The following is a 268,994-nucleotide window of genomic DNA, read 5'->3' as shown; positions in this document are numbered from 1 at the left end:
AAGGGATCCTCCTGCACGGAATCGCGGCAAGGAACAGGCGCTTTGCTCCAGCCCCCGCGGGGAGGAGCCGCGCTGGAGTAATACTGAGGAAGTGGGAAGAATGCCACACTCCTGGGAATTGTTCATCGTAGGCGCGCGTGAAGCATAGTCACGTAGAACTGGTAGTAAAAGTAGGATATATGTGTAAGACAAACACTAATAAATACTTAAGAGCCTAGAACGAATTGGGTTGGAAGGGACCTTAGAGATCACCTAGTCCCAGCCGACCTGATGCGGGCAGGGACTTGAACGGGCTACTCCATCCAACCTGGCCTTGAACGCTGCCAGGGATGGGGCATCCACAGCTTCTCTGGGCAACCTGTGCCAGAGTTATTGGGAAACACTACAGTGTACAAAAGGAAAGTCTGGGGAGCATATATTAATCACCGCCCAATTTAGGCAGGATAAGTGGTGGGGATTCCTTATTTTAAAGTTTTTTGTGTTTTTTTGTTTTTTTTTTTTTTTTAAGCCACCTCAGTTACAGACAGTGCCAGTTTTAAAAGGGAAAACGCAACCTCGCACCACTCACACCCCCCGCCCCCTCCCCTCAGCGGGAGCGCGCGCCCGCCGCAGCGCGCCGCCTGACGTCACTGCGGGCGGGCGGGCGTGACGCGCACCCTCCCCTGCCCTCCTCGCGCCGGCGGGGCCGCGGGCGCTGATTGGCCGCCGCCTTCCCGCTTCCTCCTCGCCGCCCGAGAACCCGCCATTTTGAAAACCTTGTTGATTCCGGGAGGGAGGGAAGAGGGAGAAGGAGAGGGAAAGGGCAAGAGTTGCTGCTGGCTTTAGGGCTGCACCGCGGCGGGGCGCGTGTGTGTCTCTGCGCCCGGACCCGCTTCGTCCAGCAGTAACTGCAGCCTTCAGCTGCTGCTGCTGCCGCCGCCGCGCCTGAGGAGGGAGCCGGGGCTCGTACTGAGGTGGGTCCTGCCGCCATGGCCGTAACGGCGCTCGAGAGCGGTCCCGCCTCGCCGCGCCCGGGCCGAGCGGGGACGGACTGTGACGAGGAGAAATGAAACGCGGCCGCCGTGCCGCCGAGCTCCCGCACCGCCCCCCGGGGAGGCGCCGTGTGCGGGGCGCTTGTCACCGGCGCTGCCTCCCTCCCGGCCCTTCCCGACGTGTTTTCCTGGGTGCTCCGGTGTCCTGCGGCGGGAGCCGAGGGAGGGGTAGGAGCGGTCCCGCTCCCGGCTGGAGCGGGGAGGCGATGGCGCCTTGGCTGCCGGCGCCACCGGGCGCTGCACATCGCCGTCGGTTTGCCCCAGCATTCAGCTTACTAATCGGGAATGGGGGATAGGTGGAAAGTCCCCGTGTGAAAAGCCCCAGCCGAGGGCGGGAGACCCTCTCTCGGTTAGGGTGGATCCCAGAACCATTTCTCCCTAAGCAAAATGTCGTCCCTAGTCCAGGTGGTGGAAAGCTAAGAAGTCTCTAACTTTTCCCCCTTCTGTTCCTATTGAAAGGAGAAATAAAGACAGCTTGTAGTGCTTCTCTTGCTTTTACTCATGACTTCAAGTAAAAGTCAGTAATTGCCGTGAAAATGCCACATTACTTACTACAAATGAAATACTGGTAGTAATACCCTGAAGTGTGTATTTTTCCCTGATGATTTAGCCAGGACACTTTACTTTTCCCCGTACTATTGGTAATAAGTATTACCTCATGCTTTCTGTCATTTGGAAAACGACTGATCTCTGGCACCTACTAATGCTGCACATAAACAGCAGATTTAAATGTTACTTTTTGTACCTGATTACTTGCAGATAATACTGGCTTTAGTATTAGAAAAAGAAAATTGTTAATTGTGTGAAATTCTGTTCCAGATCTAAATGGTGAAAATTTTTGAAAGCTAGAATTTAAAAAAATGTAACATATGGTTATCTTGCTTTATTGGATAGATGTTTTCTGTTATTAGGAAAATGGTACATGTGTAACTAAGATATTTTCGTTTTAAAGCTTACAGATGTTAAGAAAAGAGTCTTAAATATGCTAAGTATGAAGCATTTATTCTTTTTTGTTGTAGATCTGCAAATTAAAACCAGGAAGTATTTTCATGCCTAAAGATGCAGCAGCTGTCTAGGTTATGAAAACAGTGTTAGTTCTTTCCTGAATTGCTTGTAACTTTTTTTTTAATGTTTCTTTTCCCATTTCCCATCTCAATAAGTAACTTGTTTAAGTTACTAGGAAACTTGTATGCATAGTTAACCATGATCAAGAATAAGTATTAAGTTTGTGCAGGGTGCAGTAAAATAATGATATCTTAAAACACTGCAATTTTTAGTAGATAACAGTATCAGCTGTTTGAGTGGGTGCTTCCAAATGCTTCACAAAAGCAGCTTGACGACTTGTGTGTGAATAGAATTTATAATTTCTTAGAGTGTTCTTAACCAGACTAATTGCAGAATGGATGGCAACTTCTTCTGAAAAGTTGTGTGTATTGTGTGTATGCCAAACACCTTAGTGATTAGAGAATGTGAACAATCACACTACCAGCATGCTACTTCTGCTGCACAAAGAGATAATTTTTGAAAGCAAGATTCCTGTGGTTTATATGGATGTTGTTCTATTGATTGTGGTTTCCCCTGACTCTTTCTACAGAAACATACACCATGTCTTCTGTTGATTCATCAAAAGAAGATACAATGTCGTCAGAAAAAACAGATGAGAAACAACCTGAAACTGAAAACAAAGCTGAGGAAAGTGATGAAGATGAAGAAGAGGAAGAGGAGGAAGAGGAAGAAGAAAAGGGTACTTTTTTATATCATTGAATAAGTTGTTCTTTAATGGATGCCAAGCTACTGAATGCAGTCTCCTGTGATTTTGGTTAATAGTACAATTATCGAGGAGATTCCACGATGCATCTGTCTCATGGTTCATAATATCTTCCCAGTAGCCTATAACAGGCAATGCTAAAAACAGTGGTGCTGATTTATCTCAGAAAAGATTTAAGGAATTGCCAGCATCTTGGACTCTGTACTAGGGATTTTTTTGTTGATGTATAAATTTTTCAATGATTATAGGATGTAGTGTCCCTTTTCAAATTATTTTCTGCCAGTTACACTCTGAGATGATCTGTGTTTGCAAAAGAGAAACTTTTAAGTGTGCAGTAGTTTTGGAAGCAATATGGATGTCTTTGCTTACCTACAGTGAATTAATTTTCTGGGTATCCAAATGTAATTATATTGAGTCAGCGGAAATTCCTTTAAACTAATTTTGGTAATAAAAAAATTGTGGCAATATGATAGGGTGAGCAAGCAAGGCAAGTTTCTTGTTGTGGCATGTAATTGAAGGTAGTCAAGGAGAACAAAACAAGATGAAGGAAATACTAAGCAAAAAATGTTAATTTCTATTGTGAAGTCTCCAGGCATGTGTTTTCAAAAGCAAAGCATTCATGGAAATAGAGCTGTAATGTGGCACAGTGAAAACCAAGTCACTGCACATGGATCTTGGAAAGAGATGAAGATTGTCTTTAAGAAAGGTAGCAGAGAGAAGATGGATTATGCCATTTGGAGAACAGCAGAGTAATTAGTATTGGATTTTCAGAAAAAAAAATCATTTTGCTCTGGTTTTGATTGTGTTCATACAGGTCTTGAAGCTGCTTTCAGATGTTAAAGCCAGGACAGCCCATCTGTTTAGCTCTAAGGATAGTGTTACTTGAGGTCAAGTATTTTAGTATGAAATGTTTAGGTGAAGCTTTAGTTTTTTCTTCAGAGTGGTATCATTAAATGAGCAATGTGCAGGGTGTACATAAAACAATCTAAATGTATTCATTAGTAAGCAGTACCAGAATTACTGGGAATAATACTGTTGTTGTATTCATGACACTCATTATTGTGCCCTGCAGAGTGCTTCTCTGTGAACCCTGGGATGTGCAGCACAGTCCCACTGCACTTGTGCTTCTGCCTCTCCTGCTGAAATGTGCAGTTTCTCCAGTCCAGGAGTGGGAAACAAATTTTTGTGCAGGCATCCTGGACCATGCTTCTGCCCATCTAGTGGTAGTATTCTTCTTCGGAGTGCTGTGTGTGGAGCTGTGTGCATAGGGACTGCAGCATCCAAGGAAAATGTGTAAACAGAGTCAGTTTCAAACCTGAAAAAGGCAGTGAAAGGAGAGAAGGATGGATTTCTGAAACATGTAGTCTTGCAGTCTCCATCATGGTGGTAACTTCCTAAAGTTACTGTCAGGAAATGCCCAGTCTTGTCTTCAAGGTTACCTTGGATACAAGATTATGGTGAAGGACTAGAGAGACTTCTAGTTATGTACGTGCAGCTCCATAGAATCACGTTGGCTTATTAGCCAAAGGTCTGAAGGTGTCATAGTACCTGGTTATATCATCCGTTTTTGATTTGCTGTTTCAAAGAGTCAGTGTTGTGTTGCCTGTCACTTCAGTCAGATCTGCAATGAAGAATATTGTGTTTAAGGAAGCTGTCTTTTGTAGAGAAGAGTCTCATCGTGGAAGGAAAAAGGGAGAAGAAGAAGGTTGACCGACTGACCATGCAAGTGTCCTCACTGCAGAAGGAACCTTTTACAATTACACCAGGTAAGCTTGACTTCTCGCAGATGAATTGTCAGTGTTAGGAATGGTAATGAAAACTCTAAAAATATGAAATTACTAATTTGTTGTAGGTGAGACCTAGTTTATAAGTCATGATCCTTTTTAAAATAATAAGGCTATTATATGAAAACCCTCTTTTATTCTGTAGCATCAGTTTATACTGTAAAAGTTACATGATATTTAAACTTATTTGGAATAGGATCTTTGTTATTAGTAGTGAGGTACCAAAGGCAGGAGCAGCTAGAATACAAAGAAATGCCAAATCCTTGTACCCTGATCTAAGTAGTATCAAGTAAGGCAGGTAAAGAGCCTGTCAGGATGCTTGATAGGAAAAGGCCTGCTTAATGTTTGACCTATTACAATGTCTAATGCTGTTTTTAAGTAACTTCTTTGCTTAAAAAAAAAAGGTAGAAACTTTAAGTTATAAACACATAGGTAAATATGAATGTGATGAATTATTCCAATTGTTTCAGGAAAAGGACAAAAACTCTGTGAAATTGAGAGGATACAGTTCTTTCTGAGTAAAAAGAAGACAGATGAACTTAGGAACCTGCACAAACTCCTCTACAACAGGCCAGGCACTGTAAGAATTTCAATCTTGTATATCCATTTGTTTTCATGTATAGTGAAAATGTTTGTAGTGAAGTTTTTTACCCTTGCACATATTGATCTATTTCTTAAGTGTTATTTATTACAAGCTACTTAAAAAATGGATATTTGCAGGACCAGTTAAGTAAGCCTCCTCCTTCTAACTCCTATAAACTCTCATCCTGTGGCAGGATGTACTAAATCAAAAGTCTCTTGAACATAGATTTAATTTTTTTTTTAATGGGGGAGTGGTGGATTACCTTACAAGGATGAGTTGGAAATAATTTATGGTTCACATGCTAAAAGCTGCTGACATGCAGATGACACTCAAAATACTCCATGTATTAATACATAGCTGTTTCTTTACTGTTTTTCTCTTTGTTTGCACTAAGCAGTAGAAAGATAAAAGTGATAAAATCACTATAAAAATTTTATATATAACAATTTTCCTAAGACAATTAAAATATTATATTGTCCATTTTGTATTTAAGGATGACACTTAAAATATAATGGCAAATCTTTCTTAGAGTGGTTTATGTATCACCGATCATGCCTAAAATTTCAAAGTAAATATGACCCATTTTCCTTGCTAACAGCGGCAAAGTGTGAAATTGAGGCAGATTAACATGTATTTCTATACATTTACTATAATTATTGGTACTTTTTAAAATATCTTGGTGTATTTTGGAGACTTGAACAGCTAACACAGAAACCAGAAATTGAATATTACTAGTACAGGTGTGTGCTAGCTCTACTTCTCAGATCACTGCTTCTGATGCAGTGTTTGTTTAAATGGCAAAAAATGATCTGTAGCCACAAGTATTCAGTAAAAGAATATATCAGTATGGTTTCAGTCAAAACTATATCTAATCAGGTTTTGGGAACTCAGAATGCTGTTTAATATAGTGAAAGTCAGATCTTGTCTTGTATGCATGTTCTTGCATGTGCTTTTAATTGTAATTAACACTTCTAGTAAAACATACCAGTATCACCTGCAAATTTTCTTAAGGTGCTGCACAAAGCTTTTAGGAAAAGGAGCTCAGCTTTGGTAAAATTATAAACTAGTGGAGAAACAACAGAAACAAAATTTGTAGATATACTGAAAGCTAGTTCAAATTATTCTTGATAGTTATAAAGAACACAGAAGATAGATCTGGGGTTGCTTTTTACCTTTTTTTTTTTTTTTTTTTTTTTTTTTTTTTTGGTAAAAGGAGATAAAGTGAAAACAAAACTGAAATACACTTGTGACTTGATGGGAGCAATTTTCCCATTATAAGGGCTGTTGTAATGGAACTACAACCCAGATCAGACATCAGGTGTAATGGTAGAAGTTGTAAATTGGGTAGTACGTAAATGCAAAAATTGGTTCTACTAATATGAGGTTCGAAAATATAGTCAGGGTTCTATATAAGACTTCAGAATAGCTAGTAAAGCAAATCTACTTCAGCAGATTATAGAATAAAAAATAAAATTACCTATTTTTAACAAATTACATGATACAAAGCATGCAACAAGCTTCATAATGTTGTTGTTTTGCAAACCTGTAAATCTTCATGCAGTACATTCTAAATGAGCTTGAAATGGCAGGTGACTTTGTCTAGTAAGTTATTAAAAGTACCACAGTCACAAGAAGTTGAGCTTAATTTTTGTAATTTGTCTGTCATGAGATAAGTAAAGGCATAATCCATGTAAGTTATAACTTCAAAGGAGTAGCTTTGTCAACAGAAAGCTAAATGCTAGAACAGATTTTTCTTGTATGAAAGGTTAACAAATGTAATTTGATGAAATCTTTTAAACTGCTTGCAATGAGAAGTAATCTGTGTGCTCTGTTCTAGGTTGCATCCCTAAAGAAGAATGTGGGTCAGTTCAGTGGGTTTCCATTTGAAAAAGGAAGTGACCAATATAAAAAGAAAGAAGAAATGTTGAAAAAGTAATGATCTCTTGATAGTTAACATGGCTTGATTCATGCTATGCACTCTATTTTTTTTTTTCTTCCACAGTTTTACTTCAGATTAAATTTAAACTATAAGCCAGGTGGCTGTTTAGTAGAGGACTACAATTTTTTTCTGAGTTCATTTTAATCACACAAACTGGTCTCTTTAGACAGCTTGAAATGTATTAAGAGTTATATTGTGAACATTTTACTCAAATTCTTACATTCCTGACTTTAACTATTGCATACTAACTAGATTGGTAGATTCTTCTGCCAAGAGGAAAGCTTTACTTCCCTGGGGCAAGCATAGTGTTGTGAACACACAGTTGTGCTTCATTCATGGTGCAAGCCTGCATCCTTCTATGCCCCAAAACCTTCCTTCTTCAGAATCAAAGCCATTTCTGCTTATTAGATATTAAACATACTAGAATTGCTTTAGCAACTAGTCTCAGAAAGTTTTTTTTTTTTTTCTTTTTTACTGGCTCCCTTTGTAAGTTGCTTTTGCATCAACAGGAGAAGCTGCTGCAACTTAGTTTAGGCTGCACTGAAAGGGTTTAAAATGCCCTTGCATATATGTGCAGCTAGTTCTAACAAATGAAAGAACTAGTAACATCTACACAATATATTTTAAAACTTGGGAGATTTTTTAGTGCCTGTTTGCTGATAGTGGAAAGGATTCCAGAATTTGGAATTTCCAAATTTTTCTTCAGCTATGCAGTTTTCCAGGAGTGTGGTTTATCAAATACATGGGAATCTACAAGACAAACTCTGTCTCCTGATGGGACTTTTGACCATTTCCCACAGGTTTAATTGGCTAACTACCCTTATCAAAAAAAGGCTGCAAAATAAAGTATTTCTGCACATTTTTTTTTCATATTTTCCATGTGAAACAACTGCTAGCAGCAAATATTCTGAAACCTGGTTGCCTTGGGTTGCATATGAGTGTGCAGAGCCCTGTGTGCTTGTCTTACTGTGGTAGCTTCTGCTGCTGTTTGTAGCTTGTGGAAAACAAACTGTTGATCAGTTTGTTAATTTGTTGTGCCTCTGTGGTTGATTTCTGCCCAGTCTTTACACTTGCATGTCATATTTTAACAGCATTGAACAAGATGAACAAAGGTCAAAGAACTATTTTGCAGAACCTTAGTATTCAGGCTATAGATCATAAAGAATGTAATACTTTTTTTACTACGATTCTTTAACTTTAACTATCCTATTATACAGATATACAGATTTTGGAATTCTGTTTTATTTTGCTTTATGTAATATAGTGGTGATTCTTTGCTTAACCATAGATAAGACTGGAAGTGTAGTTGGCTGTATATATATTGTCAGGTGGCAGACACAAACCAGACAGCAGCTTCTAGCAATCAGATGTTGACTGTTTAGTATGTGATACTGAATCTCTTTTTTTTTTTCTTTTTTTTCCCTACAGATTTAGAAATGCAGTGTTGAAAAGTATCTGTGAAGTTCTTGACTTGGAAAGATCAGGAGTTAATAGTGAGCTCGTAACCAGAATATTAAACTTCCTTATGCATCCAAAATCTTCAGGCAAGGTGAGATACAGGTTGTTATGCTTGCTTTTATAGCTCTGTTCTGATGAAAAATGCATCTGTTCTCTATTCCTCATTGTTTGCTTGTTTCCAGTGATAATACAATTTCTGTTCTGACTTACTGAAGTACGAATGACTTCTTGAAAGAAAGTAGTTCTACTACTGCAGGCATCCATAATGGGGTGAAGGCTTAAATAGAAATTCTGTTTACATGTGGGTGTAGCCATTACACACTGTTAGTGCACAGAAGTGTGAGTTCAACACATGGAGCTAAATAGGATATCCATTCCTAAATACCAATTAGCCTCTGCTTTGTGGGTGGAGGAGAACAGATACATGAAAGGGCAGGAAAATCAAGTGTCAGATGTTACCTGTGTTTGCTGTATTTGGCAAATGTATGTTATCACATTTGGACATCACCAGATGGAATTTGTTGCAGGATACAAAACCAGTGCACTAGATTCACAGTGCCACTGCCAAGACTGCTAAACTCTCGTTGTTAATCTTCTTGGACTTTCAGTTTTTAATCTAAAAGTAATACTAAAATAGTTGCACTGTTGCTCAGGAAACTAAATCTCTTCCCAGCAAACACTAGGAAATGATGTGAATAAGGGGCTGGCATGCTGCTTTAGGGACACAGGTACTGAGTTACTGCAAAATGCAGGCTTGCATAAGATGTGACAGAATTCTTGCCTTTAAGTCTTCTGAGTTGTCAGCTGACTTGTTACCAGAGGATAAGGCTTTTTTAATGGATTGATAGGTAAAAGAACAACCTAGAGGTAACTTTTCTTGCTTCCCTTCCCTAATACCCAGTCTTTGAAGATTTGTTTGCTTATAGGGAAGGTGTGCACTTAGCTTAGAACTGAAATTTCATTTTGCTCAACTCTGTCTCAATAGTGAATATTTGCTTGCTGCAAAACATTATGACTTCAGTGTGCATAAAATAGTCCTGGGTTGTGTTAAGGCACCTCTGTATTTGTTTACTATTATTTCATGTAATTGGAAAGAATTTATCTTTTTAAAATTAACTTTTGTATTCTTACTTGGATTACACGTCTCTTGTCTCTCAGCCATTGCCAAAGTCCAAAAAACTGCAAAGCAAAGGTGGCAAAAAAGAGCGCACTAGCTCTGGAACAGCAAGAAAAGCAAAACGTACCAAGTACCCAGAGATCTTGTCAGATGAATCCAGTAGTGAAGAAGATGAAAAAAAGGAAAAGGATGAGTCTTCGGAAGAAAAAGAAAGTGAAGATGAGGTAATGAGTTGTTTTGTTTGTTTTTCAACATTATGTCATTGCTATCAATTGGTAACTCTTGGAACACAGAGCTGGGGAGTAAGTGATCTTTAACTGAAAGAAAAGGGAGCACATCTGCAATTTTTAAGAGGTTTTCTTAAATTCTTAGTGTGTTGAGTTCAGAGAATCATTTAGATAAAAGGCAAAAGTTCTGATTCTTGGGTGTATGTATGCAACTTATAAAACCATTTGCTATGTGTCATTTTGGGGCAGCCTGGATTGCTAATGTAATTGATTGTATTTCTTATATCATCTTGTGATGACTTTATTGTAATTTCATAAAGTTTGATGTGATGCCTAGGACTTTGAATTTGGTAGGAGTCACTGACCTACCTGACTGCATTGGTTTGGGAACTTGTTTCCATATTCCTCCTGGGTTTTATATCTGGTTTTATATCTTAAACTCTCTCTTCAGGTTTTATGTCTTAAAGTAAGCAACATAGAAACAGCCTTAGAAAGATCCCTACAATCTGAACTGTCTTCATCTCATTGTATTTTGTGTTTTCTTTAAAAGTTTTTGCATACTAGGCAGGAAGCATCAAATCACGGAATGGTTTGGGTTGGAAGAAACCTTTTAAAGGTCATCTTGTCCAATCCTCCTGCAATGAGCAAAGACATCAGCTAGATCAGGTTGCCTCATTCAGTCTGGTCTGGAATGTTTCCAAGAATGGACATTCACCGCCTCTCTGGGCAACCTGTTTCACTGTTTCACCACCCTTATTGTAAAAGAAATTCTTCCACATTTGTCCTCTAAATCAACCCTCCTTCAGTTTAAAACCCTTAACGCCTTTTCAGACTCCTGCAACAAAGTGCAATTAGTCAAACTGCTGGTGTCCAAGAAAGTTCTTTATGGAACCTGTGGAACACTTGGCTGTAATATAGGACCACTGTTTACTTGGGTTACGATCTGTCTGTTGAAATGGAAGTGTGACAGGCTGTTAGGTTAATTGCCTTGAGCTATTGGAAATTATAGCAGTCTTTAGTTGCAAGGCAATTAATGTGACTTAACAGTTTGTTTTGTGGGGTCATTTTGTTAGGTGTTGGGTTTAATGTAAAAAGGTGGTTCAATGAAATTCCTATGCCACCATGAAACAACGTTAATGCTTCTGTGCCTTTTTCTTTACTTAAAAATGGCAAATGAAAGAGGGCTGAAATATTAAAAGTTGACATATGTGTTAATTTCTTTAGGAAAAACAGGCTTTCTACTGTGAGGAGAGGAATATCTGTTTCAGGGGCAGTTGTTGTCATATTTCCAAGAACTCTGTTATTTTTTAAAAAAACCCCAAAAATCTAAAACCCTCTAAACAAACAAAATTCTAATAAACAAAAAGGCCTAACAGTAAACTCCATTGATCTAACTGGGTAATCTTTGTCTTCTTTCAAAAGGTAGGAGTTTTGTATGTCTGCAGTGGTTGAGTGGACTGAAGTCTTCAGAAGTTTAGGTGCATGGAATAAAAGCATAATTATTCCAAAATACTGGTTTGTCAAATTAGTTTGAAAATAGGACTTCATGAGATGGAAAATATCTGTTTGTACAGCTTTAAGAATGCAGCATTTTTTAAAAGAGTTATGTTTGTGGCACCTTTTGATAAACTAGAGTTAGAAGGATGTAGGCAGTGTGTCTGTTTTGCTGCACTAGCTCTGTTGGAAAGTTAGGCATGGAGTGGCTGGAATAAATTGTCCTCAGAGTGGAAAATTTTCCTTTATGGAAAAGAGGTATGGATTATTGCAGTAATACCCATTACTTTAATTTTCTGATTTTCTTTTTGTAGCCCCCAAGAAAAGCATCTAAAAGAGAAAGATCTAAAAAGACAACTTCTAAAACCAAGAAAGCTGTGAAGGGTGCAAATGTCAAGAAGGCAGACAGCAGCACTACTAAGAAAAACCAGAACAGTTCTAGAAAAGGTAAATGCTTTAAATCTTTAATCATACATTGCCCTGTAGATTAACTGGCATGCTTATTAGAAAGCAAGCTTTTGCACCTTATTGTGAAAGAAAATGGAATTTGATAAATTATTGGCTTGCTAGTTGATGTTTCTTTTCTTGAAACAGCATTTAATAAAAAAACCTGTTGGTTTAGATATATTTCATATGTTTCCTGGTGTGTGCATGTATAGATTTTATTTGCATATAAACTGAAAGTATCAGACACGTTCTCCATTTTGCTGGAAGAACCATTGGTAAAGTTCTGTTTGGGCCTCTACAGTGGCTTTATGCAAATCTTGCAGTTGATCCAGTGGTGTGTATCCCATGTGTGTGTCTTTGGTTCAGCAGCTTTGTTAAAATGGATATGGTTTCTCCATGCATCCTTTTGCAGATGGTTTTCTCATATCTCGTGGTGTGCATAAAGGATATACAGACACTGAGTTTCTTAATTACTGTGTAAAGATTGCAGTAGTGAGGGTGTGGACAGGGTTGTCTTCCCAAGCACGTTTACTGAAAAGGGCCTGGGCAGGGGCAGAAGGTTCTCGCTGACAGCTCATGGAGGCCATTCAGCAATGGGCACTCCTGATAAAGAGCACTGACAGCACTCGGGTCTCTTGCAGCAAGTGTGGGGCCAGTGGCTCAGGGAAGTGACTGGCACCCTGTTCAGCACCTGTGAGCTGGCCTTGGCAGCAGGGTCCAGCTGTGGGCTCCCTGGGGCAAGGCAAGCATGGACATCATGGAGCAAGTCCAGTGGAGGGGCACCAAGATGGTGAGGGGGCTGGAGCACAGGGTGGAGGAGGGAAGGCAGAGAGAGCTGGCCCCATTCAGCCTGCAGAAGAGATGGATGAAGGGGGATCATCCTGCAGTCTGCAACTCCCAAATGGGAGAGTATGGGGAAGGCAGGGTCAGGCTCTGCTTGGAGGTGCACAGGGAGAGGATGGGAGGCAACAGGCACAAGTTGCCAGCAGGGACACTGCAGTTATTTGTTAGGGGAAGAAACTTCACCATGTGGGTGGTCACAGAAATGGGGCCAGGAGGAGCAGTGGAATCCTCATTGCTGGAGATGTTTGGACATCAGCCTGGCAGGGGCCCAAGTAACCAGCTCCATGTTGGCCCTGTTCCAAGTAGCAGCTTTGGTACCCAATGATCTCCAGAGGTCCTTTCCCACCCTGAATGCTCTGCCACTCTGCGATAGCAGCCCAGTCTGTCACAATTGTAGTCTGCGTTACTAATGCTGTTTATATCCATGCTGCAGAAGTACTTCCTTTAATGCCGACACTGGCATATGCATGCTACAGCACAAGCATCAGGTCAGATTAGTTACCCTTCTTGTAAGTGCTTTGCTAAAAGGTGCGGGTAAACTCTTGGGCATAGAATTATGCTAAATTTTTTTCATAGCCTTATTTCTCAGCAATGTAACTGAACTCTGTATTTTCAGTTTGACTTCTAAATGTGGCTGTGTTGTGTGTACACCTTATTTTGTCATCAGCATATACATGTACACACAAATGTTATATATGTGTTTTTCCATTAAGTTATGTAATATATTTGTAATTTCTTATTTACCCCTCCTGCAGTTCTGTTTTCAGTTTATGTTTGCAGTGCAGAAAATCAAAATGTTAAGTAGGTCGTTTTGTAAGGTCATTATCTAGTTTGTTTGGCATCTGCTCTGAATTTTGTCTTGTTGGCAGTAGAGGAACTGAGTGGATGTTGGAATCATTCAGTCTAATTAATTTTCTTCTGGAAAAGATTGTAGGAGTGTCCTATGCCCCTTCACTTAACTTTGTTTACAAAGTTCTCCCTATTTGTTCTCTTCTCATGGTGCTTCCTGATAGTAAGTTTGCAAAATTACAAGAGCCTAGTGTGCAACACTGTTAGGGGAAAAAAAGAAATATAAACTCCTTTTTAAAGGAAATAATTACTTTTTATGTTCTTAGGGCCATAATACGTGTATTGGAATTGTTGTAATATGTATTTTTCATTAGTTTGATAGATTTAATTAGTCCCATACTTTTTAGAGTTCTTGTTGATTTGTAAATTGATGGTTCATCAATAATTACACAAATTTATAAATAAATGTAGTACTGATGGCATTAGCTTTGTTTTTAAATGGATAGTTTAGCATGATGTCTATTTTAAAGGAAAACATCTGGATTGGATGTTTGAAAATTCTGATGGCTTCTATTTTTAAGGAAGAAACAGACAATCTGAAAACCTATTACAATCCAATTTGTTCTTCCTGTTTAGAAAGTGAGTCTGAAGATAGTTCAGATGATGAACCTTTAATTAAAAAACTGAAGAAACCACCCACAGATGAAGAACTGAAGGAAACTGTCAAGAATTTGTTGGCCAATGCAAATTTGGAAGAGGTTACAATGAAACAAATCTGCAAGGAGGTATGTACAATTTTGCAGTCTCTTTATACTGAGTGGATTGTTTGTGAACTGAATTTTATCATCCTATGAGAAATGGAGGCTTGTACTCTGTTGTTCAGAAACTAAATAGTTTTGCATTGGTTTATTTACTTACTGATAGTTACAACAAAGAGAGATTTAGTCTTTAGATGTGCAACACTAATATCAGCATTCAAAGGGAAATATTAAAATTAGCTACCTGGGAAGTAGTGATATTACCTCCAAACCAAGTGCCATGTCTGACAATGCAAATATCTGACATGTTTAGATGGTGCAGCAGCTTTGCTGCTGTCCATAGGGGAGGGCTGTGTCCTGTGCTCTGTACATTTCTGTTGCTCACCTTGCACACTCTTTATATGGTCTCTTTATAAGTTCATTCAGCTGTCTTCTGTCAGCATCTATCAGAATAGTTCTCAGATGAGTTAGTGAGTTGAATCAATTCAGCAAGAAATCCAATAACTGTCAGAACAGGTGGGAACCATGTGGCCAGAAAAGGGAAAGGTGGGGAAAAGTGACCAAAACACAAACAGTACAGTTACCTTTATATTTTCTGGTTAATTCACATGTTTGGTTTTCCTGGTAATTTCAAGAAGTTGTTTTGAGAAAACTAAACATAAGTTGTGGGAAAACTGTATGTAACTTCTTTTCATATTTATAATCATTCTAGAAGTCTGAAATTTGGTATGCTGAAATAAAATACTCTAAATTGGTTGTCAGTATTGGCATCTGTTTTTTGTTTGATCCTCTCCCAAAGAGTAGTTGTACCTGTTAACCAAAGAGTAGTTGTACAATAGCACTCAAATATGCTGACTCTTCTGTTAGTCTCTTGAAAGGATCACATTTTTACTTATTATCAAATACCAAGGCTTATTTATTTTTCATTAATTGTTTGGCTTCCTACACTAATGCAGGGCTGACTACTTAAGAGAGCATTTAAAACAAAAATTGGAGAATTCTTACTTGTATGACATGGCAAGCCAAGCATTTCAGTTTGTTGATATGAAAAATTATAGTAGTAGTTTAGTCAGTGACCAAACATAAAAGAGTACATGCGTTTAAATATTTATGTGGTCAAAATAAGGACAGGAAAATAAGCTTGTGTCTTTCCCTAATTAACAGAGGGCATTTTGGCAGTTGTAGTACTAGAAGCACCAATGTCAGTTTTTGCTCTAATTTCACTTAAGTTTCTTCTACTCATACCATTTATTGAATAAAAGTAATTTGAGGTTTGTTTTATGTTTTTGTTTTGTTTTTACTTTTCTTTAGGTGTATGAAAAATACCCTAGTTATGATTTATCAGACAGAAAAGACTTCATTAAAAAAACAGTCAAAGAGGTAAAGACTTTATCATTTAGAAAATACTCTGGATTGGGGTGGGGTTTTTTTCCTTCAGCTTTGCATGGCATCCTCTTACACAAGTTTTAATAGCTTTTTGTATGATATTGAATGTTTAGTGCTCACCTAAATGTAAACTTTTGGTGTTTGGTTAGGGTTTTTTTCCCTTGTGTTTCCCTCTTTAAAAAATAATTGCTTCAGATTCTTTTCTTAGCGTGCCACTACTACTCTAAAGCATTTCTTTGGTAAGCATAACTAGCATTAAGGTTATCATAGTTTTTAATGACTTGTACTTTGAAAGCTATGAATTTGCTTTAACTTGCAACCTTGGCTACAAGATGCACTTTAATTCAGGCACTGGCCACATACATTCATAGATAACAACGCATGAGGTTGTACAAGCTCAGCAGACCTGTCAGAAAAGGTAAAAGAGAATAAAGACGGATAGCTTTTCTCTGTCCCAGTGGTACAGTATGGTAACTAGTGGTACATTTATGATGATGTTGCCCTTGAGTTTGCTGTGCTGAAGATCAGGCCTTACCTACCGCATTTAAGATAGAGCTTTGTAATTTGTAAAAAAAAAAAAAGTTTCATTACTTTTTCTTGCCCTGAAACTAAAAATGGAACCGTAGAAGTGAGGTTCACTTAGTGGAGTTAATAAAGTAACTTCATTTTTTTTGTGGCTTCACTCGGAGATGTTGATACATAGCTATCCAGAATTGCTGTGTCTATGTCTTGTGCATAGACAAGCAAGATAGGACACTATCTTACTATCCACACTGATAGTCCTGTGTCACTATCAGCAAAGGCATGAAAGAGCAATTTGTTTGCTCTAAGGATGTTTTCGGGTTTTGTGATAGCAAAAGGAGAGTGTATTTTCATGATAATTTGATATAGAAGGAGAGGTTATATGTGATGGCATTGAGAAAAAGGAGAAAACTAATAGACTTCTCTTTTCAGTTGATTTCATGATCTGATTTGACTGTGGGAAATGAAGATTCCTGGGTTTATGTTTCCATGGATTTGAAGATCTGATAGGCACCAGCAAAAGGAATGTGTCTTACCCTTGTGGTATTTAGTCAGAGCTAATTCTGCTGATCAAATGTTAAGAGTGTTAATGTAAATTGCTTTGTGTGTTTTTTTTTTTTTTGTTAAACAGAACTGCATTTGATGCAATTTTTAGTTGAACATACTTAAGTTTTATGCATGGCAATAAATGTTCCCTTTTTATAGTTTTGTACATTTTGAATTGCATTGTATAACTAGATTCATTAGAGCCATTGTAGCTTTTCAGTGTGGATTACCAGCATACAGGAGATTTTAAAATCTACTAAGATGAAAGCTGCTTATCTACACATACACATGCAGAGACTGGAATATTGCAGTATTGGTTACAAAGATATTTTGAATACATATTAATTCTGAAAATACGGAGTTAGTCACGTATTAATCTCTTTTATATTCTGATAGATTCTACAGATACAGAATTATTCTGAATCTCGATTACAGTCTTGCATGTGTAGGCACTGAAAGAGCTCTCACAGCATGGTAACTAATTGGCATATAGATGTTATTTTTGTACTTTCAAAAGGCTTTTTGTTGTGTATATAAAGTTATTTCAAATTTCTTTTGTGCAAATCAGTTTTTTAATCTTGGTATCTTTGAATTTATGACATGAAATGTCAGTGTGAGGCAGTGCTAACAAGTGGTGTGCAGAAGTTTCATGAAAATGAGATGAGGTTTCGTGATGTTTGGCTCATCTTACCTTGTACAAAAACTAAACTGTAGGTTTATACCTGTAGTTTAACTTTATACAAAGACTGCAGACATTGTTTCAATGTCTTGGATGTAGTGCATAAAATCCCTCCAAAGGCAATAGGAGAATTTCTAGCATCTCACAAGTGGGTATCCAAGATATACAGCTGGAGGCTTGATAGCTTTGGAAATCCACAGTAGGGCTTCTAAATCGGACAGCACCGATGTGAACATGTGTTTAACCTCTCTTCCGTGTGGGAAGGCTTTTCTGAACCTGAGCTTCATTGCCTCAGCATGAACAATGGTACTTGTAAGCCTGCAGTCTTGAACTTTGGCTAGCAGCTTTTAGGGTTAAAGTGAACTCTGTGCATAAGTTTTTGTTTAGGTTTTTTCCATACAATTAGTTTCTAATATAGGAAGTCCTACACTTAAAATCATGAAACCAAGAGCTGCCAAAGTGTGGGCTGCCATTCGCACTGTGAGCAAAGAATCCCTCTGACTAGTATTGCTGGAAAGACAAAGTGTATTTTTTTGAATTTTATTATTGTACAGTTGAGAAGTAAGGGTTCATAAATTATCTAAATTCCGAAAATGTTCAGCCAGTTAGACTGTTGATCTTACATACACTTTTGAATTTCTTTGCGTGTAATCATTTATAATAAGGCTGAATGTAATGGGGATTTTTTGTATTCAATAAATGTCTTTCACAAAAATGTAAATCAGTTTTCATCTAACATTTGCTTACATATATAGTAAAAAAAAACTATACAGGAACATTGTTGTCTTTATCTCTTTATCTGCTAGAAAATATTGGCTTCTCTACTTTAGAAGACACTATTACTGAAATATATGTCCTCACACCAGGATTTTATATCTTTGTGAGGTTGATTTGTGTTTTGTTTTGATTTTTTTGTGGGTTTTTGTCTCTGAACTGTCTTAGCAGAAAGAACACTTTTTAATTTGCAATTTAAAACATCAAAAATTTCCAAGTCAGTCTTAAGAGCAGGAAGTTACTTGTATTAAGTTTCGATGTTTTACAAATACTTGAACTGCCTTTTTATTTTTATGTAAATGTACCAGTTTTAATTATATGGGTCAGAAGTATTTTTAAAATTCACAACTCCAAAGTATAAATATTTTTTAAGTAGTTTAAATTCAAATGAATACTTAGAAAAGGATAGCATACTTCTATTTATTGTATATATGCATTAGTTGCCACTTTGGAATTGCACAGATGGAATGGAAATGAACTTGACATTCTTCAAATGCTTTGTTTAAATCTCTTAACAATTCAGTGTTAGTCCTTAATGGAGAAGAGGACTGCCTGTTTCCTTGCTAATCCATACCAGTCTGGCTGCAGCTGATGCAGGATTCCAGTTCTTTCTGCAACTGGGAGAAAGGCTGCAAGATAGTACTAAAAGGTAAATAAAATGTCCTGCTTCTCCTGATGCTGTTGGATTAGAAGCACATCTGATCAAGGATCTGTTCACAGAGTCTCATAAAAGTAGAAATTGGTTAACTGGATAAAAGCTAACTGAATAAATTGTTCAGGAATGTGCCTTCCAGATGCTTAAGATAATGCTCTGACCATTGTACTCTATGGAAAATTAGTCCTAACATCTTGATTGGATTACAGCATGATTCCTACAGTCCAGTCTGTTGGTTCCTCTTTTTGGTTAGGCTTTTGGTATTCAGTATTTTGATTGGTGACTTGCAAAACCACAAGTTAATCTGAATGATTTGCAGGTGTAAACACCTGTTCTTATGGGCACTTGCGGCAACAGTGTATGGGGCCTGTAGGAGAGGGAAGATGGGAGAGAGCTAGGTGGGACGGAGATCAGCAATTTGGACCGAAAAGAGGTTACATGCATTTAGAGTTATGTAGTAACTGTGGTATAGTGGTCAGGCTTGTCTAACCAAGATGAAATTACAAAAACACCAGCTGTAAATTCAATCCCATTTTTTTCCAGAAGCTCTAGACTAACAGACTTCTTGGACGTGAGCAGGCTGTTTTTAGAGTCTGTGGTCTTTCTATGTTATCCTGTTACAAGGCACATGACAAAGCAAGATCTAAGAATTGTCTGAGTTGATATTAGCCACTGCTAAACTGTACTTGAAAATAACCCTTTTGGAGGCCAGTACTTAATCTGGAGGAATAAAGCCCCTGGCTGTCAGCATAGTGATTCAAGTAAAATTTATTATTAGCTCTTCTGTTTCAGAGAGAGGGTGGCTCATGACCACTTGGGCAGACCTAATCTTCCTTGTTTCCAAATCAGAAAGTTGACTATAATACAGTAGCTTAAACTGGACTAGATGGAAATATCCCTGAAATTACTTCTGGTGGTTTTTATTTAGGGAGAAGAATGGAAAAATCTGTAAGATACCAGAATACTGTCTAAAAACTTGCAGTAAGAAATTTAGTAAAATCAATATTCTACTCGCTGAGAAAAGAAGCATCTTGAATGCTGACAAGTGTGTTGTTTTCCTTCTGCAAAGAAATGTTTCTCCTGCCTTTGGATTCAGAAGTATTTATTAAAGCAAGATGCTGGAAATTACAGGTCTAAAGGTTTATTCTTGACTTGAAGAAGAAAGGGACTGACAGGAATCTCATACAGGTTAACAAGAGCAGAAGCAGCATCCTTCTTTCTAGGACAGAGTATCTCCACTGAACAGCGAGGGTCAGGTCAGTGGTGTCATCCCAAGCACGTTTGCCGAAAAGGGCCTGGGCAGGGGCAGAAGGTTCTCGCTGACAGCTCATGGAGGCCATTCAGCAATGGGCACTCCTGATAAAGAGCACTGACAGCACTCGGGACTCTTGCAGCAAGTGTGGGGCCAGTGGCTCAGGGAAGTGACTGGCACCCTGTTCAGCACCTGTGAGCTGGCCTTGGCAGCAGGGTCCAGCTGTGGGCTCCCTGGGGCAAGGCAAGCATGGACATCATGGAGCAAGTCCAGTGGAGGGGCACCAAGATGGTGAGGGGGCTGGAGCACAGGGTGGAGGAGGGAAGGCAGAGAGAGCTGGCCCCATTCAGCCTGCAGAAGAGATGGATGAAGGGGGATCATCCTGCAGTCTGCAACTCCCAAATGGGAGAGTATGGGGAAGGCAGGGTCAGGCTCTGCATGGAGGTGCACAGGGAGAGGATGGGAGGCAACAGGCACAAGTTGCCACCAGGGACACTGCGGTTATTTGTTAGGGGAAGAAACTTCACCATGTGGGTGGTCACAGAAATGGGGCCAGGAGGAGCAGTGGAATCCTCATTGCTGGAGATGTTTGGACATCAGCCTGGCAGGGGCCCAAGTAACCAGCTCCATGTTGGCCCTGTTCCAAGTAGCAGCTTTGGTACCCAATGATCTCCAGAGTTTCTGGGTGTAAGAGGATGGCAGTATGATGTAACTTGCCCTGCCTTTTTACCTGACCTCATTCACTGGACTGCACTATTTCACTTATTTCTGATCTAAGTGTTAGACAACTGGGCCAAAAGGAAAAACATACCCTCTGTTTTTTTTTAAGGATTGTAATTGTTATGTGGAGTATGATGCAATCTGCTGCTTTGTACATTATTTTAAAAAACAGTATTTCATTTCTATTCTAAAGCTTGTCTTTCTTAAAATGAAGCTGTCATTTTTCAAAAGCAGCCTCAGGTGTAATGAGTTGGCATTTGGAGAACAAAACACATCTTCAGGATACAAACTTTGAACTGCTGACCAAATATGACAGGATTAGGGGGAAGCAGTGAATCTTGCTCCCAGTAAAGTTTTCACTGCTCCAGACCTACATGTAGGTGAAATAAACTTTCAAAGTATTAACAGTATTTTCTCTTAAGGCAGCTGCTGTTGGACTAAATGAACACCTAACATCCCTTTCATGAGAAACAATGTAGATAAGTATTACTAGAAATTGTCATAGTTTGTATTTTAAACATTTTGAGTGTGTAGTCAGGCTTGCACATGCTTATAGTGGTCTGTGCTAGTAGGAACCTTTCAGGACCATGATCCTACAAAGCATTAACACTACACTTACTCCATGAAAAGCATTAAATGGTTATTTGGTTATATTTGAAAATTATGGAACATGCTTCTCAACAATTATTACTAGCTTAAATTTCCTGTGGCCTAAGGAAAATAATCTAACACAAGCTTCTGAGTTGCTTTGTAAAACTTGGAGGCAAAAGACAATGACTACAGTGTTGTCCAAAGAAGAGCAGTTAGGACTTAGATAATTCCTCAGAAGTGCTGCTTTACAGCCTTCTCTGAGCTCTAACTGTAAGAATATATGAAAATGAAATCTTAATATAAAATATAATAAAAAAATAGGCTTAATCATAAGTTAAATTTAAAGGAAAAAAAGCCAACAACCACAACAGGGGCATCCCGTGGATACTTTCCAGTTTTATTCTGCTGCCATAACATAGTCACACAGAAGAACTGAAGTGTAACAGATCATGCTTTGCATTCAAATCTTTTTAATACCATTTAAACAAACTTACTCAAAGAAAACATTCCCCAGTTCTTTATTTGAGGGAATAAATTAAACACAGAAGAAAAAATACATACATGCTTGAAATAAATTTTAACATAGATATTAAAAAAATTTTGGGCAACATTAAAGAATGAAGTCTCAGAACCAGCCTGATGTTCTTACATATTTCAAATGAACGTAAATTAAAATGGAACATACTTATTTACTCCTCAAACTTCAGTGCAGCACAAAACAGTTTTAAGTGCCCTGGCACCAAAACAATATACAAATAATTAGTAGACTAGGCCATTAATAAATTTATCATTTGTTACCAGTTTTTCTGATCCTGTAAGCGTGCATCATCTAAGGCCGAATATGATAGTATTTCTTCATGTCCATCTCTCTTCTCTAGAATACAGCGTTTATCTAGCTGCAAAGTTGTAGGTAAACTGAAAACCCCAAGTACAAATCAACAGAATGATATCAAGCATGTTCATACAAACTTTGGACTGGAGAAAGGGATGCTGAACTAAACTTTCCAGACCATTCCTACTTGAAATGTGACATGTTTGTATCTGTTACCTAGCTGACTGAAGTTTTTAAGCAAGGTTAGCTAAAGCATCCATTGAATATAAGGTTTTGGGCTGGTAGTAATAAGCTTTTTTCCCACCATCAGAAGCTCCTCTCCTAATAATTTGTCATACCTGATAAAGTGGGAAAGAAACTTGGAACTCAAACAAACATACATAGCTCTCAATCTTTGCTAGTAATGCCATAAGTTGGCCTGTAATATATGAAATTTACAAAGTGCAAATGACTGCCAAAAGCAAAATTTGATGTCCTGATTGTTTTATTATCATCAGAAGGCTTTGTATTGCTTCTTGCAGCTTTCAAATTGCAATTTAATAATTGGAAATACTTTGAAACTGTACATACCAGTATTTATGCAGAGGAAAATTATGAACAGTTACACTCTTCCTATTAGTCCATATAACTCAGCTTTAAGAAAGAGAACAGAATATATAGCTGAAAAACATCTAGTTATATAAACATCTTCACCTTGTAAATTAGAGATTGAATAAAGGGTTTTAATAATATCATACCTACTCTAAAAACAAATACTACATTTGAAAAGAAGAAATGCATTTATTCAGTAGGACCCTGGTGGTATTCCAAGACAGGTTGGGTAAGGCCTTGAGCATCCTGGTCTAGTGTGAGGTGTCCCTGCCCATGGCAGGGGTCACTGGGACTAGATGATTGTTAAGGTCCATTCCAACCCTTTAACATCCTATGATTTTTCTTAAGGTTGCCTGTTATTTATTTCCAAGGATGCAGCTTTAAGGAAATAAGCACAGTATCATTCTTAGATGAAGGGGTTAGTAAAAGCAAAAAGCCTATGCATGAGAATGGGGCAGGATAGAGTAAGCACTTATGGTCATTTCAGAAATCATAGCATCTATGCAGCCAAGTTACAGAGAAGGTGTAGGGGAAGAGATCTAAAATTAGATTTTTTTTTTTTTTCATTAATACCAATATAGTGGAACAGTATTACAATAGGTTTCCCAGTTACATTTCTCTTTTCATCATTTCTGTTGAAAAATATTTTCCTCTCTGTCCCCTGAATAAAGCTACTAGATAGATGTCTAGCCGTTACTGAATTACTCTCTCAAGTTGTTTTTAACAATACTTCCATAATAAAAGAAATTAAAAAAAACTTCAAGTCAAAGTGCAAGCGACCTTGTTTCAGCCCTTCATAAGAATGTTAATATTTTTCCTCATTCATCTTCACTTATTTTTTAATATAAAACTTCAGTGAGCTATTAGGAACTTACAGTCCTGCTCCCCTCACTGTACAGTCAAATCAGCAGATACTTCCTCTATTCAGTCCAAATGAATCTGGAAGTTTCTTTTGAAAATAATCATATCAATATGGTATTTTTAAGCTATCCTGTTTCTACAGAACCAATGAGCAAATCTAAACTCTTAGCCTATTATTGTAACAAGAATTCCTCTGAGTAAGTAGCAGAGATATTTCAAAGTTTTTAAAGTAAGCTAGAAGTTAATTTTTCAAGTTTTGATCAGCTACAATAACCTTTCTATGATTGCACTGTAAACTGTTCCAGCTCTCTTATTTAAAGGAACAAACTTCATATCCCAAAGCCCACTTAGTGGATGCTAAGAATATGAAAAAATATTATAGAAAAGGTTACTGATTGCAGGTGGGAAAAGTAATAGTTGAGTTCCTTCCTACATTAATCCTAGATTTTTTTCTAGGCTATTCAGGCTCTTGGATCCAGTTTGAACTCCTATGAGCATAATCAACCTGAGAAGCACAGTTAGTAGAAAATTCCCATATCATTACTAACTGCCAGCATTTTTAATGCTGTATATTAACTTAGTCTTGTTTTAATCTGACCTTCTGAAATGAAGGTTCACAATAGCATGACTTGAGCCATACAGAAGAGGACTCTTGACAAGAGTTCTCTTAGTTAAGCTGTGGCCGATGATTCCAATGTCACTCCTGCTAGTAATACCTTAGCTGGAAAAAAGCCCCCAACAATATGTATCATCAGGGCCTAAAAATGGGGTGGGGGAGAAAGAGGAAAAGGAAGATGAAGACTTTATCTTCAGGTACCATATACTATTCAAGTACCACGTAGGAAAAAGGCAGCAATAGGAAATTTGAAAATAGTTTTACCCACAGAAATCAATTAAAAATATATTTAGAAACACAAAATTTCAGTACTTAAAATGCTGCTATTTTGCTGGCTTCTCGAACCCCACTCAAGTAAGCTCCTGTAACGGTCTGAGGAAAGTGCCTATTTGTGGCCTGTATTTAAAAAAAAAAAAAAGAGAGAGAGAAAGAAAAAAAGTCAATTGTTTCTAAAACTAATAGTACAAAATTTTAGTTATAAGATCAGATTTGTTTTCCTTAAGCATATACCTACATTTTTAAAAGCCATGGGAAACTCCTTAGAAAGAACATTAAAGGAAACACTCAAGATTTTTAGCAACTTCAAAACTTGCAAGCAAGTCAGCTACAAAAGCAGCAGTCTGTTCTGCTATCTGCACTTTAGTGGGGCAGTTTAAGTTCTGCCCCAGTACAGAATGCACCCTACACCATCATGGTGCATTTTTTATGTTACCCACAAATGGAGTAACAGAAAGACAATTTGAAGAAAAATTCATTTTACTCCTGACCTGAAATATTTGGCAGACTTCCCATGCCCAGTAATAATATGAATAGACAGTGTTCTGCGTCAAAAATCATTAGCATATTTACATAACAGTATTTGTATACTACCTCTACATTAATGGTGTTGGGTAGCAAGAGATGATCTTTTATAAGAAACTGCTCTCAGTAACAAAGATGCTTACCTCACCAGCAAAAAAGACTTTTCCTTGTATATCTTCAGCTATCATGTCGTAAGCTTCACCGCTGCCCCCTGTTTTCACAAAGCTGTACGCCATCTGCAGCCAAGGGTCATTGCTCCATCGAGTAACAAAAAACTTCACTGGGTCAGGAACCTCCTGCATAATCAAAATAGAAGTCAAACACTGCAAAGAAAGGTTCAGAATTGCACAGCTTTTTCTCAAACAGTTTCTAGTAATCTTTGGAGTATTTAGATATTAAGATACAGATTAGATCACATTCCAGAATTAAATTCCTTTATTTTATTACAGTACTAACCACAAAAATAATTTTGTTTGCTAGACTCGCCTGATGCCTGAAACATTACAGCTGCACTATTCTGAATGCAACAGATCTGTATATTGTAATAGACTGAGAAATCCACAAGAAAAAAATCCCCTTAAAACACATATACACATACTCTTGTAAACAAATACAATACTGATACTGTTCAACATGTGCGTATGTATAATGTAAGCAATTTTTGGTTACATAATGTCTTGGGTAGGCATAATGCTTGTTACATCTAGCTTGTTAAATCTCAAAATTCAATTTTTATTTTGGAGATAATTTTATTCCAATGGATAAATAAGATGATTTATCTAAGATCAGAAAATGAGCTGTCTTGAAAACTAGGTTCAGGGAGAAAACAAAAACCAGGAAGTCAGCGTCTGGCTGAGCCACGACAAGTAATACTGTGTATTCTTTGTCACATTGCAGCATGCAAATTCCACAAATTTCTACCAAAAAGAGCCTGAGTAACACTTGTATGAAGGCTTAGTCAACTACAGCTGTGTCTTACTCTGAATGAGCTCATGACAAGTGAACAGAAGCAGCTTGGCTTTCCTCTTGCACAAGGTCTGGTATCGACAGATAAAATCCATTCAGGCAGCACATGAGAAACTCAAGCTCAAGCAATCAAAACAAGGACCAGCCAAATATGAGAAGTTTTTGGATGTCCAGGAAGTAGCTCTGGTACACCCCTGAAGCTATTTTGTCTTTGAAAATCCCACTGCATCATCCTCAGGTGACTGAAATTCACAACTGCTGCAAATCATGGAGACAGCCATGAAAATCACTCTTCTGGACCAGAGTGGCACTGAAACCAAAGACCCATTTGCTGCATTTTCATGAGATCAAGATAACAGGTATGTGAACTTCCACTGCATGGGGTTCTAGTAACAATAAAGCCATTACCAAATGTATGTTTCTAGGAATAGTTGAGTTTTAAGATACTGAAGTTCTTCCATGATCATTAATCCTAACATTAGAACCATCAGTAAAACTTGAGAGATCACCCCTGAACACAATCATTCCTGGGGATCTAACTGTCCTAAGTAAATTAACTGAGGCATTATTGTCTCTAGAGTGGAATGCAAATAACATTGCTAAGAGATAGTGTTTTGCTTTCCCTGATTTTCCTATTAGATTTTATCCTAATGATGATCTGGGTGAAGGAAAAAAGGTAGAAATGTTTATCCCCAAGACAGCTGAGAAAGGATTGTTAGTTACTAGCAAAGAAATGGATTGGATTGGTTTGGGGGTGTTGTAATTTCAGTTGCCCTGGCATGGCAGAAGTCAGAAGTCAATCAAATTCATCTAGCTTAAAGATCTTATCGCATATGAGAAGTGGCGATGAGCAGAAAAAAAATGACAGCTAAGTAAGAAGTATGTTTTCTGTTACCTGCCTAAAGTACTGCTTTTAATTAATTTTGCTTTTTAAAAGCATTTTAAAGGATGATAGTTAATTTCTATTTTTCACTTATATACTACTGTCCTTCAGAGAGATCTACAATATTTCAATATACATTTTTCACACAAGAGACCAAAAATTGTGATTTTTAGTATGTCTCAAAGAAAACCTATTCCCTGAAACTGAGAAGAAAAATAGTTTTAAATGTCAAAGGTCTGCCTATACATCAGAAAATACTACATTTGAAGCCTTGAAGTACTACATAGGAAAGCTTGTCACCAGAAAGCTTCTGGTGACAAGTTAATTCATCTCTTAATAAAAGAGGCTTCTCTTACCTGCTCCTTAAACAGCTCTCGGAGTACAGTCATACACTGTTGCAGTACTTGTTGATCATCTAAACTCTTAATGGTTGTCACAGCATCTCCGGTGACCACTGACATTAAAATGCTTTCTTTGCCCTAAAAACAAGACTTTATTAAGTATTTAATAAACAGTCTCTTTTAATTGGTATTGCAAAGATATTTTCAGCTGCAAAGCAGCTGTTGTTCTAGAGAAAAGTGGGTTTGATTCCTTGGAACAAAGGGTGCATAATATACAGTATTTATGCTCAAATTACTACATCTTCTGATGCCTTGTTCACAGATCTGTTACAGTCAGCTCCTTGTACAACTTGCTGAATTCACTGAACACTTCCCATCTACCTACTTAAAGGCTGTACCCCAAAAAAATTACATTGATAGCGTTATTCTTTGTACACCCTCTTAAGCTTCAGTTTCATGCCAAACTTTCACCTCAGCTGTACTCCATTTTCAAAATGTGGTGACAGAATCTATTTAAATACTAGTTAGATATGTTTTTGATTAGACCAATACTAGGTTCCTACCAGCAGATTTTGGACCAAAAAATGAAAGGTCACATCTACTGGTATTTTTTTTCAGTTCATGACATCTGCTAGCCTGCAGAAGTTTTAGAGGTGAAGTGGTGGAGTAAGGAAGAGCACACAGGTTCTGAGTGCCTTTAAATAACTCTGCCTCTCTTGTTTATATAACGTAATAATTCTTCTGTTACTAACTTTAATAGCTAGTAGAGAATAGCTATCAAGCAAATTAAGCTTTATATGTAGGGTCTCTGGACAGCACCAGCACACTGAACCTCTTGTAGCACGAGTTTAAGAGTACTGTAGACAACTCATTCAAGCAAAATTGTATACAGGTACAAATCAGGCAGTAACAGAGCACAAATGTCACAGGATGGTTTCCTTTTGGAGTAAGACATCAGGTTACAAAATGGCCTTTTAATTGCTGCCAAGTAGTAAGCAGCAGTTGTAAAAGTATGAAGAGGTACAACATAAATGTGTAATGTATCTGCTTGGAACTGGCAGGGAAGACAAACGTGATGTCAATCCACTGGTTTGAATTTGCTTTGAAATTCATGAGTACGAAACTGACCCTACAGATCTCAGTTTCATGCAGAACTTCATGTTTGTCTTTTCTTCTGCTAATCTAAATAGTTATTCAGACTACTGCAAGCCATTAAGCATTAGTAAGTCAGCATGATCCTTTTAACAGGATTTTTAGCTGATTTAATAAGGGAACAGAGTCCTAAACTGGAAGTGACGAATAGCCTTTTTCCCACATTAGCAGATTTATAGTAAAGTATTACAGCCTTGTCTTCAGTAGAGATTGAGAATGTACTTGCTTGTATATTAGTCTGTATCCAAACAATGAAAAACTTTCCCATTTATTACAACAAAATATTGATGAGCTTTAGCTAGATAAATAACACTGCTTCCACCGCTTTTAATAGTTACAGATGTGGTGGGGCGGGGGGGGTGGGAAGAAGAAAGATTTTGTTGTGCAGTAATTATTGCACCTAGATTTGAAAGTCAGCTTATGAAGGGCCAAGAGAAAACACAGTTGGCATATATCATACCTCTGGATCCATGTCATAGAAGACACTAAAGAGCCCACGTAGGGTGGAATTGGGTGGAACATGACCAAAAAAATCCGCTCCTTGAATTTTACTGTCCCAAAATCTATATGGAAACTGCAAGGCAATCTAGAAAGATATAGAAAAATGGTATTTAAGCATTTCATAGCACACAACTCATAACAGGATATGGTATATGTTCCTCTAATCGATTTTCCTGTTTCCACTCATTTAGATACTGCTCTTCCTATGAGTGGGTCTCAACAGAGAATATATGAACCTGTCCTCCGAGGGGGACAGGCAAAGAAAAAAAAATGCTGATTTCATAAATTGCAAATGTACAGAATATCAAATCCACAATGGAAGTAATTGTGTAAAATGCTAAAGAAATTCAGATTTTTTTTTTAAAAACCTAATGTATAACTTAAATGAGCGTCATCCTGTATTTGGAGTTTCTTAATCTTGTCTTTAAATTTCAACATTGTCTTAATCCTGTTTCTGGAATTACTTTGTTACTGTTTTGTTCAAAGCACACATCTTACTGGGGAGCTTTTCAGGAGAGGCTGTGTTTTTGTATTGGGAAAGGGTAGGAGATTTTACAGTGGTCCAACACACAATTTTCGGTGTTCTTTGCAAATACTTTATTAATTTACTAGGTTAAAATGACCTGAAATAAATACAATATTGGAATTCTGCAAGATCCAAGACCATCTTGAATCAAAATTAATAACAAAATATTTATGCCATGAAATTCTTCTACAAACAGTTTCTTTAAAAATGCCATTAAGTTGTGAAATCTAAGAAATAGAAATACATGTGATCCCTGATAACATTTTGCTCTCCTGGGCTACTGTATACAAGTAAAACATAAATTTATGTTTCTGCATCATAAACCCTGATAAATACACTGTAAAAGCAACAGGGACAAAACAGACAATGTTTCTATGAAAAGAAAATTAAAGATAATACGAAATCACTTACTTTCTCAATGACTCCCGCTCCCAAACTATTAATGGCTTTAATTTTTTTTTCTGATAGTGGAGGATTAAACTGAATGGCATTTTTCTGAAGAAGGGCCAGTGGTACAGTCACTAATACCTGAAAGAAATAGCTACAATCACAAAAGTACCAAAACCTGAATACATCACTTAATCCTCACAGCATCATCCTAAGTCTCTTGGATTATGCTAGTAGGATGCAGCATAGTAATGCACCAGACATTTCTAGATTAGTGTCTGGTTTTAGTTCCCATTAATGGGAAACACATGCCTTCCATTCAGGTGAGAACAGATCCCACAGTTCACTGATCTTAAGTCATAGTCTGATGAACTGCTTGCATCACAGTGGCTAACCATGCTACCAATACTTCAGTAAACAATAGTCAATGGCTCTCAGATTAACAAAACTGTCTGTTTGAAATCAGACATAGATAGTCAGTGATTTGGTTTGAATTCCTTCAGAGATTCCTTCTCTTTAAAATACACTCAGTAACACTGTTGATGTCAATCCAAACTTTATCAAGTTTACATATAATTTTAAAAATTACTGAAAGCTAAATTACTCAGCATGAAGAAGGTGGGGATACAAGGAATGAGAGAGGCTGAGAAACAGGGGTTGTCAAATGCTGGAAATTTTAACATGATACACATGCTAAGGGGGGTAAAGCTGAGCAGGAAATGGAACTAGATAACACAAATGCCACTTCAAAGACCAGATAAAAATCTATTTGCTTCACATTTTTAGTACTACCCTTTATAGTCCTTAGTTTTTCAAATCAACTCATACTCAGATCTCAAGCATGCTCACCAAATAAAGGCCATTAAAATACATGAGTATTCATCTTTGAATGGGGAGAAAATGGACTAAATAGTATTCTAAGAGAAAGAAAAGAAAAAAAAAAGGACATGTACTGTTTGTTCTCTAAAATTCTCAGTCTTGAAGTATACTTGGTACCTTTTGTGTTGTCCACACTTTTCCATCTGCAGTAGTGATCTGCACTTCTTCACCAGAATAGTCAATACTCTGAACCTGTTGAAAGACACATTGAGAGACTGTACTACAAAATGTACATGTGCAATGCAAATTCCAGCAAGAATAGCTAAAATAGCACTGGTCAGCAATCTAGAAAGTGACTAACACAAATTTCCAGAGAAATCTTGAAAGACAAAAAATAGCCTTCATAAATCCAAAAAAGAAAAGTCATCGTGATTTTAACATGTAAGATCATCATATCATAATATTTAAGTACTGATAGTCCTCAGGGAGAATTTCAGAAATGTTGAAATTGTCCTCTTTGTTCTTTTTAAAGACAAATTGAAACAGTCACAGGCACAGATTCGCCTGGTCACAAAGAATACAAATATGACTGGGTGTTTCAAAGCAATCCAAGACAGGCACTGCATCAACGTTTTCCAGACTCACTGGGAAATTCAGCCGGATGTCCAGCCCTTCTGCCAACTTATCAATCACAGTTGAATATCCCACAGTTAGAAGAGTGTGATCTCCAGCAAACTGGGCAAAAAATTCATTGTGGTCCCACGAGCGTGCAGATACCTGTAGACAGAACATAACTGTCTGTTTCTACTGGCAAGGGGACATGGGTACTATGAAAAGTTTAGAATAAGCCACCCTAGCCCCTTTGCAACTGGGAAAAAGAAAAGTGTATTAGCAGAATTTATGGCAATGTTGACAAAATAAAAATGCTTATTTACCTAATGCTAGTATACAACATATGAATTACTGGATTAAGAAAAGTCATAACACGGGTTGGTCACTAGCAGGGAATTTATGGTTCTGCTTAGTAGAGAAAACAAGGATAATAGGACAAATATCCAGGTGAATTGCAGTGTATTTATTTCTGTATCTAGCAAAGTAATCAGATTTTACAGCCTTAGGACTTCATATAAAAATGGAAATAGCTTATTTCCCAAAATGAAGAGGAAAATAAGACACAGAAAAACTCCAACTCAATGGAATTTTTCTCTCACTTTGGTGGTTGTTCCATGATACCTTTCATTGACCTTGTCCTCCAGCCTCTACAACCTTATAGTTAATAAAGCAGTGGTATTTGCACTGAGCAATTGCCACTTAGTAGTGAAAAATCTGAAACAATTCTCGAACTACTATTCAGATGCATGAAATCAATCACATTTTGATTTTAAAACTGAAGGCAAGGTAGATTTTTGCATCTTTCTTAATTCCCCTGGGTGCTTATGGAATATGAAAACTTGACCTATCAAAATATTTTCCAGTGACTGCTCTGGTATAGCATTATCTTGCAGATTTTTGTTATGTTCTTGTGTGCTTCTCAGTTCAGATTTGTGCATGTGTACATATCAGTCAGCTGTCCCGCTGCTGTAGTACAATTGACAATAAATGTCTTTAAATGTAGCAACAGGACTGAGTAAACAATACACTGCCAACAACATGATACTTTTGTATTTCCTGGAGCTGCTTGGCTAAAACAGAAGTCAGGAGGGCAGCCAAGTATCAAGTAGCCAAGAGAGTACCTAGGAGTGGTGAACTGGGGCTCACCACGGTGGGCTGGAACACTGTAGGAGTCAAATGCCTTTTATTCTCAAAATACGTAGCAGGGTAGAGAAATACCTCAGTTTCTAAACAGAACTGAGAAGCAGAAGTCACACCCAACATCTGAGGAGGAGTAACTCTTCTGTGAATTGTATCACCCAGCATCTCAGCAAAATGCCCAGCTCCCTTCTAGCCATCTACTCTCAACTTCTGCTTAAAGGGCATCTCACTGGAAGCACATCAGAAACTCCCATCAGATTAAATAAGGCAGTGTTGGAGTCAGTGTCTCAGTGCTTTCAAACAACAGGTTATGGGCGTAGGAATAGTCAGGATAGTTGATTCTTCCTCTAGGGCCATAGAGTGGATCAGGTGATTTCTCGGTGTTACTTCCGACTCTGTCTTCTGTGAAGCTCAGTCACTTCAGAACAGAGCTGTCAAAACTCACCTGAGAGAGATTGCTGCCACAGGCATATTCCAAATTACTGAGATGGAACTGTAGTACTTTTTCTTCCAGCTCACTGAACTGGATACCAGACTCCTGAATAAAGGCTTTATAGATCTCTTGTATTTTTTCTGTGAAAGAACACATTTAAAATAAGAATATATGATAATTTGTCAGAAGTGCTACTGCATTTCAACATGCTGCTCCCTGGATCACAAGATTTTCATGCTTATTGCTAATTTGTACCAAGATGTTTTTCTTCTCACAGAAAAAAAAAAAAAAAAAAACAAACCAAAAAAAACAAAACCACAAGACCTTTCCAGTGACAGAGTACAGCTTTGTTGTTTACTCATAGGTTTCTGAGTGAGACAGGAGAGAAATTAATTGTTTAGCTATTATCAATATACAGCTGAAGATTTCAGGTAAAATACACTTTAAAATAATGGAGGATCCTTGCAAATAAATCCTGATTAATTTTTACAAAATCAAAGAACTGAGAAATTTAATCTAGGGTTCACTGAAGAACATAGGAGTTACTAATTCTGTCTTACAGAATCCATGCTGAAGAGATTTGGGAGGCAGACATTTCTGAGCAAGTTTATTTTTTGCTGTTGAGTTTGCAAGCTGTGAGTGTGGTGGGAGGCGTTACCAATAGAGATGGGACTATTCTTGCCAGCAGAAGGCTTTGATCAGGCTCTTTTTTAGGCAGATTAGTCAACAAGTGTAAGAGCTAAGTCTAGCTATGGCCTGCTTCAGCCAGAAGCTAGTCTTCTGAACTGATATTGACACTAGTTATACTGAAAAAGCTACCTCATGAAAACAAGGTACAATATCAGAAATATCTGCTGGATTTAAGGTCTGATGGACAGCCATACACTTCTAAAAATGTCTGATGTAAGTGCCAATTTAATATAGAACTTTATGAACACAGCCAACATCTTCACTCTGCAGTACATGTCTCACTTACCACCAAGAGGAACATCTTGATGTTGGGTTTTATCTTTTCTCCACTCAGAGACGACATCTAGGATGGCATTGAAATGAAAGTCCATACGTTTATCAATAGTGGGATCTGTTATCCTTCCGCCTTCCTGGATCAAGTCACATTTCTCCCCTAGTTTGTGCATTTTAATGCCAAGCTTAAGAAAAAGACATTTTATTGCTTTTTTAAGTATAGAAAAACTACAGCACCCAGCCTGCTCAAAGTTACTTAACCTGAGTGCCTCACATTTAAATGATACCATTTAAAAACATCAACAACTTTTGTCAGAGTAACTCTTGCACTCTTCAAACTGGAATACCAACAATCCTTCTACCTGTTAATTGTCCACAAATTGGTTTTTTCCCACTTTTTCATCCTTTCCGTTATTGGGGATTCACAAAAACTTCCTCTGGAACTTTCCTGTCAGGCAAGGGCTAGTACAGAAATTTAGTCTGGTAATCAAACATGATGAACCAGTCTCCTTTATTTCTACCTCAATTTATTTTCTAAGTCACAATTAAAATCAGTTACTTTCTACAACTTTCTGGTATCTGAGGCCCAAACAGTTCCCTAAATTCAGGAATTGACATGATATTGCTTGCCAGTTAACCACCAGTGTTATTAACAACCAATCAAAGAAAGAAATTATTTGGAATTAAACCTTGCTTTGCTTGTCTAACCTGCATCAAAAACACAACCGAGCTAAATTCAAATGAAGATGGTTTTGCATTCTACAGCATCAGTCCAGAAAAAATAGCACAAATATAGTGCTAATTTCTTCCTAGGGCCTTGTTACTTAGGGCATGCTCCAGTGTTTTTCACACATCCTCCCATCTCTCTGATCTTAAGATACAGCTGTATTTTCAATGAAAAATTACATTAAATGACCACAAAGGGATGAGTATCTGAAGTGTATCCAGAAATCACTGTTCTCCATTTCATAAATAAAACATGATTTAAAAAAATAACTAGAATTTCTTCATGGCACTATAGGGCACTAAACAATTAAAACAGCATGGGCTGGATTTGCATGTGTCTCTGAGCAAAACCCATACTCAGATTCCACATGGAGAAATTCAGATTCCTACCTCCAAAAAATCAAAACCAAACCAGCAAGTAATAAGAATTTTTAAAGAAATTGAACTGCAGCATGTTTGCATCAGTAGCAATTTAGTTGTTAGACATGTTAATATTAACTTGTGCAGAATTTAACTAGAAATATCAAGAGGCAGCAAAGGCAAATCCATCACAAAAGCAGTTGCCTCCCACAGTAAAGCCTTTCTCAGCCCTAAGGAAAGCTGCTGGGGACTTTTTATGTTACTATCTCTAGAAAAGAGGAAAAAATGGTTTCTGTCAGGATCTGTGATATTTAGATGCTCCCGAGATTGTAGAAAGTCTCTGTCTTTCAGCCCCGCTGCCAAATAAGGAATCATAATTCATCTGTGCTGGTTTTCAAAGTTGTTTATTTCTTCTTATCTAAAATATTTTCTCTCTGACCTGCAGCAGGTCTGTCTTGCAGGACAGTGTGCGGGGCTCTGCCCCTCAGTGGGATGTTACAAACATTATATGCTAAAAAATACATGTGGTACATTTACAATAATGTGCCAATACCTATCACCCATGTTGAACAGTGTGTCCCCAGCCTAAACCAATAGAAAAATGCCAACACCACAGTGAAACATGGAGGGCATGAAGAAGAAGAAAAAGGACAGGGCACGCCTAGTTTCCTCCATCTTGCCTCCTTTGAACCCCTTATCTAGAATCCTAAAATTCTACTTTTGCACCTGTGCCACACTAATTACTACTTATATCAAACACTCAGAGCTTGTAATTCATCCTGAGAGATTGAAAAATCTTTTGCATGGACAGAGATCAGAGACAGTGTCTCTTGGGGCTCTTTACAGGGGGGTTCCTGACCCACTGCCAGGGTCCCAGACCTTCCAGGGCAGCCAGATGGATTCCCACAGGTTTCTTCTGGTTCTGAAGCTGGAGCCACCTTGCTTTTCTTTACATAATGTGCCTGAAACCATTCTAGAGCCCTTCTCTGTTCCCAACTGTTATCAAAGATATATTAGCAACGTGGAGTTTACTTACAATGCAGAACAGGATTTTAATCATGTCACAAGAAAAGGACTCCCACCCTCACCCAGCCATCTGAGCCTGGCTTTAACAAGTTTTTCACTAGTGATAATCATGACCACTGCAGGAACCCACTTGCTCACACATTAGTGCCATTGGGTTGTTGACACATCCATTGACGATTTGTGCACCTCTTCCAACAGTGACTCCTGTGAACGTCTTATCGTCCCACACTCGGCCACCAATTCTGTCTTTAGCTTCTAATATGATGACCTGTGGCAAAGTGCAGCTTAGTAAATTGCAAGATTTAATTCTATTAAACGTATCTGTTCCCTCTGCGCAAAGGAGAAAACTAAATGCAAAAAAATACCCCAGCAATGCAATCCAGCAATGTTAGCAATCTTAACACTTTTTTTCATTTCTGGATTATTTGTAGTTAATTTATGCATTTAAATCATCTTAGAAAGATTACACTTTGGAGTATACACATATAAATATAACTGTTACTTTAGAAACAACCCTAACAAAAATAACCTTCTTTTTAAAAAAGCTGAAGATTTATTCTGGAAGTCTCAAAATTGGAGTCTAAGGCATGATGCAGTCTATTAAACACAATGATCTGGGTGCAGTGTCTATACAAAATATATATATGCTGCATGCTATTTAATTTTAGATACAAATAAATGCTGGTTTTAAACAGCAGGTTTACTCAGTAAAATCCCAGATTTCATAGATTAATTAGGGTGCTCTATACATACATGTTTGTAACAAGAATGTAGGCTTTTTCTTTTTGATGAATGCTTTTCAAAGAGAGGAAGTCTGATTTTTTTTAAGTAATGTGCTCTATAGCTTCTTACCTTAATTCCAAAGTTGTGCAGTTGTCGGGCTGCTGCTAATCCTGCTGCACCAGCCCCAACAATAATGACAGATTTCTAAAAAATATTGAAGTATTTAAATAAAAATAGTTAGAAGTAAAATAGAAATTGTAATTTCACTCTCATTTGCTAAAGGTAAAAATGTTTGCACATTTCAGAAGTCTAGGCTCTCTTGTCATCTACAGTAATCTGTGATAACATTTAAAGATGGCAGTGCATTTAATATAGAAAAAAGATCAGTGGCAGCTTTGAAAATAGTTAAAGTTTTTAAGGATTTCAAAAGAAGATGCCTCAGGCTTTTTTAACAGAAAGAGCTGAAGTAACAAAAAAAACCCAAAAGTAGAGATCTAATTGAATTTATCAGACAAGATACATACTTACCTTGTAAAGATTTCAATCATAGATTGGGTTGACCAATAAAAACTATTTTATAAATGAAAAACATCTACAAATACACTTTCCAAACATGACTTACAATTTCTAGGTGATATCCTGTTACAGAATACAGTAATTTAATAAGTTCTGGGTGCTATCTAACAACTTGCTAGTCATAAACATGTTCTGTCTTAATCACAGTTCTTGCAAACCAACCTGGAATAGCAGTTCCCTCACCTTTGAAAGCAGAGGTGTATTATACGAGCCATAGAATCTGTGTATTTTTCACACAGTTCCCATCCATTTGAACAGCACTTTGGAAGCACAAATCCATGGAAATTAATTCCATAGATTTCAGTGGGAAAAAAATCTTTTTTGGAAGGAGTCTAATTGATGTCGTTTCCATGCCCATTGAAGGCATAAGAGAACGGTATTAAAAACTTCCCACATATTAGGTTTTAGATGTAATTTTATCTATCACTCCATCCATTTATGTAAATGAGCCAAAAATCCATAACCAAAAAAATTATTGCCTGCACCATGTAGTTTTTATAGCACTAAAAATGTAGGGATTATTACAGCAACTTACATTGTGGTATTCCTTAGGAAGAAGGTACTGGTCAGGACTGACTGACAAAATCCCTGTATTAATTAGCCCTTTCCTTGTCATAAAATACAGGACCCTCTCCATTTCCTGTACACAGCGGATCCGCACAAGCCCCCGAACAATTATATGATGGATACATTTTTGAGGGGTGAGAGCCTCCTGCAAAGGAGAAAGGAAGAATAGAAATAATTGATTTTACAATATTCCATTTATTCATACATTTACATCGTATTTCAACTGTAAACCAAATGGTAAAAAAATCACACCTCAGGCTTCTGAGAGCATTTTAGAAGAAATTTTGTGGAAATTTCTTGTTAGTGAGCTTTACACAGTAAGGTAACAATTTATTAAGTAAGATTAGCATGGAATAAAACCAAATGAGTCTACAAGAGACTTCTGATAACTCCATGGTGTGTTCCATTAGTACAGGCATGGTATTGAAACGGACTCCAGTTTACAAAATGAATCTACATGGTGGCAATGTTCACAATGGCATTCCAGTAAAATCCATTCCAAAATGGCATTCTGAAGGAAAAGGAGATTAATATCCAAAGCCTTTCACATAAATGCAGACATCCGTATCAGAAAGCATTGGTATGTGAAACTTCAGCAGTTCTATCGAAGGCAGTGCCATAGGTTTAGCCTAAGTAAAACAACAACCACTTCCCTGTCCAACAATCAGGTTAAAAAAAAATCAAATTGTAAAGCACCACAAAACACTGTTTTGTGTTCAAGCATCTCTTTAAAAAGTTAATAGCTGGGCAAGCACTGTAGAGTGATAATAATTTAAAAAACTTTTGAATTTTACTGCAGAAGAAGCTTTATGCAGGGAAGGGATAGGGAAAGGGGGAAAAGGAGGGTGGAAGGGGGAAAAAAGGGAGGGAAAGGGGAAAAAAGGGGGGGAAGGGAAAAAAGGGAGAAAGGGCAAAAAAAGGGGGAGAAAGGGGCAAAAAAGGAGGGGAAGGGGCAAAAAAGGGGGGGGAAGGGGCAAAAAAAGGGGGGCAAGGGGCAAAAAAAGGGGGGAAAAGAAAAACTCTCAACAGCAACAAGCCCCCAAAATCCAGCCAATCTTAGAATGGATTTTCAAAAACATGGGAGCAATTTTTCTGGTGCATAAGGAGACATCGAAGAAGTGAGTCCCCATACCAGAAAAGCTGCTATTGTTTTTAAACAAACAAATTAACTATGAGCAACTCTTACCTTGCAGTTTGTGTACCACAAAGCCAAAATCAAGTTTCTCAATGCCAGGTACATGGTAGGGTCTCGTGAATATTCTGGGAACTCATAGAGCTCATCCAATTCCATGACATCTGGTCTCACACAAAGTGCTTTCCCACATTCATTGGGCTGGTAAAAAGGCTGGAAATACTTGTTCATGCCTGCAACTGCATAAAGAACACACCAGGAATTAGTCATACTCCATCGTATCTTCATCATGTCCTTCTCCCTCTAAAACAATCTGCTGACCTCACACAGATAACAAGTAAGGAAGCTTCCCAGCCTCTAGGAGCCTCCAAAATGATTTCATCTGCATGGCTCTCCCCTCCCTCTTGCCCTCTAGGCTGTGCATTAATTATTGTCCTGCTGTCTCATGGGTGTGCCTGGGACCTATCAGAGCTGAAGTTTTGTTAAAGAAAGAGTAACGCTCCAATGCCATGAGGAGTCCAACATGAAGTAGGATCTAAATTCAAGTGTGAGGACTAGCATCACTGTACAGACTCAGGCAGTACTCTGAACTCCTTTCTTCTTCAACGCCCAATACTGCCCAGAGGGGGTAATAGTTAATCATCTTCCACATTCGGTATTGGTAGCTCTATGTAATGATGTTTTCTGTTAAGCTGATATAACATCTGTTGAACATATGAACAGATTTATTTTCAGCACCTAAGGAGAACAAAGCCTGCTAAGACAACACAGAAGCTGAAAATTCCTCAAAGCACTCTCTCTGAGATGAATATGACAATCCTGAATTACCTTTCTCTATACCTGACCTATTCTGCCAATCTGCACTCCCAGGCTGTCACTAGCAAAAAAAAGAAACCTAAACAGAATCTGAATGCCTTAAGAAATCGATTTCTTTTCTTCAAATTCCAAAAGATCCATGATATAAAAACTAGCAGAATCCTAGGGTTTTTTGGTAAATCTTCATTTCCTTAAGAATGCAAACAGTCTTTAAGTACCCGCATGGTAATTTCTTGTTTCTGTACACAAAAGACAGTGGCACACAGAAAGCCTCTGCAGTCTGTGCTTACTCCCTAAAGAAAAGCTGTAAGAAATGTATTACCTTTATCTTACAAACAAGCAAATAGCATCAAGCGACAGAGGCAGTCACACAGACTCTGTGTATTAGTACTGAGAACAGAACCAGTGTTCTGAATCAGGGGAATAAATGTGCCTTATAAACTCAGTTATAAGACAAAATTTATCACACCTCTTTAAGCAACAGAGCCTGCAGATGGCCCTTACCAGTCACATTAGGCACGCTCTTTAGGTGCTCTAACTTCACAAGGTTGGATTCACCAGGTAACCGATTAGTGCTGGTACAGGATGGACTCATGCCCACGCAGTCTGGATAATATGCAACTAGAAAGGGAGCTGCCACACTGTCTTTCAGCAAAGGAGGGAGTATAAGCATGGAGTACCACCAATGGTCTGAAACTTCAGCCACTCTCTGGCCAAGCGGAGAAGTGAAGGAAAGAGGGGAGAAGAGAACATGTCAGTACTTCAAAAACGTTGGAAAATGAACCAATTTCCCCCCTCCCTCCAAAACCGAGACCAAAAAGCACAAGAAGTACCAATCTCAGAATTGCAAGTCATAAAGACATTTTCTCTCCCTCTTTCCCCTTCCTCAGCCTGACACAGAAAACCTGTAGTATTGATCTCTTCTCAGACATGGAGCTGAAACTTCACAAACTCCACACCACGTGGAAAGCAATCAAATGAGACATGCCATAACAACACGTCTCTACCTTATCAGGCTCTTTATAAAACATTTACAGTCACTTATGCATCCAGAAATCTGAACTTAGAACTACATCCACACTAACTGATTAATTTAATTTAGATTCTGCTATCCCCATCAAAGACCTACTAGAACCCTAATACGTGCTAGTGATTCACCCCTAATTGAGAAGTCAGACATGCATTAGGGAAACAAAGCCACAAAGCTTCTACAAGAGTCAACAATAAGCTTGATTGCATTCCCTGTAGAAGTACCCTGTAGAACACATAGAAGTACCTCAGGTACACTTGTGAACAAGGCTTATTGAACATAAGTTTATATGAATCAGAAATGCAGGGTGACATTATCACAAACCCCTTGGAACACCAACATACATATTGTATGTACATTTTGTATTACAAGGGAGAGGAGAGAACACATGCTTAGGTGTTCCCTTGCAGTCTTCAAAAAAGTGAGACTAGCTTGACTAAAAGACCTGAAAGACAAGGAAATTTTAGGAGGGGGAATTTTACTTGAAAGCTGGCAACTGAATACTATTTTGCCTGATCAAAAATGAGAATTAGCAGTAAACTTTGAGTTACAGGCCATGACTAAAGGACACCACAAACCACTTGAAAGCTACTTAGTATGGTAAGGGAAAAGAGGAAAAAGGTGAGAAAATAAAAGGCCCAAGGCTCTGTTGTAAATAGTGTCTCTCAGTTTCTTGAGCAAAATGCATAAATACTGACATAATTGGCCAAAGAAGTAAAATAAAAAAGGAAATAAATATGGCATGCTTCAAGATTGCCTTCATATTCTAGGACAAATGAGGAGGAACAGCCACTACTCACCAAGTCCTCAGGCATGGAACACTGGTCTGAGCCCTCAGTCTGAAAGAAAAGGGAATGGTATGAGAGCTATTCTTAAGCTGTATGGAAAAAATTAAGTATAAAGCAAGACAATTTTCTCTAAATTAAAAAAAAAAACAACAAAAACATGCTTAGTGTTAGCATTCTGTAGCAGACATGATTGCTAAAACAAAAAGGTAGAGAAATGTGTAGGTTAAAAACACAACACACCATAAAGCAAAAGCACTCTAAAAATGTTTCTCATTTGTTAAGTTAGTTTCTACTGATCAGACATTAAAATATACATTCTAGTCCATAAAATGGGGTGGAACACTGAAACAAATTCAGAAAAAAAACCCACAGAATTTTATAGAAAAATTCTGGAAATATCCCACATTTTTCCAGAGCAACTCTTCTAGTCTAGCGTATAAAAGAGAGTTTCTTGTTTATGTTAAGAGTATCTATACCACAGAGTTTCAAAATTAAATGCTGACCCTTCTGGTTTTCATATGGTCACTATTTTCATGTTATGCTTTTTCATATTATAAGCGCCATACAGATTCTATGGCACTTTTCCAAAGCGCCAAATTTCTAAATTCTTCCAAACTCTTCCAAATTACAGGAGTTATCTTCATGCCAAAGCTGAAACTTTTTATGTAAAGCTCTATGACAGACTTGATAGCAATTAGGAAAAGCTCACTGAGTTTTTCAAATGCTTTCCTCAATAATGAAAAAAGGCCACACAAAACTGAAATAAGAATTTTGGTGTATTTCTATTTTGTACATACTGATAATAATCCCCTAGCTGAAGGATTTTACAACTGACTGCGCAGACAAAGATATTTCAGATACTTCTTTCTTGACAGAAAACAAAAAATCCAAGCAACATGTTGGCCTGTCATTGTGCAGCTCTCCAGGCCATGAGACTTTCATTTTAACATTAGAGACACAGAGCAGCAAGCAAGAATAAATTAATTTCTGCAAACAAGAAATCCCAATTTGTTAAGTTTCAATATGAACAAAACTCTTGTGTGGTACCTTGGTGGAATTGTTCAGTTTCATACCACATCTGTAGGTTTTTGCTATTTGTGGTGTCAGCTGGATTTCCTTTGTCAGCTGACGCCATTTACCACATTCTGGCTTTGTGCACTGCACCTACAAGTCAAAAAATAAACATGTTTTTACTTGTTGCTTGTGATTACAGATAAGATTAATGCAACTTAAATAACCAATTAGAAAGAAGCCAGACGTGAGAAAGTTGTAAAATACAATTGTTAAATACGTTCTTGTGTAATCATCAGGTCATAAGTACTGTTTGACAGAAATCTTGTACCTATTTCTGCAAAACTGAATTTCTGCACAGAACCTAAGGCCAAAATTAATTTAATTCCCCATTACTATGGTCTTAGTAGACTTTGCAAGCATTACTTCAAAAATATATTCTTAATCACTTAAAGAAAAAAAAAAACCTCAAAACATCACTACCACAAAACTTCATTCCATTCCCATCTTTCTTCTGCTCTTTTTACCAGGGAAATACAAAATCTGATTTCAAAGTCTTTCACCCACATACTTTTCCTGCAAAATCTTATTCTACCTGAAAATCACAGCTGCTGCTTCACTGAAAAGTAACAGAAGATTGGTCTTTGTGGGGTGTGGAGAAAGTCTCCAACAGTGGAGGAGCTGATCAGAATTTTTATCTTGAGCTTTTTCACAATCCTCCAATACTAGGAAAAAAAAACCCAAAAAACTCAGCTGACCTGTTGCTTGAACAGCAGACTATCAGAAACACATCAGAACATCACATTCCTATTAAATAAATCACCTTTCACCTTACCCAGTAAGGAAGCTGTTGATCAGCCATAAAGGCTTTTGGACTGGGCTCACTTTTACCATTGCTTGTCCAAATCCTTTTCCAGGCAGTGTATTTCTCATAGCCATCTTTATGGCTAAGAAGAAAGAGAAAACAGCAAGCAGTCAGAAAATTTAATATCTAGTTCACTTCAAGCAAGAGCAGTTACTCTAAAATTAAACATTTTATATAAGGACAGAGAAATAAGTCTGTAGAGAGCACTGTATTTCTGCTGTTAAAAGGAGAGAATCGTGGTTCTTACGACAGCAGTAAATTGCATCCTGACCATTATGTCCAGTTGCTTATGAGCACAATTCCTGATATCTAAGGCCTGGACTGAGTGATGGGTACTGCTGAGCACATAAGCACACAAAAGTCTTGGTAGAGCTGGATGTAACTCCTATTCAAATGGGAAGGAGCTTGGAGCTGAAAGCATTCTGTCAGCCTGATAAGAGTCTTCATAGTCACTGAACTGCCATAGTTAAACTGATTTCTAGTTGCTTTTTATTGTACTGCTTTAGAGAGGCAATATCTCCCCAATGCACAGTGTAAAGTGAATTTATAAAGCAAAACATATTTACTCATAATTGCTCCCATAATTTAAAATTCTCTGACATTGTTTTTAAGAAAGACAAAAGCTTCAGAATAATTGCACACGCAAACCAGCCTGCCTAAACTAACCAGTTTTGTTCATGCTGCTCTGTTGAAGTTGATTAGTCCATACAACACCTGCAGTTTTATCATAAATATCTAAGCCTCACTCTGACCAAAGCAAGTACAGAGGACCAATCTTTGTATTATGTCTATATACTCAATGTTTAAACAGCTGTAACAGCTGCCAAACTTTAATAAGCTCTGAACGGACACAACCTTAATTGGTAAATCTACCTTCGGTAATAGTGGTCAAAACATTCATTGCAGAAGTGTTCCCCACAGGACAGATGATACCATCTAGACGTATACCCATTTTTTGCACATCTGTAATGCAGGAGACATAGAAATAGTTTTATAGTACATTTTGGGGGGGAGGGGGGGAATCTTTCTATTGACAGTAGCACGTTCTAGAATGTGAACAAAATATTCAGATCAAGCCAGGGCTTTATGTTACATTCATGAAGGCTGACTTATACATGGCACTACAGCCATACAAATAACAATAAGGTTATTCCAATTGTCTCAAACATTTCCAGTTTCCAAACTAAGCAACACCAGATGCAAGGGAGGCAAAGTATACACAATGTGCAGTTTTATAGTTGGTCTTGCTTTCAGCAGCCTCCCTCTAACAATGGTGAGCCGAGCCTGTCTTTAGTACCCTGTAAGCAGGCATTTCCTGAACATGAAACAGTGAATATGTGCTGTGACACACTAAGCCTTTTGGAAATGTGTAACGTTACAAAGCTCCTCTCCACAAGAACTTAGAGTTCCTTTACTTTGATGTATTTTCTTCCAATATTAATGCAGAGTTGGGAGGGATCAATTAAATTAACATTTTTCTTGTACATGTGATCAGTTGATTCATAAGTCATTACAATGTTCTGTTCCCAGAACAACTGGCAAAACTATAAAGGCAAATCTGAACACCAAACAGATGTTCCCATACTTTTTTTCTCATGAAAAACTTGTGATTTTAACCCAGTGAGACAAAACCCTAAGGAAGCAGTTACGCAGTCTGGGCATTTGTTCTTTACTAGTCTCAAAAAGAAATATCCATTACAAAGATTACATTCATCAGATAAAGCAATCCTTTTTCACTTAGAATACTCTCATTAAACTCAATGAAGTTATTCAAGATAAATGCAAGAAGTAAAAAGCAGTGACCTAAACCATTAACTCAAATAGCCATGAAATGAGTTAATCTCAAACAGATAAAGTTGAAAGTACGTACTTGAGCGGGTGGGAAAGGTGAAAATCAAAATACTAAAAAAACAATTCAAGAAGATGAGTAAGCAGTATGCATTGTTTCCTAAATCAAAACTATAATATCACCAATGCTGATCTCACAGGTGCTCACTTCCCAGACAAGTCTCTCAGGCAACTGCCAAAACACTTGGCTTCTCTATGACAACATCCAGAATACACTGACTTCCTGCCACCAAAGAACAATCCATGGATATAACTAAATGAAACGTGTAATTAGTTTTATTTATTTTTCAGTGCTATAAAGAAGGAAAGTTTGTCTCAATTATTAGGGAGGGAAGAGTGCTACATAACTACAGTGTGCCTGCTTCATAATGAGGTCTAACTTGTTGCCTATTATAGGTATACCTTGCCAGTATCATGCATTCAAAACCACCAAGTCAGAATGCAAAAGCACTTGTGAAAGTGCAGAGGAAGTGTACAAGAACAAAGAGCTCATATAAGTATGACTATCTCTCCTATGACCTAAAATTTCAAGGCTAGAATCTCACCTCAGACTGCAAAGCATTCCAGTGAAGGAGTGGTAAAGACTTTCTACAGTAAACGATGGTTTCATTTTCCATCTTGAAAGCAAGTTTAGCTTTCTCAGATTACACTAATATGCTCTCACTTTCACAGAAGAAAGGCATGTTCCAGAGGACACCATTAATAACATAAATAAGCATATCCCAAAGATACTCTGTATCTGAATTAGCAACTTGCACAGGAGAAAGTTATCGACAACAAGAATAACTTGTGACATTTTCCTGGTACCTTAAGACTTCTATTAGCAGTATCTTTCAATTCTCCCTCTACATTTAGATATAAAGGAATTTTTCAGAATATAGTTAGAATCCTAAACTTCAGCAACAGATTTAGAAAGTCCATGAAAAATGCAAATAAAAAGTAACAAACCTTTCTGCTGCACTGGCAAAGCAAACGGGACATGTTGCAGTGCATCCAGCTTTTTCACATTTTCTATATTTCTTCTCTGACGCTTCATCATCATCATCTGCTGCTTCAGCTGCTTTCTTCTTCACCTAATAAAGAATAGTTGGAATCTGACCATAAATGACACAAATGCATCTTCTACAAAGCAGCATTCAGACAATTTTGCAGCTTGTGAGTGGCATCCTGAAGTTAAAACAATACTAATGAAAATCTTTGTAGCCATTGTGAACTAGCTGCAGCATGAAAGTTGTCAAATTAGGTCAGATTTTTCCACTAAAAAAAAAAAACAAACAAAAACCCACTAAAAAGGCCTCCAAGCCCACAGTAAGACTGGAAATATCATTTATATCTAGAAATTTATTGCCTTGGTCTAATTGATGGCACTGAAGAAATTATAAGCAAAGCTTCCAGTTTAAATAGTATTTTAACCTCCATCATGTATTAATGAGTCAATCCTCAGGCCTTCATTTTATTTCTCCTTCAGAAAATCTCCTCTTTTATAATACTTATTGATATTAATTACAAGTGGCAATCCTATCTGTGCCTCAAATAAAATATTAGGGTAGGCTTAGTATGGGGGTTTGCATTTTTTGGATACAAAACTATATACCAAATGTCTCTTCTGAGCCTCAAAAGTACTGTTTATTATGTTGTTTTAGGCTTCTGTCTGGATGTGCAGGCAGCTTTGTCTGACTGTACAGAAATCTGTGACTGTATTTTCAACACATTAAGTACTTACAGGTTATACAGAGTATTTATCCTTTCTGAATATTGTTCGCAAAATGAGACACTTGACCTGCTTATTTACGGAATTAACTCGTTCTCCTTCTCTGTGGATAAGTACTCTAAGGCCTTACTTACCCACAAGGAACCCCCATTCCTTTACAAATGTCAACAGAAAATAAAAAATAGCAAAGTACAAACCCACATATTTTTAAATTATTATAAATACCTGTCTTCCAGAACTCCTCACAGGAAAGTTGTCTGGAGAGTGATCTGAAGAACATGCCTTTTTCTTTGTTCGTACCCTTCCCGTTGACATCGTATTGTTAGATCTGAAAAAAGGTAGGTAATGGTTAATTAATTTAAATTGCTTGACTTTGCAGAACTGTCACAGCCACTCACAATACTACTTTTCACAGAGTTACCTAGGTAGGAATCTGTTCAGCTTCACTGTTAATTCGAGAGGAAAATGGGAATGAGACATTACAGGAAAGGAACAATACTACTATTATAAACTAAATTCGTCGTTAAGATTAGATCCCTTAGTACATCTTGACAGGATGTTCCAGATGAGCATATCCTGGATTTCAATAATCTGATTTGCATTACGTGAAGACTTGGACTGGAATTTGGGTTGGCAAAGTGAACAGACATCAGCTCAATGCTGATGCAAGCATTCAAATACCACTCGGAGTAACACTCATCCTGCTAACTACTGATTTATTGGCAGCAAGAGATCTGCACAGTAAAGCACTTTTCCAAACAGTGAAGAGACATCTAATACCAGATGAACAACCAGTTCCAAGACTTGCACAGCCTCCTATGGAAAGAGATCAGAATTTGAAGTCTAGACTACCATAATATTGCAGCTGTAAGTGACTGGAATATCACAAAGTTTGTTGTTAAGTATTCTATTGGTCAAAATAAAATATTTACAGCAGGAGAGCACTCTGTAGCTGTCTTTGACTGTATTGGTAGGAGCACAGAAAGGACCACAGTTAACCATGCAAACTGGAAACCAGAGTGTGAGAAAGTATGATGCAGAAATATGAAAGCAAATTTAAAATCAAAGGCATTCTTTTGACAGGGAGTAAAACACAAAGACAGCCTAGAGGAAGAAGTAAATCTAAAGAGTGCTCTACAACATACAGAAAAGAAGTGGAAATTAACCCCTTGTACTACAGCACTGCATCATGAATGTTATTTTGTTGTAATAGGGATCAGTTTGTAATTACGTTTTTGGGAGTGTTTTTTTTAATATATATACCTATGAGACTTCTCAGTTCTCCCTGTTTCAGGATGCAACTTCCTTATTCAAGCAAGCTGTCAGTGATGGACAAGGCAGCAGTATTTTTGTTCAGAAATTCCGTTAAAAGTCAAGGTAACAGGAGGAGAGTGGGAATTTTTACAAAATTTTATATTAAGCTGATTCAAGTCAAGTAAACTGGTGCTTCATTCTCCTCTCAAGATAGGAAAAATTATTTGCGAGAGGAAGAGAAATCACATGAGGATATCCACACAAGAGAAAAATTAGTTCAAACAACCCAATACAAAATTAAACTTTCTTTCTTGCATGTATCGCCTCCAATTACAACTAGTCAGAGGTAAGAAAAAAGTTATTAAGTCAATCTCTCTTGATCCCTGAAAAAAAAGAAAAAAAAAGAAAAAGAAATTAGCATCACTTCATTGTAACTTACCACTGTACGGGTGTGGATGAGGTTGGACAGTAAAGAAAACCAACCAGTTTCATTTACATGAGATTTCCCTAAACTGCTGCATAACGCCCCAGAAAATGGTGGCTTTTTCCCCCTAGAGCTTTCTTTATGCATCAGTGGCACAACAGTATCTCTCTGTGTCACCTAATCTTCTGATGGTAAATAATCGTTCTGACATGCCATGGTCCTTACTGTCGGAGGCTTCCAACTGAGCAAGGAGTGCTGAGCAAGGCACCGGGTGATTCATTTTGGTGACCATCAGGAGATCACAGTGTGGTGCTGCTGTGGGGCCCTTTTATCCAAGAAGGTAAAGGAACACGTGAATTTTGCATTATGTATGTGGGGAGTAGAAAAGGCGTCAATCACTAGGAATTTTGGTAAAAATATTTCAGATGCAGAGAGGCTGCCCATTTTGAAAGGCAGAGGTCAGTTGTACAGAATTGCAGACATATTTTTGCTCTTAGCCTTTCAATAGGGGTAAGAGGGAGGTGGGGAAAAAGGGAGAAGAAGATCAGGTGTATGACACTTTGTGCCCACTTCCCCTGACAAGCCAAAAACACCCTCCCAAAAAACCACAAATTTTTATAGAACAAACAAACATGGCTTACTCTACGAAGCTTTACATGACTTTGCATCCTATCCTGTAGACATCTTACTGGCTGAGAAAATAAGCCCTTTAAAAGGAGAGGGATGCATAATGCGCGAATGTCACATTCAATAAAGTTGCATCCGTCTGTAATGCGTGGCCTATATCGGAAAGCTTTGTGGGGTTTACCTGCACAGCTGGCAGCAAGTTTGCCTTTGGGGAAGAGAAAAAAAATTAAGAAAAGAAACCACACAGACACACACTGTCAGTGACGGGGAGGAAGCGAGAGCAGCCTGATTAACGCGGGGAGTGCGCACACCTCTAAAACTCAGCCCGAGAGAAGCGGCGGCGCCCAGCCCCGCCGGCCGCGGCTGACAGCGCCCGCCCCGGGCCGCGGCTGTGACAGCTGGCGGGGATCCCGAGGGGCACCCCCGGGGCACGGGAGACCCGCGGCTGGGCTGCCCCGGAGCCGGGCGGGGGCGGTCCCGGCGGCGGCGGCGGGGCAGGCGCTGCGGTCGGCACCTGGCACTCACCTCGGGGCCGGGTCACTCGGGGGCCGGAGACCACATTCACGCGTGTCCGCACCGCCTCCTGCTAGAGCTGCAGCGGGGGAAAAGAAAGGGTGGAGAAGGGGGAAGGAAGGGAGGGAGGGAGAAAGAGAAGGGGGAAGGAAGAGTGAAGCGGGGCGATGAGGACGGGGGCAGCGCTGGCACCTGCCCCGCCAGCCCGGGGAGGAACAAGCAGCCCCGCGGTGGGCGCTGCAGCTGAGGGAGGGAGTCACTCACCACCGCCGCCATCCCCACCGCCACCCTCCTCCTCCCCGGTGCCGTGCACTCTCAGCCCGCCTCCTCCTGCCGCTGCTTCCGCTCTCCGCGGCGCGTAGCGAGGGGGAGGGCGGCGAGGCACCGCCCCGGCCCCGCCGCCCTCACGGGACCCGCGGCCGTGCAGGTACCGCGGCTGTCGCTGCCCGGGCGGGGGGCGCCGAGCGGGGCGGCGGTGCTGAGCCGCCTCGGGTCACCCCGCGGGCCCCCCGGCCCCAGCAGCAGCTCGCCCCCGCCTTCTGCCCGCGGGTTTCACGGGAAAGAAATGTCGGCATCTCCCTCCTTCGTTACCGGCGTAGGGGGGCTTCTCGATGGGCGCGAAAAGGGAGGCCACCGGCGGACCCGCAGTGCTGGACAGGCGCGTTCAGCCGCCCCGGGAAAAGGGGTCTGGCCCAGGCTATCGGGAGCAAGAGTGTGCCGATTGCTCTGTCGCGTTCGGTACATTGCGACTGTCACCAAATGGTGATCTCTTGAGATCTACTAAATTTTTGTCCGGTTCGAGGAAGTAAGAGCCAGTTCCAAACTATGCATTAGGTGGGGGTAATTCTTCTCTCTTTTTTTCACAGCTACAAGCACTCCCTGGAGATATGGACCACTCAGCGGATGAATTCGGGCTCCTCGAAGGCTCTGATGTTGGGTCTCAGAAAGATAGAGTGGTGACAGAGGAGGAATGGATACAAAAATGGGAAATGGGTAACATCGGGTTTCACAAGGAACAAGGGCATCCGTACGTGACTTCACTCTTCTGCCTAAACTGTTTTAAGTAATGCCATGAGATGAGTGGCTTGGCTCATTCAAGAATCTCTTAATTGAAAATGGAACATTTGCAAAAAGCAAATTATCTGACATGGGCACAGCTTGAAACAAAAATTAATATAGATATTTTTGTGACCTACATTTGTCAAAGGACAGAGAAAAGAAAGTATTGAAAAGGATTTAGAGCTTTTACTCTTGAATCAGGTTTTAAACCTTAGAGCTTGGATAGTTTGGCTAGAAAATCTTGAATTTTCTGATGGAGATGCTTTGCACTATTGTTCACGTTGTGAAACTGAGCCTTGAAACAATGTGCAGAGGGCATCAGAGCAACTACCATGCAGTAAAAGACAAGGACCTAAGAGAACAAACCTGATTATATAGTCTTTCAAGACCCGTAAAAGTGATTTGCTTAATGGAGAAGTTTCGTAATAATTCAGTTTAAAATCTCTATTATGACTCTCTTAGAGGTGGGTTGGTTGGATTCTTTAGTTGCAAAGACAAACAGAAAATAGAACAAGCAGAAATGTGTTAATTTCTGAATGAAATTTACTTTCTTGCTATGTAAGTGGAAGGTGAATGCTTTTATGTTTTTATGTCTAATGGCATGAAGCAGGTTGTGCTAATAACATATGTGCCATCATGGAGTTTTTATGCTATCTGGCGTAGTGTGTAGCCCTTGGCTTTTCATGTGCCAATACAAATACTGGCAGAGTTAAGTAAAATGTATCTGTTCTTCTGCAGGCTCCTCCAAAAGTATCTGGATGTTCTTTTAAATGGCAGGAGTGGACTGAGGATATTTTTCCCACTTTGTGGTAAAGCAGTAGAGATGAAATGGTAAAACACAGATAATAAGAGCAAAAATCTTATTTGATGTGGGGAGGGAGGGAGGGAAAGGGGGAATTCCCAACCTTATATTGGCCAGTGGAAATGTGCCACATTTCCACTGCTAGGAAAACAGTGTCACTGGAAGCTGAAGGGAGGAGGAGGCTGATGTTTCATATAGTAGCATAAATTGAATGGATAAGGTCTTATCTGAAAGTCCTACTGATTGTCCCAAGTTCAGCTTGGGGAATGCTGAATTTAGATGGACAGAGTGACTGAAGCTATGCCCTTACCACTGCTGCTTTTCTTAGCAATGTCAGCTTAAATTGCCCACAATGAGGTCAGTTGTGTTAGACATTTTCAAGACACCATGAGGCATGCCACTCTGGAAATTTAAGTGATTTCGGCTAAATGTAACTTCCTCTTTTTTATAGTTCTTATTTTACTTTTACTTTTTTTTTTTTTCCCCGAAAGGGATGGGGGAGGAGGGGGGGCAGGGGGAGGGAGTGTTTTATTTAAAAGTAGGGCCTATATAAGCCAGTGATTTTCTCAGAGGGAAGGAACACAATCCAAAACATATATCTTCAAGTAATCCAGCTATCAGGTTTTATCACGGTACCTACTTCCTAGACTGACTGTGGGCTCTGACACACATTGGTGTTTTGCTGAGCTGCAGCAGTGCAGAGGTTATTGCATCTCCTTTGCTTGCCCATTCCTGCCAAGCCACAGATGCAGCTGGGTGGACAGTGTGTCTCAGTCACCTCAGTTCAGAGCACAGCACCTTTCTGAAATGGACAGTTTCTCAGTGTGATCACCTCTGTTTTCAGCAAGTTAGTAGGAATAAATGAATAATTCATTAAATCTAAATAAAGCATGTAACTCCTCATCAACTGTATGCTGAGTGGTACTAATTTAAGCTCAGATCATGGAAGGGAGGTGTTCAATATAATGTGAACACTTCAGATAGTCAGAATTAGACATATCAGAGCATCCTAAAACTAGGCTTCCCTAATGAATAAATGATGTATGGGAGTTACACATTTTGCCCAGCCTGTGGACCTCATATAAACCTGGGCCTTCTCTCTCTTGTGTGTAGGCTGGCGGACATGGGGCACAGCGCTATCGGTGTGGAACTCAGTGAGCAAGCAGTGAAGGAATTTTTTTCAGAACACAGTCTGCCTTATTGTGAGGAGCCAGTCCCTGAGATTTCAGGAGGAAAAATGTTCCAGGTATGTCAAATGATCTGGTGTGGTTAATCATACAATACTGGCATAACTGAGCAAACAAGTCATTCTGCTTTTATGCATCTGTTTTACTGGTAATCATTCACCTCTCCTGAAGAGGTGTAAAAGGAAGCTCTGAGTTGTATTTTTGGACTGAGAAATTATTCTTCTAAACTTACTACTTTGGCCTTCTTATGACAGTGAAGCACTTGAATGTAGAAGAAATGTATTTTAAAACTGGAGGCATGCCTTGATAGGTTGATAAAAGTTGCATGCCTTGATAGATTAGAACCTCTCTGGAGGGGATCAGAAGAGTTACCTCAGTAAACTAAAACTAAAAATATTTCTCAGTGTTTTTCCCCATTGCACATAAATGTATTTTTAAAATTTCATTTTTAATGTGTATGGGTATATTTTAATATATGAAATATAAATATATACTTACGAGTGCGTATTTAAAGATAGTTAACTGATAAGGATTGTTTCCTTTGCTTTTATTGTAGAGTACCTCTGGCAACATTTCCGTCTACTGCTGCAATATTTATGATTTGTCCAGGTAGGAATACTCATAGTGTTTTACAATTCTCCATAATCGAATGTGTATTAATACTGTCCAATACTACTATTTGAATCAGGCAAAGATTTGTCAGGTCCTCTTAAGCAAACTCATATTAATTTGTATGAGAAATTTGAATGGCCAATCTCCAACAAAAGTCTAATTCTGTTGTTGATCGTTAAGGATGACAACTAATTATCTTAAAATGGGCTTCTTATTCCAAGCCATTCTGTGAAAGTTATCAAAAAGCATTTTTGCTTTTACAGTAAAACCAAATTATCTTTAACATTACTGATGAATTCTATGAAGCAAAACTTTAACACAATCCCTTACTCAGAGTAACTTAGTAAAGAGAATATATCCAGAGGTGTCTTAGCACAATAGTTCCCTCTTCTTGTAGTTCTTAGATGTGATTTTTCCCCTAGATTATAAGGTTTGGGTGAAGTTTTTTGTGTTTGTTTGCTCTTCTTACAAACAACTGTCAGGCACAAGAATTTGTCCCATGGCTCTTCAGTAGGAAGAAGGTAGAGTCTGGGATTTCCAGAACTAGGACATACAGGTGCAATAGGTAGTTCAGGACACCAGAACACAGAGTTTACTATAGGATCTTTTTTTTTTTTTTTTCAATCTGCCAAAACACTGGAAAAAAGACTATTCATTACTAGAGTCCAGAGTCTTTCAGACAGCAGACCATGACTATGCCTTCTGCTGCTGCAGCTGACTCCAGTCTGTTTGACTGGTGTATATATGTAACTAGTCTTGCAAAGTGTCCAACAGATGGGGTGTGTATGAATGTGACTTTGTAGATACTGCCTTGTTTCTTACCGCCTTGTCCCTCCACTGTAGTTACTTGCTACACTGTAGATCCCTTTAAATATTTCTTGCTGTGAGTTGACAAGTTGCCCAAGGGTTGCTTAAGCTTCTCAGAAATTTTTGAAAAATTCAGTCTTAAGTTTTGTAGCAAGTAGCATGGTGAAACTTGTAACTTCTATCACAACATGATGTAATAATACTTTGAAATAAACAAAATTAGGTAATTAGTGACAATTTCAGTGCATATCACTGGATCCAGTACATAGTTTGTCATCACAAAATAAATTGGCATATAGACATTCTGGCTGCAGAAGGAACTGTATTCCCAACATCAGTCAGCAGATACCTGTGACTAGCAAAATGCACACACACTTCTAGTTTCTGTGTACAGACAATTTGATTAATTACCCAGTAATTATGGAAATTAAACTTATTTCTTTCTTGCTGAGGCTGGCCTACTAAGAGGTCCCTTTCATCTCCATTAGCCTAGCATTCATTAGAAGAAAACTCAAATGTGCTCCTGACCTTTGTCAGAATGGGATATCTCAAAGACTCTTGCTAGTTAAAGAGTAACAGGAATTACTGCTCTTTCTGGGAATTCTGGGACATATGTAAAGCAGTTGCATTACACAATCACTGTACCTCCTAATACAATTATAGCTGCAAGACTTCAAAAGAAAATCAAAAATTGCATTTACTGAAACTACTAAACGTATGCAGAGATAGAAATTTGTAAGTTTCCTCTTAAATCCAGTGGGTTTTCTGCAGATATGTGAATTTCTAATTTACATGTTAATTTTTTTTAGACGTAGTAGTACCTAACCCATGCTGAATGCCGTATAAACACATAGCAGTGTGTTACAGTGAAAGTGCTTCCTCATACTTTAGCTTCCTTAGCTTCATCCTGACTCTACATCGGGATGAAGGACAGCTGTGTGCCTTTTTTGACCTTTTCCTCATGGCTTCATTGTGTTGTGAAGGAAATTGGATGTCCAGAGGGACAAGGAGCACCCAGACACTCAGCAGGTCCTGAGATCTAGGCAGCCAAGAGACCAGGACTGGGACAAGGCCACAGGATGAGCCTGCCTGCAGCATGGGATGTCTGTAGGCCTTGATGAAATTGCTTGGGAGTAAAGCACATGAAATGCATGTTTGGAGCCACTGCTGCCATTCCAGTTAGACCAGATTAAAGTTGGAAAGAAAACCAAGTGCAGAAAACCTCAATGTCTTGCCTGAGGTTACCAGCAGACTCAGCTACACAGAGAGGAGGACTGCCTCCAAGCCTCAGAAGATCAAGTTTGTCACCTGTCCCACGAAACTCTCCTTTATGCCCTGCATGTCCATTGCTTGTTTAACTGTCTCTTTAAAAATCTCCTTTCAGTTATGAGGCTGGTTATTTAAATTAGATACTTAGACTTGGCAAACTTTAAAAGAAGTCAGCACTTCAAAGTTTTATCATGTCTCATCGCAGTAGAGTGGGAAATACAAGATCAGCTTATAGGTTAGATGCCAGAGGCTTAGGAATGCCATTGCAATGAAAATAGCAGTGGGCAGAGAGAAGTTCTCATGGTTTAATAATGGCTAAGCACCACACAGCTGCTTGACCACTCTCCCATCATCTCATGACAGGGGACAATCAAAAGGGTAAAAGTGAGAAAGAAACATGTGTGGAGATGAGAACAGTTTCATAATTAAAAATAAATTTTAAGAAGTTGTAAGGAAAAAAATTACACAAAAAAGAACAACCAAAGAAAGAGAAAAATAAAACCCAAGAAAAACAAGTGGTGCAAATGAAAGCAGTTGCCCACCACCAACCAAGCAACTGATGCCTAGCCAGCAGCCAAGCAGTGCTCCCATCCACCAACCTCCCATCCAGTTTTATTGCTGAGAATGGAGCCCGATGGTCTGGAATATCCCTTTGCTGTGCCTGCTGTGTTCCCACCCAGTGTTTCGTTCATTCTTGTGCTCTCCAGCCTACTCACTGGTGTCAGGGTGGGAGGAGCAGAAAAGGTGTTGGTGCTGTGTAAGTGCTGCTCTGCAGTAACTAAATTGCCAGTGTGTTATCAACATGATTTCAAGCCCAAATCCACCAACCCATGCAAGCTACTATGAAGAAAGGTAACTCTACGCTAGCCAAAACTTGTACAGAAGTGAAGACAGAGGTGATGCAATTGGACTCGGATACCTGTCCAGTCAGCAGAAGGGTATCGCACAATTCCATGCCACATTTTTCTAAGTAATCTTATTCAAATTTTCTTTAAAATGATGCAATTTACTTTATTACTATCTTACTGTCTAACCTCCTATTTTAATAATTACCAAAACCAAGGCTCTTTCTTATTCCTAGATAGTCTTTTGTGTTGCTCTGGCTGCTCTTACCATCCATCAATAAAGGCATTTCTTGATAGTCATGCTCACTTGCAGGCTTTGGGTGGCCACTGAAGCCATCTGCCAGCATATCCAGGACCAAAACTAGTGTCTGCAGCAGAGTTGCACTGAGGCAAGCAGCAGTGTAACTTAGCTTTTCTAGCATTAAACAAATTGCAAGCTGAAGCTAACTGTCATGGGCATGTAGCTGGGAATTCAGGTGGCTAAAGTTACTGAATGTGCTGAGTCAGTGACAGTAAAGCAACTAAGGCATCTTCCTTAGCCTGCATATGAAATCATGCATGGGTTTTAGAAGATGGTCAAGAACTGTTGATGTGCTGAGTGCGTGTCACACAGAAGGATGTGGTTACTGAACACCCAGACTTGTGGCCCGAATGTGTTAAAACTACATTCCTTCCTCCCTGCCGTGTCTCAGCAGCCCCTAACAATGGGGCAGCAGTGACCTATTCCCACACCTCTTTACTATTCCCCCACCTCTTTGCAGCAGGACAAAGGACCAGGAGGGTTTCTTGACTTCCAGATCCTGTTGGCTTGGATTATGAAAATGCTGCACCGTAACAAAAAGGTGGTGGGGAATCTACATCACTAGCTGCAGAATCCTTGTGACCTCACAAATGTGCCTGAAAGAAGATGAAGGTCCCTTTTTACTATTTTTAAGCCTTTTCCTAATCTCCTTATAGCTCGATAGTTGGCAAGTTTGATGGGGTTTGGGACAGAGGAGCTCTTGTAGCCGTGAATCCACGCGACAGACAACGGTTAGTAAATTGCATTGTTACAGTCTTTTCTCTGATGTATCAGTGACAAGTTTTTGATCTTGTGACTTGTTAATAAGTCCTTTTTCATTTAAGGGCCAACCTACACAAATTCTTCTCTACCACAAGCATCTGCTGCAGTCGCAGAGTGCTATGCTCTTCCTTCAGGAAGCCACCCTGCCTCTTGGTGGGAAAATATGTGGTTTGTTCCAACTGAGCAGAAGCAGGACTGCAAGACTCATCTGAATTCTATTATTTCCTTTTCACCACATCTGCTTCTTCTGTCTTCATTCTTTTCCCCCTCACTCTCCTTGATTACAAATTTTTGTTCTTGCCTGTAGCCAGCCCAAATTTAGTTTGAACCCGCTCCCAGGATTTTTAAATTAGATACAGAATCTTCAATTCACAATAATTTTAAAAGGTAAGTACTGTACTGTGTACTATATTCTAGACTGTGGCAGATGAATACTTTGCTTGTCTGTTAATCTTGAGCTGAACGTGCAAAAAAAATACTTATGAGGAATAAATATAACATTTATTTTATGTTTTTCAAGTGTAGCATAAATTTTATGTTCCTAAAATTTAAACTTAAGTTTTGCTTAGTCTCTGTGCAGTTCAGTTAAAATTCTGTCTGCATAGAAGTGCATTTTGTTGAATATTTTGAATGCTATGCTTGAATGCTTTACAAAAATAATAAAGTATAATTTTTTCCTTTTAGCTATGCCAGTTTGATGATCAACCTAGTGGAGAAAAATTCTTCTTATCTCCTTGTTACAGTTTCATATGATCCAAACAAACACAAAGGTAAGAACTTTGTACTGTTCATATTGTGATTTTCCTCTAATACAAAGTGTATAAAGATACAGTAGATGTATTAGTATCTTCCCCAAGTTTTTTTACCTGCATAGCTTTGTTAGATGGTGACACCATTACAACTGTGTGTTAAAAAGTTTAGATTTTGACCAAGGTTGGAACTAAATTTGTGTGTTCTCTAGCATTCTGACATGCTAAAGTTAAGTTGAGGACAGTCATGGTATATTAACAATGAAATGAAACTATAAATGTGGCTGCTACAGTGAAGCTGGAAGTCAGAGCACTTAGCAACATCCTGTCTGGCCTCGGGAGCTTGAAACACTCCCAAGAACACCAGCTTCATGCTGTTTATCCAGTATTTGCAACCCAATGTGTTGCCCATCTTGTGCATCTCTCTCAGCCACTACCACGCTCTGAATGTACTTGGAAGAGGTGAAAATATGTAAAATCATAGGGTACTTCTCCTTCTATTGTTTTTGTATTATGTACTGAAGTGGGAGATTTTTTTAGTTAATATTAACTCACAAAAGAAAGAGATCTTTTTCTGCTTTTGGGCACTTCAGCATAATTATCTCCCCAAAAAATAGGTCTTGCTACCACAAGCAAGAACAGTTTAATTCATTACTTTCCCTCTGACAATGTTCAGCTCTTAGCCTTAATCATGCCACTGTAGTATAAAGAGATTGTAGACTGGATTCATACAGCACACTGAGAGTGGTCATATCCATATCACATTCATGATTCCCTGCTGCAGCTGGAGATGAAGCAGCAGCAACACCTGAAGCTGTCTGGCCCACCAAGGTACCACAAGTTCCTGGACATGCTTTCTGGCTCCTGCTGATGGAGCTGCACCCTGGGGCCCCATTACAGGCCAGGTGCTGTGAGTGAAGGGGTTGGCTCTCCTACTGCAGTGTTAAGTTCTGTCTTCTTCCCATGTCTCCTCTCTGATTTGCTTCACCCCTTTTCTTTCAGGCCCACCATTTTATGTTCCTGAATCTGAAATTAAAAGTTTGTTTGGTGAGTAAAATTACACCTAACCCTTAGGAATTTTTTCCAAAACACATAAAGATGTTTATGTGCCTTTACCTTGCCCTGTGATGAGTGATCCAGTCATTTGCTTCTTATCTAAAGGCTAGAGTCATGGAAAAATACTGGGAAAAATTACATACAATTTAACCACAGGCATTTTGCTGTCATGGAAAATTCTCAGTTCTTCAAAAGTTATGAAGAAAACCCAAGAGACAAAGAGTTTCTTCTCTCCCTTTGGTACCTTTTTATTCTCCCAGGATTCATAATGCACTCAGTAATCCTGTAGCTGCAGTCTTAGAGTCCTGTTTGACCATTCTGTCTTTGCCTGCACTTCATCAACCAGTTGCCCTGGTTTTAATACAAGTCCTACCAGTGCTACCATTTCTACTGCACTTTTGTGACAAAGAAAAAAAATAACATGGCACTTAAAGAAAATGCTAGAAATGTACAATTCAAATCCATTAAAATAATGAAATTTGGAGCTATGTTGGGAATTTAATTTTAGGAGTTCCTCCTGATGTGCTGTAATATCTCACTTTTAAATTTACAACTTTCTGAGACTCTGGCCGTGTTTGTGTGCAGTGAGTCATTGGTATAGACAGTTGCATCCCAGTGCAAAAGAGAGCAATTAAGTTTTCCACAGTGCAATTTATGCCACTGTGTTGGGCACTGTGGGGAAATCTATGGATAAGATTTTTCTTTCTAGACAATTTGCATTGTTCATTGACTAATCATTCACTCATTTGTTATTCTTACCTCATTTTCAGGCAACTGCTGTGAAATTAAGTGTCTTGAAAAAGTGGATGACTTCTCGGAGAGGCACAGACAATGGGGGCTAGATTATTTTTTGGAGGTGCTATATCTATTAAAGTTTGTAGCTTGATTAAAATTTATTAAAATAATTTAGCTCCCACCTTGCTTTTTCTTATATCTCACATTTTTAAATGGGGCATTCTTAAAGCAGGGGCTTTGTGCATTTTGCTTACCAATTCAGCTCTCCTACACAGCTGCCTTTACTACCTTGAGACGTGAACAGCTTTTCTTAAACTCCATGCACAACCAGCCATTACCAAAGCATACCTTTTTCTTCCATATTGATTCAAATCATGAGAGCTGTGAGAAAGAAATGTTCATTTTCAGCCATTGCTGGTCAATGCTGTCTGCCTGTCACTCTGCAACTCAGCCTTGTCAGCTGGCAGCCCTGGGAGTGTGGCAGCTGCAGTTCAAACACTGTTTTATGGGACACTGGCCTTGCACCAGGCTGGGCAGAGAGAAGTGGGAAGCTGCTGTAAGTTGGTTCTCTCCATCCCTCTGAATATAGGTCAAGTGAAGGGTTGGCAGTGAGTGGGCAAGGCAAGGCAGCAGCTGCCAAGAGGAAATTACCATTCAGCAAGAAAGGCTGGAGGGAAGTTGACTTGGATGACAGGGAGAGGGGAGAGTATGGGTGGAAAACGTCCTGGCAGTTGCTCACAAGTGTGCTGCTCCCTCATTTGAAAGTGCAGCTATGGGCAAGCAAACTAACATGACTTGGGTAAGAGGGTTCAAGGAGTGCTGAGAGAGCTGCAGATGTTGTTGCTAAACCATTCTCCATCATAGCTGAAAGGTCACAGAGTATGGGAGGGGTGCCTGAAGACTGGAGGAAAACCAATGTCGCTCCAATCTTGGAAAAAGTGCAAGAAGGAGGACCTAGGAAACTACAGGCCAGTCAATCGCCCCTTCATCCTTGGAACAACCCATCCTGGATGTCATCTCTGAGCAAGTGGAGGAAAAGAAGGTTATCAGGAGTAGTCAACATGGATTCACCAAGGCAAATGGACTAGGTTAGTGGACAGTGAGGTAGATTGAGAACTGGCTGAGTGGCAGAGCTCAGTGTTGTGATAGGGCTAGTTGGAGGGCTTTAGCAAGCAGTGTTCCCAGGGGTCAGTACTGGGTCCAGTCTTGTTCGCCTTATTAATCAGTGACCTGAATGAAGGGACAGAATGTACCTGCTACGGCAGTTTGATCATGATACAAAACTAGGGGGAGTGGGTGACAGAACACTGCTCTGCAGCCATGCTGCAAGACCTGGCCAGGCACAGGAGCCAGGCAGGGAGGAACCTAGTGGAGTTCAGAGAAGGCAAGTGCAGGGTTCTGCACCTGGGGAAGAAAAAGCCAGGTCACCAGCACAGGCTGGGGGTTTACCTGCTGGAAAACAGCTCTGTGGAGAGGGACCTGGGAGTCCTGGTGGTCAACAGGTTAGCCCTTGGTCAACAGGTGTGCCCTTGTGGCCAAAAAGGCCAGTGGTATCCTGGGGTACATTAGGAAGAGTGTGGTCAACAGGTCGAGGGACGTGATCCTGCCCTTCTACTCAGCCCTGGTGAGGCCACATCTGGGGTGCTGTGACTGTTTCTGGGCTCCTCAGTACAAGAGAAACCTCAGCATGGAGTAGGTCCAGCAGAGGACTATAAAGACGGCTGGGGGACTGGAGCATATTGTTTATGAGGAAAGGCTGAGAGAGCCATTGTTAATCCTGGAGAGGAGGCAACTGAGAAGGGACCATCAATGCTTACAAATATCTTTAAGGGTAGTTGACAAGAGGATGGGACAAGACTTTTCAGTGGTGCCCAGAGATGGGGAAAGGAGCAAAAGGCACAAACTGAAACACAGGAAGTTCCATCTCAATACAAGAAAAATCTTCTCCACTTTGAGGTTGACAGCACAGTGACTTCTCCCCTTTGCAGCTTATTTTGAAAGGAAAGGTATGATTGCAACGTAGTGTATCATCATTCATCAAGAATAGAAGGCAAGTAAAAGTCATGGGGCTTTTTAAAGTGCCATAGTCCTAGAGCTGCAAATGGGTCTGCTGGTTTTAGCACAGTCCCCATGCCCACAGCTCATTGTAACACTCAGTATTGCTCGTAGATACTCATGTTTTGAGGCTGGGTTGACAGAGAGAAGAAGGGTGTAGCCAGTGGGCCAGTGCAAGCGGGAGCTGCTGGTTTTGTTTGTTTTCTCTCCCGGCCAGTACTGCAGCTACCAGGTTAAAGCATCTCCTTCCTTTCAAGTTTTTTCCGGATGCAACATGAGAGCTCCCGAAGTTTATCTCAGAGTTTGAGATATGTGATAGCTGCAAAGGGCCAGGCGCTTGGCACGAGGCTGCCACATGCTCTGTGGTGTCCTGCACAGGACTCCCAGGCATGCAACAGCCTGGCAAGAGCAATGCCATGTGCCAAAACAGCCATTTTAGCATGTGTAAGGTCTGTGCGTACCCTGCAACTACTCTGAGAATACCCTGTAAATACACCTAACAGCAGGAGCACATGCTGTCCATGCACCTTACAGAAATGTGTGTACGTGCCTGAGAAATGTGTCTACTAGTGATGAATGTAAATATTTTCTAAATTTTGCCAGAACAGCAGGAAAATCCAATGAAACCAAGATGTTCAGAGAAATGGAGTACATCTCCTATGAAGACAGGCTGAGAGAGTTGGGATTGTTCAGCCTGGAGAAGGCTCTGAGGAGACCTTAGAGCAGCCTTCCAGTACCTAAAGGGCCTGCAGGAGAACTGGAGAGAGACTTTTTACAAGGGCATGTAGTGAGAGGACAAGGGGACATCTGACAGAGGGTAGGTTTAGGTGATATTTTAACAATAAATTCCTTAGTGCAAGGGTGATGAGACTGGAACAGATTGCCCAGAGAAGCTGCAGATGCCCCATCCCTGGAAGAGTTCAAGGGCAGGTTGGATGGGGCTTTGAGCAACCTGGTCTATTCTGGTCATCCCTGCCCATGGGAGGGGGATTGGAACTAGATAATCACCAAGGTCCCTTTAATCGAAACTGTTCCGTGATTCCATCACTCTGTGAAATTTTGGCTTAATTCCTTACTCTGGTAGGGGCATAAAGAGTAGTAGGGGTACAGTAACTAGATAACTGGATGTCTGTAAGAATCTGGTGGATATGTGAATATTCTGGCGGGTGGTTGAATATTCTGGTGGATATATGAGCACTGGGGGACATTTGCGCGGAGGCAGCGCTGGGTACAGGGACGCTCCGCGGCCGCGGCGGGAACGGCGGCCCGGGCCCTGCTCCGCCCCCGCTGGCCCGCAGGGGGCGCGCGGCCGCCTCGGCCGCGCTCAGCGCCCGCCCCGCTGGGCCCGGGGGATTCGGGGCCGCTGCGGGGGCTCCGATCGCTCTCCTCAGGCGGGGATGGCGGCTGAGGACGAGGCGGAGCTGAGCCTGCTGGAGTGCCGGGTGTGCTTCGAGCCGTACGGCCCCGACGGGCAGCGGCGGCCGCTCAACTTGCCCTGCGGGCACGTCCTCTGCCGGGGCTGCGTGGGGGCCCTGGCCGCCGCCGAGCGCCAGAGGCTGGAGTGTCCCTTCTGCCGGCGGCTCTGCGGCCCCGCCGAGACCAGCGACTGCCTCCCGCTGCTGCAGCTGCTGGAGCTCCTGGGCCCCGCCGGCGGCGGCCTCGCCTCGGTCCTGGGCAGGAGCGGCGGAGGGGCGGCGGGGGCGGCCCCCGCGGGGCTCGGGCTGCGACTGTGCCTGGGGGGCTGGGGGTCGCTGGTGAACCCCACCGGGGTGGCGGCCTGGCCCGGGTCGGGTCGCCTGGCAGTGGCACACGACGGCAAGAAGAGGATCCACGTCTTTGGGCCGAGCGGGTTCTGCCTGCGGCGGTTCGGGGAGCGGGGGGACGCGAGCAACGACATCAAGTATCCGCTCGATGTGACGGTCACGTCGGACGGGCACGTGGTGGTCACCGACGGCGGGGACTGCTCCGTGAAGGCCTTCGATTTTGAGGGAAGGGGGGTCCTGGCTGTCCGGGAAGGCTTCTGTTTGCCCTGGGGCTTGGATGCCACCCCCAAGAGCGAAGTAATCCTGAGCGACTCGGAGGCAGGCGCGCTCTACCGCCTGGCGGCCGACTTCCGAAAGGGAGAATTAAAGAAGTGTCAGATGATCCGGTCCCAGCTTGTCAGCCCCAGAGCGGTTGCAGTCTGCCAGACCTCGGGTGCTGTCGTGGTAATCGAGCACCTGAAAGCTCGAGGACCGAGCAAGGGCAGCACCCGAGTGACGATATTCAGTGCGGAGATGGATCTCATCGGCCAGATGGACAGCTTCGGTCTGAACCTCGTTTTCCCCTCCAGAATATATGCTACGGCTGTGGCCTTTGACAAAGAAGGTCGTGTTATAGTAACGGATGTTTGTAGCCAGGCTGTCATATGCTTAGGGAAACCTGAGGAATTTCCTATCTTTAATCCTCTAATTAGCCACGGGCTTTCTTATCCTGTTGGACTGACTTACACGGCAAACAATTCCCTCGTCGTTTTAGACAGCGGTGATCATTCACTGAAAGTATATAGCGCTACCTGAGTGGGCTTAGATGCTTTACTGCTGCAGGCTCAAGCTGCTGCTGGCCATGAAGCATGCAGAGTTCTGGAGTTTGTAAGAGTGGAGGGAGGAGGCGGTTTTGGGGCTTTGAGTGAAATCACCCTCTGACCAACACGCCGTGCTTCCTGCAAAACTTGTGTCACGTCTCTTGCCTACCTGTGGGAGAGGACTTGGCTGTTGCTGCCTGTAGCCAACAACAAATCAACCAAACAAATCACTTAGCATTTTAAAACTATTCCATGCCTTGACAGCCAAGTGGTTTTGGTTCTTTTTGACACGTAATCAAAGACCAGCACGTGTGAAAGTAACGTGTCATTTATTTACATTTCCCAGCACATAGTTATCACTATTCTTAATTAAGTACAGATGTGCTCCTGACAGAACTGTTTCCAGGACTTGTGCACAAGGAAGGAGATTGCCTTGACAGAATGATAGGAGAATTGGAAGCCTCCATTCAAGGTTGCATAAATCCAGCTAAAATCATTGTGATGGAGGAGCAACCACTAATGAGTGAGTTATGAGAAGTGAAATCATGTTCAAAGTCTATTTTTTCCAGGAAAATGCATTTCTGGGGGCACTCTTTTCTCTGCTAGTTTATTCCCACCTTTTTTAATGTTGTACTGGAGCACTTTTTTTTTTTTCCTTTAAAATGCCTAAGTCTGTGTCTTTATCTGGAGATAATCTGGTGTGTGGTTACACAGCATGGGCTGCTTTGCCTAAAAGCCTCTTGAAGCCATGATTAGACCAGAAATACTCCTGCATATGTAAGTTTGAGTTGGCTCTGCTGCTAACATGGCTACATATAGAGGTTTTCAGCACTGCCTGTCCCTGTTTTGTCATTAATATGGTGCTTTTGCACTCCCCAACCCCAGGATTCAACTGCAAATTGCAATGTTAGTGAGACGTATGCCTCATTTTTTTTCATAGCTTCCAAATTAGATTTTGTTGATTGTGAACACACAGGAGATTTAGATCAGTTTATATTATCTTGTTTTACTCACAGTAATATTATATTCTCACTTATATTCTCACAGTTTTACTGTGGACACAAGTCCTTTTGCCTTATTGCATAGTGGAAATTATGGCATATATGACTTATTTTGAGGAGGATTTAATACACCCACTAGAAGTCACTGCTGCATTTTTAGGCATTTGTGTGCTGCTAAAATGATTACTTAGCTGGTTCAGCATTAAAAATTAAGTTAGATGTAAATGCTGTCTGAGGTAGAAATGAGTAGGTTAAAATGGCATAAAACTTTTGGGGTATTTTCTTTTTTTTAGTAATTGAAATCATTAATATTAACTAATGTAATTTGAAATTCACAGACAATCTATCAGTAAATTTTTTATCTGGCTTTTGGTCTGACTTCAGGGCATTTAATAACTGCATGTGTTACAGCACCAGTGATTTACCAAATACTTGCATTAAATTGGAGCAGTTTAGCTCTCTAATTCAGCCAATATGTTAATCTGTCTCATGTCAACATTTATATAAACAAAACAAATCTGTTAATTGCAGCTATTTGTAAGGGTTAATTAAACAGTCACCTGCCAATAAAGTGTGATTTGCTTACTTCTATATTTTAATAATTTAGAGATAATTCCTCATATCTTTTCATCACGTGTTTCCTTGTTACAACACCATTTCTGTATTGCAGTTGCCCTGTAGATGGTCTCTTCTTCTGTTTGGCAATATCCTGCAGAAGTTGTTATAGGGCCATTTTTTGCTATTGAAAATTATATGGATGTGCACAGTCTGTATTCTGCAGCCTTCTCTACTGCCTGGCCAGACAGCAAGTGCCTTTGGAAGAACCAGAAATCCTCCTTGCCTGTTCTGCAGTGCGAGCTGTATGGCTCTGAGCAGGAGCCCAGTTGGGAGGTCAGGAAGGAAATTTACTCAGAGAAGGAGACCCCTGGATTATATATTCCTTTCTAGATGCCAAGGAGATGCCTGCCTTTGATAGAACCAATTAGATAACACTTCCTTTGGGAGACTGCTGTGTGTCAAAATGCATGCAATGCCCTCAATGCTGTATTCATACATAATTAATACTTTGTCATGGTAGCACTTCCTCTGAACCATGGGCTGTGAGCTTTCATCTTCTCAAACCTTTGTGTGTACCAGGAGCTTATTTTTGCTACTAAATTCATGGATGGGAAAATTTCCTAGGACCTACTGCCATGTAGGCAACTTTCCAGCAGTTAAAATGCAGATTTTTAAACATTTGACTCATGCTGTTTTAAAATCTACAAAAACTCCCATTATTACCCATTCTGTTCCTGACTCCTTTGGTAATTAGAAATCACTTGATTTTTTGATTTGTAAGCAAAATAAACTTTGGGACTTTATTCTACTTGATAGATTTTTTTTCTTTGTGCCATCTCCTGCAGTCTCTGTTTTACCTACCTACTGAAAGCAAATGTAGACTTCTTCTGTGAACAATGCAGCTGTTTTCTTTTTAATCTACAGCTTGGTGCTTATTGTTGTACAACACTGCATCCAAGGAACCATTACATTCTGCCTGAATTAATTTGATGCAGATGCCTAAATTGAGGCGTAATGAACTCTATTAAAATTTTTGAGTTCTTTGTTGCTTAAGGAAAAATGCAGCAGTAAAGCTGAAATCTTTCTTTTGACACAAAATCTTGTGTTCTGAGAGAGGGATGGCAAATATTCAAGGGCTCATGCTTGAACTGATTCCTTAGGTTTGGGGTCTGACTGGCTGTGCTTGGAATGGGGATGGCTAGATGTGTGCTTACCTTTGGAAAAGAGTGGTGGCCATTCCATTTAGAAAGGAACATAGGAATGTGTCTAGATGCTTCAGTGACAATTAGTGTTGAGTTTATTTTTTAAAAATCCATCACCTTTGCATAACTTTCTGCACCTCATGCTCTAGCCATTGGATTAAAACCAAATAAATATAATGGACAGTCTTCCTTTAGTGTCATGTCTTCAGCCCCTGTAGAGATTGCTATGTCTGTTGTACACACACACACCGCAATTCCTATTTGGTTTATTTTTAAGCACTGATCTCAGGTTGCGTATAAACATATCAGGGTATGTTTACAGTGTTAAGGAATTAAAGGAGTCAGAGGAGTTTCAGAAATACATATTGAGATTATGTTCTATAACATATATATTTTTTGTTTTGCTTGTGAAGAAAATAATTTCAGATAAAGACTATATTTTTTCAGATTGATGAATAAGGGAGAAAGGTAAAAAAAAAAAAATTTATTTTGGCCATTGTCCATTTGAGCACCTGTCCATTCCCTCCACTAACATTGCTGTGCACATCAGTTTGATCTTTATATTTTCCCAAAGCATGCATGTAACATCAGTGTAGCATTTTTTAATATGGACTGATTTCAGGGGAAGAGGGGGTCTTCTGTAATGTCCAGCCCCCAAACTACTAAGACTGTTATAGAGCAGGTCCATCAAGATGATAGCCTATAATATAGGAGAACTTTCAGTTCTGGAAGGGTTGATGGAGGTCAAAAAGCAGTTCTCTTCCCTGGGACCATGGGTCACAGTGCTGTTGCACCCCACACAGGAGGAATTTCTTTTCTTTTCCTTCTCTTCAATGTTTGGTTTTTTTTTTCCCTGACTCTTCTGAGAGGCTTGTCTTACAGTTTACATGTCACCTGTGAGTCACGGCTTGCCTCCACAGGAGCAAAGCAAAAATACAGATATTTTTCAAGTGAGCTCTAAACCTCGCTCTTCATTCAGGCATCTCAGGAGAACTGACAAATCGTTCAGAGAACAGCAAGCGCTTCTTTGATAGTGTTACATAAACATCCAGGCTTTCTCTAAAGTGCTTCCTTTGTGTAACATGCCTGACTCTCCTGGACAGCTTCAAAGCTCTCTAATACTGGAGAGATTCTCAGGGAGCAGATGATGCATTGCACTTTCACCTTTTTCTCACTACTGCTTTCCACGAGATTTACAGATATTCCTGAACTTGGAGCTCCAACCTCTCTGTGAGGCAAATACAGTACAAACATCTTGGCCCTGCAGCTGCAGACAAGAGAGCTGAGAATCAAGAGAAGCCTTTGGCAGGCTTCAGGCTAGATCTTAGAGTTCCCATCAAAAGGTTACCTTAATAAAGCAGGGAGAGTCTGTGTTTAATCACCCTCTTGTCTGGGAGGTGCCTTCCTGTTTTTGGAAGAAGTTTTGACACTATACTGATGATCTTGTTACTAATTTCTTTGGTGTTTCCTACAAATCATGAAAATTAATACTTTTCCAAACCGCAATGTATTCCTCGATAATTGCTTCCAGTGTGCTCCACAAAAGTGTGTGGTTTTGAAATGCTCAAATTTCACATTAAGGATGGAAAGGAGGGGATCACCTCTGAAAAGCAGAAAAAATTAATGGAAGGTGTCTGTGGCTTAAGCAGAGGGTGAACTCCACCAAGTCAGAGAACAGAGCACACCCATCATTCCAGTAAAGGGAATGCATTCTTAAGAGGTGAAGCATTTCAGCCTGGAAATGGACAAGATGATAAGGGCTGTTGCCTTTTGATTAGTATTTACCTCTGGCAGAGGAATAACCTGCATTTGAACAGATTTTCCAGCTACAATTAGACACTGCTCAGATGGCAATCCTTAGGAGAGCTATGAGTTACTTGTAGCTTTAATTATCTATTAGTTTGTAGAAAAAAATCTGTGGGGGGAGATAAAGATTTTTAGCAAACTAGGCATTTTAGGGAAGTATGCTTCTTGTAATTGAATTAATACATATGTAGCATTTTTCTAATGGTCCCTCTTAATGTAGGCAAATTTTATTCTTTGCTCACAGGTGAGGACTTTATGGGCAGAGAGTTGAAGTGAGAGAACAAATCCTGCTTTCATGGAATATATTGTTTTTTAAATCAGGAAACTATTGCTTGTCACAAGATTCTGTAAAACATTTTAAATACTTTAAATATCATTATATGCCTTGTAATGAATAAAGTGTAGGCAATTTTAAGCAAGACATAGGATTAGAGATCCAAAATTATAACTGAGAAAAAGAAAGAATATACTATGAGAAAACTCTGAAGATGCTAAGAAAACCAACCAACCAAAAAAAAAAAAGATAAAATATTTTTTATCAAAGCTTGCTTTTAAAACTTCTAGTACCAAAAAAATAAAATCTTGAAAGAACTATACACCTACATAATCACAGGAGGTAACTCTTACTGGGATTTTTTCCAAATATAAATATATGAAAGGTAAAACTGATTGGATACTCAGCTAGCATGAGTTCCTGAATAATATGGACTATGGAATTTTACCAGTATTTAGTAACTACTGATCTGTACTAAAAGTAAGAAACAAAGAACAATTGTGCCTTTTATTATCACAGACTAAGGCACTACCATGAGAAGAAATATAATGTCATTAAAATATGCTTTATAAGAAATTTAGCAAAAAGAGTCAGACATATTAAGTATTAAAAATATATAATCACTTTAATATGAAAAGGATGTGCCTGGCTCCCTTATTTGTCATTGTCCTTAATCAGGTAGGAAATAGGGCTCTTCAGTGAGTTCTCTGCCAACTTCCCCTCAACTTACAGCATGATATTATGGAGCCAGAAGTATTTAAAGTACATGTATTAGTCTCTTTCTATTCCTAATATTACTTGAGCTGACTTGTTTGAATTGAGGCTTGCTCTGTCATGAGCAGTTTATCTGTGCAGTCATGAGTACTGCAAATGGAATTGTCCACATAAATAAATGCTGCAGGACTGGGCTTGAAGTCAGGGAGATTCAGATTAGTGCAGAGGTTTGCCCTGGAGAAGTCTTTGCAGCAGACTTTAGGATGACAATTTCTGGGAATGCTGCTTTGAGGTTTTATGTGCTGAAAGTCCTGTGCATGTTTAGAATATATTATAAACAATTTTGGCTTTCAGCATCAGAAATCCTCTGTGAAAGAAATTTATTGTAATAGTTTAGCTTTTCTTATTTATTCTTTCATAATATACTGAACCCTTGCTTGGTTCCTAACAGTCCTTTAGTCCTAACAGACTGAGTGGAGCAATACCACACTTCCCTTTTGGCATGTGCAGTTTCTCAGTAACTGACCAGCTGGGGCAAGACCCACTTTGGACCAGCTTCAGTGAAGCTGGTCCTGAACATGCCTTGCACATCCTATAGAGAAGATTTTTAGTCTTAGCCAACAGGTTAGAAAAGATATGGTGTTCACACTGTAGTAGAGATTACACTGTAGGTTCTAGTCCCAAGAAGACTTGTGTGAAAACATTTCTAAGGCTGCAGGGTAGTTAGCCACTTTTAGTTTTATTTTGCAAGAAGGATTGCTGCCTTTCAAAGACCAAGTGAAAAGTGCACCGTTTCTTCCCTGGTATGGCAAAGAGAAATTGAAGTTACCCCAGGCCCAGCATTAGAACTTCTTGTAATTTATTTTGTGATGTTCATAAAGCTGTTCAGTACTTGGATGATACTATAATTAAAATGCAGCTGATACTATATTTCACATATTTCCACTGTGTCAGTGTTACTGAGATTAAAAAAAAGCAAACACAAACCACTTAGAAAAGTGTACCTTGAAGGCAGAAGTAAATCTTGTCTTTCTTGCATCTCTCTCACTGGAGAAATAAAAGCCATGCAACTGAATTATTATCAGACATCGATATCAAGCCATGGACTTTCACCCTTTTGTTTGACTTGACTTAAACCTCAAGTCAGTGTTCTTGATGATAAGGGTAAAGTTTTGATTTTTGAATTTCAATCACATTCTTCCTATTTGTGACTTCTGCACAACCCTTACCCATTATTCCCAGCTGGTTTAGTCTGTTCCTGAACTGTATTTCTCATTAGCTGTTGTTCAGTCAAACTGTGGTGTACATGTGTGTCCTTAGCACTTTGATTTCAGAAGAAAGGTTAATTCCCCCAGAGGTTCTGTCCATGTTTTGATTTTGCTGTGTTTCTTTTCTAAAACAGCCTTTCATCTTTGCTGTCAGATTAAAGGGAGGAAACCTCAGATCACAATATGAATGGTGGGAAAGGACCTCAGTCATTCAGGGAATGCCTTTGGGAGACAGGCAATGCAAGCTTTATTACAGGAGAGAATAGGGTGAAGGACTGTACAATTAAAACTGTGTGTGGACTAACAGTTTTAGGAATCCTTCTACCCCAGCTCCACCTGTGCAGCTCCATTTGTAATAGTGATTGTGGGAAAAATTAAATCAGAAGTCACCAACTTGCAAGTCACTGGTTTGTTGGGGTTTTTTTCAATCCTCTGCAATAGCAGCAGGCGGTCCCAGTGACCACGACCCTGTATTGGATTTTGTGGGTGATTGCTATAACTGGTCTGAGTTTTCATATCAAATGCTGGTGTAGACAACCTACAAGAAGCTTGGAAGCTTCCATAGGCCATCTGTTCTTCAATTTATATTTTTACCTGCAAAGAGCAAGCCTTTTGTCATGTGTTAAAGAAGATAAAATTTGAAGCGACATGACAACAAAGGATACCCAGTGGTTGCACTCTTTGACAGTCTTCAGTAGACAAATGAGAGTATGGTCTGTTGCTGATAATTTTGGTGGTGGTGGTAGTTATGAGATTTTTATTTTTGGTATGTTTTTAATTTTGGTGGTGGTGGTAGTTATGAGATTATTGTTTTTGGTATGTTTTCTTCAGACTGGAGAGAACTGGGAGGAGAAATGATGGGGTGTTTTGTTTTCTAAACAAAAGATCATAAGTCTTATTATGCACCTTAATTAGTACCTTCTGCACTTGTTTCTACCTTCTACAGGAACTGATGAAACCTGCTCAACCTAATGTGAGTCTTCCTGATGACTTCAAGAGACAGCACACTGAGCTGACTTCCATATGTTTTGATAAACACAATTCCACCTCCTCTCTCAAGGCTTTGCCTCACTCAGCTTCCTTACTTTGCTGACGTGCCCGTGTGTACTGTTTTCCTTTCTAATCTCTTTCAAGCAAGAGCTTCTTTCCTTCTGCATACTTTATGAAGATAACACGTTTGGCTGGAGTGCTTATTTGCAGGCATCGCTAAAAAGTAATTGCATAAGGAGGAATTTTGGCTTGGCCAGCATGGTTCACAGCTCAGCTTACTTAGTAAGCAAGCTTGGTGGATGTACTCCTCCCTCCCCACCCTCATCTTCCTCCCAGGGGCAAGGCCCCAGTTCCAAGTCTCTCCTATGGTAGTCAGCCAAGTTCAGCTTCTCTCTCAAATCAGAAAGTAAACCAACAAGGGGACTTTGACTAAGTGCAGAAGGGTTAACAGGAAAGCGGCTCTTTTGTTCCAAGAGGCTGCTGCCACTAATCAGTCTGTTCATATTTACAGTTTTCCCATTCATCCCTACTGAGCATAAGGCTCACCTCTGAAGACAGAGTCTGAGCACTTCTGTGTGTTTGACAGACTGCATGTAGTATCTGTTTGCTAACTGAAGGCACTTGAAGGCTCACTTTTCCTACCTGTGGAAAGGCACACACCTGCACTTAGCAAATGCATAATAATTAGTGATGCTCTGGACAATGTTTGTGAGCCAACTCCCTACTCACAAGTGCCCTTAATCTCAATTTGGGACTTGCAGTCACAAGAAAATTGCATGATTGTGCTGAAGTGATGCTTGCATACCAGACATTCCTAATCATAAAGATGAAGAGGGACAAGAGCTTTCTGGGTAGAGGGAATAATGGCAGGGTTGTCTTTTACTTCAGTTCACTGGGGCCTGCCTACTGATTTAAATTGTAAATAACTTTACAAACCAGCTGTGGCACTTTGTTTTTACTTAGGCAAAGCATCTGATTTCTACTAATACATAGTAGAAAATTGAAAGAAAAATGGAAAATCTCTATTAAATTAACATCAATCCCTTTACATAACTTAATAGTTATATTAACCACAGGTAGGTGATATCAGCTCCTTTGGGACCTTGTGATCTTACTTTTTAAGAGTTAAGAGTACAGAACTGTTTCTTTCCCCTTCCCTTTCCACTACCATAAAATATTATCATCACCATGACGTTTAAAGACTGTATAGTGGCACATGTCTGGTAGGGTCAGCAGGAAAGGTTCCCTCCTTTATGTCACCTAACCCAATCAAGCTCACTCTTAAAATTAGCTTAATTTAGTCCTCTGGTCTTCTTTTTAAAAAGCCATTCATTCCTCTAGGGGTACAAGTCAATTCATTTCCAGCCTGAGAAAGAAGCACAGAAAGATTGAGGTTGGCAGGGACCTTTGGACCCCATCTGGTCCAACTCCCCTTCCCAAGCAGGGCCACCTGGTTGCACAGGACCATGTCCAGATGGCTTTTGAGTATTTGTAAGGATGAAACTTCTACAACCTCTGTGGGCAACCTGTGCCAGTAGTCAGTCACCTTCACAGTGAAAAAGTGTTTCCCAGTGTTCAGAGGGAACCTCCTATGTTTCAGTGTGTGCCCGTTGCCTCCTGGCCTGTCACTGGGCACCACTGAAGAGAGCCTGGCTCCCTCTTCTTTGCGCTCCTCTTCAGATGTATCTATACATTGATAAGATTCCTCCCTTTGAGTCTTCTCCATGCTAAATAGCCCCTGTTGTCTCAGCCCTTCTTCTTACGAGATGCGCCAGAGCCTTAATCATCTTTGTGGCCTTTCACTGGACTGTCTCCATTATGTCCATGTCCCTTTTGTACTGGAGAGCCCTGAACTCTCCCCAAACCAGCATTCCAGGTGTGGCATCACCAGAGCTGGGGTAGGATCACCTCCCTTGACCTGCTGGCAGTGCTCCTCTTAATGCAGCACAGAATAAAAGGACTGTATAAAAGAGAGTTTACTCCCATTTGTTCTTGTCCCAGTGTTTTTCCTGGAACTTCAGTAGCACCATGCTTTTGACTGGCCTGAAAGAAAGCATAAACAGCCATATCCCTTCTCAGTCTTTATTTTGCTAGACTAAACAAACTGAACTTTTTTAGTCTGCTCTTCTTTGATAATGTTCATCACTCCACAGTTCTCCCAGTAACCCTTTAATGGATCTCTTCTGAACTCCTCTTCCTAAATGCTGTACTGAATTTCCAGGTGGAATCTCAGCTATGCTTTTTATCATGTCATCTGTACCTCTTCTTTCACTGTAAGAAATAATGGAAGTGATTACTGAACTACATAGGTTTTCAATCAGGTATTACTTGGTTGAGTCTAGGATAAAGACTCACAGCCCTGCTCTCCCTGGTATAAACAAATTTAGGAAGGTATTTGAGTTGGGGGTGGAGTGTTCCCTGAAGTAAAAAAAGGATGGCATATAGATAATTAACATCAATAACAACAAAAATATAAATAAAGCCACCATTTCTTTCCTGGACAACTAAGGAACATGAGCTACATAGAACATGACTAGCTGTCAGAGGAAGACACAACTGTTGCTCATATCTGAGGTTATAATTGCGGGGATGTTAATGGATATGGATGTTTCCTGCCATAACCAAATCCCTCCCAAGATGACAGTAAGGTTCAGTTTGGATTCAGTAAAAGCTTTAGTCACACTTTTGTAGTATAGGGAAATGTATCTGAGCAATATAAAGAAATGTTCTTTACTTCCCATCAAGTTCCTTGCTACCTTTTCCCCCTTTTTTACTTCCCATCAGTTTCTTTGCTGTAGCTGCATTACTCTGCTTCTAAGCTCATTTATTTCTATTAATAGGACTTCTCATCTGTAGGTAGTAATGACCATTAAAGTTCTCACAGTAATTTGAAACAATTTTTCTGTTCTAAGTGATAGGAGATGGGGAACAGAGCTCCCCGCCCCCTCTTCTTCAGTGAGTGGAGCAAAGAGATTGTCCTCTGCAGAATGGTCATGGAGTTAAATGTAGCTAAAATTGAACAGCTCCACTTACAGATGGGCTAGTTTCATTTACTGCACTGACCTTGGGATGAAGTTTATAAAAGCCTATTGCAATATTGTATCAGAGGCAGGGAGAAAATATCAGATTTTGTCAGTGAAATTGCATGTGATATTTTTCCCCCCACAGCAAGGAAAGTTTCGGCTCAATGGAGATATGACTATGCCTGTCTTAGGGACATTCATTTGTTGTAATTGTTCACCTCTGATCCCAGTGAGAGATCTACTGTTGATCAGCCAGGGTGGGCATGGAGGCAGACCTAGGGTCTAGCAGAGGTCATCACCCCAGCAAGGTGAAACCAATCAGGTAATTCAAAACATTTGTAAATTAGCCTGTAAGCAGAGATTTAGTCTGTTCATCACAGAAAGCCAACTCTGTTCAGAGCTGAGGTAGGTTTAAAATGCAGTGCCTGTTCAAAGCTATTTACCTTGCGTAGCTTTGAGCTACCCCACCTGTCAGGCAGGGTAATGTTTAGGTGCATATATTCTGCATTTGTTCTTAATGCTGGCAGTTCAAACCGCTTCATTTTTTTCCTGAGTGTCAGAAGAGCATTTGTCACTGCAGCCCCTTTCTGGGCCCAGAGTGTTGCCATAAATATGCTGGACATAGAGGACAATTTTCATGCCTCCTGCACAGCTTTAGAGACAGTCAAAACAGATCTTTGATAAGACAGAGGTGGCAACCATCCAGCCTGACTAACGTCCAGCCTGAATTTGGAGCAAGAAGGAAGCGGAAAAGCAGCCTGAAAAGTGCCCTCGGACACGTCACTGGCTAAATTCCTGCCCTCACACACTTGTAAATTCAGTGCATCTATCCAGCAGGGTTACTTGCAAAACCTGGTGATGTGTGACAGAAATTTGGTTCCTGGTGTGCAATTATGGGCAGACAGTTGCTTCCCCAGGTGCTGTCTAAATGCATTTTATTAAATGAAAAATTCAAGTTTGTCTGCATAAGAGGACACTCATTTGTGTCCTGCCACAAATATAGTCATATTTTATCCCACCCCTCCAATATGAAATATTTTTTCCTTCCATAATGACCATACCTCCCTCCTATATGCTAAATGCTATTTTTAAAAAATGCACGAATTATTAGCCATTCTTATTTCTCAACAATATGAAAAGTGAATGATTTATCAATTATTTTGTTAAAGCTATGGTTTCTTTCTGTTTTTTCCTAATTTACATGTAATGTATTCGATTATTAACCTTAAAATATCTGTTGGTTTTATAATATTTATAGATTAATTTTATATTTATATTATAAATATTATATATTTGTTCATTTTACCTCTTTCTGACTGGATGATGCTATAATGTGTTTGGGTTCAAAATAGAGGTTTTTTTCTCTGTTAATTCAAATTCTAAAAAATACTTCATAAAATTTTGGAAACACAAAACTCTTATTTGGGCCAGTCTTATAAAATACACTCCTTGGGGTAAATTTAGTAGTAAAAACCTTTATTGTAAGCATCTCTTGGATTTCAGGTGCTGTAAAATTAAACACTTTGTCTTTCTTTTATCACTTTCAACACCAAAAGAATAGCACTGCTTTCCCATGCTCCCACCGCTGCCAGTTCCTCCTCCTCTCTGGCTCCTGTGACACAAGAAGTTAGATGTGCTAGTGACAGCATGCATCAGTCAGGCACAGTAAGGTATGTGCTGGGGATGCTGCTGACAAGATGGATATTCTTGGCAGGCTCTGTGACATTTCTCCTTGCTCTCTGCTGAAGAAAGAAGGTCACTAGAACAGCATCGGGGCTTCAGGCATCAACCTGGATGCACAGCATTACTCCCCCATTTCCATGTCATGAAGCAGAGCAATTGATCCTCCTGCTCAAAATATATGGGAAGACAAATTGTTGTAATTGGGCAAATCACATCAAATCCCGTTACCTGTGTTATGCCTTGGGAAGAAGAGGAGCAATTGAAACTTCCCACCAAACCAAAGGAAGAAGCAATGTTTTCTTTATGCTCTTTGCTGAACTGTGGATCAATGGGCAAATGTACAGAAATGCTCTAAGGCAAGAAAGAAAAATGAAACAGATGCAAAACAAGAAACAGACAAAGATTAAATCCTGGCCCTAGTAAAGCTCCAAAATTCCTGTTGACTTCAGTAGTAGAGAGCCAGAAAAAAAAATAGAGGGTGGAGGAAAACAGAGGAAAGGGAAATCAGGAAAGGATGGCTCCAGATGATTTTATCCCCATGTTTCCATCTGAGTTCCCCCCCACCCACCACCAGTCTCCCCTTTCTCCAGCTCCCATCTTTTCTCATTGCTGAAGCAGAAAGCTGTCATTTCTCATCTGCTATGTCTCATCCATCCATCAGCACGTCTGGGATAGCTGGCAGCTAATTCCGATGGGTTAGCGACCCATCAGTATCCCTTGCCAGTTCCCACGGGGCATGTAAACTGATCAAGTTAACAAATTCTGACAGGTGAGAGACATTCATCCTCAGTTGCTACTGGTAGCAAAGACAGAGATGTAAAGGGTTCCATATGGAATACAATGGGGAGATACAATGCCAGAAGAGAAACGCCTCATCGGCCTGAATTCACAGATTGTTCTTTGATCTACCTAGTAGTCCCATGGGTCCTCTATAACATGACCCTCTTCCTATTCTGCCCTAATGGCAAAGGGTTGGGAGAGACCAGAAATACATTCTACTATAAGCATGCTGCCCAGCAGGTGTCATGGTACAAGTGCCCAGTAGGTCCAGTCATGATGCAAATGTTGCCAAAAGCCCTTTCTTGAGAGGGCAGAACCAAGACAACTTTTTTGGCAGCTGTTTCTCAGGGTACATTGATGTGAATGAAAGATTTAAAATCCCTTTCTCAACTACCTAACACTTGAATAAATCAGAATTTCACAAGAAGTGAACAGTTACAGTCTGCATTAGAATAAACTAGGTTGCATCTGCCTTTTCAAAGAGTTTTGCATGGCTGGCTTTCTGTACCTCTAATGATGGAATATAATTCACAAACCTATACCAGACATTCATAAAAATTTCTTCACAAGACTCTTCCCACAGCCAAAATCATAGTCAATCTCATAAAGACTCCCTTTAGTTTCTCTTCAGCTAATGTAATTGTTTTTATGTAATCTTGCAATGATGTAGTTTTTCCATTAAGAGGTGGAAAATTGAGACGGGAGTATTTTCCCTTCCATCTGTTGGCTGTCTTCTCTTTCCCAGCAGTGTCCAAATTTCACAGAACAACTCCCTTTTTGCACAGCCATTTCAGACCTCATGCCTTGTCTTGAGCCAGTGCTTACTTTGATCTGGGTTCTTACAGTCTATAGCAGTAAATAGGATGTCTCATGTCAACATCACTCCTTCTCTTTACTCGTTGGGCCACATGCTTATGATGCATTTCATAATGAACTTTATTCCTTATGCCTGCTTCTAGAGGCAAGAAGTCCTGATACTTCTGCTGACATTCTCCAGATGCCCGGCTCTATTTGTTAACCTTTCTCTTTTGCTGTGCTAAGTGCGTGTCTCGTTTCCTTTCAGCATTCCTGTGAGTTGTGACCATTTGGGACAGCCAGGCCTCCTCCAGAAACAGTCCTCTCAGTGGCTTTGCAGGGCCCTTCTGGTTGGTGTGCTGGCAGCCGGGAAGGGGTTGATCTTCTAAGCTTCTCTCCATTGTTTCCACCTCTGTTTGAAAGGTCTGCTCTTTCTCGGTGCAGCTATCTATTCATCACTGGTTGTTTAGCCCATTCTCCCAACAGTGGTTTAGCCCCAGAGTAGACAGAATAATCCCATTTGGGTTTGAGCCTGTCTTCCGTAAAGAAAATGTTACAGACATCGCTGTTTTGCACTGGGATTCCTGCCAGTTAACTGCATTGATAACAAGGATTGATTCTTTGGAAGATATTTTACTGACGCTAAGGAAACACTTCTGGGGAGAAAAGGTTTTAACAAGACACTTTGAAAAGAGCCCTAGTGTATTTTTAACTAAAATTCTTTCTTGGCTTGCCCACTGGAAGCTCAGCCATCCTCAGAGCTCTTGGTTGCTGGATAGAACAGCATTGTTTGTAACGCTTTCCCCCAGTACTGAACTGGCCACTAGCCTGTCCTGCAGTGTTTGGGCTGGCACTTGTCAGTGGTGGCCCATCGCTGCCTGGAACAGCAGGACAGTGCGAGTGGCCCCGGCACTCCGCAGGTAGCCCATTTACAGCCAAGGAGGTGACGTGCAGGCTGGAGCCTGAGCAGGGCTCCTTGCTCCATCACCTCGAGGTGCTGCACCGCTTCCAGGCCTACATGCACGTTGCACCCAGGTCATCCTGGGTTGTGCATATTTTGCCAAAAAAACATCCCCTGACGCTGTAACATTTTTTTTCCGTGGCAGATTGTGGCTGTTCATTTCATTGTCTCAAGGAAATCTGCTGTACAGTCGGGCAAGCCGGTGTCTCTGCGGTGGCGGCGTACACCTGCACAAGGCAGGATGGTGGCTTGTCGGGCAAGGCCCGCGGGCGGATCCCGCTCCCGCAGCATCCCCGCTCCTGCCGGCGCCGCCTTCCCGCTCAACGCGCATCCCTCCGCGCGTGCTCCTCGGGAAGCAGCGGCCGAGGATGGGGCGGGGGGAGAGGGAGTCTCCCCACGCCCCCGCTCCGAAGGTGCTCGGGTGTTTCCGTCTCTGTCTAGCGCCATCGCCTTTCCCCGCCCTCTCGCCGCCTGCCTGGCCGCTCGCACTCCCGGCGCGGGGCGGGAGGAGGAGGAGGAGGCGGAAGATGGCGGTGGGGATTGGCAGGGAGGCGGCGGCGGCAGCGGTTCTACAAGCGAGCCCGTCGGCAGCCAGCGCCGGCGCGGCCCGCGGCTGAACAAGGAGGTGGCTGGGGCTGCGCCACCACCGCCCTCCCCGGCGCCGGACCCTCCTCCTCCTCTTCGCTCCTTCCCTCCCTGCTCCCTCCCTCTGTCGCCTTCCCCGCCTGCCCCGGCCCTCCGCCCTCGCGCCCGGCCCGGCATGGACGCTGGCGCTCCGCCGTGTCGCTGCCGCCGCCGGCGCTGAGCGGGGCCGCCCGCCCGCCACTCCCGGGAGCGGGGAAGATGTCGGACACCAAGGTGAAAGTTGCCGTCAGGGTCCGGCCCATGAACAAGAGAGGTAACCGGGGTCTGGGGGCATCTCGGGGTGCGGGCGGCACCGGAGCGCGGCGTGCCCCCGCGTTCTGCCCGGGCTGGCGGGAGGACGAGCCCCCTCGCCCGCCCCCCGCCGCCCCAGCCCCTCGCTCCCGGGGGAGCAGGCGGGGGCCGAGCTGCACCGGCGTGCCGGGAGAAGGGGGGTGCGCTCGCTCGCCCTGGCTACAGCCCCCCGCCGTGTCGCCTTGCAGAGCTGGACCTGAATACCAAGTGCATCGTGGAGATGGAAGGGAACCAGACTGTGCTTCACCCGCCGCCTTCCAACGCCAAGCAAGGAGAAAGGTAAAACCCCGAGTCGCCGTGGCCCCAGTGGGAGCCCAGTCCCGGCTCCTCGGCCTCGCCCTCGCAGACGCCTCGCTTGGCTTTGTCAGAGCAGTGGCGGGGTCCCTAGGGTGTCGCTTGGTGCTTTTCGGGTCTGCAGTGGGAAGGAGAAGGACGAGAGGCGAGCGCTGACCGGGGCTGCTGCGCTGGGCTTGCATCCATGGGAAGTAAGGGTAGGTTCTTTACCTGGCTTCCTGGGGGAGTCAGAGGTACCCAGTGTGGAGACAGAAGATCCCTGTTAGTCTTCCAGGTTTAGAAGTTGATTCTTGATTGACTACTCAGAAAAATAAACTGTTGAATAGGTAAGGGCTTAGACTGTGTGTGCTGTTTTCAGAAATTTCCCTTGCGTGTAGGCTGTTAACAACTTGGTGTAACCTGTGGAGGAACAAGAAGCAGAATCTGATTTTTATGCTACTGATGGATTTTTTTTTATATGTAACTTTCTTTACTAGGTTTTAACTTATTTGCATTTGAAAAGGCTGTAATTGCTAGATGCTTTATTAATTCGGTGTTGTTCTGTGAAGTACCCTATGAGAATATGCTAAAATAATTTTGAAATCTGGCATTTAGTTGTGATGCCCCAGTAAAGAATACCCTTGGAAAAAATCCAAAATACCAATGCACTAGACTGTAAAAATAGATCAGAACAGGAAAAGATTTCTTTCCTTTGAGGGAAAGTGGGGAAAGACAGGGAGGTGCAAGGGGAATAGTTATGTTGTTTGCTCGTGTTCAATTACCTTGTGTTTTTATGTGCTTGGTTACCTGTTGACTGTTCAAGTTGAATTGATCTTTTAAATGCATTTATTGCCAGATAGTGAGAAATCATTTGTATGGGTATGGAGATTTTCAGCCTAGCACCTTCCTACTACTTAAGCCTTTTTAAAAAACATTTTTGACTCAGTTTATAATAGTTATGAAGAAAATGTAGTGTGAGAATTTTTTTTTTTTTTTGCAAAGGCAGAGTGTCATGCTTTGGTAGCTTTCTAGCGGAAAAGGCTGAGACCTTTTGTATTCTTACACGTCCAAGGTGTGAAGGTGCTTCTCACATTAACCCAAGTACTAGAATATAGCAGTAATCACACCAGTTTATTTTAGATCTAACTTGCATTGTCTTCAGAACCATTGTTTTGGCTAAAGTGCTGGCCTGCATCTTGAAAGATCTGTGCTTGTTTCCTGCTTCTTTCACAGATCTTTGTGTGATCTTCTATAAGTTGTCCTGCCTCTCTGGGTCTTAGCAGCTCATCTGTGAAATGGAAATCTTGGGGGGTTTAAAAAACTATTTTCTTTTAGAATGTATGGGTTTTTTTTCAATAAATAGGAGTTTCTTGAAGTGTGTATATTGCTTCCATCACAACACGTGTAATAAGAATAACAAACTCCTCAAAGTGAGTGGAACTGACAAGTATGAAACATAAAATATAGAGTTGATAAAGCAAAAACAAAATTAAGATTTAAAAATCACTATTTCAATAGACTTGAGAGACTAAGAGCTAGGTAGTTTAATGAAGAGCTGGTAACGTGGGAATTTTGCTTGTTGTGCTCACTGGCCTGCAGGTACTCACTGAGACTGTGCAATGACTGTCTTTTGAGAGCTTGTGTGTCTTGTGTTTATCAGGCTTTAATATCTATAAAATATATGAATTCTTTTGGTGGAAACTGGCTTCTGTTTCTACATCAAGAGCCTTATGGGTGAACTGTGACACTTGTGTGCGACCTCACCATCGGCAGCTGTGCTGGCAAGGGATAGCTGTCCTGCTTGCAGCACAGTGTGAGGCTGGAATTTGGCTAGCTGCTAACTTGTGTGTTTGAAACAACTGCCAGATGTGTTATTGGAAAGAACAGTCAGAAATACCGATCAGAAGTAACTCTCATTAGTGCAAACCGATAGTTTGTGTGCCTGCTTAATGGCAGACATTGTGTGTAATCTGTCAAGATGCCTAATGGGCTTTCTAGCACCTTATGAACATCCTTGCCTTTCCTTCTGTGCTGAGCTGCTGGTTTATATTTTTTACTCAATATAAATAGTTTAATTTCTCATGATGAGAAATGGATTCTGTTCTTCTGTGTGTACCCACCATAGAATGTCTGTATAAACTGGCTCTAAATTGCTGAGTAGTTGCTGCTTGTACTTGGATTGATGCCGTTGGCAGGGTTAGAGATGTCAAACGGATTTTTGGTTTTCTTTGTGTAGCTTGTTTTTATATAGCTTAACTGGATTTTTCTTTCAGAGCAGCCATGTCATTGCAAAAATTATTTAATATGTTAGGGTGATTAATTGGTCTTTCTCTGTTCTATGTGTTATTTTAATATTTTGTTTAGTCTTACCTTTCCCTTTTTGCATTTTATCTTTTTATATGGAAATTTCCCTTTTCTAACTGAATGGAAGTACAAGTTTGTGCTGCATTTTGGAATAAGAATAAGTAGCCTTCTAAAGCAAATTTGGTTTCCAGGGCTGCTTTTTTTAATTCAGCTGAAGCCAAGAGACTATAGGGTGTAGGGAGTAGAATTCAGGACCATGCTCTTTATTTGCTTTGTTCTCTCAGTTATAATTTAAAAGATACTGACAGAATTTTCTAAAGTAAAATTAGGTAACTCTTTAATAACTATAAAATTATAAAATTTGCTCTTGGAAGAACATCCAAGGTTAGGAAAATAAGATTTTACTAGCTTTGTCTATGCTGTATGGAGTTTTTGAATTAAATCTGAATTCAATTGTATTATTTTGTCTTTCGGCATTATAAAGGATAGTTCTGAAAGATTTTAGATGGGCAAGTAATGTTAGTTTTACAGGTGATGTAAAAGGCTTAAAATCCCAGACAGTGCTGTCATTTGTCCAACTTTCATTTTTGTATTAGAGGTAAAGTTGTGACCATAAATTAGAACAGGATTCTGACTGCGTCTTCTAACTGCTAGACCACACAGCACTCACACCATAACAAACACAGCTACAAAATAGTCATTGTTATTGAATGCAAGTGTTCTGTCTTTTTATAAGCAGCAGGCCTGCTGTTGCCCACAGGCGCATGACTTCCAGTGTTCTAAACTAATGAAGGAGGAAAACCAGAACATAGTAAAACTGAACAGTCTGAGTCTGAAAGGAAAATCTTTATCAACTGAAATAATAGGAGACAGAGTTCAAAAAGGAATGGTTTTCATTAACTGCTATCAGGTATAATCTCTGGTGCTGGCAAAGTTTTTGGAAGTTCGTTGTTGGACTTCATACCTTTAACCCATGTTTTGCTTTTACTGGTAGCAGTAGTTAGTTACCTTTATATGTGCTGAAGTGTGCTTGTGTGTTCTTTTAGTTACCTCTCATGTCTCTCAGGCATTTCCTTCCCAAACCAATATAGATTTCCATTTCTTCCCAAGAAGAAGGTTTCTGGGAACTCTCTGATTTTTCTCTTGTCTTTACCTAGCAGCCTGATTTTCCTTTCTCAAAGTACTTTCTTCACAGAAAAAAAAAACTATTCTAACTTATAGTCTTTTAGAAATGGGTATTATGTTTCAAAGCCAATCAAATACATCCTGCTGTCCTGCTATAAATGTTTGTATTTAGTTGTTGGCAACAAGGTGCCATATTAAAATGTAACTATGAGATAATTAGAGAATAGAGTCACAGACAATCCTGCAAAATGATTGAGTAATTTTTTTACAATGGAGATTTCACATCTCTGTATCTACTAAAGATCTGACTTTACATTATGGATGTTATTTTTCAGTAGGACAAATGAGGTCTTGCTGGGTTGGTTCCTACTCTATTTCTGATTGTTAAAATATGCTTTCCTTCTTTCCTTCCTTTCCTTTCAGCTACACTTTCTAACACATAGGAGCTGAAAATATTTATTTTAGCTCTCTGATAGCCGTTCTTCATTACATGATTTTTCCTTTAGTAAGCAAAATATTTGTCTTGACAGAAATAAACAAGGAACCATGGAGGCAGTAGAACTGAAATACTACTTCATCTGTAGTTTTAATTGAAACACAAATTCGTTTATTGGGCAATTCATTCCATTAGAGCACAGTAGCCTCATGCAAACTTTGCCTTAATAAAAATCTCAGGGCAGAAAATAAGGTGTCCTCATATTGTAGACCTGAACTCAAAATCACACTTTTTTCTGAAAGTATCTTTCTTGCCTGTCTTAACTCTTAAAGCCCCCCATGCTATGACTTGTTTGTTCTGCTGTCTTCCATCCACATTTTGATAAGACAAGTAGCACCAAAGCCAAATTCTACTTGAGAAACCCCTCTTCCTATAGTGCTAAATGACTGAAGATTCCAGAATACATGGAGGCTTTCTTGTTTTTTTCATAGGTTTAAGCTCTTTAATAAAATAAATTGCTGGGAGCAGATGTGTGTGTGTGTGTGTCTATCTAGTTTTTGTAGGTCATAATACTTTCAAAGATTAATATCTGAAGCACAGGTTTCATCCCTAGGCAGCTTGTTCTAAAACTCTTAGTTCCAGAAAACAGCTGTTGCACCTTCTGCTTTGGAGAAAACAACATTTTGGATGATCTTTAGTATACAGTCCTTCCCTTGGTGGATGTGGTACTTCATGCTTTTTGATAGGTTTCTTTGAGTAGCATCAGAGATTAGTGAAGAGCACTGTTGCAGGCCTTCATGATAATGGTAACTTTTTCAAACTGAAACTTCTGGAATCTGAGATAGGACAGCTGCTAATTAGTTCCATATCTGAAGAAATGACTGACCAGATCACGTCTTTGATGTGTGAACTTCAAATTATCACCTGTCGGAGGTGGATCATAAAATAGAAGGCAGCAACTTTTATCTTTGCAGGAAACTGTAAAAATAATCTGACTTTGACCTGTGTAACTTTCCTGTTAGACATCAGTGTTCAGGATGTGAACTGTTAGCTTTGAACCTTGGCAGAGGAGATGGATTTGTATTATATGTGGTTGGAAAATGTCATTTTGGGAGCTACTTTTGCATTGCTTTGATCCATTCATGCCTCAGATGCAACACTAGATGCAGTTCCTTGAAGCTGCTTTTCTAAAATTCCATGTAATTTGGAACACAATGAGACACAAACTTGTAGTCCAAAATACTGTGTGATACGCCTCTTGGTTCTTCATGAGGTGACCTGAACTGTGAATAAATGCAGTATCCATTATTTTACCATGTCACCATTATTTTTGTAAAATCCAGACTGCTGATAGGACCTTGTGATTTGTTCTTTAAGTGTGATTCCTAGAGGAAACTACTGTTGGAAGCTGTTGGGATCATGGGTAAGCAGTCTGTAGTACTTAGCTGGCAAAAGTTCAGAATAAAAATAGATAAAGCATTTGAGTAGAAGGAAAACTGTTCTTGGAATGACCATGTTTAGGCAGTCGTTGCTTTGTAGCCATTCTGTGCTTTTGGACTACTGAGTGTTATGTTCAAGTATTTCTGAGTAGAACACAATTGAATGAGGTGCAGCTTCAAACCTGTCCAGTTTTTCTCTTTTGCTATGTTGGAAGTATCTAAGTTGTGGGAATGGAAAATAGGTGTAAAAATATCAATAGGCCTATAGACATGCTTAGCTTCTGTGTTTAGAAGGTACAGCTATGCATGCATATGTTTATTTCTGCAGCCAGGAGTGTTTCTGACTCTGGATTACTAGTCAATACACCTTGAATATGTTGTCTATTGAAATGAAATGTGAATTTAAAAAAAAAATGCTGCTCTCTTAAAACTAAGGGGGATTTTGTTCTTTTTGAGGGATGTCAGGACTAAAGGAAAAGTTTTATTCTCGCCTCCTTACCCCCTTAGTGTAAATAGAGACAGTTGTCTTGTTTTGAAAACAAGATTCTCTGCTCTGTTGTGCATCTAGTAGGTTTATTAAATGTGCATGTATTTATTTATTTATTTATGTATTTATGTATTTATTATCATGTGCATAGAACTCCAGACTTCTAATTCACTGTACTTTAATAGTTAAAAAACTTGGAGTTAAATGATGCTTGTAAACATATTGTAACCCAGATGTGGGTTAGAGTCAAGATACTTTAGGAAGTGCTTAAGAAGTGCTGGTGCTGCAGAACCTGAGCTCAGGGAGCAGCAGTGCACACCAGCTGCCCTTCCATGCAGGTCTGTGTGCTGAGCAGAGCTTGGGGTGTGAATCTTGGCACAAAGTGTCAGGGACAAAGCAAATCCCTTCTCAGCCTGATCAGGCCTGCGGGGCAGCATGTGCAGGCAGGCAGCTGCTGTTCAGGCATTCAACACGATGGTACTTCTAGTAGTAAGATTGGAGCTAAACCTTTACACTGACAAATGCACTTGTTGCTGTTGTGTTTGAGACTTCACCAGATTTGAACTCTTGCATTCCTCTGGTGCAGACTGAGTATGGTGGCTGCCTCTGACTGTGGAGCCAGTGTTTCTTGCACGGACAGACTGTCTTTAATGGTGAGAAAGTACTGCAGTGCCTTTGCTTATTTGGCCTGCCTGGGCATGGTTTTAATCTATTAATGGAAACAATTACTGCCTGCTCTAGCAAGATGCCAACTGCTTGTGCAGATGCTCTTGCTTAACTGAGTAATTCCTCTGGTTGTTTGATATTTTGGGAGAATTTCTGTTACTGATGGCAGGCTGAAGAAGGCTCTTTAAGGAAGTGTAAAGTGTTGGCTGGAGACCGTGAGTGCAGGCCACAATAAAAAGGTCCTTGCTGTGCAATGATGTGCACCACAGGACTCAACTCTTGAACTAACTTGTGACCCAAAGCACCAAGTTAACTAAAACAGTTGTGTCCTTGCCTGGGAGTAATTTTGCTCTGTGTGTTACAAGAGGCAGTACAAGGGCCATAAGTTTGTCTAGCCAGTACCTGACTTTGTATGTTGATATGAAATTAGTCATTAGAATTTGAGGTTTGAGGGAGCTTGGGGTGGTTGTGTCTGCCTTTGTGGTTCTTCTGTGTGAAGCTTGAGATGGGTGTTTGCTGGGGGGTGATAGAGGAGCTCAGTAAGTTATCTTAGAAAGGAAGGTCAACCAGAAAAATGCATTGCTGACGGGAGTTGAAAATCAATGACTTCAGCTCAAGATATCCATGTTGATGAAGAGCAGGAATTACACAGGCTGTTTTCAATGCCAGAGGAGAGTGTCCCTGCATGTAATGTCTCATTTTGGGTGAAAAGTGAGTAAGTGGCTTTCTTATAATGTTGTGCTTGGTTGGTGTTATCATCTGTAATTCTGGCCTTTTTTTTGATAGTTGCCTTTTAATATAAAATTAATAGTTTAAAAACCCAACCCTCAGCCATCAAAACATCTGTAAATTCATGACCACATCCTGAACTAGTATATTTTGTACTTACCAGCCACACCCTTAATTTGGCATTTTATTACATCCCAAATAGAGACATCTTCACATACATGCTTACCAAATACTCCTACATCATCTTTGGATAATGTGAAGCTAGTGGCTTGTAAGGTGGAACTTTTCCAACAGGAGGTAATTCAAGTGTTTTGTCTAATTTCACTTGGATCACTATAGGGCAATCTGTGTACTCACAGCCCCTCATGAAGTCCCTGGCAGCTTATCATCCTATGGTGACCTTTTGTTATTTGTTATAACTCAGGACAGAAGTTTACCCCACAACTACTATTTGACAAGTATATTTTGGTGCTTGTTAATGGTACAGGGCTTATTTTGAGGTGCATAAGTCAGCACAGCAGCAGAAAGGTGTGCCTGAAACATTTCTGGGTACTTGTGTTAGTGCATGGTATGCAGCGTGGTTAATGATGATGCTGCAGATGGGTGCTGAGAGGCTCAATGTGCACTAGCAGCAGGTTCTGTACTCAGCTGCTTCTTGAAAACTACTCTCCACCAAGCCTGTGCTGCTGCCTCTTCATGTTCAGTAACAACATAGACAACAGGCTAGTAGTGACTGGAGATTCATGGTGTCACTGCATCTTCATTTTGCAGTGTCTATGTATATGACAAGAATTTTAAGCATTTCATAAACATGAATCAAAGCAGCTGCTATGGCTGGAGTGACATGCTTATCTCTGCATGTACTTAGGGAGATACTGCTCCATATGTTTCAAAAAGTGCCAGGGTGCATTGTGAGCTGTAAACTTTCTATAAAGTAACTTGATGCTTTGTTTTAAAAACGCATTGCTGAAAATGTCAACATTTGAATATTTTTTCTGAAATTTCTTTGTGTAAAAGAGTATTTTAGGCTTACAAACACAGTGAAAAAAATACACATCATATTTTATTTACTGAGCTTACATTTCATTAGTTTATTCCACAGTTCTTTTTAAACACAAATGTCAACTCAATTAAATAGTGTACAAAAGCCTCTAGTCAAGATTAAATTTTCTTCTAGTGTAATGCTTCAAAATTCTGAATCTGTCTCTTGAGCTACTGCAATAATTTTTCTAGTGTTAAATACTAGTATGTGGAGCAGTCTGTTTTGCTTAATAATTCTTACATGATGACAAGGAACAGCAGATCTTAGATAAGAAACTATAGGATTTGATACTTCTTCTCATGTAGTTTCCACTTTCTGTCTGACTTCATTACTAAAATCATGTCCCATGTAGCTGAGGTGGCCTTTCATAAACTTGATTCTTTCAGAGTTGAAGCAAAAAGGATCATGTGAAGTGGAAGGGGCAGTTTATCTGCTAAACAAACTGACTTGTATGGTTACTGGCATTGGCTGCAATGTAATTTTAAAAACTTCAGAGTTCTTATTCTTGTTGAATATTTACTTTAAATTCAGTTTTACTTTGTGATTCAAAAGCCCAGGCTTATTTTTCAGTTGACAAGTTTTTGCAAAAGATAAATCAACAGAGCATTCCAGTGGAGGCACAGAGCTGGTGAAAGTTCTCTACTGGCGAAGCTGCCTTATGGCCCTGAATGAGTGGTGTTCTGTTCTGCTTTGGAAAGTTTCTTTGTCAGCATCTGTCAATGTGAGTTTTTAAATATGCAGTGTGATGCGAGTCTGCAGTGCTCCAGACTTGTTTTGGCTCAGTAGTGCCACCTCCCTGAATGATACAGATCCTAAAGATTTTGATGAGTTTTGGTATTTTTTCCTTCCTGTCATACTGTGTTGTCATTCTTTATTTTGAGATACTTCTCAATTTCTTTTAGACTTCAAATACATTTTCAGATAATTTTATGTAGCAAAATCAGACTGAAATAGAAACTGGCCATTTGGTAAAACAGAGAAATGTTAATTTATTCATCATATGTAGCTGAAGATGTTACTATATTATTGTGTATGCTCTGAATGCTCAGCAACAAGTAGTTGAGTTTGAATATGTTTTCTTAAGAGACCTGTACAGTTATGTAAGGGAGTAAGAGCAAAATGTATTTCCACATCTCCTGTACTTTGCTGTTTTACATTGATATAAACATATGGTTCTGAAAGTTTGTTTTAAGTGTGTAATGGACCATCATCCCAGCACTCATGTTTTGCTGTTTTGGAGCTTCTTTCTGGGTCCGCAGCACATATGCTGTTCTGAAACAAACTCTCTAGAAGGCAAGCTAGTACTTTCCATAGTGCCCATTACATTTAAAAAGAAGGATTTTTTGAGTAGTTCCTATTCTTCTAGTGTAAAACTAATCCTTGAACCTGCATTTTTGATAGGAGTACCCTTGAGAAATGCTGCTTCAGTGTCTGCAGAGAAACTGACACATAAGGTAACCCAAGAGATGGCTTGTTAATGGATTTGCTGCTGATGCGGAAGAATATATAGGGAAAGGATACTTGGGAACCAGGACAATGAAAGGCAAAAGAGAGCTGCAGAAATGTTTGCCCAACAACAGGGTGAAACTCCTGAAAATACTTGTTGGAGAAAATCAAACCAACCAACATCCTCTCCTGCCTTCACCCCCTGCCCCTCGCAAAAAAAAAAAAAAAGCTTCTTTTCATCCTCCTGAAAACCTGGCATTCTCTGGGGTGGTACTAGTCTTCATGGGTGTTCTGGTTGAGATCCAAGTTGAAAACAAAAAGGAAAATCAGTTATTGTAAACAGACCATTGAACACTGGGTAGCTTGCTATGTAGCTTCCTTGTCAAGAGCTTCCAAGTCCTTAGAATGTTTATTGTTATGCTTATAACATTGTAGCTAAGTCCATGGCATGTTTCAGTGCATGGCTGTAATCCATATTTTAACACTGAATTTTTACTGTTTAGCACATTAAATGTCATGAATGAGAACCTTTTTGAATTGACAATGAAATAATCTAACGGGAGACAACTTGTGTGTCCATCAAAAGGATGAGTGTGTTTGAAGATGGAGCATTTAAGTGTTCTCCTCAGGTCCCTTTCAATGGAACTTGCATATTTTAATAAATTAGCATTGCAGTACCATCATTAGATTCCTCTTTACTGTCAGAATTGCTGGGTACTGAAGGAGGGAGATGTCTGACTTCTGCATGGTGAAAGGTAGAAGTTAGCTCTTGACAGTTCTATTTTCAAGTTCTCAGCAAAGTGTGGTGGATGAGTACTGAACCTGGATAGACATCAGTCTAATCTCTCCTTCCTTGTTTGCTCCTTAGGGCAGGCTGCATCCTCTCAAGTAGTTTTTGAAGTTTCAGTTTTGCAGATGTGAATGTGACAGTGGCACTCTTTTTGTCAGAAATGCTAATGCTGTCCTTGCTGCCATCTACAGTCACAGATAATTTTTGTGTATGCTCTGAGGAATGTGGTGTACCTCTCTTTGGAATTTCAGGATGTCCTCTTGCAACTTTGGGCTAGTTGAAACCCAGAAATGCAGGTTGGCAGTGTTGAGCGGGCTGAATGCCCTTAGTGTTTTGCAACCTGTGTATTTTCTAAGTTATGGTTCTTCTGGTGTGTGGTCTGATCCGTACCATTGGTTGCTATTTCAGAATTTCTTACCTGAACGAGGAAGAAATCCATAGCTCATGTGCAAGATAGATCAAACAGACTTTGAAAACACTCTTGTACTCACATGACCAAGGTGTGAAACGAGTTTTATTAAAACCTTAGTCAAATTGATCTTAATCTGTCATCCTTTGTCTAGGAGGTTGTAGGATGACTTCTGAAGGATCTCATGGTTCAAATGTTTTTCTCAAGGTATTGGCATCTTCATCATGGTTCGAAAAAGAGAGGCAGATGAGCTTGCCTTTGCTCAGATGGAAGAGGGAAAGGAAATGCTGGGTTTTTGTGGACTCTGAAATAGGATATTATAAAATGGAATTGCAGAACTGAATTTTGAGTGAGGAATTTTTCATTAGCAGTGTGTACCAAGGAAAGAAAACAGAAATACTGACAACAAGCAGTTGTTGTGTCGGAAATGAAAAAAATAAAGCTAGCTAATTTCATTAATTTCAAGAAAGATTTGGAAGTGATAAGAGTCTGACAACCTGTTGACTAGTAGCTGTAACGAGCAATGTCAGAGTTCAGTGAGCTCAAAGTGTTTGATTTGACTAGTAAACTGGCATGTTTTTTCCCAAGTAATGGTGGAAATATTTCGTATTTGAAATACTTCTGTAATTATCATTCTGCTTTGCTTCCAAAACAGAAGAAAAGTTATAAATTCCCTGCAGAGCGTTTTCTCCTAATAGAAGGGGCAAAGGCTGCTTTGTGTTGGTCTTCTGTGGCATTTTTTGTTGGTTGGGGTTATTTTTGTAGTATTTTTCTCTTAAAGTACTATTAATCGAAAAGTATTTGAAATGGGATACCTGCCTTAGCTGCTGCTTCTCTTGTAGCATGCTCTTTCAGTTTCATGTCTCAGTTTGCAGGTGTAGTGGATGAAAATAAATTAAGCTGGTGTGGAATTACTGATCAAACAACATGTCTTAGCCATTTTTGTGAGTAGAATGGCTATTTAGGCAAAAAAGGAAACAGCTGACTCGTTATTACACTGAAAATTGAGAGCTGAGGGTTGCTCTGACTTAAAATATTAATGATGATGGTCAAAGTGGGAAAACTACACTGAAGAATCAGTGTGATAATCTTTTAAATTAATTTTGAACTTAATGCTGCATTGAAACATGAGGGTATTTTTGCAGTGTTGTTCCTCACCTACTTTGCTCCTTCACATTCTTATCCTAGTGTTACTAACCCAGAACTGCTGACCTCATTAATGCTGCTCCCTAATTCATGTAATGCTTATCTGAGTTCAGACCTTTCATATGACTTTTCAGGGTGTTTCAGATTGATCTGCTTGCTCAGAGTCTTTCTTGTTCCTTAATATATAGCTTCTCATTCTCTTCTAAGGATTTTTGTCAACTTTTTGAGAGACCACATGTAATTCTGCTTTATTTCTTCTTGCTTGTTTTGTGTAACTCTATTCACTATGCAGGCAGATCCCTGGGCAGATCATTTAGGCCGTGGGTTATTTATGGCAGAGATAATTAGCTGATTTGCAGCTCCTGAAACAGAAGAATTGCGGCTCAGTGTCGTGGAAGTTGAGCTGATAAGTTTTGTGTGGCCTCAGCTCCTCCCGTGCAGAGTCAGATCAGGAGACTCAGTGCTGGACTCCCACAGTCTGGGTGTCTGTCAAAGCCCAATTAGCCTGTGCTGCCCATTCTGTACCTGGTGTTTGTGACAGTGTTGGAGTCAAGAGCAATGCCAGGGACAGGAAAAGGCAAAAGGGTGTGGGCCTCCACTAATGCTCTCCTGGTTCAGATGCGGTGCAGTATGAGCACATTCAGGTAGCGAGGCAAAGCTGATGGGGAGTCTCCTAAAACTCATGTGTGAGGACTGGCTGTGTAGAGATATCTAATGGACACCATGGTGTTGTTTTGGCGTTTGGGAATACCTCAACATGCAATACCACAACATGCCTCTGAGTGTACATTCTTATTATCTGGGATTTTCTGTTTCCAGAGTGTTTCAGCCTACTCCCATTTTGAGTGGTAGAGCTGGTTGCAATTGCAACACAGCTACTAAATGGAACTATAAAGCTGTGTCTTAAGTAGTATTTAAAGTGTTTTATTGAATACTAGAAACAAAGTAGTTGAAATACTTTGCCAAAAAGTGCCAAATCAATCAGAGATTGATTTAAATACACCTGTTGACCTAACTGATTGAGCTGAATGTTAAGTTTAAAGCACAGTTATTTACAGTACCTGGAGAAAAACAATAATTAGGAAGGAATACATTTTTCACGGTTCTCTCTTTCTATGAAGGAGACTTTCCATTGTGTAACTGCAGTACAGCATCACTGGGGAACACTTCATATCCCAGTGCAGAATCCCAGAATTCCCTTCTTAACCGCCTCTGAGTGGATGCCAGCACAGGCCACAGACTCTCTTGCAGTCTCTGGGTCAGCATGCGGGGAGCTGGGCCCAGTAGCCAGGCCTGACTTATCACCCTGGAGGCTCTTTAAACATACTCAGCTAAATCAAGTACCGTAATTTCTGCGCAAGCAGATCCATAGATAAAGTTTATGCTTTTTTCTGTTCTCCTCAAGTTTAACTTCCTTCTTTTTGTACCCTTTGTTCTCCTGACCTTTTACCTGCATTCTCCCATGCCCTTTAAAGATACCATGTAAAGTGTCATCTCCAGAAATGATGGTGCTTCAGAATAGAGCTTGAATGCTGTTAGCAACTCCCAGCAGCACTTTGCTGCTTACTCTAAATTGGAAGCTTTGATTACATTTAATCATCTGTAGTTATTATGGTAGTGTGTGTGTCACTCGTGTCTCAGCTCTTTTGTCTGCTTTCTGTGTCTCACTCCTCTGAGTAACTTCCCTTACAGTAAGTACTCACTGACAGGGATTGGGGCTTTTAAAATCCTATTATTAACTGATTTGTATTTATATTTTTGTATGCTAATTAATAAATATCTTTCTCCTGCTCTGAAACATATCAGGGCTGACAGCTTGATTTGATTTTAAGATGTCTAATGTAGAGTTTGGTTGTTTTTTGGTTTTTTTCTGCTGCAGTAAGACAAATCTTATTATGGAATAACTTTTTTCATAATGTAGCTGTGCTTAGTATGCTGCTGCTGAATGAAAAGGCCTCTGCATTTCTGCAGGATGGTACAGACTCTCCCATTCTCAAACTCTCCCTCTCTTAACCTGGAGTGTTTCTTGGCGCACTGTATCCATGCTGAAGCTGGGCCCTTTTTAGTACCTAATCAGGTGCTTTCCACTGCATGAAAGGGTCCATGCACCTTCTCTATTTTTAGGCATTGATTTATCTCTTTGCCACTTCGTTGCTTTGTTTTATGCCCTGAGTTAAAAAAAAAAATCCAACACCTGGCTGGCTTCAGTGTTTGGGTATTTTATCTGCACAAAAAATCTGCATAATGGCTAAAATTCTCACAGGTAATGGCAGTGGGAAGATACTTCAAAAAACTTCTACCTTTTACTATAATAATAAAATAGTGTTCCACTCTTTGTAAACAAATATTCATAAAAAGATAAACCTATCTCTGCAGTCTGAGATCATAGCTAAAAACCATTTTGATGGGGTATTGTTAGCTGCAAGCCAATGAGGGAAAAAAGATTCCAGTAGGAGTTAAAGAAGAATGAACAAGTTTTTAAGAAAGAAGGATTATCATATCTTTAAAATATTTGAGCTGTATATAGGCTTTGAGTAAAATTCCACTGAGAATACTGCATGTTGTTTGAACATGCGTTTTTAAATGTCAAAGTATGTGTAGAGAGAAACAAATTGTGTAAGGAAAAAAGTATTTTCTAACAGCAGCACGCTGTGCAGGCTGCCAGTCATAGTTTCTGTGATGTCTGCTATCAGTGAATGTGAGAGTTGCACAGCGTAGGAAGTCAGTTTGGGAAGGTGATTATGATGACTGGCAGTCTTTGAGTAAACTCAGTCAGGAACTAGGTGGCAAACTATGATAGGGCCTGAAAAGATGCAAAATCAAATTTTTGTTAGTTATTATAGCCCTGTGGAATTTTAGAGGCTAGATTCTTTACTTTAGATTTCTTTATTCTCAGTTCATTGTGTCTGTGCTGCCTGTCACTCTATCTCTTGGAGCTTAACGCCAGTTGCTGTGGTAGAAAAGAGTAGATGTATCCATCTTTCTTTTAGTGGCTTTGAATATGAGAATAGTAATTTTGCCAAAGCGAGCATGCTACTGCAAATTCACTGGACAAGTTCTGGAGAGAGAGAAGCTGTTGATCCCAGCTAGACATTTTTCAGAGCAAAACCTGCTAGGACATGTTTCAAGCACATTGCAGTGTTTATGTGCAGAGCAACGCGTGGAATAAATTGATGATCAGAGGTTTGGTGAAGCGTGTGACAGGAGTTACAGGAGTAGTTGCGCTGGGCATGCTTGTGTGAAATGTTGGGTTTTTGGGGAATGGGACAGGCTTCAATTCAGAATTAAGATAAATTTTTAATGTTTCTCCTAAATTTACATTTGAACTGGGTTTTGTTTTGTTTGTTTGTTTTGTAACAAAGGCTGCAAAAGCTTAAATACTTCTTTTCAGAGTCTTGAAGTTTGAAAGTCAAAAATCAAAAGAAGAATCCAGATCTTTTAGTGAACAAATGTAGTAGTAAGTTGTAGATCCCTGTAGGTTGTATACCAGTTGTGATTTTAAAATGCTGTAAAAACAGTGCATTACTGGTTTTAGTTTGGGCTTGATTTTTTTCTTTTTATGTGATATTTGATATAGTGTTTTTAAAGTAGACATCAAATAGCTCCTATTTTCCATCCCTTTGTCAGAATTGCCTTTTCTGAGCACTTAATTCTCTGGGACCTCAAAAACAGGTGAGGATTAATCACTTCTGAGCATGTTCTTGCTGTCAGAAGGATATTTTTCATCATGTTCCCAATTTTCTGGAACAAAATGTTCCAGCTGTCTTCATTCAGTAAAGATACCATCAATTACAAGTAATTAACAGGTCAAATCAGATTATGATCTGTGGATTTTCTTTTTGAGAGGTAAGATGATTAAAATGTCTGTTTTAATCTAATAATTCTGCATATGGCAGATCCAACTTGAAGTAGTTTCTGAAGAAGAGAAATGTATTGTGGATGTTTTTTCATATTTAACATTAAGAGTTTAAAAGGTCAAGATATGAATGAGTGCTGAAATTGAACAAATTGATGAGAGGCTAGATTACTTTGGCTTAGTAGTTAAATCTCTCCCATGCACCTTCTTCTGGCTTTTTGAAATGAAGTGCTGCATAACTTACTGCTGAAAGTTCCAGCGCTTTTTTCACAGAAAATTGAGTGAAACTGTAGAACATTAACTTGGACTGTATGAACAGCTGACCTTGAACTGAAGAGTGTGATCAGGTAGTGTCTTGCACATCAGATAGGGAGACATCAGAAGTTACTACCCTTCATCTGTTTAATACTATGCCCTGAGAGTGTCAGTGTCAATGAGGCTCTTTGTATTTCAATTATTTTTTAGCTGTAATACTTTGGTTTTAAGTAAGAGTATTAAGAAATAGGTATTTTACTATTGCTAATGGTAGATGGGTAATTTCATACAAGGAACAGAAGGTTTCATAAAGTACTTAAGACTAATAGCTGAAAGCTCAAGTCCAGTGGAGGGTTTGGGGTAGGGGAGGGGAGGACAGAAGAGCATTTCCTTAGTTATTGGAAGAAACTGTTAAAGGAAAGAAGGAATATATCTCCTGACTTGAGGAAACAAGATAGGTCTTTCCTTTTGCCTTTGATCATCTTGTGCTTCTCTTTTTTCTGAATTGTATGGTGGGTGAGACAAGTCAGTCTCCTTTCTGAAGTGTGGAGTGCTTTGACTTTGACTGCTTGGACAAAGCTGGGTTGGTGGTCACCATCTTCCGAGTTTCTGGTATTGCAGAAAATTCTTTGGTCTTCAAGGCCTGCACTAAAAACTATACCTGCAACAATTTTTTTCTTTAATACTGTGTCTCAGGTTGCTGGTGGTGTGGAATGTTGGTCCATAATGAGAATTATAGTAAGAAAATTTTTAAAATGTGAACAGTTTCTTCTGAGTCTCAGCATGGCATTTCCCAGGTTTGAGAGAAAGTATGTGATAACACATTTTGCTACCCATCAAATATAAGGTGGTAATTAACTTCTTTTCATTGCCCATGTCTGTCAGCTGGGAACACCACCTTTTAAAAATAGCTTTTCCATTGGTATTTGTTTGGCCTGTGTCTTTGGGCTCAGCAGTTCAATGAAAGATAAGAACTGGGGATGACTTCTAAGTGTGAAAAACTGGAGTCACCTGAAGGCAGAAGGTTGACCACTGAGATGAGTACAGCTTTGGAAAGAAGCTGTAGGAGGACATAAGATAAAAGGGCATTGTGTATTATGAGCTGTATCAGGGGGCTTCTTCCATAACATGTAGATGAGAAAGAAAAGTTTTGGGGGAGCATGATAGAAACAAAAGCTGGTAACAGTTCACAAGAGAATTTCTACTGCATTTGTACATTTAATAAGCTAAATTAAACCATTCAAGTTGTGTTTCCTTGGTGTTCATGCTTATTGACGCCTACAGTAACATTGCTGTGACTTCAGAGAGAAGGGAGAATGGAAAGTCTGCTACAATTGTTGTTAAATTTCATCCCTACTATCTCCCAGATTGTAGTACCAAAATTCTGCAATTTGCAAGCAGGGGAGCATAAAATTCTCCAGTGTGTATTTAAGATGACAGATTGCTTGAGCAATCCAGTAGTTTGTCTCATCTGTTTAAATTATAAACTGACATGTAAAGTCTGAATAATTTTGCAATTAAGTGATGGTTGAGTGGTAAAAAATTGTTTCCTTAACACTTACTTCAGAGATGCTCATTCTTCGACTGCCTCTAATAGCATTGTAGAGGTCTCTGATTTTAGAAATTTATTTTGGTTTGTATACAGGAAACAACATATTGCCTTGATGTAGTAGCTTTTCTTTTTTTAAAGTAATTTTGGCTCAGTTGATAGGCATATTAAAAAAAAAATCTCCAGCATGTAATTGTGAGGCTTTTTGTGATTGTTATTAAAAACAGGGGCCAAGTAAATAGTCATGGAGTTTTTTTTTCATGGTGAAAAGGTTCATGGAGATGCTTAGTCGTCTCTCTGATGTAAGCAGAAACTTTGCTATGCAAGACTGCTGTTAATGAGCTTGACTTTTATTATTGCCAGCTGAACAAGCAGCTCAAAGCAGCTAACAGAATTTTATATTAGTCCTATACCAGCTGGAGTCAGCACAGATGGCAGTAATAGTTTCCAGCACAGTGCAAAGATAAATGGCTGCTCTGTTGTGCTATGGTGGAGTGTTAAATAGAGATCCCAAGTAATGCATTTACTGGTACTTATTAAGACATATAGAGTATCTGTAAGACCAAGTCCTGAATGTGAAATTTCTCTGAACATTATTATGAGCTGCTGTGATGTGAAGAAAAACACCTTTTTAATAAAGAATAAATTTACTTCAAGAAGGAAGTGATGTATTTGTAGAGAGATGAGGTTTATGGATCAGATAGTGAATATGTGCAGTTACAGTAAATTAGAAAAATCAGTCTTTAATTTGGAGGACAGAAATGCTGGGAAATATTTTCTTTTTTCTCAGCTTGTGGCAAAGGTGCAGAACAGAGGCAAGGTTTCACACGGGCTGCAGAAGGTTGCAAATAGAATGGTCAGTGTTTAGCCTAGGAAGAAAAATCCTGTGATACAAATTGAAGCTTAGATGAGGTGATTTAGTTGGAATTGGGTCAGAAGGCACTGATGCTGTTGGAAAGGGAAAATTGCTGTAAATCCCTTATCACAATTTTCTGAGATTATGGAAGTAATTTACAGTGATGAAGAATAGATGACTTTTAAGAGCTCTTCAGGAATTAGTTTGAAAAAATAAAGTACACAAAAGTAACTTGTCTGTTTTGACTTTCTGTGAATGGAAAAACTTTTGAAACTCGTTCTCTGAAGAAACACATCTGCTTGTGTGTTGTTTGGGGTTTTTTTTAAACTTTTTCCTGACTTAGCTATTCTCTAGGATATGGCATGGAGGAGAACAACCATTAAATATTTGCTTTGACTGTGGAGCTCTTCGCAGGATGTGGGTAAAGCAAACAACTGAGCAAACCTGGAGGGCAGAGGACTTTTTTTGTTGTTCCCTGCCGGGGTCACCAAGCCTCCCCTCATTGTAGGCAGCAGGCAGAATCTCCAGCATCTCACACAATCCTACAGGTAAAATGAAGCGAGCATGTCTTTGGAACAGCTTTGGATTACAGTTCACATAAGTTGGTTAATGGGTCATATGCTGGAAGAATATTTCTAAGGTTGAGGTATTTGAGAATTCTTAGCACTTGTTCCACTGTTAATCTAGTGTTGCTGTTGGCAGTGAAAAAAGAGTGAAGGTAGGCTGAGTGTAGGTGTGCCTGCTGCTGTTGAGCACCAGAGACAATCAAATGTTGCTATGCTGTGCCTCCCTTCTGGAGAAGAGCTACTGTCAAGGAATAACATTTTAACTTTGGTTTTATGTTAGTGTGCCAGACTGCCAAGTTTTGATACCAAATTAAGATGTAGAAGAACAATAATCTTTCATTCAGGAAAATCTGGGGTATATTTTACTGCAGTGTACAACTCAGGTTTGACCATGAAAATACAATTGACAATCACAGATGGCTGAAGTATAGTCAGTGTAGGGAGTATATTTTCTTCTTTTTATGTGATTTTTTTTCTTTTTTCTTCGTGTGTGAGGTGTGTTTTTGAAAGAGTTGCTATTAGTGACGAGTTGTTCTTAAGAAAAACTTTTTTGAGACAATTCTTAAAATCAGCCAAGATAATAGTAGATTTTGCAAATCTAAAATCTCACTAAGCTTAAGTAGCTGAGTTTATTGGTAACAACCACTTCACCCAGATTTTCCTGTGTTGTTGTCCCTGCTATTGGCTCCCCCAATAAAAACATACGTTTCCAAAATCTCTCTGGGAGTTGTTTGCTTATGTGTCCCTCTGAAAGCTTAACTAGGGCATAGTTACTCATAATGCAGTAACAATAGGTTTACATTAGTTCTACTAAACTGCTCTCTAGGATTAGTATTGCATGGATTTTATTCCTTTGGAAAATTACTAGCGAAGATACCAAGTTTACCCGTGGTACTGTCATTAGTCCATTGTTGTTGTTTGTCCCAAAGCATGAAGTAGATAAAATGCAAATTTAAATTAAAGTTCTTGCTGTGTTGGGATCTGATGCAGACACCTTTGTGGTCCTGTGGTTTTTTAGGTAGGTGTCTGTCTATGTTGGAAGTACTCTTAGAAGCAGAAATGCTGTGTGCCAGCACTCATTGCACAATTCAGAACTTAGACCTTTTCCTGAAGTTCTCTGTTTGTTTCTCTGCCTTTAAAACAGAGAAATTAACAACCTCTGAGGTTGATTTTTTTTTTCAGGCCTCTGATTAGCATAGTAAATCTTCTTGAGTTTTATGACCTTTTTTTTTTTTTAATGTTTGCTGCATTTCCACAGAGCTTCCCTTTTACTGTAATTTAGTGTTATGTTTGACCTGAAGTGTGAAACTCATGGGTACAAAATGGAAGGACGGTTCAAGAACTGGGCTGCTATTGAGGCAAGACTCCTGGTTAATTTTCGTGCCAATAGTTAGAAAATACCAATTAGAAAACAATTACTTTTGTTGGCAATTGTTCCTTCAAACGCTCCTTTGAGGCTCTTCCTTCATAAGGAAGGCATGAGCTTTGATGGAGAATATTGCAACATATTTTTACCACTGTTTTCCTGAGGAGAATTTGGAAAAATATTAATTATCTGTGAAGTATTAATACAGTGTAAGAAAGAAAAGCTCATCTCCTGTGCCTCACATATTCAAATGATGCTGAGTGTGCAGTTTTTTGGTGTTGAGCATTTGCTGTGGGTTGAGCATTAGTATGCAGTATACGCATGTAACATGCCCCAGGACATAGACACATGAGTTGGTTAATCCATGGCATTTCAAGCACTCTGTTTTGAAAGATTGCAGACACCTTGTGAAACCCCTAAAGGTGATTTGTCTATAGAAATATAACTATGTGTATCTCTGGGTGAATTCAGGCTGCATTTCTCATGCTGAAGTTCCTGTTTTTCAAGGCACAATCCTCTGTTTCTCATATTTCTGACAGTGTCTGGTTGGCATATGCACCTGACTTGATCTAAGGTTATTACATACACCTTACCCTTTCTGCTCTGGATTCATAAAGCACTATTTCTTTAAGTTCTTGGGAAATCTTGTAGTCAAGTACTGTAGGGTGATGTGTCTAGCCAGCCACTGGATTATCATTCACGTTATTGGAACTCTAAGTTCTGTGTTACAGTAGCTTTTTTCTGCTTGGTTTTTGTATATATATATTGTATTTTCCCTGTGGCACAGACCAGCTGATTTGCACATTCTTTTCAGGTATTTTGGAAAAACACCCATTCTCTCACGTTGTATTTCTTTAATGTTGATCCTGTTGTATGAAGGTATTCTTGCAGAATATGAATTTCAGAATGAATTTTACAGAATGCTGGGTTTCCCACCAAGATCACCGGTGAGGTACGGAGCTCTCCCCACACACCCTTATCTTCTGTTCATCACATCTAACTGGACTGTTGCTTTGGAAACCGTTGTAGTGTCACAAGTGACTTCATTATGATTAAATGAGGGGAAAAAAATAGAACAAAGGAGCACATTCCTGTTTTAACATGCAACTTGGAAACTAAAACTGTCTCACATACATTTTCTGTATTTCAGAGCACTTTTTGGTAATGGCACAGATCTGTCCTGCTAGTCAGGAATAAAATCTATGCTTTAAAATTTCTATTATGTATTTCCTTTAAATAGAATTAGTAATCAACTGATGTAGTTAGCATCAGTTAGTAGTATTTCTATTATGTATTATGTAGAAATTATGTATACATAATTTCTATTATGTATTTCCTTTAAATAGAATTAGTAATCAACTGATGTAGTTAGCATCACTGGCTTATACTCTATTAAAAGCTGTGCGTGGTTCTGTCAAAAAAAGAACCATTTATTGTTTACACTTCTTTGTCCATCACAGAGACTTAATTAGTTGTCTTTAATACTGAGAACACTGTAGTTTCCTGTTCTCTCTGGGAGTATTTTCTATTTATTTCTAGTATCTGCATAAATATTTGGGTTTCTGAAGCAGGTCTGTAACTGCAGCTAAACAGAAGATTATAAAAATGTGCCAGGATGCTGCAAAATTTTTTGGCACTGTCTCAGCATTGTTACCGATCTAAAGAGATTGCCATGTATTTTGTGGTTATGTTGGAGGTTTTTTTCTCAGTTTACACTTAATAGCTTGTCTAGTAAATTTAGGTCTTCAATCCTATATGGTAAATAAATGAATTTTTCTAATGACTGAAGAAGGAAAAACCAGAGTTATGGTTTCCTTGACCTTCCCCCTTCATGCTCTAGAAGCTGTTTGCTGAAGGTTGCATCTAGTTTTCTAAACAGTAAACTCTTCTGTCTGTGCAGCTTCCATTCAAAACCACAGAATGGTCAGGAGCCAGATCAGTGGTAGTTACTTGGAGGTGAGAGGGATGGGAACAGGAGACTCTGCAGGAGTTCCCACCCTCCTTGGCACTATGGTGTATGTGCAGTGCTGGTTGGATATCCGCTGGTTGACTCTGCTCCTCAGCTCTGTGTCTGGGTCACTCCCTGGAGTCTGTAGTAGCTCAGTGTGCTGCTGCTCACGTGCCAGTGCTCTGCTGGGAATCTCTCCAGAACAGGTTACTGAGCCACCAGCTGGGCCTTGCTCTGGGCCTTAGAGGGAAAGGGGCTGGCAGTCAGAGTGCTCCTTGCTGTGACTGCTCCTGTGCCAAGCTGAAATCACTAACAGATCTGCAGAAATTTAAAGTGCTTGGCATGGACAGCTTGATTAATGCCACAGCAAATGAAGATAGTTTGGGATGTGTTGAAATCCAATTCTTTTTTTCGTTCTTCTTCATTCAACTTTATTGTCACTGGTTTGTTACAGTGAATGAAGTGGATGATGGGTGAGATAATGTTACAGAAGCTGGTGAAGTATAGAAAATAAGTGGGTTGTGAGATTTGCTGCAGAGACTAGTATTTTTTTTCTTTGGCTATATCCATATGAACTGCTAAAAATTACATTTACAGCCACTGATCAACTTTTAAGTCATTAATACTTTCAAGTAACTTGTCATTTTTTATCCTGAGTGTCCAACACCTTCCTTTTTTGGCTAACCAAAATGAATAAGCCTATCCTGAGTAATACATGAAATATCTTTTCCAGTATCTCTCAGGAAGTTCTGATTGTTTCTGAAACGCTGTGTACTACTGATCTGCTACCTGAGGAATGTGTCCACTCCCTCTATTGTATAAGTACGTGGTGTTACCATTAGTATGAATCTGTTGTTCTCTTGTTCTTTCTGGAAAAATAATTAACGGTATTGAAATAATGTGGTTTTTTATTAAAAAAAAAAAATCTGAATGTGTATTTTTACCATCTGTCTAGGTAGCTGCACATGAGCATCATATCCTTAAGAATCTCTGCATAATATCATGTCTTTTTTCTTTTGTGGCTGGAATCCCAAATTAATTAGTGATTCATAAATTCTGATCTTGATGTTTATCAAGACAGCCTCTTAGTCATGGTAATTCTGTACTATCAAGGACAGTAGTGATTGATCCAGAAATATATGCATATTCCTGGATAAATCAAATACTGATAACACTCACATACACTTCTTCATTATAGTATACACTTGTTCAGTCAGAAGTCCATCAGAGAAGTCCATCATGAATTATCATCAGCTAAATAAAAGAGATAGGATGTGTAAATAGGTATTTAATTCACAAAATTCAGAGGGACTTACTTTACTGAACATACTTTGGTATTTTTAGCAGATACACGTTGAACTGAGGCACAGTATTTGTGAGAGGCCAGTTCTTTCTGAATTCTATTTATAGGCGGCCCTGGAATGCTCACATGATGATACTGTTTGTAATCTTGGGTGTTTTTATTGCCAGTGATGCTATGGCAAAGAGCTTCTCAGTATTTCCATTATACAGTTCTATTTCTAAGCTGTATACCTAGTGCCGAACTTAAAACTTGGCTTGGAGATTGAGGATGTGACTCCTCTGCAACTGGAATAAATCCTGTCTTTGTATTTTTGGAAGAGTTATGTGGTTGCAGTCACTTGTATACATTTCATTATCATGTTACTACAACAAATATTAAAACACATGGCAGTTAAAACAAGATCTGAAAAGTATCCATGGAAAATGATCAAAGAATAGACAGAAAACTGAAACTGCAGTGTTGCAGTTTGTGAGTTTGCTCTGGTACAGTGGAGTTTAATCCAAAATATTCAAGCCATAAATTATTTTGAGCTCAGTTAGTGAGACTCTGATAAGAATACTGGCCAAAATTAATGTTGGCAATATATCAGGTTTTTTGTTTCAGCATTCTTCAGTTTTATTAGATTCACTCCAGTTCATTAGCACAGTGTTAAAAAAAAAAAATCCAACCAAACAATTTCATTTGAGGAGAGTAGAAAAGGAAGAGCAGAAAATAATCAAACTGGCAAGAAAAGAATACCACTTATGTGTAGTTATAATAAAATATGTCAAGGCAAAAAGGAAAAGAACCATTTTTTTTGTTTAAATTTTGTTTTGGTCAGCTACCTAAAGGAATATATCTGTCTTCCACTTGATGACCACTAATGTTAATTTTCTTCTATAAGGAAAAAAGAATCTTTGACTTCTGGCCGTCACTCCCTCTTTCATTCCGTCCTGGGTAAAACATGATACTACTGCCTTTTCTTGACAAGCAGGGTTGCATTTGGTTTAATGTATATAATGTTATTTTCCCGAGGATTTTTTTTTTTTTTTTTTTTTTTACTGAGACAGGATTTAGAAAATGCTTGATACTTTTTGCAGCACTGTACAGAAAGTGTATCTATTTGTAACTGCCCAAGAGTTAAGGTTCTCAGTGTAACTAAGGGAATTACCCTACCTACCTTATGTGGATTAGTCTAAAAAGTGCTATTTGGAAAAACTAGGTTTCTATTGCAAGGTTACCATTTTTATATATCATTATATTGTGCAGTCAACTTATTTTTGCCTGAGCTTGACAATAATATTTATGCAACTGATGCATTACTAAAGGGAATGTTGTATTGAGCTTTTGAGATTTGGTTCTATTTGTTAGAGACAGGTTCTGTTGCCTACAAAGAGATTGTTTAGATTAGGAGAGACACACTAAATATGAAATAATTGCATTTCTGCTTTTCTGGTGACTAGTTACCTACAGGTGTTGCACAGAGGAGAAGGTACACAGTAGGGCAAGCAAAGAACATCCATTTTTGTCAGATTTAGCACCATGTACATTAAATAAAAACAAAATTGCAATCCCAGAATGTACTCAGTTTATACTATAATAATAGATATGGAAAGCTGTGTTCGAAGGAAGCTTTTGTGTGTTTCGCTTATCTTGATCTCCGTATTTGGAAAGTGAGGGGTAGAAAAGATAAGATGTTTGTGTAGTATTCCATTGCAACCTGTTGAGAAGAAAACTGAAAATGAAGCAAATATTTTTAGTCCCTCAGATATGCTGTCTCTAGCCTTGCTTTTATTCTTCTGGAGTACAATTTCTTGGATGCAGCTTTTGAATTAGATGATGCTACATAAATTGTTTGCAATATATTTAAATAAAAGTGTACTGAGTATTGCTTCATGTCCCAAGCTTTAGATTTGATTGTGCATATAGGTCCAAAGGTAGAAGGATATTTTGCTTTTGAAGGATATGTCAAAGCTCAATATGGTAATTTTGATTTTGGACTTTGGTATCATTTTCTTTTCTAAGTGCTACATTTTTTTAATCTGCATCTTTTTCTTCCGAAACAAGTGTAAATGGTGTTCTAGTAATGGCATCATCATTTCAAATAATTGGGAGAGGCTGACCAAGAGGTTCTGTAGTTAACTTATCAACACTTAATTTAGTTTAAAAACCTAGAGTCTAGCAAAAATACTGATAGCATTTTAAAGATTCAAACTTATTTCCTACCTTGCTTTTCAGCAATTCCTATATGAATGGGACTGGGTGTATAGTTTAGGTGTGTAAGGTTTTGCACATGATTTTGTTCCCTTTGGAAGGGATGTGCAAGTTTCCTTAGCCTGTTTTTATAAAGACTTCTGGAAGATTCAGTACTCAAAATAATTTTACAGTGAGTTATTTTAAGCTATCAAGGCGCTGATATTCATGCTTCAAGTGTTTTGGAGGAAAAGAAGTCAGCCACAGCCCACAGACTTGTGACTTTTAGTTTCTTCCACTTAATGAAAGTAACAGACTCAGTAGGCATGAGCCATGCTTCCAACCAAAATCCTTTCTTTCACCCGTGAACATCTTGTGTGGAGTCCTGAAGAGTCTCTGGTTGGTCTGGTATTTCTTCTATAAATGAATGGCAGAAGGGGTGAATATGGGTGTGATGGAATATGTTGGCAAGACGGTGTTGCTGTGGTTGCTCTTGGAGTATGGCAGCCACAGAAAGCTGTGGGATGGCCTTCAGGTGGGTTGTGCCTGAATGATAAAGGGGTACATGAAACTCACTGTGAAACACAAAACCCTTCTGACCTTATGTGCACAGCCATGGTTTCTGGGCTCCCTGTTCCCAGGCAAATCACTTTGGAGTTGTGCTCATTTGAGGGTAACCTCAGCTCAGTGATCAGCAAGTGGGTGAAAAATAGCAAGAGACTGACATGACCTACTGGGAAAGTGTGTTGGGAAAGAGCAGGGAATGAGGGAGGGAGTTTCATGTCTCCGTACATCTGCAAAGTGCTCTTCACTGTTGTGTTTTATTCTGGCCCTCCTGTCTCAAAAAGGTCTACTGGAACTGGGAAGAGAGAGAGAATGGCAGTAAGGGTGGTGAGCTTACAGACCACTTCTACATGAAGAACCAATAATAAAGCAAGAAGTCTTTAGTCTAGAAGAAGACAGCTGGGGAGGGAAAAGGGATGTGGTTAGGGATCTGTACATCCATGAACAACAGGACAAAGGATTTACTGCCCATTGCCTTACAAGAGCTGTGGGACTTGAAATTATCAGAAGGTGGATTCAGAGCAAGTACAAAGATATGTCTATAATTAAACCGTGTGCTTTGCCACAGGATGTCACCTTTCAGAAGTCTAATTAAAGAATGGTTAGGTAAATTAATTCATAAAAATCCAGTCATTGAAGGCCATTAAGGTTAAACATACCAGTCAATTCCATCTGTAGTTTCTCACTGTCCATGGCTGCTGAGAAGACCTGTGTTTTGCAGCTGCACTAGGCTGCTGCTGCATTTTCTGCTGTGTTCATCAGGTGGCTTGTAAAGGACCACATGGCTATCAGAGGCAGAATCTGCCACTTCTGTGATATGGCAGTGATCTAGCAGTCAGTACAAGTTCACCCTCTCTCCCTGGGTTCCTTGCACATTGATGCTTGCTATGTACATTCCCTGCATTGGTAGACCTGGTTTCTGGTTCTGTAAAACTAAGATAATTTTTCAAATAAAGAATGTCAAAGCAAATTAACCTTCCCCCAGTCCTCCCATTGCCTTGCATTTTTGTAGCAGAAGCATAGCAGAATGTGAGAAACTGTGGCATGGAACTAAGAACAAGAAGTTGGGGAAGGGCAGAAACTTAAACTTGCTTTGCCTCTTGGGCAATTACAGTGAGGTTTTCTTAGAGCAACTGTTGCCAGTGTCTAAGTCTGAAGCTTACTCATTCTGCCTCAGACCTGAAACAGTGTACACACTTGAAACCTTACCTGTTTTTCCTCCTCCATCTCCTGCAGAGATAATTAAAGATACAATCTCTGCTTTCAAAGTTTTCCTTTCTCTGAGATATTCTCAGAAAGAATTTGCTAGCTAAAGTTTCTAAAGTTTTTTTGCTAGCTTCAGGTTTCTAAAATAAAGCACTTTCTATGATTCTCACCTCCTTTCTTGTCTCTAATGCAAACCCAAATGTGTCACGATTCTTCCCTTTGGAATTCACAGAAGAGTTAGGCAACAGTTCTTCAAGACTACTGAACGAATATAGCAAAGTCTGGAAAGAGTTATCCTTTCTGTGCAGAAAGATTTTTTTTCTGTATTTTCCATTTTTAAAAAAATTAAATGTTCCTTCATAAACAGCTGAGTGTGAATGCAACACAGAAACAATGCCATTCTGAGAGACTCTTGGTAGTATTGGACTTGGTAATATCTTGGATTTTTGTTGTATTCTCTGCATTTTAGGTTCAATATGCTCAAGTATAATTTCAAACTGATTGGAAGAGGAGGAGAACTGCAAAACCTCCTTATGTAGAAGTGTGTTTAGAGCTGTGCGGGAAGTGCAATATATGACAGCACGTGTAGAAAACCAAGTTTGATTGAAGGGTTAAATTACAGGACAGTGTTGGTACAAGAACAAAATAAATGGATTCAATTTCTTCACTGTCAAATTCTGGGAAAGCTTTCTGGACAGCAGGAGAATGAGTCAAAATAATTCAAAGTCAATGCTGTTCTGCCTCAAGGAAGGCTACTCAATCTCAAAAAACTTAATGGCATTGTTGCCTGTGACAGTTATAGACTATATGACATGGAGATTCTTGCTCTCTGTTTTATTGCTTTATTCAGCCAGCTAATGTGTACTGGCAGATGTAAACTCACTCTTTAGCTGTAAGAATAGACACAAATAATTTTTGTTTCTGTCTTTTCAGGAAATGCTGAAAATCCATTTTGGTTCTTAAGTGTCTGATCACATTAATGACTTGTGTACCATTATATTGTGACCTCTTTCTAGACTTTCTAAAAGCCATCAGTGTCTGTGAGGTCTGAGATGGCTTCTTCTACTATCTTGTAAAGTGCATTCTTGCTGTGCTTGTAATCCTGTGAGTTCACATTTACTCTTCTAAATCACCATTTCTTATATTGAAAACTGCTTGTAAAACTTAATCAGGAATTTTACTCTTGACCTAGAGTGTAGTATTGCTGTTGGCTTTCAAATGAATTGAAATTTTTATGGGACAGAGGCCAACTCTTTGGGTATTGTAAAAATGAAGTCTCTTGTAACAAAAGAAATAAATTTTGCTGCTCTTCTGTTTTTGAGTTAAGCACTACACATGCTGGCATTTAGCTGTGGACTCATTCTCCACTGAGGCACTTCAAAGCTGTAACTGTCTTCCCTCTATAGGAGAGTCTCTATGTAAAGTCAGCAGTAAATCAGCTTTGTCTGTTTTACCCATTTACATTGCTGACTTGCACATGCAAATCTCTTAAGATTTATTCTAATTTGTACCTTATCCCTTCTCAGTCTTACTGAGCATTTTTTCAGTTTGTCTTTAGGCATTTCATTTCCACTGCAGCTGTGCTGTCACTTTCTTAGTAATGACTGTGACCATCTGCTTAGAACTACAGAATTTGCTACTGTGATGTTAAAAGGAGTACTGTCAAAACTTGTTCACTGAAAATCGAGAGGTCAAACCTGGGTGCCAGCCTTGCCTGGTAACTTCACTTGATGAGCACAGTGAATAATATTCTTCACAGAAGACTGCCTGTATTTTTTTGGAGATGTGGAAAAAATTTGGTCATAAAAGCCAGGTATTAAATAAATCCCACTGAAGGTTGCTGAGCTGCCACAAATTTTATATTACATTGAATTTTTTTTTCTGTGAAACTACTATATATGGGTTGGTGTGGGAACACATGATCTAAGGATTTTTAGAGGTGTTTTTAAATTTATTTGTTTAAAATTGACACAAGTCTGGGATTATAGTGATGATTAGAAGTTCCTGAGTCTCAAGCCTTGCAGATTACAATTTACACATTTATATAGTCATATTTTAATATATTTATATATGTAATGTCCATGCTACTGCTGTGTACCACATCTTTAAAAAGTGATTTTAGCTTTTTTTACAAGAGTGTTGAGGTTGGAGGCCATCTGGTTGAACCCCCAGCTCCACGCCCCTGCTCGAGCAGGGCCACCTAGAGCAAGTTGAGCAGGACTGTGTCCAGACAGCTTTTGAGCATTTCTAAGGAAGGGAGTCTGCAGCCTCTGTGGGCAGCCTGTGCCTGTGCTTGGTTACACTCAGAGTGAAAAAATGGAACCTCCTTTGTTTCAATGTGTACGCATTGTCTCTAGTCCTGTTACTGGCCACTGTTGAAAAGAGCCTGGCTCCCTCCTCTTTGGTCCTTTCCTCAGATATTTATATATATTAATGAGATTCCCCTCGAGCCTTCTCTTCTCCAGCCTTCTCCTCTCCTCACAGGAAAAATACTCCAGTTCCTAATACTTAATTTTTTTTCTTGAGATTTTATTATTCTTCATCATATCAAGCCAGCCTTCTTTAAGAACATGAATTCAACCATTTAGAATTCAATTAGATCTAGCAAAATAATTTTCTTAATATTGTGTAGCAGCGTGTTTCGGGGGGGGGGCCCCCCTAGGCTGTGAGTTCGCTGGTAGCAGCAGGCAGGCAAGGGGACTCCACACGGCTTCTGAGGATGCTCATTAGATGAGGGTTTATTGGGGGTCCTACCCCCGGGAGGCAGCAAGGTTTCTGAGGGAGAGGGGGGGAAAGGGGAGGGAGAGAGAGGGGCTAAGCGGGCACCAGCCAGGAGAGCTGGCGAAGAGAGAGAGCCCCGTCCCCCCGACACACTTAACTGGGGAGATTCAAAGTGGGCGCGGAACAGATCGGCCGATGGGATTACAGGCACAGGATACTGCAAGGGAGGATCACAGGCTTGGAATAAGCCATACATTTTCCAGGGGTGAGACAGAGCATACCATTTAACTAAAATATAACACCACAATATTGGATTGAAATATCATTTGGGTCTTTTATTTTGTTATCTGTTAAGTTAATATATTTCAGTCATAAAATGATCCTTGTTTTTTTAGCCCTGCGAAGATGTTTGACTTGTAGTCCTGCTACAAGTCTTGTTGCACAAAAGCACTGTGTACTTCATTTTTCAGTCCAGGAATACTTAGGGATCTTAGCTTTTTTTTTTCCCCACAGTACTTGTTCTAGTGGTTGGTTAGAAGGGTGGTGTGTTTGTCACTCTAAATTTGTGATTTATCGTAGAGCATCTGGCAAGGAGGTGGTTGTCATTTCCACCAAGTACACATTACATACATCCCCTAATACTGGCTAGAGGGGCCTGGCCTGCAAGCTTTGCTGTAAAACAAGGATATGCTTGCAGCTCAAAGTAACATAATATTTATACAAATTGTCATAAATTCACAGCTCACTACAGAAGGGGAGCCTGTTAAATACTTTTTTTCTTACAACCCTTGTCATGTAGGATGTTCTTTTACCTTTCTGGTGTCTACTAGAAAGGCATCTAACCTCTGTCAGAGGTCCTCAGATGAAAAGAAAAACTGAGTGCCATAGCAGTTGCCACCCATCTCTACTGGGAATAAGCTACTCTCAGATTGAAGAAATGCTCTCAGGTTGTACCTTTCTATGATAGATTCGGTAACTTTGTGCTTGATGTCATCTCTCTGTAAAGGTGCTTACCTGCCTGATTTGTTAACTGGTAAACTTGGAGCTCACACTCTGAAGAATTTTTCTAGCCTTTGGATTAATTGTGTGGCTCATTTCATGGAACACACTGGGTTGCTTCTTAAGCTTTGCAGAGCTCTATGGAAAGATTTCTAGAGGTGTCGCTTGTATCAGTGCTGTATAAAAACCAAGTCTTCTCAGTACTTCTAGGTGTTTGTCCTGCACCAGCTCAGGACATCTTACTCAATATTTGAGTTGATTTGAGTTGACATTCTTGGTATATTGTTCCACACAATAAACCTTATTCTTCCCATGAATCATCATCTTTCTCTGTATTATGTCCACTTTCTGGTAAACAGTAGCAGTTGTTAATGCTGTCTGTTAAAGCAAATAATGTCATCTCAAAGTTACCAAGCTGAGTTACAAAGCTGAGATAGACTCTTTTTTTTTTCTTTTTTTTTTCTTTTTTTTTTTTTTTTGCAAAACGCTTTTGGTAAATTTGCTGCGCTGAAGTGTATTGTCATCAAACCTAAGTGTTAATTTTAAATACAAATTAATGAATGGTGTTTTCCTTCTGATAAGTTCATTTAATATTCACGTCAATAAAAACACATAATAGGATGAAACAAAACCAGTAATTTGTGAGTTTTGCTGAATCTCAGATAACTTTTTTATACTGCAGTTGTTTGAAGAATGCGAACATAGGGTTGCAGAGCTGTGTGAAAGGATGAAGTGTCAAACCCAATTAGCATCTCTCTTGAAATCTCATTAGTGAAATAAAGTAGATGACAATTGAATGGTAGTTTTCCCTATTATGACAAAGGAATCAAAGGAATGTGACAGTGAAACCTGGGGGTTCTTGTCTGTTGTCCAGGCAGAATACATGGTCAGGACTGGTGCACATGCAGTAACTTCTCAGCAATATCCTTGTCCTGACTAAGAAAAATATGCCTATCTCGCATTAGTAAGAGTGGTTTTTTTTTTTTTTTTCTTCCATTTGTTAAAGAAAGTAAGGTGTTACGACCAAAGTTCAGATCCAGTTACTTGATTTACACCTACCCTTTAGTTCTTTCTGGTACGCAGTCTTTCCACTGACAAGAGATCTTCTGCTTTGTCAGTGAAGCTGTGAATTACTCTGTTTATGTCCGTTCACCAAATTGTAATGCCTGAGTTTTAACCAGCAAACTAACAAAGTTAAATTTAATTTATGAAATGCTGTGTTGCTTATAAATTTTTTTTTTCACATACCCTTGGAAGTCATCTGTCTTGGATTAAGTACTGTATGTAGTGATAAAATAGCAGTATATTTTTCAGAAGCTTTGAGCACTACTTCCTCAGGGGTATATCTTCACTGGTGTTTTTATGGTTCTTAAAAGCAGCATTTCTGAGGGAATGCTAAAGGAGTAGTAGTGTTGGAAGGGGATATTTTCCATTGACATGGGAAACTTAGGAGGTAGTTAATAGCTGTCAGTAGCCAACTCCAATGATGGGCTGGGTGTGAGAGTCTCCATAGAGTATGTGTACAGAGTTGAAATGCCAGTTAATGCTTAGGGTGTTTTCTCCTCAAGAGCACTGGTAATAAATGCAACAGGATAAGAATAACAGGTGCCTAATAAATGTCATTGCAATTTTATTAACACTCCTAGAATATGCTTCCACATTCTTTCCAGACCTGTAGCATGTTTGCTCTGCAGCTTCATTGCATTCAGGCTAAGAATCATTCATTTGGAGACTATCCTTAAGGGCTAATAGATCTTAGGTTCTGAGATCAGATTCTTTTTCCTCTCCCTCACTTCCTTGTCCCGATTAGGTGGTAAAAATCTACTTATTTAGATTCTTGCACCTTCAGTTTTATTGAAAAGGAGGGGAAAAGAATTGGTTTTAAAAGGGACAGGACTACTTGGTGATGTACCTGGGAACATCAGGTAGACTTTCATTCCTTTGCCTCTTTGTTATGAGGCTATATAGCTGGATGTTAGTAAGAACAAGCTCGTTATCCTTGTGGCTATACTATACTTGTAAGTGGTGTAGCAGGTTTTCATTACAATAACTAGAGTCTTGGATAAGTTTTGAATTTGTATGATTAAAGACTTGGTGAAAATATATCATTTAACTTGGGGGGTTCTAGGTGGGGTCTCATCAAGGTTGTGTTAAAGCTCTTGAATCACAGAGCAGAGTAACAATTTTAGTTACTTATTGCCTATTCAGTGAAACTAAACAAATTAACTGAAACGGGTTGTTAAAACCCCAACCTATTTTATGTGGGAGAGTATTCAGATTTTAGTTTTTTAGCAAGTTTTCTAGCAGAGTAACAAATTAAACTTTCTGTTAATGGGTGGTGACTGCTCTCTTAAGGCAGTTGCTGTTTGCAAAGTGATGTGCAGTTGCATGCAGGGCAGGTATCAGTCCTTTTTCGGGCTGTTGATAGAACTTGTTTTTACATGACATCAAGGCTTCTGTGTAAAGGTTAGAAACACTTGAACTTCACATCAACAAATTGTTGGCATTGGAATAATAATGCCTTGGGCAGTAAAAGTACTCCATTTGTGAGTGAAGGTAAGTTAGCAACTAATGGTGTTCCTGGACAGCTGTCACTTTGTCTTCCATCTTGTAAATGTCAGAATATTATGCCTTTCACTTACTTTAATGAGCTTGGATTGCTTTCATAACCTGGTTTGTTTCCTTGCTGTAGTGACTGAGCTTCAGTAGAACCCTGTTATGGTGAAATATCCAGGCATCTTTGTTTCCTTTGTGTCATGGAAGTCATTCTGCTCCTATAATGTCTGTTTTGTTTAACTTGCACTGCAGTATTTGTCATTCTGATTTCAGTGTCTGACTTTCCTCTCTTTGCATGTGGTAGGTTTCTGTAAAGCGTGTGAGAACAACTTATTATTAGAGTACGTGTCTTTCTCATGGTGTTTCTGATTATGATCAGCTACCACCTTATTATGCAGGCACTTGCTCAAATTGCTTTACTTGTTCAAATGTTTGGGGTTTTTTTTTTGCTGTTCTTCAAAGGATTGTTTTGTCTATAGGACAGGCTTTTGCTGGTTAGGAGGATTAAATATTATTCTTGCTGCTCACCTTATGCAAGAATATAAAATAACTAATGATTTATATTTGTGTATGTATGTGTGCTCACACAGCATGTAAAGTAACTCTTCCAGGAATCACAGTAAGGAATTGTGGTGCCAGCTTCATTAGTCAGCTATACAGGAGGTACCCCCAGACAAGCACAAAGGTGGGTTGCTCTTCCCTTTAAGGGCACTGCCCCTGCCATTTACTTTACTCTGTGTTTAGAAAATTAATGGGAGAAATGGGCAAATAAGTGTCCTTTTTCTGTGTTCTTTGTAGATAAAGTGGTGTACTACCAGTAGTTTGCAGTGTATAATCACCTGAAACTGCTGCTGTGCCAGACTGTGATCTTTATCTAGGTAGTTTAGCACGGTGTTCATCAGTAATATAAAGCCACACTTTTTAAGGTGCTTGGTATCAAGCCTGCAGGTAACAGCCTGCAGTGATAAACCAGGAAACAAGGAAAGGTCTTAGAGCAGCATGACCGTACTGTAAAAGATAGGAGAAACAGGATCTCTCTGCTTCTACATAATTTACACTGTGTGCAGTTAGGAGTGTTTGCAGTTAGTGAGTGCTTGCTGTCTCTGCTGCTGCCACTGTGGAAACTGCACACACATAGATAAGCCAACAGTGCAGTTACTTCTGTCCTGGATAGTGAGGCACACTCCTTACAATGATCCTTCCACCGGTTTGCTCCCTTGCACTCAGCCACTGAATGAAGCAAACACACAGTGCTGGTGACAGACTCAGCCTGAGCTGTAAGGCAGTCTGATTTTTAAAAACAAAACCAAATTTAAAACCACTCAAAAATATTATACTTGTTTTGAACAGCTGGTCTTTAGACTCCAGAGATGCTGGAGCAGTGAAATGTAAGAAATATTTTTATCAGGATGATCTTTGCAATTTGATCATCTTTATGCTTACAGAGGAAAGACTGTTTTATATGACAAGTTGAAAAAAGACCTGAAGACTTTTCTCCATTTTCTTGTATATTGATAATTGCTTGTAATATTTTTTTTGACCAGTGACCCTGAAGAGTATGTCAATGACTATGTAACCACTAAATGTAAACAATTATATATTTGGGAAGTCAGTCAGTACCATGAATTTACTGTGGTTGCACATGTGATGAGAGCAAAAAGTTTTTTCAAATGTGGTGCCTTAAATGCTGGCTTTCAGTGTAGTCAGCATACAAGAGCTGCAAACTCATCTGGTTCATTCATTCATAGATACTGTGTGTGGTTGTTTAAAATAGCTGGTTTTGGTTGCTTCATCTTAATGTGAGAAAGTATAGGGAAAAAAAAAAAAAACAAATAGTCTCCAAAATGTGAAATAATTATAGTACAATTGTGACCTACTTGGCTGCTTAGAACAGTTGAATTGGAGATGAATTGGGCTGTGTGCATGTTCCAAAGAATCTAAGACCTGTTTTTCAGAGATGCCTTGTTCCTCTGTGTCCTTTAATGTGGAGTACCTGATTTTACGCCTACCTTCTAATTTTATAATGTACCTTGTTCCTATTGAAGGTGACTTTCTTGACTGAGGGTTGGGGGTGGGTGTGGTGATGAAGCTTCATTACATGAAATCTAGAGAAAAAAATTGTTCTTTCAAGGGTTTTTTTGATGTATCAAATGTCTGTCCTTCTGATGGAAGGAAAGATGTTTGAGATTACTGACTACAATTGCTAAGGAACAAAAAAAGTCTTGTTTTGAAAGTTACAAAGTCTTTAAGATGACATTATTGCATATTTCTGGATGCTCATAGTGCAGAAGTGTCTTCTGTTGCTTCCTATTGCATGGGACTAGTTTTCTAGTCAGAATATGCAATATCATCTTGTGTCAACTTTTTGTATGACAAAAGGAGACTCCTATGAGAAAGATTATAGATAGTTTAAAAAACGAAGAAAGAACCTTTGCTGCTGTTAAACTACTAGCATGATGCACTCCTGTTGTGGTGTGCTGTCACAGGCAATGGGCTGAGGTGCTAGAGAGAAAATGTGAGTTCAGTCAGGAAGACTTCTCATTCATGTGCTGACATAGAACATGAGAACTGACATTTTGTGAGTCACTTCTCTTAGCAAATGTGGGAAGTATTGAGTTTAGTTTCCGCAAGGGATAACAGAATAAAAAGTTGACATTAGCACAAACCTATCTGTAACCTATCTTTCTTGATCTAGCTTAAAGTTTGAGGTAGCTAAGCATTGAGATCTTGATGTGTGTTAGCCAAGCAGGGCAGGAGAGGCTTAGTACTGTTGTGAAACAAAAAGCCTGAGTAGATACTCACAGAAAATACACTGCTCAGTAAAGTTAGAAACTTATTCTGGTGATATTTCACTAAAGTCATTAAGGCTTAAGGACAAAGGCAGGAGGAAGTCCAGAAGTTCAGTGGGTTTTGTGATCATGAAATTCATACTTTTCCTTTGACCTGTGATAATATTTTTCAGACTCTTGGTTGTATTTGCTTGGGTTTTGAATTCCAAGCATGTTTAAAAAGTCAGTCTTCTGTCTGAGCGTACAGATTGAAGATGCCTATCAGGTTAAATGAAAACCTACTGTTGTGCAGATGCATTAGAAGGTTAGGTAACTTTGATAATTTCCTGAAGTAAAAAGCTGTCTGCTTTAGAGAAGATTTTGTTGTCACTCAAAAGGCATACCTGTATCTTGTCATTGACACCATGGATGACTAGATGACTAGACATGGAATTAAAAATTCCTGGAAATAAACTTTTTAGTTGCTGTATCTCTGATCTGATGTCCATACATGTGTTCTGTGTGTGTCTGCCTCTCCAGCCCCAGCTGAGACACTGAATGACCACATTTGTATTGTCATTAATTGGTAAAAATTGAGACAGTTTCAATTATCTATGAAGCTGAAAAATCCTGGAAATGGAAAGAAGTAAGGAAGCACATATTTTTAAAAGAAAGACAGTAAAGCAAACAAAAAAATATATGTCAAAAATTTGTTAGGCTAATGCAGGATTTTGTAACACATCTTTAAGCTGCCACAGATATGATTTCTGGTAAACTGTAAACAGTTCTTTAGTTATTAGTTTGAGTCCTTTGATTGAAGTATTTTGGAGTGTTTCCATCTGAATCACTGCCAGAATGATGGTTACACTGAGTTGATTAGCTGATATATCCAAATAGCTTAAAAATCTATCCTGTGAGTTAACATAGCTGTCTTATTCCAGAGGCCTTTGATCATATTGCTGTTGGTGATGCAGGGAGTTGCTGAAGTTGGTATTAAGAGTTTGGAGCACTTGGATGTGACATATGGTAGGAAGCTGCAGCTCCTTGTGCTTTGAAATCCCAGAGATCAATGATGCTACTGGGAAGCTCTGCCATCCACCAGGGATTTAAAAAGTGACTATTACGCTTTTCTTGAAATAGACATCAAAGTAAAGCTAGAGGAGACTTCCAAAAAGGTAGTGGCTTACACTGCTGAAGTAAATATCTTAAGAATCATGTGTCAAACCATTTGTTTACTTCAGTGATGTTCTGTACCTTTTCTAATTAGTGCTTATAAGAATAATCCCAGGATGAAAAAGCAGTTGGTAAACTTTCTGTTGTATTTTACTTCCAAATAAACTGTTTAGGACTTTGGCTGAATCTGTACAGCAGTCTATCAGGAATTCTCTAGTAAAGCTGATATAATCCTAAATTATTTTTCAAGGTATGAATGTATTTAAAAGCTTTCCAAAAAGCTTTGGATGACTTCTTTCAATAGGAACGTCTCTTGGAAGTTTAGAGGTGGTGCTGGGACTCTGTCTAGACAAGCTGATAACATTGTAATTGCATCACATCTGAAAATGGATTAAAATGGTAATATTCAGGGTAGAGCTAAACGAATTTTTCAGATAGATAAGAGTGCATTCTGCACAATTTCTGAGCCACCTGTACATGAGCTAGCCATGGACTGAGCTATGTAGCCACCACTAATGAAAGGGTAAAGCTCCAGCGAGTGGTTTGGCTGGAGGCAAACAATGTTTGCATTAACACCAGTCCTGTGTCCCAGCTCTGTAACTTCTGTTTCAGGCAGATGTGTCATCTGAGGTACAAGCTGAGAGTAGGCAGAAAAGATTGTGTAAGATATGTTTGTGGATTTGCATCCCTTCAGAGTTTTTTGCTGGGCCCTTGTATTGTGGGTTGCTAAGAAAACTACTCAAAGCGCTTTGTGTCTTCCCTGCCCTCCTCCCAGCTTGGTGGGGTTGGTATGTACAGACTGGTGGATGAAGGCATGGCTTGGTCCCAGGTGTTTCTGCACTGAGAGTGCAGAAATATATATTTGATATATTTGAATTTTGTGTAGCGTGTCTGTTGCTATAGCGTTCATCTGTGTCCTTACCTTATAAACTGTACTGCATTCTTTGCTTATGTTGTTTGTCTATAGACCTTTCTCATTGTGTTTTTTCCTCTTCATCCACATTTTCTTTCTTTCTTTCCTTCATCCATGCTTTATTTTCCCTTGATGTGAAGAGTGAGTGGAAATTTCTTATTTCCATATATAATTTAAACATATGCCTAAGGTTGTAGTTTTGATGAATGGCCTAAGTCAGTCTAGCTCTGCACTGTATGTTCACCTCCTTTCTTGCATTGGCATCAGGAAGCACAGGGCTGCACAGTGAGACAGGGCAGTGATCTCACTTGAAATCGATCCCACCAGAAAAACCCAAGGTGATTTAATGTATAATGTGGCCATATACCTGCCAGCAAAAGCATAAAAGCATTTAAGGACAATTTGAACTACTCTGAGTTGTTGTCTTTAGACTGGGGGTTTGTCATCCCTGTGTTATTTCTGATAGCACTCGGAGTTGGGTGTGAATGGCGATGGTGTTTTTGCATTGGTTTCTTATGCACTGTGTGGGCTTTCTGAGACCAGGGAGAACACAGCCTGCACAGGTTTTTTTTCTTCACTTCTGTAATCTCTGCAAGAAACATTTGCTTGACTCTTACCTTGGATGTGCTTGTGTAGCACTGCTGAATTCAGTGGGGCTTCACCCTGGCACCTTGGTCTGCCAGTTTGCAGGCTCAGTTTATTTGCCACCAGAGATGGGCTGTGCTTCATCTTTTATGACAAAATATATACTTGTCTTTCTCCTGGAACACAGCTCAGTTAGATTTTTATATCTATAAGGAATCTAGACAGTATTAGTAATTAAGCTATTACTGGTTAAAAATATGTGGTGTCTCATTTAAATATCTTCTGATCTGATTACTCTTAAATACATTGTGGATTTTAAAAAAGTTTAAATTATAGTAATGACATACACTGACTTTGTTTCTTTTTTTTTATTTGTTCCCTTCTCTTCATGGGAATGCTTCTCATCGCTCATGCTTCTCATCACTGTTGCTGGGTTTATTGCCAATCATCTAGAAAACCACCAAAGGTAAGTATTTTGTCTCTTTTTACATTTGTGTCTGCTTGAAAGTATTGAGCACTGCAGAAGTATTGGCCATATTGCTGTGGTATATGAACAACACAGCTTCAAAAAGGGAAAACATGTTAAAAAAATCTGTTTTTCAAACTTCCAAGAAAAAAGCTTCATAATTTCAGAAAAATATATTTTAATGCAACTGACATGCAGGCAAAGCACATGGCTTGTTAAAGCTATGGCCAGGACAAGCCAAAATTTTAATGCCGTCATAAAAACATTTGAAAGACTGAGTAAGTAGTGTGTGTAAAACATTTCATTACAAACAGTTACGTTTAAAAGTTCAAATACTATTTTTAAAAGGCAACAAAAAGCATCTAGTAATGAATAAACCATTTTTGTTTGCACTTGACAATAGTCAGGAATTAGTAATTAGTGTAAAAGTTGCCAAGGTGCACTAGAATTCACATAAAAAAGATTGTGTTATTTGTAGCGCAGGGGAAAAGCAGGAGATCAAGTGATATTTGCCTGTTGGGACATTTAATAACATTCTTCTATCAGTTGATATGCATAATAAAAGAGAGTTTGATCATTGTTAAACATTTTTTTAAAGGAAGAAAACTCTCCTTCTTTCTGTTGTTGCAATTCCTCCACAAATTATTGTTTTACAAGAGCCTTCATTTTTTGTAGTGCATAATTTGTGTTACATTATAGGCAGACAAAGTTATTCTGGACATTATGTAAAAGCTTATGTATGGCCTTGTGTTTCCTTGACAAAACCAGAGCAGCTGCACTTGTGCGTAAATGCCACATTATTGTTAGGTATAGTTGGATGGTCATCAATATCCTTAAGCTATAGTGCTGAAACTTATGACGTTATGTGGAATATTTACCAGATTGAGACAGAAAAAGGTTAGTACCATCTGTGAAAAATTGGCATTGCTGAGTTTGTAAAGATGTGGTATGAGTTTTCTTGATTTGTACAGTTTTTAGGGTACTGCACATAATTGATTTTAAAATAAAAAAAATTTAATTTTAATTTTACAAAATTTTTGTAAATATTGGAAGCCTCTTTACCTTTAATAGGCTACTTTATCATCAGTCATGGATAAATTGTTTTCCCAAATCAACTTGGTAGCTCAGAAGCTGTGAAAAAATTATATAAGGATATTGGGATGCTATGTTGCTTTATATTTTGCTATTCCTGCAAACATTCCATTTAAGTGTAATTTTGTGGCAAAGGTAAAACAGTTGATCTGAGCTGGGATCTGTGAGCTGTGTCCCAGGGTCCCTTCAGATTTTCTCTCCACACTTCCTCAGCCCTGTCACAGGTCTTGTGTTTGTCATAGTGACCAACATTTTTTTTCAGTTCTTTATTTGCTTCCATGGGCATTAAGCTGACTGGTGTAGACTCTGTCTGCCATTTCCTTGTGTATCTCCTGTATTACTTATCTCCATCAGCAGTTGTAAGAGGGATGTAGGAACGGCTGCCCAGCAAATGCAAACTTCCCTTCCTCAGTTCTCCCTTCCTTTCCTATTTAGGAACCAGGTAGCCCCATAAGTCACCCAGTCTGTCAGACTGACTGCTTCTCATTGAAAGCAAAATGTGATTGATTGGCCATCTCTTGGTCAGATAGAAATGGTTATTAAACATTGACCATACCTTTGGAACATTTTATAGCTGCACAGACAATGTGTTAGGGATTATGTTCAATCTGCGTAATGCATTGCTAAATGCTGGAAGCCCAAGACTCTGCCTGGCCTATACTGAGGATTAGACTTCATAAGAATAATGAATGTGAAATTAAACTCCTTTTGAAACTAATTATGTTATTTGGCTTAAACTGGCAGGCAGTTAATATTGAGGATGGTGTTCATTATCTGTAACTAGTTTCCATAAGTATACTTACATGCAAAAACCCTTAAAATTATTATTTTTGCAAGCCATTGATTAGGAACCTTAATGAAAACACGTTATGCATTATAGAATATTCTTTTGGCTTTTTAAAATGTGAACAGCCATTTGGCTGTCTTTCCAGATTCTGTGATACATTACTGCAGCAGCAGGCACAATGGCTCCTCTAGTTTAAAACGTAATTAAAATCTGCAATTTCATTTTAAAGCCACAGGTACAGATGAATGTGAGACAAAACTCCAGAGTTTACACTGACACATGTGATGGATGCATGGACCTGCATCCCAGTTTGCCTTGTTGAAGAAGCCATAACTTCTAGTTGTCTCCTTAGCAAAATAACCATCAGCTCTCTTACACTGCTGCAGGTGTTGAAGCAATCAAAGCCCCATATCTTTTATTTTTCTTAAATGTTGTGATCACAAGAACAAATACTTTGTACAATTTCTAAGAGGTGCTAACACTCCAAGTATAGTTCTCTATAACTTAAAAATGACCTGCATAATTTACTTCATTTAGGCTGATGTGCACATTACAACGACTCTGGATATAGTTGTACCAGGATCCAGCACTTCCCAGCTAGCTCTTTCTCATAAATTTCCATTTTTATATGATTGTGCTGAATGTACCCAGTTAATCCCTTCATTCAAAATCTTTGCTTTGTAACCTACTACCCCAGTGTGGCAGGTTTCTGGCAGCTTCCTTTAATCTAGCTTTCTCTTTTAGATGCTAGGATGAAGTATAAGATATAGAATCTTGCAGAAAATAAGAACATTTTTAAGGCTTGTTTCTTAATTCCCTCTGTTGTTTAAAAGCCCAGAACACTATTAATGAAAATAAAGAATACTAATTAACACCTTCCAAATGTAGTTAAAAATGAATTCGTATAGGGTGCTTGAAGAATAAAAAGTTCTGCTTGTGTCACAGACATCATTATTCAAATACATTTCAATAGTTTTGATATAGTTTGTAGATACACTTCTGGTACAAGTTGGTAAAGATTTTTGCTAAAAAGGCTTTTTCAGTGCCTGATAATGCCCAGGTTGAATATTGGCTATGGAGTCTGAGTCTTGAACATTAACAGAACTTGTCATGGCTTTCATAGTCGTATTTACAGGTGGGTTAATACCTTTTCAGGAAAATGGATTCTGGGGAGAAAGAATTATTAAGAGAGAAATAATTATTCTGCACACTTCTATCAGAAAAAAGAGTAATGCTCACCACTTCCATTTTAAGGAAGGATAATCAGGAAAGAGAGGAGAAAGAAAGGAGCACATTAGATAATATTTGGAATATTTAGATGTTTCTTCATGGCATATGTTCTGTGTCTTAACCCCAAGTATGCTTCCATGCTCAACTTGGAATTGCTTGTCCTACCGTTCCTGCACTGGGCATCAGAAAAATATAAAATAGTTATCTTTTTATCATCTTTTCTGTACAAAGGTTATTCTTTTGGTAGAATGCTGTCCTACAGATATTTCCCATAAATGCCTTCTGGATGTACATGCTGAAGAGCCTTGCTGATTGGAGCCATGTGTCTTGCTCCTGTGTGCTTTATTTTTACTCTGTTAATTCCTGTGTTTGCAATCTGTTTTCCCAAAGGTCTCAGTTGTCCATAAAATTGTTTTGGTTGGGTGAATCCTTAAGGTATGGTTGCTGGGAATGTTCAAGGTTGCTGTTTTGTCATCACTAATCAAAGCAATGTTTAAGCGTTTGCCTGCCTGTTTTAATGGAGAGGGAAGTTTCGTTGCAGCTGCTCTGCATGTTTGCAGATAGTGCATGCTCCAGTAGTTTCTGCCTTTTTGCCTGACACTTTTTTTTTAAAGTAATCTTGTTATTTCTGTTAGAAGGGTTTGGCAAATTTCCAGAACAGTATTTATAAATAGACTAAATACATGCCCTGGCTTTTTTATGTTTATTATGGAAACAAACTAAAATGCTATATTTACATTTGTTTTATCTGAAGGCAGAATTTTTTTCTTCCTATTGCATAATCATTTTTGACCTTTCGAAAACCAGTCTGACCAATTTTTACCATTTTAAAAACATTCCAATAAAATCTACTTTTCTAGAAGAAACACTTGGCTGCAAACCATATTTTAGTTTTAAGTGTCTCTTTGCAAGATCAGTGTTTAAATTAGAAGTCATTGAATGATCCTGTCATCATTTTCCATGTTAACCAAGGGGAAAATGTGTAGGACAGTAGATTAAGTTGCCCTATAGTAGTGCTGTATTGACATTTAAGTCATTACACATTAGCACGTATAGCCAGGTAACTGGTCTGTGTGATCCACTGCAGATAACACTTAGTTTTAAGAGTGGATGAATGGTCAGTTTTGGAGCCTTACACTAGGGGCTGGGTTTTTTCTGTAATTTAACTGCTTGCCATTTGATCATCAGAGAGATTAGGTATTGTTAGCAAGTCCCGTGACAAAAATTTCTATAGAATTTGAATATGAGGAGAGAAACAGTAGTTCTTGGACTATAGAAGTTAAGGTTTGTGTTCTTATGATGACATGGTTTTATGCCTAAATTTGATGATCAAATGCACAAAAGGTAATTTAAAATGCCCTCAACTTATGTGAATGTCTGAAGACAAGGTGGAGTAACTGCTGCATTTTACTCGCAGTTCAGTGGCCAAACGACATCTTTGACTCAGTCACATCAAGGATCATCCTGATTCATGATGATATCTGATTCTGTTTGTGCTGCAGTGACTCAGACCTCCCTGCTAGATTATTATTATGGGTTTGTTTGTTTTTTTCTTCAGAAGGGAATTCCAGAATTCTTCACTCTTACAGACTAAGTGTTGTCCCAGTATTAAGTCTTCTCTAAGGCCATTTGATGTGTTTTGCTTTTAAACTGGAGGAAAGGGAAGGAGGTGAGGTTGTTGTGCTAACCTTGTGTAATATTTGCAGCAATGGATGTTCTGGGAAGGGTTTAGATTGCAGCATATCTGTAGGTAATGTTATGTAGTAACTCTGAATGGCTGGGACTTCAAGATGTTCTTCATCCCTAAAAGTCAAACAAAAGTGATCCATCTTCGTCCTCACCTGAGGATTTGTCTCTAGAGAATTTGCTTATTTCGGCTAACAGAGCCTGTGGCTCTTGCTCTACACTGATATGCATGGTTTGTCCTACAAAGGAGATCACCTGTTGGATGACCAGGCGAAGACAGTTCTTTGGCAAAGTTTTATTAAAAAGGTGGTTTGAGATTTTCCCCACCTCTTGTGCTTCCTCCCAAAAAACTCAAACCAAATAAGAAAACTAGAATCTATATTGTTAACTCAGCCACAGTCAGTTTATCATGGCAAAATATGGAAAATACACTGCAGCTTTAGGTGTGTTTGTAGCAACCTAAACCTTCCAAAAAAAAAAAAAAAAAAAAAAAAGTAAAATGTCTGTCATGGTGTTCTGGAATGTGCAGGAAGATAAACTTGGATGAAATCCCAGAGTGTTAAGTGGTTTTACAGGACATTTTTCCAGGTTTGCAAGCCCTCTGAGCACAATATTGAATCTCATTCAATTTCTCACTGGATCTCTTGACTGAAGTGATATGAAGTCTTTTCATTAGAGCAGGCTCTGACAGCTTGTTTCTCTAATAGAGCTACATCTTCTATTTGTAATTTCTGGGCTTCCTCTACTGAGATGCAGTACTGTACTCTTTGTTTAGATGGATAATCTAATACTATTTATTTGCTCCTTAAGGCTTGTGAGTAGTAATGCTCTTCTGAGTATCAGAAGTGCATCCTATGGTAAAACTCGTGTGTATTGTGCTGATGTCTGTTAAATAGTCATCTCACCAAATTCTGTATATTGAGTCCTTGTGCTGCTGTTACCGTTAGCAAAAACAATTGTCACTGTTGGTGCCTGGAGAAGAGTGGAGTTAATTATTAGGTTTTGTCTGTGTTTTGTAATCTGTATTAGGGGATAGAGTGAGGAGTAATCTGTATAATTATCATACAGGTAGAAAAGAAATATTGAGCTTTGTAATTCTCATGATTACACAAAAGTATTTCTGCTGATTTTGCCTTTTTACAGTTCTGATTTAGGATCTGCAGAAATAGTAGAGCCCAACTGCACTTACAGTGTCATGGGTATGTACTACTTTAATACCAAAAATTTATAGCCAGGGTTCCTAATTTGTCTTTTTTATATGCTTCTACAGGTATTTGCCTTTGATCACTGCTTCTGGTCCATGGATGAATCAAACACCACAAAATATGCAGGTAAACTATTTTCTATTCGTTGGACAGTGTAAATAATTTGAGAACATATGGGAGTTTGGGCCTTTGTTCTTTGAACTTGCTTTGGGGTTGTTTTTATTTCTTTTTCATTTTACACTGTGATGCTCAAGTGACTTCTTCACAGAGGCAGAATTATCATTTTTACAGGTATTGAGTTATCTGGGTACTAGCTCCTCAGCTGAGAAGGAATGCAAGTTTTAAGGTGCCTGCGACACTGCTCAGGAGGGATGTTTTTACATTTAAGCTGTAACTTTTTTTTTTAATCACCTGGAAGTGCCTTTTGTCATTTCTGTCACAATTTCATTTCTGCATCAGCAATTACTTCTGACTGATGCTAGTGATGAATGTGCATGTTTTCACTGCTCTGCGTCTCTCTGCATGAGAGGGGAATAAAGCATGTTCTCCTCAGACAGTGTGGTTATCTCAGGTCTTTCAAGTGATTCATAGTCTGACTGTTCAGAACCTTAATGTGTTTTGAGTGATCAGCTTTATGACTACTTCCTCCCAAAAACTGGATAATCCAAGTAAGACTGTAATCCTAACAGTTTTCTCATAACTCTATTTGTCTATTAGTATATTCATATTTTATAAGAGGACTTCATTTGGTAGAGAGAGCTCTGAACACTGGGATTTCAAGGCTGTGGTCCATGGAAAGGAAAAAAAAAAACAAGCATTCAGTTTGGATATTCATATTATGAAATTTTGTGGCTCATAAGAAATCTTGAAAGATTGTAGGCTTCATTACCTCAAAGTTTATGATCAGTGATCTCATAAATGAACTGCCATATATGTGTGTTAAAAATATATCTCTGACTACTTTAGGCTCTGGTATGAAATCTCAAATCTTAAGGACTGCACTATATTTCTTAATTGCCTGAGCAGAGAAAGGCTTCTTCAGGAAAAAAAAGTTTTTCACTTGTTCAGCCTTCAAGAGCTGTGTTTGCACTGAACAGGTGCACTGCACAGTATTTGTAGCTCAGGCTGGGAGAGCCATTGGAGCCCACAGCACCTTCTTATGTGCCTGCATACCCCTGTTTCCTTTAGAAGGAAGGAGGTGATGGTGTGCACCCGTATCTTGGCCCCATGTGCACGTGGGAGCTTCACCTGTTGGGTAGACCGTGGCACTAACCCACAGCAGAGACAGGATGGACCCGAGAAACACTCCTAACCAGTTAAACGTGTTTAACAGTTAAACTGTCTCGGTTTAACCCATCTCCAGGTGAATTCAGTGGGGTTCTAGATCTATTTATTTTTCATTCGAGTGAAAGCTAGATCTCTCTAGTGTGTTTCAGAAGTTGTAATTGGATTTGTCTTATCAAAGGAATGAAGTTTTATTATCTGTATGTAGATTAACCTCTTGTTGGACTGGTTTCTGGAAAATGGTGCCTCACATCTCTTCCATTTTCTTACTGGCTAGAAAGTTATGAGATTTTTTTTTTGCCTATTCCAGGTAATATTCCTGCCTGGGGAAAAAAGAAAACCAAAACTGGTTTTTGTCTTTGGTGTTTTCCCTTGTTTTGTTTGGTGGGGGGAGGGGGGAGTGTTTTGTTGGAGATTTTTTCTTGGTGGAAGGCTGTGTGGGAGGCTTTGGTGGTGGTTTTTTTTTTTTTTTTTTTTTTTTTCTTTTCAGAAATATGCTAAGAATGTGAGCTTAAAGACTTGCATACAAAAAACAATGGTTTCACTGTTTTTGTTGTTGTTGTGTTTGGTGTATGATCTTGAGGCTATCTTGTGACTGCCAGCCCTTATGTTCTAGAATATAATGAATTCGATACAGTATCAAAACTAAAGTAATTAAAAACCAAACCAAAAGTGTTTCAGGCCTAAGTTCCTGGGCTGTTCAACTGCTTGGGCATGAGCTGATGCTATCCCATACAACAGTAGCTTTTCTTGGTTTAGGTTTGAAAACCAAATGCTGATATGGTAATGTTTCAGGTTTTACATATTGTTAATATTAATACTCCTTAAGTCTGTTTTCACAACTTGGCCTCAATGTGCATATGTGTTAAAAAAAAATGACGGTAACTGGATTTGGTTGGGATTTCTGATAACTTCTTTGGCTCATAGAACAAACCTCCATTGTCCTAGGCACCTTGTAAATAACCATCTTGTCTTGCATCCAGAGACTGTTAATGCTGTAACAGTCTTTGGTACAATCTTGGAGTCCCAACAAGTAATCTGACCAATTGACTTCTGGAGCTAAACTGGTATCTCTTGGATGCTGGCCTGCAGAAGGAATGCTGATCTGGAAGCTAGGTGCATTAAGCACTCCCTGCCCAAAGTAGCTCTCTGTGGATGTGTAAATTTAATGTCATTGCCAGGAGCAGGGGTGAGTTGCACAATTAAAAGGAAACATATAAAACTTAAAAGCTAAGTCCAGACTGCTTGAAAATGTAAGTTGTGTATGAACTTTAGGCTGAACTAAAATTTTTAGAAAAGGCATGTGCAATAATTTTAGTTCCTTGAAAAACCCTTTTACCTGTATCACAGAAATACAGTGAAAGGTTTAATAAGTACTAGGCTACCCTATCAGTCATTGTTCTCTGTGCAAAACCAAATGTGCTCATCTTGCATTGTGCTGAACGGATATATAGTTGTGTTTATCTCACTATATTAAAGATTTAGCTGATTGACAAGTGGGTCATGAGAACACACAGAATGGTGTGTCGTGACACGTTTTAGGGGGGTGTCCCCGGGGGGGCTCCCCAAGGCTGTGAGTTCGTTGGTAGCAGCAGGCAGGCAAGGAGACTCCACACGGCTTCTGAGGGTGCTCATTAGATGAGGGTTTATTGGGGGTCCTACCCCCGGGAGGCAGCATGGTTTCTGAGGGAGAGGGGGGAAGGGGAGTGAGGGGGGAAGGGGGGTGGAGAGAGGGGCTGAGCCGGCACCGGCCAGGAGAGCCGGTTAAGAGAGAGAGCCCCGTCCCCCCGGCACACTTAACTGGGGAGATTCAAAGTGGGCGCAGAACAGATTGGGCCAATGGGATTACAGGCACAGGATACTGCAGGGGAGGATCACAGGCTTGGAATAAACCATACATTTTCCAGGGGTGAGACAGAGCATACCATTTAACTAAAATATAACACTACAATGGTGTGTACCACAGACAAACATACGTGGATAAATCTTCCTTGCTGTTATGTTTTTAATGTCCACAAACCCAAAGTTTGTCCACTCCTGGAATTGCACATTTATTACAGGCTCTTTAAAACTATCACACATGATCAGATTGATTTTATTTCTCACTTTATTGATCAATCTATGCTACTATCAGCACTTACTAATATTATTTGCTCAAGAGTGAGATTCCTGTTTGGATAAACTAAATTGCATGGGTAATTGAAAACAGTTCTCAAGTTCTGGGGGTGTAGGGCTGACCCTGAAATGGTATTACCCATCTTTCTTTTATGAGAGATCTTCAACTTACTGGCTGAAATAATGCTTATTTTTTTGTACTAGTTTTCTTTCTGTACTCATGTTTGGGAAGTACCTACCTTATCTTTCCAGCACTTGAAAACATGGGTATTGTTGCTGTTGGCAGCAAATTGCTTTTTTAGCAATGTTTTTCCTGTTGAAGTGGAAACTGCAGTGTTAAATTCTAAGTCATACAGTGATATCACCAACAGAAATAGTGAAGGTAACCTTCATGTGATGAAAAACTGGTAGAGGGCGTCTTTGCAGCTGTCCTTGCAGGACTATCTCTCATAAAGACAGCAGGGAGTCTGGAGTATAGAAGAGAAGTAAACTCTTTACAAGCCTTTGTGGAACTGGTGCTCTGATCTCTGCCCCCTAAGATAAGGGGGTACTTTAACAACTTGATATATTGTTGTCGTGGTTTGACATGGAAGTGATTTTTTCAGGAAGTTGGGTCAAACCAATCAGTGGTCAAGTTTGGATATTGACACCTGGAGTGACCACTGAAGGTATGGACACGCCTCTGAGAACACAGGGGGTTAAAAGCAGGAACTCCCAAGAATTCGCTCTCTTTGGTTCTGGTCAGGGTGCTGTGCAGACCTCCCCTGCCCAGCCATGGGGCTGGGCGGGGGAGGGGAAGCCATGTGGCCTGGTCCAGGTGAGCCGAGGGGTAGAAGGACTGGAACCGAGCCAACTCCTGCGGACGGAAGGGTGGAGAGAAGCGGAGATGTCTTTGTCATTGCCCCCCACAGAGGGAAGAGACAGAGAGTCCGGGCGGCACCTGTAACTTTGCCGGTGCGGAGGAGAAGGGGGGGGAAAGGCGCCCAGCCTTGGCCTTGGGAATCGGCTGCTGGGCAGAGATATCAGCTGTCCAGGGAGTCTGAGCTTTTAACCCTTTCCTGAGAAATGAAGGCTTTGTAAAATATTACTCCTCCTTGATTTGAAGTAGAAGAGAGTCTGGGATCCGAGATGATGGAAGAGGAAATTTTTGAGTTGGAAGGAGATGATGGAGTGGCTTGTGGCTGGACTTCTCTTGTTAGCCATAGACTGAACCCAATTCTCCTGACAGAGGCTGCACTTAGGGGGGTGCGTTGATGGGCCAAGAAACCTGTTTCAGTGATTACCAACAGAGGAGTGGAGAGAACAGAGGAGATTTGAAGAGAGTGTGGAGAGGCCCTCTGTCTTCAGAGAAGAAGAAGAGAAGAAGACCTCTGTTCTTGGACCCTCGGCCCCAGGGGGAAATGGGGGAGACTGTATTCCCAAGATGAGATGCTGAACTGTTGTTTCTTTTGGTCCTCGGCAAAGCATCCTTAAAGGAGCCCTATGAGCAGTCTGTCCATGCACGGTGGTGAGAGCACTGTGACATGGAAAGGAGAGTGTCACCATGGCAGATTTTCTCCGGGCGGTTGCCATGTGTGACATGGAAACACAAGGGTGGCAATTGTGTTTCCTGGGGGGGTCTGTGGCACAGGAGAGACTCCTGTCTCCCTTGATGGACTGAGTATTGATTGTCTGAAGGGTGGCAACTTGATCAGGATCCTGGGTGGTGTCTCACTGTGGGTTTGTTTAGAAATTAGGTGGGAGGAGGAGGGGTGTTTTGGGAGGTCTTCATCCAGGATTTAGTGTCTAGTTTTTATAGTAGTAGTAGTTTAATAAAGTTTTTTTTTTTTTTCTTTGTTATTAAGCTTGGGCCTGCTCTGCTCTGATCTGTTCCTGATCACATCTCACAGCAATTATTTAGGAAGGTGCATTTTCATGGGGGCGCTGGCATTGCGCCAGTGTCAAACCATGACAATTGTGTTAGAGAGAGCCCATCCAACCTGTCCTGGATCACTTCCAGGATTGGGCCTCCACAGCTTCTCTGGGTCACCTGTGCCAGTGCCTAGTCACTTCACAGTAAAGAGGTTTCTCCATATATCTCATCTAAACCTATACTCTTTCAGCGTGGGGGGCTTTCCGTTTGTTTTTGTTTGGTTGGTTTTTACACTGAATATTGATGCTGTACATTTTTGAACAGTTTGTGTCTGTGTCATTCCAAGCAAGGAATGGTTTGTGCTGATCATCACATGCTAGCTCCTGCACCTTTTTTCTGATGATTTTTTTCTGAAAGACATAGTTAGATGTTTGGTGCAAATATGGATCTCTTATTGGGAAAGGGTGGAAAAGAAGTCAATGAAATAGTTTTTGAGGAGGGGGGGCAATTTGGTTGTAAGACAGAATGAGTTTGCCTTGATCTGGAAGAGGGATGAGCATTGTCTATCAGCTGCAGTAGAGGTGTTTTGTGAGTAAGCAAAATAGTTTATTACCATTTGGTCATAGCTTGAATGGGTCAGGAGTCAGTTCATGGATAAAGGACACACCTGTTTGCCTTGAAAAGCTCACAGAGACAAATAACTGCATGGCATTTTGGTGAAAAGGAGGATATTGAGAAATTCTCAGAGATGAGAACAAAGGATTCTTTTTACAAGCCTGGACAACAGTAAGAGCCTATTGAAGTCTGCAATGAAGTGGATTTTTAAAAGGAAGAAAAGAAACCCTTCAGTTTGGGAAGGATTCAAGAGATGGCATAAATAACTACTGCAGCACTTAGGCAGGTCCATTCCTAGGACCCCACACTGTCTAGACTTGCCCGTGGATTTTTCATGAACTCAATAACCCACATCATGTTTGGCCTGAAATCTCAGCTCTGTGTTTCTGCAGGCTCCTGAAAGGCCATACACCTGACTTGGAGCTAAACTGTAATTTTACAGGAAATATGTATGCTGACTGCTGCACTTTCCTTTATAAAAGGAAGCAAACCAGGCAATTGACTTAAAGAACTCTGCCCTTCAACTCTCACTAGGGACAGTGAGTTGTGGAGTTTAAGCAGACATAAGTGTCTTGTCTACTTGTAGTTTTCACTTAACATTGAAGCTGTTCCTGGTCTGCAAGAAAAATTCACTAGACTTTGCTTCCCTTTCCTCAAAAGGATGGGCAGAAGGGAGATGCTGGTGTGTGAGGACTGGCAGCTCATTTGCTTACCCTGTGCTCCCTGGCAGCCGTGGACATGCTGTCCTGAGCGTGCCCCTACTCTGAGCAAAAGGTGGGAGAGGAGATGGATGTCTCTGGCCTTTAGTTGCCTCTAAGATGCTAAATTGTCTTAGACAGCTGGAAGATTGGGAATTCCCTTCTTAAAGGCTGTAAGGGTTAATGTAGGGGAAATCCTTCTGTTAGGCAATCTTATTTTAAAAATTTTTCCCATTTGCTGGAAATTAGGTCATAAGTTAAAACCCCTGCTTACCTCTTTAAATGCTAGGCATCTGTGGAAGAAAAGTCACATAAATAAGAAAAAGTATGAATTACAGGCAGTATAGATTTATTTAGCAAAACAAAAATGCAGCAGTGTTGACACTGGATCTATATTATTTCTTTTGACTGTAAATGCATATGGACATAATTTTATATGATACAGAGTTTGTAATCAGTTTGCAGACCCACTAATAAAATTCAAGGGGGAAGCAGTGTGGTTTCTTAATGAAAAATAGCAAAATATAATGGATGATATACTGCTACTCTCAGTGCCCTGCATTTGCAAGTTAATAAAATATCCATATTTGAAGTTCAGCATTTTGTGTTCTTTTCTGTGAGTGCACTTAAAACCAAATCTTACTTTATCCCATGATCATTTGGCTGGTTACTATACACAACACTCTTTAATGACCCATTTGTCTGTATTAGTATTGCTGAGGTCTTCAAATATGTAATAAAAATACCATTTTAGGGTTATATATCAGTATCTCATTGATTTTCTGTTTGTGATGACAGTTTGAAAATTAAGTATCTCCTGAAAAATAAGCCTAGCTTTGCTGGTGAGATTTAAAGTGGATTTCTTCCCTGATGTTTATCAGTAAAGGAATCTGTAGGTCATCCTATGGTCATTATGACCATGCACAGTTTTAAAGCACTTTGGTATATGCTTTCTTTAACTTAGGAAACATGGAGGAGGTTACTGGTTTATTGCTTGTCAGAAGTGGGTGATAAAAGTTTTTTCCTCTTCTGACAAAACGTTTTGCCTTCCACTCACAATCACTGTGTAATGTATATATGCTTTTTCTTTTAATAGTTATACTCAGCTTCAGTCTTTGCTTGATTTTGTGTTCTTGCTCAGCAAGATAATAAGTGGCTCCCTCAGGAGCTGGTTAGAAAGCAAATTTTTGTTTATTCTACATTCTTATTAAAATCTTCTGCTAATGTATTTCATTCATCAGTAGTTGAACATTCTCTGTTTCCAAGCTGTTGAACAGTGCCCTCTCAGCACAGATATTATAAAATGACCAAATGACCCCTAGTTGAAGGAGAAGTGACTGAATGAGCAGGGTGAAGGAAGTGGAGTTACTCCAGAATACAGTGGATTTTCCTCTGATTTTAGTTCCTATATTCAGGTTTTCTGAACTGTGTTAATGCAAGTCCAGTGACACTTTGGAACTTTAGAAATTCAGCTAGAAAGACACACAAAGACCATTTTATTGTGCGTTGCTGCACTAGTGTTTTCTTTACAGGAGAAAAAAATAGGTTATAATAAAAGGAAAATGAAAGTAATGTACTTTCTTGTCCTATTTACATGCCTTTAAAACATTGTGCAGTCATTCCAGAAGTGTTTCTGAAGGAATTCTCTGGTCTACGGAATGTAGATATTCTCATAAGTAATTGTGTAGCAAGATTTATGCTAGTGTATGCCATTTTGAGAGTACAAAAGTCACTACTGCATCCACAGTGAGAAATAATTTCTCCCAACTGACAATTGCTGAAATTCCTATACCAAGATGAGAGAGGCAGCTGATCACAGGTGCTCAGAAAGTCAGCAGACAGTGAATCTAGGTTTAAAACCATACACCTGAAGGTGAACAGATACTGTCCTTAGCTCAGCTCTCCTTGTTTTGGGTGTACACACAGCTGGTGTAATTGTCTAATCAGAACTCAAAGCAGACAACTCTTTGTGGTGTGCAAATTCTGGGCTTTCCTATTAAAAAAACAAACAAACAATATGACTTTCATCTTCTACATCTGAAAGATTGAAGTGCATCTAAAATCTGCCTGGCTCAGGGAGAGAATTTTCAGACTATCAAATTCTGCAGTTGACATTTCAAATTATGGATTTGGCAGAATGTGTCCTCAAACTGCTCTGTTGAAGTCTCACAGCCTCCTAATACACATTTTCTTCCTGGATGTCATTGGAATGCTTTTATCTTGGTTCCAACCATCATCTTGCCACAGGGGGGATTGTAATGGCTTATGGTGAAACTTGAGGCTAGTTCCCAAGAGCTTGCCCCTAATGTCCTGGTTCACCAATGGGTTTCATTGAAATTTTGTTACAGGACTCTTTTGACTCTTTTTGTTACAGGACTCTATGAATAAATAATGCATATTAATTGCTGAAACTACACAGAAATAATAAAAAATGTAGACATTTGTGTTTTTTTCTAAGCATTCAACTTCTATGACACCTTTTGAAGAAACTGCTCACTTTACAAGATAATCAGCAATATATTTAAACACAGGTAGCAACAGTTTTGATCTTATCACTCAGCTGTACATGAATAATATGTTTCCATTGGTGCTCTTAATGATAAAAAATAATGTGCAAACCTTTTTTATTCTTGTTTTTGGTTAATTTTAGTATTTTATACAATTTAAAATAAGCAAACCCAACTATTTTCTAGGTCAAGAAGTGGTGTTCAAGTGCCTTGGAGAAGGAATTCTGGAAAAGGCCTTTCAGGGATATAACGCTTGTATTTTTGCCTATGGACAGACAGGTGAGTGTCCTAAGTGGGGAGAACACTTTGTGCACGTGGGAAGTGAGAACAACAAAACATAAATATTAAGGTAGATAACATTTAAAAATTGTATTTTGAAATATCATGATATTTAATGTATGTCTAGTACAAGCAGTGACAAGTGAATTCTTAAAAACAGCTCTGTCACTATTGCTACCTGGTTGCTACCTGTTGGGGCCTCTTTCAAAGTGTGAAAGGAGTAGTCCCTACTGGAGATTCATTCAGTTTCTAGTGTTTAAGTGTGTTCCAAGGGGTCCCAAGTAATGTCCCTACTGAAAGAAACCTTCAGGATAATTTCTCTTTTTGTTTACCTCTACTTTGTCCAAAGAATAAGCTATCTCTCTGGAATAACATGTCATGTTGTTCTGATACATGTTCCTGGAGCAATAAAAAGAGAATTAAAATGTGCTTCTTGAATGAATGAGTAATTAAGAAATTATATTCTAAAGCATTTTCTTCTGTTTTTCTTTTAGGTTCAGGAAAATCCTTTTCCATGATGGGCAATGCAGAGCAGCTGGGTCTGATCCCACGGCTCTGTTGTGCTTTATTTCAGAGAATCTCTGTAGAAGAAAATGAAACTCATACTTTTAAAGTTGAAGTGTCCTATATGGAAATCTACAATGAGAAAGTCAGAGATCTGCTTGACCCAAAAGGGTGAGTAGCTTCCCTTTCCCCCACAGCCTTCTGTATTTTTGTCTAAAACTCTAAAAATAGGAATTGGTTTTGGAAGTCCCTGAGAAGGTTTTTTCAGAATGTATGTTTATATGACTTCTTTAGAGAGGATTAGGTGTCAAACACCAGAAGGAAGAGGATATTCATATGAAGCTTGTATATGAAATAGTAACTGGTGTGATTAATTTCAACATTCGGATACCATCCTACTGATGCAAACAAATACTGTATGAAGTACTTTACCACCAGAAAGCAAGACCACATATGAGTAAATTCTGTGGTATTTTTGCCAGATGATTTAGGCAGTATTCATGTAGGAATTTTCATCAGCTAGGAGAAATTTGAAGCTTATTTACAGCTTGGTCCTTATGGTTTAGATACTGAACTTTTTTGAACGTGGAAATGTGACATCTTAGAATTTACTTAGGAATTCTTTCTTCTGTTTTGTCTACACAGAAACAGTGGTTAGGCACTCCGGCTTGGAGATCTGTATACAGGAAGGAGTTTGACAAGACTTGTTAAACTGAGCATTGATATATGTGGTTTATATTTCAATTCTTGAACAGAATTGCTGAAGGTGTTATATGCAAGTTAGTTAACAAGATAGATTTCAGATTTACTCAGTATGTGTCAATAAAGTATAGAAAATGTGAGAAGAATGGAAGTTTTAGCAAATTGCTGGGAGGAGGGTTTTTGTCTCCCTTTTTTTTGTTTGTTTTGTGGTTTTTTTTTTTGTGGTTTTTTTTTTTTTTTTTTTTTTTTTTTTTTTTTTTTTTTTTGTTGTTGTTGTTGCTTAGCATTCTTTCTGCCAATTAAGGCATTTCAGGTATTGTTCCAGCCACAAATACTGGGGTGGGAAGATGCATTAAAAATAATATATATATATATATATATATATAGGTCAAAACTGGTTAGATTGGTTTGAGTCTTTATTGTTAAAAATTCTGAGTTAAAAATTCTGGAATATTTTCTTCTTCCTGTTATAATTAAAAAAGACATTAATTGACTTCTGCTATATTAGTGGTACTTATTTCATATTAGGATAATTTTTGGATATCCATGCCAATTAGTAGATTGTGCATGAAGTGTACTTTATTCCACAGGAGTCGGCAGTCCCTCAAGGTTCGAGAGCACAAGGTGTTGGGTCCATATGTCGATGGCCTGTCTCAGCTGGCTGTTACAAACTTCGAGGTAAATATAAGCCAGGGACAATTTTATAAATAACATCTATGTACACGAGCAGTAGGAGTCTCAGAAGAGGTAAACTAATGTCTATCCAGATATTTTGGTTCTTGAGTGATTATGGTCTCTGGCCTTATTGGCCATAATCACTGGCCCATTGGCCACATATGGCCAAAGATCTTTAATTCTTCAGGAATATTTATTTCATGTGGAAGCATTGGGTTTGCCCATATATTGTCAGTTACAAATATAGCAGTGGTAACTCATTAATTGGCAGTTTCACTGCATATAATATATGCCATGAACATTATATTTGCTTGACACAGGAAATACAAGGATTCTAAAATAAGGATATTAGTCTTCCAGCATGAATTTGACTTTGTTGTTGAGTACGGCATTCTATTTTATATATATGTGTATATAGGTATTCATAACTTAAATCACAACAGCATCTAAGCTCACTTGATTTACCAAAACATGTTCAAATAAATTAGTATTGTAGAAGGCAATGAACAACTATAGGCACAATGGAAATAATTAAAGCAGTGCAGTTTTATTGTGTAGGATTTTCTTTTTATGAAGAAACTTATTTGGAAATCTGATTTGGAAGTGTTTTTAAAAAAATGTTTATTATTTGTATAGTGTTATGTCCTACTTTTTATGTTTCGGGGTTTTAAAAATTTTTCTGCAGCATCTCTGCATATTATACTGTTATAAAAACTGCTTTTGCAGCTTCTATGGTGAGTTACTTAGTTTGAAAGCACACCTCCTTTGTGGAAATTCTAGTATGTATTGTTCATGCTTAGGTTTTGACTGGTGACTTCTGAAATGGTTTTGGAAGCCTCAGTAGGCACATATATCAGGCTCTACATAGTCATCTTTGTCTTGCACAAAGGCACAGGTTGAAGTGAGGTAACGTTTTGAGCCAATTAAGTGAAGATAGCATTAGTGCAGGTCAGTAAAGAGATGCCTTGTGTTCACTTGTGTAAGTGAATCCGTGCTGGCCTGATTCCTGACATTACACAATATGATTTGCAATGTGGATGTCACCAGTATATTTCAGCAGCAGATAAGGAAAAGGTGAACTGACTGTAGTTGCTGGGCTTTAAGTGCAGCACTTAAAACAGGGATATGATTTAACATTGTTCTGTGGATTTATTTGCCTCTATAGCAATACATCTCAAAATGTGCAAAGAATTTTCTCATTACTTCTACCTTCCCTTCTTCCTCTCTCCCTCTCCCACACACCCTTCCATCTAGATGGGGATTTTGTTTAGCAAGCACAATACTTTGCTTTTATCCTAGCATCCCGTTTTACTCTTTTTGCTCCAGGATATTGAGTCACTGATGTCAGAGGGAAACAAATCACGAACAGTTGCTGCAACCAACATGAATGAAGAAAGCAGCCGCTCTCATGCTGTATTCAATATTATAGTGACTCAGACACTCTATGACCTGCATTCTGGTGTACGTATTTCTGTTGATTAATTCATGAAGTTGTGGTGGATTCTTCTTCCTATCTCTTCCACATACATTATCTGTTTAACTGTGTTTTGACTTTTGATGCTGTGGAGTCCAGTAATCAAGATTGAGAGAGCCCTGGAAGGGTGAGGAAGCACACCTCACAAAACAAACAGTTGGATCACTTTTTAAGATTATGTTGACACCATGAAACTTTCTTAGGTCTTGGCTGTTACTGGAGTTAACGTGTTTTAATGGCTTACTCGGCCATAAGGTGATTGATGTTACCACATGGCTGATTCTGGTTCCTTGGTGCTTCAGGCCTTTACTAGAAAATATATGGGTGACTTTCAAAGATCTGTAAGACCTCTGACAATTCCTTCATCTCTCATGTCTCAAATGTGATACTTTAACCCACATTATTATGAAGAACCGTGTTTCATGGTGCCAGTGTCAAGCATCTTGGTGCTTCATGCCAGTGTTTCTTAGCTGTTGTTCTTCCATGTCCCATCTGTGCAGAATTCTGGAGAGAAGGTCAGCAAGGTCAGCCTGGTGGATTTGGCTGGGAGCGAGAGAGTGTCCAAAACGGGAGCTGCAGGAGAGCGCCTGAAGGAAGGCAGCAACATAAACAAGTAAGACATGGCATACGCAGACTGCGAGCCCTAAATCTTGAAGGAATCACTGTTGGTTCCCTGGCCACCTCTAGGTGTGCTTGTCACAAGTCAGCTCAAATGAGCTTCATCAGAAGCAGTTCAAATGGCTCTTTCAGCTGCTCTGTGCTGAGAAGCATGTGTTTCCTGACATTGGCATAGGGATACTGATTCATACTTGACTCAAATGAAGGCTATATGAATTTTATCTGGAAAAAGTGACAGCAGTGCTCTTTAATTAAGCATATACCTTTTGTGATTCATTTATACACCCTGTCCCCAGGCTCATGTGTTTGTCTCATCATCTGCTCAAGGAAGAATGCAGAGTTGCAAAGTTGAATGGCTTTGTTCCAACATGAATTAAAATATGTAAGGGTAAAATGCACAGTTTGAGAAAATCGGATCAGAATGAAGTTGTGTTGGTTTAGCATTGCCTTGGGCATTTGTGCTCAAGCAATGATAAGTTTCAAAGCATGTTTTAGCCATAATTACTGTGCTATTGTCCAAAAGCAAGAATGTAGCACACTATTACTGCTGTCTAAAATATATTAATTTTTTGGAAAAGAAAGAGTGTAACTGTTACATTGAAAGCTACTGCTATTTCAATTTATTTCAAAATGTTACAAAATGTTTTGGTTTTTTATGTTAACAATGACAGTACAATGTGTGTATGAGCAGCACACATACCTACAATGATTCAAATTTACCTCTTGTTAATTTAAACATGTTTACTCTTTCTAGCTTAGTTTCTAATCTACTTTGTGTCTAATGTGTCATATTGGTAGCCACATTGGCATAGTTCTTATGAAACAAAATGATGTGGCTGTTTTTGCCTAATGGCAGATACTGTAACCTTACCCCACACATTCCTAGTTAAATTCAGATTGGTTTTACTAGAAACTATATTTGTATTTTACATAAACAAAGGTGAAATTAAATGTTTCTTTCTAATTTTTGGGTGAGAATTCAAATGCCACCACTCCCAACAATTGACAAATTACAAATATAACTATGGATACAGAAAGACTTCAATATTTTTTTCCTTTTACGATCTTTATTCAGTGTTAAACTTGTATGGTATCAGTGCTATAGGAGAAGGTTGTTTGGCCTATGCTGAACCTCTGATATTACAGATCTTCAGAAAAAAACACCAAACATGTCTGTAAAAAGTTTTTAAAAAGAAAACTAGGCAGCTCTACATTTTCTATTCAATTAAATTCTTATATGATATAAATCTGTAATACTTAGTCCATTTATTTACCATTCTCTATTTGAAATCTCTTTTGGAACTGATAGGCGAAAGAGAATTCTTAGTGCTTGGTGTCCTCTGTTAGAGTTTTGCTGTTGGAGCTTTAATGAAGTCTGACTTTTTTAAACCTAAAAATAGATGTACATGTTTAGTCAGACTAGTTCTTTGGAGGACATTGTGTGCAATCTTCTTTAGGGTACGATGCAACTTACTCATTAGGGAAAGGTAATAATTTTTTTCTGGAGTACTACTTGATAAAGTATATTTAAACCTTACTATGCCAGCTCCTTTTCTTATTATAGTTCTTTTATAAAAAACCCCAGTAACACATATCGGTGACATGTGTTATGTTTAATGAGATAAAAAATGGAGCTGCTGGCAAGTAAACTTGCTGCTAGTTTTATGTTTTATTGCCTTGAAGAAGAATGTGGAAATAATGTGCCCGTTTATTCAGTGTCTGTACCCTTTTTTTTTTTTTTTTTTTTTTTTTTTTTTTTTTTTTTTTTTTTTTTTTTTTATGAAAACTGACTAGAGCTGTAGCTAGATGCAACCTTGGTCCCACAACTTTTCCTGTTGAAAACATTCTTTCCTGTCTTGGGGACAGCCTGTTTCAGAGTGGGGCTGCTCTCCCACTTACTGAAGCAACTGAGAGTTGTGTCATTTTATGTCAGCATCTCCCTCAAGTTGTAATAGAGATGACTTCTGTTTTTTTCTCAGAGCTGGTGCAGAGTTACCTTAGTAAAGGAGGTTTTTGGGAGATGTGCCATACCTCATAGGAAAGCTGGATGTGCTAGTTCCCATACCCAGTGCAGAAAAGGAGGTGCTTAACAACTCTTTGTGGTGTAGTCAAAGAACTTCCAGAACACAGTAGTAGGAGGAGGCAGAATAAACAATCTGTCAATTAGTGGCTACCAAAAAAAAAAAAAAAACTTTCTGTGAGCAGTCTGCAATTTTACCTCTGATTAGTAAAATCATAGCTGTTGTCATTTTAACTTTTGAATGCAAAAAGAAGATGTGGGTGGGGGCTAGGAATGGGTTGGGACAGGTCTGGCTCCAAGCTGATTTGAAGGAGGTTTTTAATTCAGAGTTAACTAATAGAAAAGTGGATTCTGCTCATTGAAGTATATGGTTCTAAATTGTACAGAAGTGAATGGGTGTCACTTAGGGACAGAGTTGTTTCCCTGTGATGGGCAAGTGCCACTTCCTTTTGAATGCTGCTGGCTCAGGCCTGTGGTGTGAGTGTGCAAGCTTCCCACTGCCCACTAGCAAGGACAGCCTGGTGCCTGAGGAACAGGGACGAGGAGAATAGACAGTGTGCAGAAATAGCACTTTTCTGTAATCTTGCAGCAAGTTACTGTGCTTCTTCTGGAGTGACTCAGTCTGCTGTGTGCTGTGGGCTTAGGACTTCTGGTTGATTCATTATATAAGTACCGTGAGATAGGATCAGAGTAATGACAGATCTGATGCATCATCCAGCAAAAAACAAGGCAGCTGATGAGTCCTGTAATTATTTTGTTGGGCAGCCATTCCTTTTGCTGCTTCCCTTAAAGTCTTTAAACAGCTTTTATTATGAAATCTCAAGCAAACTACATAAATGATTCCAATTTGGCTTTTATTGTGGATGTTACTCTTAAAATAAGATCAGTATTTATAAGAAGTATTATATTATCACATTTTTAATCCCATGTTAATAAACTGTACCCTATAATTTCCTGTTCATTAAAATACAGTACCCATAACTCAAATTGGTGTTGCAGCCCAGTTGGGAAATAGTTTTCAAACACAGGTCTTTTTGAATCCCTGTTCATCCTACTTCCCTTCTGACTGTCCATTTCTTCCCCCTCCCTCAGGGTTTGGCTTCGGTTTTCACTTTTCCCCTCATTTAAAGAGAGAAAGAGGAATCAGAGGAAAGTAGTCTAGGGTAGTTTTTTTAGTTTTATGCTCCTTGGACCCATTAAGAGTGTGTTGGTGGTGCTTTTCAGTTGTGCTGGAGGACGTTGCTATAGAGCAGCATGGAACATCCTACTGTTTGCTCTTGCATGTTTAGCATGCTGTCATCTCTCTCTGTGGAGATCAGAGGCTGGAGGCAAGAACTAGTTCTCCTTTTTCTATCCTCCCCTCACAAGCATTCAGTGGTTATTGGGCTTTTCTTTAGGCTGCAAAACTAAACTTAATTTTCTATTTTTGCTATGAGTTTTTCAGAGGTGAATCAGAAAGTTATACTACAGGCAAATTTACAAAATACAGTGCTCTCTTGGGAGTTCAGATTACCTACCAGCCTTTCCTTAAATTTCTTTTAATTTTGCTCCCAGGTCTGTGCTGTCTTTATATGCAATATGGCATACCTTTTCTGGCACATGTAGTGGTTCTTGTTAACTTACCCTTGGATATCTTCCTTAAAATACTCTTCTGCAACATTTTTGTCATTTTCTAAGTGCTATTTCTGAACCAGTGGCGGTTTCAAGCAGCACTGAATCTCTGTTATAAATATATGCAAATGCTGTCTATAAACCAAAATAGCATTACTTCTTTGAAAAGAAAACATAAGAGGGTGGAGTGGAACAGTACAATTAAAGATTTATTTGACTATCTAATTGCAATGTTGCTAAAGCTTTTTCCTTGGTACTTATAGAGAGTAGCTGGATATTTGAGCCAGAGTGTGACAGACCCAGAATTCTCTTGGGCTTCAGCGATGTCTCCTTTAGGCATCTGTTTAATGTTCTCAGGCTCCTCAACAAGCTCATTTTCTTAAACATACTCACCCCAAGAGCCCTCATGTCGCTTAAAATTTACACAGGGTTGTATAAGAATTGCATAATATAGTGCTCATGTTTTGAATGGATTGCTGACACAGTAACCCCTGTTGGTAGAAGCTGTACCAAAATGCATGAGTTGGCTATTTTCTTCAAGTTTCTAGAGTGTTTATGATTCAGCTGTCTGCTAAGCAATTTGGGGGCTTTTCTCTTTCACGCTGGTGCAGCACCTTTGTAAGTAGGAGATTGTTTGGTCTGTGCCCCCCAGAAGAAGCTGCTGAGGCTCTACCTCAATTATAACCCAATCCATTTGTCAAGGGACCTCCTAGTCTGCCTCTTCTGATCAGCAGCCTTCTATGGCTGGTCACTGCTTCACCCGGCAGATGAGTACTCCTGGGCCATAGCTGGATTTGTTCTGAGGATGCCTCCTTATGGCTGGAGAATTGTTTCGTTTTAGTTGGCATTTGAGTCAACGTTCTTAAACACTGTGCCCAGAGCCAGGGGTTCTTGCTGTGCTGCCAATGCTGACTTGTAACACTGTCATGAGACTGCGTCCAAATCAGAAGGATTTTTATCCTCTGAGAAGAGTTGGATGTCTAATCAATGGCAGTGATTTTTCAGATACTGAAGCAGTCTATTTTAGACTTTTCAAACTATTCTAAATATTTCAACATAGTCTCAGGTTTTCTGAAATATGATCATAGTGCCACCTATGATGAAACACTGTTGATACCAGTTTTTTTCCTCCAAATATATAACTGTAAAGAAATACTCTGCATTGTTTGGGGCAGGGCAATGAGCTAGCTGATCTCCTGTGGCCATTTCCAACTTAAATTATTCTATGATATTTTAAAAATTAGACGTGAAGTTCTGCACAGCGATCCCTTTTTTCTGTGTTTTATTAAATCTGCATTTGGAATATGTGTTAAAGCTGTTTTGCATTTATAGATCACTTTCAACACTGGGCTTGGTTATATCATCACTTGCTGACCAGGCAGCAGGAAAAGGGAAAAACAAGTTTGTGCCTTACAGAGACTCTGTACTCACTTGGCTTCTCAAGGTAATTTATATTTTCTGTTCACCATGTTCACAAGATGTCAGCTTACTCATTTGTAGGATCATTGTAATATGCCTCTGTACATGGACTTCCCATCTTTTTTTAAAGAATTCAGTGAAGGAGCTCTCATAGCTATGTTATTCCAAGTAATATTGACAGGTAAGTGTATCTTGTGTTAATTCAATACTTGACTATTTTCAGTTGTAATAGAATCAAAGGTTGTAGAGGTGGCTAGAAATGTTTATAGAACACACAGATTAGTTTATATCCAGAGTACATTTCAGTGCCTAAATAGTACTTTCAGTGCCTTTATTAAGTATTTTAAGTCTCTTTGTGATGACACTGTATAGTCTCAGAACAATTTTTAACTCTTGAACTTTCTGTGGCTGCTCTACAGGACAACTTGGGAGGAAACAGCCAAACTGCCATGATAGCCACAATTAGTCCAGCAGCAGACAACTATGAAGAAACACTCTCAACTCTGAGATATGCAGACAGAGCCAAAAGGATAGTTAATCATGCTGTGGTGAATGAAGATCCAAATGCTAGGGTCATCAGAGAATTACGTGAAGAAGTTGAAAAACTGAAAGAACAGCTCTCACAAGCTGAGGTAACTTTATACACAATACAATGTAAAATGAGTTTCTCAAATGTCACATTCTGGAAGACCAGCTTTCTTAGAAAACATGGAAAGGAAGAGTCTTGCACCCATTCTTTTTTCTTTCTTTCCTTTTTAAAATAATAATTAACCTTTTTTCCTGAATCCAACATAATATATGCCTATCTTTAATAACTTTTAAATGAGGACAACATTGTACTGCTGGTGACTCTTTTCAGTTCTTGAGGAACTCAAGGCCAAGCAATAATTGATGCAGCACAGATAAGGACTAGATTACATCTTCATTGTGTAGACTCGCTTCTTAGCAGAATTTTTTTTTTTTTGCATTGGTGAACTATATGTAATGTCAGATGGAAAAGTGTCAAAAGTCATAAATTTGCTATTGGACAACAAAATTCAGGGCACATTTCTCCCTGACATTTGTGAAAATCTATTGAAAATTGTCAGAAATGCAACACTGAAAACCATCAACAATTTGCTTCACTGCCTTAATAGTTGACGCAGTGTGATTGATGCTTATCTTAGATTTATATTTCTATTTGAAGAATGAAGTATCCAGGTAGGATAGTTTATTTGGTATCCAGGATATCTGAACAAATTAGGTGCTTAAACAGTTGGAAAATATTTTTGATCTTTTCAGGAAGGACACAAAATACTGATAGAAAAGGAACAGAACTGTGCATGAGGGTAAATTTGTGTGGTGTTTAAATTTCATCATCATTTAAAGAATAGTGTTATTCATGTGAACACTTCCTTATAGAGTGAAATGGGAAAATCTTCTTTAAGGAAAGGGAGCCATTCACTTTTTTCATAAATAAAACCCTGTTCTAAGCCCTTATTTTAATTCGGAAAACATTATTGTAGCATGTTGGCAGGCTGCAGCTGAACACAATCAGTAGGAAGGTGTCCAAAGTCTTACTAATTATTTTGTAAAGTGTTTTCTCATCTACCTTCTGTTAAAAACAGTTATATAGGGTTATAGGCCAGCCTGTTGAATTGTTACTTGGCACTGGACATCTTCAAGCCCTTGGCTTTTGTTTCCTGTTAGGAAATGAGAAGCCTGTGTTAGCTCCAGAACATGCCTTCTTTTGAAGGTAATCAACAGGGTCAATCTGAAAGCTTTAATGCAACTCTAGGAACACTTAAACCAGGATAGAATGGAAGGCTAAATGTCTAGAGGAATTTGTGTTTGAAACTCCTGTTGGAAGAAAGATGTTGCACTTGAACTTCAGACAGCTAGGAAATAAAGTTTTTAAATATTCACATATTTTTATACATACAGTGAAGTTTGAGTGGCCAGGCCCAGAGATTTTTGTTCTTTCCATTAGCTCTGGAGCTATGTCAGTCTTCAGCTACTTCAGATCTGGATCCAGCAAAGGTGGTTTCTGTCCTCCTCCTTTGCAAGTTTCCTATTTCTTCAACTTCTACCTTGAAAAACCTGGGGACATAGTAAAACTCTGTGCTTGTTGCATTCGTATTATGTTGCTGTGTTCAAGTTCCTTGTGCAAGCAGATGTCACAGCAGTGAGTAGCTGAGGGTTTTTGCCAATTTCTACCTTTTAGGCCATGAAGGCACCAGAACTGAAGGAAAAATTGGAAGAATCAGAAAAACTAATAAAAGAGCTGACAGTCACCTGGGAAGAAAAGCTAAGGAAAACAGAAGAAATTGCACAGGTACTTCAGAAATTTTTAGGAGGAAAGCCAGATACTCATATAGTACTAGTCAGCTGAACTTCATGAATTTTAGTGGACTATGCTGTTTTCCCACCACCTCTTTGAAATGTCTGAATTTTTGTCTTTTCCCCTTGTTTCTGGTTTTGGGGTGAATTCATTTGTTTCTTGTTTCTTCTTTAAAGTCTATATTTTATTAGCCTTAATCTAGTGGTGTCATGATAGTATTAATAAAAGCCAGTATTTGATTTTAAAATAAAACATCAAAGTATATTTGGGCAGCTCACAGTGGGACCGTGGACATGTTGCCCTTGAAGTGTCTAAGGAAGTGAAGAATGACAGAAGGATCAGAATAGTGGGTGGTATTTGTTGCTTTTGCTTTTAGCGATTTCTAACCAGAAAAGGAAAATGTGTACATGTAGTCACTAATGTTTGTTTATTATTATTTTTGTACATTAAAAAAACCCTTCTGGATTCTAGTGTACTCTTCCATCATTGCCTTCATCCATAGCTTGAAGAAAATTGGTGTTGGTTTCTCTTTCTAGTCCTAATGTTCCACAAGCATATTTTGGTGCAACCACTGTTTAAATAATTTTTAAAAATAGAAAAGAAGGAAAGAAGGGGAGACAGGAAACCCAAACCTAAAAAAAAACAAACAAAAAAAAACAACAAACAAACAAACAAACAAAAAAAAAAACCCACCCAAACAAAAAGACTCATGTGATCAAGTAAGTGCTTTAGCTGAATTAATAATAAAACTGCAAAAGAATAAGCCTAAACTGTGGCAATGCTATTTTCTAAATCATCTATGACTATGATTATCTTTGAAGTAATTAGAACTGAGTTTCATTTTTTACTAACATAGAGACTCAAAGCCACATTATATTATATTATATTATATTATATTATATTATATTATATTATATTATATTATATAATATATAGGCTTAATAAACTCAATAGAGCTGTGTAGGTAAGTCTAATAAATTTAATATGACTGTTAAATTAAGCTCCACTTTGGGGAAGCAGGTGTTTGAGGATTACATCTAACTTTTTATGGTTGGTGTGTAAAAATAAGTTCTACTGACGTTATGGTACCTGTCCAGTGTCTGGTGGTGATATACAGAATGCATACTCAACATGTGCATCTTCAGCTTTAGTTGCTCAGTGCTTGTCCCTACACATTGCAGCAGGCAAGATTAAGTTATTTTTGTGCTTGCAGGAGAGGCAAAGACAGCTGGAGAGCATGGGAATCTCCCTTGAGTCTTCAGGTATCAAGGTTGGGGATGACAAGTGTTATCTGGTGAACCTGAATGCAGACCCTGCGCTCAATGAGCTTTTGGTTTACTATTTAAAGGTAAGGATGTGAGCAGGATATGTACACAGAATGGAAGGACACTTGCTTTGAATTTCTAGCTCTAATTTACTCAGAGGGCATCTAGATTTTTTTGCTGCAGCAAAATAGGGTATTTCTCCTCCTACTGTTTAAGCTTTTGTTCTTCCTTCGGTTCAGCTCCCTGCAGTTCAGCTTCACTGTTTTCCTAACTGATCTCCTGATTGCCAACAGTAGGAGAAATGCTCAGCGTGGGCTAGTGTTGAGATCAGTTCTAGCTTTTCCAGGCAGGATGTGCCTGGCCAGTGGTCTTCTGGCCTGAACTTCAAGCAGGAGCTTCATAGTAGATGCTTCTTTTTGTTAGGGAGCTGGGAATTGCTTTAAATATGTGAAGACTTAATCATGAAGAGATGATGTTCAGTAGTAATCAGTAAGAATAACATAGTCTTCAATGACAGGAAAGCTTATGAGAGAGGGGGTTAAGAAAAGCACTGCTAAAAATTCGCAGAAATGTATTTTCCCAGTGTCGTTAGCTTTCATACCATTCTGTTTTGCATTTCCCATGCTAGAGTGAAGAAGTGTCAAATACAAACCTAGTAGGTTTGTAGGGAAATGTGAGCTGCTTGTCAATAATATATGAAAGACTGTTTTGTCTTATTTTATAGCTATTCTTCTGCTTTGATAGCTGAAGGAGAGCTTCAGTATTTGAACAGTAGCAAATAAAACACAACCTCTCAAACACTAACAAAATAAACTATTTCAGCAGAACATAAAATATGACTTAGAATTATGTAGAGAATAGTATGTTTTGTTGAGTTGCTGAATAGCTGTTTTCTGAAAAGCAGAGAACTCTGCACCTTGTTTTACTATCCATGCTGTTCTCTTAATTATGCCTATATGACATGACTGGTTTTCTTCTTAGTTTTTGTGTTTAATGTATGCATGCAGGCATAACATGAGAATACTTCTAAATCAGAATTTGTGTGTTTACTGCTTTATATTGCTTTAGCTAAAACTGTATGAAGATAAAGTTCAGGGCAGAACAACAGTTTGTGTGTAATTGTTGCAGTCTTCAGATCTGCTGTGGCACCATTTCTGCTAGACAGACATGCAAACTCTGCAGTCTCAGCACTTCAGCTAATATTTTCCTAGTTATGTTAACAATGGTAGTTTGCTTGTCTCTTAGTAACAGCTTGTTTTCTAGGATCACACAAGAGTTGGTGCAGATACCTCTCAGGATATACAGCTCTTTGGTATAGGAATCCAACCAGAACACTGTGAGATTGATATTGCTTTAGATGGAGAGGTTACACTCACACCAAAAGAAAATGCAAGGTAAGGAAGATCAGCAGCACTTTCCATTGAAATGGAAATTTGCTTTTCTTTGACGGATAGTGACTTTCATGCATTTTTATTTTACACAGACAGAAGTATCTTTATGTTCTGATCAATGAGTATTTTCAATACAGTTGACTTAAACAGACACTTAGAGGGAAATTTGGCGATTAAAACTAAGATTTCCCTGCACATGTGAACACCCAAGCACCCAGTCTGCAGGGCAACAGGCTATCAGTGGTATGGCTTGGAATAGGCCATCCAGAGAAGGTATTTGGTAGGAGTGAGGGGCCATTGCCTGTCTGTATCTTGGGTTGTAACATGATACCCGAGATGCTGCTGGCTGTCCTGGCCTGTGTGATGGGATTGTAGCCTGTGTCTTGATGGCAGAGAATAAATGGTGCCTCTTGAGTAGTTCCTGTTGTAAAGTCCAATATTTTGTGAGGAAGATGTGCTTTAAAGATCTGAATTCTTTTCTAAATCCTTAATTACTGTTGTGTCTAGTTAATATGCAGTGTAAAGTAATGCTTCACCTTTTGTTTCTACTTCTGTATTTTAATCATTTTTCATCCCAGGGCCACTGTAGCTCCTTGAGTGGAATTGTAAATGTCTTTGTCACTTGATCTCCAATATCATGTGATAAAGCAGTACCTGTGTCCTAGTTAATAGTCATGTTGCTTGTCTGAAATTTGAGTATCTAAATAATGTACAGATTAGTATCAGAATGCGAAACTGAAATTTGAGAGACACATAAAAAATCTTATTTCTTTCATTCTTCATTTAGTAAAATGCATTTATGTTTTTCTTCTGCAGCCTACAGTACAAAATTTCAAACAGATGGGATTCAGGCTTGTGGTGATAGAGTTACTGTACTGGAAATCAGTCATTTTGACTGGCAGGAGCAAGGGCACATGTCAGTGGAAAAAAATATATTTTGTTTTGCTCATGGCTGATCTGCAATGCTTACGTAACTGTTCTTAAGATATGAGTATCAGCAGAAATTTAGCTACCAGGATTTCATTGAAAAAAGTTAAATAAAGATGTGATTTAAAATGAAGTGCTTACATGTTTGTGTTGACTTACATGAGAGAGACTGCTGAAATGAGAGTGCTGTATCTGAAAAGCCTTTTTCATTTTACTGAATTTTTTCCCCTTTCAAATAAATTGCTCTGCTGTGTGACTCACACATGCAAAAGTTCAACAGCTCAATTTTTCCCGTTTTGTGATTGAAACTTAAATACAAAGAAACCTACAAAGAAATACAGCAGTATACCAGATGTTCACAAAAATAGACCCTTGTTAATAATAGAGACTCCATTTGTTGAAAGAATAAAACTTGGATCTAAGAATCTTTTCTTACGCATGAATGCCAAATATGTTAACAGCATGTTTCACAACTCAGTGTTGACTAAGTTGTATCTTGGAGAGCTTTATCAGTAGGATTTGCATACATTTATGTTTGGACTTCATAAGTTTATAAGAAACAGGCAGTGACCCAGTTTGAGAAACAGGCATTTAAAGAAAACTTTGCAACCAAAATCAACCCTGTCTGTATGTTTACTGAAGAGCTGTACCGGCCAAAGCCAGAGGGGAAAGGTGCTAATTCTGACGATAGAAATCAGACCAGTCACTTTCCCACTGATCCTTTCATTAGAACCTAGCTGGTTTGGTACCATATGATACAAGTGACTGTCAGTAGATGGGAGAAACAGCAGCTTTGAATCTTTTATATTCAGGATTTCACCGGAGTTGTATTTTTTTCTTTCAGATCCTGTGTAAATGGTGCACTGGTATGTTCTGCCACTCAGTTATGGCATGGAGATAGAATATTATGGGGTAACAACCACTTTTTTAGGTAATAGTTGGTGTTTATATTCCACCCATTTAACGTTCAGCCTATTTTTTCCTTTCATGGTTCTAGATAATTTTTTTTATAAACTGAATTTCCATCTTTACTCAGAATCAATTTACCAAAGAGGAAACGTCGAGATTGGCTGAAAGACCTTGAGAAAGAAACTTCCTTAGGAGAGCATGATCTGGATGCAGCTAGTGAAGCTTCTTCAGAACCAGACTACAACTATGAGTTTGCACAAATGGAAGTTATTATGAAGACACTGAATAGCAATGGTAAGGCAACTGTCAGATAAAAATGTTCTTTCGGATTGTGTAGCAAATTCAGCCTGGAACTCAATTTCTTGGTAAAACAAGCAATACACTTGTTCCAGGGCTATTTGGAGGATTTTTAGGATAAGATATTATACAGAAACAATGTTAAGTGTGTGCAAATATATATATATATATGTATATGTATGTGTGTGTGTGTGTAAAAAAAATATGTGCACCTAGGTATAAATACACACACAGGTTAGTAGTTGGTTTGTGCCCTGACACGATTTTATCTGTGCCTCTGCTCTCTTATAGTGCAGCTGAGTTGTAACCATATGCCTGTCAAATGATCATCGAAGTGTACTAAGTTCTTGGTTTTGCAAGTTACTGTAGAAAAAAGGGGTGCACCATATATGGCTCAGTTAGTTTCATCCTCCTTTTTGTATCAAATGTTACTGACACTATTTTAACCTTATTAAAAAAAAATGAAATTATAACAAAGCAATAAGCAAATGCCAACTTGCTTTTTCACTCTTGATCACTCTCAATATTTCATTTAATCTTTGTTAAAACAAATGGTGATGCTTTTTTGGAACAACACAATAAGATACAATATAGATAAAATAATGGTATGGTGTATATAAAACAATATGGCTTTTTCATGATTTCCAGAAGGCAGGTCATAGTTCATGTGATACAATAGAGTATAAAGAAATGCTGAAAAACTTGGTAAACTACAAATGCTTTGTACAGGTGTTTTAAATACACAAAATCAGAGAGGCAAATACCTTGGAGTTTGGTCCCTGATCAAGAAGACACAGTAGATGGTGGTTCATTGCTTTCTGTTCTCCTTTCTTCATCTCTTAACAGTATTTCCATTTTTTGCTTTGGTTTGCATGTTGAAATACAGCATTTACTTTTTATTTCGCCTCCTCTTATTGTTTTACTTTGTCTTTTTTGCCATTGAGTATAGTATGATGGTTTCATATGTTTGATACAGCAATACTTTGCAGGTTTTTTACAGTTTAATTTTTAATGAGGTTGCTTGTGTGAATTACAGGATCAGGTCACTTAAATTGATATGAAATTGCTGTTTGATAACAGAAATAATCTCATTATGGTTCACTCATACCAGGAGATGAATTTCAGATGAATCTGCCATCATGGTGGTCTTCAGTCTTGTCATCCCTTGTGAAGATTCTGGTGCCCGTTTTAAGGCCTCAAACCATCCCGTATCTGTGCCAAAACTGGGACAAAGGTTTTTAACTCAATTGGCTTGTGCATGAGGCTGCTGGAAAAGTCTGAAAGCATTAATTGATGCTTGATCTGCTTGTTACTAACTGGAGATTTGACTCAAGTGTATCAGTCTGTAATGAGTCAGTGTTTTTTGAACAGGGGGTCGGTCACATTTTTGGTTTTCATGTGTTATCCAGCTGATTGAAACGATTGTTCACAACATTCCAAGTGTCTTTACGTTTTAGTTCAGTAAGCATTTCTGATTGTGGTCCAGACCGGGTTTTATTTTGGTTGGTTGCTTTCTGTGTCTTGGTCAAGAACAGTTTCAGACCTTGCTGTTTCTTAAAGCTCTTTCTTCCCTATTGCAGAACAAGTGTTTGTAGTCATACATGTCGCACTGTTTCAGAAGGGTCATATCCCAGTTTCTGTTGCTTCTGCTCACTCCCACACAGGTGTTGCTTAACTAAATTGGAGTAGTTAGTGATAATAAAATGCTGACAAAACAAGTGACTGTGAGGATCATAGCCTGCTCTTTTGATTTGAAGTTAGATAAACAGAACCTAGCAGCACTTTCTCAGTGGTATAGCTAAAGTACCTTTTTTCTCACAGGCTTTCAGTTTGTTGTGTAAGTGAAGCAGTTTTGTTACAGTACCATTTATTTATTTATTCTTCCTTAAAAAGAAAAATAGATGTGAGTAAGGAGGAAGAAATAACTAAATGACTGAAGAATGTTAATTCTATTACACATATTCTCTGGGGAGGTCCTAAGAGGGGAATGAAGAGGTATTTTAAAAATTTGATTAGATAATTATTTTATAATCTTGTATAGATACAGCCCAAAAGTAAGAGGGTTTGGTTTTCCTTTGTTTTGGTTTTTGGATTCTTCCCTCCCCCTGGATTTGTTTGAGAATTATAATCCTCTTTAAATAAATATCCTGGCTTCTCCAGGGTGCAAACACATTTGTTTTTATGGCATGTAACCAGTACAACAGTGTCACAGACGCCATCCGGCTCCAAAGAACCTCTGAGGAAAATACGTAACTTTGAAAAATGCTGTAAAGAAAACATCCCGATTCTTTCCTTCCTTCAGCATGTTAACTTTCTTTGTGGGATTCTGTCAGATCAGCTTTGTACTGCTAATTTGTGATGCTGGTCAAACACAGAATGCATCAAAGAAGTTTACTTTATTCTTGTATACTGTGCAGCGGTTAAGTAAACAATATGATTAAGTTAGGCAGCTTCTTATTTTAGCAAACAAAACTGTTACAGTTCAGGGAGAGGATTTTCATAAAACTTAGCAAAGCAGCCTGTGTCATAACCCTTTTCTAGCTTGCTTAGACAAATATACATGCAAGAAATGTTAGGGAATTTATTCAGCATCAGTGTGACTGGATTAACAAATTCCAGATGTGAATTAAGTGACATTGTAACAAGGTAATAAATGCTGTTCATCCTATGAAGAAAATTGATCTTTATATTCTGTGTTAGTAGTGTATGATTTTGCAGGGGATTAACTGCACATGAATATTTTTTCCAGGGTCATTGAACTCTTGTCATATAAATATGTAAAAGTTTGGGACTTGGAACTTCTAACGCTGTATGGAATTTGCTGTGTATTTGGCAGGCACTGGGTAGAATCTTCCTTAATTTATTTGACTTTGCATGAGGAATCCAAAGTTGCAGAACATAGTGTTTAAATTTAATTTAAACACTGTTGTAGCTCTTTTGAATTGTAAAAAATCTTGACTGTTTATTTCTTCAAATTCTACCTAGATAGTTTATAACTCACACCACATTTTTTTTCCTGTGACAGCCTTAAAGGTTTTCTTAGTAAACTCTTTCAAAAGCTATATTAAAAAGTTTTCTACGACTGTGAACTTACCTTTTGCATTACAAGACAAGCATAATCCACCTTTTTTTTTTTTTCCAAGCAGTGCAGGATTATCTTGCAATTGGAAAGTTTTATACTAGGTTCTTGCATCTTGTTCCAAATACTTATCATGGTGTAATTTGATCCTATGGTTGTTGTGATCCTGTAAATCTTAAGTGGCTGAAAAGTTTACTTTTATTAAAAAAATCTGCTTCTTGAACTCATAGCTGCTCTTTGAGCCATTTCAGAAAGTCTCATCTTAATGAGTCAGCCTTAGATTAATTTCCTGTATTTGCAAACAGAATGGAGGGATTTTAATTTCTTCCATGTCTCTATCATCTGCGTAATACCTGATTTTCTCAAACATTCTTATAAATAACTAAAATTGGTTTGGGGAATTATGCAGCAAAGCATGGTATTATCTGGAGGAGTTAGGAGAATCATGATGGTGCAGATGAACATTAATAACTTGGTTTGTAGTCCAGGATTTTAGAACTTGGTTCAGTCAGGGTTTTTTGTTGCACTGTTTAAAAGCTAATAATAGCTAACTTCTTTCTGAGAATGTCATGTACTAAAAAGTAATATTTCTAGTTATTTTAAGACACTTATGAATCACTAGTTTGCTATTTGGTTGCTATTTATACTGACTGATTTTTAACATTGTGCTTTATAATTACCATTGTGGTGGTATTTATGATGCCTTTGTGTGAAGCCAGTGATTTCTTCCATGAATAAGGCCAGGGCCACAGAAGCAAGTGTTTGCAAAAAGCAAAGAGAAGATGGTTTATAACTAAATCACACAGATGTGTTTTTTGGTTTTGTGGGGTTTTTTTGAATGGCACACCTCTAGTCACAAAATAGGACAGTGTACTTAAATCTAGGTTTATTTTTCTCCCTCCTTTGCAATAGCCTGGCATCCCTAAAAGTTGCAGCAGCTCTTTTTTTTTTTTTTTTTTTTTTTAATTTTTAGTTTAATAATGAAATGGAAGAGGTATCACAAACATTTTAAAGCTGAAGTTCTTTGCATTTGAAAATCTTGGCATGTCATAGAGCTGCAGTATTGCTTCCTCTAACATTCAGGCACTCCAGCTTTGGAACTCCTATCCCTTCCTCTAGCTGATTGACACAATCTAGCTGATTGACACAAGCAGTTTTTTCAGGATAGAATATCCAAACAGATATTTGTTCTGTGTTGATACCGAGATGAAATGTGGTTTGCAAAGCTAAATGTAGAAGGCCCCCCCGGACATATTTCGTCTGCCTCAGTGCTGTGCAGCACATTAGTGCAGTGTGATGCGTGACCAGTCATTTGTTTGTCTCGGTTTTCATCTGCAGCTCTCCAACGTGTATCATTCTCTGCCAAAACGGAGAAAGTACATTGCTTTTTACTTCCTTAAGTTGTTTCCTCCTCTGGTTAACATAATCTTCCCTTGTGTTTTGCTTTGTTTTCTTATTAATTTGTTTCCTTTTCCATCCATTTGTTTTTTCCTACTGGGATTCTGGAATATATTATAACTACACAGCACTTAAATGTGCAATAGGCAAGGGTCTTAACCATTGTTCCAGTCTTTTGCATGCTATTTGTTTTTTTAAATTTTAGTTTGGATTTATCTACTTAATGCAATATTTAATAATTTGGATTCTGTTTTGGGATGCAATTTGTGTTTGCAGACTCTGGGGTATGTTGATTGCTGTTACCAGCTAAAGAATGGGTGTCTCATAATGCTTAAATGGCATTTTCTCATGTTTTCTGGGATTTTTTTTCCTCTTTTTTTCTCCTTCCCTTCTTTTTAGACCCAGTACAAAATGTGGTCCAGATCTTGGAGAAGCAGTACTTGGAGGAGAAGCGGAGCGCTCTGGAGGAGCAGCGGGTGATGTATGAGCGCGAGTTGGAGCTGCTGCGGCAGCAGCTCTCCCCCGAAAGGCAGCACCAGCATGGCAGCGACAGGCTCTCCTACACTGCTCAGGCTGCACAGCAGAAAGTGAATCTCTGGACAGAGGAGAGGTGAGAATACCAGAGTTAAAACAGAGTAGTAAGAAATGGTGAAAGATGTGGCTGGAACCTTGCATCCAAAATCAGTAATGCTTTTTGTGGAGTTGATGTGCAGAATAAGATCTGCACTTCCACCAAAGCATTAGCATTTTGTTTAGGTTGAATTGTGATGTTTAACATGTGGAAGATTTAACACACAAAAGACATAAAAAATTTAGCTTTTTTTGAGCAGGACGGTTTTCTGTGGTTTGCTTTTTGTTTGTTTGTTTTGTTTTTTTTTTTTTTTAGACTTGAAAGCTGCTTATTAAATGTTTGGTTTAGCAATTAATGTTTTAGTTCATGAAAAAAAGAAAAGAATAATGCAGAAAGGTAAATTTGTCAACTAAGACTAAAGAGTCCAGTAAGGAGTATTGTGTTTTGCAGGTATACAATGAGAGCAGTAGTATTTTGCGATCAAAAAACCATAAAAATAAAGAGAATGGGGAACCGTGTATGTTTGTACGTATGTGTTTCTAAACGTAAGCCCAGCTTTAGCAGAGAATTGCTCTCGTTGAGCTGCTTAGGGAGTTAAAGGCTTGCCATGAGGTGAATCGGCCTCTTTGCAAAGGAATAACAGGCACCTGAATGCAGCCTTCGTGAAAGACCATCATGAGTTTTGTGGGAGCAGTTGAAATGCAGTCTAGGAAGATGTGAGAAGAGTGTCTGCATTTTGACAATGGAAGAAGCTTGCTCTTGGTGTCATTGAGGAGAGAAGGATGCCAGCTCCATGGAGAGAAGTGCAAGGGGCAGCAACCGAGATGATTTAAGTTTTCTGAATACCAGTGAGTATTCTGTCATGGGGCTAATTTAGCAGGAAGAATGCCTAGATGTTCTAACAGGTTTCTTGTAAATTTATTTTTTCTGTTTCTTTTAAAACAGAAGCTTCCTTATTCACTCAGTGGTTGTTTTTCTATATGTAGTGAGTTTGCGTGCTCTTTTTTATGTAATTATTTTTTGCTTTATTCTTCACCATTAAAAAACCAAATCAATTTACAAGAGGGATCTAAACCAAGATAGTGAAGATTGTTTTGCAGCTTTAAGTTAAGAGTGTCAGAAATAGAACAGAACAGATCTTGGTTTAGTTTTTGTGCAAGATTTTGTTTTGTAATTTCTGCCCAGTTCAGCCTGGGAAAAAAACCTAAAGAAATAGCTAATTGTTGACCAATGATGACTAGAATGTTTATCATGGCAAGTGTAGGGAGAAGCAGTTCTATGATTCAACATTAATTAAAATAATTGTTTGCCCCTGTAAAAGCTAAAAACAGAATTGTTGGCATCTGAATGTAAAATGTCACAGAGTCATGGTTGGGATTTTCAGACTCTTTTAGGGCTGCATAAGGAGTGCAGAGTGAGAAATGTGTTAGCTGGAGGCCTTTGTATTTAGAACTGCTTTGAGCACAGCAAGGTCCTCAAGAAATCATTGATAACAAACTGCAGCAGCAGAGAAGAGAACTGGGCTTACTGGTAGTGGAGGCAGTACCTCTAGAAAGATGCAGCAGAAGGGAAAAGGGAGTAGCAAAAAACTTGCCCGTCCTTGGGAGCTGCGAAGAGAAAAATGGTAATTGATTTGCTTAAGATTACCCACCATAACTAAGTAACCACAAAAAAGAGAATCTGGAGTGATATCAAGGCTAAGTGTTCCATCAGCTTTCATTTCTCAGTAGTTGTTAGATCTTTCTGAGGAGGAGCTGTGCTTTGAGCAAGAAGTTTTGCCTCTGAATTTCATGGGGGAATGCTTTACTCTGTAGAACTGTTGAACGGCTGGCTTGAAGCCTGTACTTTGCATTGTAAAGAAAACGAGAATGGATTCTCTTTGGAACAATTCATGAGCAGTCTGATAATGTTTTGGTGATACTGCCATTGAATAAGCAGTTTTCTGGAAGAACTCATTATCAGTTTCCTGTCCTTCAGAAGATCGTCTTAGATATACTTTTTATTTATTTGTAGTTCTAGAAGAGGTTTTGTCTGCTGAAAAAAGAGGGAAAAAATCATCTTAAAGAAGAAACCAGGAAAAAAAAATCTTTGAGTGGTTTCTGCTGTAAAAGCATGGCAACATGTTGCTGAGAGGATGTTTACCAGCCAACTGGCCAGAGGTCAATAAATCCTGGGAAAAATGGGAAGACTGGATGTGAAAAATGTGCAAAAGTTCAAAGAGTCTGGATTGCAGGGTATTTGATTGGTGCAGTTTTAGCTGTGTCTCTGTTGCTGTTGCAAATGAAGCTGAGCTCTACTGGATCAGCCAGCAAAATTAATTTGATAGGTATCAGATGTAGGCATGTGGCTGGCTGTATCTGTCAGATCAGTTGGAACACATTGCACAGAGGTTATTCCCATTTTCTGTTGACTGTGAAAGGACACATGATACCTGGCCTGGTGTTAAATCCTGTTGGCATAAAGTTAACCCATTGTAACTTTGAACAAATTTTATTTGTTGGGGAGGTGGTGTGTCAGTTGTTTCTCCTTGTCTGGCTTAAATGATTATTTCAGGATTCATGTTCAATGAGTATTTGCTTCAGTTAATACCCTAGTGGAGCTTGTCATATGTTTAATGTAGTGAGAATTAAAAAATCCTTTTTTTTTTTTTTCCCTTAACTTTCTGGAAGGGTTGTGGCACAGCTGTATGCAGAAAAACACAACTGTTATAAGAACTGCCCATAATAATTGGTTGAGTTACTTGTAAGTTTGCCTTACAGTCTTAAACCATTCCTTTCTCAAGAACCTAGCTAATATTGGTGTGGGAGCCTCCCAAAAAGCTTTCCAGATGCTGGTGTCCCAGATTAAGGAAGTGACTGGCTGTAGCTGGATCCAATAGCTCTCACAGCCCTTACATACAGATAAAAGCCGCCTTCTGTTTCCCAAGTTAGGCAGTTGTTTTACAGTGACTGTAGGTGTAGTGCACTCTCAGTATCAAATACTTTCTTGTGATTAAATTTTGACTACCTTAATTTGCTATGTGAATCCAGAATTATAGCTCACTGTGGAATGTGTCACTCTCATGGTCTGGAATTGCTTATTTAATTTTGATAGCCTGGATAACAGAAGCAAGAAGCAGGAAAAGGAATTTTCCATCTAATGCTGGGAGGAGATATGGAGGAAGTTGCTAAAAATTCTCTGACAGTAGCAGTTATGTCAAACCCAATAAAACCCACCACTGTTGCAAACCTAGGCTGGGTAGGGGAGAGAGACAAAGCTCTATGTTTTAGCATGTTGAAGGCACTAAAATTCAGGGGTGCTTGCTAATACTACTGGTTGTTTACCACTTTGGTTGTAGTATCAGGGGACTGTCAGAGTGCAGTTTGAATTATCCATTCCTTGGGATGTTTTGGAAAAAGAAAACCACTCAGCTAGAATTCCGTTGGTGACTGAGAGTCGTGTTAGCAGCAGGCAAACTTTGGCTGTATTCATAGGAAGACCCTTGTTCCTCCTACAGTTGTGTATAATTTAAGGTGTTTCATAGACATGAGAAGTGTATGTGCTTAACATGTACCATATTTCAGTAGGACTTAGCAGAAAGGCTAAAAAACTCATACAGGGGAGAGCTGGTGACTGAAATATCCGAAGTTTGATCTTGAGTTTTATAAAGTGATGAGACACAGTAAGTGCTGTTGAGATTACAAAGAAAGGCAGAATGAACTTTGCTCGGAGGATAATCATGATCATTTAAAAAGGTAATTTAAAGATGAGAATCCCAGGTGAGGGCATATCTTAGTACACAGGTGTATGTGTAGTGTGTGTCATAGCAGGTTTGCCAGGTGTTGCGTTAGAGTAGATTTGCTCAGACAGGCCTGAGAAACCTCTTTGGAATTTGTCCAGAAACTGAGAGCACAGGCTTTAACCTGTGCTCATCCATCTGTTACTTAAAAGATACCTTGGGTAAATAGGATTTAAGTGGTTTTTATTTATATTTTTTTAATGAGTACGCTTGAGTAAGTGGGGGGAGGTCTGTGGTCACTGCAAATCCCTTGGAGTGATACAGAGCTGTGGCCTGCAGTGAATGCAGGTTCTAACATTCTGGTCTGAGGAAGAGCAGGTTTTATCAAGATGAAATCTAGCATGTTGGGACTGGTAGATTCTTTGGAACAGGACTCCAGATTAAACGCAAAGACAGCTGCAATTATTTCATTTCTTGAAAATTTGAAATGTCCTCAGGGCTTTAAACAAATCATCACTGTACCAGCTCCTGTATACTATTTTATTTGGGCATCACCGTACTAGACGTGCCGCAACAGTAATTTGTTTGTTTAATATGTGATCACTGCTTTCCCTCAATAAAATTTTGTGAGTGTTTTGTGTTCACTGGCACAGTGCTACTCAGCATTTCCTCTTAAACTTGTTTCAGAAAAGTCTTTGTTAGCACCTGTATTTGCAGCTTTCCAATAATAGAAATAGGTTTCTGTGTATTTTTCATGTTACCTACTGCACCACAGGGATGAATTGTTTCGACAGAGCCTGGCTAAACTTCGAGAGCAAATAGTAAAGGCAAATACTCTGGTGAGAGAAGCAAACTTCTTAGCAGAAGAAATGAGTAAGCTAACAGATTATCAAGTAACACTTCAGATCCCTGCTGAAAACCTCAGTGCCAACAAAAAGGTAATGATAACAAAGAATGCCGGAAAATGTAGCTTTGTGGCTAAACTTTGTAGAGCTTGAGCCAATAAAATGTTACTTTTGTTAGATTATGCATCAACAAAATAGAAGTGCTACCTGATTAATGTAAGTAATTAATAAAAATGGCAACAGAGCATTAAGTATGGCTCTTGCTGTTTTTAAGTATATGAATCACCATATGTGCAATGCATATGAACAGAAATATATGTTCCTGTAGAACCTGCATTTTAGTTATGTCTGCAGAAATAATTAGGTTTTGTTACAGTTTCCTACATTTTTATGTCTTAAAGGGTTTTACAGTGCTGCTGTAAATACGATAGCAATTAGGATAATATGCTTGTCCTAAGGGCTTTGATTGATTGTGTTAATGTTCCTATGGGAATGGTCATGTTTGAGAAAGATAAAGAGATCTGGATGCTCAGAGATGTGTATAGGCCATGCCGTGTCTGAGGACAGAAGTAGCATGACTGGCATGCAGAGTGAAGCTGCATGTTCTGTATTTTATTCCTTTCTAGGAATGCAGTTTGAGTGAAGAGTTAAAATACATACATCCACATTTGCTGCATTGATTGTTCTTTCTTCTGATTTAGAGGGGTGCAATAGTAAGCGAGCCTGCAATTCAAGTGAGAAGAAAAGGAAAAGGTACTCAAGTGTGGACTATTGAGAAACTGGAGAACAAATTGATTGACATGAGAGACCTCTATCAAGAATGGAAGGAGAAAATTCCTGAGGTAATTTATCTATTTTTAAAATGGATCAAGAATTGAGTTTGTTTTCTTTATATTCCTTTCAATATGTTATAGACAGCAAGTGCAATGACATTGTATATAAAATAATAGGGTATTATATTAAAAAAAAACCCAAAAAAACAAACCAAACCAAACAAAAACCCAGAACAAAACCAGTATGACTAATACTAAATATTCAGAATCCCCATGCATAATAAAACACAGGTATGTCCTATCTCACTTATGTTTTCAGATGTTAATTGTGCTGGTGTCAGATATAATTGTGCTGAGACTCACAATGCCACTACGAGCATATGTTTACATGGCATGCAGATGACCACCAGCTCTGAAAAGAAGCAGCAAGCTGCATTAGAAATAAAATTATTTAATGTGTCAAAGCTAACAAGGATGCTGCTTAAGGTGCAGAACATACTAGTGGGATAAAACTTGATTTTAAGCTATGAAATATTCTTTAATTTCATTTGTATATTTCCCAGCCTTAAAGCAGGGAAGAAATCAATTGAAGATACTTAGTCTACATCAGCATTTCTGTCAAAACCAAGTGGTGTTTTGTGAGAATTTAAGTAGCACATTAGCCTTGGCAGATAAGCATGAGATTTGCCAAAAACTTGCTTGTTTACTAGAAAGAGATGTGATATTTGGTATTCCAGAAGACATCATCTAAGTATCCAGGTAGAAGTGCATAGGAAATATTTCTTATTGTCTTGTGGCTGTTAGGAAGCACCTAAATTACTTGTATCAAGAATCATTCTTAAATATGTTTGAACAACTCTTGTGCCTTTGTTACATGCTTTGGACGGGACAATGGGAATCTCTAAAATCATAACACAGGGGAGGTCAAGCACTTCATCTGTGCCCATTGAAGACAACGATGATTTTACTGCTGACTTTAGTAAGAACTGATAGCACATATTTGAATACATTGTCTGCCTGAGCCAGGATCATTCTTTCCATGACCTATGTCTTCCATAATGCATGTGTTCTATGTGCTACATAGAAACACGTAGGTCAAATGCATGTGTTGAAGACAGAAGAGGAGAGGAAGGGAGGGAACTAACAAATTCACTGAGGAGTGCATATCATGCTAGGAATCTGCATGAATTCTTTGTGGCTGTATGGGGAATGCTGCAGGTGTGATCTCAGCTCTATGGGAGTCATAGGAACACATGTTGACTTAAGTAGGAATCATCCTGCACCTTCCCTTTGCCCTTGTAGTGGTAGCCAGCAGCCAGAGCAGCACAACCTGAGGATGGTTTGACCTCTTGTTTAAGAAGTATAAACAGCGCAGAAAAGGTGTAGCATCTTGAAATCAATGGCTGCTGTGATTGCTCATGGTAAAGTCTGCTTTGCCTTGACATTGCAAAAATATACGGGTCATCTTATTATATCCCGTAGTAAAGAAAGGATTGTATAATGTCTCATCTTAAAGATTTCATTTCAAATTTGTAATATGATTCTAGTCTCTTTCTGCCTGTGTGACAGGAAGGAACAAAGATGGGTAGTGGAGTCATTTTTGAGCCACGACCTTTTAATACTATGAGGTTATTTGATCTCCTGTTTTCACACTGGTGGTTTTGTGACATATCTTTCATTTTCTCTAAAACAGATAAGGAAGCTGATTGGCAAGAGAGGTGATCCTTTCTACGAAGCGCAGGAGAACCACAACTTGATCGGCGTCGCCAACGTGTTTCTGGAGTGCCTTTTCTACGACGTGAAGCTGCAGTACGCTGTGCCCATCATCAGCCAGCAGGGCGAGGTAGGGCTGGGCTGGGCGTGCTGAGAGCTCCTGCAGGACTCTTGGTGCTCCTTGTGCACCAGGGGTTTAGCGAGCAAATGGTGCCTGCTGTCTTGTTCCCCGGTGAATAAGTGTTTTTCAAGTGGCCTTGTATGTTCTCTGTGTAATTGCCTTCAGGTGGCAGGGCGGCTGCATGTTGAAGTAATGCGTGTCACTGGGTCTGTCCCAGAACGTGTGGTAGAAGGAGATGACTCGTCTGAGAACTCCAGTGAGAGTGGAAGTCTGGAAGTCATGGATAACAACGGAGAAATTATTCACAGAGCGAAAAAGCTCTCCTGTAGGGTGAGTGAGAACAGCTGATGAAGTTTACAGTTTTGAGTCACTGTAACTATGTAGCCAGTCTGATGTAAAGTACTAGGCTATGTAGACTATTGCTTGCTGAAAAGTCTCTGACAGGACTCCTCTTGTTCCAGTTCAGGGTAGGCCAGTCAGTGGTTTCCAGTGGCTCATTTAATTTGTTTTAGTTTCCAGTAGATGCAAATCCGCACCATAAATACTGGTGTTCCAAGGACAATCCTTTACAGACACAGAAGGGGAAACAGTTTTTCCCTGTAACTATCTCCTGTAGTTTGATCATCTAATGTGATCAAGAATATCTAAGGGTGGTGTATGGATTTAATTTCTTCTGTGATGAAGCATTTAATTCTCCACTCCAGCTTATCATCTTCCTCAAATGAAACATACACATGGGTGAAGTCCTTACGTCTACGTTTCTGGATATGCAAAATCAGATTTTCTGAATGGGAATATCCTTACTGTCCTTTAAAACTTCTTGGCTGTTGATGTTCAATTTGCAGATGAAGAAGAAACTGTCATATTCCTGACAACATCTGTTTTGTCTCCTCAGGTAAAAATAAAAGAAGCAACCGGACTGCCACCTAATCTCTCCAACTTTGTCTTTTGTCAATACACATTTTGGGATCAATGTGAGTCAACAGTAGCAGCACCAGTGGTAGATCCAGATGTGCCTTCACCTCAGAGCAAAGATGCTCATTTTACAGTGACCTTCTCTCACTGTAAGGTAAATATTTCTGTTACGAAATACTGTTACCAGGAGGACTGTATGTTTGAGAGAAACTGTTTAGAGTCTGAACCTTGTTTTGCTGGGGGAAGAAGGAGGGAGTCAAGTAATATAACTAATGACTTTTAACTATGCGTAAGAATGCCTTAATATTTCACTTCATTACTTCTTCAGATTGTAGCAAAAGGAAAGGATCTTTTGATTAGGGATCTTTTAAATTCAGATGTTACCTTTAATATGTGGAGAAATCTATCATTTATATAATGACAGCTGATTATATACTTGTTTGGTAAATTCAGTAGCTTAAAAGAAATCACTGGAGCTGAGACATCACTTTTATGATGAAATGTGGTCTGCAGGAGCATGAATCGCTGAGATTTTTACAACTTTCATGTCCAGAGTCGAGCTTTGTGATGCAAACTGTATGGTTGATCAGACCGGAAGTTAGTTGTTTGATGTGTCCTTACAAGCAAGTTGAGGAGATGCAATTATTTATTATGGTTGAATGTGATTTGTTTTTCTCTTTGTCAGGACTATGTGGTGAATGTCACAGAGGAGTTTTTGGAGTTCATTTCAGAAGGAGCTCTTGCTATTGAAGTGTGGGGTCACAGATGTACTGGCAATGGCAGCTCTGTTTGGGAAGTTGATTCCCTTCATGCAAAGACTAGAACACTGAGAGACAGGTACAAATGAATTACAAATTAATGCTTCCATCAACTTCCTAAAAGTTTTGTAAGACCAGCTGTGCGCAAATACTTTGAGGCAGCCATAAGTTTTTATGGGGTTGTCTTTTTAGATGGAATGAAGTAACTCGAAGAATAGAAATGTGGATTTCCATACAGGAATTGAATGAGATGGGTGAATACACTGCAGTTGAACTCCATCAGGCAAAAGATGTAAACACAGGGGGAATTTTCCAGCTTAGGCAGGTGTGTATCATTTCCTTGCCATCTTATTCATGTTTAAATTCCTTTTAAAATTTTATTCTTAGTTTCTTTCTCCCTCTCAATTTCTTGCTTAGGGTCATTCCCGCAGAGTTCAGGTGACAGTGAAACCTGTGCAGCATTCAGGAACATTGCCTCTCATGGTAGAAGCAATTCTTTCAGTCTCTGTAGGTGGGGTGACTGCCAGATCAACCAAACTGCAAAGGGGCTTGGACAGCTACCAGGTAAGGCAGTTCATTTCTCAGTTTGGTGTGATTCTGCTGTTCTTGACCCAGCCCAACACGATTCCAAAAGGGACCTTAGCACACTGGTACCTGATTTGCAGTTTTACACATGCTTGAGGTTAATACAAGTAATGTGAGCTTGTGGTGCTAAAGCTGCCTTTTTTTGCTTATAACTCAATGTATGACTGATAAAGTACTGAGTATGGCAGGACAGAAGGAATATGGGAATTGTTTTTACATTTGTGTGTAGAGGTGATTAATACTGGATTCCTAGTGCTATTAGTTTCCCTCCCTTCCAGAGATGATGAAAGTTGAGGAGGGGAAAAAGCAAAAAAAAAAAAAAAAAAAAAAAAATTATTAGAGAAAATGTAGTGAGATACTATTTAGTTTTTTCAAAAAGCACCAAGTTGTTACTTGATAAGAATAAAAAACAGTCATCACTGAATGTGAAAGGGCTATTCCACATAGCCAAGGAAGTCCTTAAGAAGCATAAATGATTTCAGCTGATACTGGACAAATTAATATTGGAAATAAAACATGATTTGAACAGTGGTAGCAAAGAACAAGTGGAATATGCCACTCAGGGAAGCAAGGTGCCTTTTGTCAGAAGGTTTGCATTCAGTTCCACAAATAATTCTAACCTTGGATACAGATGAAACTGTAAAATTTGAGATTAGTAATCTGCTTGCCCAGTCATTTTTCTGGCACTGGATTCTGTGGTGATTTTAATTATTTTATTTTTTAATAAACATATTCACTAATACTCAAATCATGGCTGACCTGCTACAGTCTAATGAAGAAAAAAATCTTTCTACCTCTAATAAGACTAGTTATTTGAGTGCTGTGATTTTAACATTTTACAAGTTTGTGGCAGAAATGAAATGTTGGTATTCATGTTTTGGGTTATTTCTGTGGATTTCTGTTGAATGAAATGCATGGGTTTTGTGTTTTACAAAATGTATTTTCTCCTACCAGAAGGAGGAGGATGATGGTGGTGATATGGATAGTTACCAGGTATTGCTGCTCTTGCTGTCAATCCTGTGGCATGGGGCACAGCTAATGCTAATGGCCAGCAACTCTCAAATGAACAAGCAAAAGCAGCTTTGAAATACACACGTGCTGTGCATTTTAGAGGCTACCTGGGCTATAAAACACTGCTATTTCAGTTTACCTTGTGACTTTATACTCTTACAGTGTCCTTTCTTCTCTAGTACTCTGCAGTCAGCTCTCCTAACTGGCTACATGAATTGCTATGGGAATAAAAGCTTTGTAACTTTAATTAAGAATTTAAGCAGTTTCTGATGAATATCACAGGGAAAAGAACCAGCAGCTGCAGTCATCTTTTCCAGGCAAATTATGCAGCATAAGATATTTTGTTTGTTTTCTAAAGAAAATACCATAACCTTTTATGTTGTGCAGTTTTCTGAAATGCTTGAGTGAGAGTGGAGGATGTGAATAGGGATAGCTAGAGAAGCTTCAGTGAAGCAATTTCTTTTATCTGCACAAAGACCAACCTTGAACCTGTTTTGCTGTGTGATAAGTCACAATTTAGACAGTGTAACAATAGACTTATTTTAAAAGGTGACAAAGAGTAGAAGAGGAAATCCCCCCCAAAGTAAAATAAATTTCAGATTTCTACATAGAAGACTTTTTTCTAATAGGCAGTCCAACAGAAGTAAAACCAGTTAGGTGAGAATGCTGACATCCCTTAAAATTATGTGTTAAGTTTCCTCGCAATCTCAAAAATATAATTTAAGGTACTAACTTCTTGCAGGCTGTTTTTGCGCTTCCTGACATATCACAGAGAAGAACCTACCAGATTTTCTGTGATACCACTAAGCATGATTGCATGATGGGTTTTGTTTGCATGAGAAATCTTTTAATTGCACTGATAGCAGCTGCTAGCAATGGAATTTTGTGCAGGTTTGAGGGCGTACTGACCTGTCTAATCTTCAGGAGAATTTATGATCAACTGATGGTACTAGGTTTTCCTCTTCCATATGCTATTCAAAAGATTGATTGCCACCTCTATGAGTAATTAGCCCATGGTGTATAATCTGTTCAATAGCAGAGGCAGTCACGTTTTCTTTTCTCCTGTTGAAATCTGAGACTTAAAAGCAAATAAACTTCCCTTCATGGGCGATGAGGTACTTAATCAGTGTGCATGTCATTCAGGGGAAAAAAGTTTTCTGCGTCGTGCAAGCCATTTAATATAAATTCTGATTAAATTACCACAAAATTTACCGCCCTTTTATTCTTACCCACATAGTCTAGTGACTTCCTTCTCTATTTCCATGTTAGGAAGAAGATTTGAACTGTGTACGAGAAAGGTGGTCTGATGCATTAATAAAACGCAGAGAATACTTAGATGAGCAGATCCAAAAGATCAGCAACAAACAAGGTTTGCAGCTTGAAGTCTCTGTCATAAGTACTTTATGCCCTATACCACAAAAAGGTGTGTCTCATCTGTAATCCTAATCTCTTCCACCATAGAAAAATCTGAGGATGATGTAGAACGAGAAGCCCGGCTGGTGGAACAGTGGGTAGGGCTGACGGAAGAGAGGAATGCAGTGTTTGTTCCAGCACCAGGCAGTGGAATTCCCGGTGCCCCAGCAAATTGGTATGTTCAGAAAAGCCACTGGAGTTGCCAGCTTTTTGTACATAAACTGTGCATGCTGCAGGGTACAAATCTAAGGATGTTTTGGAGTTTCCTGTGTTCTCCTGTGATACTACAAACTGCATTCAGCTGACAGAAAGTTTAGAAGGTCAGGTGCTGTTCTGAATGTAAGAAAGGTTTGCTTAGCTAAGATATTACATAGAGTAACTTTGAAATAGCTTTCAATGTTTGAAAATCACCTTTGAATATAATATAGTATTTTGCAACTTTATACAGTTGAGAAAACTATCCAGTAGTTTGATTCCTTTCAGAAAAGGAGTGATTGAAAAACGAATGGTAGAACACATTATAATGTCATTGATAAAGGGTGGAGAGGGAAGAAACTGATTTCAAAGGATGTTTGTTTCATCTGAATTTGTAATATATTTCTCTTTAGTTTCATTTAAATTTGTGTTTTAAGATCTTTGGAGCTGACCTGCAAAAATGAAGAATGCAACATGTTAGGTTTGGGAAAGTATGGACAAGAAATACTCCTCTAATCAAGTGTACACTAATGTCTCCAATAGTACTTGGGGAATAATGTAGCAGTACTCTTTTCTTGCTGTTTTTCCCCTTATCCACCTGAAGCGTGCTGTGGACATATAGTTAAAAGTGTGTTTATGGATATTATGAGTGCCAGTAGTTGCATATCCAGTTCTTTGGAAGGTTGCTGACCTTAATGTGTGAGATGACTACAACCAGTTAACTTCATAAGGAGCAGAACAGGATGTTTAGAACTCTGGTCCTCATAGTAACTGCCACATGCTGTGTGGTGTGAATTGAGTTTTGGCAAAGCTCTAGATTTAGCTCTGCATGAGCTAATAAAATGCTGTCTGTGCCACACAGGCATTCAGAATAGCCATCAGAATGTTGACAGCTTTAGCCATTGGTTACAGTAAATGAATATTGCATGGAGAGCTGTTTGCCCAAATTAGCTTAGGTATGAATTTGCCTTTTTTGTTACCATTTTGTTTTGTTTTAGGATTCCACCTGCAGGAATGGAAACACATATACCTGTCCTCTTCCTTGATCTGAATGGTATGTTGTAAAAGGAGATTAAGAAATTTGTGGAGGGGGAAATAGGGGTTATTTTGGGTCAATAAATGGTTAAATGGAAAATTGGACTTGAAAGGTGTAAGAAATCAAACAAGTCCTGGCAATGACACTGTCTGATATGGCTTGTAAAGCACTTTTTCTTCTGGTTGTGTATGTTGGCATAATTAAGCACAATTATTTTAGAATAAGGATGAAAGTCTGGGAACACGGGAGTATAGTGATGGGCTGTACAACAGAAAATACTGTAAGAAAGGAAACTTAGTTTGAATCAAACAGCAGATGAGGAAATCCTGTAAGTGTTTTGATGTACAAATTCACATGTCATTAAGGCATTAATAGAGACTCTCCCACTGCTTTCAGAGCTCCTTCCACTGGCATTTCTGTAGAGTTTTAAACAGCTCATTTAATGAAGACTGTGTTAGGGCTATAATGAGCTTTTTTTACAGAATCTAAGACTTCCCCCTTTGAAGGTATTTAGTTCTAAATGCAAGGAGAATATTGATATATATGCTTAAGACACAGATATACAGTCTAAGTAGCAAGAGACTAGAGGTATCTCCACATTTAAGGACTGTTTGGGAAACAAGTCTAATTATAAACCTGATCATAAAGCACAAGAGGATCTATAGGCCTTATCACATCCAGCACTGGAGTGGATTATTTATATAGGCAATGCATCAAAACCTGCTTTAGCAGATACTTTTGGAAAGTGAAATACCCTCTTCCTTCATCTGTGATCACAAGGAATAGTTTATTTGTTTTGGTTTGGTTTTTTTTTTTGTTTTTTTGAGGTTTTTTTGGTGTTTTTTTGGTGTTTTTTTTTTTTTTTACTATCAGCAGAGATTAGCAGACAAAAGGTCAAATCAAATAGGATATTTAAATAGGCTTATTGTGTCATTGCACACCTTTTGTTTGTTTAGCTAAAAGCGTAATGTAGCCAGAACTGCTATTCTCAATTTCTTTTGTATGCTGAAATCATCTTCAAAATGCTGCATAGTACTAAGGATTTAATGTAATATGCAATATGAGTAGGCCTTTATTACAACTTTGCCTCTATATATTCATATCCTTTGGTATAAAACTATTTCATTCTTTGCACATTTGTTTCATTAGCTGATGACCTCAGTGCCAATGAACAACTTATAGGTCCCCATGCATCAGGAGTTAACTCAATACTACCAAAGGAGCATGGGAGCCCATTCTTTTATCTGCCGATCATAAAACACAGTGATGATGAGGTAAATTGTTAGCAAGCCTCCTTTTTGACAACTCTAGCTTGTGTAAATGCTTTCTTCTTATGTTTTATTTCCTACTTCTATGTATTTAATTATTATTATTATTATTATTACCTTTTTGTCTTAGAAGTACCATCTGTATCTAGTGCTGCCTTTATTTTCTGGCCTATTTATTTAGAATTTACGAGGATATGACTTGTTAGCTCTTTTGCGTTAATTCAGAGATGACAAGTCTTAACTCTTGGCAAAGAATAATTCAACTGCCTGACTCAAAATCTCTTTTCCTGCTTTCCTCACCCCTTCATCATGCCTCTTGCAGGCTCTTAACTCTTCAGAGAAAATGAGGTTTTATTGTATGCACTAGGCAAAGCTTAATACTTAAATAAAAATTATTTCATTTTTAGTACATAATTACTGTTTTTTAAATATATGGTTTGGGAATTGTTGGAAATTAATGGTTCTGAATCCATTTTGGAATTTCTTAACTGATTCCTTCCATGCCCTGCATCTACGCAGGCCATTGTTTAAGAGACTCTTTCCAGAATAAAGAGGACACCAAAGCTGGGGGGAAGGCAGAGGGAAGGAAAAAAAATACTACAGAATGGGTGCAGGTTTATTCTGTCTGGGCTGTTAACCTAATCCAACACAGATGGAAGATTTTACATTGAAATTAATGCACTTCTAATATAGTAGCAGTAGGATTTGTATTCCTTCATCCAGTCCTTCTTCTGCTTTCCTTTCTGTCTCCAGCCATGTGAAAACTTCCTTTTGGGGCAGAGTTTGCAAGTGCAGGGATTGTGATCATAATTATTTTCCCCAGAATCTTAACACCTCTTTTATGATTCTTCTGATAAATTCCTTACTATGAAAAGGAGGTTTGACTCCACTTTGTTCAATGATGGTGATTTTTCTCTTATTAAGGAATTGTTTTACTTCATGTTAAATCATTGTAAATTATACCTTTTGTTAGAATAAAAGAATCTTTGATTTCCCTTTCCTTCTTCCACTTAATTTGTCTGCATAGGTTTCAGCCACTGCTGCCTGGGACTCTTCTGTCCATGATTCAGTGCACCTCAATAGGGTAACTCCTCAAAATGAGAGAATTTACTTGATAGTGAAGACTACTGTGCAGCTCAGTCACCCTGCTGCAATGGAACTGGTATTGCGCAAAAGGATTGCAGCCAACATTTATAACAAGCAGGTAATGAGTTTATATGTTCTTTTATTCTTTGTTTTTTTCATATTCTTAATTTAATGAATATGTTTTCTTAGCTGTTTACTTAATTTTTTGAGTCTGGTCTCCCTAGTTCTTACGAGAGAGAAATGAAAGCTAGATGTTTATAGGTTGCAGTGAAGCTGTGTACTGGTATATTTCTTTGAGCTGTCCATTTTTCAACTGATTGAATTTAGTAGCATTGTATACGGAGCACAGTGCTGTAAAGAGTGCTTAAAATATCATAAATACTAAAAAAAATAATTTAATAAATTATGGTTCTGATTGGCTTCATAATCAGATTTTTCATTGCAACTTTTTACTTCTTAGGATGTCATAAATATTATCAAAACAGTAACTGAAAATTACTTTCTTTCTAGAGTTTTACCCAGAGCCTGAAAAGGAGAATATCCTTGAAAAATATATATTATGCCTGTGGAGTGACTTATGAAATAGTATCCAATATACCAAAGGTAAATCATACTGTATTTCTATGGCAAATTCACAACAATCAGCAGAATTGACCTACTGCATTGGGTGATACTGATCAGAAAGTAAATGTCCTGCTTTGCTGGTATGAGGCAGGTTGCCAAAGTGGATATACTGAAGTTCAGTGTGAGATCATGTTTCTTTAAATAGTTGAAAACTGTGGGGATTTTATTTTCTCTTCTACTGTGTTTAACTAAGTTCTTGTAGTAGAGTTATTTTTGAAGGCCCATTAGCTTAAAATCTACAGGGAAAATACAGCAGGTACTCAGAGGAAGGTTCAGGTTTGTGAAAACAGAATAGCTGGGAATCTGAGTTCACAGGAATACAAATTACTTTTTATAGAAAAAAGTGTGTATTAGTTGTAGATGTTCTATAAAATTTATTTTAAAAGTAAACAAACTGGACAAATTAAAACATAGTCTTGAAACCCTATAATTGTCACTTTGTTGCAGTACTACTTAAATTTTAAACTCTAGGGAAATCACAGCATATTTTAAGATTTGGGAAGGAAATTACATTTCCTTGCCTAGAAAGTTGTCATTAGTTGAGCCTTACATACACAATTTCAGGTTATATATGCATTATTTCTAGAAGTGCATTTACTACAGCAAATGCTCAAAACTTCTTCTAAGCTTGATCTCTTCAGCATCATTTCCATCTCTATAGAACAACCCTGGATCATTGACTGTAATTAGGTTTGCTGATTAAGTTTAAGATGCCCAAATCAAATTATTTTCTGGATTGAACTGGTCTAAAAAAGCGAGCTAAAACAATTGGCTTTCCTTTTTGAAACCTTTAATGGTGTAACTTCTACTTTAGGCTACAGAAGAAATTGAGGATCGTGAGACCTTAGCACTGATGGCTGCAAGGAGTGAGAACGAGGGCACGTCCGATGGCGAAACCTACATTGAGAAATACACACGTGGAGTGCTGCAAGTGGAGAACATTCTGAGCCTTGAGCGGCTAAGACAGGCAAGGAAGAGGCATTGCTTGCACCCTTTGCACTGGATTATGAGAGTTCAAGAAGAGATGACTGATTTTTTAAAAATACCGTGTTGCTTTTTTTTTTTCAGTTGGGTGTTTTTTTAGAGATTATTGGACAGATAAATTTAAGATGAAGTTAGTTCTGTGAAATACAAATTTCCAGAGGTGGTGGATGTAATAACTAAAGCTGGCAATGACTCAGAACCTGAACAAGCAAAGGCTAAAGAAGGAATTTCAGACAGAAGCTTTGGTGGTTGTGTGTGCAAATTAAGATTTGTGAATGCAAGCCCTGATTGCTGCTGTTAGCTGCACTGAAAAAATGTCCCTATCCTGCTTGCTCAGGTCTCCTGAGGAGACCATGGCCTTGCTGTTAGTGTTTTGTTCTCTTTACACAGGCAGTCACTGTCAAAGAGGCTCTCTCCACCAAAGCCAGGAACATCCGCAGGAGCATCAGCACTCCGAATGTGCACAACGTAAGGACCCTTCATCGTTAGCACTGATGGGGCAGGGGCTGCTGTCTGTGTGCTGATGTAATGCTTGCACAATGGGATATGGTAAAAATTGCTCTGTTCTGGGATTAACCTGCCTGTGGGGAAGTGGCCATGAAGTGAAACCCCCTCCCCAAAACTGTCCGTCCTAGTAGATAATGAAGTTAACAGGGAAGAGGGAGGGTTGGTTGAAACTCTTCTCCTTTTACAAGGAAATCCTTTTGGGACATAGTTCAGGATAACAGCTGCCCTGATTGAGATTACTTTTACCTCCAAGTCCCTTTAACTTTTTTCATGGTATAAGGAGTAGTTTCCATTTTATGTGTTCTCTCATGCAGAACTTAGCAGAAACTTAGATGTCTTTATACATAATCTGGTCTGAAAAGAGAGAGCAAAACAGTTATTAGGACTAAATGATCATAGTGTTTCCTCAAGGTTTTATATCTTACAAATAAAAGGTAGGCATTTTGTCATTCTGTCTCTTGGTGTCCTGTAGGTGTCCTGTAGTCGACTGGATCTTTCTGCCTGCGATGAAGATGACAAGGTATGAAAATGTAGCAACAAACAGTTCACATTCCCGGATTTCCCATCCCCACCAGAAGCAAGATGTGTTTGAGAACTGGGGCGAAAAAAAAGGAAAATAGAGATAGTATTTTCCTTTAATAGTGTTTAAAGCAGTTGATTTACATAATATATCTTCAAAGTTCTGCACCCATTACATATAAATTTGCATTAAACCTTATTGTCCTTCTCTGCTTTTCATATTAGAATTATATAAACTGATATGTAAGAAACAGAAAGAGCAAAACTTTAACTATTTCTCTGACCAGCTAATTACATTTTAAACAATGCATTTCTGTGTGACAGGAAAATTGTCTGAAGTCAGTAATTGAGAGCTTTGGTTTGTGGGGTTTGGTTGACTCTTAAAAAAACCACCTGAGTTTACCTATTGTTTTTTTCCACATTTGCCTGCATCATCATGAAGATTTATGTATTTTTATTTTTTAGGGTTGGTCTGAAAGTCACCTAGATATATCTGACTGTTGTTCCAATTATCAAGATGTATCATGCTATGGTACTTTACCCAGGGAGTCACCTCGCAAGAGCAAAGATGGCAGTGGTGAGATTTCATACATGTAATGACAGTGCTAGTGGATTCTTATTTACTGCATTAAACTGAAAATTAAATTCCCAGTGCTCTTTTCCTAATAAATGTGTTATCCAGCTTCTACTTAAGGAGCTAAACAATCTGGAAATGGGGGAGAAAAGGAGAAATGCATAAGACATCCAGGAAAGAGGGTGAAGAAGAGGGCAGAATGTGCTAAATATAAATCAAAACTGTAGAAGAAAAAAAAAAAAAAAAAAAGAAAACACCCAAAGTAAAACATCACACACACACACAAAAGAACAAAATGCAACTGCTGTTATTTTATGAATTTGAAGATGCTTTTTTTAAAGTGGGAAGCATCCTTAGACAGGTTCTTTACATGATATGTGGATATTGGCTGTGGCTCCCTGCCAGTGTGTCACAGGTGCCTTGATTCCTTCAGGTCACATTGACCAGGCAGTGCGGGTAGAAATACTGCTGCAATAAAGTGGGACTGGGGGTTTATTCATTGCTTCCTTGCTTATAATTTCCTTTTTGATCATGCTGTCTGTTCTGGATGGCTGGCTTGGTTACAGGGCAGATTTGCAGTCTTGTGGGCAGAGGTCAGGTGAGACACAGGAAGCAAATAGCTTCTCAGTTCTATTTTCAAGGACACTTCCCACTGGTTTTATGACCAAGATGAAAAGGAGAAATTTTGAAGCCTCAAAATGGAAGGGGCAGGTACTGCTGTTCTCTGTTTTCCTTCTGTTTCCAGATTTCTCTGAGCATCTTACCGAGCTCTGCATTATTTCATGCCTAGGCCAGTGGTTAAATACTTAAATACTGACATTTTTCTGTAGCCAGCAACTTTGTCAATTGCATGGCTTAAGCTTTAGTTGTTTTGAAATATGATCTTGCAGTCAGGATATGAAGAACTGAAATACACTATTTTTGCTTTTTTACCTAGGTGTTGTAGCAGAGAATTACCATGCTTTAATGGCCAGCCCTTTTAAAGCATTTTCTCCCCAGCCACCAAAGTTTTTCAAGCCCTTAATGCCAGTGAAAGAGGAGCATAAACAGAAGACCCCACTTGAAAGCCGACCTCTACTTAGTCAAGAGGTAATCTTTGAAAACCACCTGCTTTTTTAAAGGAGATGGAGTGATTTTGTGTACTTGAAAAATCATTTGCATCTGTTGCAATAGAATTTTGCAATTCTCTGGTAAAAGTATTCAGGTCACTCTTTATATCTGGTGGAGTTTTGCTTTTTGGAGTTTTGTTTTTTACCTGAATACAGAGTTTGTGGATTTTGGGGTTTTTTTACTTCTTAGTATGTATTGTCCATTACAGTATACTTCTATTTTAAAGTAGCAGTAGCTACTTTACTACCTTTGCACCTTTTTCTTTTTATTATTCAGTAAAGTGTTGGTGTGTTTTTTTCATAGACAAAACATAATTCTGTGAAACTATTCTGGGGTGGTTATAATTCTGGCCTTTATTCCTCACCCTCAAACTCTGGGAGGAGTGCATGAATTCCCCTACCCATTAACCTGAATTTTGATGTCTGTATGGCCAATGCTGTTTCATCTTCATCACGTCTTCCCACCTTTCTGACTTGGCACCCAGTTAGCAGTGTGGTCAGAGTTGTGGTTTGTGTGATGTGTTGTGTGTCTCAAACTTTGCAGAGCATGCCTCCATCGCAGGTGCACTGTGCTGGCTGTGCTGTGCCTGCAGGAAGCAGGGCCAGCAACATGCCTGAGGAGAAGATTGTAAGTTTTGTACCAGTTCCTGTCTCGAGGCCTGGTGGTGGGCTTGAGGCATTCACACTACTCCAGCAGGAAAAAGAAGTTGTGGAAATAACCACTTGTGACTGATTGTAGGTTATGGTTGTGACAGTTGCTTGCCTGGCTTGCAAATGCATTCTGTCACTGGAACTAACTCTACTGGGGTTTGGTGTTCTGTTTCTGTTTTGTTTTGGGTTTTAATGTTTATATGTCATATGTCTTGTGGGGTGGGGGGAGAGGGGAGGCTGTAGAATTTACAGGGCACAAAAGATCAAGAAAAGGATGGGTTAGTGAGCAATGCTTTTGTCACTCTAATATACCTTGTATGTTACCTAGATTTTGTGACTATACCCCAGAGTAAATGGAATGATCCCATTTGGTGTAAGTAACCGTGCATTTAGGTGTGGGTACACTATAAAAGCTTCTAATTGCCTGACATGGAAGTAATATGACTAAGATTGCTGCTCTTAATTAACCTGCAGCCTGTCTTCATCATAATTCAGGTGGAAATTGAGGTGGAGGGCTTTTGTTTTAATCTTCACTTGCTAAATCCTTTTCTCACTGCTGCTTCAACAAAACGTGTATCATCATTTCTGCTGTATGAACGTTTTGGTTTTGGGGCTGTGGAACATGGCTGCAAATACTTGCTTTAATCAGAGCTTTAGATTTAAAATTCAGAACCTTCAAATTATTTCCTAAGTCCTGTGGGACGGTTTTCCACAAAATCCTAGTGATGGGCTCTGCTATTCAACAGTTATCTTCATTCCTACCACATAGCCAAGCCATTAAAAAACTTGTTCTGGATTTCTAATGCTGTTTTGTAACTTGTTAGACCAAAGTATCCTGAGTGTTCTGGTTTATATATTTGAAGCGTGGCTGCTGGGCTTGGGTGGCAGCTGTTTTATTCTTGATCATGTTAATTTTCCATAAGGTAGCTGATGTGCTGACTCGCACTGAGGCACTGATACAAATAGCATGAAGGTATTTGGAAGAAAAAAATCTTCTAGTTGAAAAAGCATCCCTTGGAAAATAAATTGTTACAAAACTTTCCATAGCAATTTGAGGGTAGTTTTAATCCCTTGAGTGAAAACAAAGTCCCACCCCATGCATGCCCTGATTTAACCCAGGCATTTGCCTGTGCTGCTTTCCACAGATACACAGAAGCTTTCAGAGCTAGGAAAGGGCAACAGCCTGCCACCAGGCTTTGCCAACTAGAAGGGATCTAATTCACTGAACACTGTAAACCTGCTGTAGCCAAATGAACCATAAAAAGAGGTGTTCTTTCAGTTCTCAGCTGCTTGACTCGTACTGACTTCTCCCTTGTATCAACACAGCTTTTTGTTTGGTTGCATAGGAAGTCAGATCAAGGGAACTGATCCGCCCAGGTGATGGCTTGACTACCATGGAGTTTTTCATTTGGATCTAGTCCTCTGTCTGATGACTTTTTACACCCTTGAGTGTCCTGGAGAGATAGGCAAGAAGTAGCAGTTGCTAGTGGGGAAGAGGTTGACACAGCTGCTTTTTGTAGCCCTGACAGCCTAGGGTGTTGTGTTTAGCAAGTGATGTTTCTGGGGGTTTTATTGCTTTAGGAAAGAAGTCTTCGTAGGAAGTAGGCTTCTCAGACTACCCCATTTTTCAGAGCTGCAGTGAGCCCTGTATTTTAACTAGGCTGAAGTATTCCAATATTCAAAACATATCTGCCAAAGGAAGGGGGAAGAAAAAGCAGGTAACGAAAAATATTTTTTTATTCAGTTGGCCTGAAATAGAGCATTCAACCTGAAATTTCAGAGACTACTTACACATGCTTGATATTGCAGCTATATCAAAACAGCATGATATAGGGGCATGTTCTATATAATATAGGAATACAGTGACTTATGTTAAGGTCTGATTAATTGTTTTCCTATTAAGTGTATTTAAATACTGCCAGCAATTAACATGTTTAAGGGAGGGTTTGCTAAGAGGAAACCCTTCTAGTGGGCAGTAAAAATTGAGGCATCTGTGGTGCAACCACTGATTTTTAAATTAGTAAAATGGGAACTAACTTGTTGAGGTTACTTGAGAGGTGTAATGTAGGGACTTGAAAATGCATATGCAAAGCAGGTGTAGGGAAGCTGCTCTGTGCTCCTGCTTATTTTGCTTCTTTACTGCTAGAACGTGATGTATAGTCTTGTCTCATTAGTTCTTGCTGTTATGGTCTTTCTGTTACCAGTTCTTAAATCTGCTTTTCATTATAGTCATTTTGTTACATCCCAGGGAAGTTGCTGAAGTTTCTTAACCAGTGTTTCAAAGATTTTATCTTTATTTATACCAGTAGCCTGAGCTGTATGAGGCACCTTCGTTCTTTTTTCCCCATCTCACATCCACAGAAATCTGAAAAACTCTGATATTGCTTTGTTTCTGGAATTTCCCAGTCAGGAAACTTAAGATGAGCTCTGTAAGGAAATATGTCTTGTCCCCACCAAGGGCATCTTTTGTTTGTCACAAGGTGATGTCTCTTCACCTATTCACAGCATTTTTCATAGCCCATGTTCTAGTAAGAAAACTGGTTCTCTGTAGCTTAGCTTTTATAATTACGATGACAGATAACCCTGAAATGGCACATGACTGACACTGTGGTTACTTGTTTGGCCTTTCCTAATCACTCACCAATGTCTGTATGTCTGTAGAGCCATTTCTCAGTTACAGCCTCTTATCCAGTCTGATTCTGAACAGGGAAACCACCAAGGTGGGGTTTTTTCAGTCAAATGAGGAATCTTGCAAGTTTCAAAGGAGACATAAAGAACTCGTATAAAAATACCTTTTGGTCTGAAGGGGACATTTAGCTAGTATCTACTAGAAATACTTCCTTCATTAAATATTTTTAGTTTGGAGTTTGTATATAATCTTCATCTTCAAAAAGTGTATTAGATAAATCCTTAGTTTTTAATGATTAAAAAAAACAAACTATAAGGTTCTGCATAGAACAAAACTTAGTTTTGCAAAAGTAAAATTGGTAAAAGGGAAGAAGTAAGCAGAATGATTGAGAAAACATCCCTCAGAGATGAGCAACTGGTATCCTGCAATATGCAAAAAAGATGCTTTGCATAAGGCTTTAGTGCTTGGAAGGATATTTGTACTCTCAACAAAGGAAGTATTAATTTTTTCTTTACTTCTAAAGGAACTGTGGATTTCAGATGTAAGTAGCAAGATTTTCAACAGTATAAATAATACTCAGTAGTCTTACATGACATTTTATAACACTATTGCTCCTCTTCAGAGAAATAAATAATTGCAAATTAAAGCCTTCATCCAAATTCTGTATGAGAAATAACTCTGAAAGAGTGCTGTGAAAATTAGAAAGCAAAGGATATCAAGCCTTTACTTGAGCAAATATTAATAATCTGAAATGTGGTTGGATTTGTCAGATATACTTAGACAAGTAGAAATGTCCTGTTCAGATACCGATAGCTGTGCCAACAAAGAATTAATAGTATTGAAAATCTTGAGTCATCTTAAAAGGCTATCCTGCATAGATAATACTGAATTATATTTCCTATGAGTTTGAACATGGTGAGAATGGACATGAGACCTTGTTGCAGATAAGGGCTGTCTGACAAATGGGGAGAGGCTGGAATATCTGGAGCTGTTCAGCCTTAAGGAGACCAGTCAGAGGGGCATCTTATCAATATATAAAAACACCTGATGGGCCAAGGCAGAGTCTTTTCAGCAGTGTCCAGTGACAGGACATGAGGCAAATCAAAACACATGAGATTCCATCTGACCACAAGATGGAACAAGAATACACTTTTTCTACTGGGAGGCCGTTCAAACACTGGAATGAGTTGTGCAGAAAGGTTGTAGAGATCTCAGAATCCACCCAGCTGGGCACTGTCTTGGACAACCTGCTCTGGCTGACTCAGCTTGAGCAGAGGGAGATTGGCCTAATTGACATCAAGAGGTGCCTTCCAATCCAAACAATTCTGTGATTATTCTGACATGGGCAAACTGAGCAAATCTGTTTCCTGTCTGAGCATTGGAATTTTTGTTATACAAACTTATTTTGAGCAGTCTTGGCTATTTTGAAGTGAGGAAACATTTTCAAGATGATGTTTAAACTGATGTGTTGGCACTCTGTGGTCATCTGGTTAACTGTTCTGCTTTTCCTTTTACATTGGTGAATCACAGCAGGTGTCTGAAAGCATCCAGGTACTTCAGATATCACACAGGATCTGCCTTGATCAGAATTTGAAATCTGTGATGCAGATAAAGGAACTGAGAAATAATGGGGGCTACCATTTCTTTAAAGGACTTCAACAGTTTTCATTTTTCCTAAAATACAATTATTTCTAGTAGAAATTTCCTGTAAACTAACCATTTTTACTATATATGTGTGAGTATACATATACCTATGTTTATACCTGCATATATATGTGTAAATGAAGACATGTATGTACATAAAAAAGGAAGTACTTAAAAAAGCATCCATGTGGAGTCCTGCCTGCAGTATTTTATCTTGGAGGAGCAGCCCTACCATGTTGCCAGAGTCTTTCTCAGATTCATCTTTCCAGACTGAAGTTCTCAGCTTCAGGTGGATTCTGTGAAAGCCACATATGTGGTCTGGTCACAGTGGATCCCCACACATCACCAAGGGGAAATTCAGGGAGGCACCTCCAAATTCTATTCTGCAAGGGTGATTAGTGTCACCTATTTCCCTCCAAACACGTACATGTCTGCATACAAATGCTTCCTTGAAGATTTGCTGTAATATTTGATCTTTTTGCTTGTATATGCAAACATTCTGAACATGTTCAGCTGTGATAGCCAGGGTAAGCAAATTTATTTAGCCTCGCTGATATCAGGTTAATAGAAGATCCCACTGTGCAAGGTTTTTAATCATCCCAAAGTTTTTAATAACCTGTATTGCAGCAGGGACTTTTTAAGGCCTTTACCATTCATATTTATGTTTATCTTGTTAGGTAGTGAATTAACTCTACAAAATACCTTCAGTAGGTTTAATTAGTCTAAATGATGGGGGGGAAAAAAGTTTGTGTATGAAAATACGTAGCTTTTTAATAACTTTCAATATAAACTATTGATTTATATCTTCTAAACTATTTAGAATTTATTTTCTAAAAATTGAATTGCTCAGTGTAGATAGGATACATTCCCAACAGCTCTTTTCAATGGTGTCTTCCATTCTTCAGAATAAAGAATATTAAAGGTATATATTTCTCTATGCTCAGAAAGGAAAAAATCAAGGATGGTTAGTTTATTTTGGAAACCTCACTGTCAAAGGTTCCTAATCCTAATTCCTCTTCTCATTTGCAGGACTCCGAGGAGGAAGACAATGAGTTGGAGGCCATTGATAAGAAACTGATAAGTCCACAAAGTTTTCAAAATTTCCGGCCGTACGTACCAGAGGAGTTTGCTGACTTCAGTATTTACAATGCTAGCCTGGAGAACAGGGAGTGGTTTTCCTCTAAATCAGACTTCATGAGCTCACGTGTTCTTGAGAAAGAGGTGTCCCGCAGCCCCACCACTAGCAGCATCACTAGTGGCTACTTCTCCCACAGTGCCTCTAATGCCACCCTGTCTGACATGCTTGTTCCCTGTAGTGATAGCACAGACCAGCTAGCCAGTCACTCCAAGGAGTTGGACTCTAGTGATCCCTCAGGATCATCCCTTGCACATGATTTAAGATCTTCTTTGAACAAGGAATGTCGAGAATCAGAAAAGGAGTTAGTGAGAGAGAAGTTACCTGTGGTACCACTGAAAGGAAACAGTGCCTTAACAGAGCAAGTACCACTGTCATTCAGTGCCACTGACAGAGACTCTCAGCAGTTACCCAGAGCTGGATCCCTCTCGGCTCTAAGTTTCTTGGATGGCAAAAACACCATTGAATTTTCAGCATGCGAGGTGACAGTTGAGCACACGATGGACGTTCTGGAAGATCACTCCTTTACTGAGTTCATGGGTGTTGAAGATGGGAAGGACTTTGACCATTCAACAGCTCCACAATCGTGTTCCCTTCTGTCCTCTAATGGAGCGAGCACCTCGGAGTCACCCCGAGGCCCTGGCAAGGGTCAGGGCCCGTGCACGGGCCAGCAGAGCTCTGCAGCAGCAGCAGCAGGTGACAACTGGCTTGAGGATGCCATGGAAAGCCCTTTTTGTTCTGGACTGGCGAAAGACACTTCAGATCCTGAGACTTATCCTGATGCTTCCATGGACGATTTTATTATGAAGGACCATTTGGATGGTTCTGATTGTGAAGAAGGAGCTTCTGCAGATCAAGCCAACATCTTGCCGAGCTGGGTGGCCGTGGGCGAGCAAGTCTGTGTTGGAAGTAATAAGATGGGCACAGTGAGATATGTTGGAACAGTGGATTTTTCAGCTGGAATCTGGGTTGGAGTTGAGCTCAATGTTCAGCTGGGTAAGACTAAATGTGTTCTGAGTTATCTATGCAGCTAGTGTGACCAATTTTTAAAGTCATAGTACAATCATTCCTTCCAGTTCAGTCCTGGGAAGTACCTCCAGTTTCATGAAGCTTGGTATGTGATACACCCAATTCTCAGCTTTCTGCTTATAGATGCTCTGATCCATTTTTAATTGTCTAAAAGCTCTGCATTTGCATGTTGTGGTAGCTCCCTGTTGGTACCCATCTGTTTTTACAGCCCAGAGAAACAAGCAAAGCTTAAAATTGGCAGATTTTTTTTAATAAGTGTGCACACATTCATGAACAGTACTAACAGTGTGCATCACTTGTCAGATAGGTTTGCTGTCAGTGACTTTTAGAGATGTATTGTTGTTTTCCACTGGGGAAAGATGAATTCCAGAACACAGGTTTTCTGTTACTTCATTTCAGAGGGGTCAGAAAAAGTCAGTGCTGTGCAAGTGTTAAGAAACTTCTATAGAAATGCTTCAGATAATTTAAAAAGATGTTTTTAGTAGTTTAACAGGTAATATCACTTATGCCCAAAATTTGTCTCCAGCTAAATCTTAAGCTTTGCAAGCAATTGGTTTTGTGGACAGTTTATTTTGCAAAATGAACACATGCTTGGCTTTTTAAACTGTTAGTTAACAAAGCAATATTTTAGAAAAATCATCTTTTTGGTCATGTTTTAAGCCTTCCTTTCCAAGTTTTGTTCTCCCTAGTGTATGGTGAGCATCTGGCTCTGTCAGTCAGCAGGAACAATCTTGACTATTTGACAGATAACTAAAGCTATTCACACTTCAACACCTCAATTGTATGTGTTAATGGCAGCACCAGCATTTAATCCTGTGCATTTCTTTCCATTGAAGGGAAGCACGATGGAATTGTGAAAGGCAGAGAGTACTTCCACTGCAAACCGCGACATGGCATTTTCGTTCGTCCCAGGCGCCTCAGCAAAGCACCAGCTCCCGCAAGGAAATGGAGTAGCACTTCCCGGTCTCAGGCACCTTCCACTTCAGAGAAGCGGAAGAGTTCTGTGCTTCAAGGCTCATCAGCCACTCCCAAGACAGGAGGAGATGTCCTCTGCCATTCAGGAGATGCAGCGGCTTCTGCTTTTTCTAGGAAACAGGAAAACAGGAAATCTTGGATTAACTAAACCACAGTATTTTTGCACTTACTACACGCATCACTGTGTAGAAAACTTTATGGATTTTTGAAACTATTGTACATTTTAACCTGTCCATATGGAATGTGTATTCTCTAGAGTCCTTGACTTAATTCTCTAATTTTTTATAAATAATATATATATTATATATATATGAATGTGTATCTATAGTTTGTCTGCCAGTGGGCAGATACAGCTGCACACTAAAACACAGTTAAAGCTGATTGTAGATACCTGAGGTACTGGACTATTTGTTACACAACAACTTGGGAGATATATTTTAAACAACAAAAGATATTTTATTGAGGAAAAACCAGGATGTGAATCCGTATTTGGAAAAAAGACCCAACCGCTGTTCTTAATTACCAAAGAACTTGTTTTAGACTGACATATTTGCTGTTTATATCTTTCTATTGTAAATGTTTTAACTGGTAACTTGGTGCCATGTTCCTTTCAGTCACTGGGCACCATGCAGCCTTTGTGTTTAAGCACACTGAAATATCCAACTGCTTCATATGTTTTGTCTTCCTTGAGGCCTGCCACTGTGCTGACTTGGCATTGGAATGACTGACGATGCCTGAAGCTATGAGTCTGGCATTTCACATGTTAGCAAAGCCAGCTGGGCAGTTTGACTGCAGAAACAGTATTACTGCAAGGGTGTGAGAGGACAACATTCTGGGTTTTTTAGGGGGTTTTGGTTTTTTTGGGTGTGGGGTGGGGAGAAATGGGAAATAAAGAAGCAGTAAATAGATCATGACTGCAAACTTTGCACTTGTTACTTGCTGGTTTATTATCAAGATGAAATAGAACCTGCTAAAGTAATTTTAATCTGTAAAGTTTATTTTAATAATAGGAATGATGGAGGGATTTATGTCTGGTGCTCATGAATTCCTAAGAAGGTTGTTCCACATGTAGATACTGTAGATGCCTGTACAAGTGTTCTGGATATTTGTAAAGCAACATGGTAAAAAATGAGTGAAGTGAATGGCCTGCTGTATCTTTTCTTTGTTCCTTAGAAAGTGAATGATTGAGATACCTGGGACCTTACTGAAAAGCTGCTGTTCTTTCTTTGATTGTTGTGTACAGTAAGCGGACTCTCGTATTTTACTATTTACTGTAAAGAACTGTAATTTATATATTGCCATACTGTATTTAATTGGTGCAGACCTGTTGTGTGTTAGAATACAGACTGTTTACTTGGGATTTAAAAAAAAAAATGTTTTACTTGTGTTTGGTACAATTAGGCTTAATGCTCAAAGAGGGAGCTGTTTCTATCTGGTGCTGCTCAGATGCAAAGGACTTGGTAAAAATGATGAAGGATAGTGATGTTGGAGTGGAAGACTAGAGGGTATGAACCCATCTTACCACTGAGCCTCAGAGGAGAATAGCAGCCCCTTTGGATACACATTCCTCACCTTCTGCTTTCCCGTCCCTCCCAGGAGAGGGAGCAGAGGTGAAGAACTCCTTCCAGAAAACTGAATCCTGTGGGTCAAAGGGAGATGGGACAAGTTCCTGGAAGACAGACAAGAGAGGATCATTGCTAAATATATAAAGGCCCCAGCTGGCAGCTGGGAGGGCAGTGTGCTGGAGGAGGCAGTGAAAGGAGGGGCTGTGAAGTGCAGTGCACTTGCCCTTGCCATGGCTTTTGTCCCTTCTAAGACAGAATTCTTAAGTGTTAATTGATTTTGAAATGTGTATCTTTGCAAAACAGTTCATGCTTCTGGTGTCCACCTGGAATTGCTCTCCCTGCATTAATGACACTTCTGCTGGAGGAAACTACTGTAATAGAAAAAGATTCTATGCAGAATTATTTTATCGGGCACAGATGATTGTGGAATACTGCCAGGTATCAATGCCAAACACCCCAGTGTCTTAAAGTTAAGTTGTAGATGTCACTTTAATCTTTTTATAAACATTGTAGGAAATCTCCTTACACATTGGCATTAAAATATTTTTTCCAGAGCCAGTACAAACAAATTTGAAAATCATTGTGGCCATTTTCTTATGGCACACATTCAGTAGTTACACCAGGTTAGCATCAGCCAGCATCAGCTGGGCTCTTCATTGTTTCAGGCTGCTGAGAATACAGAATGCATGACTGATTGCTTCGGAAACACGGGGATAATTGTGCTCTTGGAGTAGGCAATCTGTATATGCCAAAGAGACCAAAGCAAGCCAACCTTGTGTCCTTCTGTACCCATTTCACATAAACTATGCCATCATGAGTTCTGTTTTTATTAAAAGACCCGTACTTTTGCAAACCTTGCATGTGAACATGCCCTGCCTGGGTTGATGTAAAGTTAGAAGGCGCACAACTAACAGGTGCAACAATGTGATAGGAAGATGAAAGCTCTTTGGTTGATGTGCTCCTCAAAACTCTAGTACATAAACAGAATCATTTTTTTCTTGTTAGCAATGTTGGACTAGGATTTTGCTGTCTTGAACTTTGGATTCAAAGTGGAAGAAAATTGTGGTGATAATGCAACTGTGAATTGCTTTTTTCTTCTTTTTAAGATAAACTAGCAGCTAAAATACACTGCCTAATACGCACAGTGCACAGTCTGTAGCAAGATCTCAATTAAAAAAAAAAAAAAAAAAACCAAAAAAACACCAGTCATGATACTGAATAACATTATGCACAGCCAATCCCCCGTTTAACAAACCGGCCATTCTGTTTGTTTTCCCAGTCTGCACAGAAGTAATGGATTTTGACATCAGGGTCGTTAGAATGCTAAGATCACGGCCTTCACCTTGTTTTCTGTTTTTCCGAGCACGCTTACTTTCACGGAGACATGGAGTGCTCAGGGAACAGCTGTGACAGCCCACCAAGCACCAGCACAAGAGTTTAGTCAGCACCACTCGCTGTGTCAGCATTCCCCCACCAAAGGCTTCCTTCGAGTTTGCAGCTGGAGGCAGAGTACGAAGTGCTGGTACTCTGTAAGCAATTGCAAGTGCCGTGGAGCAGTGTAATGAGGGACACGTCGGCTGCCAGCCCCCGGGAGCAGCCTCTGGCTGTTCCCTCCCCTGCCCTCAGGTGAACTCGCTCAGGTAACTCGTCCTGTGCCGACAGGAGTGGGAGACAGGAGTTGCCCCCGGGGCTGCTGGTGGACTTGAAAGAGCACCGTGGGACTTTGCCTTTCAGCCTTTCCCCTCTTTGGGTACATGTTTTGGGGGCCTCTTCGTCTGCTTCGCTGGTAATTTACGGAATTCAAAGGGAGGGGGGGAAATGTGTTAAAACTTCTTACTGAAAAGGACCGTAATCATTTAAGGTTGTTGGGGAAGGGTGGAGTGGAGGCGGCTGGATGAGAGCAGGCGCTGCCTTCTTTATGCAGCAAAACATGCTAAAAACAGTTTTTCTTATTTAAAAAAAAAAAAAAAAAAAAGTGTGCTGTCCAAGTGCAGCGGAGTTTTCATCCGTGAACGCGTAAACTGCGAACGCCCAAGGGTGGACCGCAGAGAGGTATGACGCTGGAAAGCCATCCAGCTTTCCTATTTGCGTCTCATTCCAGCTGATACCTGCGCGCTCCGGCTCGGCGCAGGAACAGCGCGACGCCGGGAAGCGACTCGTGGGTGCCTCCTGTGCATCCATCCACGCATCCATGCCGCCTTAACACCGCGGGCCCCTCCCCGCGGGAGGGCGGAGCGGCGCAGCGCGGGGCGGGACGTGCGGGACCGCGCGGCTCGGCCTCAGCCGCCGCCGCCCGGGGTGAGGCGCAGCGGGCGGGCCGCGAACTCGCGGCCCCGGGGCTTGCGGGAGAGAGGGAGGGAGGGAGGGAGGGAGGGAGGGCGGAGCCCCGACCTGAGGGCCCGGCGGTCGCCGCCTCCCCCTCGTCGAGGCTCCGCCCGCCCGCGCTGTCCCCTTCGCCCTTCTGCGGGCCGGCAGATGCACGTAGGCTCGCAGCCCGCCGCGGCTCCGTCCCTTGCTTTTCCTCCTTCTTCTTAAAATGCCGGCGGGCAGGCGGGTCCTGGGAGCCGCCTCGGGTTAGCAGCGCAGTTCGGAAGCGTCGCGTAAGTTGAAAGTCGGCCGAAAGCCCTGCTTTGGAGCGGGGCTGATGTCCCCCGTTCTGAACAAAAGCGATGATCCCGGCCCCGGGGTCTGGGGTTGGGGATGGTTCCGTGTGCTGCAGGTGCAGGAGGAAGCCGTGACGAACGCTCGCAGCTGGTTCTTTAAGGAGAGCCCCTCACATTTCTTCCCCCCGGCAGAAATACGCACCCTGCCTGGGCCGCTGACGTTTGATTTGTATCTCCCCAGGTGAAACACTTCCGAGGGATCCTGATGTGTCTCTTTCAATCTACCGCTAGAAGGCTGGTTTCCCAAGTGCATTGTGGACTTAAGGCCTCGTCTTCAAAGAAACAGAAGTTTTGCTTGGAAATGGCCCGTCCTAGTTCAAGTAAGACGTGTGTTTGTTTGCTTTAGCACTCCGGACAGGATTTTAAGGTGGATTTGAGGTGCTGGAAGGTTTTGTGTGCTAGGTGAAATCCATGGCTTAATTAAAAATGTTTAAAACAGTGTGAAATTGTTTTATTTGTCCCCCAGAATAGTAAAATTACCTTTCTACGACTGTATTCTTTATAGTTCCATAAACTCTTGCAGTCATCATGGTTACAACGTAAACACCTTTTTAATGTTTATAATTTATGCACTTAAGTATGCAGTGGTTAATTGCATTTCCCTTTCATAATGCTAATGAGTAATAAAACTAATTCCTCTTTTCTTTGTATAAGAATGGGCCTTGAGCATTTGTAACAGTTCAGGAGCTGGGTAACCCCAGGAACCCTCTTCAGGCTAGGAGTTAAGGCTGACCTATTTTCACTTATTTGGGGGTATTTTGATTTTGTTTTTCAGTTTGAGAATGTGCCTTAACTTGAAAACTGCACACGGGTACAATAGCAACTCCTTAATGTTGGGTAGCCAAGGCAAACTTGCTTTTTCCGCTGCCTTGAGCATCAGCATTTGGCTACTGCCAGACACCTGGCTGGGAGGGCTTTTGGCCTGAGCTATACACATTCAAGGGCTTGTGAGGTTTGGTTTGCAGCAGCAGGTGGGGTATCAGAATAGCAGTGTTCTGTGCCCAGTCCAAGGCTGTGTGTCTTGGGACCTCTCCAGTGGCTCTTTCTCCCTATAGGAACTTACCTGCCTTTGGGTGGGCTTTTGTGTGTGTGTGTGTGTGTGTGTGTGTGGTGGGGGGAAGGGGGTAGTTTTGGTTTTTATTTGAAAGACCATCTAGTAAATTGTGAGGATTAGGGTTGTGGCGAGCAGCTCAATGTTCAGCTGGAGGCTGCCTACTCATGGGATACCGTAGGAGTCCATACTGAGGCCAGTGTTGTTAAACACCTTCATTAATGACCTGGACAATGGACTGGAGTGTATCCTTGGCAAATTTCCATATAATATGAAGCTGGGAGGAGTGGCTGATACTCCAGAGGGTCCAGCCCCTGGGAAGAAATAGCCCCAGGCACAAGGAATGTCCTTGGGGATCCAGTGGGCACCACGTTGGCCTTAAGCCAGTGATGAGCCCTTGTGGCAATGAAGGCTCCAGGGCATCTTCTCAATGCATAAAAACACCCCATGGTGTTTGCTGTGAGGGTGGTCAAACAATGGATTGAATTGTGCAGGAAGGTTATGGAGTCTCTATCCATGAAGATACCAAAAGCCACCCCACAGGACACTGTCCAGGGCAGTCTGCTCTGCCTGACCCTGCTTAAGCAGAGAGGGTGGAACAAGACAACCTCCAGAGGTCCAATCCCACCTCAGCCATTTTGTGATTCTAACCTGTGTTGCTTTAAGATTCATATCTGAGGTAAACTCTAAAAGATATTTTTTTTTTGTCTGTCTGTAGCTAACCTGTTCCTTTTTAATCTTGTCTTGACTCACATAAAAAGGCAAAGGAAATTTTCAATCTTTTTCCCAGACTACCATGCAGGGGAAGATGGTGGGAATAACACATTAAAAAATATAAATTACAGTTGCAAACCTAGAAAACAGGAAAAATGCCTCAAAAGAAAGTGCATTTTCCCACATTACCTTAATTTTGAAGGTGATACTTCATGGAGGAAAAAAACCAAACAAAAACAACAACAAAACAAATGTATTTTTTTCATCTCAAGATCTTAAGTAACAATTAGGAAGCAGACTGTTCCTGGGTGGTGGTGCCAACAGTTGTTATTGGGGTAGCATCTAGTGTGGGGTTTTAGTTAAAGGCTCTGCCTTTCCAGTATTGACTATAATCACATTTAGCACGTGTTGCCCTACTGAGCCTGCTCAGACACATATTTTGAGGATCTCTAGGAACTGCCCTTTAAAATCCAACACAGAGAAGCTCAGGAACCAGTTGGTGTTCCAAAATGAAAGTCATGGGAGGTGTGTATGGAAGGGATGTGTAAGTGTGGCCTCTTAGCTGAGTGTGTGAGCGCCTGAACAGCTCCTTGTTTTCCCTGCCCTGGCACAGACATGGCTGATTTCCGAGAGGTGTTTGCCAAAGCCAAGCACATCGCCATCATCACCGGAGCTGGGGTCAGTGCCGAGAGCGGCGTCCCCACCTTCAGAGGGGCTGGAGGCTTCTGGAGAAAGTGGCAAGCCCAGGTAGGTACTGGTGGCCCATGCCTGCACAGCCACCTCCGTGTCCGTCACACAGGTGAGCATGGAGGGTCAGGAACAGTTGGAGGAAGAGGGTGGAAGTTCTCCCATGGCAGTGCAGCAGGGACAGAGCTCTCCCTACAGCGGCCTCTGCAGCTCTTCTCTGTGCCCTTAGGCATCTGCTTCTGTCCTTCAGTTTATCAGTTGCTTGGGAAAAACAACGTTCTTGCAGGCAGCTCTGGGTCTTTCTACCTTCTTTATTTTCCTGCAGTTCAGCTGTTTGCTCATCTTTTGACACCCTCACTATTTTCCCACTGTGTGGGGCCTTTCCTGTTTTAAACTCTTTAGTGTTTAAAACAAACCAAAATAACAAAACTGATCATAGAGACCAGTTGTTTTCTTTTAATCTTGGTGTCTCATAACACCCTTTAAAAATGCTTTAAGACTTGTTTTATTTTGGGGCAGGTTCTTTAATTCTCCCACAGGCTGTCTCTCTTGCTGGAATGATCTTGCCAGTGCTGAGAGCCACAGGGGTGGGAGAGGAGGTGGGACCAGACACTGGGAGTACAGCTGAAGGCACCAGCAATGTCAGCTCTATGGGGGCCTCATGAATCTCATCCTGCTGGTTCTGCAGGTGTTTTAGCAGCTGTTGTGCTGTCAGTACCTGCTACCCCAAATGCTGCAATCACACCTGCTTTCTTTGTGGTTTTTAATTACAGCATTCCTGGAAGATCTGATGTAGCTAAAAAAATGCCAGAGACATGAATTTTTGAAACTGATTTGAATCTAAAGATGAGTTTTTTGCTTTCAGTGACCATCAATTCAAATAAAGCACGTGTGTGTATAAATGTTTGGTCCTGCTGCATTAGAAACTTGCATTCAGTTTCTGTGTCAGCAGAACTGAGCACCGAGGTGCTGGACTGAGCTGCATTTTTGAGAAAGAGAAGGCAAAATTAAAGTTAGTGTGAAAAGCAGCTTCAATTTTACCTGCATGCAAAATACAAGACGCTAGACTTTGGTTTTGACAATGGGTGTAATTTGGCTTGTGTTACATTTAAATTAAAGCAGAAAATAAATTCCTGGCAAAGCAAATATATTCACATGATGCCAAGTTTTATGGCTGCCATCAAAAAGAGAGTTGTGGATGTGCATTGGAGTATCTCATCTTGCTTTGTGTTAAGCTCCTTATAGTTTGGTAGGGCAGCAGAGAGTACAGTTGGAATGTAGTGTAAACCCATGTACCACACTATTTCTGTAAGTTATTTGCTCTTTTGATCTGACACTTTGACGTGTCACCCTTGTAAAGGCTGTGGAACAATATTCTTATCAACTGCATGTGGTTATAGGTAATCTGCTTTTGATGACCTTGTGATGCAGGCAGCAGTATAAATGGCAGAAATCCAGCAGGCTTCATCTGGGGAAGGGATTCTTCTTTCGTTGTAGGACGACTGTTATGTCTTTTGCAGGAGCTGGCTACTCCAGGGGCTTTTGCGCGAAACCCTTCCCGTGTGTGGGAGTTCTACCACTACCGGCGGGAAGTGATGCTGAGCAAACATCCCAATCCAGCCCACATTGCCATTGCAGAGTGCGAGAAGCGTCTCAGCAAGCAAGGAAGGAGCGTTGTGGTCATCACTCAGAACATTGATGAGCTGCACAGGAAGGCAGGCACCAAGCACCTCTTAGAAATCCATGGTAAGAGTCGGCTCACATGTCTGCCACAGGCCTAGAAACCTGAGGTGGGGAGTGGGAAAAAGGGAAAGCGGGATAAATACAGAGAGAAAAGAATTTTGTCTTATAATTGCAATAACTTGCATAAAGTTATTTGCAGTAACACCCTGTTCTCTTTTGGAAGTTGTTTCAGGTACTTCATAGCTTCTTTTTATTCCTCACCTTTAGGATCACAGAATCTCATCTTTCTGTTTTTAATGGATTCTGACAGTACACAGGAACTGGTTCTCCCTTTTTGCTTGCACAGTTTTCCACAGATCCACTTGAATTCATGTGGCTGTCACACCCGGCTGATTTCACTTAGAAAAGGGGAAAAGAATCCCCAGGGATTCTTTTGAGGTAGTGGTGGTGTCAGACTGCCACCAATAAAGGGTGTATTGGAAGCCTGGCCTCACCAGCCTTGGTGCTTTCCCTCTGTCCTGTTCTGTCCTGTCCTCACTTGTGCAGTCCTTGGCTACAGGAGGACAAAGGGACTGGAAGCAATTGAGATTCCCTTACCTTTCTTTCCTGCAGCCAGTGGCCCTCCCCTTCTCTTCCCTGTAGTCAGTGGCATTCCTTACTCCCACAAAGTGCCAGAGGAGCACATGGCAGGTGTAACACCTGCGCGTCAGCAGGGGTTTGGGATCTGAGGAAATGTACAGGTATGGAGAGAAAGAGGGGATGGAAGCCCTTCTCCATCCTTGGAGGTGACTCCGCTCATTTTTCCACTCTTCAGGCCCTGCCACAGAGTGGAAGTCTCCCAGGACAAAGACCCATCCTGGTCCTCCAGCACTGTGATGCTTTTTAACTCCAGTATCACTAAAGGTGTAAATGGGATTTCCCACCACCACTTTTGTGCTTTGGACACAGGAAACCTGAAACCTGCACAAGCTGTTTTGCAGTTGTGGACCCAATGATGAAGCCTTGACAACAGTTTAATTTTGGTTATTTGTATTCTTTACAAAATGGACACAATTTTTAGCTCTTGGCTATATTGCATATCTCGACAGCATGTTAGTAATGCTGCAGAAGTTTTGGGAGTGGAGTTTTGCATCAAACAAATGGTGTTGACCAGCATATTTTATTTTTTTAAGAAAATGTTTCTGATGTAAGAGGAAAAGCAATAAACAGAAATCATCTCCCTCAGTCATATTTTAAATTATGATTTTCCTGCAAAATATGTTATGGGACTGTGTATTACTCATGTCCTGAGGCAGAACAAGGTGACGTAGTGGAACTTTGCTGTTGCGTTCCTGTTGTAAGTTACCCACAAGGTGCAGCCTTCAAGGTCTGTAAATAAAAGCTGCCCAGGATAAACACAACAACTTGCCTGCACAGCCACACCTCAGAGCTTCATCCCTCATGTTTCCTCTTCGTGTGTTCCAGGTAGTTTATTTAAAACTCGGTGCACCAGCTGTGGAAACGTAGCTGCGAATTACAAGAGCCCGATCTGCCCCGCATTGGCTGGGAAGGGGTAATCCATTCTTTCTTTTGCCATTAAAAAAGGAAGTGAGCAGGGGGATGGGCCAGGCACATTCTCAAAGATTTTTTAGGACTTTTTTCCCCTTTACATTTCACCAGACCTTTAGATAGTTACATAAATAATTGTTGTGCCTTTGACAGTCTTGGCCAGCTTACTACAGTTGCTCAGCTCCAGGATAATTCTGGACAAATTCCTGCTTGCCTTGTGTATGGTATTTTAGGATTGTAGAAGGTGTTAAAGTTGGCTGAAGTTGCAGATTTTTTGATTGGAGGGTGTGTTTTAGAGAATATGAAGGTTTTTAGAGACTATTAAATTTTTTATTAATACATAAAATACCTTTTGTACAGCTGGACATGTATTTCCATTTTGTAACTACAGGGCTCCAGATCCTGACACAGAAGATGCTGCAATTCCAGTTGAAGACCTTCCTCAGTACGTATGGACCACTTTGTTAGGCTGTTACCTCTTCATGCTTTGTGCATCTCAAAGCTTCATGTTACTGGTCATGTTGTTTTGGAAGGACATTGCACAAAGGAGACAAAGAACTCTGGAACTCTGCCCCAGGAAACTGAGTCTAAAGTTACTGGGGCATCAGACAAGGAATATGTAGAAGTTACCATGGTGCTAAAGGCATCACACTTTTGTGAAACGTGCCCAGATTCCTGGGGTTTGTAAGTGAAGTAGTAGGAGAATTGCAGCAAGAGAGTGAGTGCTACAGCAGTAAATGTTTTGTTACTTTGCGGGTGCCACCCACTGTTAGTCTGGGATACTGTGCTGAGGTCCCCTCGCAGGCACAGAATGTGCCACAATGCTTTTTTACGCTGCCTGAAGCTTTGCCTTAGCTAGCTGCAGATGGAAAAAGCCACCACATTTTTCATCCAATTCCTAAGGAAAAAGAGGCTAACACGATGCTTCTGTCTTTTGGTTCACCTTCTCCTTAAAAACCTGTCAGCCACTTTGTTAGAGGAGGCCGAGTTTTAACACTCATGCATTTCATGAACTGAGTAAGGGGAAAAACAATTAAATATCTGTGCTGAACAACTGTTTAGCACCCTGTTCCTTGAGATCATGCAGCACATGGTGTACTTCCAGCACATGTGCAGCATGGAATGAGCTGCCTTCTGTCCAGCACATGGTAGAGGAGGGTGCAGGGAGGGCTGTGAAGCAGGAGAGAGGATGATGGCAGGTAAGACCTGCCCAGACGGGAATGAGAACTGCTTTGCCGCTCTGGAGCCTGAAGCGCCCCCTTCAGCAGCATGACGCTGTCCCTTTGTGGTGTTTGAGCAGGTGTGAGGAGGACGGCTGCAATGGGCTCCTGCGGCCCCACGTTGTGTGGTTTGGTGAAGCCCTGGATCCCGGCGTGCTGACAGCGGTGGAGAACGAGCTGGATATTTGTGACCTCTGCTTGGTTGTGAGTGGCGCTTTCCTTACCTGTCCTCTGAACCGGCAGGGAGGCCACGCTGAGGACGTGGCAACTCTTGGGTAAAGTAGATGCATCTGTGCTTCCCTGAGGGAACTAAAAGCCCCAAAAGGACTCTCTGGTGTCCAGTGCAAAACATTAAAAAACCTTTCAGTTTGAAAATGTACAAAGACTACTCAGAAGTCAACAGGTACAGAGGGGTTAGAGATTAGACAATGTTGTTTGGCTATTGAATTTCACTCCCCCTCTGCTCTGCCCTGGTGAGACCCCACCTGGAATACTGTGGACAGTTCTGGTGCCCCCAGCATAAGGACATGGAACTGTTGGAGCAAGTCCAGAGGAGAGCCACAAAGTTGATAAGGGCACTGGAGCACCTTCCCTACGAAGAGGGGCTGAGAAAGTGGGGCTCTTCAGCCTGGAGAAGGCAAGGCTCTTGGGAGACCTTAGAGCAGCCTTTCAGTACTGAAAGAGGCCTGCAAGGAAGCCAGAGATGGACTCTTGATCAGGAACAAGGGGTGATGGCTTTTAACTGAAAGAGAGTGGCTTTAGATTACATATAGGAAGAAATTCTTTACTGTGAGGGTGGTGAGGCACTGGCACAGGTTACCCAGAGAAGGTGTGGGTGCCCCATTCCTGGAAGTGTTCACGGCCAGGTTGGATGGGGCTCTGAGCAACCTGGTCTAGTAGAAGGTGTCCCTGCTCATGGCAGAGCAGTTGGAAGAAGATGATCCTTAAGGTCTCTTCCAATCCAAGCCATTCTATCCTTCTAATTTCTCAAACAGTAAAAAATACAATTATTCTGATGCTCAGTTTGAAAATGAAGTAAGTTATAATGTGCTGCTTTTTTGCAAGGTGGTTTACATGCCATGTAGGTTCCAGATCCCTAACCAAAACACTTGCTTAGACTGTTGTCTTCCTTTTACAGGATGATCTCAAGTAACAAAAGGAACATTGTGTTGGGTTTTTATTTTTGCTTGAAGACAAAGCGTGCCATTTTGTTCCTAGGATTTTTTTCCATCTACAATTACAAATGGGTTTCTTTGGGCTGCATCAGAGAATCAATTCCTGATTGCTATGCTAAGTTAAATAGCTACATCTGCAGTGACACTAATCAGATACTGATTCGGTTTCATTTCTGTAAGGATCTCCCAGGCTTCAGTGCACATGCAGTTGTGAGAAGGGCCCTCACCTTGGAGTTGTTCTGTTGGTTTGTTCTGTTTGAGTGCTGTCCTGCTACACCTGTGACTTCTGTCCCGTTGCCCGCAGGTCGGGACCTCGTCCGTGGTGTATCCTGCGGCCATGTTCGCCCCGCAGGTCTCGGCCAGAGGAGTCCCAGTCGCGGAGTTCAACATGGAAACCACTCCTGCCACCAACAGGTTCAGGTAACGCTGCTCAGGCAACAGCTTTCAGTCCCCTACTTCCTGCCCTGCTTTAGTCCAACTGCCGAAACGCTGGGTTTAGACAAATACGGTCTAGTTTTCCCCCAGCTCTTATGAAATGTTAAGTTTCTGTTAGTAAGAAAAGAGGACTCTTCTTCCATGGTGGAATTTTCACTGAAGACACAAACCGTATTGTTTAAAGGGTGAGGCTGAGGTCTGTCCCTACGCCCCGCAAAGCCGAAACTCCTCTCCCCTCCTCCTCCTCTTTCCTCCCTCCCTCCCGTCCCTCTGCCAGACTCGCCAGGTAAAGCGGCGGGATGCGCCGGTGGCTGCCCGCGCCCTAAACCTGCCGCTTCCTTCCAGGTTCCACTTCCCGGGCCCCTGCGGGACCACGCTGCCGCCGGCGCTGGCGCGACACGAGACGGAGATCATCTCTTGAGCCCCGGGATCACCTCCGGAGCGGCCCGGGCCGGCTGGGCCCAGCGCGGGGCGGGCGGGCCGGAGGCGGCGACGGGACTCGTCCCCACGGCAATAAAGGCGCGGCGGCGGGGCCACCTCCGATGTCCTGTGTCTGTGCGCGCATCCCGCGGGGCGGGGCGGGAGGCGCAGGGCGGGTGTCCCGGCGCTCGGCACTCCCCGGCGGAAGACGGGAGCGGTTCCGGGGCGGGCGGCGCAGGGGACGCGGCCATGGCGCGCCGGCAGAAGGCGAAAGCGGCGGCTGCGGGCAAGCGCAGGGCTCCCGCCGCGCTCCCCAGCGTGGCCTCGTCCTCGGAGGACGAGGCGGACGAGGCCCCGGAGGAGGTGCCCTTCGGCGTGGCGAGGGAGGCGGCCGAGGCCGAGCGGAAGGTCGTGGGGGAGTCGGCTCGGAGGTGCGGACACGCCGGGGCCTCCTGCTCCCGAACGGCGGCTCTCACACCAGCGCTTCCCTCCTCTTACCCCCTTCGCTTAGCCCCACTCACCTCCCCTTTCACCCTTCTTACCGCCCCTTTAACTCCTCGCTTACCTCTCTAAACCCCCCTCCACCTCTCTTGCTCTCTTAGACCCCTTTTTCTCCGCGTTCACGCCTCTTGCCACCTCTTATCCTCCCCTTATCCCTGCTTATTTCCCTTTGTTGCCTCCTTTCCCTCCGCCCCTTATCTCTCTTCCTACCCCACCACTCCTCTTATGCCTCCCCGGCCCCTTCTCCCTCCTTATCCCGCCCCTAACTCCTTCCCCTCCTTCATCCCTCTAAGCCCCTTTCACTTTTACTATCCCCTGTTCCTTATCCCCCCACTTGCCCCTCCTCACTACCTTCTTTGCCTTTCCAAGCCCCTCCATGCCCTCGTTCACCCCCTTTACCCCCGCCCGTAATCCCCCCTCTCTCCCCACGGAATGCTGACGGTGGCTCCCGCCTCCCCGCAGGCACCGGGAGCTGCTGAAGGAGAAGCGACGGCGGCACCAGGAGCTTTTCGCAGAGCAGAAGGTACCGCACTACCTCCGCCGGGCTCCGGGCGGGCCCCGGGTGTGTGTGCCGGCCGTGTCCGTGTCTGCCTGACTCCCCTCTCCCCCACAGAAGCGCAGGCTGCTGCCCGAGGCCGTGCTGCAGGAACTGCAGGAACTGCAGGAACTGCAGGAACTGCAGGAGCTGCAGGATGTGTCCGCACGGTGAGGAGACCAGGGGAGGTGGCGGTCGGTGTTGGGATCCTCCTCTCCGTATCTCCCACCCATGGGGCAGCCCCTTCTGGTCCTGGGGTTTTTGTGGCTTTGAGTGAAGGAAGGGAGTGCGAATTGAAGAGTAACCTGTTGCCTGCCCTTTGCTCCCCAGGCCCGCTGAGCAGGCTGCGGCAGACGACCCAGGTATGTTACAGCTCGCTTTGCTAACGAGGTGCACGTCTGGTACTTCAGGAGCTCATTCCTGTGCCAGAGCTCCAAGGGGGAGCTCTGGTGAAGAGGCCTTCTCCAAGTCTTAAACATGAACACACCGGACAGATTGTCTTTTCCCTGGGAAAAGAAACATCTGAGGAAAAATACAAAGTCAGATTCAATCTAATTCTTAAACCTTTTACAGAAGTCAGTTGCTGTGAGGTGATTTCAGTTAAATAGCCTGAAGTGTTTAAGGAAATCATGGGCAGGTGATACAGCAGAAAAAGCAAGGATTACCAGAGGTGGATTTTTAGCCTTTTTTAAAGTAAAGTAGGGGTAGAGTTGTTAAATTGCCTCTATACTTTACATATCAAACTAGAGTTTAATAGCATCTGTAGAATATTAAGTAACTTTTTTCAAACTCAGAATTACAAAATCAAGAGTCTAGAGTGTTTGCTGGTTTTGCTTCATCTGTACTTCGAAGTACTTAATGAAAAATCTTTTATTTAAACAGTTCTCTCATCCAGACCTCACACGCTGCTGTATGGTGTAACTGCTACTTTTTCTTGCTTTTATTTAAAAAATATCTGTTGTGTTGACGTAACAGAGAGATGAGCTGAGAATGAAGACTAAAGCCTGATCTGGATTTCCCTGTATGGGTTACCCATAGCTGTTGTGTTGCATTGAATTTTTGTCCGGTGATGAATCCCATTTTGTTGAATCCAAGGAAAGCAGGCTAGCAGTACTTTGGGTTGCTCCACTGAGCATATTTCTTTCCCTCCCTCTTACAGCTGTTCTTTATAGTAAGTGCTTCTGAAAAATACTGCTTGTTTTAAGTCCTTTTCCTGTTTCACTGACCAGTTTTGATCAATAACATTTGGGAAATTTCGTTTGCAAATTACTCTAGGTGAAGAACTTGAAGTTGGAGCTGTACAGCTGGAGCAAGGCCAGGCCCAAAGGCAAGGCCAAGCTGAAGTGCAGGAGAAGAAAGGCAAGAGGAGCAAGGGTGCCAGGTAGGAGGAGGAGATGATTTTGCCTGGTGTGGGAAGGGGCATCACAGCAGCTGTTCTGTCACTGCATGGCTGTACCCTCTTCTGCACTTCATGTTCCCCTGTCCTTCATCTGACTGAAATTGTATTTATGTGCAAAAAGCACCTTTAATATTTCCTGTTTTAGCATACTTTTATATATATATATATGGTGTAAATAATTTTTGCATATTGCATATATGTAACTGCTGTGAGATAGCTGGGCAGTTGTAAGTGCAGCAGTAGACATTGTGTTGTGTGCTGCTACAGTTGGGGTGGTTGAGTACCAAATTCCTGCATTTCAATCTATTTTTCTCTCTCCTCTTTATTTCTTTGTTACTGATGGCCCTAGAGGGTAATTGCCCTAGCTTCAGGTAGAATGAGCTCAGGATGCCCAAGGAAACTACTCGGGGCACACAAAGGCATATGACAACAGCTTGAGAGTATTGGTCCAGCTCTTTATTTTTTTAATACTGCCACAAAACTCATCTGAGTATCAGAAACCATCACTGGCTGCTGCCGTGCTCAAGTAGCAAAGCTTGACAGCAGTGTCTGTTGTTCTGGATCCTGTAACCAGGCTACAGGGATTTACATCTCTCTTTTACTAGGACAAAAGGGAACTACATGGCTGTGTGCTTGAAAGACCACAGTGCAACAGGCCTCCACCAACAGCTGGCCAAAGACTTCCTAAATGCTCAGCTCTATGGGCCACACACCAACCGGGTACAGGGTAAGCGCTGCTGCTTGGGTGGGTCTGGATGGAGCCTTGTCTGGCTTGAACTTGGTTATTAACACCCGTCTCCATTTCAGCAAATGAATTTTTTTCCCTTGCCAACAAGAGAGCCCCAGTCAAAAAAGCTGCAGTTCAGTTTGTGGACAAGTCTTGGGGTGAGTATAAAATGTCAGAGTAGGTACTATTTTCTGCATATGTGGCTAAAAGTACACTTAACTAAAATCAGAGTTTCCATGCTAGAGCATCCTGGCTTGTGATCCCCTAACTCCAAGCACCTGGAGAGCAAGGGAAGGGCAGCAGAGCACTGCTGCCTCAGTGGGTGTCATGAGCACACCCCCAGGGATGGTGTATGAGACACAAGTTGAAAAAAATTACCTCATTTTTTTATGTTAAGAGACAGCTCTTGTCCTAGAGCCAGGGCTGCTCAGTGAAATAAGTACTTCAGTAGCTGTTGTTTCAGCCTCCAGTCCCTGAGCTGTTGGAAGGCATTTCAGATGCATCTCAGACTTAAAGCAGGGATACCAAGATCCCAGAACTTCTGTGTGAGCACAGGGAAATAGCACTCATTCCTCCTTATTTCCATAATGGATGGGGACTGTTTCACACCCACACAGTCCATGAGGCTCAGAAATACCAGAGGGAAAAGTTACTGATCCTTAGCAAGCAGGGCCTGCTTTCCATCTGTGCTCTATCACTGAAAGCACCACTGTATACCCCCCACCCTAAGGAGACTGGTGCAAACTGGTACTCCTGGCCAGTGGAATGCAACTGGGGCACATAAAATACCTTAGGAAGTTTATCAGTGTTTGAGGTGGCTGTTTTGTTCTGAAATGCTGCTGCAGCAGCCAAGGGATTGCTGCTTCTCCAGCACATAGGATAAGAAAAAATGGTAACTAACAGCTATTTTTTTTTAAGGGCAAGATAAAAAGGAAAAAGCAGCAAGGTTTAAGAAACGTTGGCTGGAAACACAGATTAAAAATGGACTATGAAGACAGCTCTTTCAGAAGATGCTACTAAGGACCTTTAGTGACAGTTGATCTCAACACAACAGAGGTGTTTCTCCCCACTTCACCATCACTTTGCCTTCAGCTCCAGCCAGCAGAAGGCACCGAGCTGTGCCTCATCAGACTTCCCTGTTCTCTCCTCTCCCCTTTCAGAATGTCTTGGGGAAGCTACAGAGCAGCCAGGCCAGTGTTGTAGAACAGCTACTGCTAGGACCAGGCTTGCTGAGCTGCCTCCATGAGGCAATGCCTTTGCAGAGAATAAAGATGAGCAGTGTTGTACCTACTGTTGTGGATGCCGCATTCCTTACAGCAGGCACTTATCCCTGCTGCTTCAGTGACTTGTGTCTCTAAGGAAAGGCTGTACCCTAACAGCAGAATCATTAAATCAGCTCCCACAGCAGGACACTTCTCTCCAGCCTCATGATTACTTTCCAGCAGTAAAGGATTTTCCCCATCTGCAGGGAGGCCTGAGTAAGCTTCCTGCACTGTTAGCTAGGCTCACTGTGCGGCAAGAACACGGCAAAGCCTTCCACTTGGACCAGCCCAGCTTCCACAGGGAAGTGGCAGCTCCAGCTCAAGGGCAGAGCCACTCCCCTCACAGGTCTCCACGAGAACCACTGTTCTAGGATGGAGCTCTAGAACAAGACAATGTAGCATACACATACGTCCATGCTACCGTGGATGTAGATGTAAGTTTTTAATGGCTGGTTAATTATGATATCACTACATTTTATTGCAATATAGTACTATTTAAGCACTTTTAAAAATGCAAGGTGTACAAAGATTAAATTAAGACTGTAAATTGACTAAATATTTGGTTTTTATATAAATAGGTCATAACCACACTGTGTTGACATGTAATACTGTTATAATACAACAGTTAAACTGGTGAGCCTACACAACAGAAGCTGTCTGTAGTTAAACAAGGAAACGAAGTTGAAAAGACCATGTTAAAACAAAAAACTACTAAGATCAACAGGTTGGGATTGTAAGTAGCAACAAACATATTCACTCAGCTCCTGAGTAATTCAAGTTTTACAGTACACATTAAAAAATATCATTTCTTCCCATCAACACTATATATCCAAACCATTTGCATTTTGCAAATTACACTGATTGAACTATGTAACGATGGGGGTGGAGGTTGGCAAGTCATCCTGCTTGACGTTTACATCACCCACATGCTAATACATCCATGTTTTCTATTCTTCCGTCCCACCACAAGGTAGCAGGATTTTTGGTTTGTTTTGGACAATCGTTCAAAGGATTGGTACTTGTCAATTTGGATGTCTGACGTTACCAGTGATATTTTCAACTCTTAGTTGTCTAAGAGGTTTAAAGATGTAAATCTCCTAACACTAAGTTAGAAATCATTTGCATCATGCTGTAAACTAGGAAGCAACATAAAGCGACAGACTTGTCCTTAGTACATAATTAAAATTCCAAATTCCAGTCAGCAGAGCTGGTCTACTTTCCATGTTGAATATGCCACAACACCTTTCAGACCTTCAAAATGCATAGCTAGTGTAGGTAGTCTTCCACTGTGGCAAACGCACAGGATCCAATTCCTGACCGGGCCATCAATCCTAGACACTGTGATGCCTGTCCCATGGCGAGGGCAAGCGGGGGTTGCTTTGGCAGATTGTGAGTCTCTGAAAAAGAATCACATTGGCAGTTAAAATACCTGCATCGTTTCATAAAAGTACACTGAAAACTTGACATTTAAACTACTTAAATAATTCATTTGCGAGTTTGCTCTTAGAGCAAGACACGAAGCAGGAGCAACAAAGTGACCTTGAACAGCACCATTATTGAACAGGGCCATTTTTGCTCAGAACTACAACAGCAGACAAGTACCTGTTATTTTACATACCCTCCAAAACTATCCCTCTCTTCCCAAAAGAGTGTACCCAACACTGCTATCCTTACGGTGGAGCAGCAGGGCCACCTGTGTGGGACATGGGGGAGGCACCCCGAGTCCCCTGGGCAGCCAGCAGGCCACACTTACCTAGTATTGCACTATTCAGCACGGAGCACACTGGTTCTCTTTGTATCGGATCAAGCTGATTTCCAACAGGGCTGCTCCAAGGATCAGAATATGCAAGCAAACTGAATGCATCCTGTGGGAAGATGACTTCTATTACATCTACAGCTACAAGCTACTAGTGAAAAGAAGGGATATTTTGTTCAACTAATTTGACTCAGAATCACAAAGGTCACTGTCAGTGTCCATCAGTACAAAAAGAGAAAAAGAAATTGTGACAGGACTTGGTTCCATTTAGTGTTCCCAAGAGCAAGGCAAAAGGTAGCATTATTTTACTAAGTGATGGGGTAAGAGAAAACAGACTGAAAACTGCACGCAGTCTTTGGCAGGAGAATTCTTTTCCAGAGCAGTCCCAAATCAAGGCAAACTAATTAACATGCAGAGTACTAATGACAGCACATGTTGGGCATCTCTACCAATCCCCTTGCAATTCATTTATCACTGACTGTCCTGGGGTGACAGGACATTTTCATGCTTTGTATCTCAATCGTGTATTCCTGTTCCCGTGCTCTCAGTTTGTTTTGTCTATAGCCGTGTCCCTCCCCCGGCTGCTTGCTCTGGCTTGCTGCTGCTAGCTTTAGGCCCGCTTCGCTTGCTCTGCTCTCTTGCTTTTTTTTTGTTTTTTCTTTGCTTGTCTTATTTTGCCATTTTTCTATTTTTGTTTTTCCCTTCCTTCCTTCCTCCCCTTCCCTGGAGACATCGGACCTGCTTCGGACCTTGATTCGGGAATGTCAAGGAACTCCTCCGGAGTCTGCATTACAGAGAAGCTCAGCACCCTCCTCAGCAGACTGCCCAAGCCATTCGGCGAAAACGTTTGTTGTCATCTCGGGCTGCTTTTCTTGTGTTGGGGAGTGTTTTTTTGTTCTTGCTTAATAAACAAGTTTTTTCCACTTTTCCTCCGAGGAAATTCCTCCCGAACCCGGTGGTGGGGGCAGGGAGGAGTTGTGGAGATTTGTTTCCTTTAAGGGGCTCCTTTGGAGATTTTCCCCTAATTTGTCCTAAACCAGGACACTGACAAAAGATCAAAACGACAAAACCAGAACTTCAGTTCAGGAGGCCAAGTTACATGGTCACAAATGAGAGAAAGGAAAGTGCTAAATTAATTTCTGTGTTTACCTGTGTAACAGCACAAAATTATCTTCCCTGAGCATGTGCTACACAGACAAAAAAGACACAGCTACACCACAGCTGACCAGAACACCTGCTCTGATACATGTGAAAAATGGCAGAAGTTAAAGCAGAACAGTATTCCAGCACAACATGCTGTGGGAAGTTCCTGCTGGGCAGAACAGTTATTCACCTTTACGTGAAGATTAAACATACCTTGAGCATTTTCTTATTCACTGTGTTTTTGCCACATTCTCTTCTTAGCTGCTCGCTCATTGCTTGCAATTCTCTTCCAAAATGGATCATCCTTTCAATGGCCGCTTGGCTGCCACCACATAGCTGGCGTCTTAACTGACTTGAATCTACTTCTAAAGAAACGATATCGTCATCATCACCACTGACAGAGCCAAGGGTAACAACCTATGGATCTACAGCCTCTGCACTGAGTCACTCAAACACAGCTGCCTGCCCAGAGACAGCAGGTCAGCCAGACACCCTGGCCCCACGTGCTCCTGTACCACACACTGGGGAACTGCTCTTAGGAACATCTGAGAGACTGGTTAACTATGGCAAAGGCTGTCACAGCACGTGATGTTTATTCGCAAGGGGCAATTTTAAACTAATTCGAAACCAAACCAGATTTTACCCTAAAATTTTAAGGGGGTTTAAAAAACAACAATGAAAGCCCACAGAGTTCTAACTTCCTTAATTTTTGGCATTGCATTTCTAAAGATGCACAAAATTGAGAACTAATAGAGAGTAAAAACATGCCGAACTTCCTCAATAGCCATGATGGATTCTGCTACAAGACAGTAATTTACACCGTTCCTACTCCTCACAGAACACATTATCTTAATCCTTTGGATAGCTCAGGCTTCTTTTGTAATCAAGCAGGACACTACAACTGATTTCTTTACAGTTTCCTACAATATTCCCAATACTACTGATTTAAAAAGATATTGATGCAGCTTATGAATAGTAAACCAACACCTGACTTCTTTGAAAAATCTGCTTTTTTAAAATTTACACCTAAAGCACTGCATTAAGAAAAGGGCATCTATCCATTCCGTTTCTTTTTTCATCAACGGAATCAAGTTTTAAAATGAGCATTTTGATAGACTCTTCAATTACAAATCCACTCTTCTTTCTGACTTTAACACTGCTATTTAGTGATGTATTTTTGACTACTCTTTCAAAAAAGGCTTTTTAACTGGCCACTTTTTTTTTCCTTAGATGGAAGTGTATCACCTCTGGAAAACACATGCCTACTTAACCTTACATACACAGTACTAAGGAGAATATATAAATATTTCAAAAAGTGAAAAACCACCAGACTCAACCTGGGGGCAGGGTGTGTGGGGGGGTAAACTGTGTAGGAGAAGCACCCACAAGTCTTCAAGTAGTGGTGTTTGTCCCTAGCTCAGCCTAATGTAAGACATGACTTTCCAAAGGCAGGAGACAACTACGTTACAAAAAGGACAACTCCGTGCCCTCTGCAGCTGCTGCATGTCTGTCACAGCAAGTCTCTGCAGAAAAGCCTGCAAGGGAGCAAGGACCTGTTTTGGGTTTTCTGTCACAGATATAAAGTCTTGCTAGTATCCAGTCTCAGAGCACAATGCAGGGAAAATGGTCTGGCAACTCGCATTCCTCCTTGCAGGGCTGTAACAGAATGACATTTGCTGTTCCACTGCGTTTCCCAGCCAAGCTGCATTATCAGCAGCAGCAGCTCATGCCCCGGAACTGGGAAGCGCTCACAGACCTCTGCACGCGCTGCTGCATTCTGAAGGTCTCCAGTTTCACATTTCATTTAAACTACACATTAACTGACATCTGCTTAAATCAATTGTTTGAGTACCAATTCTGCAGCTGCACAAAGGGCAAGCAGAAGGCATTTAAACAGTCATCTGTCACCAACATCAACAGGCATGACAGAGTATAAAGCAAATTAAGTAAAACAAAGTTAATTTTTAGCTCATAACTAAATAAATTGGTGGTTTTTTGTGGAAAACATGGGAAAAAAGTTCATTTTTCAGTTTTACATTTCCCTAACAAAGCTACTGAGCATTAAATATTAGCACTGTGCATTTCAATATAAAAGATTTAGGATTTCTATGCTTACTGTGGAGCACAAAGATGCCACAAGAACCATGAATGGGAAGAGAAGAAGTAATTTCCCAACTCAAACACAGGGTGCTACACAACTGGGTGTTTCTTCTCAAAATTTCTTCCTTAGAAATTAATGCTAATTTCAGTAGCCATGAGCTACCCATTTCCCCTGTTCTCACACTGATATTGGACCACCTAAATCAGTGGTTTTAAAATATACATCTAGTAACAGCAAAACAAGCAATCAAAAAATTAAGATTTGAGCTAGTAACCCTAATTTTCAAGTTGGGAAGCATTGCAAGTAAAAACATAACCTTGTTGCCATCACTTAATAAAAATGTAAGAAATATCACTGCAGACCCATTTCTGTGTCACATTCTTCCATTTCGTGATCATGTTTAGAACTACCATTTAGGAAGCCATTGGAAGAAGTCTCAGCAACCCCATTGGAGTAGTGATCTGTTTCCATGTCTACATCATTGCTGAAAAGAAAGTATTAAATACAAGTTTTACTCATTTTTAAGTACTTAGGTTATCTTTATAACTTCATCACACCACTTCCTCATCTTGGCTACTGAAAAGCTGCTGTTAAATATTACCAAGCTAGACCACAGTTTCTTTGATAGCAACTGGTGATTACCAGAGCACCATGGAAAGTTTGAAGGTTATCTCAACATTAGTTTTCAGTAAAATACTATTTTCAGATGCTGAAAAATTAAACATGTCCCCCATTATTCAGGAGTAAGGAATATAACACTTTCTAGGTACAGACCAAAAAGTTCTTACCTTGCTTATATAACTGTTTGTACATAGACCTGAAGAAAATACATTGAGAAAATATACTACTCCCATTTTTTAATATAGTTAATATTTATACATAAAAAATATAGTTAAGTCAATATACATCCTACATGGAAAATACCATATTTAGGTAAAAAATTATTTTGAAAAAATGCCTTTCCTCTTATTTACTCTATGGAATGACAGAGGAAAAACAACAACAACAAAAAAAGAAAACCCCAAAGCAAATGCTGAGTAAAGCAGAACACTGAAGAGACACTCAGTGGCAAATGCAAAGCATTCAACTCCTCACAACCCTTTGCTTACAGCAGCTCACAGAAGTGCTTTTAGAAAATGCCAGCGTGGCTTTGGGGACTGAGCTTTGCTGACAGTTGCATCCTGGCCTGTTCTATTCCATCCCAGAGAATAGCAACCTAAAACCTCTGTCATGACCAAATAGATTCAATTTGGAAGTTTAGTATCTTGCTTCTAAGCAACCAAAAATACTCAGCTTCCTTTGAGGAAGGAAACCAAAAGGCCTCTCTGACTGGGCAAGAACACAGCCAAGGAACTGTCTTCCTCTGTGAAAAATCTCCAAGTTGCCTGGACACTGCCAGACGTTCTGGCAGAGGCAACTGCTGATGCAAACAGAAACTGTGGAAAGTTAAAAAGTAAATTGTAACTCTTAGCTTTTTACCCCAATTATTCCTATTCATCTAAAATAATTTTGGTCATCGCCACCACATCATCACATCCTATGTGGTAGTTTTGGGAATCCATTTTGCACAGTGTAACTGAGTGCTGTTGCATTTCACATCAAATTAGGTTCTGCTGCACCCATGCAACCCAGAGCTCAATATGTACTGGTTATGAGTAATCATAATAACCCTGGTTAACAGATTTATTTTCATTCTCTGAACTGAATGTGTTTTGCACTCGTGACAGTGACTGGAGTAGGCAAACAATCCTGGTGTATACAGTGAAGGCGAATCCACACTTCATAGGCATTTCAACTGTGTTTACTTTGCAGATACTGCCACAAATGGAGAGTATCTGAAAACTTTTCATTACCTGTGTGCAACACACTTAAATCAGTGTCTGTGGCTTCAATTAAGAACTCAAGTGCCAAAGAGCTAATTAACCTTCACTATGGAACTTCAAAACTGACCATAGCTATAAGCAAGGTAATTTATTTTTGTCCACTGCATTTCTTTAACCCAACAGGATAAAAAGGTCTATTGAGCTTGAACTGTCAAACAACCAGAGTTATTGCAAGCTGGCAGCTCCTTGCACTATGTTTCAACTGTCTTGGGGAAAAAAAATCATATCAAAACTCACTGAAAACTCTTCTCTGCCATGTAAACACATGGAGAACACAAGCCTTAATGTGATTAAAAAGCATCTAAAGTTTATTTACCTGGAATAGCTGTTAACCTGCTGCGATCTGGATACATTTATGTTGTTGAGCTCTGGTACATTCAAACTGGTGGTCGTGTGTTTACTGTGACAGTAAGACTGATGCACTTTATTTGATATTACTCCATTACTGCAACTACTTTCGAACCCTGCAAGAAGTTTTAACAGCTGTAGTCAGAAAGTGGTACTTACAGATAAGTTTGTAGAAAAAATGAAGTAAGTGTAGCATTTACTGACCAGAAACAAGTATGCTAAATTTGCCACAAAAACTCAAGTAACTTCACCTCCGTGTTTCAGGTATTTGAACCCTTCAGGCTTCTAGAGTGCAGACGTTAAGCATTATTTAACAAGTATGAACAGAGACACAAGGTTTTTCCAGTTGTACTAATATACTGGTAAAACAGAAAACTGCACTAATGTAGACGTTTTTTAGAAAATCTTTTCTAGGCCACTGTAATCATTATGAATGGAAGAAAACATTTTTAATTCCTGATCACATAATTCTTTTGATAAATGTGCAGCAGAATTCAGCGCTGAATACGTTGCATGTTGCTATACTTACATACAACCTCCCTCCTTCACCATGTAATTATTTTAATTGTTAATACTGTGCTTTGCTAAAAAAAATTACACCATGCTGTAAAATTATGATGTCTAGCTAAAATCTCTTCTGACCCTTCTAAAATATAACAGGAAAACTACTCTTTGAAGCAAACATGCAATTGCCAGTTCCATCAAACCAAGAGCTCCCAAGTATGTTCTAAAACAGAAACAGGTCACAGGAAGGGGTTTTTATTATAAATAAAACAGCTGCTGCCGTTTACAAAATCCCAAACATCAATTCTAGTAATACATTAATCAACCTGCCTCTATTTTCAAAATTTCAAAAATTACACTACTTTCTACACTACATCCCAATAACCACCTGAGGGACAACCAGAAAATCTGAGTGGCTCTCCACTGACACACGTGATGGCACTCTCTTGACACAGAGGGAAGAAAAGCAAAGCTGCTGTCCCCTTCCAAAGGCAGCAGTTACTCTGATGGCCAGGCTACACTGACTTTCCACTCCACTCCAGAGAAGGAAAAAAAAAAATAAAGTGCCCCAAATCAGCTCCAGTTTGGATTTGGAAATTAAACAGAAGTGCAAGCTGATGGTCTCTGCTACCTTAAGAGTCTTAGTCTTCAATGATGCCGTGTTCAGGTACCTTTTTAACATGCTCAGCTTCCACTCAGCAGGGGTACTTTGGAAGGCATGGGGATCTCCACAAAAGCTTGGGGCAGCTCTGAACATTCATGGCTTCCCACTGAAGATTCCCCACTACTTCAATACTCTAAGAAATGTTTCAACTGTGCAGACTGAAATGTGGCTGCCAGCAGCACATCTTTTACTCAGCCATACCACCTGGCTTCTGATGTTTCCTGCTCAACCACAGCTATTCTGACTTCTCCATCAACACCACAGGAAATGGATCATATACACCACTTACTGGATTTAAATCATCTTGACCAAGCCATAAATTATGATAAAAAGGACAAGAGGAATATATGTCAGAACCTTCCACCTCCCAGAGGGAAGCACTTCTTAGAAATTGGTGGCAACCTACTTTACGAGAAGTAAAGCCAAGAGCACATGCAAAAATTATGTGATGAAACTTTCATTTTTCCCAGTGACTGGAAATCCCGTATTTTAATCATTAACATTTTACTGTCACACACAGCATTCAGCATAAAATCTTAAGCTTTAAAAAAAAAAAAAATTCATGTGACGTGGTACGTCCAAATCTGTGTGGTCTATCCTCCACGTGAACTTACCAGTGAAGTGTGTGCTGCTCCCTTTGCCTGTTGCCAAATTGTGAATATTCATTCCATGGCTGGGACTCATGCTAGGACTACTGAATGACCGTGGGCTAACAGGGTAACTGTCTTGAGATTTTGGACTGTGGCCTCCCAAACACCGCACTTCACTGTCTGTACCATTCACCATCTCTATGAACTGACGCACCCTAAACAAAAGGCAAAAAGTTAAGCTAATAAAACCATTTACACATTTCAAATTACCAACGACAGCAATGATTTTATTTTACTGTTAAATATAGAACAAGTCTGACTCAGCAAAATGCTGAATGTCAGTAACCCAATCGTCAATAAGCTCTGGAGCATTCCGCCAAAAATACATAATTACAAATTTGAGAGGGAGCAGAACAGGAATATTATCCTTGGAGGACAGCCTTTGTCACTAAGCTCTCAAAGTCTAGCGATTTAAACTATATTTTCTTGTTCTAACTGTTTTCTTTTATTGGCAGGGGCAAGGTTATTTCTTCAGAAAGATATGTCATTATGTTGTCATGTCTGTAATTTCTCTCAAAGTAAATGAGAACAGAGTTTGACTGGAACATTAAGCATTAAAGGGTAACTCTTAACATTAAACACCTGCACTTGAAAATAGTCTGAAAAGCAAACTCCCATACAAACCTTCCCTTTAGAGGCTGTTGGTCTTTGTCAATTTCATTTTAGATAGAGGTCTTACTATGGACTTTAAGGAAGCTCAGAACTCCTGCTTTATGCTTAAGGCTTCAGTAGCCTCGATAGAACAGGCAAAATTTAGAAAGACAGACTGAGAAAAAGATAACATAAAATTGATGCTACTGAGTGAAGTCTTTCATCAAAATGTTCACAATTTGTGAATTCTGTGATAAGTCTGGAGTACTATCACGTGAATTCTGTTCAGCACTTGAGCATGACAGACTTCAAACACATTCCCAGTTACTTAACTGAACATAAAATTAAAGTGCTTTGTTCTTAGAGGTGATAATGCATTTTTTCCACATTAAAACACTGCAATGTGATACAAAATTCTGGAGAACAGCGCAGCTGGCAAGTAAAAATGCCAAAATGAAGGTGACTATTGTGTGCCTGGAAAGCCAAGAGAACTCTTTGGGATTATGGAATTTCCAGAGTTTTAGCCAGAGGTTTCTAGTAAAGTGGCTTGGAATGAAACAGCTCATTTAAATTGGTATTTAAAGTCAGTCACCCCTTTGGAGGAACAGATTAACTTATGCTATCAGGATTCTTAACCTTCTTGAATGTGCTACTATATCAGTTTCCATTTTAAGTTTTACTTTACACCCAAATGAGACTAAAATTCATTAGAAAGAACTACAGAACTTAATTCTAGAGAACAAGTCTACAGGGAGATGTGAATTACGCTGCAAACCAGGACCTCGATGACAAAACCTAGTTAAACATGTAGCAAATAAGAAGAGCATAAAAAAGTGAAATACACACATTTTCTAAAAAGCGCTGCTTAACTTTGTATAAATTTCTGTGAAAGCTTTAAATGAGTAACTGTCTTGTCTCAGAAGGTACTGTGCCATCTATAAACACACATCTGTATAATTTGAAGACTCACTTTAATGCAAATAAGAGATTAGGATTTCTTTCTAGTAAACTTGGATACAACTGTTGTGTTGTTTCAATGGCTTCTCCCATTCTTCCTGCTAAAACCAATTTCTGAATTCCTGTTCACCAAAAAACAAATAAGAGATTAGGATTTTTTTCTAGTAAACTTGGATACAGCTGTTATGTTGTTTCAATGGGTTCTCCATTCATCCTGCCAAAACCAATTTCTGAATTTCTGTTCAGCAAAACTAACATCAGTTAAATGGACAGTTTATGGATTAATACATGTACATTAACGATTAAAAGACACTGCAACCATCAATCAACAAGATTTTTTTTCCTTTCAGAAAAAAAAATAGTGTAAAGAAAGATCATGTTTCCTTAAAATGTTCAACAGGAAAATTTAAGAACTGCACTCCACCTACATGTATCTAAATGAGAACTCAGTATTCTTATTTATTGCCAGCATCCTACTGCTTTGTAGTCAGAATGTGCATTTAGAGATAGAATAAGACTGCAGACACTCTTCTGTGAGTTATTTCTCATTTTCACAACTTTATAAATAAGCACATTTCAAATTACTGCCACTCAAGAACATCCAAATTGCATTGCACTCCTACAGGTTCAATTTTGACTAAGAAAAACAAAAATTTAGTCTCTTTCACCTACAACACATACTTCCAATCAAACTACAGTTGAGTAAAATCTTTCACAAAGGTCCCTGCTTTCGTTGATACTGCTGTGGCTGTACTTGGCTCAATTTGCAGCCTCCCAGCTCTCTTCACCAACAGAGAAACTGATCCAAATGTAAAAAAACCCAACAAATGTGCTGTTTTACAACCAAAGCAGTTTCCTCATGTGGTATGTCATACAGTAACACAAATGCTGATGGTCACAGAGCAGGGATTTAAATGGAAGGGGAAGGCACTGTTCCATCAGGCTGCCAAACAGTACTGGCATGGCAAGTTAGAAATGAACTGCTCAGTTGTCCTTGTCCTCTTCCCCTCACATCTGTAAGCAGGAAAACTCAAGTTTCATTTAACTTACAAAACATTCTCTAAACTCAATCCCTTTTCACAGTTCAGATAAAAATATAAATGTCTGTCAAGACTAAGTTTTATATTCCTGTTTGTGACTAACCATTAGCTTTCACAAACACTCAGAGACATTACACACACTTGTTTCAGACATATCCCAACTTTCCATTCAAGAGAAAAGACAACAGATAATTTACCACATTCTGCGACATCAAACAAGTTACAAAGTATTATTGTGCAGATTTTTCATACCCAGCTGCTCATACATGTGTAACATTAGATGACAGCAAAGAACTGTGCTATGGAGTAGTGCTGCAAGCAAATTCTACAACGCTGCTTAAGAGAAAGCTTTATGTAATATCTGTTTAAGGGAGGAAAAAAGGGATGCAACATGCTTTCCAGCCTTACTTTGTCTGTTCTTAATGGAAGCTAATTCTTCTAGCACAGTCTGGTCTGTGGATCTGGCGAATGCCTCTGCTGTTGCACAGTATCCATGGTGAACTAAGTAAGATGATACCATTCTAAAAATAAACAAAAACAAAACTCAGAAATACTCATTAAATACAAGTAAGAAACCAAGAACTCTGTAATGGAAAAACCCTTTGATAAAATAAGCTGACTGAATTGAAAAATTCAGCTTGAAATGCAGAGATTTCTATACAAGTCAGACAAAAGTAATTCATTTAAGAGTCAGTATATTCTTCAAAACACTGTACAGAAAAATAATTTTTAAAAATAATAAATGCATAACTTTATTATGATAAATTTTAATAACAATTATTCATGACCCAAAGGCAGGGTCAGTTCAAATATTAACTGCTAATCAAGCTGGCTTTTTTTCTCATTGCCACCCACTGAAGTGAAATTGCTGCACATTAAGTTTTTGTTTTCACCCCAAAAAAAAAAAAAAAAAAAAAAAAAGCAAAGTCACAACCACCATTTTTCCAAGAAACACTAATGAGACACAACTTAACCTGGCATGCCAAAGGCTGAGAATGCAAAGGGAAATTTCCAGAGCCCAGAATATTAAAACTGCCCATTACAACCATGGCAACTTTCCTACAAACTCCCCAATCCATATTAGATAGGTCAAATTAGAAGAGAAGTCTTACACTCATCATTATAAAGTCCAGATTATTAGTGACACAGACAACTCTGCCACAAAATCTGTTCATGCTCCCTTTTACACTGTTATCAAACCTGGTAACAAAATTACTTGTACTATTTTTTCACCTTATCTATCACTTTTTGCACAAGACAACAGATAGAATGCTTTGAAGATCTCCGAAATCATGCAACTAACAACTTTTTAAAAAATTATTAATATGACAAGTCTTACTTCTGAATCATTGTTTGCCACTCTCCTTCCCGATCTCCTATTGGGAATCTGTCAATCTGTGCTTGAATTTTGGTTCTCCACTCTCGCATATAGTCTTCAATATCAAATACAAATGGGTGTTGTCCAAAATTAGCATCCACAACCTCTCCTGGTGTTTGAAGCCCTACTGTAGGGTACAAGTTTGGCTGCAAGAAATATTTTAGTTAGTTTTTGACACTTGCCCTAAAATCCCCACTGTTGTGGGTTTGGGTTTTTTTACCATCTCTAGTAATAACCTCACTGCTTCTAGTAGTGTGCTCCAGCAGTAAAAGCAGCTTCTGCCAATACAGCAATACAATGACTGACCAATTTTATTCCCAGTGCTCAAAATTTTTTTTTCGTTTGGAAAAAGAAAATCTTATTGACATTCTAGTCAGAAAATATGCTTTTCTAACTGTGCTACATGTTACAACTTTTGGGTTCAATTTCACGAAATATTAAGCAACAATTTTTGATGATTTTTAAAGACCAGTTTTTTTCTTTTAAAAGAGAACAGAACTTAAATTTACAAAGTGGGCCATTTTCCTTTTAGGGTGAAATACTTAAAACATCACTGAATTTTAGTGGTAAGAAGAACTGACAGGATAGAAAACTCAATAGCCTCAAAGTCCAATTGTAGTGCCTAACAAAAACTGCAACAATGCATTGAAGTTTTTGTGAATTCCTGGACTTGTATCTAGGAAAATACTTTAACAGCATTTATTGTTGTCTCAGTTTAACTTTCTGCTTAGAAATTAGGTCCCCATGCAAATTTAAAACATGCCAAATATGAGAAAGGTACAATCTGCCTGTTGGGATAAAGGCAATTTTCTTAAATGCAATGAGCATTTCAGCAATGGCAAAGCATTCAATTGTGTTAATGGGATTTTGTTGCTAGGGTCTTTTGTGGGTGTGGGGGGAAGGTGGTTAATTTTTTTTTTAGTTTATTTAATAAATATACCTACATCATAATTACACTGCAGACAATGGTGGTATGGTATAATAGGATGTTGATCTACAGGACTATTATGCTAAATAAATTAAAGCTATCAGTAAGAAGTTATCAACAGGCAGGTCAGTAGGAACGCTAGAGCCCAAAGAACCCAATGAAATGAAAAAAAACCCAAAAAACAAGAGTTTTTCAAACCACGCCCAAGCCAATCTTGCCTCTATTTTCACAAATGCACCATTTTCTTTTTAAAATAAACATGCTCATACTGTTAACTAGTCTAAAATAATCAACAAACCACAAGTCTCAAATATTTTAGTGAGATGGAAACCACTGATTCTAAAAAGGGGTTCAGCTTCATACTTCATATTATAGTGTCAGTTTTCCTGAGCTGGCATCATGTGCTAGCAAGGAGTCCTGCTAGCATCCTCAAGATCCAGAACAGTGGCAGTGGTTTCCTACACAAAACACTCAACCCTGTGGTAGGACTAAGAGGCTTCTTGGGTTACTGACTTCATTTTTCCTGAATATCTGTCCTTGCCTCTTAAGGCCACACAAAGGGAGTGGCTGGCCAGATGGACGTGCATCACACACTGCACCTTGAACAGATTAAATCAGAAATGAAGTGGATGAGAAGAAAACCAAAGTAAGTGCAGTATCATGCCTGTATCAGTAGTATAGGGAACAGCTGCCAGTTTTAAGGAAAGCACACTTTAATTGACTCAAAAGCTACAAGACTTCAGATATGTGCAGCTTAAAAAAAATTGATACTTTTGATTCTATGAAGCAAAGATCATGAAAATCAAACATCAAGAATGAGTTACAGTGAAAATATCTCAAGCAGCCATCCACCATGTTGGTGTTTTAATACAGCTCTGACTTTGTATGTAAGGCTTGAATGTGCCAAAGCATGTATTATTATTCTGCTAAAAAAAACCTGAAAAGGAAAACTTCTTGTAAGGATTGGTGTAAAACCAAAACACTTTCTCCTTCAATTAAAAAATCACCACTGAAATAATGATGAGAAATATCTACTATTAAATTGGCTACTAAAATTATCACTGTGATTCCATCAAGCATAGAGTAAATGCTAGTCTGATTTAAAACATCTGTGTAAAGACACAAAGGAAAACTGTTTGAAAATGCACTTATCTTACCGGTAAATCTGTGAAAGCGATGCCTGTAATAAAGAGAAAATTAAGATTAATTTCCATGTGTCTGGATTCTAGCCTCATTTTCTTAAATGTATCATTATCTGTTCAGAAATCTCACTCAAACCATCTCAGAAATAAGCTAAGTATGGTGAAATCCATGATGCTTACGCACAATTCACGTTTTTTAAATAATAAATGGCGGTATTTGGCAAAAAGTAATCATCATTCAAAAATACTTAAATTGCCCTTAATTTTTTTCAAAATAGGTTATAAGATTTAGCAAATCATACAGATAGGCAGATTAGAAAGTCTGAAAGTTCTAATTACATACTAGATTTAGAGAAGAAAGGTAAGGATATCTGGAAATACTTTTTCACTTGCATGCCACGATGCTGCAACATCAAGATTTAATGGTGTCTTTTTTTGTTTGCTATTACTTTTATTCATACTCACTCACAATTTTTACACAAGTAGCACATGTCTATAATACTCCAAACCAGCCTGCAAATGTTTCCCTCCAATCCATACCCTCATGCTTTGTTTTTCAAACAGAACAGCTTAATATCTTGTTAGTAAATTACAAACATCCATCTACCCATAAAACCAAAGGAGTGATTTTGCTGTCTCAGGATTAGAGAAAAATATGACCTCTATACACTTCAGCAACTCCAGGCAATTTTGGGGGGATGGGAAGCTTTCAGTTAAAAAAAAATATCAATAATCTCCTTCTGACAGTCAAATAATAACAGTATTTCAGAGTTTCCTTTATTGTTGCAAGTTTTTTTTTTTTTTTAATGCGGAATTATTCAAATCCACTTATGCCTTCAAACTTCAACTTATTTTGTACCACCATCTTTTCAAATTTAAGACAAAAAGAAAAGCTTTTAACCTTTTGTCCTAAATTCCATCCCTGTTTTCAATCTCTACTCTTCACCAGGATTTCAAACCTCAAGAACATCTGGATTCCTTACCCACATCTTTTGAGAGAGAAGGATGGCATACTGAGTGAAGCTGTTTCCTTTGTTTCATCCCATCATATCTCAAAGCTATAATTTTATTTATTCCCTGCTCTTACCCTGTCTTTTCCCAAGTTATATAATTTTTTTCTATTTGGCAATTTTTTCATCCAACTTGCTCTTTTCCAAAATGCAGGCTGTAGGCATGACAAATAAATGATGACTAAGTGATATGTAGGTGCTGGGGTCTTGGGGGGTGGGTGCAGTATTTGGCTGGGGCTTTTTTTCAGCCCAGGATTTCACACTTGCATGAGAATTGCTTAGCCCTTTCTGCAGCATCAAATTCCAGGCTGAGCCAGAGACTTCCTATATTCTAGACCATATACGTGGGCCCAGAGAAGAAACATAAATGTCCTCCAAGTCACAAACTTACAGGAATTCTGGACAACTATCAGCTGCAACAACTCAGTGAGACAGACAAAATTTCTAATTTCTTTTTCCACTCAACACAGAATCAATTTTCGTATGTCAGAAGCTAAAGCTAGCGAAGTCCATGACAGCAGAACAGCTGTCAGGTTTCCTTCTGAAATCCATAAAGTGTTTGTCAGACTCAGTTTATGACAGATGACATTTTATTAACCTCCCCTCACCTATGCCATTCTGGTCTCCTCTAAAAACAGATTTTGATCTTTTGCACTGTTGTTTTGCAGTCGGCCTAATCCAGTCTGCTTTATGTTTTCCACTGAAAAGGAGGGTTCTGCCCTTGCCTTCCTAGCTTGCTCACACTTTCATGAGACCATAGGGGTAGTGAGAACACTCGTGTCTCTTTAGTTGATCACATGATCCAACTTTCCTGCAGGCACATTGTCAATGTTTCAAACAGGGAATAAGGTAACACTGCTTTTCTCAGCTTTAACCCAATTAAAGATTAGGGAAAACACAAACCCGTTACCTTCCACTTGGACCTATCCTGCAACAGGATGCCAAAAGAAACAACTACACAGCACAGGGTTCAAGTGTCCAACTGCCCTAGGTCTCAAAGTATACAGACTCATTCAATTTAGAAGGAATATTAAATCATGAAAGAATATATTCACGGAAGTGATTACATGGAATTGACCTCAGGAGGAGACTCCTAAGCCCTTCTGTGAGAAGAGGCAGGAAAACTCCCAAGTCAGATGTGTTTGCTCAAGACCTGAGCAAACAAACTGTCAGTCTAGTTCAGGGAGGCTAGAAAAGAATTTAAACCACATCCTTCCCCCTTCTTCCAAACCTACTTTGTGTTTGCTAACATAAGAAATTAGAACAGCAACCCTCTCCTTTCCTTATCACATTTCTACCCATCACAGAAACCTTGTTCTTCTTTGAGCTTTATCCCTTCAAAGTTCCTACCCCCCTCAGCATAATTCCAAGATCTCTTCCCAAGTCCCCATTCCTTTCTTAATGCAGGAAGTAATTTTTTTCTTCTTTCTTTACACTATCTTGGCTCATTAAATTACATTTAGTAACTGAAATAGATATTCCATAAAAATTTTCAACTCCACCCACTCCTGACATCTTCAAATTCAAAAATTGTCTTGCAGTGTTGCCTAATACTACAATTTACTCTATGAGTTTAATGGACTTAATTTTAGCTCAACTTTTATAATTTATGGCTTGAGCCCAACTATGAATGACTACAGACTGGGAATCCAAAAGACACTGTTCTCCAACATATGCTCAAAATAACATGCATCCAATATAAAGTTTTAGTGAAGGCTGGGTGTTCCCCCTACAGCAGCAAGGAATTTTAGCTATATCCATTCTCATGACCTTCAGTTCTTTTATTATCTATTACTTTATGACCATCAAACATTATTTGTGGATTTAGTAATGGAGGTCATTAACGCAGATCCTGTGGAATGAGATGCTATACGATGAATCCTCCCAAATTCACAAGGAACGTTAGTGCTAATGGCACAGAACAATTTATTTTCCCCAGTTCTTTAATTACTTCATAGACTATCAAACTACCAAAAGAACTATTCAAAAACCCTTTGCTCCTGATGTGAAGAGGGCTTCCTATTCACAACAGACTTAAAGACATAATGCTGTCATGAAAGGCAGCATTTCTCCATACCCAGGCTGTGTCCATTCTTGGTGTAGAAGCAGGTGTTATTGATAAGGTTGACACAACAACCGATGACATCACCCGTAGTAAACGTTGGGCCGTAAGGTTGTCCCGTTCCAGAGGAACAGAATGAATGCCCATCGTCTCCATGGTAACCATATGAATGTTTATCCCAACCTAGAAAACAAAAGCATTTGCAATTTATTAATTTTATTATTAAATAAATTGAAGACTGTGCTAAGTTGATATATTCTAGCCAGATTAATACAGTTAATTCCTACACTCAGCTTTCTGCTTTCTAATATTTCTTACCTAGGAAATCCACTGTGTAGTCTTTAAAATGACAACTTCTTTTATCAAAACGGCTGAATAAGTAATTGCATTTGTAGGATATAACACGTAATGCAAATTCAGATAACACATTTTTCTCTTTACGCAAACATACAATATTACCAACACCAAAAATGTAATCAGCTACAATGCTGAAATTCAAAAAGCTATATACAGATCTGACGTGTCCCAGTAAAGCAGTGAAGATTCTCCTGTTCTCCCTTTCATTTTGCAAAACTATTGCTACCATATGTCATAATCAGATTCTTCCTGGCTACAAACCAAACAGGCTTCTCTGGGGAAACATATTTCTAGTCCTGATTATTCTCAATGACTATTCAGCAGCAAGTAGCCTCTGCATAATAACAGAATCTCCAGACTAAAGTGTAACTAGCTATGCTGCCCCTGAAAATAAAAATAAATTTTAAATAAAAGGAAAAAAAATTAGCAATACAGGTGAAAATCAGAACCAAGAGCTAATCATTATGCATGCAAATATGGTACTGATTTTGCAGGTGAAGAAGCTGTAGAATCTTTAAGAAGGTTTATACTGTTACACTACTCAATGAAATTCACAACAAGCAATCTTGGTCTGTGCTTTTTTATAAATACCTATCTACACTCTGAACAAGTCAGTACTGAACCTCTTCTGTCAAGCTGCTGCCTAGCAGGTTAATTTGGAAGTATTTTCCTCACTTATACCCTTTATCATCAGTAGCTTCATCTGATACCACATTAAGCATTTCTCAGTAAATTACAGACAACCCCAAATTATTGCTGTTACATTGATTAGCAGTATCTTTGATAATTATAGCATCCTCAATCATACTTAAACTTAATGCCACCCACTAATAATTCATCAGCCTTAGGTGGGCTCACAGTGTAACAGGGACTTGCAGTCATCATATGAATCTCTACCAGAGCATTTAGGTAAGAAAGTTAAAACTCAAAAGCAAGAAAATGCAGATACTTGAAGGTCATTTCAACATGGTTTTATATTTTGGTAATTTCAAGGAAGTCGGTTGGTTTTGGATGGATATTTTTTACACATTTAAAGATCTGTTAGAAATCCAGTCTTTTATGTATACACACAAAAAACTTTCTTAAGTACTATTCAGAGATACTACAGACAATTGTTAACTAGACAGTGTCCCTGACCATGCAGGTCAATGGAACAGTCACAACTTACAACTAGGCTACACACTCTTACTTCATGAAGGCTGGAAAGGTAAAAGTATAGAAAAGTGACGGAAGGAGAGTTCCCTCCATGTTTGAAAGAAAGTTCTTACCATAGTAGTTAATTTTTATTGCTAGAAATCCAGTGTACAGAGCATGGAAATCTATAGCTTTATTTTTATCAGGACACATGATGAAAATTTTAAACTGTATTTGTTTGCTAAAAAGTATCTGCATAATGTTAAAAATAACAGTAAGAGCTGACAGAAGTAGTACAGAAGTAAATGAACAGTAAAAGTTAAAACTTTTCAGCTACAAGTGTTACATAACTCCAGTAACAGATACAACACAGAGGTGTAATGCCACATTCTATTGCTTACCAAAGCTGAAACATATTTTAAAAACCAATGTAAATAACTGAAACATACCTGGTAGTCTGTTCATGTTCACACCCTGTGCCGAAAGACCAATTCCCATGTAACTAAAAAATGAAAGCAGAAAAGAAATGCATCTCTTACAAAAATACATATGTATGTGGAACATTGCCAAGAAACACTATGTTGACTAATCATCTACCAATTAAGCTACTGAGGTGTCATTTAATAGTGGCATAAGAACACAGGATTCCCAGTATATATCGTTTAATATGGACAGATCCTGTCTCTGCAGGAGGTAAGAACAGCTTTATTTTCTTTTTGGCATCTTTGGTTGTCGATGGAGAATAATGGTATTAGCTAAAATGTTTAAAGCATGAACAAAGGAAGCCAAAGGTCACAGCTTATTTTCAAAGTAGGGGTACAGACACACACATATACCAATTTCATAATCTTCAACATACCTTATGATGTTTTGCAGACAAACTGGAATTAATAATTTTATAAAATACATGCAACACTGCATTCCTTTACCAGCAAAAGGCAACCCTGCACAGCACTTATGAAAAGACCACACTGAAACATTAAAGGCCTGGATTGTAGAGCAGAATGTTAAATTGAGAAATTTACCAGCAATGGCACTCAGCTGTTTCTAATCTGATGGCAAACTTTAAAGAGAGGAAAATATTTGTACTACACTAACCAGTAATCTGAAATACAGTCCAAAAGCCAGCTTTACAATTAGGTGGTTTTAATAAAGTGAGTGTCCAGTACAATTGTTAACAATTTAATAGCAAATACTGGTAAGCTGAAATGAAGAATTTCCTCATCCCTAAATAACACTATTAGAAGTTAGCAAAATCAATTTTGTTTGTTTCTTAGTCAAAACTAATACTATTACCAAGACAACAGGAATACAAAAAGAGAAACAGCAAAATGAAAAGCTAGGCTTTCACCATTGTGAAATAAAGCAACCCCCCTCCAACAATGAAAGTAAGCATCCAAAAATCACCTAAACCTACATTTACTTTTTACCAAATAATTAAAAATATTTTTACACTAGTTCACATGTGTTAACAAGAATTTGCTATGAAATAATAAACTGTATGATAACAAAATATTTACCTGTGGCAATCTGGAAAGTTTAAGTCAACAAACATGACCTTTGTATTCCCATCTCATAAAATGAATTTTTAAAGCAACTATTCCACTTAGAAGTGCAGGTTAATCTTCTATTTAAAATGCTTTTGACACAGAATGAAACTGAACAAAACATCTCAGCAGTGACATGCTTAATTGTGTATGGGGGGGTTTCTGCATTTTCTATGGATCACTTCCAAGAGTTATGTTACCCAATTCTATGTTTGATACTTAAAAATGCCTCCTCTGATAATTTCTAATGTATAATAATACCATCTTTCTCTCCTCCAAATATATCAGCATGAAATGGAACCTCAGAACCATATATAGCAGATATTACATTTAAAAATACTGATGAGCTGAAGCAAAGGGCAACAAACAAAAGGATCAGTCTTTGCTGCATTGCTGAATACATTAGTGAGGCACCACTGCAGCAGCAGATTCAACAAAACAATTATAAATGAAAGCAACAAGTGGAAAGTCCTTGATTTTGTCTTAAATAATAAAGGCAGGGTTGTTATTAGCATAGTCTAGGGTCTGACACATGAAGGATACTCATGTAAAGACTGAAAATCTGTTGTTCATTAAAGAAAGTATGTTTACTTTTAAAAACAATTTTAGATAACTTGAACTCCACCGACTGCAAAAAGTCTTTGAATGCATGTCAGATTAAAAATGCAATCAAAGTTTTGTTTCAGTATTTTTATAGTAACAAGACTAAGGTTACACAAAAATTTAAAATATTAGATGGAAGATCATTGTCTAGGCAACATTTTGATATCACCACTTTTTTCTTCCTCAGATATCCTAACTTCCAACCCTCCTCAGCAACAGCTGTAAACACAGACAAACTGTATTTAATACAGCTGGGAACAAGGAATCTTCACCCACTGGTAGTGACTGGAAAGCACTAGGCACTGACACCATCTCAGGAAGAAGACTGATATTAACAATATGTATTTTTTACCCTGGGAATCACTTACAACTACTCAAAATGTTCACACCATTTTGTGAAGGAGACTTGCTATTAATAAAAACTGAAGTTAGATAAAAACATTGCAACTAATTAATAAACTTACTATAGACATCTTTCACAACTTACTATAGACATCTTTTGCTCACTTCAAACTTATGGTTTGAAGTGAGCAAAATCGAAGGCTCGTCAATTAAACTAATTTATTATTTTTTATAGTTGATAGGTAATCTCATGTTCAACTAGATTAGTATACTATAAATTGAGGGGAAAAACAGTACCATGACAGTCTTTAAATGCTCTAAAAATTATTATCAGGAGTTGTATTTATGCCAAACTACTGCATGGAACTTTCTTACCTTTTCCTCACACTTATAACCTTCACAGACTAGAACTGACTTTTTTGGGGTTTTGTTAAGACACTTTAACCCTTGTTTCGGTCAAGAGTCATGGTTTGCAAAAAGACTTGCTTCAGTGGGAGGAAATACATAAACTATCCTCCCGTTTGTTGCTTTAAGTTCACATTTCATGCATGTCAGGATCAGAAGAAGAGTGGCAGAGCTACATATTTAAGTTTTCCTCCCTTAGTTTATGACCAAAATGATGGGCAGCACAACAAGCAGCCCAGGTGCAATGCAGGCCCAGAATGTTCTAAGTCAGTTCATGATGCACTTCTTGCTGTCCTGTCACATTAATAGGTTTGGTCTAGGAGACCAAAGTGGACCTGTTATTCCTGTCTGTAGCTGCATCAGCCATAAGATCTGTCCTTGGGAAGTGGAGGTGTCAACACCACGAAGTAGCACCCTCAGTCCCCTTACAAAAATGGACCTGACACAGAGTGGCTTCAGAGACCAGAGAGGGCGAACAATGGTGTGGTTCTGATGCTGCCTCTCCTCAGTACCTGAGGACTGTCCCTCCACCCCAGCTCCCTACCCAGACACATCCCTGGCTGCTGAGGTGAGAAGATCATTTATCCAGGCAAATGGCACAAAGTGGCCTGGTGCCTGTTTTATTAACCAGCTCATCTTTTTGAGCAATTTCAGCCCCACTGGCTGCTACTCATCACCCCATTAACATGTTCAACTCTTCCAGGAGCTCATAAAATAACAAACAACCACTCATGGAATTCATGAAATCAACCCATGAGAGTCTAAAATAATAAGACTATAGCTGGAAAACAATTTAAAGGGCAGCCAAATTGGTATTAAGGACCCAGAAAACAAGTGTATTTTACAAACTCTTGTTTTTTCACTTCAAATTGTATTTATTCTTGTTCCAATCCAGTGCAATTAAGATACAGGTTACCATTTTAGTGTCTCAGCACATTTTCTAGTTTACATTTCACAAGTCATACAGAAACTTCAGGAACACCACAAAACTACAGAATTTAAAATTCGCTGAAGATTCAATTTTTACCACAAAGCAAAAGAGGAAAAAAAAAAAAAAAGAGGCATTATGGTAACTACTTTTTTCCTGTAACACATACTGAAAAGCCTAGGCTACTCTGCAGAGAAATGTTTAAGAAGTAGAAAGCTCACAATAACTATTTTCTCCTTAAGTATCCTTCCAGTCAAAAAACAAAATTTACATTTTTACTGGAGCCTAAAGCTTCTACTTGGATGCCTGAATAGACTAATTGTGAGAAATAAAAAGAGACAGAGCCAAATAGAAGGAAAAAACAGCAGTAAGAGATGATACAGAACTGGAGATGCTAAAAGATCAAGAAATTAACAAAACCCAGAAAGAGACAGAACTCTTATTTTTATTTATAACTGTTCCATTTGATCTTGTAGCCACTGTGTTGAAGGTATATGGAAGATCTTTCAATATGAAAGCTGATAAAAATCAGAACTCAGATTAATTATATCCTATCCTGCTCACTCCATAAAGAGGAATCTCAAAAACTATACCAAACCACAGGCACATCAGAAAGGCTAAAGATAAATTCAAATACTAAATAATCACTTGTCTAGTACCAAAAAAAAAAAAAAATCCATACTGTCTTTATAAAGACAACTAAAATAATTTAGCAGATATTTACATAAGAGTTTGTAATAGCCTCCCTACTACAGAAATTTCACCTGCTATCTGCAAAGAGTCAAATTCCTTCTGACTTCCATTGTGCCAACATATGCTACTGAAGACATTATAACCTGGGGGAACTGTTCCATGATGCCTCAAAAAACAACTCTTTTGGTGTTGCAGAAACTAAATAATCAACATGGTACCTTATTCCCTACATGCTATCCATTTAAAGGAAGCAACTTCAACCATACAGCATTAAAACCTAAGTTACCATCATATCTGTAGGGAACCTAAAACAAAGCACTAACAGATGTTTTCAGCCATAAATAAGGCAAGTGAAAACACCCTAATGTTTTGAATGCATTGATTATTAAGTAGAAGTAACACTGAAAAAAAATATAAGCTATATAACAGGTATAGTTTATCATTATGTTTGTATCTTGGAAAGAGGACAAGGAGAAAAAAATGCATCATCTGTAGGAATTTAAAGACTCAATGAACTTCTACAGGGCGCTTGCAACTGACTTGCAATGACATAAAAGGTTTGAATGATCTGCCACAGTTTTCTACACTGCCTTCGCTGACACTATGAGGCCAGAAATAAGGCACATTAAAAAGGTACCTACATTTATCTTTGATATAGTTACTCAGCATTAAAATGTTGTAGAACTGTGCTAATTCAAGTCCCTTATTGTCTGCACGATCACAATAATAAATGAGATGTTAATCTATTTAAATATTTCAAAATATGCCATAGACAGTTTGAGTCTTTGATTTCAAATTGAAAACAAGTTTAATTTTACAGAGTATTTCCAAGGAAACAGTATTTTGAACATGATAAACCCAGGTTTCAGATTAATGCAGCTCTGCATAGAGAGGACAAACCAAAAATATATCAGGCAGTCATTCTGCATAGTACTCGAAACTGTTACTCCTTTAGCATTTTGCTTGTGATTGCTCTAATGTTCCTAGAAAGATTCTCATTTACTGACATCCCTCTCACTTTGAGGTTTCACCATTTCATCTTGTGACACTGGTCCCCAAGGACAAGAGCCTTTTTGGGGACCATACTGTCAGAAAAGAATAGCTGCAAATAAAATAATATAATGTAATGTGGGCTACAGTAAAGTTATCATCTATACACTGTATTTATGTGAATGAACTTCAGAAGAAAGAAGTAAAAGATTTTTCAAGAAGACCAAGAAATCAAATATATTCTCTTGACTCTCTTTTAAAATTACAATTTTTAATTTCTACCATACACCATCAAAGAAAGAAAACTTGTCACAGTTCCAATATTTCTGACCAGGTAAACACAAACCTCAAACAATCTTATTATACATTTAGTTAATGTTCATTTCTGTCAATGTCTGGTCTCATACACTCAGGTAAAAATGAATTAGTGCTATAGTTTAAGGAAAGACATACTTGCTAATTCATGACCTGATCTCTTCTTGCAGCTGCTACAATTCAAATGAAGACACTAATGAAAGAAGGATACTTCAGACCTTATCAGATTCTACCCTATACACAAGTACTCTGCTAATGATGCTGCAAGGCCTACTTATATGTAAATAGAGACCGAGTGAAGTTTTGCATGTTGTTTTAACAAATCCTGTTCTTGTAACAAATACCTACTGAAGACATATTAAAACTATAAAAATAGGTCTTAGGACCGCACAAAATTTTCAGAATACATTAGTAATGTACAAAATAAATACAAACCAATCAACAACTGACAATGTTATATATTTTGTTTATTGATTAATGCTTCTGTTGAACAAGAAAATGGGTATACTAGATGCTAAAGGAAAAGCCAACTTACTGCAACACAAACAACTTGTAATAAAAAAGTATAGTGTGTTTGAAGAGCTACACATACATCCTCTAGAAGACAACAATGCATTTATGACTCACTCTAAAACAGTTCAGGCTTCACCACAGGCATAGGTGTCATGAACACTCAAACTTAATTATCATGGTATTTTTGTTTTGGATAGTTTTTCCTTTTTTACTTCACCACCTACTTCATCACATACACAACAAATACTATACAAGATACTGCCAAAACAACACATGACTGATTGTATGTCCCGTGGTAAAAACCAGCCATAGTCTAACAAGTGTTTAAAGCCTTATTAACACTGCTTTACTAAAAACATACTGATTATTTGCATGAATTGCTGTACCAACATTTTATTTTAGTGCACTACATTTAGCAGAACTTACACATGGTGCTATAAAGCCTGGCCATGAAGATCTGCATCAGCACCACCACACTACACAGACTAAACAACCCTTCTCACAGAAATGTAAACTCAGTGCTATCTGCTAAAAGGATACAGGCTTTCTAAACTTACTTTTCAGTAATTCTTCTGGATGGCTCACCACTTCCAATCCTTGTTTTCATTCTTCTTTACAAAAAAAAAAAAAAAAAAAAAAAAAATTGGCAGTGTCCAGGCCAGGTTGGATGGAGTGCTGAACAACCTGGTCTAGTAGCAGGTGTCCCTGCCCTTGGCGGTGGGGCTAGAACGGGATGATCTTTAAAGTCCCTTCCAATCCAAACTATTCTGTGATTCCATGATTCTGCCTTTTAAGCATACATCTTCCTCAGCTGTTCTAAAAGCACTGAAGACTGTACAGAAGTACATGGTATTACTATCATTTGCCCATTCTTATTAATTGTACTTTCAAATCAATAAATAAGAATGGACAGAAATTCAAGACATGGAGGATAAAAGTATTCTTCCCAGAAGTTCATTTTCCCTAGGAAAGAAACAGGTCTCTCCTGGTGAAATATTTAAAAAGCCAAAAGGCTGTATTTAAACTAAAATTAATGGGTATACGCTAGTACCATGACTGAAAGTAGCATTCCCAGTCCCTTTGTTTCAGATTCTGATTTCTGCTCCTAGTCCGCTCCTTTTGCTATCATAGCTACTCATGAAACGATATAAACAGCCATACCGGGGAACAAAACTGAATGAAAATGAACTCACTCTGGAGGTCAGCTTTTGGAAAATGAGTTATCCAATCAGATTTACTATGAAGCTGACACAAACAGTCACAAAGTGGGAAAAGGAACATCAACTCTGAGCGTTCAGAGACTGCTTCTTCTCATGGCCAATTTTTAAAATTTATTATTAAGTGGACATTTCAACAGAGATGCAGACATAACTTACTATTAGTTAATAGTCCCCTTCCTACCACACTTTCTAATCATCACCTTGGTACTGTTCCCCATATACCCATTACCCTTCTACTGTTACTGTCTCCAATTGCTCACATAACTGTCCGCGATGTTCCTCATGAACCAAACAAAGCAAAGCCAATGAGAGTATAAGAGGAGAGAATATATAAAAATAGAAGGCCTTAGGCTACAAAAGACAACATGAAACTAAGAAAGAAAACTGAAAAAATAAAGAACAACAGGAAATATTTACAAAGCAATATGACAGCTGGTTAGAACTTTCAGCAAGAATTCAAAAATATCTAGGGTAATTATTTCACGTATCTGTACTGCAGCAGCACATTAGGACTCCTTGTGTCAAACACTCTACACATACCAAGACAGATTTTGTTTGAATGATATTTCAACCTTACTACTTTTACTGAACTTAATTCTCACTTCCCTTTTTCTCAACCAGTACCATCTAAGTTACTAACCCTATCACACCACATGGAAATATCAAAAAGCAACTTTGCTGTTCATCTACTCTGCAACACCAATTCACATATCCAGTTCTTCCTTCCTAGTAAACCTGTTTTTTTCACACTTCCTTCAGTGTGTTCATAATGTTATCAAAGTTGGTCACAAACTTCTGCAAAATTAACATATTACACACCTTCAAATTCCTACTCAAGCCAGTTACTTACCTAGATACGCTAAAGAATTTAATGACCTAGGTCATTAGAGTGACAAAACCAATGCTGTGCTCAAACACAGTCACAAGAAGTCATGCTATATCCACACACTAAACAAAAAAGAGCTGTGCTTCTTCAAAGAATAATTTTTGCCCTGCTACATTCAGATATGCAAGATCAGATTCCAGGAGCAGCATCTTCCAGTGCTACAGTAGCATGAAAAATGGATCTCCTACAGCGAGTTTTTAGTAAAGAGTTTTTGATTATTTCAGGCAAGTCACGCTAAGTAAAGCACACAAGCAAGAATGCTGTTGGACATACTCCTATAATATAGTACATGGACTAAATACTTTAAGCCAAGTTTATTAAAAATAATAAATAGAAGCAGTAAAGGCTATTACCAAAGGGCAACAACTCCGAACAAACACCACTAAATTATCCATGGACATTTATGAAAGTTGGAAACTGTACTTCAGCTTACAGACAGATATCTCTACAGCATTGTGTAGTCCAGGATTTACTTTATACAGTACTGTAAAACACAGCTCTACTGCTTCCACAGCTAGACTAACACCTTGAGAACACTTGATTTTGCAAGTAAGGCATTTTAGCTAATTGACCCAATTAGTTACATGCTGGTCTTCTACAGACATGATCCTCCTGAACTCTGTCCCCATTACCAGATGACAAAAAGAAAAAAAAATGGTAAAAATGTACCTGGAGCAAGTCAGGTGAAACACAACATGCAGTGATAAAGAACTAATAAATCCAAACTGTCAGAAACTGGTTTCTATAGTCCTATTTCTCTGCATTAAATTCCCCAGTTTACTTATTATGGAAAAATTTATTAGTTTGAATGCAAGGTAACACTGAACTGTAAGAGATTCATCCTGCATCTCATCAAAGACCTCCTGGACCTGAGAACAGGGTCTAGAGATACACATTTAACATCCAGTGAGGCGCCATATGTTGACTCCTGGTCTTTATCAGCCAAGCTACATTTGACTTTAGCTGTGTGTACAGTATTTCCCAGCTACCACACTATCTTACACAATTAAAAAAATTAACATCTCAGCTCATTATGCAGCTATTCTTTTGTAAAGTGACACTAAATGAAGGTCACAAGGCTTAAGCAAGGATAAGGCAGTAATAACTAAAAAAAGTACCCCTCCTGCAATCTCAGCAGGCAACTTTGCAAGTCATAGCTATGTACATCTCACATTTAAATACAAAACCTCGAAAAACTTTACTCAGTGATGTTTTCCCACTTTTGCAGGATTGTCTTGAGTGGTCTACTGAATTTGAAATTACTAAAATCCAACACAAAATATCTAAGGTGAAGTGTTAGAGGAGCTATGTAAAATGACATACCTACATATGTGGACACTTTTTGAAATCCATCACTTCAAAAAAGCTACCTTCCAAACTAAGTAGGCAGAAACCTATTTCAAGAAGAGACACACCACTAGCAAGTCACAGTAAAAACCTCTCCTTAACCCACAGCAGCAGGATAACTTTTTTAAAAAGTTCCTAAAATTAAAAAAACCCTCAAACCCAAAAAAACCAAGAAACCCACACACACCCCCACAAAAATGTAAGGGTGTTCCTAAAATCAGTAGCAGAGTGTTACTTGAAAAACTAATTTCTACCACCTCAATTTAAAAATAATTAGGTCTTCACATTGTAACAAAAGTAGCTATGGATGTAAGTTTTTCATAGCAAAGAACTCACCCAGAGATTACTTTTGAGAACACAAATAACAACAAACACATAAATGCTCCTACAAAGCTGCAGCACTACTGAGAGGCTATTCTTTCAAAATATCACTATGCAATACTGTAAGGAAAACAAAGAAGTTTGAATACTGTTTCTGACTTACAGAAGGCTTAAAGGACTTTTGGAAAATGAAAGAAACCAACTGCAGCAAGACAAAGAAAAGACAAAGGCACTGAATTTCATCCGTAGTTCTTTTCTCTCAAGATTTATTTTCTCAACAGGGCATAAGCACCTGCAATGTGCTTGTACAGTACCTAGAACAGGGACAGCCGGTCCTGACTAGAACCTTGAAGCAGAACCAGAGAATGTACTACAGCACATTAGAAAGCAGTCCTACAGTGTATCAGAATTAACACACATCCTCCACCAAAAGCAGTGAAAGATGAAAAGGAATTAAAGTGCTTTATCAAAGATTTCATTAGCACTTCAAGACTTTCCCAGGTGAGATTCTATCTGCCTCAGCAGACTTAAAAGCATGTTGAAGCACACTTGTGCTTCAACAGATTCATAATTCAGATGGATTATGGGAAGCAGCAGCTTCTTACTCATCAATTCTTGTTCTTTCCATAGGGTGACAAATTCCCAGGCACTTATTCAGAATATTCCCCTTTATTCTTATTACTGTTCACCAACAAGTAGCCTTAAGAATAACTTTCTGTTTCAAAACTGTTATGATATCCATGAAAAGACCAGATTGAGGAAATAAGTTGGTCTGCTACACACCCTAAAAATTACATAAAAGTCTGTAAATCCATATAGCCAAGACCCAACACCTTTAAAGGTAACAGCAGGGTCAAACCGGTCATTCAAGCCCAAACATTTTTTATCAAGAAAAAAAAATTGAGATGATGTTTTGGTATTTATTGTGTACACTGATTTGTGGACAATAAATACCACAATCAACTCTCTTAAAAGAATCAAATATAAGAGTGTAACTTCTCAAGATTAAGGAATCAAGCTATAGAAAATGGTAAAATACAAGTTTTGATACCAAAGACATCTGTTGACTGAAAGATGATGTGAAGCAGTATTTCAAGAAATAATTAATTCACAATGCACTCTGCTTACCCATCTCTTCCCTTACTGACGATTTTAACTTCAAAATAGTATATGCCACAGGCTGCAGGTATAGGATGTGTAGCTCGAACTGAAGCAGCATCTTTTGGAGTTTTTCCATGACCTGAAAAACAAGAGCATTCAGAACACACAAAAAACCTATTTTAGTAATTGCAGAAGGTGACTCAAAGCTATGCATGCCGACTACTCAAAACAAAAGGCTTACGCAATGAGCAAACAGCATACAATATTTTAATCAACTTGATTTTTATGCTACAGTATTTTGTTTCAAATACTGTAAGCACCTGTATTGCAACCAAGGATGCTAAAAGAAGTCCTGGATGTAGTAATCCAAATAGGTCCTACAATTATTTGAAAGGAAACCAGGAAAAAGTTTCACCATTCTGAGTAACACAACCGACAAAACGCCACCTGTGTTTGAAAGAACTGTATGATTTCTCAAATGCACAGGGCTTACTCATTTTTATAGGCTGAAACATGACATAAGAGAGTTTCATCTAATGCTTCGTACTTCTGAATCTACAACTTACTGAAGACGCTTCAATTCTAACATACTCCAGAAAAAACATCAGTCATTATACAGATCATGCTACTTACAATTAATTTCCATGTTCCAAATGTTGTTTCAGGACAGCATTAAGCCTTACAGCCTGCAACTGAGCTCATGCAGCTCCTACTTCTTTTTCTTATTAGGCTCACTATACATTAGCTCTGCCACAATAATGCCCGATTTCAGCTCTTCTCAGGATTTTCAACCTAAACCCAAGAGCGACTTGCATTCTACTAACACCAATCTTCTGAATGTGTCATCTTCTTCACAGCCCTTTACAAAAGCAACCTGGAAGCAGGCTTTTGACCAGATGACTTGTTTTAACAACAACCTGCTTAAGCAAGCACAATGTCTCCCAAGTACACCCAAACTCCTCAACTTTTGTGTGACAGTCATGCATGGGGCCACTGGACATAGTTTAAAAAAATGTAACAAACAAGATGGAAAGTATATTGGATCATGGCAAGAGGTAAGGAAATTCAGTAAGATGGAAACAGGAACAGGCTGGCACTGCCATAAGAATAATTTACACAGATCCCATGCCTACTCTTAAAGTGAATCTGTAGCATGATGAAAGGAGCTGCCTGTTTTGAGTGTGCTGTACAAATCATTTGTGCTGCAGCACTCCAGCTGTCATTTCAAGTCCAGACAGGGAGGCCTACTGCACCTGCATAGCAATTGATCTGCATATGCAAAAGTCCCACAACCAAACACACTTCTTCCAGGGGCATTAACACTGGCATTACTGCTCAGGCTCAGATTAATCATGCCTCAGGTGCAGCAAGTCAGGTCCCACAGCAAAGAAGAAACTGCAGGAGAATGACAGCCTAGGCAGGCAGAAAGATAAGGCCCAGCCGGCCCACAGTACAAAACTTCTAAGGGCAGAGGGTCAGGGATTGACCTGTACAGAACCTCTGAGCACAGTGCTCCCTTGTGCAAATGTTCATAGAACTGTCAGTGCTTATGAGCCTGCAGAGCCAGCACCCACCAGCTCCTAACCAATGGCACGTGTTCAGCCAGGGAGAACTCTCACCAAGGCTGCACCACCAACCAAAACCTTTACAGCACACCACAAATTCTTCACCTATTGATATTAAGTTTAATCTACTATGTTTTCTCTGATGTTAAGGACTTACTTAAGCACAAGTGGCCAACCACCTTACTTTTCTGAGTGCAAATCCATTGCTTGCTTCAGTGCGTTACCAATACTACTAAACATTTTGTGCAGACATCCTTCGATCACTTCACAGGTTTGACAATGTTAAGTTTGCTGCCTACATTCTGCATGTTGATTTCTGCATATTGATGTGATGTATCACATGAGGAAAAACCAGTAATTTACTCCTCCATACATAATATGTTTTATTGTTCACTACTTTTAAGTTATTTCCTCAGGCTGTGACAACCAGTGTAATTACCAAGTACATAATCTTAGTTAGAGCTTCCATGAGTTTGCTTGGTTTTCAAATGCTGGTAGATCGCTATTTAGCTATTACAGATTACCACACCTAAGTACGTAGAAATCCTTCAGCTAAAAGGGCAGAACACTGAATTCCTAAGACATCCCTTAAGTCCAAAGAAGTCCGATTAAACAATGCACTGGAGGAAGGAAAAATGCTTTCTTTAAAAATGTCTTTAGATTTTTACTTTAAAATAGACTGCAAAGAAGTTCCCTTGGTTACTCTATGCACTTGACAATCTGTGTAGTTTCAGTCTGAGTCATTCTCCTTATTTGGGAAAGTCTTCCACATAGAAAAGACTAAAGCAGTAGGAACCAGCCAAATATTATTGAAAATGTGAATCTATTACCCAGCAGACTTAGCTTTGTGAAATCACAATCTAAATGTTTGGCAACAATACCTATTTAAGGTATTCTTAACACCTCTCCTGAAACTCCCCTTCTCCCACCTCCTCCCCAATCCAGGCATTTATTTGCAAGGACATAGCAGGAACCAGACTGATTAGCTGAACGAGGTTTAAGAAACCTACCAGATTTTTTTAAGCAGCAGATCAGTTCCCTGATCCAGTTCACAACACAGCCACACACAGCTGCCACACTACAAATAATAGGTCAACAGAGGAGCAGAAGTAACAGGATAGCTTACCAGTATTGCCAAACACTTCATATGGTGAAGCAAGATGCTTGGGGAAGTCAGTGCACAAAACTACCTTCATCCCATTAAAACAGAAGACACCCTAAATTTAGAACTGCTGTTCTTTTAACATAATCTCCTATGAATCCCATTTTACTGCTTGAGCATACTGCTTTTATTTGTACTTACGTACAATTAATATGTATAGCAGAAAGCTAAACATCATCCAGTTAATTACTTTCCAATATTCCAAGTATCTCTACACTGTCTAAACATGGTAGTTAAGTCTTTCAGTACCACCAGGCTACAATGAATTACATGTGGTCATGAGATCCTACTTTATCAGCTTGCTTTAAAACAAGAAAGAAGCTCTTAACAGTTAGGTGAACCGCAAAATTTCTTACCAGAGGATACTATAGATGTTAGTGTTTAAGAGAACACTGGGTAAGCTTCTAGAACTGCAGTTAACTGAGAAACTGCCTTGAGTTCAGAATGTCCTTCAGCTTAAAATGGCTGGAAGCTGAGAGGGGAAACAGACATACACCCTTTATGCCAAACATGTTTCTAAATTTTTTCTCAGGCACTTGCGACCACCACCATCACCAATGGGACACTTGAGCTGAGTGGCCTATTAGTTTGATGTCTTCTGCTGCTGTCATATTCTTTGGTAACCTGAATCCTCACTTCCTTGCTTGTGAATAAAAAAGAACTTCAACACCCAACTCTGAACTTCTGAATTGGAGGTTCCAAACACCTGAACCAGATCACACAAACACTGCCCAATGTCTCCTCAAAACAGATCCCTTCCACAGTCACAAGCTATAGGTTGAACATTTAAAAAAACACTTTTGAAGTATGTAGTATTTAACACTAAGGATTTTCAGCATTAAAAACAGAACTCTGCAAACAGATGCACAGGGGGCAGAGAAGGGAAAACAGGTCTATGAATACTGAACTTTACACTGTAAACCAGATCATAGGTAAGTTCAATTACTAGAACTGTTTTCACTAGGGCTTTGATTAGAAGTGTTTGACAACCATGAGGTGACCATGCTTTATTTCATTTTTTAAGCACTCACACAAATTATTTTTAGTAAGCAGCATCACTACTACTTAAGCAAAATTACAGTGAAATTAATCTAAATTTAAATTCTATCTACTTGAAAAAAGCTAACTCAGATATAAACATGTTCGGAAAAGCCATCTCTGCTTTCAAAAAAGATAATCTTTGAACGCAAATCTAAGTTTATAATGCATACACACCAAATAGTCCAAAAGAAATCTTTGGGAGCACCTACCTAGACAAAAGTAAGTGTGTTTATCAGTTTAAATCCTTAAATGAAGTTTACATAAGCTGAACTGTAGTTATTCCTAACAGGTGGTTCAATAACTTGCTCACACTGCCAAAAATAAAATAATCAAACCCTAATCTTCTGTTGTATTCCATCAGGCAAGTTTCACTGAGACAAGAATGGACCAGGCTGCCCAGGGAAGTGATTGAGTCACCACCCCGGAGGTATTTACAAAACCTGCAGATGTGGCACTTGGGGACACGGTTTAGTCGGGTTTAGTCGAGGACTCAGCATTACTGAGTTTGTGGTTGGACTGAGTGTTCCTAGAGCTCTTTTGCAAACTAAATGATTCTATAATTCTAAGAAAAAAAAACAAATCAAACGACACAAATTACTGATTTTACTTTAACTTCTTCCCCAGTTTAAAAAAAAGCAAGACATCTCAGAGCAACAAGGCGGTCCAAAACAGGCAAACTATACTGAATGTACCCTGAGCATTTTATGCCAAAAAAACTGACACCATCCTTGTAACAGTGAGTGACAACACAGAACTCTTAGTATAGAATCCTCTTCGTTTTTCAAAAGGAAATGGAATGCATAATTTGCACCGAAAAACAGTTTATTTTTGTTTTTTTGTTTTGCACTACAGATAGTTCAAAGGCAACTGCACTGTAAATAAATGTCTGGCTAAGATTCCCTGGCCTGTGATACATTAGAAAAAGTTCATGCAATGGCAGCTTACTCAAAATTGCGTAACTTTCTTCAGCTTTTTTGGACAATTGTCTCAAGACTAATTTAAGTGAAGTTTCTATAGGAGTTTCCATGATTTCAGCACCAATTATTTTGTCTGCTTACCTAATTCTGTATATAATTTCTTCCTTGGTTACAAACTTGCACTGAGTCTGTTTTTATCTCCTTACACTACACAGTATAAATCACTACCTGCTGGAAACCTAACTTGTCTGTCTAGTGGACCTTTCATATCACATACACCATTTATGAATTCCCTGTTTTTCAGCAGGATCCATGTGTTAATTCTGAATATTTTAGAAATATGTAGGAATATCTTTAAAGACGTCTTACCTTACTAGCTACATAATTTTGTGCAGTAATGCATGCTTCATGTGCAGCATGCACTTATGCTTTCTTTACCACTTACCTACAACTCAGAGCTGTAAGAATTATAATTAAGTGAAATGACATTAATATTTTTCCTGATACAGTTTTTCATTGTCTCCCTTACAAAGGTACACTGCAAACAACATGTAGTAAGACAGTGTTAGCTTTCTATCAGTTTGCACAGCTAACTGGCAGCAACACAATGTATGTCTGTCCATATGAAAAACATTTTGAAAAACAAAAATACTCTAGGTATAGTCTTTCATATATTTACAGTATCACTGATGCCATTGTCTATGTATTTCGTATCAAGATTTTAACAAAGCTACCTAATCTGCTAAACAAAAACACCACCCCATTTAAGTTTTCCTTTCCAAGTAACACTATGATTCTGAGAGATAGCACAAGAAAGCACTGACTCTTGGGTTTTGTTGACCTTAACAAAATTTGAAGAGATTTTATCCTGATACTAGACTATATTCCTTTTTTTTAAACCTCCACCACTAGATCAATGCCTGGTTTTGTTGCAGTTTTTATTTTTAAGCAGTCTGTAGGATGCTTGCAAAAATCTTCAGGTCCAGAAATGCAGTACACAAAACATCCCAGCTGCAATGGGTAGAAAGAGACATCTACTGCACTTCATGTTTCCATACAACTTGTCCATTGGTAAGCAAGAAAATGAAAGAAATCTTCAGAAATTACATCGAGAGGACCATCATTCATCTCACAAACCAATGAAACAAAAATATCCCTGTTTGCAATACATCAGCACATTAAAATTATGAAGGTAACTATATGAAAAATAACTTTTAAAGCTTTTGTGCTGATTGTTCCTCTCCACCAATTTTTTCACTAGCCCAAGCACATCCAAGGTGAAGGCAAAGCACTGCTGTTAACACTTTCTGACTCTTATCAGTCACAGAACAGAAGGAAATTACTCCAGAAAAACAGATCTATAGCCAGAAATCTACAGAGGCAGAAGAGAAAATTTAAGGGCACAGGGCAACTATACTACAGTAATAGAAAATAGTAAGAATTGCTTTAGGTTACTGGCTTTTCCTTGAGTATTTTCATCAAGAATGCAACAGTTCTTTATCCCTGCTTAATATATAATTCATATTTCCTTTCAACAAAAACATCCAATGCTCTTCCACTAATACTTAGGTAATTTCAGAAGCACTGAAAGTGCCATTACAAAAGAAGATGCTGTGAGCACTTTATTTTGAAAACCAATTTGTAGAAACACTATTTCACAGTCCTAAGCACATTCTTACTTGCCATCTTCCCTTACTCTCTTCATTGAACCTCATTATTTTCTCCCCTTGTATTGTATTCTTACGGTTGAAGGATCCAGAAGGGAGAAAAGGCAGGAGATGTTTACCATGTTTGCCCTCTGGTTCTCAGGTAGGAATACTCAGATACTATTCACTTCTTAGCCAAGTTAGCAACTCCAAGTGCCAAGGTGGTAACATAAACATGGAGTTGCCCTAACAGCCACCTTCATTAAATTACCCAGAAGAAAAGATGGGCCACTTAAGAAGCCATTCACTTCCATCTGCACTTAGGAAAAAGAAAAGCACAGACATGCTATATTGGCATCTTTCCTTTTCAGAGTCCTTTGGGCTAACCTAGGAACTCTTTAACCTTCAGCACTTACCATTATTTATGAGCTAAAGATATTTCATCGCTATAACCGACTGTGCTTCATGACTTCTGCAATTTCTTTGAGGTAATGATTTTCCTTAACACCATGGCAAAGGAGATAAGTGAGGAAAAACAGGGACAGCACAAGGAAAGTTTGAAAACATACTTCTGCAATAACACTGAGAGATCAAAGAGGTTCGACCTCTAAATTCTAGCTGATGAGAAAAAGAAGTTGGCCAAAGCAAAACAAACCAGCAGAAGGAGTTGATAGCCACTAAGCTATGATCATCTTAGTAGAAAAAAACACCAGAACCAAACAACCCACTGCCACTAAGCACCAGAAAATACAAAATGTTTCTAAAAATACAAGGTCATAAAACACTGAACAAAAGCCAGGAAATTCAGAGTTGAGTATTAAATTACATATCCTTAACTCACTCAGTGCTTCCCAGAAACCTGCTTTGTAGTCATCAAGCTCCTTTATTATCTTTGTACAGTGCATTAAACTTAGTATTTTTAACAGAGTATTTTGTGTGTAATAATAAAACCTCTCTATTAAAAAAAAAAAGTCTCCAAGAGTACATTTAATCCTTTCATGGCAGCCAAATACTGCCATGTGTTTCTGTTGCCGTTTTCCTCCTCCGATTAAACAGTAACATGTTTATCAAGATTTCCCTTGAATTTCTCCACTGCAAACTCTGAGAAAGGGCAATTGCATGGCTGTTTTTTTCCCCTCCCACTACGTTCATTTGACTACAGACTGACAAAAGATCCAGTTCTTCACAGCCAACTCAGAAGCGGCTTTGAATCCACAACACTTCTACTTCAGGACTTTAGGCCTAGAACACCAGATGTGTCTGTGTGTTTTTTCATGTCAGAGTGTAGGCTTATGTTTCCAGGTTTTATGACGTTTCATAACAATCAACACAAATTTTTCTTCTAATGACTCTCACTGATGTTATTTTTTAATACAAAAGCGTACTGTTTTTTACCTTTTATTTGAAAAATCTGTAACTTTAACTATGAAACGTCTAGGAAGAAAGTTTTAGTCTCTTTTATTAATGTAAGTCCTATTGTCGTTCCTTTCCTCAAATCACTGTGTGCAATAGTTAGGCAAGACTATTACCAGTGACTTTAAAGTAATTTTTTTCACAGTTTAAAAATAAACCGTGTTTTTCTCAGTGCTTTCCCCTCCCGTCATTTCCGTGTTCAATAGCTTAACGCTTGCTGCTCTTAACTCCATTTAACCCTTGCTCTTCTCGAGAGGAAAAAAAAAAAAGCAGCCACTTCTTTTTCTCGCTCATTACCATAAACAGGACACGTCATGCCGAGCGCCCTTTATTCTCCTGCCTCCGACCCAAACGTTCCGGCGATACCTGAATCCACGGAGGAAGTCTCGGAGTTTACATAATGCCCACTCCAGAAGCATAAGGAGGCGGGGGCGGCCTCTTGTGTCCCCCCCACCCCCTTTCCCCGCACGGCGACAGAAACGGGGGGGGGGGGAAGGGAAAAGAGAGAAAAATAAACCTGAAATAAGGGAAAACAAGCCCCTTATCTCCACGCTGCGGGGGGAAATTTAGGGGATCGGAAAACAGGGAAGAAGGAGGGAGAGGAGCGTGTGTTATTTCCTGTTATTGTTACTCCTGTGCCCACTGCTCGACGGAGGGGTCGGGCAGCCCCCGGCCCCGGGAGGGGGACGGGGGGTGTCGCGGCGGCCCGGGCCGCCCCTCCTCACCTTTGTAGTGCACCCGCAGGTTGTTCTGCGAGAGGCCGATGTAACTGAATTTGTCCTTCGGGCTCCAGGAGCGGGGCAGCGGCGTCTCCTGCTCGTCCACGGCCGGGTAGAGCCTCTTCAGCCGCCGCTTCAGCTCCTTCTCCTGCTCGTTCAGGGCCGGATCTCCGTGCGGGAAGGGCGCCGGGGCGCTGGTGCCGCTCCCCGCCGGCAGGCCCAGCGCGGCGCCGGCACCGCTGCCCCCCGCGGCCGCGGGCCCGCTGCTGCCGGCCGTGGCGGCGGCGGGTGGCGGCGGCGCCGCGGTGGCCGGAGGCGGCGGTGGCGGGTGGAGCAGGAGCGCGGCGGCCGGAGCGGGGCCGGGGCTTGCGGCGGCGGAGGGGATCCCCGGCGCCGGCGGGGGAACGGCGGCCGCCAAGGAAAGCTGTGGGGACGGCGGCTGTTGTTGCTGCTGCTGTTGCCCGGACATCCCGGCTCCGGCCTCCTCCTGCTCCTCCGCCGCCACCTCCCGCGGCGGTCGCGACTGTCACCGGACGGGCCCGGGGGCGGAGCGACGGGCAGGCCCGGGGCCGTGCGGAGCGCGGGTCACCCCCACAACCGGAGCGTCTCAGAAAAAGACGGAGTCGGGGTGGGGAGGGTTGGCGATGATGGCGGCCGGTGGAGGTGCCCGATGGGAGCGAGGGGCGTCGCGGGGCGTCGCGGGGCGCGGCGGGGCCGGGGGCGAGGCGGGCAGAGCGGCGGCGGCGGCGGCGCCGGGCGGAAGCGGGAGGCGGGCGGGCAGCGGGCGCCGCGGCGGCGGGGCTGGCTCGGCCCCCGGCCCCTCCTCCGGTCGGGGGCGCGCCCAGCGCGCACACGCTCTGTCCGGCCTCCGGCGCGCCCCCGCCGCCGCGCGCCCCCGCGTCAGCTGAGGCCGCGGCCCCGCCCCGCCTCCTCCCCGCGCTCGCGGCGGGGCGGGGCCTCCGCCCCTCGGCGGGCGCGAGGCGCGGAGGGAGGGGAGCGGGGCGGGAGAGGGGTCTTGGCCGGAGACTCGCCCCTTGGATCTGGTGCTGGAGCGATCCGTACGGTCCAAAGCTGCTGTGGGGCTCTCTGGCGTGACCCGCACCTGCCGCGAGCTTTTCTCCAGGAGGAAGTCTGAGCGACCCCGGAGAGTAGTGGGGAAAATGACACTGACCCTTAGGGGCTTACTGAACGGTGTTGCTGCCGAAGGACAGCCAAGTGGTAACTGTCCCCTAGTTATGAAATGATCATGGAATCCGAATATGCCATTGGAGAGCTTTGTCCAAATGTGTCTTGAGCTCTGCTAGGCTTGGTGCTGTGACCGCTTCCGTGGGCAGCCTGTTGCAGAGCTCAACCACCCTCTGGGTGAAGAATGTTTTCCTGGTCTCTACCCTAAGCCTTCCCTGACACAGCTTCATGCTGTTTCCTCGAGTCCTGTCACTAACATTACAGTCATGATACTGTAATGATAATTCTCCTCTCGGTGTTGACCTGGGCACACCAGAAAAGTTTTCTGGTGTAACCCGGACCTGTTGAAAGGTGTTCTCTGGGACAAAGTCAAGCTGACCCTCAGAGGGTTAATGGGGAGAGAGACATGAACCCTCAGTGCATTAATGACCGATTCAAAAGGATTGACTAACTGGAGTGAGTCCAACGGGGATTGTCCCCTCCTGATGAAATTAAACAGTTACCCTGCCTTCTGGTGCGGGTCATGACATTGAGTTGGAGAAGAAGGAAAGCGGCATCGCAGCAGGCTCTGCTGCCATTGGGGTTGACTGGGGATGGTGGCTGGGGAACACAGATGGAGACAGGCTGGTGTGTGCCACCGGCGAGGCTGTGCCTCCTGACAGGCACAACACAGGTCTGCTGCCCACACCTCGTGTCCAGCACTACAGTTGGTATGGGGAAATGCCACTAAGAGCATCTCCCAGTGGTGAGAAAGCTTGGGAATGCCTCAGCTCAGGGGACAGGAGGAGCAGTGCAGTGTTTCTGAGGGGGTTTTGTTCGGGGCCTGTTTTACTTTGGTTTGTGTGTTGCGGGGTGGTTTTGTTTGTGCTTAATGTTGTTGGTTATTCAGTGGTTGCCCACACTAATATATTCACATGGCAGCAGTGAAAGATAAATGGTTTACAGATTGGCAAGCTTGCCTTGGAAAACATTAGAAAAGGAAAGGAATATCACTGGCAAGTCTAGAACCTGTGTCCAGTTCTGGGCTCCTCAGTACAAGAAAAACAAGGAGCTTCTGGAGAGGGTTCAGCAGAGGCCACAAAGATGATGAGGGGTCTGGAGCATCTCTCTTATGAAGAGAAGCAGAGGGAGCTGGGCCTGTTTAGCCTGGAGAATAGAAGACTGAGAGGGCATCTCATTAGTGCATATAAATATCTCAAAGGTGGGTGTCAAGAACATGGTGCCAGATTCTTTTCAATGGTGCGCAGCAACAGGAGGAGGAGCATTGGCTATAAATTAAAACAGAAGTTTCACCTGAACATGAGGAAGAATTTTGCATTGAGGGTGGCAGAGCACTGAACAGACTGCCTGGGGAAGCTGTGGAGTCTCCTTCTCTGGAGACATTCCAAACACACCTGGACGTGTTCCTGTGTCACCTGCTCTAGGTGGCCCTGCCTTGGCAAGAAAGTTGGACTGGATGATCTCTTCCAACCCTAACAATTTTGTGATTCTATGAACCTGAAATTTTGATCACTTCACAAACCCTTTTCCAGTTGCCAGCATATTGGAGTATAGGCACAGAAGCAGGAAACAGAGGAGGTTAATTATGCTTCATCTGTGTGAAATGGCATGTGAGGTAATGGAGGTGTGACACTAACAAAGGCTTCTATGAAGCTAAACATTTCTCACCTATAGTTACCAAAATATCCTGTCACATGCAACTGCTTGGTGATGTCTAATAGCATTTATGGCTGGACAAAATGCAGTTATCTAAAAATACCCTATCAGGAGTACAGTACAAACTGTACAAGAGTAGAAGTGCCTAGGATGGATGTTGAAACACAAGCTGGACCATTCCTGAGGGCCAATTACCCTGGCACTGTAGGCTATCTCCCACTATATATAAGTTTGCTTTCTAATATCTAGATGATGTTGTCAACCGTGAAGCTTAGTTGTTTACATTTTTATTAAAAATACTGTATTTGGCTAACTATAGACATTGGGAGATACATTTGTTATGTTCATAAGTGTGGATGTGTCTTAAGTCTTCTGTGATTGTCAATAACTTTTCTACCATATCTATTTCCTCAGTTGTGTCTCACTTCTAGCATTTGTCCCAAAATGCTTCATGTCACCCATTTGATATTGCCACCCTGAGGTTTCTGTTTCTTGAACAGTAAGACAGGAGAGCAGATGTTTCTGCACTTACTTCTTCACATTATTTTCTACTTTGCTACTCTGGTTGCTTTTATCACATCTTTGCCATCTTCCAAGGATAAATAATCCAAGTGTGACAAAACATTGTTTTTTATAAAAGTCTTTTCTCCAAACTATGCCCCTAGACAAACACATTCACATCACTTTTTCTGACTGCACACTATGCCAGAGGTTTTATAGAGAATTCTAATAATTGGCATTAACCAGTATTTTATTTATTCCTCCTGTGTTCTACTAACTTTTCTGACTACAGCTTTGTGAGGATTAGAAATAGCAGATAGATATTTACATAAATGCCCAGTTTACTTTCCAATTCAGTATAAATGAATGGGAGCTTGTCAGATTTAGAAGTGGAACTCATGTCCCTCCCTAATGTGCGTTGTTTTGCATTTTCAGTATTGAATTGAATTCACCATTACATGGTGCATTCTGTTTCATTAGCACTTCCTCATCATCACAGTTCCCTCTTGTCTTGCTTAGCTGAAATAATTATGACAGCTGCAAATGTTGCCATCTCACAATACAGCCCTCTTTCTGGATCAGTGGTAAATACAGCAGTAATATGAGACTTTCTGCAGAGCCCCGAAGCTGGCTGGCTTTAACCTTCTGCCATCACAGAAACTTGCAGTTCAATTCTGCTCTTTGTTTTCCATCTCCAGTTTTTGAACCATGATTGTACTTTTCTTTTTGCCCAGTGATTATTTAGCTGCTTGAGTCTTCTCTGGCTAAGAGATTTAATCAAAGGCCTTTTGAAACACTGTAAAACATTGACTAGTCCACCAAAATCTCTTTGTTTTTTGGAGGTGGTTTCTTTTTTTGATACTTTCAAAGAATTTCAGTAGATGGATCAACTAAAGATTATACAGCTTTGCAGAAAGCCGTGCCACCCTTTTGTTAGGCCTAATTTTGACAATCAAATGCAAACATTTTCTTCTATATGCTTGATTTTCATTTATGTTTACTTTAAGGGACCAAAGAAAATTTCTACCAAAGAAAATGCGATCAAAGCATTCCAGGCACTGAGGGTATTTGTTTGGCCTCACGTTGAGCCTATCAGCAGGGAGTCAACGTGTGGAACATGTGTTTTAAAGTGAGTGCAGGTGATCAGTCCCTCAGTCCAGAAGGCATGTCCTCCAGACAGATGTACTGCGTGGGTATCAGCTGACTGTCAGTACACCCATTGCGCTCCTTGGGGAATCCAGAGCCAGAGAAGAGGGGAGTGCAACCCTGGCTGAGACCCTTCAGGCAGCACCAGTAAGAATAAAACTGTCCTGATGGCACAAACACATCTTCTTCTCACAACAGAGCTTTGTGCACAGCCTCAATGTTGCAGAGGTTAATTTAGCTCCTGGATCCTGTGTTAGCTGCTCTCTCTGTTTTCATTCAGAGTAAGTGGGCTATGGCCATCTGTGCCAGTGATGCCGATAGCATTCTGGCTGTCATCAAGAAACAGAGGCAGGATTCTCCTTGGGAGTCTATTTCTGTATGTGTCCTTTGTCCCCGCAGTAGGACCAAGCCTCCTAGTTGCACATGAATTTAGTGCTTAGGCTGTGGCTGCCAGCCTGACACATTTCCAGCCACTTCTCTGAAATTTAATATCTCCTGTTTGTAGTGATGGTAACTGTTTGCTGTTCTTTGTTTAGTATTCCTTCCAGTTAAGATTTTCCAGTGCATAGTTTCTTTGTAACTGTTTTGGAATTAATTTTCCTGCTTCTAGAAGCTGCTTGGAAATCAGCAGTGTGCTATTTATTATTGTGCCTACTGAGCTGATTTACTGGTCCTAGCAAGAAAAGAAAGCCACTAAGTAGGCGATGATATTTCAACAGTATGAAGGATAGATCTCTTTAAACTACCTGAGTCTTTTTCTCTTTTTTTAGCCCTGCTGTTTTAATTGCTTATGTATAGGATAGGCTTGATGAACTGACAAATGGAAGACTTGCCAAAATGAATCACTTATGAATTATAGGCCATCATCACCTATTAACTTTGTTGAATCAAATGGTAATCCATTTGCAATTTGCAGTATTACTATATTGCTGCTCACAGTGCTTCTGCTTTGATAAAGCTGAGCAATCTGCTAATAGAAATAATTTTGTTGCATGACTCAACGATGCCTGTGCTATCTTCAAGCAATAGTGATTAGAAATCTCACTTGTTTGGCAATGCTTCAGTTGTGGTATTTATATATCTATACAATATATAGGGAAAGATATAGATAAATAGATAGATATCTATATTTAGTTAGTTTTGGTACTTGAACATCAGCATGTATACACAGCGGGATCAGGCTTGTCCTCTTTGTTCTGTTCTTACCTTTCTGGTCTGTATGTGAGCACTGTGATCGACAGGCACACTAAGTTTTACAGAATTATGATTCACTCTTTATACAAAATCTCACCAAATTTAATCTCTGCAGTCCAATTTTTCTTTTATTAGTTCTTTGCATTTTGTTAATGAGTTTAGAGAGTTTATTTGCAGCTGACTTCATGCTTTTCTTCCAAAAAACTATTCACATGTCTTTACCATATCCTCTTTCCACGCTGAAGAACAATTATTTTGGATTATTTTCTGGTGCATAGAGTTGTGGGTTTTTTACTTAATATTAAAAGCCAGTTTAAGGAGAACTGAAAATCTGTTCACTGGAATAGATCATAAATAGAAGATTTTATAGTCTCCGCTGCCTGAGTTACTGTACAAGCATCGTATTCTAACTAAAATGTCAAAATGTGCACAAAATTAAAATGTCCTCCATGCTGTATAGAATGCTTTTTATTCACAACACAAATTTATATGGGGGCAGGATAGAAAATATGATGAGACACATTGCCTTATTCCCTTTGTGAAAGCAGATATCAAACCATAGCACTAGTAGAGAAGTGATTCTCAGCTAGCAGGACAAGATCCATTTCTGAGTCATCATGAATTTCTGCCGAGGGTGGAAGCAAGTTGGCATGATTTAAATGTTGAAATATAAGAAAAACTATTGAAGGGTGACTAAACAAACCCCACAGTGGCCAGATTTTCAATGGCAAAAGAGTTTGTTTGGCCAGATCAGCCAGGACTAAAAAATCCTGTTGTGGTGTGTAACCAAGGCTGAAGGACAGGAGGAGATGAAATGAGAAAAGAGAAGAGGTCACCATGCAGCCTTCTTGGACTAATAGATGGAAACACTCTGTGCTCCCTTTTGTCTTACGCTGGCTGAGCACATCAGCAGCCTGACTCCTGCATGTGGCTGGAGCAATTCCAGCACCCTTTTTAGCTAAGGGGGGCAGGTGGGTCAGAAAACTGCAGAGTTTGGAAACTGCTGTGTGACCAGGCAACATAAGACTTCATCTCCATGATGTTTAGGATGGAAATTTAAGAGTTACGCACTTTTGGTAAACAATTTAAAGTTCCCTTGGCAAACCAGGCAGTGTTTTGTTTCCAGCCTGTGCATTGGTAGGGTGCCCATTACCATAGATGAGCAAGCTCAAAGACTGCAGGCTTTCAGAAACACATGGGATGTGTCAAGCTGACCCACTTCTTGAAAGCCAGGCTAGGCCTTTGTGAAATGTCCTGTACTTGTTAGATGTTAGGATGTCAAGAATGTTTAAGTCTCCACTGACGTGATAATTATTGTTGTGGTGTTTATAGAGGTGGGAGGGCCCTAAGGGAAAGGCGGCCAAAAAAAGGAATCAGGAAGTGAGATGAGTAAAGCTCCAGGAATTGCACACAGATAGAGTTTTGTCTTGCTTTTCTCTTTAGCTCTCTTGGCTCTTCAGTAAAAGAGATGCTTACGTACAAGAAACTATTTTTTTCCTCTCTGCATCTGTCACACATATAAATTTAAATGCTCCACATGTTACTTTAGTGGCAAAAGTAGATTTTAGATGGACTTTAGTGATGTGAAATTGTCAGGTGAAAACACAGTGGTCTAACAATCTTTAAGCTGTTGTAGCAGCTTCCACTTCTACCAATATGTACTTTTTCTTTTTCACATCTGTTCCAGGGAAACAAGCATTGAATCTTGAATATCTGCTGAAATCTGAAATCCTGAATATCTGCTGTGCTTTTTAGACTGTAGCATTTTATTGTACATGACCAAACACTATGTTATGATTTATGTAATATGTTAAATATACAAGAAGCCTGTAGGATGTACAGACAGTTGCCTTCTTTTCAGAAGTATAAAAACATGTGTCTACAAAGCACATTGTCTGACAAAATGCAAAGTATTTTTCTGACTTTGTTCAGTCATAGTAACCTTGGAGTTAACCTTTAATTGCATGACAAAGCAATTAAAATATTTAAAACAAGGTCATGATTTTGCAGGTGATTGTTTTTACGATTAACTTGCCATTATGTATGCTGTCATGATTGCAGTGTATATGCTCAGAAGCTTGGAGGAAGAGTAGCTTCCTGTTCTAGTACATATTATTATTATTATTATGATCAGCAATTATTGTTGTTTGCCAAGCCAGACCTATGCTAACCTCTGTCATCAACAATATTGTTTAATCAGCTTGAAAATGACTAAATCCTATCTGCTTGTCAGCTTCTTTTATCTTACCTTGTGAACTTATCTGTGTGAGGATATTATAGAATAGGATATAAAAATCTTCAGCATATAAAAACCACAGAATCATCACTGATTTGTCACAGCTGCATGGCACTGCCTCCCTTTGAAGTGTCTCAATAATAACTCCATTCTAAAAATCAAAGTTGAGAAAATCTGAAGGATGATCTGACATCCTGTTCCCTCCATGGCTGGACCTGCTATGCCATGAGCATTCCTGGCAGGCGCTTGCTTAAACTCTTCATTAAACCTCCTGTGACTGAGACATTAACAGGTTTCTCTTGTGTTTTGACTAGCAGCAATGCTTGAGTGGTTTAAAAATACACATTTAATTTGGATAATCTGAAATTAAACAGAATACAAGCACTTCTGTTGCTTTAAAATTTTTTCAACTGGTTTTTTTTTTTTTGAAACATAGAATTTAAGTTTTGATCTAGATTTACATTGCCACAGTGAGTGTTCAAAACTCATGAGTCAATGCACACCCACAAATGAAGTTGGCTTAAAAGCCCATTTTCTTAAAAATAAGACATTTAGAGAAGATAGGTGGGTGGTTGGTTATTTGCCATCTGTTTTATGAGATTTTAGGAGACTTTCTTTTCATATTTACAAGTTTTGTGGTACAGAAAATTAAAAACTTGCTTTGAAAATAGAAAAGGTAGGATTCTTACTGCAGTCTCTTGACTTTGACTCCAGAACAAAAAAGTGTTGAAGGATTTGCTATTAAATAATAAAAATCAGCAGCCCTTAATTTGACCTGACAGCGTTCTCCTTGGTGCTACAGCTTTGTAGAGAAACAAACAGTAATCTGTATATATAGGTCCCCTCAAATTTAATATATTTGGCATATTTTGAGAAAGGCTGAGAAAAAGTGTGGAGTGCAAATCCTTTCCATCTCAAAAAGCTCTCCATTGTATATTGCTAACTGCATTTTTACTTTTCTGCTTCTTAAGGTAATTAATGCATAATAAGGCTTGTTAATAGGCAAATACTGTCTGTACTCCTGGATCTTAATAAGTTAAACCTCATGGTAGAGAGGAATTTATTTTAAAACATAGAATTTGCAGTAAAATAACAATTCAGTGTTGTCATGGATTTGTCACATTTGGCTTCTTCTTGGTAATTAAAGGAACTTTTCAATAAATAAGTGATTTACTTAATTTTAATGGTCTGTGCTAAGATAAACTTGCTTGTTAGAGACTCCTTATTTCTTCTACTGAATATATTGTGTTAGAGTGTACTTATTTCTTCTAGTGAATATGTTACCTTGTTGATGTGCCAAGCAACTTTGAGTAAACTCTGTGAATGCAAAGACCTCCTTTTGTGCAGCACCTTGCACTCAGCTGGCAGGCTTGGTGAGAGCACAGTAGTAGCAACTCGCGAGTTTCCTGGAGTGCCGTATTAAATTCATTTGACCCGTAGCATTCATCCCTGGCTCTGAACTCACCCTCCCAAAGGTGCAATCTGTAGGAGGCCCAGTGCTATAGAGAAGGTCAGCCCCTCCAACATTAACCAATAGCAGGAAGTTATTGGAGAACCAGCTCATTCATGAGAGCAAGGCAAATCCCATATTAAAATCATATAATTGGGTTAGTTAAGTTTGATTTTTCTTGTTTGCAACAATCTTAGGGTCCATGCTAAAATGAAGAACCTGAAAATGTGTTTTCAAAAGTTGTTGCCATACTGCAGAAAGGTACAAACTGGTGCATAAAGAGACGTGTTTCACTTTTTGATTGCCATAAGGTTTCTGGGCCACCCAGGCCTCTTAGCCAGTGAGTGACACACTGTGGGAGTGCACCAGGAACCATCAAGCACTATAGTTTTTCTCTGTGCAAGACTTGCACCGGTCATGGATCGGCTGATGGTGAAATTTACTGGGAACAAATGTAGTACTCCCAGTAAGAGTGCTCTGTGTCAGTACCAGCAGCATGAATCATTTCACTGACCACTACATTGAGCTTCTTACCTAACTTCTCACCTCAGCTGTGTCAGCATTTAATGGAGAAAGAAAGGTGCCTGGAGACATCCCTCCCATTACAGCATATTTGACAAAAACTTATGAACCACTTCCAGATTAATCAAGCATTCTGTGTTCTTAAAAAAGTTATATGTGATCATACAAATTAAGACAACCAGGATGCAAGTGCACTCAGAAAGAATTAAAGGGCAAAGCTTCATCCAAATTATCGTGTTTCTAATTATTATGGATGCTTGACTTTGAAAACTTTATAATGTCTTACAATATTTTTAAAGGCATTAAATCTTTACATTTAACTCACTGTATGGTAATTTTTAATCTATGCCCTTTTAAATAGTATAATTTGTGGGGAGAGGAGGTGTTTGCTCTTAGTGATTTCTTGTAGTACATATTTGGCTTCTAGAGACAGAGCATTATTTAAACCATGCCTTTAGTGACCAAATCCTCTGCCTGCAGCATGAAACCCGTTGTCTGATGCAATACAGCACAAGGGTCTTTACCTGGCCCCTGTGGGTAGGTAAACGGCCCCCTTAGGAGCCGTTTGGTGCCACCCAGAGCCCTGATCACCATAAAGCCAAGCTGTGCCATAGCCCAGCCTGGCACACAGGTGGCCCTGGATACAGTGACAGTGGGTCACCCTGCCCGAGTGGGTCACCCTACTCTGCACCCTGCCCGAGTTTTATGTCTGAGCAAGGAGAACAGGAGGTAGCACTGGCAAAAATGCTGAAGAGGTGGGGACAAAAGGTGCTGAAGATGCAATGCAGCTGAAGTGAGGTGTGACTCAGTGACTTGTCATCCTTGGCTCATAGGAAGAGGTGAGACAAAAGCTTGGGCAAGAGGAAATACACTTGGAAAATTAAACACTTTATAAGAAAAATAGCATCTTCTCTCTTCCTGATGTCTCAATTTTCACTGCTTATCCAGGAATTTCTGTATGTATTATGAGACATTAATGCTGGCCCTAATTCTGGTGACTGTCCCTCACCAATAGAATAAGATTTAACCTTTTGCAGACTTGCTACTTCTTTGCAGCATTTTCTCTCTGCCCTCCAAACCTCAGTCTGTTTTCTGCATTGAACTTTCCTGCTGTGTATCTTTTAAGCTCTCTTTATGCAGAAGTAAAAGTTCCTTGTGGGCAGAGATGCTTATTTGTCTGTCATAATTTATCCACTGTATGGGAATCATGAAGTTATATAAACCAGCAATACTATTAATAGCAGAGAAGGCAGTAACTTCTCTTTCAAACTTTTAATACAAGTTCTCTGTCAACTTAAATGGAAGCACAATCCATAAAGTGGCATAGTCTTGTGTACAGGAATGTTCAATCACAGTGAAAAATGCAGGAAAAGGAAGTATTATAACCATGCCTTCTCACAGAGAATATAAATGCAGCCACACAAATCTTTTAAATGTTCCTTGGTCAGGTGTGTGCTTACAGCTTGGTATTGGCTCAGGTGGGATTAATGTGAACTGGAAAACAAACCCAGCAAACATTGTTGGAGCAACAGGGCAGGAAAAGTTTAGGGCAGTCCCCTGCTGTAATAAGAAAACGACTGCTCCTCGTTAATGAACCACCAGTCACAACTGTGTGTGAAAGCAACAGTGAAAAATTGGCCAGTAAGAAGTGCCAAGTGATGCATATCTGAGCTTGTGCTTTCTGGCTCTGGAAATTGAGGGTTCTCTGCATTTCCAGTGAAATGAATGCTAATGATTACATATCCAACAACATCTTTTAAAGGGGTGTCATGAAGATGGGCATCAACACTACTTGAAAGATAGCTCGACTTCCTTTTAATATGGATCCTAAAATCAGGGGAAGGTGGAAGAGGAGTAAGGGCTTTGTACCACTAGAATTAGCCACGTATTTTATCAAAATCTTGTATAGTTTCTGAGCCTGTATAAGAATGAACTTCAGTTTTTAACTGAGAAGAAAGGACTGTACAGGTCCAGTGCTTAACATAAAACTTTAAAAGCATGGTAAGAAGGAGCCAGGTGTCTATTACTGTATTGAAGTTAACTACATTGCTGAATTAACAAGGCCAGAATTGCTATTCTATTTATTTACTTATCATTAAGTGATAGAACATTCTCTTCCACATCCTGAAGGTCATTACCACAGTATATTTATTTTGGCTCCTTAGTGATATCGAACATCCAGTACTGTGCCTTTTACAAACACATACATGAAAGAAATTCACTAAATCATTCTCCTTCAGTGCTGCCAAGAACACAACAAAGTGTAACCAGGCTACATATGGTTTGACTGTGGTAAAATGTCTTCATTCTGCATACACTGCAGATGTAGCTCTACTGGAAGAAATATCCCAAGCAGGTTTCAAGGTTTCCTCCTGGAGGAACTTGAGTGCCTGGTAGAAGAGATGTCCTCAGCTGACTCCAGTTTGATTCCTCTCTCTCATATCCTGTGTCTTAGGTGAGAGTTACATTCATTGTTGTGGTGCACTATTCTGATCCACTAATATGTTTTCCTCCCACAATTATGAAGTAGTAAGGAGGACAATTTAACCAACAGTACTTTAGTTACAAAATCAACAGATGCATGACTTGACTTTGGCACTGCAAGATGATACACTTAAAATAAATATCAAAATACTACTGCCGAGTTTTGCCTTTGTTTACTAGGGCTCAGATGATGGAAAAATCAATCATCTACTCTAATACTGCAAAAATCCCTGACCAACAGCTCCAAAACAACAGTCTTAGTTCCTGATCATCCAGTCTCACTTGTATTAGTAGGATTTTGAACTCCCTTGGATTCTCATTGGTACATCAAGTTTCACATTGGTGTGTAGTGTATCAGGTGTTAAAGTCAGGGCCCCGTCTCTGAGCAGGAATGGGGAGCTTTGCTATGAAGGGGCACACAGTGTTTGAATTGTGCCGTATGTAAATGAGGAAATAAAGATGAGGTTACAAAGAAAAGGCAAGCCAGGCATAATCTGACTAATATCCCCCTTTGGGGGGATTTTTTTTATACATAAGTTGAACTCCTAAAGTGAACTTAAGAGATAAGATAGGCTTATTACTATACAAGACAATTACAGGAACATGACTGTGTATGTTATACAGAACCTTCCCAGTAACTGATGTCTGTCAGAAAATGTATTTAGTCCTAATTTACTATTTTTAAGAGAAGATTATGCAAAAGAGTGAAAGAGGAAACATCTTTTAAAATTAACTGGTGCATCTCTAGCCAAATTACTTGGCTGTTGCACTTGCCTCTCTTTAGAGACTCCTCAATCTGAGGACCTGAAATTTACTGGAAGACAAATTTAATCTCGCTTTTGGGCACTTTTTAAAGAGGCAGAGACACTTTCCTAATTTGACAGTTCTTCTGTGTGGAGTTAAGTGAACTCTCAGGCTGGACTGACTGGAAAGTAAGTGTCACAGTGAGGTTTTTAAATTTAGGCAGCTCTTCCCTGCCATGTCCTGAGGCTGCTGCAATTCAAGCAGCATCCCTGCCTGGCTGGGCCAAGGGCGTGCATAGTTACAGGTATGATAAATTTTGTATTTGTTCCTGCAGAGGCTACCTTAAGAAAAAAATACAAAACAGTGAGCAAAGTCTGCATTGCTTGTACATGTTCCAAATAGGTCACAAACATCTAATTTAAAAGCTTGTCTCTATTACTGTTGTGGCTTTTTTTAAACAGGCTGAGGAACAGAAACATTCAGTGATCGTCTGTTTCTGCCAGTTCTGTTGTAGGTTTATAAGCACTTTGACAGGTCTTCTTCACGTTTTGATCTGCTAAAAACAAAACAAAGCAAGGGAAAATTCTGTACGTAAGTCTGCTACCTCAGTGAAACCATTGCTGTAAACAGGAACTGTAAACTATACAGTACTTCATCTGTAGAACTCCATGTGATTTCTGAAGGGGTTATTACCCCACACTTCCTGCTGGGAAAACAGTGGTGAAGAGGTGCAGAGACTTGGCCAGAGCTCACCCAGCTGGACAATGTCAAAACTGTGAATAAATCCCAGGACTAATTCTTTATCCTGGAAGCTGCCTCAAAATAAATAATACAAAGAATTGTGCAATGAGGAGTGCTCTTGGGAACCGTGGCAGAACACAAGATGAAAATATATATAACCAACTGAAATACTGTGAAGTAACGGGATTCAAGACAAGAAAATAACTACAGAAGCATGTGTGAGATCGAGCATCGTGTAGTAAAGGAACTTTGCTTTGGCCAGGCAAAGTTTTTATTGGAACCTTCCACATTTTCTAAATTATGTCTCTATTAATGTATTTTCTTTTATTTTTTTGTTTTAAAAGATCAAGGGTAGCAAAAATGGCTAGAGCCCTGGAAGGATAATTGCCTGAAATTATCCAGAGTTTCTGGAAGTAAAATAGATACACACATTTGCAGACTCTGGATGTAACTGATGTGTTTGACTCGTGTGTACTATCTAGTGATTTCTGAAGCCTGTTTCATGAAGTTTTTCCATGCTCTCGCTGATAGAGCATTCAGCTGGAAGTTATCCACCACAGCAAGAATTACGGAATAGAGCAGAGCCCTCTTGATCTATGGGCGCCTTGGGGCACCCACAACCCAGCTGACATCCCGAGGCCCTTGTACTGGGAATTACTGTGTACACAGGCACTTCAGCTCTTTGCTCTGCCCAGGCTGTGTGGATGACCACACAGTCCCAGGACTAATGTCTGAAAGGTTTCCTACAAACTTATTTTGTAGCTCTGGTACTTAGAGAACTCTCAACTACATTCATCCCTTCAGAAAATTAGTGGAAGCAGTCAGTCCTGGAGGAGTTACTGTCTTCAGCCCTTGGCAGTAGAAGGAATGCATGGATGGAGCTAAAGTAATTAACATCTACTTTCATTTGTGTCTCATGCCTTTCATTTTTATCTCATATTTATTATCATTCTTTTCAATAAGATTATCTTGCAAACTCCTCTGAGTTTAGGCTACTGCACAGAACTGCAAATCACAGTCTCTGATATTCATCCTGTTTCTTCTGTTTTTCTTTCAAATAGCCCTCAAGACTTTCTACTTGTCTCTTTCAGGCCAGTCATACTTTCAAAATAACCCCATCATGTGACTGAAATCCCTCAATATGGAATATGTTGCTTACCTACTGCCAAGCTGAAGGTCAGGTTTAAAAACTACTTTGCCCTGGGTTGCAGCTGCCTACCTTTTGGGTTCTGTGTGAACAGATCATTAAGGTTTAATAACACCTGCAGCCCATTGCCAGAAGCACTTGGAAACCCAGCCCAGCAGGAGGTTGTGTGCTAAGAGGAGAGTCTCTCAAAGCAGAGTTTACGTCACACACACACACACACACACACACACACAGAGCTATGAAGGTCTGAAGAGTGAACTGGCTGGGATGGAGTCCTCAAATTGTTGCACGTGTTGTCCCAGGGCATGGGGCCAGCTCCCTCACTGACCCTTCCCCACAGTAGCATCCTCATGAAGGGAGGATGGCCCTGTGCTACAGGAGGGAGACCAGCCCCTCTCATGGGGCTTGAGGGGTTACCTGGGTGAGAGAGGCTTGGTTGCTGCCCACATCATGCCGAGGTGACAGACCTTTCCCTTGCAGGAGTGCCAGGGATCCCACTTCAGTCACATGTTCCTTGGGACAGCAGAAGAATTATGGATAAGTTAGCCAGAATTTTTCCACATGCTTTTGCTGCTGCACAGCACTGATTGCCAGCTGAACTGTGGTTTCTAACTGCTGTCTGGTCCTCATACTTCTAACACTAACAAAAAAAAAAGAGGTTTCTGCTTCCTGACAGAGTGCTCTGTGTCAGGACACCGGGAATCCCAATGCTTGTCCAGTGTCAGGCCCCTGCATCCCTAACATTTTTCTGAATAGCCTAGCATATGTTGGAAAACATTGGTCCTTTCTGTGTGCTTTGCTCCTCTGTCCCTCCCACCAGCTAAGTGTGTGGACACAGTCAATTAGAAGAGACAGCAACAATGCTGAAACTGATTTGAATTTCAACCAGGACCTGATAGCAACTACAGCTATGCGCAGAGAGCTGAGGGCAGGCAAGGACCTGCTGAGTGCCCATATAAGCTAAAAGTTGTTTTTATTTTAAATTTTCATTTCAGTCCTTACCTAGATTCAGATTAGTTGTTGATTAGCAAATGCTGATTTCTTCTGCTATTCTTTGGGTACATGATCATGTAAAAGAAACAGTCCATTTCTGGAAATATCTTCTGCTAGATAAAGCACAAAATCCTTCTTCATTTGATGGGTCCTCTTAGAAAGACTGTAACTTGTGTAAATGCTCACAGTAAAAAAGCAACACTGATGTCAAACTATACAGCATGGGAGACAAGCATTAATTGAAGTCTTATTATAAATTTCTATTTATAAATTTCAACCTGCATTCAGGTTGAATCTAGAGCCCTCAATCAAGACAGGCTTCAACTGTGCTAAACACTACATCCATAGAAATGACAATTTGCACTTTAAAGCACTTAGCATCTAAATAGACAACATGAAATAAACTGGTGTGAATCAAAGAAATGAAAGATGCCCACCAGCTCTTCACCTGGACACAATCAGTAGGCTACTTGCTGCATTCTAAAAGCCTGAACTCTGTTTATCTTTTGACAGCCTGAAAACTCATTGATTTTAATGGGAGAGAAGCACAGGAGTTTTTTTTCCTCTGAATACATGAATGACCAGCACTGAGGAGGAATTTGAGGATGAATGACTTACTGCTTTACAGGCTAACATGGCACAGATGGCAAAGGAAGGGACAGAAGACAATCATGCTTTTGGTTAGGCCATAAGCAGTGTCCTCTGGAACTGCCCATAGCAGCTAAAGAGTCCTCAATTTGCACAATCCTCCCTTAGGAGCTTTTCAAGTGCAGATGTTTGAATCAGCACTTTCTAGTTCTGTAGAGGGAAGTTTCATTTGGCCCTATTTACACAGCATATCATCTCAATTATTCATGCACGCATTTCCTGACACCTTTTTCATCATAATTAAAAGGGCTTCTGGGGTTTTTAAGCCAGATATGATCCAAGGACAATACTGTGATGAAGTTAATTGATCTTTATCCCTGAACTACTCTACCTACTTTATTTCTAGCTTTCACATGCCATGGGATGTGGCTATGGTTTTTGTCTATAGACAATGATAGACCTCCTTGTAGCTGAGAACCTGCACAACGTGCTGTTCATCACCAGGTTTCCTCTTAGTCTCCTTTTCAATAAAATAAAAAGACTGATTGTAAGTCTTTTGCCATAAATCAGCTTTGCTTAGGTATCATGTAACTCTTATTACTCCTTTGTGAAGCCTAAATCGTCAACATCATTTTTCTCAAGTGTGGGCACCAGAACAGGACACACCATTCCCTTACTGTTACTCTAATATCACCTCTTTACTCCTACGGAAGGTATTCTACATCCAGGGATCACACCAGCTCCCTTAGTCACCGCATTGTTCTGATAGCTCCTGTGCTGCGGGCTGCCCACGTGATGAGGTTTGTTGCTAATTCTTGGAATCCTGTGATTCATTCAAAGCTGTCTGAGCTACTGCAAGCAACAGAGTAGAAGTCACTCTAAGTCACCTAGCACCTGCTGAGGTGGCCACAGGCAGCAAGGTGCACAGCAGTGCCTCTGCAGACCAGTATTGAAACATTCCTGTCATCCTATGAAAAGAATCCCATACATTTAATCATGTAAAATCAGTCACTGAGCAAATGTGTGCGTTGGTCTAAAATACAACCATTTTGCCATGCTGCCAAGACCCCATAGCCCAAGGTTTCCTGTGGGATACAGGGAAGGCATAACTTCCTTGGAGAGGAGGAGGCTCTTTTCTGTAGACAAATGAGTATCTCTCCAAGTAAATAAACAGAGTTTAAAAGTGTTGATTAGAGAATAGTTGTCTATTTTTTCTTTCCAAATGAACATACAGTGCTGTGCTATGTCTAGAAGCCTATGTGACGATGTAAGGTTTCTGTATGCACATTTATTTACCTAGAATATTTTGTTATACTATTTAAAGTTTAGACAAAAACAAATTAAAGGATTACAAAGGTAGTGTGTTGTATTGTACGTTTATTATAGCATTATGATATAAGCAAACACATCAGAACACCTTTAGTTTCACAAATGTGCTTTTAATTACCATAACTGAAGACAGAATCCTCATTTCACAAATATTCTTTCAGGTTCTCTATCTTAGATCTGTGTTGGATCCAAGTAAAATGATTATGCTAATGGATGAGACATTGCAAAAGACTAGAGTGTGCAATACTTTTAACTTTTCTTGTCTGAGATTACAGAGCCAAGACCCACAAAATTAAAAATTAACAGTTAAAAGACAGTAAGTTGGCTATTGGATACACAATGGTGAAATTTGGATTTAGCTCTGTACCAACAGATAAAGTATGAAGGAAAAGAAAAAAGGAAGACACCTAGAAAAAAATATATCAATGTAGGGTCACTGCAAGCCAGAGTAGGGAGTGACAAAAATTTTCTAAGAGAAATTTGTTCAAAGGGTTCAAACACCTGATTATTTTTTACACCAATTAATCAGAATACAACACACGGTGTATTTTATATATTTTAATTTTTATAATAGTGCTGGAAACTGAAACATAAGTTCAGTTCAATATAAGACAGACATAAATTCATCTCAATTCAGTACCTGCTTATCCTTGTTCTGGTACCAGAGCCAATATAATTGGGAACAAATTAACACGTCCTCTGGGTCAATATGTAGATTCTTCATCATGTCTGTCTGTAACAATCTGGAGACTGTGCCTGTGTATAAATTTTTGTATTCTGATTTAAGGTAAGAAATTGATGAGTTACTGAATGTACTGGCAGATGTGGAGCTGAACTGTCAGATCCATGTCACACACCTTCCAGAGATGAGAAATCAGAGATTTAGTGAAAGCCAATTGCTCCCATTCAAAATAGGCCCGTCACTGGAAAGTCAGATGGCTGGAGGATGAATCAGTTTTGCCTACTTTACCTGATGTCCAAGAGAGAGGAATGGAAGAATTTTCTTGGATGCAGAGCATGAAACAGCATTAAGCATGGATTCTTCAGTGCTGTGGTGTATGGTGTGACAATACAGCCAAGCCTCTCTGACAGCTCTCTGACACCCGGGGCAGTCCTGCCTCCTGCAGGTTGTGCTAATGTGATCCTGTGGTGAGATAGTTCCTCTAGCCAATCCAGCAAAAATACTGCTCACCCTCTGTGTCACAGTTAGTTTTCTGCTGCATTATGTCCCTTGAAATCCTTGCTGTGAGACTAGATGAGCTCCAGTGCAACAGGAAGGGAAGCTGCTGGGGTACATGGCTGGGGAGGAGGTGGAGTGGGATTTCCCCTTTTGGCTGCAAGTAATTATTAAAATTATTAAAGGTGAGATGAGCTGCGTAATCCCACTGTGGGCCTGACAGGCTGGGGGTGCTCTTGCAGGCACAGAAAGCTTGAGCAGAACAGAACAGACAACCCTCCTTTCGTAGCACGCTGGTTTATCTGTGAGATCCAACTCAAACTAAAGAGTAAGTTTCCTATGATTTGGAAGAGAGCAAAAGGCATCCAGGTCTCTGATCTCAGCCCTAAGAAAGATCAGAAGCCTCAGGCAAGGAAAACGACATAGCTACTGATTATTTTGCACATGTCTGTGTATTCCTGGAGCTGCCTCAGTAAGGCATGTTCAGTGCTAGCACCCCTCAAACACCTTGTGCTCAATGGCTTCCACAACCATAGGGTCATGAAGAGATGCTCTGTACTCAGTAACTCCGTGCTACTTTATAGGAACAATTATGTTTTGGGAGATCATAGGATCCAAGTTGTAAAAGGTTTCCCTTTCCACAGAGGACTAACAGAGGGACTATGACAGAAACTGAGGATAGAGCCAGCTCTGTGAGCTGATCAGATTGAAAACAGAGGGAGAACATGTAGACCCAATACAGCAGACACCACCTAAGAGCAGGACTATGTGACAACCATGGGGCCCAGCTGAACCCTTTTTTCACAAAATGTTTCCTTGGTGGAATATCAGGAGCCTTTTTTGTCCAGCCTACATCTGTTTTTCCTGAATGAAATGAAATAAGACATACTCCACAATGTCCCCCCACCAACAATGCCTTATTTAAATTAGGGGGGGAAATGATTTGCAGTCACTACTTTTTTGCAATATATTTTTTTGATTACAGGATCTTTTATCAGTATTCTAGACTTTGCCTGATGAGATAGCCCACATTAATAAAGTAAAATGCAAATGGTGTGCTTATCTCTGCTGACCCTGACCTTGAAAACTGTTTTTTCTTTTCCTGCTGCTCATCTTTGACAAAAGAGAGACAGGGATAACCTTAGAAATCAGTAGGTACAGCTGCTGGTCTTCCAAGTGACCTGAATCCCTCATCATTACACAGACTTTCAGTACAGTGGATATTAGGAAATGGTGATGCTGTAGGAAATGGTAGATGATGGATGCTACTTAGGCTAATTAGATAGCTCCATATTTCTCAACAGAATTCTTTCTCTCCATTCCCTTAACTATCTCTCCTTATGGTTAATTATTCCTTTCCATCGTGCTGATTTGTCTGAAAACCAGCCTTGATGCTAAAGGACCATGTAGATCCATCAAGTTTCAGATAGAGGAAGGAAAAATCTCTGAAAACATCTTCCCTACCTGTGCTACCAAGTTTTCTCCTATGAGTTCTCTTCACAGTGCAAGACTGCATAAACCAATTCCTGAAGATACCAATACTCACACCACCTCTTTTTCACATGCTCGTAACACTTCTCTGTCTTGTTCTCTCTGTCCTTCAGAGCCTTCACTAACTTTCCTGTAGTGTGCACACTTATTCTCAATAATCACAACAGCCCCTCATTTCCTTGGCTCAAATCTCACCAAGACTAAAACCACAACTCACACGCAGAGAGTACTTCCAAGCTTCTTTTCTGCTCTGTCTTGCATTCTGACATTCTGCTATCTTCTCCCATCACACTACTGAAACCACTCTGGTGACTTCTGCCTCCTTAAATGATGTTGGGTTTTTTGTATCTTTACTGATCCCTGTCTCTTACTTTCTTTTTCCCCTCAACACTTGCTCTCCTTGGCTTCCAGAACTCCATCTTTGCTTCTCCCTTTTGACAGCTGAGGCTTCCTTTTTTATTCCCATTTTCCATGGAAATCTCAGCAGGTTTTCTTTCCTAGTGTATCAGTACCCAGTCACATTAGCACCAGTGCATTTATCTTGGTCTCTCCATCCTACATTTTAGCCATTATGTTTCACAGTCCTACATTTTAGCCATTATGTTTTCTTGGGGAAGTGTCTTTGCCAATTCAACTTTCATGTGGCTGCTGCTGAACTTCCAAGGAGCCCCCTGAAGTGCTGATCCAATTTCTCCAATCTCTTCATAAGCATTGTTATTCATTTTGTCCTACCCTGTTGCTTAAACTAATCAGAGTCAGTCCTACCTCAGGGCAGATGGACCATGCCCAGCCTTGCAAGCTTTTCTCTCAAAATCACAGCATTGTTGCATGTTCCCTGTTGTAGATGTCGGCGAACCCAATGGGAAGAATGATGATGTCTGACTTATTTCAGAAGGCTGAATGATTTCTTTATTATAATTATGCTATGATACATTAATATACTATATAAAAGAGGATACTAAAAACTACATGCTACTCTCTCTAACTATCATATCTACCTCACTCACAACTCCTGACCCTGTTCTCCAGAATCCAGACAGGTGGATCTCATTGGCCATCAGGCCCAAACAATCCACTGTGATCCAACCAGGCATTCGCTCTAGGTAAACAATCTCCAAACACATTCCACAAGAGAAAAACAAGGAGCAGAAATAGAAATTGTTTTCTCTTTCACTTCTCTCTGTGCACCTTTATAAAAATCCTGAGAGAGAGAGAAATGTGCTTGCCACAGTTCCCTGCCTTTTCCCCCCCACCGCCTCTGTCCTTATGGGAGAAATCCTTAATAGCTCCTTCATTCCTATCACAAACAAAAGTTGGTACACTTTTTCTTGCCCATTTTCTCAATTGTTTAATCTGTTCCCTGACTCTCTCTTTTACCATCACTCAACTTTTAATTTTCTTCCTTCTTCACAGTCACACCCACTTCTAACCACTTTTAATTCTTATCATGCCATGTCTGTCTTTTCTGCTTTATCTGTGATATAAACACTAATCCTTGAAAAATCTGTTGCCACTCCTTTTTAAATACTTATTTTCATTCCACCTGAATAGCTATAATACAAATATAAAACTTGGGAAATCTATCTTCCCTTTCCACCCTGTCTTTTTCAGGTAAACTTAGAGAAACTAGCTAGGAAACTGGATATTTTTTTAGTAGTCTTAATGAAAAACAAAAAATGCCCAATATTGATTAAAGAACAATTTGATAAAACTGAAATAAATGGTTTTAGTGGTTGTTGATTTTTTACTTCCCCCCACTGAGGGATCAAAATGTACCATGAACATTTAAAAATGAAATGTTAATTGATGAAAGTCAAGCAATCACAAATATTTGAAAGAATCTATTGACTGCCTGGAGTGCACTGACATAAACATTAAAATATTTTAAAGGATGACATGGGGGATAAAAATTGTGGTTTCAGTGCACTAAGAAAGGAAGAAAATAAATGAGATGAACTTACAAGGCTAACAACTTTTTTGTCCAGTCCAGCAATTCCACAGTCTGTTGGAATTTCTGCCTAGTGCTTTCTAATTTAGGGCTTCGTCCTCTGGACAGTGCTTAATTCTGTTAATGTCCACAGATTCATGAAATAGTTTGGGTTGGAAGGGAAATAAACAAAGTAATTTTGCAATTTGGGAGCCCCAGATCCTGATACTCTGTAGATGCAGCTCTGCCACCACTACTATAAGCCATAAGCATGCTTATATTTTTGGCATATAACCAGTCTCATAGAAACTCGACTGACAGTTCTGCCTAATACTAAAGCAATGAGTAAGGCTGAACACGTTTGGATACACTTGAAGATGCGTTCTCTCTTCTTCAAATTTTTAAATCAACATCACACCTGAATTCTGACAGAACAAGTGAGCTGTACAGTATATCCATAGTCACATCTGTGATCAAACATTGCCTTGGGCACTGCACTTTGTGTTAGTGGAGCACAAAGTCTGAATGATGGCAGACTGGAGATAACGGAGGGAAGGGGAGCCGTGGAGGAGGCTGGAGTTACAGAAATGTAATTATGCAGTTACTTAAGTCATGCATAGAGCTGGGTCATGGAATGGTTTGGGTTGGAAGAAACCTTAAGTATTGAGTTCCAACCACTCTCCATGGGCAGGGACACCTTCTATTAGACCAAGTTTTTCATTGGTTCAGGCTTCCTGGCATTTTTCCTGACTTCTTCTTTCTTGAACTTCCTCTTTTTTGATATGGATCACTCCTGAGGTTGGAGGAGGGGATCCTTGAATATTAACCAGCTTTCTTGGGCCCCTCTTCCCTCCAGAGCTTTATCCCATGATACTCTACCAAGCGGATCCCTGAAAAGGCCCAAGTCTGCTCTCCTGAATTCCAGGGCAGTGAGCTTGCTGTGCTCCCTGCTTGCTGCCCTAAGGATCTTGAATGCCACCATTCAGTGGTCACTGCAGCCCTGGCTTTCTTTGAACTTCAAAGTTCACATTCCACACCAGACCCTCCTTGTTGGTGGAAACAAGGTCCAGAACAGCACCTCTCCTTGGTGGCTCCTCTGTCACTTGGAGAAGGAAGTTACCATCAATACATACAGAAAATCACAGGATTCCAGAAGTTAGGCATGTGAAGGTTTTTCTAAAACTGACCAGCAAAATTTCTCTTATCTAGGGATTTTTCTCATTCTGTTTTTACAGTGAGAACTATGTACTGCTGCAACTACATCAATATAATTAAAACACAATAAATTAATTCCCTATGAGGGAGTCTGATAAGCTGTATAAAAGGGACTTACACTAGTCTATGTTATATCACTGTAACAGGATATATAATATACACATTTTTGTAGATATGAAATGCTCTGTTTGGTGCTCAGAGTAAAAACAGGGAAATCAAAAACCAGCTCAGCAGGGGCTGATAGCATTGCAATGCCTGCAGGGAGAGGAAAGCTGTGCTCCCTGGAAGAGTGGGGCTCCCAGCAGTACAGAGAGGCTCCCCTGTATCAGGGGGCTTGGGGAGGCCCCAGCTGTGGGAAGGGAAGTCCCCACAGAAAAAGTGGGGTGGGAGGCAGGAGGGTTCCTGCTGTCAAACACTTCCCAAACTGGATTCCAGGGAAAAGCAATCTCACCAAGCATCAGTGGAGATGCCAAAAAGCCTGAAGGATGTGCCTGAAGGTAAGGAAGGTCTTGAAGAGGCTTGGTGAGAGAACAGTGGCTGGTGGCTAGAGAAGACTAAAAGGAATTTTTTCCTGTAACTGTCCTGGACAGCTGTGAGGGAGTGTCCAGGGAACCAAGGTACACCCTGGCATCAATACAGCTATTTTGGTAATTAAATCTTAGCCTCCCCCTCCTCATGACACAGGCCAAGACAAAATGACTCAGGCTCTCTCTACAGTAGATCTCAAAGCAAAACATAATCTCATTAGTACAATAACCTAGGTTACTCATCCACACTTTCTGCAGCCTCCTTCCAGACCTCCTCCTCTCTCCCTGTTGTACCATTTATTTGGTCCAAAAATGCTTTACTCTAAATTAGCCCTGCTGTCGTAGCTTTTCAAGAGAGTTCATCTCCACAGAGTTTGTATTCCTGGATTAAAAATGGCTGCAAGTCAGCCTTTCTCCCTTTGTGAGCAAGGGGAAAGTTTTCAGCTCGTACCATGCAAAAACCACTTTCTGATTTCTCACTAGGCACGTGCCATGATAGAAAAAATGTAGTTACGTGAACCGCACAGGGGAGGGCTGGGAAGACTCTAAAGCTCTGCTCTGCAGTCTCTCAGTCATGTGCATTTATTACTTAACTGAACATCTGTCATAAGCAAGTGATCTCAGGCAGTTGAGTCCGAACTCAGGACAGGCCTCTGAAGCCCACTCTAGCACATTGGTACTTTCTGATAACAATTCTAGCACAACTGTTTAAAAAAGTTTAAAAAAAACCCAAACCAAACCACAGGAAAGGGGAAGGAGGAGGGGAAGGAGAAGGGGAAGGAAGGAAGGGAAGGAAAGGAAGGAAGGGAGAGGAAGGAAGAAAGGGAGAGGAAGGAAGGAAGGAAGGAAGGAAGGAAGGAAGGAAGGAAGGAAGGAAGGAAGGAAGGAAGGAAGGAAGGAAGGAAGGAAGGAAGGAAGGAAGGAAGGAAGGAAGGAAGGAAGGAAGGAAGGAAGGAAGGAAGGAAGGAAGGAAGGAAGGAAGGAAGGAAGGAAGGAAGGAAGGAAGGAAGGAAGGAAGGAAGGAAGGAAGGAAGGAAGGAAGGAAGGAAGGAAGGAAGGAAGGAAGGAAGGAAGGAAGGAAGGAAGGAAGGAAGGAAGGAAGGAAGGAAGGAAGGAAGGAAGGAAGGAAGGAAGGAAGGAAGGAAGGAAGGAAGGAAGGAAGGAAGGAAGGAAGGAAGGAAGGAAGGAAGGAAGGAAGGAAGGAAGGAAGGAAGGAAGGAAGGAAGGAAGGAAGGAAGGAAGGAAGGAAGGAAGGAAGGAAGGAAGGAAGGAAGGAAGGAAGGAAGGAAGGAAGGAAGGAAGGAAGGAAGGAAGGAAGGAAGGAAGGAAGGAAGGAAGGAAGGAAGGAAGGAAGGAAGGAAGGAAGGAGAAAAGAAATGGATGAGGAGGCAGGAGACAATGTAAACCTGTTTGACCAGGTGTGACTGAACAAAAATCAACAGACTATAGCAAGTTACTGCAAGAATTGTATGAGACAAACCCCATCCCCTTCACTACTGCTCTAAGTAAAGTGTTGCTTTTCACAGGATCTCCTTGATTCAGCCTAAGACTCATGCAGCCATATTATTGGGATCCAGGTCTTTCCCAGTGGGTGTATTTTAGCCTTTTAATGACACATTTGAGGTGTTTGTTTTGAAAGCAGATCTGAGCTGCTAGATTGTGAAGTGCCAATGCGTTAGGTTTGACCCGGTGTAAAATTCCTTGGCAGTTCAGCTGATGAGGGGAACTAATTCTTTAGCCACACTACATGTGCAACACAAGCTTTATTTCAGCCTCAGAACACATAAAGGCAAGTTGGGAGCAAAATCTGCAAGCCTTGAATGTGACTCCTCTGTTCCTCCATGAGACACACCTGACTAAGTTAAATCAACAATGTATGGGGAACAAAAGACTATTTTACATGCTCTTTCTTTGGCCAAGATACCTTTGAATACTAGTCCATATCATGTACAAAGAGCCTGTAAAAACTTCCTTCTAAAATTATAACAACAGGAGAAATTAGGTCAGCTGCTAAAGAGTAGATTTGGTATAATGAAGCTATAGCACCCCGGGACAAGAAAGGTAGTGCTTTTTGAATTTGCATTTTGTCAACTTATACAGCTTATTGCGGTGGGAGGAATTCAAGGCAAATAACACGAAGACAGGATTTTCCCAAACACTGGAAAACTGTTTAATCATTAATCATATTTGCTAAGACTGTGATTAATTGCTCTGTATTTCTTTTCACAAACCCGCTGTCCCTGGGGGATCAGGAATAACTATCCCCTACCCCATGAAGTGCAGCACAGCCCTGTTGCTTCTTTTTGCCTTTTTTCCACCCCCTGAAGCGCCAAATACTTGCCCCTGAAAAGGCACAATACTGATGGCTGCATACGGAGTAGCTTAGTGGTAGGATCTACTAAAATAGTACCTGTTTCATTGTAGTTTTATCTCATTTGCTTTCTAGGTGACTAGTCATTCTTTGGAGTGAGTTTTCTAAGTGTTATTTAGCAGTGGGAACACAAAGCTGGAGTTTGAATGGACCTCCATAAAATCTTTCTGAAATGCTACTTAGTATTTGAAAACACTTCTTTTCTTCAGTGTGGCTGGTGGCAGCAATAGTGCACAAGGTCTCCGGTCGTGTGAGTGGCTGTGCAATGTATTAATGCTGCCCTCATTTTGGGCCTAGTTTCCTTTTTTTTTTTTCTTTTTTATTACACAACTGCATAAAAAGGTTTTTGTCTGAACATGAAGCAATATTTGAACACTCTGTTTTAATTGCTAGCACATGCATTTCTGTGACACACATCCCTGTGG

At 39.7% G+C, this 268,994-nt stretch overlaps 8 protein-coding genes and 1 long non-coding RNA gene across 18 annotated transcripts; 7 read left to right on the top strand and 2 right to left on the bottom strand.

Moving 5' to 3' along the window:
- Positions 1-427: 427 nt before the first annotated feature.
- Positions 428-18,092, top strand: DEK (DEK proto-oncogene). Of its 2 annotated transcripts, none has more exons than XM_068199766.1 (11): positions 428-450; positions 2,626-2,775; positions 4,464-4,565; positions 5,054-5,163; positions 7,004-7,098; positions 8,534-8,654; positions 9,722-9,904; positions 11,716-11,848; positions 14,117-14,265; positions 15,550-15,618; positions 16,579-18,092. In XM_068199766.1, exons 2-11 carry the CDS (start codon positions 2,637-2,639, stop codon positions 16,588-16,590), a joined length of 1,113 nt encoding a protein of 370 aa, XP_068055867.1. In that variant the 5' UTR covers positions 428-450; positions 2,626-2,636; the 3' UTR covers positions 16,591-18,092. The 2 variants fall into 2 exon arrangements, with proteins under 2 accessions (XP_068055867.1, XP_068055859.1); XM_068199758.1 differs by lacking the exon at positions 428-450 and adding an exon at positions 755-953.
- Positions 18,093-24,069: 5,977 nt separating this feature from the next.
- KDM1B (lysine demethylase 1B) lies at positions 24,070-50,096 on the bottom strand. 2 transcript variants are annotated; one of them, XM_068199706.1, is made up of 22 exons: positions 50,049-50,096; positions 49,797-49,863; positions 47,192-47,294; positions 46,204-46,328; positions 44,281-44,370; positions 43,378-43,489; positions 42,579-42,695; positions 41,544-41,582; positions 40,218-40,422; positions 38,952-39,136; positions 37,734-37,910; positions 36,752-36,826; positions 36,030-36,167; positions 33,801-33,972; positions 32,837-32,964; positions 31,285-31,416; positions 30,817-30,891; positions 29,845-29,961; positions 28,867-28,992; positions 27,270-27,392; positions 25,208-25,360; positions 24,070-24,659 (listed from the first exon to the last, which is right to left on the bottom strand). In XM_068199706.1, the coding sequence occupies exons 3-22, from the start codon at positions 47,279-47,281 to the stop codon at positions 24,576-24,578; spliced, it is 2,463 nt and encodes an 820-aa protein (XP_068055807.1). In that variant the 5' UTR covers positions 47,282-47,294; positions 49,797-49,863; positions 50,049-50,096; the 3' UTR covers positions 24,070-24,575. The 2 variants fall into 2 exon arrangements, with proteins under 2 accessions (XP_068055807.1, XP_068055798.1); XM_068199697.1 differs by lacking the exons at positions 49,797-49,863; positions 50,049-50,096 and adding an exon at positions 49,286-49,308.
- LOC137479389 (uncharacterized) lies at positions 46,324-47,905 on the top strand. Its single transcript, XR_011002207.1, has 2 exons — positions 46,324-47,304; positions 47,522-47,905. It is a non-coding gene; the product is annotated as an uncharacterized lncRNA (long non-coding RNA).
- Positions 50,083-60,138, top strand: TPMT (thiopurine S-methyltransferase). Of its 3 annotated transcripts, none has more exons than XM_068199777.1 (9): positions 50,083-50,211; positions 50,651-50,811; positions 51,582-51,674; positions 52,759-52,891; positions 53,389-53,441; positions 57,323-57,397; positions 58,113-58,198; positions 59,180-59,224; positions 60,004-60,138. In XM_068199777.1, exons 2-9 carry the CDS (start codon positions 50,672-50,674, stop codon positions 60,117-60,119), a joined length of 741 nt encoding a protein of 246 aa, XP_068055878.1. In that variant the 5' UTR covers positions 50,083-50,211; positions 50,651-50,671; the 3' UTR covers positions 60,120-60,138. The 3 variants fall into 3 exon arrangements, with proteins under 3 accessions (XP_068055878.1, XP_068055874.1, XP_068055886.1); XM_068199773.1 differs by lacking the exon at positions 50,083-50,211 and adding an exon at positions 50,218-50,379; XM_068199785.1 differs by lacking the exons at positions 50,083-50,211; positions 57,323-57,397 and adding an exon at positions 50,218-50,379.
- Positions 60,139-63,364: 3,226 nt separating this feature from the next.
- Positions 63,365-66,953, top strand: NHLRC1 (NHL repeat containing E3 ubiquitin protein ligase 1). The gene has a single exon (XM_068199688.1). The coding sequence runs from the start codon at positions 63,421-63,423 to the stop codon at positions 64,579-64,581; it is 1,161 nt and encodes a 386-aa protein (XP_068055789.1). The 5' UTR covers positions 63,365-63,420; the 3' UTR covers positions 64,582-66,953.
- A 13,195-nt stretch (positions 66,954-80,148) lies between these two features.
- On the top strand, positions 80,149-186,180 carry KIF13A (kinesin family member 13A). The gene is made up of 40 exons (XM_068199817.1): positions 80,149-80,539; positions 80,766-80,856; positions 120,679-120,691; positions 126,757-126,817; positions 135,949-136,041; positions 136,536-136,716; positions 137,838-137,925; positions 139,249-139,383; positions 139,897-140,009; positions 144,978-145,089; positions 145,484-145,696; positions 147,268-147,378; positions 148,598-148,732; positions 149,913-150,043; positions 151,812-151,898; positions 152,004-152,170; positions 157,050-157,260; positions 161,715-161,877; positions 162,486-162,626; positions 164,251-164,400; positions 164,557-164,721; positions 165,287-165,460; positions 165,992-166,143; positions 166,257-166,389; positions 166,482-166,628; positions 167,604-167,642; positions 168,930-169,029; positions 169,122-169,248; positions 170,267-170,322; positions 171,454-171,578; positions 172,600-172,776; positions 173,169-173,261; positions 174,097-174,249; positions 174,657-174,734; positions 175,246-175,293; positions 175,758-175,869; positions 176,804-176,955; positions 177,520-177,603; positions 182,929-184,030; positions 184,900-186,180. The coding sequence occupies exons 1-40, from the start codon at positions 80,485-80,487 to the stop codon at positions 185,184-185,186; spliced, it is 5,955 nt and encodes a 1,984-aa protein (XP_068055918.1). The 5' UTR covers positions 80,149-80,484; the 3' UTR covers positions 185,187-186,180.
- Positions 186,181-188,764: 2,584 nt separating this feature from the next.
- SIRT5 (sirtuin 5) lies at positions 188,765-198,270 on the top strand. 2 transcript variants are annotated; one of them, XM_068199805.1, is made up of 9 exons: positions 188,765-188,901; positions 189,448-189,586; positions 191,645-191,778; positions 193,239-193,464; positions 194,866-194,953; positions 195,341-195,394; positions 196,250-196,373; positions 197,649-197,764; positions 198,125-198,270. In XM_068199805.1, the coding sequence occupies exons 2-9, from the start codon at positions 189,472-189,474 to the stop codon at positions 198,198-198,200; spliced, it is 933 nt and encodes a 310-aa protein (XP_068055906.1). In that variant the 5' UTR covers positions 188,765-188,901; positions 189,448-189,471; the 3' UTR covers positions 198,201-198,270. The 2 variants fall into 2 exon arrangements, with proteins under 2 accessions (XP_068055906.1, XP_068055897.1); XM_068199796.1 differs by lacking the exon at positions 188,765-188,901 and adding an exon at positions 188,925-189,203.
- A 108-nt stretch (positions 198,271-198,378) lies between these two features.
- Positions 198,379-202,652, top strand: NOL7 (nucleolar protein 7). Its single transcript, XM_068199832.1, has 8 exons — positions 198,379-198,630; positions 199,163-199,223; positions 199,314-199,405; positions 199,566-199,597; positions 200,502-200,616; positions 201,240-201,361; positions 201,442-201,519; positions 202,280-202,652. The coding sequence occupies exons 1-8, from the start codon at positions 198,449-198,451 to the stop codon at positions 202,351-202,353; spliced, it is 756 nt and encodes a 251-aa protein (XP_068055933.1). The 5' UTR covers positions 198,379-198,448; the 3' UTR covers positions 202,354-202,652.
- Positions 202,653-203,041: 389 nt separating this feature from the next.
- RANBP9 (RAN binding protein 9) lies at positions 203,042-242,778 on the bottom strand. Of its 5 annotated transcripts, none has more exons than XM_068199734.1 (14): positions 241,952-242,774; positions 233,510-233,621; positions 222,721-222,773; positions 220,796-220,963; positions 217,724-217,746; positions 215,600-215,784; positions 214,669-214,781; positions 213,234-213,342; positions 211,637-211,827; positions 209,823-209,970; positions 208,034-208,107; positions 205,736-205,887; positions 204,377-204,488; positions 203,042-204,020 (listed from the first exon to the last, which is right to left on the bottom strand). In XM_068199734.1, the coding sequence occupies exons 1-14, from the start codon at positions 242,412-242,414 to the stop codon at positions 203,890-203,892; spliced, it is 2,034 nt and encodes a 677-aa protein (XP_068055835.1). In that variant the 5' UTR covers positions 242,415-242,774; the 3' UTR covers positions 203,042-203,889. The 5 variants fall into 5 exon arrangements, with proteins under 5 accessions (XP_068055835.1, XP_068055843.1, XP_068055825.1 ...); XM_068199742.1 differs by having other exon boundaries at positions 205,736-205,884; XM_068199724.1 differs by having other exon boundaries at positions 205,736-205,884; positions 207,986-208,107; positions 241,952-242,773.
- Between the last annotated feature and the right edge of the window lie 26,216 nt (positions 242,779-268,994).

The sequence above is a fragment of the Anomalospiza imberbis genome, chromosome 1, assembly GCF_031753505.1.
Source record: "Anomalospiza imberbis isolate Cuckoo-Finch-1a 21T00152 chromosome 1, ASM3175350v1, whole genome shotgun sequence".
NCBI classification, from domain to species: domain Eukaryota; kingdom Metazoa; phylum Chordata; class Aves; order Passeriformes; family Viduidae; genus Anomalospiza; species Anomalospiza imberbis.
The sequence above is the reverse complement of the archived record's forward strand: the minus strand, read 5'-3'. Positions and strand labels throughout refer to the sequence as shown.

What these genes read in the sequence shown, in the direction of transcription:
- DEK (XM_068199766.1), top strand. Translation starts at nt 2,637, where the DNA reads ATGTCTTCTGTTGATTCATCAAAAGAAGATACAATGTCGTCAGAAAAA. An exon ending in ACCTTTTACAATTACACCAG is followed by an intron (nt 4,566 to 5,053) that starts GTAAGCTTGACT and finishes CAATTGTTTCAG; the next exon opens with GAAAAGGACAAAAACTCTGT. An exon ending in AAAGAAGAAATGTTGAAAAA is followed by an intron (nt 7,099 to 8,533) that starts GTAATGATCTCT and finishes TTTTCCCTACAG; the next exon opens with ATTTAGAAATGCAGTGTTGA.
- KDM1B (XM_068199706.1), bottom strand. Translation starts at nt 47,281, where the DNA reads ATGTCAACGGGAAGGGTACGAACAAAGAAAAAGGCATGTTCTTCAGAT. An exon ending in TGGCACTAATGTGTGAGCAA is followed by an intron (nt 33,973 to 36,029) that starts GTGGGTTCCTGC and finishes CTTTTTCTTAAG; the next exon opens with CTTGGCATTAAAATGCACAA. An exon ending in AAGTCTTTTTTGCTGGTGAG is followed by an intron (nt 24,660 to 25,207) that starts GTAAGCATCTTT and finishes TTTTAAATACAG; the next exon opens with GCCACAAATAGGCACTTTCC.
- TPMT (XM_068199773.1), top strand. Translation starts at nt 50,350, where the DNA reads ATGTCGGCATCTCCCTCCTTCGTTACCGGC. An exon ending in CTCCCTCCTTCGTTACCGGC is followed by an intron (nt 50,380 to 50,650) that starts GTAGGGGGGCTT and finishes TTTTTTTCACAG; the next exon opens with CTACAAGCACTCCCTGGAGA. An exon ending in TGAAATTAAAAGTTTGTTTG is followed by an intron (nt 59,225 to 60,003) that starts GTGAGTAAAATT and finishes CCTCATTTTCAG; the next exon opens with GCAACTGCTGTGAAATTAAG.
- NHLRC1 (XM_068199688.1), top strand. Translation starts at nt 63,421, where the DNA reads ATGGCGGCTGAGGACGAGGCGGAGCTGAGCCTGCTGGAGTGCCGGGTG.
- KIF13A (XM_068199817.1), top strand. Translation starts at nt 80,485, where the DNA reads ATGTCGGACACCAAGGTGAAAGTTGCCGTCAGGGTCCGGCCCATGAAC. An exon ending in GGAAGGAGAAAATTCCTGAG is followed by an intron (nt 162,627 to 164,250) that starts GTAATTTATCTA and finishes TCTCTAAAACAG; the next exon opens with ATAAGGAAGCTGATTGGCAA. An exon ending in TCATCAGCCAGCAGGGCGAG is followed by an intron (nt 164,401 to 164,556) that starts GTAGGGCTGGGC and finishes AATTGCCTTCAG; the next exon opens with GTGGCAGGGCGGCTGCATGT.
- SIRT5 (XM_068199805.1), top strand. Translation starts at nt 189,472, where the DNA reads ATGTGTCTCTTTCAATCTACCGCTAGAAGGCTGGTTTCCCAAGTGCAT. An exon ending in GCACCTCTTAGAAATCCATG is followed by an intron (nt 193,465 to 194,865) that starts GTAAGAGTCGGC and finishes CGTGTGTTCCAG; the next exon opens with GTAGTTTATTTAAAACTCGG. An exon ending in CCAGTTGAAGACCTTCCTCA is followed by an intron (nt 195,395 to 196,249) that starts GTACGTATGGAC and finishes GTGTTTGAGCAG; the next exon opens with GTGTGAGGAGGACGGCTGCA.
- NOL7 (XM_068199832.1), top strand. Translation starts at nt 198,449, where the DNA reads ATGGCGCGCCGGCAGAAGGCGAAAGCGGCGGCTGCGGGCAAGCGCAGG. An exon ending in GGCTGCGGCAGACGACCCAG is followed by an intron (nt 199,598 to 200,501) that starts GTATGTTACAGC and finishes TTCGTTTGCAAA; the next exon opens with TTACTCTAGGTGAAGAACTT. An exon ending in AAGAGGAGCAAGGGTGCCAG is followed by an intron (nt 200,617 to 201,239) that starts GTAGGAGGAGGA and finishes CTCTTTTACTAG; the next exon opens with GACAAAAGGGAACTACATGG.
- RANBP9 (XM_068199714.1), bottom strand. Translation starts at nt 242,414, where the DNA reads ATGTCCGGGCAACAGCAGCAGCAACAACAGCCGCCGTCCCCACAGCTT. An exon ending in AGAATGTGACACAGAAATGG is followed by an intron (nt 205,888 to 207,985) that starts GTCTGCAGTGAT and finishes TCGTTTCTTTAG; the next exon opens with AAGTAGATTCAAGTCAGTTA. An exon ending in GCTGAATAGTGCAATACTAG is followed by an intron (nt 204,021 to 204,376) that starts GTAAGTGTGGCC and finishes ATTCTTTTTCAG; the next exon opens with AGACTCACAATCTGCCAAAG.